The 254,402-nt window shown below is 41.3% G+C and overlaps 5 protein-coding genes across 18 annotated transcripts in view; 4 read left to right on the forward strand and 1 right to left on the reverse strand.

The window, feature by feature from the left end:
• The window catches only part of CKAP4 (cytoskeleton associated protein 4), an 8,354-nt gene extending 8,125 nt beyond the window's left edge, over nucleotides 1–229 (reverse strand). The window contains exon 1 of the mRNA XM_042050943.1: nucleotides 4–229. Within this exon, the coding sequence (XP_041906877.1) occupies nucleotides 4–122 (119 nt within the window). The 5' untranslated portion in view covers nucleotides 123–229. The remainder of the gene's footprint in view (nucleotides 1–3) is intronic.
• Nucleotides 230–5,421: 5,192 nt separating this feature from the next.
• Nucleotides 5,422–20,528, forward strand: TCP11L2 (t-complex 11 like 2). 12 transcript variants are annotated; one of them, XM_042050705.1, is made up of 11 exons: nucleotides 5,422–5,756; nucleotides 8,475–8,599; nucleotides 10,562–10,735; nucleotides 11,983–12,118; nucleotides 12,356–12,476; nucleotides 13,188–13,408; nucleotides 14,300–14,436; nucleotides 15,430–15,617; nucleotides 16,970–17,151; nucleotides 17,886–18,055; nucleotides 18,627–20,528. In XM_042050705.1, the coding sequence occupies exons 3-11, from the start codon at nucleotides 10,600–10,602 to the stop codon at nucleotides 18,869–18,871; spliced, it is 1,536 nt and encodes a 511-aa protein (XP_041906639.1). In that variant the 5' UTR covers nucleotides 5,422–5,756; nucleotides 8,475–8,599; nucleotides 10,562–10,599; the 3' UTR covers nucleotides 18,872–20,528. The 12 variants fall into 12 exon arrangements, with proteins under 12 accessions (XP_041906639.1, XP_041906634.1, XP_041906627.1 ...); XM_042050700.1 differs by having other exon boundaries at nucleotides 5,423–5,858; nucleotides 8,478–8,599; nucleotides 17,883–18,055; XM_042050693.1 differs by having other exon boundaries at nucleotides 5,423–5,756; nucleotides 17,883–18,055.
• A 1,905-nt stretch (nucleotides 20,529–22,433) lies between these two features.
• POLR3B (RNA polymerase III subunit B) lies at nucleotides 22,434–95,114 on the forward strand. The gene is made up of 28 exons (XM_042050777.1): nucleotides 22,434–22,618; nucleotides 24,106–24,138; nucleotides 24,676–24,732; nucleotides 24,815–24,879; nucleotides 25,247–25,322; nucleotides 28,317–28,417; nucleotides 31,008–31,099; nucleotides 31,732–31,849; nucleotides 32,887–32,995; nucleotides 40,510–40,632; nucleotides 42,109–42,225; nucleotides 42,719–42,853; nucleotides 47,854–48,015; nucleotides 51,257–51,457; nucleotides 52,474–52,636; nucleotides 54,578–54,731; nucleotides 56,033–56,107; nucleotides 56,870–56,968; nucleotides 60,483–60,610; nucleotides 67,454–67,663; nucleotides 69,512–69,670; nucleotides 71,106–71,223; nucleotides 71,715–71,857; nucleotides 81,620–81,723; nucleotides 82,604–82,770; nucleotides 85,062–85,175; nucleotides 90,279–90,452; nucleotides 94,576–95,114. Exons 1-28 carry the CDS (start codon nucleotides 22,553–22,555, stop codon nucleotides 94,703–94,705), a joined length of 3,393 nt encoding a protein of 1,130 aa, XP_041906711.1. The 5' UTR covers nucleotides 22,434–22,552; the 3' UTR covers nucleotides 94,706–95,114.
• A 9,958-nt stretch (nucleotides 95,115–105,072) lies between these two features.
• Nucleotides 105,073–192,749, forward strand: RFX4 (regulatory factor X4). Of its 3 annotated transcripts, none has more exons than XM_042051053.1 (18): nucleotides 105,073–105,502; nucleotides 124,746–124,832; nucleotides 131,570–131,630; nucleotides 137,752–137,875; nucleotides 148,922–148,983; nucleotides 153,714–153,927; nucleotides 154,774–154,851; nucleotides 156,669–156,832; nucleotides 158,811–158,911; nucleotides 160,710–160,768; nucleotides 162,327–162,471; nucleotides 165,751–165,845; nucleotides 167,237–167,354; nucleotides 171,997–172,116; nucleotides 173,399–173,560; nucleotides 179,762–179,924; nucleotides 182,318–182,456; nucleotides 191,191–192,749. In XM_042051053.1, exons 1-18 carry the CDS (start codon nucleotides 105,460–105,462, stop codon nucleotides 191,461–191,463), a joined length of 2,208 nt encoding a protein of 735 aa, XP_041906987.1. In that variant the 5' UTR covers nucleotides 105,073–105,459; the 3' UTR covers nucleotides 191,464–192,749. The 3 variants fall into 3 exon arrangements, with proteins under 3 accessions (XP_041906987.1, XP_041906988.1, XP_041906989.1); XM_042051054.1 differs by having other exon boundaries at nucleotides 173,402–173,560; XM_042051055.1 differs by lacking the exons at nucleotides 105,073–105,502; nucleotides 124,746–124,832 and having other exon boundaries at nucleotides 131,573–131,630; nucleotides 137,723–137,875.
• Nucleotides 192,750–196,093: 3,344 nt separating this feature from the next.
• RIC8B (RIC8 guanine nucleotide exchange factor B) lies at nucleotides 196,094–228,796 on the forward strand. Its single transcript, XM_042050955.1, has 10 exons — nucleotides 196,094–196,234; nucleotides 199,463–199,510; nucleotides 207,315–207,923; nucleotides 210,528–210,622; nucleotides 215,120–215,273; nucleotides 215,603–215,698; nucleotides 218,108–218,252; nucleotides 218,404–218,548; nucleotides 220,323–220,442; nucleotides 227,715–228,796. Exons 1-10 carry the CDS (start codon nucleotides 196,121–196,123, stop codon nucleotides 227,824–227,826), a joined length of 1,638 nt encoding a protein of 545 aa, XP_041906889.1. The 5' UTR covers nucleotides 196,094–196,120; the 3' UTR covers nucleotides 227,827–228,796.
• Nucleotides 228,797–254,402: the final 25,606 nt, after the last annotated feature.

The following is a 254,402-nucleotide window of genomic DNA, read 5'->3' on the forward strand; positions in this document are numbered from 1 at the left end:
TGCCCCGCCGCCGCCGGCTTCTTCGCCGGCGGCTCCTCGGCGCCGCCGGGCTGCGCGCTCTTCTCGTTGGTGGCGACGGGCGGGCTACCACCCTTAGCGCCCCGGTGCTTGGCGGCCGACATGGCGGGACGCCGCCACCGTCGTACGCAGAGCGGGAGCAGCGGGAGTGGGCGAAGGAGAGGAGGGAGGATGGAGAGAAGGCGGAGGCGCCGGCCCGGGCCGCGCAACGCTCCCCGCCCCGCCCCGGCCCCGGCCCCCGCCCCGGGGAGCCGCCACGCACACGGGGATGGGCTCCGTCCCTGCCGGGGGGCAGACGTGGCGCACGGGGCCCGGCCCCGTCCCCAGGGGAGCAGTGGGAACGCGAAGCGGCCGGCGAGGCGGCCGGGAAGGCCCGGCCCAGCCCTGCGATGACAGACCCTATCCCAAGCCGGCGCGGGGGTCTCGGAGCGGGAGCGCCTTCCACCCTCGCAGCCTTCGGCGCTGGGCGTCCCCCAACCCAGCCCGGTCCCTCTGCCAGTTTTTAGCCCCGCGCGTAGTTTTGGTGGCAGAACGCGGCGGGATTCTGTCTCACGCAACTTCTGTTTTGCTTGGTTGTGATTTTGGCTGGAATGACTGCAGCAAGCTCCGGAGTGACTGGGAGAAAAGCGTGGAGAAAAAGTTTTCTCCATCCGTAACCCCTCTCTTCACCCCGTTTGTAGTGCGTGTAAAGCATTGACTTGGCATCGGGCTGGTCCCGGGGGACCCAACAGCTGCTGCCCTGGCTGGCAGGAGCGCTTCTGGCTCCAGGCAAGCCCTTGTCAGGTCACGGACGGCTTCGTCCGAGACGGAGAGACCGGGAGCTCAGCAGCGAGTCTGCCCGCGGAGCCTTTCCGCTCCGAGCATGCTCCTTTGCCTCACCACGCCGACACGAGCCCGCTGCCTTCATCTTCACCACGGAGCGAGTCCCAGCACAGGACAGGAAAGGAAAGGCTGAGCAGGCCTTTCCCTGTGCCGTGGGCTCCAGCTGGAGCTTGGGGCGCTGAATGTATCTGTTCCTCTATTTGATTACAGCAATAAATTAAACTAAGTGCTGTCTTGGAAGACGTTTTCTTTTCTTGGTCTTCCCTTTGATTACTGTTTGTTCTTCTTTTACATATATATAGATTACATATAAAAATAAATTTTAGGTTGAGAATTATGTAGAAACAGTGAATCTTAAAGTTATCAGGATCACAGGCCCTGATGTCAGCCTGGCAAATACAGTTCCACCTCTGCCAAGGCTTAGGATGAACTGAACTGTTTGGTCTATACATGGTGTTCTAATGAGTGACTACTAGAATAGGTGATAAGAGGAGAATTTATAGTGAATTGTCTCAGGCATTTTGTCAGCACAATTCCGTCAAATGCACAGACTTGAGAGGATGTTGAAGTGACTGCAGGTTATGGGCACCACAACAGAACTTATTGCTCTGACCCTAACTAGTAACAGAGAGCTTGCACGGGGTCAGGAGGTTGTCTTAAATACATCCCAGAAGTGGCTGAAGCTGGTGTGAGGGGGCTTGCACTAAAACAGGTGAGGAACCCTCAGAATCATCTGTCTTCCTCAATACCATGAGAGTAAAAATCTTCAGCAGCAAACAAAACACCCTGGGAAAGCTAAAATAGCAGTTTCCACAGTGAAGATCTAGCCACAGCCCTAGTTTTCTCACACTTTATGAGAAGGAGGTATCAGATTTCTATTTAGAAAGGGCCTAGAAAGGCTAGGATTTGTAGCAGTACCCTAAGAGCCAGGATTTTAGCTCTGAAGCTGTTTATTTCAGAGTTTACTATAAGAGCTGAGTCATATGGACTTCACCAGAGAGAACAGTCAAGAGGATCATCAATGTTAAGGATCAAGGGATGTAAATCTGTTTCAGGGAGTAAGGCAGCATAGGTAACTGTCATACTATTTCTCCTTCTTTCGCTTGGTAGTGACAAGGAAAATGTTAGCAATGTACTACCTAAAGCTTTTTCTCACCATGGAAGCAATTCAAGCTATTTCTGACCAAGAGTACCATTCTACAAATAGGTTTTTTTTGTATTTGACACAGTGGGTCAAACTCTTTATTTCCTTTGTACAGAAAGACCAATTACTAGTGCTGAGGGGAGCGTGCATTAGGAATTTGCTGAGGTGGTAAAATCACTAGACATTGCAGACTGGTGTGGTTGGGGAAGCTACTGATGTACCATTTTCTCTCAGAAGTGTCAATATTCTGCTTTGCCTTTGTGTGAATTTGAAGACAAATACTTCAGTGGGGAGAAGTAGCAACCCAGTTTGCCTCTCACAAGACTTATTTTTCCTTGGAATACAGGAAACTCCTCAGAAGAACAAGCTGAGAAAGCGTCCTTACACCTGCCTTGTAGTCTTTTTGTCTTGCCCTTGAGCCTATTATCAAATCTGGGCCTGATGATCTCAGTCAACCCAGAGTCTTAACATCCATCTGTTAGCTAAAGCCAGTCTGCCTGGCTCAGTTATTAGGATTAGGGAAAAATGTCTTGTGACTCCCATGTTCTCAACTTAGTTGTCTTGGGGCCTGGCATAAACTATAGCATGCCTTTCCCTTTCTCTCTCCTCCCACACTAACCATGAGTTAGCCATGTACTGGGACATTTCTGACCGGCAGGGTCAAATGCAGCTACACATCCACTCAGTAGCTGCCTGGCTGGATAAAGCAGAGCATCAGTTGTAGGCTTTACTGTCTTTCCCAGTTTTCCTGGTAACAGTAAGGAAGGTTACGAACCAACCTGCTGCAAAGACTGAGCACGAACTAGTCCTTCATTTCAGTTAACAGTGCTTCTGTAGTGAAAGGCCAAGAGTTAAAGTCGACTTGAGACACTAGTCAAAATTCCAAATGTGTACCTTTGTTGTGGTTGGACTCCATCCAGGAACTCAGCACCACACAGCTGCTCTCTCTCACCCGCCATGTCCCCAGTGGGATAAGGGAGAGAATCAGAAGGGTAAAAGTGAGAAAACTTGTGGGCTTGAGATAAAAGCAGTTTAATAATTGAAACTTGTGGTTTTGAGATAAAAGCAGTTTAATAATTGAAACAAATTAAAATAATATTAAATTGTAATAAAAATGAAAATAACAAAGAGAGGTAAATAAAACCCAAGAAAGACAAGTGATGCAAATGAAAACAATTGCTCACCAGCAACTGACTGATGGCCAGCCAGTCCCCAAGCTGTGCCCCAACACCAACCTTCCAGCAGTTTTTTTGCTGACCATGACACCATATGGTATGGAATATTCCTCAGGTCAGTGGGGTCAGCTCTCCTGGCTGTGTCTTCTCCCAACTTCTTGTGCACCTTCCTCCTGTCTGCTGAGGTGGGGTGAGAGGCAGAAAAGGCCTTGACTCAGCATAAGCACCACTCACCAGTAACTAAAGCATCCCTGTGTTATCAACAGTTTTCAGCCCAAATCCACCAGCTTTTGACATCCACCAGCTACTAGGAAAAAAGTTAACTCTATCCCAGCCAAATCCAGGACATACATGCACGTGTTATAAAAGACACAAGGACATTGATCTTCTTAATTGAGCAGAACAAATTTAAAGGCTGTACAACTATTTTTCTGGCTGACATTGGGGACATCCAGGAAATGAGAAATGAGTGGCATTTCTCAGTGGAGAAAATCTCTCCAGTAGGTAATCTACTTCAAGATCCATATAGTGGCCTATAGCTTCAGTGCCTCTGGGTCAGGAAAGAATTGAAACCAAAAAGGAGGTTAAGTGCTGAGTACTGCAGTACTCAGTCTAACTTATTCTTGGCTTTTGGACCAGAATCTCAAAGCATGTCCTTGGTGCTTCAGCTATACATACAGATGTACATCTCTGATAAGGTAGGTAGATAGAGCAAGCCATGCACTTAAGAATGGACTCCGAAACAGCTGGTGTGCTTGTGAGAGAAGGACACTGCTATAGCTGAAAAAAAATTGTTTTAAAGCCATCCCTTTCTGGAATCCCATCTCTTACTCCATGATTTAGGTGATATGCCTGAGATACTTTCCCCCTGAAGTCATCTTTCATATCAGTATTTAGAAGCGACTTTACTTGGTGAGGCTGAGGCACCTCTTTCCCTCCCTGTGAAAGCCAGGCCACTGAGCAGCACGGGTTTCCACAATTGACAGTCCACACAGACACAAAATGGACCCTGAGTCACTAGCCTCGGTGTTTCTGCAAGTACTCTTTGTGCAGTTTTAGCTGGTTAATAATAAAAAGCACCAGCAGCCATTACAGCAAGAATTTATGTTTTCCCCATATTTCAGATGGCATCTAAGCAAAAATGGATGTAAAAATAATAATAAATAATGTCCTTGGAAGTGATAACAGTTCTGTATAAAGCAGCCCATCTGCATATCATCACAGTCTTCTCCAAAGCACTTTTGAGCCTCATTCAGACTGTGATTGCCATGTGACATGCACAAAGTGGGACAAAGAGGTACAAATAGAGTTATTTAAAACATTGTCTTCTTTATAGAAGCTATTGGATTAGGCTGTTGGACTTAATCCCATTTAACGTCTCTGAAGGCCGGGCTCAGAGCGGCAGGGCTGACAGGTGCTCTGTATCCCTGCAAGCGAGCTCTCCTGCCGGGCACTTGGCACTTGCCTAGCCAAACTCCGTTCCCTGCTTCGAGCCCTTGATTTTGTAGCAGAGGTTAACGGGACCTACAGTGGGCTTTGGTCTACCCGAATACAACACCTCTTCTGGGTAGTTCACCACGTGTGCTAAAGGTTATCTGCAGGAAGGAGAGCTGTCTGCACGACCGGCAAAGCTGGCGTTAGTGAGCTCTTGTCTCAGAGATGACTGCCGGTGTTTCGCCCTCCGTGCTTCCTGGTGGCTGAGGCAGTGATGGCACGTAGCTCCTGTGACAGGAAGAGGTGATGGCCCTGACACGTACTGCTGGCCCAGTGGGTGCGTGAAGCTGCCCAGTGCATGAGCTCAATACAGCAATAAGCAAAACATTTATAATGATAGTGCTGCACTGCCCTATGCTGCGTTCCTCAGTGGGCGCTCAGCCGGCCTCCGGACACCACAGCCATGAGCGAGACGGGTGACTAAACTCGGCACGATCCCGTGGCTTCCCTGAAGCTGAGGTGGCAGGGGTGGCAGTGGGGGGCCAAGATGATGCGTGGAAGGGCGCCTCACTACCCCCATCGAGAGAGTAAGGGAACCAAGGCAGGAACATATTTAAAGCTCCCTTTGCAGCGCAGTGCACAAAGGCGGGCACACATGACCTGAGGCGCTACCCCGTGCCCTGCGGTGCACAAGCATCTCCCACCCACTCCCCGGCTCCGCGGGGCCGGTGTTCCCGTCCCTGAGGCGGCCCGGGGGCGGGGCGGGGGCGGTGCCAGCCCGGACGGACGGGGCCCTTCCGTAAACACCACCCAGCCCGTCCCCCGGCCTACCCCCCGCACGCCGGCACGGCCCATTGCCAGCGCGGGGGAGTCCGCCGGAGCGTCTCCCCGTGTCGCCACATATTTCTCAACTCTTAGTGCTCGGTCGCGGGCAGAATGAGAAGATGTGTGCAGCTTCTACGGCGATAAGCGGAGGCTGGCCCAAGAGCCTCGGATAACTCGCTGCTGGCAGGCAGGAGAAGATGATGGCCCTCCCCCCCTCCACCGTCAGAGATGGACGTGCCCGAGGAAGACACTAATAGTCCGGGCTGGGTCTTTAAAGCCTGGGGGGGAAATCTGTGTGCGGCCCTGGCGAGCGCTGTGCAGGACGGCGAGGGGCAGCGGTGAGTGACCGGCTGGGGACAGCAAGGCAGGGCTGCGCCGACCGGCCCGCGGTGGTGACACGCGGCGGGGTGTCCGGGCACGCACGGGCGATGAGCCGCGGGGTGAGTCCGGGTCAGCGCTGTCTCGGGGGCTCCCACCGTCCTGTGTGGTGCGGGTGACAGGGAGGTGGCGGACTGGCCCGTCAGTCTGCTGCCCCGGTGGGGCACCTACTGCAGCAGGTGGGTTTCGCAGTTCCTGCGGTGGGTCCGTAGTGCTCCCCTTGCCCTGTTTCTCCTGGGCTTTTGCCCTCCCTTAGTGTCCGCCGGGACGATCCGCCTCGACGGGCGCAGCCTCAGGGTCCCCCCGCTGCAGCCCCGGTCAACAGGGTAGGGGCACCCCGACACCTCCCCGGCGAATGGGGGCCGGGGCGCTGAGGGGCGGGTGCCCGGGCTCGCCTTCTCTGGGGCTGACAGGGAACGTTCCCTTCTTGCTTCTCCCCCGGCCTCCCTCCCCCCGGGCCCGTCCTTGGAAACGGTGTTTGTTTTGGTCGGCGAGTGCCAAACTCCTGCCTTTGCTAACTGTTCAAAACATGGGGCCGGAGGAGGAGACAGGCAGCGAAACAGATGGAGGAAGAGGAGGAGCCGCCGGCTCCCCTCGGTGTCGCTCCCCCCGCGGGGGAGGGGAGCGGGCAGGGCGGCCCCGGGCTCGCTTCGGGGGCCGCAGCCCCTCGTCCCATCACCGACCTGTCCGGGCGGGGGTCACTGCCGCGGCAGCGCTGCGGGCACTCGGCCGCATCTCACTCTGGCCGATACCCTGTTTCAGCCCTCACCAAGAGAAGTGTCTGTTCAAAGGGAACAGCCGTGCAACTAGCAAGCTAAAGGGGAGAAATGTCGACTGTAAGCTGTGAAAAATGAGGCGGGAGGAAATGCAAGTAACTCTTTAACAAAGGCTCTTTTCTGTTCTCGTGTTGTGAGTGCTGGCAGAGGTGGAGTCACTGAAAGCGAAACTCGAGACCAAATGAGATTCAGTCGGTGCCAGCTTGAAGATAGTAAGAATGTAAGCCCAGCAGAATAAACAAAAGTTAAGACCTTCATAGTGGTAAAACTGGACAGAGCACTCATAAGTCTCTGTGTCCATGCACACTTCCAGGGCTGTGGAAAACCTTTCCTTGAAGATGGTATCTAAAGAAAATAACCCAACAAACTGAAACTGTCTTACTCTCTCCTCCCCCTCAGGTGCTTCGTAAAATAACTTCTAAAGCAAATCTTCAGAAATGCAAAGTGTGTTTGTGTCTTCTAAAACTAACCTGATCTTGCAGTCTTGATAAGTTCTAAATGAAGATTGAGTTGGGTGTTGTGGTAATCGATTAAGAGCAAGATGCCTCTAAGCATCTACAGTTTTGTATTTATTTTCTTTTTACTAAGAAGAATAACCCCCAACTGTCTAAATAGCAGAAACATGAGAATTTATTTCCTCATTGTTAAATTAGCTAGAATCTTGGGGATGGTACATTTAGAAGATACTTTTAGCTTGGTCTCGCATAGAGTTTATCCTTAAAAAACCCTACAAATAGTACTGATTGAAAGAAGGTAAATGGTGGGATGAAGCCCTCTGTGGTGGTGTCCAACCTAATATAAATGTAAACGTGGGTAGTCTTTAATCAAGCAGAGTAAAGCCGGTTGTAACCCCAGGCTGACCCTTTAATAGAACAGTTTGGATATTAATCTGTGTATTAAAACAAAAGACTAATATGTAATAAGTAATGAGCAAATAAAAAAATAACAAGATGATATTGTTTATCCAAGATGGTGAGTTACAAAGAGTTCTTGCAAGGCTAAAGGGCTTTTTGAAATATTTTTATGTGGCCGTTATACTAATTTAAAGTTCTGTATGAACTTGGCCATTAGTTATTAATGAGAACTTCTGTGCTGTCTACACAAGTGTAAGGAAAATCAGCTCTTCCAGTGTATGCCATAAAGCAAGGACTAAGTGACTCGGTTGTCTATTGTAACTAATTAGAAATGCCATTTTTGGTTTGTTCTTACCTTTCATATGCTCAATGACTGTGCTTTTGCCTAAGTGTTTTAGATGGCACCTGCAGGTTCTGCTTGTATATTCATGTTTGTTTAGTTTGATGTGTTTATCTTTTAAACTTAGAATTTAGCAATAATGTTCTGAATCCACAGAGTACACCCATTCTTGCTTCCCATTGTGTTTGAAGCATTCTACTAGGAAATGTATTTAGTGTGGCAAAAGATTGCAGTGGTTTTTTGTGTGTCATCTCCTGTTGCAATGTTGAAACTTCTTGCCTAGATGAAGCCTTCTGAAGCACTCTACTGACAGCTCTGCTGTCTGTATGTGTGCCTGTATTGTAGGAGCAGGTGTGGTCTTGATACATCAAAATGTCATGGGCGTCTTTGAAATGCAAGTATTTGTTGCCAAAAGATCCTTTGCTGGGACTAGCACTTAAGGACTCTATGTATATAGACTTTTAATTCTACCTTAACCCCTTGATCTTCTTGAAAGTCAAGATTAGGGTGGAAAATGGCGGTGCTGGCTTGCCTTCATGGCTGGTTTAGTGCTTCTCTCAGGAGCACCTTGCAAACCTGAATATTTATTAACATTATCATACCTTGAGGTAAGAGGAAGTTCATAAAATGATGTGTAAATTGTGTGAGAATATTGGGGTTTTTAATGGTCATTTACCTTCTTCCATGTTCTTAACACCTGAACCGCAGTAGTAGACACACCTTGAAGTGCTCCTACTCAGCAAGCAATTTGCAAGGCTCTGGGCCACTACACTGCTAACGACGTTAGTCAAATCCTTCGATGGACCACATGCTGCAACATTAATCTTTTGGAGGTTAGTTATTTGTATGTAAATAAAGAGGTGTTACACAAGATTAAAGCCTGGAAATACAGTGTTCTGATACTGATCAAAAAAATTAGTTGGAGGGTAATAAAAACTTCGCGGGCTCTGTACAGTGTTACTGTGTTTAAGTGAGCAGTTCAACATGAAGAACCTCGAGTATGTTCTACAACTTGTTGGTCACAACTAGTTTCTAATCAGCATTAACTTTGAGATCTGTAACACAGATTTTAATTGAAGAAATAGTTTGTCTCTTCTCTAGCATTAACTAGTGACTCATTTCTAATTGTAACTTAAATACAATTTCCAAGCCAAAATATCTCTGTGTTTTGGGTTTTTTAGGTTCTCTTGCAACTCTGTCTTGCTTAGTCAATACTGTTTTAAATATTTGCTTGTTAGAAGTTATAAAATTGCTGTTCAAATAGAGTTACGATGCTCAGGATCACAGGTAATGCTGCAAGTCTTGAATGCATGACTTCTATGGTCTAGTCAGGTGTCTGTTACTGGCTTCTCCAGTAAAGTGATAAACTGTTAGCTGTGTTCTTGCTAATATGACCAATTCTTTTCACAAAAAAACCCCAGCATAAAGTATGACATAAATAATAAGGTGCTCAAGTGCATCCTCTTTCCTCTTAGGAGAGGAGGAAGAGTAAACATACACTTAAAAAATGTTAATCATCTCAATTAACAGGGAAGTGCTCATTGGTGTAGTAGCTCATCAAGTTATAAAGGCCTATTCAGGATGAGTTGGTACCCAAAAATCAAATGCTTTAAGCTGTAACTAGGTGCCAGCATAAAGAAATCTTCATTTTCACTACTTTTAGTCTATCCCAGGACCCCATGATATGTTGATTTACATACGTACAGACAAAGATCATCCTTTTATTGCCAAAAGTGGCTTTTTTCCAAGTTCAGCAGTTGCAAAGTGTGGTATTCCCTGCCTACTGAGGTTGGTGTGGCTTAATCGTAAATGAAGTTGTATTAGTTAAATTTGCTAATGGAAACCATTGCTGGCTATGTCTCTTCATGGCCATAATCAGAGATAGACAGCTACTTTTGGTATCTGGGCCAAATTCCTTTGGTAGTAATTGTAGCTGACTTCCAGCTTCTCATTTTAATACTATTATGCGCATATTTTTCACTTCCTGTCATGCAGTTGTTAATCATCTGTATCACACTGTGCAGCTGTCCGCGTTTTCTGCCATTGCAGATTATCTGCCTGGGAGGCAGTTTCTTTACATAGAAACACTATGAAGCACAGTACTTCTCAGTGGAGGTTGTTGTCTGTACTAAATAGAATCTTGGAGGCTCAGAGTTGCCCTTCGACTCAAACCAGAAAACCTATCCACCTTCACCCCTAGGAGGAGTAGTTTTTGGGTTTGTGCCATTGATCTGATTCTGAGCACAAACCCAGCTAAAGCAGCAGGCCAGACTGTCAGCTACACCCTGTCAGAAATGTAATATTCTGAATTACTTGCCTGTTCTGCCCCTGCAACTTCTGTGTTTGCTTCACAGTCATTACACTTGGTGCAGCCTGTTTGTGGAAGGAAACTCATTGCTAAACACTGCTGCTTGGTGAAGTTGGGTGGGGGATGGTAACATCATGAGATGCCTTTATGGATGTTGAAAACGACCAAAATTCTTGCAACAAGCAGCTTCAGGGGTTCATGTGGGTAGTCTTTCATTTTTTAAACTATAACCAATTTAGTGACTGTTTCCAACATAATCATTAAGGTATGAAACAGCTGAAGGTACAAAGCTTTCTTACAGAAAAGGTATAGTTTGTTGATAATGATATGATTCTGCATGTCAAGCCAGATCCTTTCCTTTGCTTTTCCCTTTAGGAAAGGCAACTACTTGGTCTTCATTCACAACATGATGATCAGTAGCTGACTTTTGAGAAACAAACAAAAGACGTAAGTGCTGGTTTTATGGGAATTGTGTTTGCCTTTCCAGGTCTTGTTTACTGTGTAAACAAGGTAAAGGGAATCAGAATGCCTCTCAATGATGACCAGAACAGTGACTCAGATTCTTCACGCCTCTCGGAAAGCACAGCTTCTTCCAGTGACTTGGAATATTCCAGGCAGAGCTTTAACAGTGATTCTTCAAGCAAGCCCAGCTCCCCAGCCTGTAAGCCTATTTCAGCCTTACCTGCATTGTGCATGGCCCAATAAGGCTAACTTACCTTGTTTCTCTTTGCTGTCATGGGTAGAACCTGGGATTCTGAATCTGTTTAAGAGTATTAAGAGAGATCACTCTGCTGTGAAGCAGTGCATCTCCTGTGTGTGGAACACCAGCAGCAGCTGTATCTATGGGGGTCTCCCTGTGCACTCCTTCCCTTCAGAAAGCGTAAGAAAAGTGTGTCACCATGGTCTTCCTAACCTTGACATTGGTAGCAGCTTCCCACTCAACCAGATATGCTTTTGTGCAAAGGGTGGATTTCTTCTGTTTGATCCCTGCACTTAAAAATAATTAATTCTGTAACTTACAGATTTGTAATACTATATCAAGTTACATGTAATTAATCTTGAATTCACATTTTTCTTTCATAAATATTAGAATCAAACAGAAAACACACATTTGCACAAGGAAGATAATTTGAACAATGATAAATAAAACCTTGGTTAAAATGTGGTTCGTGTGTGTCTGTAAGCATTTGCAGACCGTGCATACTTCTTACATCTATGCAAATGAAGTCTTACATTAAAATAAGCTTGTTAGTGGAGCTGCAGTTGGCAGCTGGCTCTTTGTCTTTCTTTGTTACCAGTCTTCCAAATACTAAATTAAATGATAGAATTTGAGGATTTAGAAACTTTGGGAATTTGCTTTTGTTTTCCAATGTAGAGTTTGTTTTATTGTTACTACTAACTCATAGAAAAATGAGTATAACTTACATTCCACAGCAGATGAAAGATCTGCTGATCATGAGTGGGGGGGTTTTCAAGTCAGTAGCTTCAGAACCTTCTCAACAGGCAATATAGCCATCATGTGCTCGGAATTATAATGGACATCTGGTATCTCTTACTGCTCATGCTTCTGGTTGGATGGCTTTGACAGAACATTTAGTAGGAAATCTGTGGAATGCAAGAACCTGTTTGAAAGGAAAAAAGATATCTTCGTTCAGATGCAGAAATATGAAAATGCTCCTCAGACTGTTTTGAGGCTTGTGTGGTATTTCCCACAAACACACACACCCCTGATAAGCTGGGAGTTTCCTGAGTTAGTGTTTTAAGAAGATATAAAGACTTGGTAATCTTGGGTTGTTTCTTTCAGAGTACTAGAGTCCAATTAGCAAGCAGTAAATTTTCTAGGGTAGTATTTTCAATTGCACTTATCAGCTATAGATATTTGGCTTTAATTGATCTTGTTTGTTCCAGCAGCAAGCCCTCCCAAGGCTATCACATTTGATGAACTGATGGCAGCTACAAGAAATCTGTCAAACTGGACTCTAGCTCATGAAATTGCTGTAAATGCAAATTTTTGCATAAAACATGAAGACTACCCACAAAACAGGTAAGAGCCTGAATTTTGCAAAAAACAGCACTGGTGTTGGAAAGAGAGGAGAAATGAATGGAGCAGTCTAGACCGTGTTTTGGGAGCTGATGATCCAGCACCAAAGAAAGATGTGGTTGCAGGGCATAATATATGGGGAGGTGTGTTTCCCAACAAGTGATCAGTCTCATCTAAAGTGGTTACAAGGATGAAAGCCAGTTGGGAGTCTTTTTTGTATCTAATTGACTTACCCCACAGCTTTGCAGGCACAGTGAAACAAATTGTACACAAGGCATTTTGGGATCATTTGGAATCTGAACTGAATGAAGATCCTCCAGAATATGAACATGCTATCAAGCTCTTTGAGGAAATTAGGGAGGTAATGTTCTTCCTTCTCTGTATTGTTTTGTCAGCTTAGCTCTGAGAGTCCCTTAGTTCACTGAAGGGTCTGCTTAACTTAGTTGAGCCAACACCTTCTAGTTCTTCCTTTTATAATATGAAGCCATGATTATTCAGAACTGAAAATAGATGTCTGTTTGTAGTATATTTATATTAACCAGTAATATGGCCACAAACACACAGTGGCATGTTCACTCAGCTGCATAGTGATGAGTTGAAAGTAATCTCTTTTCCCAACGCTTCACATCTCTACTAGCCTGTTTGCAGAACCACAGTGTGAGCTTAGGGCATGAACAGGAGTATAAACATGACTGCACCTGCCTACTTAGACTTCATTGTTTGATTATCGCACAGGTGAGCATACAAACCTTCAATCCTGGCACAATAGTAAGTCTTTCAGAACTTTAAGTTAGTAAATGTTTGTTTTACAGGGTAGCCTCCCTTTTGAAGGAGTCTAGTTGTTGACTTGCTTTTTGTTTTACAAATGGCTTTGAGCATTTTTGCAGAACTGTACTGGTTTGGGTTTTTTTCAAACAGTCCTTTTTTTCCCACTACCTTTGATAATGTTCAGTCTTAAAATGTCTGGTTATAATCTGTCAGCTATATACATGACAATTCACTCAAGTGTGTTTACTAAGTGGTTTGGTTTTTATTGATAAGCTTTTCCTTTTTTTCCCCCTCTCTAATTTAGATTCTTCTTTCCTTCCTGACTCCTGGAGCAAACAGGATTCACAATCAAATCTGCGAAGTTCTAGATACGGATCTTATAAGGCAGCAGGCAGAACACAATGCTGTTGATATTCCTGGGCTAGCTAACTATATCATCAACACTATGGGAAAGTTATGTGCTCCAATAAGAGACAATGATATAAAACAGTTAAAAGCAACTGACAATATTGTAGAGTTACTGAGGTTGGTATTTGAGTGTGGTTTTTAGAGAAAAAAAACTCTCCTCTGAAAGTGTATTGAGCAGTAGAAGAGGGGGAGTGGTAAAGGAAAGGAAGTCTAAAATTGTGTCAGTTTGCATAACACCTGTCCTCAAACTATAGGAAACCTTACTGAAGCATTAAAGGGAAAGAGCTCTGACACACTGGCCAGATTGTGTATCTTTGTAATGAAATGGGTAGGATACCTAGATGGAACCAGGCAGCTCTGAATATCTAAGACAACAACTTTTGCAACAATCTGTTTCAGAAACCTTTTTCTGTCTTGTTCACTCTTACAAAGTGTAAGCAGCAGACTTGTACTGTTCCCTCTTGAATAGTTAATTGCATGCTTCTTCTGGAAGGCCAAACTTTGGATTTAAAAGCACTTTAGTTAAGATCTTATTACTTGAACTTGAGCAAAACATCTGCACAACAGGGCAGAAAACAGTGCTCCTTAGGTACACTGAAGTATTAATAGTAAATGGTAGTTGTTCTACTGTTCGTTCATACGCAGGGATCAAAGCAACTAGGTCAGAAGGATTGTTTCTCTTAATGCAATCAGTGACCAAAAAGTTCAAATCTGTTCATTTCGGCTGAAATGTACCGATTCATGTAGTTCGTGAAAAATTTACTGTTACAGGGCTGTAGCATTTAGTGATGCTACCTTAGTCCTGTTCTTCCTAACTTAGACCAAGCCTTATAAACACCTTCAAGAATTCCAGATGATAGGTAACATATCTGTTACTCTGAGATACCAGTGAAGGAGTTCACTTCTCCCAGAATTGAAATTAAAGTGATAATGTACATGTACTTCACATGTGCTGGTGAAAATCAATAGAATAAATTAAACTGGAAAATTTTAAATTTCTCTTTTCAGACAAATATTCCATGTTTTGGACCTGATGAAAGTGGATATGGCAAATTACACAATTAAAAGCCTTAGACCATACCTCTGGCATAACTTGGTGGACTACGAAAGAACAAAATTCCAGGAAATTCTTGAAGAAGCACCAGGTATGTACCATGCTATTTTTAATTTAAACTTCTCTTTTAAAAAAGGCTATTTAAATGTGTGCTTTGAAAAATCTGTAAGTTGCAGTTAACTTAGAGGAAAACTTCAATTTCTTGTCTGTATGTAAAGAATGGAAGAGTTTTTTGACAAGCAGGCTATCACTGGATGATTGCTTAACTTGCTGTCTAGTTTGTCTGTCTGGGGCATTTTCAGACAAACTTACATTTACCAAATTGGTTGGTGTCTGAAAGACAAACAAGTGGTGACTCTTGCTGTCTGGATGCAGAAGCCCTACGTAAGATGAGACTTTTCTCTCTTGTGTGTGCAACAGTTCTGTTGTTAGTGTGAAGTAAACATGTAAAAACAGTTAGTGTGCCTGAAAGGTAGAAGTGGTAAGATCAATGTTTTAATAAACAAAAGGCAGGCTCTGAAAAAAATTTCTTAGATGGCGCAAAGTCAACTTGATGCACTATTACAGATTTTTGTTTAATGTGGTTAAACAGTCTTCAGAAATACATCCTCCAAAAAGAATAAGTAAGCTTGCTAACATCTAGAGCAGGGTCTTCTAAAATGGGAGCCCTGAACCACTGATGGGGCCTGAGTGTTCATATATGGAGCCTGAGAAAACCTCTACTACAACAAATCAAATGTTTTAATCTTCCTTCACCTCTACTTTTCAGTCTTATGCCCCAGCTGATGAGTGGCCTCTCTGAAAAAGGGAAAACAATTCTTTGGGAACTCAAACTTTGAGGCTTTTATTACCTAAAAATCTTGTCTGAAGTCTAACAATTTGTGGCTGGGTTTGTACAAACTAGGTAGAATTTCAAGGTGATCAGTGGAAGAAAGTGAGTGAGGGAATTAAAGTGTCAGACTCAGCTGCCCATTATGTTTAAGTCTTCAGAGGTTGAATTCTCTTAGGTATACAACCTTTTTCTCAAGGTAGTGCTTATTTTGATGAAGGCATGCAGTAAATCTGTGCTATTTGCAATGCTTAGGTGCCCTGAATCTCACAACAGAATGGATAAAGGAATCGATAGAAGATGAATTGTCATCTGTTTCTGATGAGTCTTCATCATCCCCTGGTGCTGATAGTAGTTCGAAACCAATTATTAGTCCTACACTGGTGCTAAACAATGGCTACTTGAAACTGTTACAATGGGATTATTGCAAAACAATTCCAGAGGTAAGAAGTTACATTTTGGTGTCTTCAGATTACCAGCTATATGAAATCATTGGTGTGATATACTAATCCTGCTATTGATGACAGTAAGTGAATATTCTCTTGCACTCCATAAATTACTGCACAGTAAATTTGAACTTTGGAGATTATATTCTAGTCCAGCTTCTGAAATTCGAGATGGGCAAGTCAACAACCAGAAAAGAACAAGGTAAAGGTCGTTTTCCCTCTTTCCAATCATAGCTCACCAGCTCCACCCTAAGAGCAGCCTTGGCTGTGGTCAAAGGCTGGGCCTTGTACTGACAGTACTTGGCTTTCTGTATCTTTAAGAGAACTGATTGTAGCATCCTGTTTCCCTAACAGCAGCAGGAATTGGTGGGATCACTCTTTAGAACAGAATCAGTAAAAGCTTGAAGGCCTCTAAAGTAGGTATTTAGCCTTTCTCAGTGCATGTAAACTATTCCTTCAAGAATCAGCGTTCAGTTTTTCCCTCCACCTCCTGATTACCGACCTCTGCAACTTTCCATAAAGCCACTGTGAAATTTGCCATCGGTCAGGGCTAAAATTTGCATTTCCAGGGAGGGCCTTAGCTACACATAGGGTGGCCTGGCAGAGAATTTGCTAAATACATGGGGATGGCTCTTGGTATTCTCAGTCAGTGGACAGAAGGGAAACCACTTTCTTAGCTTTCTGCGAACAGTTTTGAATAAGAACCACACACAGGTATCCTCTGGTGGATTTAGTACTATGAAATTGTTGGATGTTAATGCCGCTGTGCTGCTCAGGATGAACTCTTTCTAACCTAAAATTAACTCCAGCTACATTTTGCTGTGGGAGTTACTTATGTTCTTGGTATGATCAGCTGGCTTTTTGCCTGGAGCGGGTTATGTATCACTTGCAGAACCTGCTCTGTTGGTTGAACTGGTGGTTGTCAAATACAATTGTTCATCATTATCCATCAAATCCAGTTACAAATCTTGGAATTTTTTCAAAAGACAGCCAAATCCAGAAGACTATTCTGTCTGTAATCTGGTCATTACAATGTTCTCTGGGTCCTCTGAGCATTCCATGTCATGGGCTGAATTGTTGGTTGCAGATTTGTCAGCAGTGATGAGGAGTGAGATGCAATGTCCTCAGTTTCCTCATTGCTTTCCTTCCCACCACAGGCTTACTTCTGTAACTTGTACCGTAATGCCACTTCATGCTATACATATTTAGGGTATTTCAGTTGCTGTCTGTTCTGGCTTTGTGTATTTGTGATTACAAATAGTAATGCTTCATAACTATATCTTAGACCTGTCCTTTTCCTGTATCTCTCCTTCCTTATTCCTAAACTAGTATTATTGTTTCAATTCTAGACTCTAATAACAGATGAAGTTCGTCTTCAGGAGTTGAGAGAAAAGCTCAATCAATTAAAAATCATAGCTTGTGTTTCTCTCATAACAAGCAACATGGTAGGTGCAGCAATTGTAGATTTGCCTGATTTTGCTGACCATCTGAAAAGGATCTCCCTTCCTCTTCTTGAAGGCATGAACAAGAAGTAAGGCCTTTTTTTTTTACTTTTTTTTTACCCTTATTTTTCTTGAGAGGAAACAGTTGGAAGCAATTCTAGTGTCATAGCCAGTGCTTGTTACTAATAGGAAGATACCAAATTTTAATCTATATATTCCCTTTATAATACAAGGCCACTATATGTTAGACATGTGTTTTCAAAGCTAGATTTTAATAAAATCTCATTTCAATATCAGTGTGCAGATTTTGGAGCCTACCAGTAAACTTCATTCATACACTCCAGTGCTGGAAAGACTGTGACAATACATTCACTAAATTATCTTGCCAGTTGCTTCAAACTTGTTGTAGGTAGTTCCAAGTTACTTGGCTGCCTATTTCTTTGCCTGCTTGTACTACAAGCAAGTCTGATGTATGTGACTCTCTTTTAAAAGAGTTTTCCACTCTGCTTTTTCTTGTGAAATGCTATGCACGTGGCCCAGGAAAACACCTAGGCACAAGGATAAAGTGAACTGGTGTCACTGCTGCACACTTGAAATTACTTTTCCCGTTTGAATCACAATTAGGTCCTTCTTTTACCTTCCACATAGAGATTTTCTTGTATCTGTAGATTTACATAAATCTGCAGCAAAAGATGAAAACTTCAAAATTCTCTCATTGCAGAGACCAGGTTGAAAATAAAAGGGAAAGGAGACAAGTGAGAGACTTTACAAGCTATGCTACAGAAACTGCAGAATTTAATGCTTTTTTTGTTTCTTCCAGAAGTTTTGATTTGAAGGAGGCTCTGAATGCTATTGGTATCCAGATTTGCAGCACAGTGAACAAGTCTCTAAGTGAAAGAGGTCTTCCCACTCTTAGTGAAGAAATGCAGAGTAATTTAATGGGTCAAATCGCTCATATTGTTGAGAAGAATAATCCTGTCTGTTCTTTGATTGGTTAGTAAGATACTACATAATTGTCATATTGTATGTGTCTATTTATAAATTTACTTCTAGCAAGCTTAATAGGCTGTCTGATTATCTTCTAAAAGCATGCTCTAACTGCAGTAAAATACTGGCTCAACTAAACCTAAGGAAATGTTGTTTACTTAGAGCGTGGTTAGTCACAGCTAGAAATAATTCTAAAAGTGCCTGTAGAGACAAGCCTAGGCAGCCTACTATTTTGGAGAAGAATTTAGAAAAATGAGTGCTATTCAGTCTCCTTTGTGTCTGTTCTGGGTTTAAACCTAGTGGGGTTTGTTTGGTTTTGTTTTTTTTTTTTTACTTTGAGTCTACTTCATATTAGTAAATGTAACTTGTTGCAGTGGGTTTATGCTGTGTCCACCTTGCAGTAGCCAAATTTAAGACGCTTATAGTATTGTTTGCCATCCCAACACAATCTTGGGAAAGAGCTACTGCTTACATTTTTGGATTTTTTGCTGTGCTGATGTGCAGGGTGCTTACAAAGTGACTATGGCTTCATCTTGGGTTTACATTTGTTCTGAGCATGCTTTATATTCCATTTCAGACAAACGAATCCAGCTCTTCATGAGAAGCTTGCTTGCTCTTCCCAGTTCTCAGAAGTGTATGCCTACTATGCCAGGAGGCCTTTCTGTGATTCAGACAGAGATGGAGTTGCTTGGATCTCAGTATGCAAGCATTGTAAACTTCAATAAAAAAGTGTATGGGCCATTCTATGCAAACATACTTAGAAAACTGCTTTTTCCTGAGGCAGCAGTGGAGAAAACAGAAGCAGAAACATCTAGCAATTAAAAAATGTACCCTTTTTTTAATCTTCCAAGACAGTGGGGAAGTCATGTCACTAAGAACAGCCTACTCCAGTGACTGTTGATGGAAAAAGGTCTTGTAAAATCTATACGGATTTGTTTCTGAAATTCACTGTAAAGAAATTAATGTGAAGGTCATCTATATGTATTTTAATAGAAAAATATTTGTCTAATGGATTGTCACATGTAATAGCCAGCAAATTATTAATTTCAATAGCAAACATTTATTATGACTTGCAGTGGCAAAGAGCTGGCAACGTACTTACTGTTTTGCCACCATCAAAACAATGTTATTTTTCAACTCAAATATATTTACATATAGCAATGCATATTATAAAATGACAAAGCAACTGTAGATAAAATGCACTATGCTTAACATTGTATTTTTGTAGAGTAACATCCCAGACAACAATTATGTTTCTGAAAATACTTTGAAGAAAAAAGTATAGCATAACTGCTTTAGTAACCAAACCCAGGTTCATCCTAGGCCAAATTCGGGTACTCCTGCAATTACTGGAGCCAGAACTTTGCCTCTGTTACATTAAGGAATGCCAGTGTTATAAGCTGTTTGCAGGATAGCAGTTACAGAAGCAGCATTCACCACTTCAAGTAGGAATCATTCAGAACTTCTCAACTGTAATTGAGATTAACAATAAACACCTAAGAAACATGATGTTTGGGGGGGGTGGTGGAGTAAATTTCTGTATATAATGTTTATAAGCATTTTGTTTATTCAGTGGAGGTCATACAGATCTTTAATACGTGTATGTACTGATCTTTGATCTTAATGGGTGGGTGTTAAGTATTTTTAAGTTAGGTCTTTCTAACCTTTATTCCCAAAAGCACTTAGGACTGACCTTACAGTGTACCACAGAACAAGTACCTCTTTCATGCCCTCATCCAACAGAATGTAAGGTTTTCACAAGATATTCTTAGGCCTGAAAGCAAGAACCCAAGCAATTAGTTGGTTTTGAAAATGTGATTAGATTTCACTTTTTCATGGAGTCTGTGAGAAATGCTCCTGTTTTCCTCAAATTCCTTTGGACTGGGCCCCAATACTTAGTCCCCATTTAAGGCATTGGGAATCTTGCATACAGAAAATGAATAGGATTGAAATTGAGAAATGTGGAAGTGAACTTTTTAAAGTTTACACAGGCTTTATTTTGCATATTTCAGATTACTGGGATTACATAGTGCTGGAATACATATTATAGACATGTTCTTGTCTATGAAATTGAATAATTTACTTGAAAGTGATATTTTAATATATTACCATATAATACTCCTTTTAAGATGTCATATATAGAAAATCTCAGTGTGGTACAAGTTAGAGCTTGTTTTTAATATTTTATATTACAATCTATTTTTTATGAAGAGACAAAAATAACCTGTAAAAGCTTAATGTGTCACACAAATTCTTTATGTACATTACTGTGTCTATCATAAAGGTCTAAAAAAACCTGGGCATTATTAGCACTGTGGTTTTGTAGTCCATTTCTACAGGATTCTATACCGTTTATAGCAAGGGAAATGACTTCTATTCAGTTGTTCTTCAGTGTCCAAGGACTTTGGTCACATGTACATGTTAAGGAAAACTCTCTTCAAAATGCCTTTTTAGAGAAATTTCTCTAGTGCACTTCTGTTCTATCCCTTGTAAAAACATTGCACAAAATCAAGATGAACACATACTATAAAGGGAACTGTTTCCTGGAAAACCTGAGGGAAAGGAACTCTTAGACTATAATAACTGTGCCACTAGGTAAGCCAGGCTTGCTCAGATGAATATGGAATTTTGGTAGGCAGTCCTAAATCATTAAGAGAATGCATTTCAAAAGCAGGTAGGGGGAATGAATCTTAGTGATTTGCTACATCATTAGAAATACCTACATGATTTTGAGCTTCAGGCAAAAGAGGATTTTATGAACATTTGAAGGTGATTGCTAACATGATTATGAACTTTTTATTGTAATATTTTATATACATTCTATTGTACAAATAAATATCAAACTACAGCTTTTTAATTAACTGGGGAAACTGTCATACTAGTTTTTACCAGTAAATACTCAGAAGATAGCATTTATTGGGGGGCATTGGTGATTAAGGTGACTTGGAAAGGGCATTTTATAGCATGGCCTGTGTTTCAACTGATTGTTTAATGTATTTTAATTTAATGTTTCAAACATGGACATTGTGTCTGTTTAATGTCATGTGTTGCATGCTGTTCATGCTGCTGTGGCTGAAATGCACTTGCCTCTACTCTGAAGTTGTCCTTGTGAAACAAGATGCTATTCTGTAGCAGCTTTGTTAAAAAACAAATATTTGAGGGTTTGTATACATTAAATCTTGTTTGTGATACCCTCAGTGGTGAAAAGTCATCTATACAAACTTTATTAAATGGAATGGACTGTTAAATGCCAAAGATAAATGATTCCACTAATACTCTATTGTGACTGTTTTTCTGTTACTTCTCATCAGCAGCTCCACTGTAGTGATTTTAACCCAGCTGTACAAATAATATTAAAAACATTTGCTTGCTTAAATCTGACTACTTGGAAGAAGGATGTATTGGGTTTGCATGGCAGAGTTGGGAGGGAACAGGCTACAGCAGTGGCTTCTGTGAGCAGCTGCTCCAAGCTTTCCCCCGTGTCCGACAGAGGACTTGCTTGGATTAAACATGGATTGCCACGTATTGAAAAAAATCTCCACTGACTCTGCTCTTCAGGACGGAAACCAAATGGAAGTAGTCTGAAAATGTTACTCCTCTTTAAGGTAGGGGCCTTAGTGGCCGGGGTGGGTGGAGCCCAGACCCAACCCCGTGAATGTTACTCATATGGAAACAGCCGCAGCAGACGTGTGTGGGTCTGTTTTCACACTCTGCTTTTAAAACTTACCAATTATTACTATATACACATAGGTATCTATATCTCCAAAAACTTACTGCTACAGGAATCTGCAAAGATTACAAGTGCTTATTGTTTCATTTTGAACTAGGACAGATGAGTAGCTCCCTATTTGACTGGGATTTTGGTGTCTCTATAGCACCGACCCTCGTAAAGGAAAACAAATAAATTTGTAGGTGATTCAGTTACAGCATCCAAGATCAGAAGGCGGCATTAATAATAAACACGCTAAAAGCTTATGCCCCAAGTTGCTTTACACGCTAAAACTGCAGGGAAGCCTTTTAAAGCCCAACTGCTCCGTGTCTCTGCCGCCTCCTGGCCCCCCGGCTGCCCCGGCGAGGGGGGCGGTGACCGGCTCGGGGATTTAGGGGAACACCCGGGCGCTGCCAGGTCCGCAGTGCCCCGGGAGGGGCGGGCTGCAGGGCACCGGGAGGGGCCGGGCACCGGGAGGGGCGGGCTCCGGGAGGGGCGGGCTGCAGTGCCCCGGGAGGGGCCGGGCACCGGGAGGGGCGGGCTGCAGGGCACCGGGAGGGGCCGGGCACCGGGACGGGCGGGCTGCAGGGCAGCGGGAGGGGCCGGGCTCCGGGAGGGGCGGGCTGCAGGGCACCGGGAGGGGCCGGGCACCGGGAGGGGCGGGCTGCAGGGCCTGGCCGTCCTCAGCGCTCGGCTCTCGCGGGCTGCGCGGGGCCGGAACCTTCGTGCGCCGCGCCGGTGCGCGGGGGGACGCGCTGGGCTGCAGCGCGGCGGTGCGCGGGGGCCGGGCGGCGATGGAGGCGCTGGGTCTCGGCGCGCTGACCCCGGAGCAGGCGGCGGCCCCGGTCAACACGGTGGAGGTCAGCGGGGCCGCGGGGCCAGCAGCCGGGTGTGCCTCGGGCTCTCCCGGAGCGCGGCTGGGGTGGGCTGGGCTGGGGTGGAAGGAGTCTCCTGCCCGCGCACACGTGGAGTTCCCCCCTGCCCGTGGTGCGCCTCTCGGGGGGTGTGTGTTTGTGGGGGCGGGGGTGTGTCTGGTCCGAGCTGCCCCTGAGCAGCCCGTGATGAACCCGGGCTCGGCCTCCTGAGGTGCCGTCCCGTTCCCGGGATGTGAAGGCCTGTGTCCGGCGCACAGAGTCAGAATGGTCTGGGGTGGAAGGGACCTTACAGCTCATGTCTTTCCAGCCCCTCTGCCGTGGCAGGGACACCTCCCGCTACACCAAGTTGCCCAATGCCCCATCCAGCCTGGCCTTGAAATATTTACGTAAGATTAAAATCATTAGTCTCATCCCTAGGTCATCAGTTTAACTGCATTGCTGTTTAACAGATTAAACGCCCTTTTTTAGACATAACATTTAAATGATAAAAACCTGAAATCAAGTGCTCTTCAGCTTCCCAGACTGTAAACACGACTGCATATAAACCACAGGGAACCAGTAGTAAAAGCTACACCGTACTGCATGTGTGTCTTCTTACTGCATTGGCTTTGTCATTATTAGATGTTAAATTGGGATCACAGGCAAGATTAGTAGATTAACAACAGCAGTGAAGGTTGAAAACCAAGAGGACTCTCAACATTGCTGTGGATATAAGAAAACTAACAACTTTTTACAGGGTTTTTTGGTTATTCGTTTTGTAGTATTTTTAAGTGGTAGTAGATGGAGAAGCATATGAGAACTGGGGACACTCATCCTCAGTAAGAGGATTTTGTCTCTAGCCAAAGATACATGCAAGCTTTTGCACTGCCATGGTAGAAGAAAGTGGGGCTGATGTAAGGAGGTGTTCCCTGTGATCACTGAAGATTAGAAATAGGGGAGAAATTGTAGGAACCTTGATATACTTAGCACTTGTCAGTACTTTTGCTAAATCTTTGTAGGATTTAGGGTCCTAGTAAGTGTTACAGAGACTTGTATCTACAAGTGTTGCTTCCAAGACTGAGCTTCTTTCATGTGTTTTGTAAAGTGCAAGTTGTAGGAAATCTTCCCTTTCTAGGAATATAATTTACAGTGTTAACAGAACAAAACCAAAAAAGTTGATCTTAAATGAGGACATGGTGTTAAGGAACTTTCTAAGAAAAATATATTTTCATGTAAGTTGGTCTTAGGAAAGGCGGTGTGCCATTGCATCCTGAATAAATACTGCACATAGGGTTTACTAAGATGATCCAGGTCATTTTTATCCATCTCTGTTGGCTTTAGACAATATTCATTTTTTTTTCTAAATGGATCTGATTTTAAACTATATTACTGTTTAAAAAACAACAATAATAAAAGATGCAGACAAAAAAGCTCAAACATCTTAGATGTTTGTTTATCCTTGGAAAGATATTTCAGACTGTTTTTGTTTTCAGGAAAAATGGAGACTTCTTCCGGCATTTCTGAAGGTTAGTGCTACACACTCCTTTCATGGTGTGAATACTTAATCTCCTTTCTAACTTTACATTCCTTTCTTCTAGCTTTTACTGATATCTGTACTGATACTGTTTCCCAGAATATCTGTCCTCACTTTTCTGTGGAGTTTGCCTTTCTTTTAGTTCTCTGCAGTTATCAATAGACTAATTCCATAGATTGTTTTCTTGATTAATTTACAGATTATTTTGTGGAGACATCCTCCTAGAGGTTTGCGTTTTTGTATGGTTGTTCTCAATCCATGCTGTATATATGTAATGTTTCCAGATTATTTTCCTGTTTTACTGGCACTCGGAGACCCTACCCATGCTCTTTATATGACAGCTCTGGTGTGAACTTGGAAATGTAGTGTAGAGCCAGAGTGATTGTCCAGCCACTTCCCAGAAGTTGTCAACTGAAAGAATTAACACAGTTATCCAAAAGTAGTTATAAATGCTTACATCCTAATTTCTGCCTTGTGTGATTAATGTTATTGAAGCTGATTTTATTTGCTGCATGTGTGTGTTTTTCAGGTGAAAGGGCTGGTGAAGCAGCACATAGACTCATTCAACTATTTCATCAATGTTGAGGTAGGCTCTGCTGGGGGAAGGAGGGTGGCTCTTAGTACTCAGAAAAGGCACGTGGCTCCATTTTGTTATTTTTCTCCTCCAGATAAAGAAAATCATGAAGGCCAATGAAAAAGTTACAAGTGATGCCGACCCAATGTGGTACCTGAAGTAAGCATGAGATGATTTCCACATCAGTAGCTGCATGAGTACTATCTCATGGGTTTGTTATCAGCTATAAATTGTTTATAGGCACTTGTGTAGGTATAAATCAGGAGGATATTTTCTATTACTTATCTCTTACTTTATGTAATGAAAGATGGGAAGATTTAAAGGTTTATTCCACATGCAGGCTAAATTTTAACTAATTAGACCACAACTCAACTACAATGAGTTACTTTGGGAAGAATCATTGCTTGTTGTTAATCAGCTTGTGTTCATCAAAGTAACTTCATTTTTCAGTGTATGTAAAATTTTGCTTCCTTCAGGTTGCCTGAAAAATATTTGCCTCATTGCTTATTTTGAAACTGTATTACAGGTACCTCAATATCTATGTGGGTACTCCAGATGTGGAAGAAAGCTTCAATGTGACACGACCTGTATCACCTCATGAGGTATTGATGTTTGCATCTGTCCTGTTTGGTTTTTTATCTTGGGAATGTCTTGGATAATAGCTGCATGTAATTTTGAGTACCTGCATGTTACATTAGGTAGTGCAGTGCATTCCACCATCGCTGTAAAAAGAAGCCTCAGAGATTGAAACATCATGGAATAAAGCTTTTAAATTTTATTTTAAATTGGGGTTTTTTTTCAGTATTCAGTGCTTCGTGTTAGCTGAATTTGAGTGGGTTTCCATGAAAGTAGTGAAAAGTACTTCTCTTGCTTAATCTTGTGGCTCTCCTTATGACAGAGCTGAAGTCCTCATGCCATAATGTAGGGTGCTTCGATATTTTTATTAACTTCTTTTTAATATTACCTTTGCTGCTGCCTGCACCATAGGTCACTTCAGTCTCTGTTTCCCTTCCAGTTTTCTTTGGGAATGTATATCTGATTTTTTGCTTGTATTTTTAAAGTCTGGTTCAGAAAGCAAACATGGAAACTTTAAGCAGAAACGGATGGAAATTGTTAAAATTACAAGAAGCTGCAGAAGAACATTAGCCTTATGGGGAGTATATTTAATTTCATTGCAGTACTGTAGGCATGTAGGTTAACAAATGGACTGTGTACTTCTGGAATAAAGATGTATGTTGGAGGACAGATGCTGCTGTGGTTGAAATCAGAACGGCTCATTGGTTTTGACCAACAGGGTATCAGGTAGCTTCTGTATGTATGAGAAAGCCATAAACTAACATAACCTTTGAACTTTTTAGGATGCTTTCATGTACCTAGAGCCATTCAATTCTCTTCAAAGTGCTCAGGAACACAGTATTTCTCTCCTGCTACTGTGCTTTGAGATTTATATCACTGCAACAGAGGTAGTGACCACCTCTTTTTGGCCTCTGAAGGGGGAACTGAGCTTGGAACTTGCACTCATTTACCTGCATACAGCCTGTTGTCAACGTCATAACAGTTCACGTATCAGATGCTTTTTTCCTTGCTATATCCACTTAATACTTGAAGTTGAAATGTCTTTTTTGTCATCTCATCATGAGATACATTGTGTGCTTTGGAGGAATTCTGTAAGAACCGGCTGTCCAGTGGCTGCCACTTGGGCATAGCCACTTTGTTTCCAGTGACCTGACTCAAATCTCATTTGGTTTGATGGAAAGCTTTGAAATAAAGCCATTAATTCAGCCAGATGTCATATGTGATAGTTGCTGCATCTCACAAATGTGTAGCTAACGTTAAATCAGTAGATGTGAATGTGCACAAAATGCAACAGGAAAGATTTCTTTCATATGAATGAAACTGCATGCAAAAAGTTGTTTGTGGCCAACAACTCATATTCCAGAATTCAGGTATTAAAATGCCTCCTTACTTTATAGCTGAAGTGACTGTATATGCAGAGGAAGGCAAAATAAATGCTTCTCTTTATTTTCAGTGTGCTGTACACACATGGAGGCCACAGTTATTTTCTTAAATAGGATGCTGCTCAGGTCAAGCCAGGGTGCAGTTGGAAAAAAGAAAAGGATTGGATAGTTAGGAGTCTGCCATTATATTTCTCTGTTGAAGGCTTTAAAATTCCTTCCCAAAGCCACCTAAAATGATCAGATTTTTATAAGGGTCTGAGTATATATCAAGTCATGCCTGTCTTTTACCTTCAGGTGTCTATAGTTAGAAGTTACGTCAAGGAAGGTGATGCAAAAATACACATGCTGGAATATTACACTGTAATTTGTATTTTATATCTGTGTCTTGTGTTAAAAAAGCACACACAGAGAATCCCAAGGCCTTTTTTTCCCAGGTAGTACTAAAGAGGCTGTCTAACTGTCTTTCTCCTCCAGTCCTTACAGGAGTTTCCTGAACTGTTCATACAGATGAATTTAAAGTAATTAGAATATGGAAATATTCTCAGTTACTTTTAAATTGGATGTAGTTGCTGGGAGCAGTTTTCTGCATGGCACAGCTTGAAAGCTGCTGGTGCACATCAGTATTTTATTGCTAGAGAAGTGCTTTACTTTGTAATGTGGAGAGGAGGAACATCCAGTTTGTGATGATTCTGGAGCTGTATTTTTCTATACAGTTGCATCTTCAATGCACAGCACAATCTTAATTGCCTTTTATTAGTACATAATCAGTACACTGAAAGACTTCAGAACCATAAATGTGCAAGTCTGAATACTGTTAAACCTGTAATCCTGGAGCTGAAAGGTAAGGCATGCTCAGTGAGGTCACGAATGACCCACTGTGAGTTGTTCTGTTGTGTTCAGCAAATGCAGTAAGGCCTGTCTTGCATGAAGATACACAACACCTTAAGGGCTGGCAACCTCTTACAGTGAGGCTGGGGAGAGCAGATCAGAAAGGTTGGATTAGAAATGATTGAGCCTTGAGATATCTAATGGCCTAGATGTGTTTATTCTGCTTCCCTTGGGCTCCAAGGAATTTGCAGACAAATTCTGGGAGTCTTCACAGGAAGTGATTCTGTAGTGAGCCTTCAGTAAGTCATCTTTAGAAACAGTACCATACAGTGAGGTTTGCTCATTCTTCTAATAAGGTAGCACGGTGTCTCTCTCAATCTTGTGCTTTTCCATCCTGTCAGAATTCATATGGCAGCACAACTCTTCAGCTATTGAGAATGCATAGAGAAATGTCCCCAAGCTGAGCACTGCTCAGACACACTGTGGTCTTTGTGTCAGCTCTGCTGATTAGACCTGTTTGTTTAATTAGGCCTGTTTGTTTAATTAGAGAGTTTAGAAGTTATGCTCTGCAGTGCTGTCTTCTCAAGGCACAGATCTCCTGGCTGCTTTTGAAAATCATAGTAATTGTATTTGGATTTTTAGACAGGAGAGTGTCACACATTCTTCAGGTACCATGAAGATCTTGCTGAAGCTTTGCTTTGCTGCATTTCTTTGTGATGATTTACAGGATACAGGGCAAACACAGGATATTTTAAGAGTGATTCTTCAGCTTGAAGTCAACACCTGACTGTGTGCCTGTTGTCCTTTCAGTGCCGCCTGCGGGACATGACCTATTCTGCGCCGATTACCGTGGATATTGAATACACCCGAGGCAGCCAGAGGATCATCCGCAATGCGTTACCCATTGGCAGGTGAGACACCACGTGCTCAGCTTCTGCTGTCAGTTTTCATTTGCTGCCATGCTGGGAAGAGTTCTTACTGCAGAACAGATGCAGGCCAACCTGCATGAGTGGGCAAATCTTCATAAACAGCTGTACAGGATTTTTAGCTTCTAAGATTCTGTTTTGCAAAAGCTTCTGATAATGTCTCCCTCCAAAGAAGGATGGATATAAGGATGAGTGTTGTCTGTGATTCTACTGATAGAAAACCAGAGGAAAATGCATGCCTGGAGCTGGAAGTCACATTATTGTAAAATGAAGTCAGGCATATTTGCTTTGTAGCCAAATTACTCAGTCTTTCATACATAATATGTAGAGTAGCATCTGTAGAAGGTGGATGGTAAAACCAGTAAAGCAAGCATTAGTTCTGCTGCACAAGTTAAACTTTCATTTAAAATTGGTTTGGTTAAAAATTAAAGTTACATTATTAAGACTGGCTTTAAGGGCATACATGCAAAAAGTTTTTTGCTGTTAAAAACTGTTGATACCCAATTATTATTTCCATGGGAAATAATTTTCCTCATCTATCCCTAGTATTATACTTTTCCTTTGGCCAGTGCTCTTGTTGGACATGCAGTTCAGATTGGGATGGATATTTCATTGGAGTTTTCAGAAATGGCATTTGAGTGTTCCATTTTGAGTTACCTTATGCCAACTGCTTCCTGTTTCTGATATAAACAGCCAATGCATTAAGCTCTTATTGCATGTGATAGAAGATTTTGCTTGTCATATGAAGCTTCTTATCTCTAGGAAGTACTTTCTTATTAGCGCAGTAAATATTACCATATCCCGCAGCTGTAGGGAGGAGGAGAGAATCCAACAGGCAGGAATTGTGCAGCAAGACTGATTTAATTAAATATTTTACAAACTCTTTTATAGACTTTTTTCTTCATAGTCTAATGGGACAAAGGATCAGCCACCCGCCTTGGGGTGATTGGCTAAAATCCTAAAACATCCATTGTCAAAATGTTTTCCTACTGTACTATAAACAAAGCTCAGCAAGGTCGCAGGTGTTCATGGTTTATAAACTCTGCAAATATCTTCTGTGAGAGAGAAAAGTATCCCACGGACTTAGAGAGTAGCAAGAAAAATTCTTGCTAGCAGCATTTTTGTCTCCACACTTTCTCAGTGAAATATGGTGACAAGATAGTTTTTTTTACTCTGCAGAAATATGGAATTTGAGTTCATCAGTTTTCTTTTAAGATATAAGAATATGAAAACAGCAAAGAAATTAAAATAATTTATAAGATTTAAATACAAGAAATATAGCCTAATTGTGTTTTTTGTTGAAGTAAATTTGAATGAAAAATCTCAAAGGTTGAAAATAGTTGTATAATAGAACTCATGAATAATTTTTGTCAACATCTGTCTTAGAAAAGATTTGGAACACAGGTCTTACAAAGGCTGTCCACCAAGGAGGGAGATTCTGTAAGCTGGATCAAAAGCCAGCTTTTTTGTAGAAGAGGCTAAGGGGCATGGAGGTTTTTTGGTAGATGTAGTGGTAAACTCTTTATCTTATGCAAAATACAGCTTTCTCTTTGGAAATAGCTTTTGAAAGAGAGCACAGTTTTTCTCTTTCAAAAATCTGTGAAAAGGTGCATTATGAAGCTGACTATAAAAGTACACTTTTCAATAATAACTGCAAAATCATTGCTGGTTAGTTGTTGAATAAGCCAAATTGAAAGTGAACATTTCCTGATTTATCACAGGGTGATAGAATAATTTGGGTTGAAAGAGTTCAGTCTCCTGCTCAGCCTCTAGTACAGCCTCCTTCTCAAAATGGGTCAGCTCTGTGATCAAACCAGGTTGCTCAGTGCTTCATCCTGTCAGGTCCTGAAGACGTCCATGAATGGAGACTGCCCAGCTTCCCTGTGCAGCTTTTCCTCTCTTTGACTGTCCTCGTGGTGAAGAAGTTTTGCCTCACATTCAGCCTGGGCATCTTTAGTTTCTCTTTTTTTTTCGCTTCCCTAAGCATTGAATTTGTTTTTAATTTCTTGGAATATCTTTCCACCACACGTTGCTTCACGAAATGCTTGCTTGCAGGCTTCTCTGCTAGGTCACTAGAGAAATCAGAGCTAACACTGGGGAACCTTCATGCTTAGGTTATGAATTAGAGGCACTATCTCTCTGCAGCCAGAAGGTGTCATTCCTGTGTGGGAAATGAGTTATGAACTAACTTTATCTAATAAAAACTGGTAACAGTTCATCTGCAGTGGCATGTTCTTCACTGCAGACCGTTTTGGGGACCAGGAGTCTTTGCACCAGTTATCATTGGCCTTGGTGGCCCTGCTTGTCAGGATGCCTGAGTAGCTGCATACAATTAAATAGGAAGTCTGTGGTTTCTGCTTGTAGGTGTCCAGTTTCGGGTCTCTCTTCAGTTCCATGTTCTATGAAATAAGGTGGGCTTAAATGAAAACCTGCTCACAAGTCACAGCATGCATGAGTTCTGATGACCTTAAATGTGGTTTTTTCAGTTTGTTCAGCATCATTTTTGTTCTGAATTTGACTATTCATATTTTTCTGTCTTGAGTCTGAAGTAAAATTGTAACTGGTTTTCTTGCAGAATGCCTATAATGCTGCGTAGCTCCAATTGTGTACTTACTGGGAAAACTCCAGCAGAATTTGCCAAACTAAATGAGTGCCCGTTAGATCCAGGTACATTTTCACTCATGTTCTTTTTTTTTCCATCTGTACTTTGAGTTTTAAATCTTTTACAGCAAAGAAATACCCCTTTGGTACGTTTCTTGCTGCCATGAAGTCTTTGTGGAAGTCTCAAGTGTGTGCTTGCAACTGAAAGAAATTGTCCGGCTTTTGGTTGAGTACAGGAATAGTTGGTATTTGCAGACAATTTTCAACCACGAAAAACAATGCACCAAGATTTTGAGTATTTTATTTTGAAATTTGTATGTAGTGTTGTACAGTGATGTGTTATATGAGAAAAAAGATGGAGTTCATTCATTGAAAATTAAACAGATCAGGGAAGAGTGGAGTATGATGTCCTCCAGAGTGGGAACTCTCGTTTGTTATTGCCTTCTGTAAAGCAAGAATAAAATGTTACATGTTACATGGTAATATTTGATATGTAGAGAGGAGATGAAGATTTATAACAAGCGACTTCTTTGGGTTTTATTTGTCAAGTTTGTCCATTACTTTTTTAAGGGAGAATTTACTTTCCGATTGTGTACTTATGGTTTACTTTCTAATAATTTATATTCAAAGGCGTATTGGAGGAGACAAGTAAGGTGCAAGGGTACTGACATGCAAAATATTTCTTTTCTATTAACTAGGTGGCTATTTCATTGTCAAAGGTGTAGAGAAAGTCATTCTTATTCAAGAGCAGTTATCCAAAAACAGAATCATTGTGGAAGCTGATAGAAAAGGCACGGTTGGCGCTTCTGTTACCAGGTATGATAAATTCCTACCATTACATAAAGGAGATAAACCCAAAGCTTTAGAACTTCATTGTTGTAGTTTAAATAGCTGTGGAGGTTTTTTCCTAGTGTAGTTTAACCAGAAAAAGCTGTAGACATTCAGTGCTCCTGTCTAGCTACTGTCATTTTGTATGCTAAAACTTCAATCCCTAAATAGTATAGTATTCCCACAGAAATCAGTGAGAGTTGCTCATGTGTTCCAGGATTCATCCCAGATTAGGAAAAGCGAGTTCTAATTTTTAATATAGCAAAGTGCACTTCCTAAGTGATGGTGTTTGGTCTCAGTTTGCTGCCAGTAACATGAAGCTACTGCAGTGGAAATTGGATGTAACCTTTTGTTTGCCTCTCTACATAAAATTGGCATAAAAACTTTTAAAGGCAAAGGCAGCTGAGGAGGAAGCAAGTATTTTTGTACTACACAAATTACTGAAAATGGCAAGGTAGTCTAAATTTGGCCTTTCCTCCTTGATCAAGTTTTGTTTCTAGTTTTTTCAGCCTTTGGTTGGTTGCTTCTTATTTTTTAAGCTGCATTCTGGTATAATAATGGTGCTTTTCACTGTTCAGTATGAGGGCTGTTTTTTCTTCTCCAGAGGCCTCTCATGTCTCTTCTAACTACTCTACTGTCTCCCAGTAAGCCTGGATGAGGTTACCAGCAGTACCACCAAGTACTGTTATGTCATTACCACTGTTGCTGCAGTACTTGTTCACACTTAGACCTTGCTGGTTACATCAAAATTGATTATAAAAGCATGCAAAGATGATTTCAAAAAGTACAGACTTCTACTTGCTCAAGTCAAATACGCCAAATAGTCCCCAGCACAGGTGATAACACCCTATTATCTTGGAGTTACAGGCTGATCTCTGGCTGGTTTAATGTAATCTTTAAAAGAGGAGAAAGTGAGATTCATTCAGCTGAAAGATTGTTCAAGCTTGCTAAGTTCTATACAAAAGATTCTAGGAGTCAGTGCAAACACTCTGTTGGACATAGTATTATTTTTATTTTAACTTCAGTTCCACTCATGAGAAGAAGAGCAGAACAAATATGGTTGTGAAACAAGGAAGATTTTACCTGAGGCACAACACTCTGTCAGAAGATATTCCCATTGCTATCATATTTAAGGTAACACAGCTGTTTGGGGGAAAAAAAGGGGAAAAATGCTGTGCTGTAGCGCAAGAATGAAGGTCAACAGCAGCTCTCAAGTTAATATCTACAGAAGGACTTGGCAGGGCTTAGATATTGCAAGCTTTTTTCCCTTGGGAAGTCATCTTTATTGTACAGCAAAAAGAATAAGTGCTGTATTTTTCTGCAAGGAGAGCATTGCTGTGCCAAGAGAAATGCCTGCCTTCCGCTTGCTCTGCCTTGTGAGGTGCCTCTGCTGCTATAGGTCAAAAGGGTTTTGTTTTGTTATGAGCTATGCTGTAAGTTGTGTTAAGGGTCTTTGTTTCTGGTTTTGGTTCCAGCCTGTCCCCAGCTCTGACTTGTGCAGTGCTGAGTAGCTTGATGTCCTTTTTCAGGTTCAGGGACATAGCCATGAGTTCATTTATACATGACTTCCAGTCATAACTGTAAACAAAACTGAGAGCCTCTGGGGAAGTCTTGCAATTCTTAGACCTACTCCTAAATCCTGTAAGGTTACTGGAGTGGCCTGCATTTCTTAGCAGTTTGCTTCCCCTGTGAATGAGCCGTGCCTCGGTCCAAATAGTTCAGAAGCCCTGCCTGGTTCAGGAACACTCACTGGTATCCTGAGGGCAGTGAAGGCTTGGACAGGCATCATAGCTTTGAGGCGATTCCTGACAGAGAGCTCTGAGAGGCATCCACTCCTGAGTATGGGAGAGAACTGGGGAGTATTTGCCCTTCCAGTTGAGCTGGTGACAATGTCATGCCTTGACCCTCATCTCCTGTGAAACTGCCAAAGTGCTTTCTTTCACTCTCTGCTTCTCCCTTTCATTTTAATTCACTCAAGGGTGCACACGCGTGAGTGTGTGATCAGTGTGACATAACGATGGCAGCTCCCCAGCTGCCCAGCTGGACCAGAAGCAGGCTGCTAGCTCATCTGTCTGTGGAATCAAATGCATGGACTACAGCCAGGAAAGGTGGTGGGTGGACATGCTCTGTCCAGCTGCTGGAGAAGAACAGTAGGGCATGGCCAGGCCTTAGGCTGGGACCTGTCCTGCCAGCAGCTGGGAGCTCCTTCCTGTCCTGTAATGCTTTGATGTTGCCTTTGGGTTTACAGTCTGGTACATTGTGTGTGCAGGAGGAAATTGGGCTGCGTTCTTGGAGGCACGAAAAAGCCTCTGACTGGATGGATCTGGGCAAAACTCTGTTTTTGTGTTCTCTGTAGTGGGTTACGGCACAGAAGGTTGGGAGAGGAAATGATGTGCCAGGAGAGGGCAGCACGTGCTCGCAGCATCTGAGCTGGTCGTACCCGCAGCACCGATGTTGTTTATGGGTTTTGTCCCTATTACCCCAGTGCTTGGTGTGCCTTGGTACTAGAAAATAGTTTAATAATTGGGTTTAGACTTGAGAAATAAATGGCTGTTACATCTGATTAAGCAAATCTCTTCAAATAAGGGAGGAGATCGTCTGTTTTTAGTGACCAGTGTTCAAGGAGTTTGAGAAGTTATTTATGGACAGAAATGCACATAAAAGTGCCAGGATTAAGTTCACAACTCTTGTGTTGCAGGAAAGTGTTAATGTGGCTCTTAATCCACTTGCTCCAGTACCAAATTGCTGGATTCCACCTTCACTTCAGACTTTTATTACATTTTGTCAGCCTGTGCTGGTTCACGCAGAGTAACTGCTCTGGGTTGTTGTTTGAGGAGATGGTTGTTGGCTTGTTTTTCTAAGCAAAATTGTACTGACTATTACCATCTGACAATGCTTGCTATAATTATCACCCTCTTCATATGTATCTTTTATATTTTAGATAATGTTTCCTAATTTTTCATTTATTAATTGAATAAGGGGTTCCAGTTGTTGGAAGCTCTTGGCTGTAGTGCTTTTCAATGATTTATATTGATTTAGTACAGTAGCAAATCAGCTACACCCACTTCAACTGTTCTGAATGTTCCATCCCAGCTGTTCTCATGAGTGGTCATTTTTTTTACCTTTCCTTTAATGACATGAAATTCAGGGATCTTCTGTCTACTTCTGATGAGTCTCCAGCTGGAAATGAAAGCAGTCACCAGTCTCTGATTCTCCTTTCTTGGGCATTGCTGTAGTGTGGTATTGCTTTGTTCTATTTAACTACTAGAAGCAAGATTGGAAATGCAATAGCCCTCAACCTGGAGAATCCCAAACTTAGGGATGCCTGTCTAACTTCAGCTCTCTCACATGGCAGTATTATACACAGGAGATTTGTTGGAAAAACAAGGAGAATAATTCCTTTCTGCCAACACCGAAGCCTTGGGCATGAAGCATGTGACTTCCTTATTACGGGTAGGTGTTCTGCTTCTTGTGATATAGAGATCCATATCTGCAAGAGACAAAATTAAGCTGTATACACAATCTGAGGTCTCAGGTTTTGGCTGCCTTTGAATCCTTAACTTGTCCTGAAACAGCTACATGTGTAATTTCTAATTAAAAACTAAAATGATAAAGCAATGGCAAAAATCTGTCGCTCTGCGTTTCCTCCCAGACTAGCATCCAGGCTACTACCAAGTTCCACAGACCTCTGTGTTTTGACTAAGAAAACAAGTATTAATTGGTAGAGGGTTGCCATTCAGTGCATGGGCCAGCTAGAGGGGGTAGTCTGAGATTCAGGGGTTATCTGAGAGACAGTGAGCAATTTTGCATTGTCTTTCTAGTCCCAATAGCTTTAACTGACCTGGTGTTCTTATGTGATGTAAGAAATAGGTCGGGTGCAGAAAATCATTGTAGCATTATAGAATAGAAAGCAAGTATTGCAGATCTATAATCTAATGTGGATTTAAAGCTACTGCAACTGTAAGGTTGAGGTGTACTAATATATCCTCTAGACATCTTTGTCAAAAGCTGTGAAATACAGAACATTAGAAACACCACCAACTGATAGAGCTGAGGCCTAAAATTCCTAGTGCTCCCTAGACTAGAATCTAAGGTCACCCTTGTATTTCAGGTGTAAAGTCATGGACTGAGCTGCATGCTAGGGCAAGACCTGAACACAGTGTTCTCCATTTTTGCTTTTGGTGAGGAATGAAGCCCAGGCACATGAGCTGTGGGGAGCAGTGGAAAGAGAGTGGATCTTAAGGTCCCTTGATCTGGATAGATAGGGACTGGATTGTGTGGGGTCACCCTAAAGGAGGCATGTGCCTTTCAGTTCATCCTTATTCATAACTGCAAGCCAGAATGACCTTGTCCTGCTGCTTTGTTTTATCTGCCTTCCAGACCTGTAGGGATCTTCAGGATGGGCATGCTCAGATGTTTTACAGTCAGTTGTGCCAAACACATCTAAGTTGTGGTTTCGTGGAATTTAGCACATTGACCACAACTTACTGAAATTTGGTAGGCTACAAAAGGCATGTGCCTGGCACTATTCTAGGGCAGACTTGGGGTATCTGCTCTTTAGATGTAGGGGAGTTAGAGCTTTGTAGCTGTGCTAGCTTAAACAGTTTTCCCTAACCCATCTTCTTATAAGTGACAGAAGCATTTGTGCAGTCACTATATATGGAAATGCAACTTTACTTTTGAAGCAGTGGCAGAAATCAGACAATTTTACCCCTAAAGTATGGGTTCGTGTCAGTTTTTAAAGGGCTGTTAACTGCCTTCTAATGGGAAAACAAACACAGCTATTTGCTTCCTGCTTACTTTGTAACACTTCTTCATTAGTTAAGATACATGTGCGACCACAGGGGTATTTATGGTACCTTGAGCTGTCTTGCAACTCTGGGAGACCTTTCTTTAGCTGTGTCAGTTGTGCACAGCTCAGGGGACTGTGTGAGCTGTGCACAGTGGCTCTTCTGAGTATGTCAGGCTAGGAGGTACACAGGCTTTGCCTTGGGGGGCTCGGACAGTTCTAGGTAGCAGTGGGCACTAGAGGAGGTGTGGAATATTTGTGCTCTATATAAGGGTGTTTCTGTTCTGAAAATCATCTGGGTTAGAGGTAAGAAGGTGCAGCTGCTTTTGCAGAAAGCTCCCTAAATTGCAGGGAGTTAGAGCTGCTCAAAGGTAAGGGCTATTTTTCTTTTGAGTTTGTGATTTTTCTTGTGAGTTTGTGATTTGGTAGACTTGAGTGAGCTGTGGGAGCTGAAGTAAGTGAAGGTTGCATGCTGCATTGAAACTGGTTAGGGAAGGAAGAAGATTGTAAGTAACCCTACAGGGACTTAAAAGTTGAATTTTATGACATGAATCACTGGATGAAGTATCTTTAGTGTGTGTGGGAGCTGTGAGAAACTGCTCTAGGACCTGCGGCAGAAGATTTGAACAGCAAGTCAAGTTTCATTTTTACAAACCTGTGCTAGCCTTGGAGCTGTTAGGTGCAGCTCTAGAGGAACAGCTGGATGGTGGTCTGACTGGATCTGCAGGATTATGGGTTCCCATGGCTGTTGTTTCATAGCTCGTATCTTTTGAATTATGAAAGCTCCAGACCAATTCTGTCTGTGATGTCAACCTTGAACTTCCCTGACATCTTTTTAATCCAGTCATCTGCCTGTCTCTGTGCTGTAATTTAGCCTGATGGACTGCAGAACTGCATTCTAGGGAAGTGCCATGGAAACGCCTAGACATCATCATTAAGACGTGAGCTGGGGGAGGAAGAGCTGGGCTCACACTCTCATCTGTACGTGTGTGTGCACACACAAAGATGGACACACACGCATTTAGGCAGTGGGAAGCTCCCCAGTCCCAGGAAGGGGTTGGCCCCACTGGGTCTGCTTTCTCCCACTTGAACTCAGGATGATCTGAGTATTCTGAATGCTTGCTTTGCCTTCTCTGTTTTATGTCCATCGACTGCTAGCCTTCAACCATAATCTTCAGCTACTGTCTCCTTCCTCATCCTTTCACTGCCACTGTTAAATTATGCTTTTACAATGTCTCCTTCCCCCATAAAATTATCTCTTTGTGACATTGCCTTCCAATCAAAAAGAAAAGACATCTTGTCTACTGCTTTGCTTTTACGTTAATTTCCTTTCCCTCAGCTTTGTCCTAGGACCATGAGTGTTTTAACCATAGGGCCCGTTCCTATATCGCGTGTCCTCCATGTTTCTGTAACATAAGCAACAGCCAAGGAATATTTTGTTACTGTCCTAATGATGTTACAGGCTAATTCTGGAGTACTTCTTTTCTATTGGTTTGGTTTTTTGGTTAGTTGTTTTTGGAAGGGTAACATCAGGGCCAAATTTACTGAAAACCCAAGTGTTAAGATTACAAATCTCTCTGATAGCAGCATGGGCCTGCTGCTTGTCCTTTTGGTGTTGCGTGTAGGTGGATTTGTGTATGCAGCTCTGCTCAGGATTGTTGAGAGTAAAGAGGAGAATAAATAGGTTCACTTTTACGCTGTTGTGTTAGCACATCTTTTACAATCATTTGCCTGAGTTTTAGTCATTACTCATAAATTCATTTCCTTCAATTTTCACATATTTAACAGCACAGTGTATGTGGTTTGGTGACAGATCCTGGCCTTTCCCACTCAGAAATTTAGAATTCTCAGGTGATTTTGCTGCTACAAACTCCAGCTAGAAAATCTACATGGGCTTAAAGATCTATCTTGTACTCATCCTTCTGCTGTAAGACTCTTGATCAGAGAATTCATTAAGTTAGAAGAAATCCTCAACCCTCTTTAATTCATGGTGGCTTTCCAGTTTTTAATGGATGAAAAAACATAGTAAAAATGCAGATTGATTTTTTTTTTTCCCCTCCCACTTTTCATATGACACCTAAGATTTGGTTGCCATTGTAGAATTAACCTGACGGACAGAAATAGGGTGATACCAGGTTGCAGTTGAGATAAATGTATTTATGGTATATGTGCCTAGAATGGCACAAAAATTCTGTTCTAGAAATTTCTGGACTAAGTGCAATAACTGTATTAATCTAGTTGTCATTCCTGAACTAGTTTACTGGTCAGCTATTAAATCCTAGACGCATGGAAACTTACTGTTGTGAAGCTTTCATGCTTTTGTAGACTTACCTTGTGAGTCTGTCTCTCAGGTCGTGAGGGATTTTGTTGACTTCTCTGCAGAGGTTTTTTAACTACTGTGTGACCTTATTTAAAAGGGTGAGGAAGTGTAATAATATTTGAAAAACAGAGATCTCAACCACAATAACATCACAAGGCCAACTTCTGGTTCTGAAAAGAGCCTTGAGATCAGAGGGGTGACTACTTAATGGGAACAAATTATGATGAAGCGCTCTTTACCTGGTGAAGTACCTGCATCTTGATTTGGCACTCAAGTCTGTCTGAGATGGTGGAATTGTCATCTGGGCTTTGCATTAAACGAGGAGAGTCCTTGCACTGTTCTGGTTGTGTTATACTTCTGCAGTGCTGTTAATTTCTAATAAACCACAAGGTGAAAAGACAGAGTTTGAATTTAAAGGGGCTTCAAGTACTTCTTTGTTCAAAAAGAAATAAAGAAAAAAAGCTGAATACTTCACAATTAGAGCAACAGTTTTCCAAGTGAATGGCATTAGCTAGGTGTTAAGCAAAGTGACACTCCACGAAGGCAGTAAGAAGGGAAGGCATTTCTGCATTTTTGAGGAAAATGTGACTTTTTGGGGTACTGCCAGTTTTTAATGAGAACCAGAATACTAGACTCTGCATAGGCCATTATTTACAATGGTCTTTGTGGCAGGCACTTTGGAGAATAATGTGAATGCAAACGTAACTTCCTCACAAAGTTCTGAGAAACATATTATAACTCAGCCAGAAGAGGTTTAGTGAGATTATTCCATTTCTTGATATGGCAGAGCTCCAGGCAAATGTGTGAAGGGGGGGAAGCTTTAGCACCATCTGGAATCCACAAAAGCCTTCACTGCTGGCTGCCACCTTGAAACACTTACTGATAGAGAGATTTTACTAAACCTGTTAAGCGCTTTCTTAGTTTATTAAGCTTTTTCCGCGGTATAAAGTCTAACAAGGTGTCCAAGGATCAGTGAAATAGTAGAATGTCTTTCAAGTGGAATTGTGTAGTGAAGTCATCTTCTAAATGCAGAGAGCTGCAAAGGGGGTAAATTGTAAACATTTCTCAAATATCATGAGCTACATCACAGTCAACTGAGTTTGCAAAATTGCTTGTGGTAAGAGACCGAGTACTCCTTTAAGAAATTTTGCCTTCGTTTCTTTATTGTAGATTCTGACTTGGTTCTCATTGTTACACACTTTGGCTTGTTTATACCTAGTATTTATTTTTTTTCTTAAGACAAAAACCACAGAATTTAACTCCTGTCAGTGAATTAAAAAAAAAACAAAACAAAATACCACCAACAAAAAAAGGGCTCTCCAAAAAGTGTGTGTGTGTTCCTGCTGCTTATCAAGATTTCCATTTAACGTTCTTCCATAGCTGGAATATGTGCTGCCAGTGCCAGATGGCACAGTTTCTTAGAGAAGAACTAGCTCTTGCTTAGTAGTAATGCAGACAAACAATACCAAATTAGCATAAGCAAATGTCAGTGAGTTAACATAAAGCCTGTGTTATTTCTGTCTTTTCTTCTTTTCCTAGGCCATGGGTGTTGAGAGTGACCAGGAGATTGTACAGATGATTGGCACAGAGGAACATGTGATGGCTGCATTTGCTCCTAGCCTGGAAGAATGCCAAAAAGCTCAGATTTTTACACAGATGCAGGTGTGTCTTTTCACATGGCCAGAGGCCATAACAATCTAGACAGTGGGTATTGACCACTTTGCTGTGTCAGCAACGGACATACACTTTGTGGTTTAAGGTTTGTTTTGGGGGGTTATTTTAAGCTGAGGCTTTTTAAAGGGTCCGGACTTGTCAAATGTGAGACTTCGCTCTCATTACCAAACTGGAGAAGGAAAAAATCAGAGTCAAGAAATGTTTTGTTTTCAGAAGCCCAGGGTTGTGTTTTAATGGCATAACCCTGTATATAACAAGTAGCAATGTCCGTAAAATTAGGGGGGTTTGTTGAAGACATTTTTAAAAAAGGAATTGCATGCCCCATTTGGCAGAAGCCCGTTGATGTGGCTATGACCATTTCATCATGAGTAGATGTTCTATTCTAGTCACTTGTATGAAGCCTACAACAGTAGCCACCCTCTGTCCTGCTAAAGACTCAGCAGAATTCTCTTAGCTCATGTACTTTTTTTAGTTATCCAGAACATAAGCCATCTTGCTGGGAGCAAATGGCAATATATTAATCTGCTAGAAGCAGCTTTTGGAGGTTAATCTTATTTCTGCTATTTCATTGTAAACTTTGTCAAATCATTCCATGTGTCATGTTTAGTGTTTTAAAGTGAACATCTTCCTGGTTTTCATCTTCGGGGGCTTTTGAGGGTTCCAATTAGCTTGAAGAGCTCCTAATTTAGAGGCAGGTGAGAAAAATGGTGAGCTGGAGCAACACAGAGGAATGCGAAGCATTCAGGAAGGTAGAAAAACAGAAATACAGAAGTTACTGTGCTAAGAAATGTCAAATGAATGGAGAGATAGTTCTTTGTGGAAGAAGGTAACAGATGGAAAGGATAATCTGTCATTTACTGGAGAGAGTGATTCTTTCACGTAGCTTCATGGCTTATCCTGTGTGGACTTGGATAGTTTCTTGACTCATCTAACTAGGAATTCTGCAGATTGATTGACAACTGGTAGGAGAGGAAGAATCCATTGCAAGGCACTCCTGGAGACAGACGTGGATGCCACACAGTAGCTTTTGGGGATATTAAACAGTGAGTGCCAGCTCATGGTTTAATATCTGAGTGAAATTTAGCCAAGTGCACAAAAGAACTGAAGGTGAAAAGTCTAATTAAATAAACTAGGTATCTTTGGAATTTATAGAATCCTTTTTTCCTGTATCTCTGCCATATCCCTTCTTTTAATATTATAGTAATCATGGATTTTCACCCCTTTCCATTCCAAATGCTATCAACCTGTGATAAATATGTTGTATATTTAGTCAATTGTGTCAATTTTCAAGAATTTTTTTCTTCGTATCACTTACACCTTTGTTATTTTGCAGTTTGTTTGGAGTTTGTATCATCCATAGCTGGTGAATGGCACTGGATGAGGAGTACACACGTAACTCTGTGTGTGTATATTTGTCTAGGTTACAGTTCTGATATTAACTCAGGTTAATTCCCCCCTTCGCAGGCATTAAAGTACATTGGAAACAAAGTACGAAGGCAAAGGATGTGGGGAGGCCCAAAGAAAACAAAGATGGAAGAAGCCCGAGAGCTGCTGGCATCAACCATTCTGACCCATGTTCTTGTATGTAACGTTCTGGGGGTTTTATAAACTGGAGTAAGCTTGTAGGGTTATTTATGGTGCGAGCTTTGTTGGCAGGGAAAAATGTCTTTGATGGCTTTGTAGCTGAGATAAAGTAAATCATCCTCAAAATAAAGGGGAAGACTTGGATTGAGTCAAAAGAAATCTTTTTGAGATGCTGTATCATTGAACTAATTAAACTATGCATTTTTTTTCTGCATAGCCAGGCAGTATCAGGTGTTAATTCAGGACTTTCATCTCATGATCTATACCTTTATTCTGATTTACTTCCATTTGCTATCTGTTTCAAAGTCACTAATGTGTATTTTTTGCATTTTTAAAGAAAGTAAAGCGCTCAAATCCCTTTTGTAACTCCTCCATCAGCCCAGATTAACAGTGATTTAAATGGATGTGTTCATCTGAATAAGAACTAAGGAGATGATCCTGAAACATTTGTTTTGGTTTTGTTTGGTTTTTCTGGATTTTTTGTTTACAGGTGAAAGAATTCAATTTTCGTGCCAAGTGCATATACACAGCAGTGATGGTACGCAGAGTAATTTTGGCTCAAGGAGAAAATAAGGTAGATGACAGAGACTACTATGGAAATAAACGTTTGGAACTGGCAGGGCAGGTGAGTTTTTACTTCAGAACGAAGTGTTTTGGGGTTTTGTTACTGTCTCCTTTTAAAAGATGCAGAATAAGGAGTATCCCTGTCTTTTCAGTTGAAGTGTTTTCCCTCTCATTTTATTTTTGTTGGCTTTTCTGTGTTGACTCATAGATCTGCTTCCATGATTCAGACTAATACATTATATCCTCACTTCTATATTGTCTCTTTACACCAGATAAAAGGACGGAGCAGTACAAATGTAGCATCAGTGATATAACACTGTTATTGTCAGGAAGACAGTGGTAAGAGCCATCCTCCAGTGTTCCCCTCTAAGCAACTGGGTAAGGGAATAAACTGGGACAAAGGAGGTGCCTGCATGTCAGGTCCAGGCTGTCCCATTGTGGAGAACCCAGCTTGTGTAGCAGATCACAGAACAGCCACTCAAGCCTCCTGTAATTTGGTGCCCATAAGATCGTTTGTTGTCAGCTGCCTCTCTGGCCTCTAGCGTAGCATGAATTAACAAAATGAGTGGCTCAAAGTTAACTTGAGCAACTAATGAAAGTGGATTTTGTGGACTTCTCTGCTTGCAGAATTTTGGCACTGGAGGCAGCAGCAGTAACAAAAAGCTGTAAAGGAGGGAAAAGAGATGTGTGGCTGGCACAGTTCTTTTGCAGACAGGGTGGCAGTTCAGAGCTGTTGGCCAAACTGCATTCTCCTAATGCAATGGGAATTTGCCTGCCAGGTGAAGGAGCTGCTTAGCTAATATGGCATGGATTTTCCTTGCCACATGTGCTTATTTGCTTAAACAGTTTATATTAGGCTTGGACTTTGCTGTGCTCAGTACTAACCTAAGTTGGAGTTTCAGTAGTTGGTATCACCTCTGGTTATTGATCATGCATCAGAAATTCAGACAAGTACACAAAATGCACTGGATTGCAGAAACTGCATCTCTGCTGCCCACAGAAATTGGGATTTCTGTTGCAGCACATATAACAATATCTGCTCCTTTTTGTTCCTGTCCAGTGGAAATTCTGATTTTATTGTACTTTTTAAGATGTGTGCTTCCATATTGTCTCATACTCCTCCTTTCCACCCAGCCCTGCCCTCCATGCACATGTGAACACACACACACACAAACACACACACAGAGACAGCAATCATTTTAGAGTAAAAACCACATGCTTTGCTTCCTAGTTTTCTGAAGAAATAAGGGTGACACTCGAACACATTCAGAGCACAAATACAAGGGAATAAAACCTCCTAATTTGTTAGGATAAGAAAATTCTTTCTTCAAATTAATATGTTCACTGTTCATCAAATTTTTACTCTTGCTGAGGCAGAATATATCTCTTAAAGTGTAAGGAGTAGTAAGTGGGCATTAGTGCAACATTCTAATGGGATAAATATTTTATGCTGTAATGGGTTTATTTGGTTTCTGCAGTAATGTTGCTGTAGGTTTGTATGTTTGTAATCAGCAAAATTAGTTGTTGCTTTGTCATCAGATTGTTCTTATTTAACTGGATTGAAGGAGTAGTTTGTTTTTTCATAATACTTTCAGAGGCAGAAAGTTGAACAGGTAAAGAGTTTTCTACAAGCTGTAAGAAAAAGGCCTCTGTTCACACAGATGTTAACAACCAAAGTTGGTTTGAATTATGTGGGAAAAGGTTTTAAATGTAGAGGATCATCATAACAAAGCCAATGCATATTTTTTCTACATCAAGGAGAACTATGCACAGGGGTTGTAACAATTGATTAAGAGTAGTTCTTTCTCTCTTGTGGTATTTTAAATGTTCATTTCAAGTTTGAATTCCCCTCTGCCAGCTTACTGGTGAAATAGTAATTTTGTTGGATTGCAGACTAAACAGTGTAGAGATTTTTTTTGCCAGTTTCTAGATGTTTGTGTTTAGCTAAAGTTTGTGTGGATAAAATGGTTGGTGGTGGTTTGGTTTTGGTTTGGTTTTTTTTAATGCCAGCATGTTCCTGGAATAAAAACGCTGTTGATTTAAAATTTGAATAAATAAAAAAAAAAAAGAAAATATTCCCATGTGAGGAGAAAAACATAGCGGTCTAAACAGTGTAAAGACATAAATGACATTGTCTTTATAAAAATGTGTGAAAACAATAGCTGCTAATTTCACACCCCATGGGACAAGAGAGTACGAAATGTGCTTTAGCTTTAGATAACAGAGTTGTATCCACTAGCCAAGCTGGTTTACAGAGCTTTCTCTTAGTCTGTCTGCCACTAGAGGCTCAGTAGGCCAGGTGCCAGCTGAGGTGTTAGCAAAACCTACCGATTTCAGGCTTAATCTTTTCACCTACCTTTTCTCTTCCCTTAATGTGTTCATTATTTGCTAAGCATTGCTCTGTTCTTTGTCCTCATTTTTTTTTGTTTCTAATGCAGCTTGCTTTGTATGGGTGAGATATGGAACACCACCAAAATCCGGCACCCTGGAAAGCAAGGGATTTCTACCCTGTGACAAAAGAATACCGCCTTGACTTCAGAGATTGCCTAATCCCAGCTGTTCTGATAATATAATTAAGGCTGCCTAATGTCTTTAATTTTGCAACCAGTTTGTGTGAAAGGGAGAATTTGGCACTCTAAAGGCTTAGACACTAAATAGCAATCTCAAGGCGCCTAATTAGAATTCTCTGACATTAAGCTAATTGCTGAAACTGTATTTCAGCAGCTTAACTTCTTTATTAATTTTTCTTAGGATTTTCAATGAAAATCAATTGATGAGCTGTCAGTATTTTTTTCCCTTAAATATAATTTGCTCTTTAGTGCTCCTCTCTGAAGCAGGCTGAAAGGCCCTGGACTAACTATGAAATCCATTGAATATTATCAGTGGCATTCCATCCTTTCTCTTTAATCTCTTGCTCTTGACCTAAATAATGTGGTTATTGTGAGATTCTTCTTTGCCAAATAGTCAGAGCTCTTAGAGAGTCTGAGTGAAATTAGGAAAGTATGAGGCTTTCCAGGCTGGCAAATAGTAACAAGTTGGTGTACTTGGGATGTAACTGGCTTTATTAGTTAGAGAAGAGGAAGGGTGGTGTGCCTTTATAATCCCCATGGCATATGGAATTATGAGATTCTTGCAGTTTTTGATGAAGAAATCAAATATGAAAATGTGTTCTGGGTGATTTTTTAAAAGTGTTTAGTTAAATGTTTCAATCCTGCTCAAACCTGCTGAGATCAAATGTTTACTGTAGTTAATTTCAAAAGAGTTAGTTCTTATTTAATGTGACTATCAGCCATCTTAAAACTAACTACACATTTCTTCCTCTTACTTTTTCCCTACTTTTGAAATTCTTCCCTCAGAATCTTATTTTTGGCATCCCCAGTGGGTTCTCCTTCTTGATACAATGCTTCATAAAAGTTGCTTTTATTTCTGGTGGAAATCTAATTTAAATTAACTGTGACATCGCAGGTGACTTGCAGGTGACTGGATTTCTTTTGGCAGTGGTGAGAGAGTATCATTTTGTAACTGTTAATGGTATTACAAACATCAGAAAGGGAGAGAAGGTCTACAGCATCTTCCTCTCATGCCAAGGTCGGGTCTAAAAACCTGTCTGTCCAGAGTGGAAATAGGATTCCACTTTTGCCAAGGGTTAGCATGCAGTGTGTGTTGTCACCAGCTTTACAGTATCATTTGCCAAATGCTTTGGTCAGCCCAGCTGGAGAACATAGGTAGAATAAAGCAAATAAAAGTTAGTGGCCCATCCCAGGGACAGAGGAATGAGTGTGGTTTACTTTCTAGTTTCCAGAAGGTAAGGAAAGGTGGGGACTGTGTCTCATGAAGACAGTTAAAATTCAGATTAATTCTGCATATACAAAAATTATATGGTACAAAAGACTCCAGAATGTCTTAGCTTGTGATGGATGTAGGGCTTGTTCAGCCCTACAGTGCCTTGTGCTCTGGGAACTACCATTTCTGGCACTGGTAGCAGCTGCATTTTTGGTTCTTCTGACATTTGGAGCTGTTTTAGACTCAAGTCCCAGGACAGGACTGCCAGGCTTTACTGTTCACAGTGCTTGCTTGCAAAGCTAATCATTGTGAGCCCTTAAAATGTATCATGTGGTACAGATTTCAGTGTTTTGGAAAGCTATTAGTGTTTCAAGGAGAGGCTGAGCATACTGCAGAAGCAAAGGAGATTGGAGAGTGAAAAAAGTCAGATCACAGACTTTGGTAGCCTTTTCTTTTTATGGCTGTTTCAAGAACTAGAAGTAATTAATATACATATTCAGGAAATAATATTGTTTAAATGCAGCACTTTTGAATGGTTCTGTTGCTGGGTTCATTTTGGGTTGTTTGGTTGGTTTTTTTCCCTATTCAGCTGAGTTATGCAGCTTTGTTGCTTGAACTGTAGACTTTGGGTTGTTGGTTTGGTTTTTTTAAGGGAGAGATGTGAAGAATATTGCACTTTCTAGACAGTAGCAGTTCTAGAAAACAGTGACAGATGTTGAACCAGCTGAACTTTTCTGTGGGTGTAATTGGTTTTCCATAGATTGGCAGAAAGCAGCAGGATAAAAGTCTGTATGAGTAAGGAAGCTCCCTGTGAAACCTGAGATATGTATTAGAGTAAAAACCATTCTTGCCTCCAAATCTTGTGTGTAATTCAGGGTTGTACATTTAGGGTATTAAATCTTTAAAAGAGTTTGTAACTCTTTGAGGAAGAAGTAAATCAGATGGGTTGTAATGTAGCAGATTAGGGAAAATAGTTGGATAGCGTAGAGACATACGGCTGTGCTAAAATATTGTGAAGGAAGGACTAAAGCAAACCAAAAAGGGGTAAGTGCATAAACTTAGACCAATCTTCTTAATTTCTGCTATAAGTTCTCTAATATTGTACTTTAACAAGGCAAAAAACTTGTGATAAAAAATAATCATTTGTGAAACAGAAAAGTTACATTTTAACTGACAAGGCATATAAAGGTAGGAATATTAAACACATCTCCCCTCTCTTTCCCCATTTCCTAGACTTGAAGAAGTATAATTCTTCCCTTAACTGTTTTGTATTTCCAGCTTCTTTCTCTTCTGTTTGAAGATTTGTTCAAAAAATTTAACTCTGAGCTGAAAAAGATTGCTGACCAGGTCATCCCCAAGCAGCGTGCGGCTCAGTTTGATGTTGTGAAGCACATGCGACAGGACCAGATCACCAACGGCATGGTCAATGCCATCTCCACAGTAAGTATTTGTGTTCTCATTCTAGTATGCAAAGCTTTTCCACCATAGTGAATGATGGAAATGGGAACATTTATTTTTGATGAATCTTCCGGGTTTCGTTTGAAAAGCAAATCTGTTTTGTGTTTTTTTATCGATTAAAACATCAAATCTCTTGTCGTGGGCAGGGCGTTTGGAATTCACTGAAGAATCAATAATCATCAAGCATCTTTTATTTCAAACTGATGTTTTAGTTTTTGAGAAGGAATGGTAAAAACAGGCAAATTTAGAATAGTGGTTATGGTTGTATTTATCCAACTGTCTGTCTTCTAGGTTCTGCTTGACTATGTGGTTTTTTATTATCTGGATTTAGCTGGGGTCAGGTTACATCATTTGTACAAAAGATTTTTGAAAAACAGCAGGAAAACATCATGAACAGGAGGAAAAAAAAAAACCCTCAACCTCAATTCTAAGCTCTTTGGGGGCAGTGCCTTTTTATTCTGAAGTTGGTGGAATGAACAAATTTTCAGCATAGTTAGTTAGAATTAGTACTTCTCTGTTAATGATACTGATCTATTTAACAGGGAAATCTGCTGCATGCTGTAATATTAAAAAACCCCTGATAATTACCCTTTAAATATTTGTCTTGGTTGGATTTTAGCCTGTTTCTGCCTTCTGCTGGAACAGATACTTTCATTCATGCCGGTGGACAAGAACAATAATAGCTTCTAAGTTTGTCTTTCACCTCAGGCATCTGCAAGAGCAATTTGTGAGATTGCTCCTGAAATCCAGCTAGTAGCTTGTAAAAGACTTTGAAATGCATGATTTTTAAAAGAAATTAGATTAGACCTAAGTATTTTAGCAGCTGGTAAAAATTGTGGAACTTAATTTTTAATCTTTGGTGCTCTTAAGAGGGCTTTTCTGCCTAGCGTGAAACTGAGGTTTTTCTTTGGTTCTTGTAAACAAATTAATTCCACATATTGTATCCAAAACCACCAATAGTCTGTAACTTACAAATCCCAGTGTTAAAGCCTTATCACTGTTTAATTTTATGAGTGCCCCAAATGTAGTTAAATCTCTACAGTGCATGTAACCAAAACAATTGACAGATTTGTTTCTCTAAATGCTAGTGCTTTCTTCTAGCTTGTGCCAGTTTTTCCATTTGGACTGACAGAGATAAATCTGCAAATATTCAGTCCATATTCAGTAAAGTCTTCGTTCTTCCTCTGTCTTTGGACTTTTTTTTACTGCCACATAAGCAGTTAAACACCATCTGCTCTTGAGCATTGAAAAATAATTTCTCAGGAACAATGCCCAGTGCGTACTATTCAAGAGATTAAGCAAATACCATAAAAATCATTCTTGGAAATGACAATCTCCAATCTCACCAGAATGATAGTCTCAAAGAGCATGAAATAACTGAGCAGATTCATAATTACACCAGTAGCATGCAAAAGAATTCATAGCCCTACTGCATCAGCTGTACAATGGTGCTCAGTGATATTTGGTACAGGTCCTCTTCTTACCCTGGAAAACACCAGAAGAGAGGGTAGGGCAGGCAGCAGTGCCACAGGCCTGATGGACATTTCAGCATCTGAAGAATCACCTGATGCCACTGAGGGGGCAACTTCCCATTCTTAAGAGTTCTTAATAGGATGGTCTTGTTTGGGGGTGGGCTCACAACTGCCTTGGCCCCATTTTGGTTTTCTTTTTTGTGGACAACTTTTGAAGGATCCAGTCTGTCCCTTCCAAAGCACAAAGAATATTTTGTATTACTTCTTCAGGCAGCATTTTTACCTCCCTTTTTTCCCCAGTCTTTTTGATTTTAGACTCTTCTGGGCAGCAAAGAGGAAACCACATACTAATTTAGCCTACAGATGCAATACTTGCTAGCTTGAAGAAAAACTACTGATTTATTGTATTCTTCCACTTACATTCTCATAACTTCTAGTCTTTAAAGAATGAAATGGTCAGTGAGTGAACCCTTCCCAAGGATATTAAGCAAATGAACAGGATACTTTTTCTTTTGACTGACTTGCCATTGGTCATTATGTCTTCCCACTTGCTATTACAAATTTGAGACTATTTGATAGTCTCTCCAGTGGAAGGAAATAACAAAATCCAAAAAAAACCAAATTGTATGGGTGGTGTTTTCTTCCTGTTGATCACTAAGTGGGATTGTGCTGTTAAAAGTGTAAATAAAAAAGCCAAGGAAATCACCCTTTAAAAGGATTTTGGAGTAGTACAGCAAGTGAGCTTCAAATTATTTGTTAGTATTGGTGAGCTGAGTTTCTCAAAAAGGCTGCAGGAATTAGCAGAAGGCAATCGTTGGGAAAATGTTATCTTTGTACTGACCAGTAACATGGTGCCTGGGGTAAATAGTATTTCAGACAGAAATTTACTGTATCCACTGACTCAGGTGCTGAGAACTGGATATGGAGTAAATGTCATGAAGGCAAAAACTGCAGCACCAAATTTCAAGATTTCAGTAGAGATTATTAAATCTGCTTGGCATGGAAACATATTTGTGTCCTAGAACATGGTCTGAGCTCCTCTGGTCTCCTAATTAAAACCCCAAGTGACAGTGCCTGTGACAGTCCTGGAACACAATACCTCTGAATGTGCATGGATCTTGCATTTCATACTTCGTGTTATCCAAAGAGAAGTTGGGTAGACCTACTCCTCCCACACACACAATCTTCTGTGAGAAGACACTTCAGTGAGTCTTTTTCCTCTGGATTCTAAAAACAAAAGGCTTCAAGAAAGAACAGAGGGCTTTGATGTCAGACTTCTGCAGCATAAATGTCTGTGTTTCCTACAAAAGCAACAAGTCATGGAAAAGACAAAGATCGTGAATCTATTGTAAAAGTGTTACATCACTCAAAAGACCTTTTTTCTTTTTTAAATACTCAAAATCTATAAAACAAAACCAGAAAACCATTTAATGTAGCTAAATTTGAGTATTGATTTCTCTGTGAGGGACAGATGAAAAAGGATATTTGTGTGATTGAATATGTAATAGCAAAAGTATCCTCTCATCTGAAAGAGCAGACCTTTTGTTTCAACTTCTCTTTACTACTTAATACAGATATGCTGTACTAAACTAGGAGTTTATATGCAGATAGGTAGTAGAAACATGGTTTATATAAACGGGCAACATTTGTCTTGCAAAGCTCCTCAGATATCATTCTGTCTAGGTACTGGAAAAAGTCAAGACAAGGACAAACTGCATAAATTCTTTTGAAACATTAATTTTATTCTACAGGGAAATTGGTCTCTAAAGAGATTCAAGATGGACCGCCAAGGCGTGACACAAGTCTTGTCCCGCTTGTCTTACATATCTGCTCTGGGAATGATGACCAGGATCTCTTCTCAGTTCGAAAAGACCAGGAAAGTGAGTGGTCCTCGATCGCTGCAGCCATCTCAGTGGGGGATGCTCTGCCCTTCTGACACTCCTGAGGGAGAGGTGAGGAATTCCTGTTTTGGTTTCTGTGTTTCTTGTCCTGAGGAATGGAGACACTTTTTAATTTGAAGCAGGTGGTCCTCCATCAGAGGAATAATTCTGATGAGGAGGTTTCTGGAGAGGCTGTCCTCAGCCTGATAACACAACTTGTGTGTTTTCTGACATCCTACCTGTTTACATCCTGGTCCTCTTTACTATATTGCCTTTATTCTCCTGCATGGACTCTCTGGAAACAGTTCTGAAGTCATTTGGCTATATGAGAATGACATGAGGGCCCCCATTTTTGCAGTGGAACTACTTGCTCTCTTTTGATGAGAGCAGCAAGAGGGGAGTCCTAAACCCCTCTCCCTTCGTTCTGTAATAAACATTCTGTTTTGAAGTTGCAGCATCAACCTGCAATGTTTCTGGAAACATGTACTAGTATTTCTTTAGCCGTTATCTTGAGGAAGAAAACCATCTTTGTATGTATTTCAACCAAAGAATTTATTCTGACAGTCTTTTTTTGGTTTGCTTTGCTTTCCTTTTTTTTCTCAATAGAAGATACTTGGGGGGAACTCTGAACTTTATGGATAAATCAATACGAGGTAGTCTCATTAAGCAGCTGAAATAAAATTGCACTGTATAAGATAGTTTTTCATTGAAAAATGTTAATGTTTGTGTTAGACATACAGGATACCTGGCAAATTAATAAATAGACTGATCTTGTATTTCCATTACGTTGCTGAGTAGTTGAAGAGAGAAATATAGGGTTATACCTGGTTGGTTAACTTAAAATCTACTTCAGTGCCTGTATTTTTTATTAGTTTGTAAGTGCTAAAGCATTACATTTTAGTGTGATATAGAAAATTCTACTTTTGTCCCCTCCAGATTTTTAGGGTAACTAATTTGTTTAATTTCTTTCACTTTAAATTTCATCATCTTTTTGTTTTTGTCAGTCATAAGTACAGTTTGGGGAGGAAAATGTACATAGGAAGAGAAAGGATAAAATATGTGGGTTTTGTATTTGTTCTTTTTCCTAGGCCTGTGGTTTGGTTAAAAACCTGGCCCTCATGACTCACATTACTACGGATATGGAAGATGGCCCAATTATTAAATTAGCCAGTAATCTTGGAGTTGAAGATGTCAACTTGCTCTGTGGTGAAGAACTTTCATACCCAAATGTGTTCCTGGTTTTCCTTAATGGTATGTTACTTTTCAGCAGTCCTGACTGATTTGTTGCTGATGGAGAGTTAGGCTTCAGAAACCCTCCATCAGTTCTTGGAGCACAGTCAACTGCAGATGCTGCTTTCCACGTGCAAATCATTTCCTCTGTAAATATTTTGATAGGGTTGGGCAAAGTAGACAGGCCAGATGATGACACTTAGTTGCATGAAGTTGTGTCTTCAGAACTCTGAGTGCAGATGTGTGTAGCTGGGAAATTGAAGCTTTCTCCAATTTCAGCCCTGTTTTTAAGCTCACTTGCATAAATAGACACAAAAATATGTACAGTGAACTACCGGGGGTTTTTTTTGGTTTTTCAGATATTGGCCAAAGGAGGTGCCGTTAATAAAGTACTTTTAAAAGAAAATAACTGTTAAATTTGTAATAAATTTACAAATTCAGATCTTCATTTACAGGAAGTATTTAGTTTTTTGTAATCTTTATATGTTTTTATATGTATTCGTGCACTTTAAAGTGCCTTAAAAACAGAAAGGAAACATCAAAACATCAATTGGTTACAAAGTTTAGCAGTGCTAGTTTCTTTAAAATTACGTTTGAAGGGGCATCTTGCTTTGTGCATGATTAGAAAAATTAGACCTGGGAAAACAAGCCTTTCTTCTTTGTTATAAAGGGATGATTTGGCACACGTGCTTTGCATCTGCACAGTCATGTTCGTTTTACAACTGATCTTACAGTGTTACTAAAACAACAGGTACTATGGTATCAGATTTCAAAATACTGACATTTTTAAAACTACAATTGTGATTTCAAAATAGCCTTTTGTCAGCAGCATCCACTTCCAGGGACTAGTGTGTAACGTCTGTCACCACGGAGAAGTTCTCCGTTTACCCTTGAATTAAACCTCAGTTGTTCTTCAACCCTGCCTTTTCCCAGTAACATAAAAGCAACACTTGACCAAGCTGCATTCCTTTGCTCTGCTTTTCTGTAGCAGTATGTTAAAGATAAGGTTCAGTGAAACCACATGCACTCTCTTCTGTCTTTTTTTTATGGTCCAGAGGGGAGTGCAGAGCCAAAATATTGGACTCTTCCTTCACAAGCTCAGTGCAGTACAGAACAAGATAGTATGTTCCCAAATGTAGATGAATTAGTACTAAGTGAGGCAAGCCAAGTTACTGTTCAATCCCCTGGTTTGTGGGTTTAATCCATAAAAAATTCTAACTTGTGGATAGCTGACTTGATCCTGATTTGAACTTTCGACCTAAGAAGGCAGATGATCGGTTAAGTACAAATTGTTTCTGTTGTCTTACAAGCTCACCCTTTGTCTTCTTTAAAGTTTTTAAAATGTGATCACAGTTATTTATTTTATATATTAAGATTACTTTAGTCAGATGACTCTTTAAATTACTTTTACTCTCTTGTTTGTTCATTGTGCATCAGAATACTTATGTCTGAGCTGAAGTGCCCTGCTAAGATAGCTGAGTTGAGCTAAGTACCTGAAAGAGAAATTCCGGTGCTGTTGTGAGTGATTGCATATATCAAAATATCAGGACTTTCTAAAATTTCTGACAAGGCAGCAGAGCAGTTCCTTGGTCTGTTCTTGCAAACCTTGAATCCATTTCAGTGTAGGTGAAATTGCAGACTTCAGAGTTGTTAACTTTGCACCAACTGATGAATGGGCACTGAAGCAGAAGCATACTTGAAGAAAGCTGAAGATGCACATCATTTGGTTTCTCAAGCTGTTTGGAAGCATGCAGGTTGATGACTTGTGAAATTCTGACAATTCTGAATTGAGAGGAAAACAGAGCCAATTCTTACTCATGTTAGAGAAGGGAAATTTTACAACAACTCATTATTTGCAAGAAGCAGGAAGTACTTCTGTGCATGTTACACATGACCAGAATTTGTAAACAGAGTTTTGGATGTGCAAAGGATGCACCAGGTGTTTCTTCTCTCTCTGAACAGGTAACATCCTTGGTGTCATACGTGATCACCAGAAATTAGTCAACACCTTTCGGATAATGCGTCGAGCGGGTTATATCAACGAATTTGTTTCCATCTCTACAAACCTGTCTGACAGATGTGTCTACATCTCCTCTGATGGAGGGAGATTGTGCAGGTAAAGTTCTCATCAGAATTACCTCACTACTGAACTGGTTATAAACACTGCTCTATGCGCTGTAAATACACTGGGCTAAGACTTTCACAAGAACAGATTGAAGCAAATTCAGTAAGACTTGAGCATCTCTTTGCTCCTTAAATTGCCCTGATTCAAAACAGACAGAGGCTGGAAGAAGCAGAACAGGTTAATGAATATATGCATATTTTAGCATTGCCTGGCTGTGTGCGTATTCTGTGTGTACTTCAACAAAGCAGCTGTCACCACTACTGGTGGCATCCCACTTTATTAATTAAATGAATCTCAGAGCATGTTGAAAGCAGTTTGAGGCATGTCAGAGGCTCCAAAATACTAAATGTACAAACTATCAATTAGTCACACCTGGTCAAGACATCCAGAGTAGGGGCATATTCAGTGGCAGAGAAATTACTTTTCCAGTCAGGGCTAATATATGTCATTTGGGAGATGGCAGTAAAGCTTCCAATTTTTAAAATAAAAGCAAGGGAAATCATGTGTATTTGCAAGGCTTTACCAAGTTTGCTTTGTGGCACCCCTCACCCTGCAATTGTTCAGATATCCCTATCAACCATTTAGAAGTGCTTTATTAGTCTTCTAACAGTTATTTAGACTTCAGAGGGGACTCCACAAGTATCTTGTAGCTATTTGCTGCTCTTTATAAAAGCAACTTGTCCAAATAGCAACAGCCCTTGACATTGCCTTCTTGCATGCCATCCTTTGTGCCAGTGTTTTTGTGTGGTAGGGAAGCCTTCAGAGATCCATGTGCTGTTGAAATTTATGGATTCATCAGAGATCCCCCATAGTAAATGCCTGTACTTTACATCATGTAGGCAATGACAGAATGCAACCTTGCATGTGGACACTTGAGCACAAACTGTTCACTTGCTGTTCTATAAAATCCCTGCAATAACCATGGTACTAAATGCTATTCGTAGCTTCGTAGGTTGGGAAATCTCACATCTTTTAAAGCCATCATCAAAATCTATAGGTGAAACTTAGAAAATTTTAAAGATTTAAAGGGGAAAAAAATGGCTTTCACGTCAAAATTTAAGGCTTGATTTTCTGATACACCTTTAAAGTTATATCAAACTAAGGTCTGAATAGTTACTGATTGTATTTATGTGGATTTATCAGTTAAAGGTTGATAAATTTTTTAAATAGTTTATAGAATAGGTTGTGCATAGTCAGGGTTCTTACTGTAAGTATAAATTAAGTTACCTGCCTAAGTATTTGCTATGGTAATCCTTTTTTTTTCTTTTCTTTTTTTATTTTTTTTATTTCAGGCCTTACATAATTGTCAAGAAGCAAAAACCTGCAGTTACAAATAAGCATATGGAAGAGCTGGCTCAGGGATACAGGTACACAATTCCAGCAGACCATATTTGTCTTCACCAAGTAAATACTGTGTGGAGATAGGTCAGTCAGTCAGTATTTCACAGTCTTGGGGTTAGCTAATTAGGGAAGTCTGCTCTCCTATATAAATTCATCATCTCTGTACTGGAGATTTTCTGTTTAAAGTCAAATTAAGGCCAGTGGTCTTATTTTGTTACTGCTGTGAGATTTGGTAGGTACACAGAATAAATACATCTTACAGCCTCATCTTTCTGCAGGTGGAAGGTTTGAGGTAGTATCATCCTTCTCCTGATTGAAAAACACCTCACAGGAGTATCAACTTGATTGCCCTAAATTAGGCACATTCCGAGTTTTTGGAAGTCCTTGCGAATTCTTAGTTTGTGTATTTTAAGAAAACCACACTTAGAGAAAGGCATTTAAATTTAGCCTAACTAAATTTCAAAAAACCATCATAAAAAAATCTCTCATCATGATTATCCCTATATTTGCCTACATTTACAGTGATGATGAGTACATATGGGAAGATTTTATTGAGTTGTTCAAGTAAGTAACATTCACCTGTCAGACTGTGAAGCAGTGAATGGGCAACAGGATTAATTTAAAAAATACATTTTTCTTCAATATGTAATGTGCACAGAACTATACATGTAGAAGTATTTATTTGGTTTAACTTTACATATTACATTCCTTTAATATATGTACTAAGTATTTTATGCTTGCAAAAATATGAGACAGTACTTCTAGTGTAATTTTTAATTTATCTGTAGGAATTTTGAAGACTTCTTGCATGAGGGCCTCGTCGAATATTTGGATGTGAATGAAGAAAATGATTGTAACATTGCACTATATGAAAATACAATCAATAAGTAAGTACACATTCAGTAACTGGTACTGGAAAAACTTTCATAGGGTAACTCTCAGAAATGCAAACATATAAATAATGTTACTGTTTCCACATGTACACACTGCTCCCTTGCTAGTGGTTGAAACTACTCCAGATGAAAGCTAAAGAAAGAAAGAAATCTGTCTGCACACATCCTAAATTATCCATGGCAAGTTACAAAAAATGGTTTAGGTTTTGGGAGATCTATTCCTGTTACTTACTCTCAAAAATATTAAATACTTAAAGGTATATTATTTCTTTCTCTGAATGTGGCGCTTTTTTTTTTGTTCATTGGACTGCTCATCGTAAGTAATTTTATCCAGTAGGTATCCAGAAGGCAAATGGTTCCACATGTTATTTGATTATGTTAGCGTATCAAGGTTGTTGTTTGGAAATTTCTCTTCTGGCTGTAGAGGGACCCTAGACACCCACTTTGCAATAAGTGAAGTGCTGGAATGAGACCTTGCCTTTGACTTTTGGATGTAAAATAGGCCCTGATAAAAATATCTGCATCATTCTGTGTATTCTTTACCACATGTCTTAAGATCATTTTTGGTATGTGATTTTAATTCAGAAAGGTTTCCAGATCTGTTATGTTTTCCACATATCTGAAGGACCTGCTTCTTTTTTTTTTTTCACTCCTGTTTTCTGACTGTGGTTAAAGAGCCCACATTAAAGGAAGGATTCTTTTAAAATTTTAATTCCTCCTATCTTTTTAATGATTTTTAATGTTTCTCTGATAATATCCTGTAAACTGCAGGCTGCATATGAAATGCTAGAAATTATCTCCATGAAATGTTTGATCAGTAGATTTATGCAGAAAATTCTTTTTCTAAATAATCTGTCCTGGTCAAGTACACCTGGAAGCTAATAGAAATACATCATTGATTTCAGTGGAGCTAGATGAGACCTTCAATTATCTTTAACCTTTGCTAAATGTAATGCATTAACTCTGCTAATTAAATTGCATTGCTCCTACCCAGGCTTTTGAAGACTTCATCACTTTAAGAAATTACTCTTGCATGCTCTTGGCTGAGTTCTGTATACATGAGCAAAGGAGAGTGCACACAATTGCTGTCATTTGTGCCAAAATAAATAACTTCCACAAAGCACCAGAGCTGAAAGTTTAAGTTACAGGACAACTGACTCAGCTAGGAAGGTTAATGGGAGTGCATCATATGAAATCACTGTTTAGTCCAAAAGAGGAGGAGAAAGTGAAGTTCCAGTAGACCAGTGTGAGGAAATGACTCCACAACAACTGCCAGGAAGCTCAGAAGATTCTTATATTGTCCATCAATTGTTTTGAGTTTGGCTTCAGTGCTAACAGTGCCCTAAGTATCTGAGGTTGCATCGTATGAGCACATTGCTCCTTATGTTTGGTAATGATATTCCCTACATCCTTAACAGTTGAGTTGTGTACCCCCTTTCCCTGGATGATCATCTTGTGTTTTAAATGGTGTGACCATGTTGGTACAACTTGTTCTGGTAGTACAACTGATACAACCCACTATTGTAAATATCCCACTAACACTCCTGCTTTTGTAATATAGGCTTCTTTTAGCTACAGTATCCTCTCTTTATTCTTCCAATCCAATTAGAGGGGTTTTCTTGGAAGTATTTGACTCTTGATGCATTCAGTTTCTTCTTTACACATTTGTAACTCTGCTTTTCAAACTTTTCAAGCTGCCTTTCTTTCTTGGGCCTTGTTCCAGCAGTGGCATTTTTGACCTGCAGAAATTGAACTGCCCTGTAAAGTTTGAAGGTCTCCCACTAGCACTGTGGAATACTTCATGGGGTAGTAGGATCTGTGTAGGTTGCATCGTCTTTGGTTGAAATAGGATTGACCTCACTGGAAGAAGACTTGTGTTGAGTACCCTGTATGCAAATGTATATCTGGTTCCATGCACTTGCACCCACTGAAGAAATTTGCAAACTTCACTATCAGTAAGTCTCGAGCCTCTGGTTTTACTGTCTGAAAAGTGTCAGCAGTTCTGTTAAGTTCTGCAAAATGGGGGAGCAGTCTCTGCTTCAAGTTTGCTACTTGTTCTTGAGACCATTCTGCAATTACTTGACTGCAATTTGGGTTCTCCCATAAGTATTTTCTTAAGACAGGCTTTAGTTAACATCGCAGCTTTTTGTCAAGTGGAGAAAAATAGTGGCTGTCCTCTGGCCAGCAGGTGATTTTTAGGTTGCTCAGGTGTACTTGTGATTTATAAAGATTTCTAGGACTGAGAGATAGCTTTGTTGGCATACTCCTTAGGATTTCCAGATCTATTTTTTTTCAGCTTTCAGATTTCATTATTCTTCCAGTAGTACATATGTTGTTTGTCCAAGTTCCTGCTGGCACTTGTCTTCAGTCTGTATGTGCTTGTGGGTAATTCCTTAGCCTTTGTGAGCTTACTGTGCTTGGCTGTCTTTTGACTGTTGCCATAATAAAGACTTTTGAGTCACTTCTTTGGCAAGGTCCTAAAGTTTAGTAATCAAAGTAATTTATTTAAATAATTAAAAGAAAGTCTTCCAAAAGACTTCCAAGAGAAGTCAAACATTAAAGATGGGATTTTCAGAATGCATTGGGTTGAGATGACTGGGAGAAGCAATGTATGCATAAACCCAAGCTCTCTGTAATAAATCCAGGACATAAAAGACAGGCTTTGAATAGGTTTAGTTATAATCATCTGTATTTCATAATTCCCCGCTTCCTAATTACTTATCTTGATTTAAATTCGTGTCTGCTCCAACCAAGCATTATTGTACACTTCATCGTTAGTTATTAATCTCTCCACTTGCATCCCAATGCATGCTATGGTTTGTCTTTATTGAGCAGGACTTTCTCTTCTGAAGCTCATGCCAGGTAGAACAAATTGTCTCTCTGTCTTACTCGTTTTCCCTGTCTTTTTACTTCTCATCAATACTGTCTTTTAATAACATAATCACTTCCAAAATATTTGCAGAGCTTTTCAAGTAGTGTTATATTATGTCATGTAGCCATGGCACTGGATCTGGTTTGGAGACAGATGTTTTCTCTTTAACTGATATAGCTGACCTTGGAAAACTAAAACAGTTTTTCTAATACCTGAATCTGTTGTGCTCTTCCTTCTTCCATCTCCCCAGTGGATTTCTGGATCTCTGAGATTAGTAATTTGATGCAGAGGGCTCTCATTACATGAGAAGACATTCCTTAAGGCATTTTGGGTCTTACTGTATAAACTGATGTTTTATTGTCTTACTCAGCTCCCTCAGGTTGTTGTTATCTGGAGGCTTTTCCTCCATTGTGGAATTTCATAAATCCTGATTTATTTCTCCTTCATTTCTTTTCATGTGGAAACACTTAAAGCCAAAAGAAAGTTGTTGGGTTTTTGTAATAAAAATAAAAATCCTGTAGTGAATCCATGTTTTGAGGTCCTACTGACTTACATTCTCCTGAACAGAATTGAATTTGAATTCTACAGAACTTGTTTGTTCACAAGCCTGCCATAATTGGTACTCTTTCTTTTAAGAGATACAACCCATTTGGAGATTGAGCCTTTCACACTTCTGGGTGTCTGTGCTGGGCTGATTCCATATCCTCACCACAACCAGTCCCCAAGAAACACTTACCAGTGTGCCATGGGGAAACAAGCCATGGGTAAGACTTCATTTTTTATTCTTCTTTGAAATGTTATGTAGTTTTTGAAGCTATGTAGCAAAAGTGACAAACGGAAAATCTTTCTTTCCTGGTTCACAGAAAAAACTTTGCTAGGAAAAGTGAAAGACCACTTCCCTAGCTTTGAGACAAAAAGAATTTACCTCTGAAAGTTGAAAAACTTAATGTGAAAAAAGTACCTGTGAGGTTTACTTCATGAAGACCATATCTGCAGATCTTAACACTTAAAAGAAAATTTTAATAAACTGGGACACTTTTGCTTTTTCTGTTGGGTTTTGTTGGAAATCATCCTGACTTTCAAGTTTTCAGCATATCTGCAGGATTGGCAGAGTGGGGATTTTTTTCTCGTTATGCTGCAATGTGCTGTTTCCAGACAAAAAAGAGTTAAAAAGTGTTCTCACAAAGAGAGACAGAGCACAGATTGAGGAGCATTTCCTTGACTGGTTGAGTAAGTGTCCTAAAAATAAATGTATCGGTAGTTAGCATTGATATCAGAGAACGAGAAGAATCAAGTGTGAAAGAGAGTGGTTAGTTATTTGAACACTTTCTGCAGCCATAGTTTAGATTTTGGGCTTTTGCTGTTTTGCATGAAGAGGCTGAGTAATGGCTCAGCAAAGTGACTGAAACAAAACTAATTTTCTGATCACTTACTATTTCATTTGACAGTGTCATATTTGGTCATTAAAACCCAACTGTTTTGTAAATTTGCTGTTGGGGGTAATTGACAGCAGTTAAGTTCTAATCCTTTCTTTAATACTCAGCTAAACCAGTATTAAAGTGTCCAAGCCTATGGCCTGTGATCAAGGCAGAGTGAGTCCCAAGGAGAGCCTGAGTAGTCGTACATCAATTCAGACAGCTGCATTCAGACTGGTGCTCTACATGCCAGTTTCATGCCTTGAATTGATGGCTTCCTTGCAAGTTGGGAGCTACAGTAGCACAACTCTGTGTCATGAAGAAACTGCCACTTCAGTTAGGTTTACTAAAGCATTTATTTTGTGCTGTGTGCTCAAAGCTGAAACACTGCACCTTTTGTGAGACTTCTCCAGCAGAATTAATAGCAAAGTAACTGCCTTATGCTGAACTGTCATGTTGAGCACATGAAAATGGCAGAAAGTAGCAAGATGCATGTCCTCTATTTAATTTTTTTTTTAAAGGGTGGGTGGGTGGAAAGAGGAGCAATGCAATCTTTTTCCTTACAGTTCTCCCCCATCCCATTATCTTTCCCCCACCCCTGAGTCTCTATTTTATGACTATTAGTCTCAGAAGGTTTGGTTAGTTACCACACACAGTTAAGCAGGATCAGTGTGTACAGAAAGCCAATTCAGTATCTGTGGAGTTCTTTTGTAGTTTTCTGTGTGAAGGTTTTTTTCCCGTTTTGTTTTGAGTGTCATTTGCAATTCATTGTCTGTGTTTTCTGAGGTTGGTGTATTCAGCTGCTTTGACCCTAGGTCTTGCACATTTAGCTCCTTGGATACAATCCTCTGACGTTCCTGCTGACGCTAGGAACACAAAAGCCATTGAATATCTTGAGCAATAAAAAAAGCCTTTGTTTCAGTTTGTTATGACAAAACACCTGACTCAAAGAATAAGCAGCTAGATAAAAGTAAATTTTAAAAGTTGGCACATGACTTGAGCTATATTTTGCTCTGTCTGAAGTGTCTGCAAACACCTGAAGCTTTTTGTAATAACTGCTTTAAAAAAACGCCACAATGAGTGGCAATACGTAGGGGCAGAGAAGATTTTTTTGTACACTTACCGATCAGATGAGACCTAGACAGTATTCCTGAAACATTGCACATACTTTTTTCTGTTTATTTTGGTGAAGAGATGTGATGTAGTGCTTCAAACTCCAACCTTTAAGTAACCATCCACTTTTTGTGCTTTCTTTCCTTGTACTGAAATTGCAGAGCAGCTCCTCGTCCAACACTGCCATGTGGAAAGTCTCATGTCCAAGTCCTCTGTGTCACTCCCTTGAGTGTCAAAACCTGGGGCAGTGCAGGGAGCCCCGGGGTTCAGGCTGGGAAAGGAGAGCCTTGTGCTTGTCAACACTGACCCCCACCCCCTCTGGCCGCATCACAGGGCTCTGCCAGCTGCTTTGGACAGTCTGTGAAAGCACAAGTAAATGGAGAGTGGACAGCAGAGATTCCAGTGAGGCCTGTAATCAAATGTTCCTGACAAGTGTTAGGTCCTAAAATATTAATGTTTCCTCAGGATAGCATTACATAGCCTGAAAAATACCTCCCTTTCATGGGTACATGAGTCATCTCGTTGGAGGACTAGGGCTGTGCTGAGTGACCAGACTGAATTTCAGTAAAATTAAATTGAAATTAAATCTCTCACTTTTGGCATAGATAATTTACCATATGTTGCAGGTTGAATTGTAAGACTGAGAGGAAGTTAGCTAGTAAATATAACAGCAGCTGCAAGGACCTCAGTTGAACATTCACATTTCAGTGCAAGGTTAACAGTTGTAGCTTAAAATCTCAGCAATATTTAAGATGAAAATACAAGAGTTTGTACTGTTTGCATTTAATGTGTTGGTGAAATAACGCTTAAGAGGATCAAAGGCTTCTACAGTTAGAGAAATAGTTCTAAATTGAGCTTTTTAATTCCATTAAGACATAAAAAAACAGTTTTACACATTGTACATCTGTGACTGTGTAAAAGCCTAATATGAGGAATGAAAACATACAGTTTTCCTGCCAGTAATCCCCCATATTGCACATGCACATGTGCTGCTGTGAAAGTGCTGGTGTGGGTACACAAAGCAAGCTGTACACTCAGAGCCCTACTGTGCACTGCAGCTTCAACCCAAATGGCATAACACAAGTCTTGACTAAGGAAAGGAAGGTTTGGGTGTTGATTGTTACTTTAGCCTCTGAAAGAAAAGGAAGTATTTGAGGGGACCAATGTAAGTGGGTGAGAGCTTTGTTGTAGAAGCTTATTGTGAAGCAAAAACTTTGATATTACAATGAAAAAGCCTCTTGCTGTATCATGTACATTCTGCTTTGCTTCTGTGAAGTAGGAAAGTCCTTTCTATGCTGCTCTGCCTCACACTGTAGCCAGCTGAATGCATTAAAATTGAGTTGAGAAGAAAAATATACTTCAAGGAACTGAGTGCTGGGGGTTTTGGACAGTTGCAAAAGCTCTTTGGTGGACTGAGAGTCAGAGTCCTCCCAAATTTTGTACAGCTAGCCTAGAGGCAGAGAATCTAAACAAACCTTAAAGCAAAACCAGCTGTTGCTGGTCATCACAGCTGGATCTGGGTGTGCTGTGGCCACAGCTCTGTTCTGCCACTGCTCTTTGAGGAGTGTTTGTGCTCTGCGACACGATCGCGTTTTGACACCTGTCCTCTCCTCGGTAGTAGGCACAGAGGTACTGAGGCACAAATGAGCCAAACTACTCCCCCCCCAACCCCTCTAATTTACCCATAATCTTTTTAACCCACCCCTTAATCTTTCTACTTTGAAAGGAGTATTTCCAATACTTAATGTCCAGATCACTTAATGCATGTACTGTAACAATCTGTCTGACCTGAGTTGGAGTCCCCTCCACAAGGTTTATCGCAGCATTTAGAAACTGTACTTCTTCCTCTCTTGCTTTGTGCTCATATAAAAGGACAGAATCATAGAAAATCCATGGTGAAAACAGAGGAAATACAGAATTAGAGCAATTCTTTTCTTGGCATGTGCAGTAATAGCCCTTTTGGCTCAAGTAGATTGATTTCTGTGTCCTTGTTAATTTTGATTGTACAGTTTAGTGTTGTAAGTAATACACCAGAGAATTGGATTAATGCTTATTTTAGCTGGCTGTTTGTTCTGGTGGGTTCTCAAAACTTTCAGCATCGGAATAACAATGCCTTGTTTATGCTAAATATCAGTAGGTAGTGTTTTTATAGTGATTATTTCACACTAAAGGATACTCAAATGATTCTTAAAAAGAAAAAAAAAACCTGTCAGGAAACGGAAAAAAGGAAAGAATGCACACGTGCATTCACAATGTATCAAGTACTGAGAAAAGCAAGAAAATGATCTTTGTTGTATCCAGGTCAACCTTGTGTGTTTTGCTTTAACCAGGGCTAATTACCAATGAAAAAAATTGGTTCTTGCTGTTGGGCTAATTATAAATGCGAGTCATTGTGAGCAGGGTTTGTTATGGTGAACTTTAATTATACTTTACTTTTGCTTGGTTGTTTGGCTGGAGCAAACAAGGGCTCTGTTCTTTCAGAGAGAAAACAGAAATAAAGCTAGTGACTTCCTTCATTTCAGCGCCCACACAGAGGGCTCGTCCTAACACACCAGTCCTCTGAAGAGAGCTGCTGCTTTATTTGAAATAAGCAGATTGTGGTTTGAGGCTGTGGTTTGTTAGCCCAGTTTAGAGAAAGCATTATTTGTATAACCATTAAATCCTAGCAATCAGGAATAATACTGCTGATATATGGCATGCTTTTTGGCTAATTTATTTAATTTGTGCTCTAGAATCACTCTCTAACCAGTGTTTTTCCTGCTAGGATATCTGTCATTGATATATATGTATATGTTTTCCATTTGATACAGCATTCACCTCCTGAAGAATAGCCTGAATACAGTTCATTATTGAGACTCACAATCTCAGTAATGTCAGTTGCTTCTGGCTCCCAGACAGTAGCAGTTCTGTTAGGCTTATCTGAACTGCTGAGAAAAATGCCAGTTTTGAAATACGTGAAACATTTTTAAAGAAATCATTTGTGTTACCTGAAATATGTAAAAGTGTCGTCTGAAATCCTTGATGTATAGAGGACTTCCACAGATTGTTACTGGGGTGTAAAGGACACCCTTAAAGTGTAAAAGATGGGTAAAACTGGTGCTCCAGACCTCATCCTGTCTTAGCATCCCTAACCAGTGAACCATAGCAGGTACAGCATCTCAGAGGAGAAAAAAATTGCAAGCGTTTTGAAAGTGATGTTTGGCATGACTTTCTCTTGGAAAGAGTTCTCTCAACACCAGGAAAATGTACCTATCTGTGAAACATTTAAACTGAGCTTCACTGCAACCTATCCTGAAAGGACACAAATTATTCATTCTAGATACAGAGGGGGAAAATGGTCTAAACCTCTTAAGTTTTTAATTTGTAAGCACATTTTCTTATCTGTATACTAGGAAAGCAGGGGTTTTGAGTCAAAAGTAGAATGGGAACAATGTCTAATTGAATTCTAAGATAATATCAGAGATAGTGGGGCCTTCAGGTGGTGGGCCTTGCAGGGTGGGACTGCAAAGGTCTTCAGTGTTGAGGAATCCAGGCCCTACCAGCTTGTGTCTTACTGGAGACAAAAAAATACTTTTCATGGATGATTATCCAAGAAAAAGACAGAAAAGCAACTACTAAAAAGCAAGAGACAAGTAAAGCCTGTCAACTCTGCCAGATTTTTTTTGTCATTTGAAAATGCTGTGCCCACGTCATTGAATCTACTTTCTAGAACCAGGGAAAGTCCAGGCCAGCTGTAACAGTTCATTTTCAGATGGTAGCTGTTGAGCTCTCTCTCCATTCTTGTCCTTGGGAGGGTAGACCTGTTGTGGTTTAGGAGAGAGCTTAGTGCTAAGGACAGGATAGGTCTTTGGAAATGGTTTTATAGTTTGATTTTCTAGACATTTTATGTAAATGGGAATTGCAAGTAGGTGCATGTAAAATGTGAAGCTGACCTCCCTAGTGAGCAGATTTGTGTTCAGATGTGCTTCCTGGCTATATGAAGTCTTCCTTATACACTGACTGCCTTGACCTTTCCAAGAAAGCAGCCAGACTCTGAAATTGCAGGAGAAAATGGAAGGGTTTTGAAAGACTTACATCCTAAGCACAAGTACTGCAGAATATTTAGCGCTTAAAACTTTAAAATGTTAACTTTTCAGACTGTAATTTCTGAATTGCTTAGAGACATAGCATAGTCTTGGTACAGCAAACTCCAATAACATATGATTGCCTTAACTTTTGTTCTGCTACACAACGGTTTATGTTTCCCTGCTGGGTGTTAATTATTTTTTCCTCAGATTTCAGGAGACACTTTGGCATTCTGATGGGACAGGGCCAAAAATTTCAGTCTCAAGCTGGGAGGTCTATACAAAAGGTTGAATTCTGAACTGTAAATTTAAAATTAATTTCATGTAAAAAGACAAACATATTACGAGTAGACTTCTACTGTAGTCTTTCTATCAATGATGCTTCTAATTTCAGAAAATAAATCAGACTTGGCTGCTGCTAGTGGTGTGCTTTGTTAATACTTTGTCACATTCTAACACAGGCTGCTGTGGAACTAATTATTGCCCAAAAAATGAAGGAAATGTGATGTTGAGGATGAAGAGCTTGATCCACAGTTTCTCTTGAACTCAGCAATAGTCTTTCTGTTGATTCTCATGAAATTTTGGATCAGGTCTCTGAAAGACAAGTTGAACTCCACAAAAAAACCCAAACCTGGTGGCTATGAGAACAATAAAAGGAAACTTCATACTTGCAGGATTCAGTGTTGTGATTAAAAAAAACCATCTTATTTGCATTTAGTCAAACAGCTTTTATTTCTTTTGTTATTGTTCTTTTTATATTGATGTTTAGTTTTTTCCTCTTTAAGAGAAAATGAATAATTCTTCTGGAAGCTTAAATTAAGAAACTACTTATATATTTATTTAAATATAATAATGTAAAGTTGTTTTGGTTTGGATTCTTTTATTATTTTTCCCCTTCTTTTCTTGAAGGATTTCTGTGTGATTTTAATTAATTTGCTTTTTGGTGATTTTTTACCCAAAACATTTCTAGAATAGTCACTAATGTTCACTGCTTTTGTTTTTCTTTTACATGCAGGTACTATTGGATACAACCAAAGAAACAGGATAGATACTCTGATGTATCTGCTAGCCTATCCACAGAAGCCAATGGTAAAAACAAAAACAATAGAACTGATAGATTTTGAGAAACTCCCTGCTGGACAGAATGCCACAGTCGCTGTGATGAGCTACAGTGGCTATGATATTGAAGATGCTCTTGTCTTAAATAAGGCCTCTTTGGACAGAGGTAAGATCCATCAACTTTTTCCCACTTCTCCAGTGTGTGTTCCAATATATATTCTTATAAACTTGTTTTCTCCTTGTGTTATCCTTTAGTAACTTGTATTGCAGTTACGAGCATTAGATCTCCAGTTAAGAAATTGAATTCCCAAACTGCTTTGAATGCTTTTGTTTGTTTTCTGTATTAGTGATTGTAACTCCATGCATACAATAGTGTGGTGAAGTTGCCAACATGCATATAAACTTCTGAGTCAGGATATTATAAGACAAAAAGGCTAACTTCTGACCTCAAATAAAAAAGTGTAAGTACTTAGTTTACCAAAAGCATAAGGCATGAGTTAATCTGTTCTGTTGGGCTTGCTTTTTAGATGGTTGCCTGAACCTTTGTTCATTACTAACAGAGAGGTCTCATTATTTCCACCAGTAACAAAAGCAGTAGATGAAATTAGACTTGTGAATGTATTTAGGAAAGGAATACAACCCGAGGCAGTTTGTATCTTTGGGAACTTGGTGTTCTGAGGGTGCAATAGCAGTATTGCCTACTTTCTGAGAGAAAATAATAGTATTGTCTAAAGCAAAATAATCTAGTGTTTATGCAGAGCCAAATTAATTAACCTGCTTCCTTAAAATACCAAATCTGTGGTGCAGTGTATGTACTAAAAGTACATAAGTACCAAAGGGAAGGTTAACTAACAGGGGCCCATGTCTGTGTAGGTCTAGCCTGTCTCGCACTCTCTACACTTCTTCAGCACTTCGTATTAATGCTGCTGAGGGCTGGAGGAGAGTTGCCTGAAAACTTAGTCTCTCTTCTCTCCCTTTTCTAAATAAATTCCTATGAGAGCAGGCGTAGTGCAGTGATCAAATTGGTTTTAGTTTCGGGTGGCCAAAATCAGATTCTTCCATCACTTTATTCCCCCCCTCCCCAGCTCCCTTCCTCCTAGTTGCTAGGCAGCAATAATAGTATTCCTAGACATGTATCTTTGGCATTAATGTCTGCTGCATTTAATTTATGCCTCCTTTTCTAAAACAACAACAGGCATGATTTAAAACTGAATGTTTTCTTTTCTGGCAGACTGGTAACATTTAACAGGGACTGTGGTGCTTGTCAGGAATTACTTGACATAATCTAAAGATATAGATGTACTGTATGTGGCCACAACCATCTTTCAAATGAACTAAAATAATGCAGGATTATTAGCAAGCCTTGCTCTTGGCTCTCTGTAGTTCTAAATGTGATTAAAGTCTCTAGTATTGTGGTTAGTTGCTGTACTTGTAGAGAAATTCCAGAGATTCTACTTTTCTCATCTAAAGCCCAAAACCTGTTATTTTATAATAACAGGTAATTCAGAATACTTTCAGCTGAGGGAAAAAAGAGTAATGGGTTGATTATACTAAACACTTGCTCAGTACTTTCCTGGTAGGCTATCTTATGCCAGCCACAAACACGAGTAAAAGTTCAGGTTTCTTAGACCTCATGAAAGGAAGGGGTGCTGCTCTCCCCCTGTTACAGTCTCCTCTCCCATGTTACATCTTCCTGGAGACCACAAAAACGATTCAAGAGAAATGATGTGTGCATGTATGTGCAGAGATACAGAGGCAGATTAGCACAGTTCAGGATTAGACTGTAGTGCACTATCTAAAAAAAAGCAGCATACATGATCTGATGTTTAAATTGTGCACCACTAGGTACCCACGTACAACGTTATGCATATTCAAGCTAATGAATAATCTAACTAATGAAAAATATTTCATATTCTGTAGCTCAGCAGGTGGATCAGACTTCTTGGTTCATTCTGATCATGTGTTCTAAAGGATCTTTGAACTCCTAGGCAGATGAGTTTGTGTTCCATTTTAGGTTTCGGGAGGTGTCTTGTGTACAAGAATGCCAAGTGTACGCTGAAGCGTTACACAAACCAGACATTTGATAAAGTGATGGGGCCGATGCTGGATGCAGCTACCCGTAAACCAATCTGGCGCCACGAGATTTTAGATGCTGATGGTATCTGCTCTCCAGGTAGGTCAGACTGCATGTTCACTCATGGCATGGTCATTGTCTAAGTGGAAATTAATGTTCTGTCAGTATTTCCTGTGCACCTTGTTTTATACTTAGCGTTTGGGGAGTTTTTTTGTCTTGAAGATGACACCATTGTAATGGAAAATTTTAAAAAGTTGGTTCCTGAAAGCAGCATGTTACCAGTCATTGGTGGGGGGTAGGAGTGGTTTATGCATGAAAAAAGGTAGCTTTATACTTAAGTAGAAGAGTGAGTCTTCAATAATGTGAATCTACTGAAGCGTTAGAATTTGTATTGTTATATTCCCAAACTGGCAAGTTTTTAGTACCGTAGCTTTTTTTTGTTTGTCTGTCATGTACTGTTGTTTCCATAAGGATAGAGATAGATTTCTTATTATTTTGATTTCATGTATCAAAATCTCCTAGCAAGATATCAGTGAATGCAGTTGTTTGAGGAAGTAAAACCTTGTGGTTTTAACACTTTAGAAAGATGTTTTGAGAGAGATAAGAAAATAAATAAATAGAAATACAAAGATAGGTGTATGACTTTCCAGCAGTAATAGATTTGAGAAAGAATCCTCCCATACTGTCATCCTTTAGTTAGAAAATGGCTTAATAGATCTGCTAAGATCTAGTAAGAAATGTGTCTTAAAGGGCACTAAACTTAATTCCATTATAGTAGCACAATTGGGTCAATTTTGCTCTTCAACACATCACAATGGAGCTTTCAAAGTTAATTAAGAAAAAAGGCAAGAATCTTCTGAAGTATTGGATAGATAGGACTGGGCTGGACTCCAGACTGAGACTGTTCTCAGCATGTAGGTAAAAACCTATTTGAGATAGTTCATGTGGACAGAAGAGAAACAGGCTGAAGTTCAGTGTAATTTAGTGGAGGAGGTGGGAGGTAGGTACTTGGTGTGCAGTTGTATCATTGGGCATCTTACTGATCTGGTTTTCAATGTAAAGGGCAGGATAGGGGAATGGAGCAGGGAAAAGCTGTGTATGACACCAGTATCAATAGAAATATGTAAATGCAAGGAGAGATTGAGAGTAGTCTTGCACAGCTCACTGTGGAATGGTGGGCTGTCTCAAATTTAGGTGTGAATTTCTAAAATTTGTCATTTAAAGTGTTCCCTGTTAATTTTCTCCATACTTAGAGCAGATGACTTCAGATGGTTTTGTGCAGTCTTTTGACCCAGGGTATGGTGAATAGCTGTTCTCATAGTGCACCCAGCATGCTAGCTGTTCGGATTTGGTTTAACAAAGAAAGCTGGTTTAGTGATTCTCTTACCATTCAATATTTAATAAAATAATAGAGCATACTTCTTGGGCATATTCCTCCCAATTTGTCTTCCATCTTACATTTTTTTTAAAAGCTTGAAATATATTTCTAACACAGACACATTTTCATGGTGCTTTTTCTTCTTGTTCTCTGTAGGTGAAAAAGTAGAAAATAAGCAAGTCCTTGTGAACAAATCTATGCCAACTGTGACCCAGACACCTCTGGAAGGAAGCAGTGTGCCTCAGCAGCCACAGTACAAAGATGTGCCAGTAACGTATGTTACAATATAACTTTAGAGCTGGGCAAATTACATGAAGGAGAGAGGTGTTGGAGAAAATATTCAATTCTAGAAAACTCCCTTCTTCAACTATAACTATATTTGGCTTTTGTTTGTTTAATGGAAGATCAAGAAATTTGCAATATATGAGAAAGTTTTTGCTGTCAAGAAGAGCCCATGTGAAAAAAAATATACCTTGTTCTTTACAAGTTCAGCTTAATTCTCCCTTAGTTCCTATTGTAGCTCTTAAATTTTTTTTTTCCAGAAATATGCTATACTCTGGAACTTATATGTAAGCATACATACATAAACATATATATATATATATGTGTGTATATATATATATAAGATCTTTTCTCCCCATATATAAGTTCCATAATGATTACAGTTTGGTCAGGAGCCTACCTAGATAGTATAATACAGATAGTTGTCTGTAACTTGTGTTTGGTTCATCGAAATAAAATTAATGTTCTGGCTTCTTTTACTAGCTACAAAGGCGCCACTGATTCTTACATTGAAAAAGTAATGATTTCATCAAATGCCGAAGATGCTTTCTTGATCAAAATGTTGCTGAGGCAAACCAGACGTCCAGAAATTGGAGATAAATTTAGCAGTCGTCATGGGCAGAAAGGTAAAGGACACATTTAATAAAAATAAATTCATGTTGTATATGCCTACTATACATACATAATATCATCATGTATGTTTCCATTGATTGGTTCAGATCTTTTATGAATACAGTGATAGAAGCCCGTATCCCTTTTTTTGATTAAGTTCACCTAATTTAGCAATGATGTTACTGAAACAGAGAAGTATTGGCAAAAACAACTCTCGGTTGATCTATGAATCTGGAAAATACAGTAGTTGCCCATTTTAAACAAGAACAGGTTTTGAGGTTTGGTTGGGCTTTTTTCCTAAGTGAGAATTTGGGTTTAGGTGATAGATTTGTCAGTGGGTTATCAAGGGAGAGACTGGAGAGATTCTGAAGGGACAGAAAAGATGAGAGATGAAACTGAGATGTTTGCAGGTCGGTACAGACGTTCTGCTCTAAAGGCAAGACTGCAGGTAGATAGCTCAGGACCATGGTGTAAAAGGGAAGCAAATCAGGAACACAACTAGGAGTGCACCAGCAGAGAGCAGAAAGAAAGGGAGAATGTTTTTTAAAAATACACCTGGGACGTGATCTGGAGCACCTCTGGATCTTCAAACCAAAACCTGAAAATGAGTACCTACTAGGAAGCTGTTGGTGGCATGCAGTTCTCAAGTTCTAATGTTACTAGGAAAATGAAAATCAGGAACCTTCTTCCATATCTGCTGAAAAAAAGCAGTGAACTACCTTTGACCTGAATGTAAAAAAATATGAGTCTCAGATCATCCTCTGAATCTCAAAAGAGTTGGAAGAGTGTTAAGAAAGAAGTGACTGAAAACAGTCTGACTGTAACCAACTTAAAAGCATGTTTTGTTCCTATTGGTGTCAGTGTGGGACAGGTTTTGACACGTTCTCATCATTCTGTAGTCTTGGAAAATCGAGATTTGTAGTATTCACAGCATGACCTTCTGCCTTAGTGTATGTGCCGTGCTATTACCTGAGCGTTGTTAAATTTTTAGCTCTTACTTTGGCTTGAGAACATTCCTTGGTCTCTTGTCAGATGTGATGGAGAGGCAAAGAGGTTGATATTACCAAATCCTTTCTACTGCAGCCTGTACACCCCTTGTGATCCTGTCTTAATAACTACTGGCCAGGTGTAACTGAAGTGAAAGGCTGCATCCTTGTCATGAGATACAGAGCTAACCACAGTAATCCACATTTCTGTAGCGTCCAGGTTAGGTGGTCAGGACATCTACCTACAGCAAACCTGTCAATCAGAAGAGGTAAAATGGGTGCAAAAGGCAGTAGTTGATCACAATGACAGCTGTTACTAGATGTTGCTTCAAGTTTGTGTGTTATCTGTTAAGAGTACCTAATACTTGCTAATGCTTTCTCAGTACTTGCAGCTCTCTCCCAGGTCACTTGTAATTCCACAGTGTCTTTCCACAGACCCACAAAACTGGTTTTTGAAGCTCTGTGTTCTCAGGGAATACTTCCTTTGTTTCTGTTGTTACTAAGGAAGAGAAGCTCTTCTGATAAGCATTGAAATATTTTTCTTGATTTTATATGGCTTTTGATCTAAAAATACAAAGCTATTCCCACAGAGTCCCCAAGTGATTTGGAAACCAGTACTGTTGAAGGTTTTAAAAAAGTAAAGATGCAGCAGTGCATACTTGACTTTCCTTATAAAATTGAGTCAAGTTCTTGCCCTACAGCCTTATAGGATAGTTTTGGTAAGTGAGGGGAGGAAGATCATTAGCTTTAGAGGCAAACAGAAAGAGTTGAGCAATTGGAATGGTTCAACTGCCCCATTCTTTCCTTTTCTTAAGGAAGATCCTCCTCCAGGAAAATTTTGTGTAGATTCTCTTTCAAATACTTATTTAGTCTCATACACGGTGAAGTTGTGCAGTGCTTAAAAGCCTGTGAGCATTGTTAGAGCAGCACCTATTTCTTGATGTAGCTTTGTCTAATTGGACCCTTCTCCTTATAAGTGGTATGCATTTTAGCATTTTAGCAGCAAGTTATTATATAACAGTACAATCAGTACTGTGCAGGACAAATTTTCTTATTAGAATTTTTTAAAAAAGCCTGTGAATTATATTAAAGAAGCCTCTTGGTTAATCATGATAAATATTTGCAGGGATTTGCATGAAAAATTTAAGCAGGTTAGGTTTTTCTCCTAGTTTAAGCTATTAAAATGCACCTATTGAAATAGTTGAACAGAATGTAAATAGAACTGATTTTCATATCCCTCCAAAAATTAATAAAAAGAGTGCTCCACAAATGTAGAACCCACGAGTGAGAAGAATGACAGAAGGAAGCAGAATTGTGTCAGGTAGGCTGCAGTATGGCTTTAGGGTGCTAAGGGCCTTCCATATGACAAAAGGAACATAAGACATCTAACAGCCTAGAGCAAGCAACTACCTGTGGAAATCCCAGGGTGATGAAAAGCAATATCCTAAATGCTGTAGGAAACTTTAAGGGCACCTATAATTATGCCTGGCATTTCATCAGGTTAACAGTGGCTGATCACCCAGTGTCTGTGCTTGGGACCTGTAGTAATAATAAGCCAAACCCATCAATTATTTAGAATGTCACTTTCAGCTTGGTTTTGGAGATAGGAGCAGGAACATTGCAACAGAGTTACATTGTTACAGAGTTTGCAGGCATGTGCCTGTAGCTATCCTGTACATCAATCTGTAGTAATCCCTTGTGATCAGAGGAGTGATCATATTCCAAATTATTACATTTTGCTAGGACTCACTTACTAGCCTTCCTGGCAATAAACCTCTCAGTTTTGTAGTGCATTATAGAAAAAGATGTAACACTAAACAGGAGAAAGGAGAAGATAACTTTTGGTAGATACTAAGAAAAAAATACTGACAAGAACAGTGGAGTTCACTGTTTTGCAGCTTAACTGTACAATGAGGAAGCCAATACTGACAATAGCAGGACTGGAGAAAAGGCATGAAAAGGAAAGGGAGAATCTCCTTTGAGAGCTTTTTAACATTGCATCTAGTACCATCCTCTGACATCAAACTGGGCAAGGATCAGTCATATCAGAAGAATATAGACAATCATGAAACAGAAATTATAATACTAACAGTTTAACTTTTTCTATTGAGAGAATTTGTAATTAGCTCTGAATTGATTCTCTCGTCTTGGTCTGAATGCAGGTGATTACCACTTCAAGTTTAATTTGTGACTGTTATCTTTAAGCCTGTCATAGGGCCACTTAAACATGTAATGAGCTTAAACTAGCAAGTACCTTGGTTCAGTGGGAAGGAGGAAAAGCATATGGCTATCTGCATTGCAGTCTTTTTCGTGTAATATTTTTATTTTCTAGAAGGAATGCGTGAAGATGAGATTTGGTTTCAGGGAATCGTAGTAGTGGTGGGTTCTAAATAATGAAATATGTGCAAAATAAGAGATTGCACAAACCACGTCTCAAACTTTTTGATGGGCTTTTTGCTGTATTCCAAATTGATATGTATTTCAAAGCTGTGCTTTGTCACTGGAGCAGAAGGAAGCAGAGTAAGGGAATTAGAAAGCGTCTGGGATACAACAGATTAAATCTCACAAACCAGCTTTAGCCTTTTGTTACAGAAAAGCCTTTCATTAAATATGTAGGTAGATTTTGTAGGCCTCTGTAATAATACAGATCTATGTCACTGCCTCTGTATTTGCTGCCTTCCTTGTGTCCTCTCACATGTCAACATGGTATTGGCAAGGGTCACCACTTCTGGCCTGTCCACCACACCCTCTTTTCACGTGCGTCCGTGGTTTAAGTACACTCCTCCCAAGATGACTGGAAAAGGTTGCCTGTCCTTCAGTGCCTCTCAAGAAAGAAGTACATGGGGAGAAGGAAAAAAACCCAAGCAAATGAGGCCACCATGTTGTCTTCTGAAATGCAAATATTTTGCTTTATTTTAATATTAATCTTCAAACTGAATGTTGCAGTAAGATCTTTTGGTCTGGGACTGTCTCTATAGCCTGTAAAGTCAGTAAGCTTCTAGTGTCTCACAGATAAATCCTCTCTGGTAGTTGTCCTGAACTGCAGGACTTTGTTTTCACTGTGTTGCATCATATATTTTCCAGAAGGATAAAGAAACTTTTTTGGTTAATTATTTTGTTGTTTTAATCTTGTATTCCTCAAGCAAAGTCACTTTTCAAAGCACAGAAGGCAAAAGGATTGTTAAGCTAAAGAAGCTTCATCTGAGTTCCATACAAAGTAAATTATTATATTTCCAGATTTCCTCTTGCTTTGCTACAAGTCACAATGAGGAAAAAGTTGGGCTCCTTTGATGTGAAAAAAAGCAATATAACACTTCTCTGAAAGAACATTTCTCAGTCTCTCATGTGAAAAAGGATTAACACCTCCAACAAAGGTCCTGTAGATCACAGAACTAAGCAGCAATACTGAACAGTATTCCTGAGGAGTGGAAAAACTGTATTTAAGCAAGAGATTGTTTGAACTGGCAAACAGAAGCTTTTTAATAGCTGAAGATCTAAGATAAAGGATTAAACCTTTCTGAAGTATCTGCACTTAAACAACTCTAAAGACAAGGAAGCAAGTTTAAATTCATGAAAGATGGTCTTTGTTTTCCTAAATGAACCGTGTTCTTTAGTGTCAAAACAAAATCCATTCACAGCATTATCAACTACATAAACTTCATGACAATACCACTTGTCTACCAAAGCAAGTCTGACCTTGCTTACTTTCTGAAATTTTTACTAGCTTGATCATCTGCCATCTGCTTGCCTAATTTCATAGTGGAGATGAATTTATCTTTTTCCTTTTAGTGGGCACTTGTACAGTACGGAGAAGCAGAACATTTAAAATGAAATGTTAGTTCTAAATGGCTACTTGTGTCATTTCCCCCCATGTTATAAGTCAGACTTAGTACTTTATCTCTAATAGAGCATCAGTGGTTTTATAGCAATTAAATGGTTGAAGTGGCATTAAAAGGAATTTGCTCTTAATCGACTGCAGGAATGCGGGATGATTAGTAGTTATTAGGCATCACTGAAGGTAGGGATTTCTTGCCATATTTTTATCTTCGGAAGTTGAATTTGAGAAAATGTCAGAATGCCATTAAAACTTCCCATACTGTTTTTTCTATTTATTTTTAACAAAACTGCTGCTTAGCTTGCTGTCTTAAGAAGAAAATAACTGCATTTTTTATCTCAAGCAGCAAACAGGTAACCTTCTGACCTTTTCAGTAAATCCTCAACTGAACCTCTGAAATTAGGGTGATTTAGCATTTTATGGCACAGAATAAAAATCTCTAATTCTGTTTCCAAATAGTGTATCCTGAAAACACATTTTATTAAGCTCTTGACTCATTCAGCCATGTGTATTTTGTAAAGTTCCTATGGTTATTGTTTTACAATAGCTGCTTCCAGAAGCATTGTAAGGGTTTCAATTAATCAGCTCTTTGTGTGCTTCAGACTATGCAAATTTATCACATCAGACCATTCAGCAGCTCATGGGAAAGCAGTGTACAAACTGTATTGTCTTCTAGCACCTCCTCTCATTTAGAGTGATGTTTTTAATAAGAAAACTAATCAAGTTTACTTATGCATTATTTATCTGTTAATTTTAATTCTGTTCTTTACCTCTTATGTCAAACGGGATGTAGCAAGTGATATGATAGATCAGTGAATGATTCAATACTGAACAAAGCTTATGTGATGCAGCACTTTTTTTTCTTCAAGACTTCTTTTATGCTTAGTTAGCCAACACAGTATGTAATTAGAGAGTTTTGAAGCAGCTGTACATTTTTTGTTCAGCCTTACTAATTTTTGCAAATCTGTCACTTGTCCGTAACATACAGCGCTGTGTTACAGCTACAACTTTGCTTAATTATGTGACGTAGTCTTATTTCTCAAGAGTATTTCCAAATTCTGGCAAACTGGCAAAGCTAAAATAGATGCCTTTCAAGTCAGTTTTAGCTCTTTTACCACCGTATCATTAGAATAAGTAAACAAGCACGTTTAGTAATGCGCTTCTTTTTATCTTGCTGATAGAAACTGGTATTGCTGCTGCTTCTATTCACATCGTCTCCTTTGCTTCTAATGTCCCTCCTGCTGGTAGTAATTAGTTTTCTATATTAGGTTGTTTTGACTTATTTGATGATTTTTTTTTTTTCATTTGGCGTGTGTGTGTATAGAAGGCACCTTATCGTGGCCTGGTGAAAAACTTTCCCATACTGTTGTGTTCTGTCCCTGCCCCCTCCCGGCCGCCCCCCTTCCCCCTCTGCGCCGAACCGAGGTTTTACAAGTCTGGCTGCGCTCGTGTTTGTCAGCAAACTGTAAAAGCAGCCACACGAAAGGTACCAGCTCTGGAAACCTGAGTTTCTCCTGATTAGGGAAAGAAACTCAGACAAAAGTACAGGGGCGAGGGGCTCTTTATGCTGTCAGTGCCTTGTGGAGGTACATGGGTTTGAGATGCTGTCAGCATTGATGCTGATAGCGTGTGTGGGGCTGGGGGCCATCAAGCGTAGTCAGGGGGCTGTCATTTATTGGCTGCCATACAATAGCATTGAAAAACACTGCCTATGGCTGTTCTATACTTGCATGTTAAACCACTGTGGATGTCTGATTTAAGGTTATTCTAATTTAAACTGTTACCCTTGCATTAAGCTGCCATGCTTATTAATCCACTTTTTTTTTTCCTTCTTTTTGATATCATAAAAGAATTTCTTAGCATTTTCACTGATTTTCCCTCTAAGGTGACATTACAAAATTTATACACAAAAGGTTTTTTTCTTAAATTTAATTTGTTGTTAAATTGAAACGAAATGAGATGTAGCAAGTTGCTAGATGCTTTCTTGCTCAAGCACATAACCCTCTTGTTAATCCACATTAAAAAACACATTTTGTTTTTTGTTTTGGCTGCAGCCTTTTCTGGTTGTTAATACTTGATTCTGGTCCCAGATGAGACATCAGAATGTATAGGTGAGAGCCATTCAGGCCCACTGCAGTATAGAATTTAGTCTCAAGTTGTATTGCTTCATTTCAGATGCAGCATATAAAAATTGCGACAGGGAGGGAAATGAATGAAACCAAATTATTTTGTATGTCCTCTTATGAATGCTGGGGATCAATTTTCATGTGATGTCTAAATCAGTAACAATTAAGAAATACTAACCTCTAGTAAGAGCCACAGAGCAAAACAGCCTCCTAGTTTGAGTGTGCCTTATTTATGAATATTGTATGGGGAGTAGTTGAGCAGCTCAGTTGTGAAATGCAGTTCGTACTTGAGCAGGGCTTGGAACTTGGGGCTGTTTTAAATCCAGCCTCCACTCCTTTACTGTTGTATTAGCCAGTTGCAAGTGATAATTCCACTTACATGGATTAATTCATTTGATCGCTTTTTTGCAGCTGTTTGCTTGCCTGGTGCTGCTCTACTGCATAAAAAAGAGTAGCAAATTCAGGAGCTTAAAGTGTAGACCTGCAAGCATTGATCTCCTAAAGAGCTTCTGAAAGTAAGCGATTGCAAAATAACATTTTGAAATAAACTGCAGTTACTTGCTTTTAGAAGTAGCACTGTATATAGGAAAGGTGTCTTTCAGCTTTTTTAACAGTTGAATGAACTTTCTTAAAACATAGGCTATGAAGAAGTTTCTCTCTGTCCTCTAAATACACACAGACATGCTATAGATCTGCTACAGGCTCAGCAACTTTGTAAAATGCAGAAGCTTAGAACTGAGGCTTTATAGCTTTCCCTTTTTTTCTTTTTTCCCTTTTTTTTTCCCTCTCTGTAAAATAGAAACTTTATAAATGGCCTAGTGAGCTTCACATTGCTGGATTCTGTCTAAATATTTTGTTTTTAACTTCTAAGCTCATTATGCTGTCTTTGTGTTAACTTGTATTAAAATCTGTCAGCTATGACTGGTCTCATAACCACAGTCAGCGGACCAGAATAAGTTAATTATTTACTTGTGTCACTAGTGCTCTTCATCTAATGAAATGCACAGCTGTGTTAGATCTGCAGTTGGGTGTGTAGGTCCTATTGTTACACAAGTCAGCGGAGGGTAGAAGCCGCTATGATGGAGAACCCTCAGTTCTTTCTGGTGTTCTGCCTTTCTGTGTCGATTTCATGGATCTTTTATCATTCACTTTCACACAAAACAAACAACACAGTGGCTCTCTGCTATGGGAACCAGCTTGGCATATAAAAGGTTTTCAGAGCCTAAAGTAATTTTAAGTTAGCTAAGATTTAATTTTTGGCTTACAGGTGCCGTGAAGTCCAGATGCAACATAATGCTTTCTTAGAAGTAAATGCAAATAAGGCAGAATGCATGCACAATAATACACATATAAGAGAGTATTTATGTATAAAATTTTAGCACAAAAAAAGCTGTGCAAGGAAGAGGTAGTGGGTTGGTTTGAGTTGGGTTTTTTTTTATTTTCAGCAAATGATTGCTGCTTGGCAGGGAGGGCTGGAAGGATGTTATTGATTTATCACAGTAGAACAATGAAAATTAGTTTCAATAGGTTTAAAAACTAAATACAACAGCACACACACCCTTGCCCCAGACGTTTTTTTTTCTGCTCCCTTCCCCCATACTTACCATTCTCATTCTATTAACTACTGTCCCATACACCTATCCCTGTCTTGCTTGGACAGTGGAAGAGGAGCTCCCTCCTGAGCAGACGCCAATATCCCCCTGTGAACTGGCTGGTCAGGGGATGCCTTTTTAGGGATGTAACCAGTACCCTCAGTCTTCCAGGAGCCCCCTCCACTCCAAGACTGTTCCCAAAGCGTGCTCTGGCACAGTTGCGGCAGGCTGATCTCAAATAGCTTGCAGACTTTTTCAGCTCTAAGGGCTTCTGGAAGAAATTGTCCAGCTGAAACAGTAGCTTTGGTTCAAAGGAGTATGGGCTTAAGCAGCTGCATTTTAGCACCTGAATTTGAATGTTAGATCTCTTGATCATTTATGGCTGCAGTATGTTGATCTGCAGAATCCACTATAGAAAGTTGTAAGGGTTGGAAGGAAAGTTTTGAGATGTATGATAGACCATTTTAAATGAGTTTTCGTGTTCCTGTTTATTCTTTCTGCAATAGTTTTAGAGTTTGGAGGGTTTTCTTTGTTTTATATCCAATACTGATAGAGACTGAAAAAAGCCTCCAAAACTTTTAAAGGGACAGTTTGTGTTCATGGACTGACAAAGTAAAATCAGTCTGTGGAGTGGATTGTACTTGGTAATTCATCGATAACAGTCTTTGCTCAGCAAACAGATGTTACCAGAAAAAAATCTTTGTTGTTTTTTTATTCATTTTCCGCTACTTACCTCTTCTCAGTCCCTGTCAACGTCCCATTTGATGTGTTTTTATTGACAGTATTTAGCAGGGATACATATGATAAATAAATTTCAAATCAATAATAATTTTGTATGGTCAAAGATGTAACCTAAGAGGCCAAATTTCTTAATTTTTTTCTTTCAGGAAATTATAGCATCAGCTTTAAAAACTAGGTCCCCCTTGAGATATTCCAGTTTGACTGGATAGAAGTTTCTAGTTGCTTCTGAAAATAGGATCCAAAGCTTTCTTCCCTAATTTGCTCACTCACAAATCACTGGGAGCATTATGTAAGGGTATGCTTATTTTGTCAGTCCTGTCACAAGGGCTCTCTTCTACTCTGCAGTTTGGAAGTACCAGTCATGATAATGAATCCGGGTAAAAAGTGATCCATGAGAAAGAGAGGAGGAGGAAAACACTGAAGAAAATCTGGTGATGAGCGTCAGCCCTGCTGGTGGTTTGCTGTTTTGTGAATTGAAATGTTTTCTCTTCTGCAGGGGTGTGTGGACTGATTGTTCCTCAGGAGGACATGCCATTCTGTGATACAGGGATCTGCCCAGATATCATAATGAACCCTCATGGCTTCCCATCGCGTATGACGGTGAGTGGTGCTGCTCGATTCAAGAGACACCGTCCCCCAAGAGGGAAAGAGAAGGGGATCAGCCACTAGAGACAAAAAAGCTTGAAGCATGATTTCACTGAGAATATTCTCCAGTCATCATGCCATGACACTTGTTCTGCTATGAGGAGTCAGCCCTCTGTTTTCACTGTTTTGAAACATCCTACTGTAAAAGGAGTAGGGTTGCAGGCTCTTTGTGCATCGTTCTCATTTTGTTCTGTGTCAAGCTAAGAGGAATGCAACTGAATACTTCGCTTACACCCCTTCTGTTTGTAAATTTCTTGCTCTTCCTCTTCCTTCCCTATTGCCTGTGCCCACTAGTTTGGCTGGGGCAGACTGGGAGGTGAAGGTTGTAGAGGAGCTTCAGTTATAGGTCCAGACCTATAAAACTTCTTAAATTATACATGCCTCCCTGAAACTGAGGCAAGTTTTGCACCTGTGCTTCAGGGTCGCACTGAATACCTGGCCTTTGTGTGGGACCTCAGTGCTTCCTTTATACAGCCTCTGACCTTTCTTCCTTTGTTAGCATCTTCCCTTCTGTTCCCCCTGCTGCACTGCAGCGAGTCACTCTCCAAGGCTGTTTCCTACAGCAGATGGCCACTCTGGATCCTGCCCATTTTTCAGATAACTGGAAGAAGTGGAACTGCCTGACTTGGGACCTTAAAGATGTTCCCAGACCGTGTGATGAGTCCAGTTTTCCCCCTTTACACTCCTGGTTCTTGGGCTTCTTCCACTCCTCCTGTTGCATGCAATAGCCCAGGCTGCCATCTGGGTCACTTTGCCTGACTAACTTGTGCTTTGCCCAATCCAGCAATGTGCCTGTCCTAATGACCAGGCTGTTAACTCTGCTTTTCTTTCACAGGTAGGAAAGTTGATTGAACTCCTAGCTGGAAAGGCTGGGGTGCTTGATGGTAGATTTCACTATGGAACAGCTTTTGGTGGCAGTAAAGTTAAGGATGTGTGTGAAGATCTTATTCGCCATGGTTATAACTACCTAGGGAAGGACTATGTAACATCTGGGATCACTGGGTAAGAATCTGCTGTTTAGATTAAGGTGTTTCAGGAGAGTGGGGAAATCCTGTTGAGACACATCTGAAGAATCTTCTCATGTCTCAGAGCTCGGGAACTTTCTCTTGTTTGCAAACTGCTCTGTGAGACTGAGAAAAGGGGCTGAAGAGTACTGTGCATTTTTCTTTTTCTTAGAAGCATTTTGTGGTTCCACATTTTAAAAATTGCTAGTGTACGTGTGGCTGTAATGGGAATGGCCCTTTTGGTACATATGAAAATTTCCCGAGTTTTACTGCCTGGCAAAAAAGCTAAAATCAAGGCTTTCTTTCTGAGAGATAGTAAGAAATTTCAGGTTTCTGTCGGCAGAAAGTCTTACATATGCTTGGAATCAGATAAGCATGTTCATGTTGACTTTAATAGTACTGTAAATATGGATTTGGAGGCAAGCGTCTGTTCCTTGGCAATATTCTTTGTGTGCTCTTTTTTTCCTTTTTTCTTTTTTTTTTCTTTCGATTACACAATGTTTCAGTCTGGCATAATACTCTAATCTGCAAACTTCCTGCTGTGTTTATCAGACTGGCTTCTGAGACACAGAGTTCAAAGAACTTAAGATAGTTTAGGAACAGGAAAAGGCCATATGGCTTCACATGCCTGCGCTTCCAAAATGTATCTTAATCCTACCTTCCTGCTATTTTTATTATCCGTCCAGTCCCCTTCTTCTCAAGGAGCAAGTTTAGATCTCTTTTGCAAGTTTTTTTTATATACTTTTTATTTTAATTGCCTTTCCTACCAATTTATTCCATATGTTGCTTCTCTTTTTGTTTCGGAGATACGATTTTATTTTCCTTATTCACTCCATATTCCATAAATTGTATGTCAACATATATATCCTGGTGCTCGAAACACTTCCTGTTGGTATATCATGATAGCTTTTAAAAAATCTGACTAATCATGATCCCTAGGGAGAATAAAATCATCTAGCTCTAAAAATCCCCCATCCCCAAACTTCAACTTTGTAGTGCCCTATTTAGAGACTTTGCTTAAGGACACTGATACTTTTTTCCAAGCAAATTACACAGGCTTAATCCGTTTGTTATGAAATTTGAAGGCAGATTTCATAACAATGTGAAAGTTTGCAGATTTCAAGTGTTTAATGAAGTTTTATTATTTTCTTCAATAGTCAACTTTTGGAATAACACTGCATAATGTCAGTAATGACTCTGAAAGGGAAGTGCAATACTGTTGTCTCCTGCTTGTTTTTACATTGCACATACCTTTTTTTTTTTTTCTCTAACAAATCAGTGGCCATGCTGAGTCTGTCTGTCTGTCTGCGTTAAATTTGGACATTCTTAGTGCTGAAGGTGGTAGCTGGGAAATGACTGAGTGCTTTTCACTGTTGCTTTCTGATCTTTAGGCACTTACACTCTTCTTACAGTTGGGGGTGTTTTAAACACAGAAATCTTTAGCCATTACTCCAGCTCACAGAATGGAGTAACACCCTCTGTATTGCTTACAGATGTTCTCAAGCTGATGAAAGTGCCTAAATACAGTTCTCAAGAGCCCTTAACCCAGCTCATCTGAGCCCCCAGTGCCAGCCAGGGCAGCGATCTTTGTCCCCTGGATGCAGCTGCTGAGCAGTGCTGCCGGGGCAGCTGTGCTGATGCACAGCCACTCAAGGAGGGCTTTCACCCATCTGGGTTTTGGGCTGTGCCTCAGAGTGCTGTGCAGGGAGAATTAGTGGGTGAGAACACTGTCAGGCTCATAGTGTGCCAGTGCTAAGTGATTCCTGCAAATGCAAATTTCTTAAAGTGCTCCTACAAAAAGAATGGTTTGAGCGTTTATGCTGGATGTATTTGTTTACATATATGCTTCCCTTTGTGAAGGAATGTAAACAGAAATAGCCTAAGTCGCTCTTCAGGGTCTGATACATTTACAGTCCTTCCTGGCTACTGATGACACTGTTGAAACACTCCTGTATGGATACAGACAGAGGAGGGACCATGGGACAGCTGAAACAGGTACCTGCAGCTGTAGCAGCATGTCTGCACAACGTAAGACCAGAATTCAGGAGCGTGTTCCTTGCTGCAGAGGAGACAGCAGCATGTGGTGCTGGCACTGTACTGCCCCTGTGTTCAGAAGATTTCCCTGGAAGGGGTTTCAGAATGATTGCCCAGAAGGTCCAAACACATTTTTCTAGGACTCATGATTTCCAAATTGTTTCACATTTCTCCTGTACATGACACTCTTGCCTCTCTTCAGGTAAATGTGTGCTAACTGTGGATATTGGTTTTGTTTGGTTTTTATTCTTTCAGAGAACCTTTGGAAGCATATATTTATTTTGGTCCTGTGTATTACCAGAAACTGAAGCACATGGTGTTGGATAAAATGCATGCAAGAGCTCGAGGACCCAGAGCAGTGCTCACCAGGTATTGTTATAGGCTAAGCACAAAATTCTTGTGTACATCCAGAGGTACTCCCAGCTGACTGATGGCTATAGAACAAAGTTTGTTTACCTTGTGATACTTGGCACAAAATGCTAAGAACTGTTATTACACTGTTGCAGACAAAAAATTCTCGCAGTAGACTGTGGCAGGAGGTTGTTCTAAAGGCCCAGGTGTGCTCTATGTGATCCAAAACTTGAGTTTGCTTCTAAAGCTTCTGCTAGCAGCTGGTAAAAACACCATCTGCTGGTTCACAGTACACACTGTGGGCCCTTCCTGTCAAATTGCTCATATCATAGGTATTTTAGGCAGTATTTTAACATTTGTGCTTTTACAAAATCACTTATGAGTAGAAGGAGAAATTTTTAAGTATGGTCTACTATTTCAACATACTTTTGATAAACCCTTTGGGGAAATTGAAGCCTCCTGTTTTTACTGGTGCTACTTACTTTTTCTCCTTAAAGCCAAGGTCTATGTCTGCTTGCACTTACGTTCTAAGTTTCTGATATTCCTTGCTCACAAGAAAGAGTTTAGTGCCACAGGCTTTGCTTTGGGGATGCTTCTAAGTGGTCATTTAGTTCACCTCTCTCTGTCACAATCGGATTATTTACTAAAACATGACAGAAAATTAAATTCCAGCTAATCTTGAATATTCTAGCAAAGATTATTCCAAATGTCCTTTGTCAGTCTTTCTGGGCTGTTGTGTACACCCTTATACCTCACCTCCTGCATGGTGGTACTCTTCTTTGTGACCAGTCAAAATTTCTACTGATTCTGACCTTAGAAATCTTTGTACTGTTTTTAAGATGCAAGCACAGTCATGTCTATCCCACCCTTACTCTTCCCTATAACAAATGTGATTCATATTCTTTAATTCTCAGTTTATTTTTATGCCTCTTGCCATGTGAGGATCCACTTCTTTTCCTTTGCCTGGCTGCACAACAGCTCTTAATAAATGCAGCTTCTATCTGTTGATGTGCTATTAGAGAATGGAGGGGCAGGTCTCTGCTGTACCTGATACAGAGGTATCTTCCTCTTTGGCTTTTCATTGCATATTTCCCATGCCTTTGCTTTCCAACCTCACACTGTCTATAGGACAAACTCATGCTTTCCATGGAAGTAAATACCAGTGGTTGAACTGGGAAAGAAATCATGAAAAGGTTGTGTAATTCTTGTCTGAACTTTTTCATCAACCACATTGAGAAAAGCAGGTGTAGCACAACCACAGCTGCTTGCTTAGATGAACATAAATTATATTCCCAAAAAAGAGGCTGTCTGCCCCATTTTCTGTTCTTCAGTGTGTTAAGCATTATATTGGTCCTTCACATGAAAATGAAAACTCCCTGTCTTAGCTTACAGTACACAGGATTTACTGGAACTTCTGGCTTACCCAAATCCCTTGATCTGCCTTTGTATTGCCTCCCCAACTTCTCAGCTGTTTAGAGATACTGAATTTAAATGAAACTTAAATACCAAGTCAATGTAATGTTTATATGTAAAGATGAAGGTTGTGTGATTTCCCCCACCCCTTACTTTCTGCAAACTCTTTGTTCAGTCACTGGCATCACACTATGTAACTAGGCCTCCTTATTTGACTTTCAGGAAAGCTAGTGGATGTTCAATTTATGCTGCCTCTTGACTAGTCTTTCAGGAATTTTCTTTTTTCTCCTCAAATAATTAAACATTTGTTATTGCCATTGCCTCTGCTGCGAGAGTCTGCATTGCCAGCTTTCACATTCGCTATTGTTTTATCATCCTTTGCACTTCCTGGAGAGTAGATTCCATCTAACATTCTTTTTTGATTTTACAAGTAATCATGTAACAGCTTCCAGTGTGGAATTTGGCTGTCATTGCCTTGAAATGCATTTTATTATATATCAAATGTACCTTAAGTGACAGAGCAAAGCTGTATTTCCATCTGGAGTAAGGCAGAATACTGGAGCTTCTTGATCATCACTGATTCTAACTATTGTTCTGATTAAAACAAGACTTTGCAGAATTGCAAAGCGGAACTCTTTGTTAACACGGTCAAAACGCACCAGGATGTTGCCCTCTGGACTGGTACTTGAAATGCAATCCTCAATTTCAATGCTGTGGGAGTTGACAATTAATGTATAACAGTGGTGGTGTTGCCCAGATACACAGTCCTGCTAAATCTTTTTAATAGATAAGCTGCTGTTAATGCTTCTTACAAGAGAGCAGTATCAGCTTTCTGTGTGTGTAGCTGTTTTGATGGACACTGTCAGAGCTGCCACCTGTGTGTCTTTTGGACATGTCAGATGTGCCAGGTCCTGTTGTGCTGCAGGGGAGCAATGGGACAAGCACCGGTCAGGGCTCCTCTCTGTGCTCTGGGGCTCTGCAAGCACAGGATGCCCTCCTCCTTCAGGCAGTGTTTTTTAGGTAATGTTCCACTTCTTGGAGATCAGTGTTTCAGCAAACAACTCCATTTCAAGCTAGCCACTAGTTGTCCCTGGCAGGCACAAGGGAGATCTGCTGAGACCATGGGGCTCTTATTTCCCCCACTGGCCAGTGAAACAAGGAATAAGACCATTCAGCTGAACCCACTGTTCTTGCAGAAAATGCAGAATTAGTGCAAATAAATTCTTAATGTGCTTAAAAACACTGAAGTTAATTGTTTATGATTTTTTTTCTAAAGGCAACAGTTAAATAGAATGATCACTTAATTTTTTTATTTAAAGAGTCACTGCATTTTATTTAGCATTTTAAGAATTTACGTTTTTCCTTAACATTAAAAATATCACTTTTTAATGATACTCCCAATCTTTATTTTCAGGAGTCTGCTTTGTTTTCTGATGTTGTATTTAGAGTAAAGAAAGAAGTTAGTTGCCCAGGGCAACAGCTGCAGTGTACATGTGTATAGAGGGAAAGGGGAAGGACAAATGCTTTATAAGTACTGTTTTAACATTTTAAACAACTTCTTGTATGAGGAATTTTAAAACTCATGTGAGCTGGAAGAAGAATCTGATAATCTTAGGAAGCAGAAGATAGACTCATTTCAAAGGCTCAATCTCAATATTGAAATTTTTGGTACTTTAGAAAACTACTTTTTAGGTAGGCAGGATTTTGTTTTGTTTTCTTTCAATGAGATCATGCTGACAGTGGGAGTGAAACTTAACAGCTAAAGGTTAAATTTGGTTTTGTTTTGGTTGTGGGTTTTTGTTGTTGTTGTTTGGAGAGCTTTTTGTATTTTTTTTAATGGAATCTCATCTTCCTTAAAAATCTTCACCCTGTATCTGTTGGAAGACCCGTGGCATATCTACCCATGGAGTTGAGACCCCATAACTTTTCCAGAGATTTTATCCTCCCATAATTGAGTTGAGACTTTATTTGGGCTCACATTTATAAAGCTATTTTGTCATTTTGTCCTGTAGAACAGCACCTGGTGAAACTTCTGAAAGCAGACTTGTGCATTAAGTAGTATTATAAAAGTCAGTTCATAAAAATAACTTGGGCACTTCTAGCACTGTAGCAAATGCCTGATTCATTAGAGGTCCAAACTTCTTTTAAAATCTGCCTCTTGGCACTTCAGAAGAGAAACTGCATTCACCCCAGGGTTAGTCCTTTAAAGCAGCATCTGAACAGTGATGGTGCCATCATCTGGGGAGGGGGCCCTGAGGAGTTTAATCAGGATGTAAACAACTTCTATCCATTCTCCCCACAGTGGGAAAAACAGAGGGTTATATGAATGAAAAGGACAATTTGAATTAGAAGCAGATTAGTTTTAAGGTTCCAGTGTGGTCAGAGTAAGAGAAACTACTTCCCCCTAAAAACAAATACAACTTGCATCTTTAGGAGATATTTTGGTCTGGTAATTAGGCTTACTTTTTACATGTTACAAAAGATTATTAGATGTTGAAGGCTTTTATAAATTCTTTTCTCTGAGTTTCAGGAAGTTGGCAAAACCTTATTATTAATATCTTTAGTAAGCTTAACAAATTCTGTTGTTTGAAATAATAGAAACAAAATATACTCCAAAACTATTGGGCCAGATCTGTCATTGAATATTTTAGGTGTATTACACTGCTACAGGTGTCAGAAACAGCACATAAACATGAGGTTTCAGGGAGCAGTGAAGCTCAGTAACATCTTTTAAATTCCTTCTCTTTGCTGTCATGTTTCAGGGAATATACTGAGATGGAAATATTTATTAAAATGCATGCAGTATATTTGTGCTGCAGGAGTTCAGGACTGGTTTTGCCTCATAGTTTGCTCTAATATTTGCAACCTAAGTACTACATCACTGTGATGTAGTACATGAGAGTAGAACTGATACTATGAACTTGCAGTATGACAAACAAGAGGATAGAAATTTTGACTGTGTCCAACAGAAAAATTGACTTAAGCAGTCTTAATGTTAGATAATATATGGTACTTTATCTTTTTACCTCAAAATCTTTAGTGTATACTTGATTGCTTTATTAAAATTTTCCTCTAGCACCATAAGGACAGTGAGTCCCCTCGGACAGTAAATAAGAGTTTGACTTGTGTAGAGGAACCTACAGAACACAAAAATTAGTCTATTAATCATCATACATGAAAAAAATAAACTAGATAAATGTCACTTTAAAAAAAAAATAGTGTTTCAGTCACGAGTTAGCAATATGTGTACTGTTTGTTTGCTGATTTATTTTGATATTCTCTCACATATCAAAACCATCTTTATTTTAGAAATTAGTCTTAGCTGTAGTTCAGCTGAAACATTAGGTTGATGATTGATTCATTAGCTGCTGAAAATTGTTTCATTTTGTTAGCTACAAATGATAATGTCTCATCAAGAAAGAGTGCCAAATCTGTGTCCAGATTGTCTTGGATTCTCTTAGAAATCTTTTTGTTTTCGCTTATTCAGCTACATTTTGTGAGGTAAAGATCTGTGGCCTGATGCTGCAGTTGCCACTTACAGAACCGCATCATATTGCAGGTACAGGAGCAACATGTTTGTAAGATCAGCAGTTCTGGTTGGTAAAGTCCCTTGATGCTGTGGTGTTCCTGCAGTTTGAAGGCAGGCTAGAGTCATAGAATGTATGTTTTTGAATACTTACTGCATTTTCTCAAATGCTTATTTCAAAGGCAACCCACTGAAGGTCGATCCCGCGATGGTGGTTTACGTCTTGGAGAGATGGAACGGGATTGTTTGATAGGTTATGGAGCCAGCATGCTTTTATTGGAGAGACTGATGATTTCAAGTGATGCCTTCGAAGTGGATGTTTGTGGACAGTGTGGCTTGCTGGGGTACTCTGGCTGGTAAGTTTTCAAGCCCTTCTGTGTAATGGAACCTTGCCCTTGGTTGCAGTACTTCTCAGTTTTCAAGTGCTCACAGGCACCAATTAACAGTCCCATGCATTTCATTTAAAAGCAGTGTCAATGTTCAAAATGGGTATTTGGAAAATCGGTGACAGGGAATGATTCTTTATTTTGGTCTGGTTGAAGTTAGGACTGAATTGAGTGTGTAGTCAATGGGCCAGGGATATCTCCTGTTGTGGGGGCACAGGTATTCTCTTCCACAGCCAGGCTGTTCCCTTCAGTCTGTCTGCTGTCCTTCCATCCCACTGCTGACTTTCCATCCCACCCGTGCAAAAGATTATCAAACACCCAATCCCATATATCATCTATTTTTTGAAAAGGGGAAAACAGCAGTGTCAACGTACCTGATGCTTCTGCCATCAGAAATGAGGTTACTGGCTGGGCTAGTCACACATCTTATGGTACAATCCCATGTTGAACCTCCCAGGGCTGAAGAGTGAGAGTGGGCACAGAAAAAGAGGAGAAGAAAGCAACATTCCCTGCTTTCCTGTTCTCTAGCTATGGAGCTCATAATCCCATGCGTTTGGCTTTCTTTAGCTGTGCCCCTCCCAAATGCCTTTTGCTTTGTCGTCTTGTGAAACAAGGAGTTCCTCCTCAAAGCATCAGACAAATGCACTGATCCCATGTTGGAGCCTGAGAGAGAAGCAGCTGTCTGTTTGGAAATTCAGCTGGCTTCTGCCTAAATGCCTTGTCCCTAGGAAACCTCTCTCTAGGCTGGCTAATGGTCTTGCTGTCTTACTCTGACACCTAACCCAGTACTGAGTTGGTCTCCTGCAAACAAACTGGTTTTTCATGTAGAGGAAGCGTAAAACTGGATGTCAAAGCTGTGTGGAGCTCACCACAGGTAGCACACTGGGTTTTACTTTAACCATCTTTTCTCTTCAGCAATTTTGAGATGTTAGATTTAAAGTTGCCCTGTAGCATGCTGAAAATACACCACTATTATTAGAAGATAGACAAGCTTCTTTTTATAGTCTTGGAGGTAAGGGAAGTGTTCTGCTTTAACCTGGTTTTGTTCTAACCAAGCAGAAAACAGACACGTGAGACCAATAGGAATTTGAGATACAATGTTCTTGCAAGCTTTGCAAAAACAGGTGACCTGAAATCCCATCACTAAGGGAAGAAAAACTAAATGTTCAAGTTACAAGTTACTCCAATATTTCTGTTGGGGAAAGATGGAGAGTTGGAAGGAGGAGGAGAAAGATTAATTTCTAAATCTCAAAAGGGCACAGTTGGAAACATGCCGCATCTTGGATATCAGTATCAATCTATTGGGAGAGGCAGGAAATTGGACTTTATTCACTTCAGTGCCTCAAGAGTGATTTTTCCATGATATAATGAAGTAGGAAAGTAAGGTATATTCTCAGTTTGTAGATGTGTAAAAGTGACAGCTACTGTTTCTGCTCTTGGTCAGACCTTTCTTCTGAAGCATGTGGCTTCTGGCCAGAAACCAAGCACCACCTTTGTCTGCTCACAGCAGCAGCAGTTCTGCTCCTGGTGGAGCAAAGGTTCAGACAGAGGTGGGTAAATGTGTGTAATCCAGAGCAGAGATGAGGCTTGCTCTGGGCATCCTGTTGTGATTGGTGATTTTCAGCTGGGCATGGTCCTGCTGGCTCTTGTGCCGTAACTCTTTTTGAGAGTCCTGTTTTTCTTGAGTGTGTGTTCAGTGTATGTAAGAAGTGAGGCTTTTTTCTGACCCAGGTCTCTTAAAACTACTGCAATGCAAATAACAATTGTAGGAAGTAGTGTGAAAGGAAGGACATGCCATAAGTCAAGGAACCAGCCACTTGTAGCTGTGTAAAGCATTGCGTTTAAAAATTCTCACATGCAGATGTGGCTCAATTATTTTTTCAATAAGACCTTGACTTAGAGCAGTCCTTTAAGATTTTCAGAGTCCACAGGATGTAAAAATACCTTGAAAAAAATTAGCAATTTGAACTTTAGAAGTAATACTACGTTTTATTTTTAAAGTCTTGCTAATATATTTCTTTTTTTGAAGTTCATAGCAAAGTTTAGTAACTCCTTAAATTATCATGAAAGAAACTACTGTTTCAGACAGAGTCAGACATTCTTGCAATCTGATTCTGTGAAAAGCTGTCTGATGTGTGAGAGTAATCAATAAGAGAGTTTCTGCTAAATTTTATACTGTGTCTACTAGTAGCTGAAGCAAGTGGCCCTGTAATGAGCATCACAGTAGAGACCAAGTCATTAAGAGAAACTTCCAAATGGGCCTTTTCAGTGACTCAGGCATTAATAAGACATTGCTGCAAGAAACCTTTTAGAAACATTGTTTGTGGCTAGCATTAAGGGCACTTGTCTTATGGAGGATGAGCCCTTCCTCGCAGACAAGGACTAGCCCCTGGGTACGTTTTTCTGCAAGATAGTAACAGCAGATCAGTGTTGGGGCCTGAACTGGTATTTTCACAGGGAAGGGGGCTGTTGTGGCAGTGACAGAATTTATCCCTGTAAAAAATGCAGTTGAAACTTACTCTGATTTACTGGGTTTATGCAAATTTTCCAACTTTGCTGTTGTACACATGCTCAGGAGCAGAACTCCACTGAATGCAATGAGCAGAATTTGGTCCTTTTTTGATGATAAGTTGAGGAGTTATTCTGATCTCTCCAGTATGTACATTTTAAAATACACATGAAGAAAAAATTTTGTTACTAGTCCAGATTCAGCCTTGAATGGCACAGTTGCCTTTTCCTGACCAGTTTAGTGTCAATTCTAATACCCCATGATCTTTCAAGTACTTGTTTCTGTGATCTCTGTTTGTTGGAGTTTTGTGCACCTTTCTGGGTGGTCCCCATCTAGTACAAAGCAGGCCCAGAATGATGCATGTAGCTTTGAGCCTGGGTGCAGTGAGTAGTCTCTCCTCCTCAGTCCTAGGAGCTGTAATCAGATGCCAGACATGTGCCCACAGCAGAAAGGTTGTGTCTCATCAGGCTTCCAGAGCCTGCAAGGCTGCTCCCATTGAGAGCAGCTGCTTCCTCCCCATCACTGGAGAACGGCTCCCATTTAGGTCATTTCTCCCACCATAAAATGTACCTATCCTTATAAATACAGACTCGGGGAGTAGTTATAAACCTGCATTGGCTGTCAGCCTCATTCTGTACCACAGAAGCCTGCAGGAGTTTTGCTAATTCTTCCTTAATTGGATCTTCAGACTGTTAAGACTTTATGCCAGAAATACAAATTTGAAGCACAGGAACAAAAAAAGAGCTTTGTTAGACCATTAGGAAGTGCTGTGTTTTTGTGTTCCCAGAGGAGTGTCTTTCTCAACTCTCCAAAACCAGAAGATGGGATAGACAGGAGAATGAAGAAATAGGGAGGTTGGAAACTGATTTTTATAAGAAACATTTTCTACCACCACTGAATTTGAGTCCCAATACTGTAAAGATGGCTGACTAGCCTATTTATTCTTTATATAGTCAAGGTTATATCTAGATGACAAAAAATCCTTTTCCCCCTGAATTTTAAGATCATTAGAGCAAAGAGCACAAAGAATATGTGTTAAAGCAGTTTTACTGGCTTTCTATCCTGACTAAAGTTTAAAGATGTAAGATGAGAAGTGCCTCTATTCTGGAAAGTGAAATAATTTGAGACATTATAGGGTGAAATTGCATATTAAAAACCTTCTTTCTTCCTGACTACGCTTTTTGTGACATACATATAACACCAAAATTGGACCATTAACCATTTTTTTCAGAAACACTTGGCTATGTTCACCTCCTTTCTGTCACTATGCAGTGCTGAATTTGTGTTGACATTTATGTGAGTGCTGAAGAAGCAGAAGTCAGTCCTGTTAGCTCTTGAGCATTGTGATTGCTCTCCAAGAAAAGTGCAGGTTTAACATTAGGCTCCTGTTGACTTCAGTCAAATTATTTAAGGGCTTAAAGCTATGACTTAAGCACTAAAATGTGTCTCAGGCATTTGGTGCTTCTAGGACTGTGGCCAGTGTTTAAATGCAGATGAACAAAACATCAGTAGCTAGTGGTAATTGGTTTTTTTTCAGGAGAAATTATGGACCAACTCTAACTTTGTTTTTGTTTGTTTCCCTAGGTGCCACTACTGCAAATCATCTTGTCACGTGTCTTCTCTGCGCATACCTTATGCCTGTAAACTCTTATTCCAAGAACTGCAGTCCATGAACATCATACCTAGGCTAAAACTAGCTAAGTACAATGAATGAACAAGATGAAAAAGACCCAAAAAAGTACCTTAAGAAATTGAAATCCAGCATATCTAACTGGGAGGTTTTTTTGGTGGACAGGAATAAACTAAAACCTGAGTGAAGGGAGGTGCAAGACAGTAGGAAATTTTTCTTACATATCCTCCTTGGTTTTAAGCTGACATGGAAAAGTCTGTCAGTAAAATATACTAGGAGCAATTCTGAAGCCTTGATTAGTCATGAACAGGACGTCTGAGAATTGTGGAATAAGGCCGTGGTCCAGCAAAGCACTTGGATCACTTCAAACAATCCCATGCTTGCGTTTGAAAAGGTCTTTGCTGGACTAGGGCTTAAGCAGAGCTAAATACACATCTTATTCACAGAGGTTAAAAATGTTTTCCAAACCAACTAATAAAAGTTTTAAATAATACTGGCTGAATATGTTGATAGTTGTGTAAGGATGGTAAGGCCTTATAATGTCTAAACCGTTTTCTGTTCCTAAAGCAGTTTGTTAAAGCGTTAAAATTTTCTGAAGTAGTGTCAATGTTAGAGAAATGAAACTACTTTTTCGAGAGCTTGAGATGAGACATTTTGAGTGAGATTTCGACATGTGGGTGCATTTGTATGCAAGCAGTGTTGTGCTTGTACAGGTGATCTGCTCTCAACTAAATGTACGCAGTTTCCATGAAGGTCGGGGGGGAGGTGACTGCATATGTAGCAAGTGCATGATACAGCACATAGATATCCATTCCATTCCTTCTGAGGGTAGTAGATCTGATAATACACTGGCTCAAAGCCCTGAAAAGACAGGCTGCAGACACTGGGTAATGATGTGTGCTGTCAGAGGACTCTAGAACTTCTTTAAAATACGGACGTAGCCAAAACATTTTAAGAACAAAACAAAACCAGACCTATGAAGAACAACAGTCCTTCACTGACAGTGAAGCAGGTTTGAATGACATGAAAGGATTTAGAAAGGGAACAGCTGGATTTTTTTCATGAGGTCTAAGGCCTAGAACTAAAGCAGTGGATGAACTAAGAGTCATTTAGTAACCTAAACGAAAGCATGCAGTTAACTTTTTAAGCAAAGGACATCAACATGCGCGGACTTCACCTGTCCTTCAGTGAAAAGCAGCACTCTGGGTCAGTGGGGATACAGAACACTGCCTATGATCTAGAAGTCCTGAGATGCTCTTTGGCTCCTCATATGGCTGAACTTTGTGTGCTGATCCTAACGCTTGTGCTGGTCCTGACACTGCTCATGCAGTCACATTGCTGCTGTTTTCTTAGCTCTTAAGGAACACAGATGAGTATCAGCCTGAGTAGGTTTCTTTTTAGCCTTCCACCAAATGCTTAAACTAGTACTTTTGTGTTTGGGCTTAAAAAACAAGCCTGAAGAAATAGATTCTACTTTTCTTCTCTTTTTTTTTTTCCCTTTTTCTTGCAATTGGACTGATGACAACACAGATATCATCACAGCACAACTGGATTGGAAAACCTCTTGAAGTACCTCTTCCAGGATCAAAACAGCTCAGGGTTATTTACAAAAGAGTTTTAGGAGAGTGATGTGCTGCTTCATACTGGAGGAAGAGGTTAACAAAAGCCCCAACCAAATGAACAACCTCTGCTTTGGTGCCTGAGATGGCCCAGCTGCGGCTCGGGAGCACCAGCAGAGGGAGTGAGCCTCTAAGGCTGCGGCTGCTGGGGGGCACCATGCAAACCCACTGAGGATAAGGGTCCTTGCTTCCTAGTCTTCTCCTAAGTGGTCTCCTAGGTTGGGTGGTTGGAGCTGCAGGGCATGAAAGACTAAGCAATGTGTGCAATTACACCTGTGGAAATTGAAGCAGTTACAGCAGAGATGGAGGAGGAACAAAGGAATGAGCTCATGAGTAACCCTGTTGAGAGAACAAGTCTGTGTGCAGCCCTGAGGAGGAACCTTGCAGCTCATTCACCTCAAGCTGATGAAAGCGTGGGGATGAATGGGTTTTGTGAGGGTGAAGGATATCCTCTGTAATAGCTGGGGTTTAGGAAGAAAGGGGCAGCCTTAAGAATGATGGATCCAGTAGAGCATAGAAATTAGACATGTCTGGCAGTAAGTGAGCATCACCCACTATCAGCCACTCTGGTGATACCTACATCAGTTGCATTTACACATCACTGCTGCCTAATCTAAGCCTGTGCCTACACTGGAGGCTTATTTGAGTGCAGATTTGAGTTGAAACTCTGATACTTAATTTTCACCTCTCTCTGAGGCTGCCTATGTTCCATCATAATTGACACCTGCAAGTAATCTCTTGGCAATGGAATAAGCATTACAAAACCAGCAGCAGAAGCAGAACAAATGTCTGTGGATTCCTGGAATATGGTTGGTTAAAGTTGCAATTCAAGGAAGGAATCTTACTGCAGTCGGGAAAAAATTATAATGCATGGACTGATGAGGTAAAATACATTCTCAGAACCCCAGAGCTGTCACACTACTTTCCTCTGGTGAGCCTCATCCTTGCAGCCCTTTGAATTATCTTCCCAGACAACATCCCCTCCCCCCTTTTTATACTGTGAATGCCTTCACAAAGAGGTCTTATGGCAGCTCATGGCTGTACTGCTGGAGCTGGCCTTGCCCAGATCAACCCTGCCATCACTGTCTAACTGCCGAATTAGATACCATATTCTGAACAACACCTGACAAAATCTGAAGGCTGTAGTACAAGGAGCTGTGGCTAGAAAACTACCATAAGGCATTCATTCCATTGCAACTTCTTTATTCCTTGTATATAGTGTCCAGGAGAAGCTTTCTAGAAATGCTGTTCAGCCAGAAGGTCTTGAGCATCAATCCCAGCTAAAATGCCAAATACAGTCCATTTTCTGATATGAGCTAGAGGTGAGTGCTGCTGTTGGAAACGACACTGAACTCCATGTAGTATGTTTAAGTTGCCACTTGCTTTGCAGACAAAAGGTTGAATGCTGTGTACCCTATTGAGTTCTGTACATGTCCAGCCCAGCTGTTTGGTTGTGAGAAACAGAGGGAAGCCAGGGCTGAGCTGCAGAAGGCTATGGGGTAGAGAGCAAAGCACAGGGCTTCTGGCCAGTTCTGGAGCTGTGAGCAACACAGGTCACTAGTTTAGAGTTCAGAAAAACAGCTTCACTTCAAATCATTTACATACCCCTTACAGGTATTTAACTTTTCTACGTTTGGATACATTTACCTTTAAAAAAAAAAAATGAGAAAAACAAACTATAAAGAAAAATTAAACCAGACTGGCCAATTTTGGCATTCAAAGAGGATATGTTATGAAGTAAAGGCATACTGAGATGTAATAATTTTAAGATGAAAGTAATGGAAAGGGCTCCCACTAAGCACAATTGGTTTTGTTTGTAATGCCCATATCTTGTTAAGAGTTTTCCTTACAAAGTAGCTTCAATGTGCTGCAAAGAGAGCTTTTAATTCGTTGCACTCCTTACTTGTTGCTTAAACAGGGAGGAAAACCAATGAAAAACATAGACTTACGATGATGAAACTTACTCTATGTCTTTTCCCATGTTTTCTAATGGTGAATAGAAAAATATCTGTGGTTTATTTATAGCAAAATGGGAGTCTGTCATAATTAAAAACCTATAAAGACTGAAGAATATTTCATTGGTTAGTGGTAACAAATGGGAAACTAATGAAAAGTGCTGTGCACCTGACAATGGATTTGCAAGTCCTGCTCAGACCACACCTGTAAAGCCTGACAGTGACTGGTGTCACACAGCTGTAAAATGAGAGGGGCTGAAAATGTGTCTGTACTTTGCCCCAAGGCTCTTGAGAATGAGGATGGCTCTAGTGAGAGGGAGCATAAGCCTCGAAACAAGGGCTTGCAGCTCTCCCACAGTGACCCACAGGAGCCTTCCTCAGCCATGTCTCAGCACAAGCACCTCTGGAGTGTGGCAGGGAGCTGGCTTAGTGCTGCTGAGAGCACCCCCCGCCCCCCAGCCGGCCTTTCCTCCCGCTGGAGCTGAGGATTGTTTTACAGCCCACTGCCATTTCAGCAGGGCCATGGGGCACTTGATGAATTCCCTCCTCTGAAGAGGACGTGACTTGCCCAGGGCCACAGAAGGACTGTGCCAGAACTGGGATCAGGGCTCCACGGTCCCCAGGTGCCAGACACGTGCTTGCCTTAAAACTGAGCACTTCATCAAACCGTAAAATCCAGCCAGATGGTGACTCTTTGCTATTATCTGGACCAGTGCTGGGAGGCTTAACGTGTGCAAGGCACGGTGAGGATCCGGATTCCAGTTTCTGTGTCTAAGGCTCACAAGCCAGAAAATGGATCCATGTTTTAGGCCTAAATGCTGCTAGAAACTTGAACATGTTTGAGCACAAGTTCTGACTTCAGTCCATCCTTGTCATGAAATATTTCCATCTCAGCATGGGCCCACCAGTTTCGATGGGGGGTTCTTTCTCTGGGAAGGGGTAGAAAGGTGCCAGGAGTAAGGACAACTACTTTTGTCATTCTTACTCTGCCCTGAATACGTGGCCCCAGTCAGACTCTGTGCTTTCAGGTAGCCAAGACTGTGTGAATCAGTTTTGCCTCTCTGCAATCGTTTACAAACTCACCATATGAACCTGGGAGGCAAATACACTCCCTCTGCCTTCTTTACATGGGAATATACATCCCAAAACACCAGAACTCTCAGTTAAACTCTACAAACCCAGGTCAGAGCTAATGCAGAGAATTTTTGAAGTTGAATTTTTCAAAGAAGCGGTCTATATGGCTTTATTCTCTTTCTGTCTCAAAATCAACAGCAAAGATTTTTGTTGTCTACCCAGCAAATGGACTTAGGTCTTTGTTCCATCTTCCAAAAACTCCTTCCAAGCTCCTGAGCTGCCCATTGCTCTTTGCATCTCACTGCTGGGAGAAAAAACAACTACTATGTATTTCTCCTAACTGCAGTTACCCATTTATTTGTGTGTTTCCTGAGGCAGGTAACTCTGAGGTGGTTCCAGTGACCATGTATTTTTTCCAGCAACTTTGTTGTGAGTGTCCTTGTCCCCTCCTCCCAGTCAGTATATAAACAGCATGTTAGATCCAAATCAAAAGCAATTCCCTGCTGCTCACTGCAGCAGAGCCTTTGTCTTTCACTAGCCCGAGTTTTGGGGAGCTCCTTGACCTATGCATATGCTTTACCATTCCAGACAGTGCATGGTAGTTATTGTCTGCTTGACAATAAAACATTATAAACAGAGAAATAGCTGAAGAACTAAGAAAGAAATTGGTGTGCTAAATAGTGAAGCTCTAATTTCTTGCTAAAATTATGTTCTAATAATGGAAACAGTTTTCCCTTGAACTCCTGGTGAATTGGAAACTTAAACTCTGCATTCAGGCCTCCCCCTGCCAGTCAGAGGCAGGCACTGAAGGTAATCTCTGTGCTTCAGGCAGATCAAAAGAAGCTCATTATCAGTCGATCATCTAAAAGGATATGACAGCTTCACATCCAGTTGTTCGGCAGCTGAGATGCAGTCTGGAATGGATCTTTTCTGTGTCTGTTGTCTATAATAGCTTCTAGGGCTGGCTCTTCTTCCAACACACAGTACAAATCCTCTGGTAACTAGTACCAGCCACACACAACAAAAGCCAGCTAAATCTGGTGTAAGCTCGGAAATCGATGACTGCTTGCCCTTTTCTCAAACTCAAGTCAGCAAGTGTCTCCCAGGCCGAGCATTCTGGGCAGCACCCCTTGGGGCAGCAGTTCTCAACTCCTGTGGATGCTGATACTACCCAGGAGAGTGAATTCCCTTCCTCCATGCAGACTGACCAGTGACCAGCATGAACCAGCTATTTCCACTGATCACTTCTGGCAACACTGTCACTGCACTACTTTATGAACAGAAGAGAGCTCGGGCTGAGCAAAATTCCTTTCACAGACATTAATAAGAGAAGATCATTGAAAGCTGACTGTGTTCATCATCAACAAAACTTGGCTTCAGAAATGTCTACAGTTAACAGCATGCCAGCTGTAATTCATGTTACTTTTCTTCCCAGCTACAAGGAAGGTGCCCCCTGCTCTGTGCATGTGCAATCCATCATTTGCATGCCTCTGCTCTTCTGCTCATTTTCTCCCCGATACCTGCATATGCGTCTGCCCTGGCCACTTTCTCCTGGTGCTTGTGTCAGTTAAAAGCTTTTGAAGGCATTGGTGCACGTGTTTACCTAGGCAGCCTTTTGATGTTCCTCTCCCAGTTCCTGCATCTGTCAGCATCATGTTCCCCAAGCCCAGACACAGAGTTGATTCCAGAAGTCATCTGTCAGCTTACTCCATATCCTGTCCTTCACCTATACGTATAGCTTCCTCAGGGTGTTAATATATGTAAAATAAAGTTAACATTTCCTGTTCTGGTAATAAAGATGAGTAAGTGGGAAAGAGAAGCCAGTACAGAAACAAGATCCTTCTCTGCTTCTTCCATGGGATTTGCCCAATAGATGAAGACAGCAGAAACAGGAATAAAGCTGGGAAGGAGGGTTGACAGAAGCATGGGTTCATACTGAGGAGGAGGCTGCTGGCTCAGGCAAGAAAATATGGAACCACTCACAGACTGCAGCCACTGCTAAAATAATGAAGTGTCACTGTGTGTTTGGCTGTTGCCAGCAGTCTTACAGCCTGCACAGAGATACATCGGATCCAGAAGGATCCCCTGAGTCACTGAACTCAGATCCCTGGTATGGTAAAGAACCATCTTATGTAACTCCTTTCACAAGCAATTCCCATCCATTCCTAAAACTAATGCGGGCTGGTGTCTCTGATAGTCCATGGGAAAACTTCTGTAGAACTTCAGCCTAAAGTTGCTTTTAAGTAGAATTACCTAAATTAATCGATAACAGTTTGTATTTTTTTGTTCCTGTACCAGTAGTTTTGTTGAAAATGCTGTTCTTAGTGTTTTCCCGCAAAATTTTTGTTAGAGTTCAGTAGAGATTCTCCGAGTCTAATACCAGCATAAGGAGCTTTTTACAGCAAAAAAGGTGTGGTCACACCCTACTGGCACAGACAGCTGCAGAGTGGAAGACAGTCCTAGAAATGTGTTTTTCTGAAAAATCTCAAAATATGTGGATGGTAAGTTGATACAAACTATCATGCTTCCATTCTGCCTCTGCTTTGCTAAACCATCAAAAGAAACTCATTTTCTGTCGGCCACCTAAAATGGTATGTCAGCTTTGCATCCAGTTGTTCAGCACCCTGGAATGTGTCTTCTGTTCTCTTAATGATCATGCTCTTCCCTCCTGCACCAACACAAGTTTGTATTCTTTCTTGTATAGAAGTAGTAGTATTTTCAAAATAGCAGCAGAATCCCTCTCCACTAAAAATGCATCATCTGATGCAGTGTAGGGTTAATCTCCGTATATTTTATGGCTTGTAGATGATCTGCACAGGCACGAACTTGGAGTGAAAATTCCCAGTTGTACACTTTCTGCATCCTTGCTGAGATTTGCCCATTGTATCAAATCAAAAACTGCAGCTAGTGACTTGTAGTGCTGCCGTCTGAAAACTGCCAGCCTGCAGCACAGGAGATGCTCTGTGCTTTCAGAAGAGTAAAGTACTTTAATGAGTATCACATGGGATATCCAGAAGCATGTGATTCTTTTTAAACAGGTAAGCAAAACCCAAACAAGAAACCATAATGGAGCTATGAAGTACACGGGGGTGATTTGAAACATTTGAGGGGGGATTAGGTAAGCAGGAAGGCAACAGCATTGATATATTCCACAAGAATGTGGGGATAGGAACTAACCCGGAGAGGCAGGGAGTAAACACATTGCAACAAGTACCTCTGGTCTAACAAAAGTGCTGCTGCTGATCCTGCCCACACATTGTCCTTCACAGAGAATGTACACCTTTGCATCCTGTCAAAGAACAGCCCAAGCCTGTAGACATCCAGGCTGTGCTAAATCCCGTCCCCATCACCCCTGGAAAGAACATATCCCTGTGTTCACAAATCTGTATTTTCATTTTGCTCATCTCTGGAACGTCAACAACACGAGAGCATCTCCGAACTTTACACCGGTGAAGGTGGAATTCCCGCAAGCGCAGGGTGCCCGTGATGGAGCCCGTGCGGCTGCCACGGCAGGTGTTCCCCACTTGCAGAAGCCAGGCCCTGCCTGCGGGCACCTCCCCGCGTCAGAGAGCGATGGATGGCGAGTGCCCGCGGGCTTGTGCCGGCCCAGGGCTGGGCGCCCCCGGAGCTGCCGAGGGCTGTGGCCCCCCGGGGGAAGCCATGCGGGCACCAGGTAACTCCCCGCGTACAGGCGGCGCCGGCGGCATCTCCTGGGTTTTAAAGCTGATGCGGGTTTCAAAACCCCTTAAAGACGAGCCCCGCTCACAGACAAAAATACCCCTGAGGTTTCTGTGGGGCTTCTGCTCCCGCACAGGGCCCGGCGCTCTCCCGGAAAGGGAGGGCTGGCTCCGAGGGGCCCACGGCCTTCCCTCGGGCTCCTCTCAAGGCTCGCACCATCCACGGTAAAGCCTTGGGGGAAAACAAAGTGGGGGAAAAAAAACCATTAAGAGGTGGGGAAATGTCACCGTTTTGGCGGTGACAATTAAAACCCACCCGCACGGCCCACAGGGGCGTTTAGCGGCGGGGCTGAGCGTGTCCCCTTGCTGTGGGAAGGGGACGCTCCCCGATACGGGCGGTGTGGGGGAGGCGGCCGGGTCAGAGCCCCGCGGGGGCGGCAGCCGGTGGCCCGGCAGCCCCGAGGAGGCCGGGGCGGGGGCGATGGGTCCTGCCGGACAAGGCTGGGGCGGCAGCAGGAGCCGCCAGGCCGCGCCGTCGAGGGAGGCGGCGGCGCAGAGCCGGCCGTGCCCCCCCCGTCGGGGCCCCGGTGCGGTGCCGCCTGGAGCAGAGCCAGCCCGGCGGCAAGCGGGTGGTGCAGGGAACGGAGAGATGGAAGTTCCCCGTAGGGATTGCCATGGCCGCCAGGAAAGAGCAGAGCCCTTGCGTTGGGTTGGAGTTGTTTTTTGGTGGGGTAGAGGGAGGAGGAGCATCAGCCTCCCCAGGCCTTGCTGCCGCCTCGCCGGACACGTCCCTGCGGCGGGCAGAGCCGGCCGGCGTCCCTGCCGCCACCGCGAGGGCTTCTCCGCCGGCTGCAGACTCGGTTTTTGCACTGTCTCTCTCCGGTATTATTTTTACGGGCCTTCTCTTCGTGCACACTGGGCTCCCCACGCCGAAACTCGGCCTGTGGGGCTGCGCAGCGGTCGCCCCGGTGCCCGCCCGGCCCGGTCCGCAAGGGCCGAGGTGCCCCGCCGGCTCCCCCGCCGCCGGCCCGCCTGGGGATGCGAAGGCACCGCGGAGTGCCGGGCTTCCTCTTTAGCAACCTCGCCGCTTGTTTTGCTGTGTGGGGTTGGTGGTTTTGTTGGTTTTTTTTTTCCCGAAGGGGAGAGGGAAGGGGGGTAGTCTGGGTGTAGGGAGGGGAGAGGGGGAGAAGAGTGGAAAACGTTGGCTCTGTCCATGGTCAAAGTAATTCAGCTATAATCCCCCTTTCTCTTCCTCTCCTGGAGCTCTATTCATATTCTAATCACAGCTTTTCCTTCCCTAAACCAGCCACTTTTATCAGAGCCCTAGCTTTGCACTTTTACTTCCACTTCCAGCACATACAACCGCATGCAGAATAAGCAACTTTTTCCAGCTTCTGTCCTGCCCCACTCTCCCCCCGCAATCCTCTAACCCGAAAAGGGATCCTCGCATCCTCGGACTGAAGCTGGGAGAACACCAGTTTGAAAACGCACCCGGTTTGGTTCTTCATTTCTCTTGGCAATCGGGATCTCCCACCCCCCTGCTTTCCTCCCGGTCCCACGGAAAGCTCTCCGGGTCAGCCACTCTCCGCTGCCAGACAAGCCGGTGGCGAGCGGCCCCACCCCGCCTTGCCCTCTCTTCCTGAGGCCCGGGGAGATGCACGGGAGTCCCTGCCGCAGGTCTGCAGTGCCAGCATCGCTTGCCGAGATACTGGTAACTTCTCTCTCCCCTCACACCCCCCTTTCCTACCCACACACATCGCCCCTTTTTTTTTTCTCCAATAAACTAAGCTTACAAGATATTTGGGAAGCTGTGCAGCTTCCAGTGCCATGTGCCCGCGAAGGATCCCAACCCAGAGCCCACCGGGAGGAGGAGAAAGAGGAGGAGGAGGGGAGCTCGGCCGCGCTGCACGCACACCCGGCAGCCCCAAAGAGCACAACCCCAAACCTACTGCCCGTTTGAAGATCTAAGCCAATTTTGATCTCGGTCTGTAATGAGCCAAGGACCTTGGGTGGGGGCTGGGGGAGGGAAGGGAGGAGTGGAAAGACCGCTGGAACTTTAAATAAGAAAAACGTTTCTAATGCTCTAATAGAAGAGGGAAGTCGAAGTGTTGGGATTGCGTAGATCTAAGGCCCCCCTTTTTGGAGGAAAGCTTTTCTTATTCAAAACAGCATCACAATGGGCTTCACATTGAGCCTTGCCACATCCCCATCTGAGTAGCAGCCATTCATCAGGCTGGCTGGCCTATCAATGACATTTCTCCCATCAGGGCTTCTATAAAATGATGCTTTTTCCCATGAAACATCCGCAAACATTTTGACGGGTCTGGCTTTGCCCTGCTGGATTACGGAGTGTCCCTCTCTCCCGCTCTACACCCCCCCTCCCCAACTATCTGCCTCTGCCCTCTCTCCCCACCCCCTCGCCGCCACCCTGCTCCATCTCCCCGCGCATCTCTGAGATAGGGGCTCTGCACACCCCGGGACCTTGGGGCTCCCGTCCCGTCCATGGGAAGAGCATGCATTGCGGGTTGCTGGAGGAACCCGATATGGACTCCACAGGTAAGTCCCCCCCCGCAGGCAGCGGGCTCCTTTCGCCCGTCAGGGAGGACTTCTCAACTTGACCGTGGCGGCGGGGGCAGCGCGGGCGGCAGCGGGGGGAGCCGCCCGCCGCACCGGCCTCGCAGACAAATGAGCCCGGGCGTGTGCGGGGGAGCGGGGTGCGGGGCCACGGAGGGGGAGCTCTAGCTCCCGGGCTGGAGGAGCCCTACGGTTCCACTTGCAGATACGATGGAGCAGAGAGTGTTTTTTCTTTTATTCTTTTTTTTTTTTTTTTTTTCCCCTTTCTTCATAGGCTGCCGGCCAGCAAACTAATTGCCTCTCCGCTTCTAGTTTTAGGCGCTCGCTTAGGTTAGAGCAGAAACGAGGCGAGAAAACTCTTTGGGCGAGAAAACGACGTTTACTAGGGAAGATGGTTGGTGGCTTAGGGCAAACCCAGCACCGAGGTCACCCTGTCCCGCGGGCAAAGTCGGGGCTGGGCCGATTCGGAAGGAAGTTCGGGGAAGGGCAGGGTTGATTCTCTTTCCCCGCACCTCCAAAAGATGCCCTGGCCGGTCCTGTAACCGGGAGGGAGAACGGCGGCCGAAGTCCCACCAGCGGGCGCCGCCAGCGGGGAGAAGCCCCGGCGGGAGGGGACAGGGACAGCCGCAGGGCGAGGCCGCCAGCCCCGAGGGCCGCAGCCCGCGCCCCGCCACCCGAAGGCGGCCTCTGCCGCCCGGCCCGGCCCGGGGGCGGCGGCGGGGGATGTGGGGCAGGGCCCAGGCCTAGGTGTTCCCGCTGTCAGCCGGCAGCTTCCCGAAACGGCGGCCCCTGCTCTCCCGCTCCCCCCCGCCGCCCTGCCCGCGCTCCCGGGGTTTCCACCCGCCGCAGCCCCTGCGCTCTGAGCGGAGCGCAGCCCCGGAGCTTCTGCGTGCAGAGGAGGGCAGGCGCCCGACACAGTTACCTCTGAAAATTTCATTTATCTTATTAGCACAGGAGAACACCCCCTCCCTCTCCCCTCCCTCCCTGCCTGCCCGCCCAGGCGTTCCCCAGGCGGACAGCTCGCAGGTTAGGTAGGGCTCAGCCCGGGGAGGGGGCTCCCGCCGCCCGCTCCCGATCTGCCCGTCCCCTCCGGCAGCCGCTGCGCCTGCTGTGAGCGCCGTGCCCGGCGGCGAGGCGGCCGCGGAGCTGAGCTGCCCCAGCCCCGCAGCGGGATCGGGTCCCCTCCGCGCCTCCCCGACGGCCTCGGCGGCCGCGTTCCGCCGCTCCCTCGGGGCCCCGCAGCTCCGGCCCGGCTCCTCCGGGGCTGCCGGCGCTGTGCCGCTGTAACTGGTGCAGGTGGAGAAGGGGCAAGGGGCGATAGGGAAATGCAGTGCCGCCTCGGAACCGCTTCGCTCCGTGCCTCCACAAACCCGCGAAGGGCTTTCCCATCCCTCGTTCCAAAGGTGGCCGATGGGCGTTTTGTAAAATTTAAATATTGATTAAAAACAAGAGAAACAAGAGAGAAGGGGAGGGGTGTTGCCCGACCCGGCTCGGCTGCTCCTGCAGCGGTCCCGGCGCGGAGCTCTCGATGCACCGGGTAAGCTCGGCCCCTCGTCGGCCACCGGCGACACCAGCCAGGTTTGGGCCACATTTACTGCCGGGTCCCCGGGACAAAACCCAGGCGGGCTGTTCCGGTGAGAAAGTGTTCGGCGGGGAAAGAATCGTTGAGTTCGGGTCAGAGCGTGTGCAGGAGCTAAGGAGGGTGTTAGAGAAAGTTGTCTTCCTGTCCGGCGGCACAGCCGAGGCGGGATTAAGGGGACTGCCGGCAACATCTCGTTGTCGAGAGGAATGGGTCTTTACGGAAAGAAAAAAAATCAAACCTAACAAAAAAAAGCCCCGCGTTTTCAGTCCCTCCTTTGAGAATTGTCCGTTCTCGGGCTGAGCCTCCGTAGTATTCGTTTCTTAATTTCAGTAAGGCTGTAATAAGTGGCAGCATGATTGATTAAGATAATATTAATCAGAAAACACTTTAGTCTTGCTAAGCAGATGGCAAGAAAAGTGGGGCTTTGCAGTTGTCTCATTCAGACACCTTAACCTCCCTTTCACAGGACTTAATCCAATTAGCTTTTCTCCTGAGTTTCAGTTGTTATGTAAAGATCCTTTTGCATTGTGGAGAAATATGGCTTCATTGAAAAAAATCAGTCATGTTTTAATTTATCTTCAACAGATTTTCCCTAAACCAGAGGGATTAAAAAAAAAAAAAAAATACCCGCGATTCTAATTTTAAGGTGGGGGAACGGTTTGGATCCTTCACCTTCCCCCAACAGCGCCGTGTGCTTCCATCGAGTTTAGCCCCCGTTCCTCTAACCTGTAGAGTGACCCGTGGGGGCTGTCACCAAGGCCAAAGGGCTTTCTGGCCGCCTGGGCTCCAGGAGAGCCCCCAACCCCAGGTGGCCGGCGGGACAGCAGCGCCCGGCCCCGACGGCCCGGGCTGGGCACGGCGCGGCGGCGCTTGGCGAGGACCTGCCCTCCGGACTCTCCCGCTGCCCTCGGGGCTCTCCCGCGGCCGCGGAGTGGGACACCCCCACGGGAGGGCCACACGCCCTTCTCGCTGGGTTTGCGGTATCTTCCATCGCATCGTTTTGCCGCCGCCTTTAACCCCGTCAGCCGCCCGCCCGCTCGCCCCCGGGGGTAGTTTCACAAGCTCGTAATTCCCCCGAGCCGGGCCGAGAGCCGTCGAGCCGCCGCGGGAAGTACGCAGTCTCCGCCGGACTCACCCGCTCCTTCGCCGTGGGGCACTAAGGGGTCATCCCGGGGGCTGTATCTGGCTTTTGGGGCTTGCGGGAGCGCGGCCGCCGCCGCCTGCCCTGCGCTCGGCCCTGTCCTCACCCTGCAGCCCCGCCAGCACCCGACAGCTCCATGCCCGCAAGCTGCCGGGGGACCGGGGACAGCGGCACCGCCGCCCCGTCTCACCCCGGAGGAGTCGGGGCTGGCAGGAGGGCGGTGGCGGGCTGGGTGCTCGGGGCCAGCGCCCGGGGCGCCCCGAGGGGCGGCTGGGGCGGGCGGGGGAAGCTTTGCGGGCGACCCCGAGCGCTCATAGCGGCTTTCCTCAGCCGCAGCCCCCCCTAGTGACATCGGCACGGTGAGTGCGGGGCGCTGCCGCGGGACACAGCCCTCGCCCCGCTGCCTCGCCCCCGCGCCGCCCCGCAGGAGCTGTCCCACGCAGGAGGATGCCGCCCGGCCGGGAACGCGGGGCTGCGTGGATTTCCCGGGGGGCTGCCAACCCTCCTGCTCCGCGGCACTCCCGGGGGAAGCGCCCGCCGCGCCGCTCAGGGAGCAGGAGCCCAAGGAAACACAGGCGCGTTCTTGGAGCGCAACTTTCCTGCACAGCTCAGTAAATATCCCTTGTTATTTCAATGCTGGAGTCAGCCAAAACCTCCACTGGTTTTCAGGCGCTAGATGGATGAGATCCTTGGGACTTGAAGCTGAGATTTAGGAGCTGATCCAAAGCCCATTAAAATGAGCAGAAAGCCTTTCAGTGCTGTCAAGGACGTTGGGATTAGGCCCTTAAAGCAGTTTATTTGAACCACGAAAAGCTGCTTCCACCGGCTGGGTTAAAAACTTTGTAGCAATGGCCAGATTTCAGTCTATCTTCTTATCAACATAGACAGGTGTTGCGGCAGTGGTGGGTGACCTTTGCTATGAGCTTGCCATTTTAAAAGGATCTAGCATATTAAGCATTGATTGAAGAGAATTAATGGCTTTCATATCCTGGTTCAATTAATGAAATTACCAGTATTGATAGTAAATACTTGAATGCTAGTTGGGAATGGAGCTGTGACATTTCAGAACATATGTATGATGCTGAAGTGTGTGATCTTAGGTCCTGATTTGTTTAATCCAAACGAACGGTTGATTTTGCTTCTGAAAACTGTTTGCTTTGTTTATTGCAACACAGTAAAGAGGAAACTTGGTGTTGGCTTTTTTCCCTTACTTTCCTGGAGTACTTTTCATACTGTTTTACTCCAATTAGGAAAAAAAAGTTCTTTATTGCTTTAGAATTTGTGTTTATAAAGGCTCTAACCTGCTGAACAGTTAGGATGATCCAATGATTCTTTTGAATCCTAAATTTGATATGATATGGAGATGCAAGAAATACCACTGGTCCCTTATATAGTTGGACCTGAGTATTTGTCTATGTCATTTTGTATCTTATAAAATTTCACAAATCAAAGAAATGGAGCAGGAAAAAAAACCCCTAAAAAACAATAAAAAATGTTTCCTTTCCTGCGAGCTGCAGAGTTTGTTTGGGCAATGTTTGCACGGCAGGGCCTGATCCCTGGCAGCTCCTTCTGTCTTCAGCAGCAGCAGAACAGGTATCTAAACCCAAGTCCCATCACTGGATCAGGTCTTCATTCCTGAGGGTGTTGTAATAACTTTGTAAAATCTGTAGGGATTTTTAAGAGGTTTGAAATGTGGTCAAAATTGCCTTGACCTAAGTTCATCTTCTGAGTCTGATTCAGAAAAAAGAATGATTTTATGATTTGTCTGCTAATGAATTAATTCTAAAATTCTTAGGGAGGGGAAATTGGGATATTTTTCACTGCTCTGCAATATTTACCTGCAGTAAAGATCTTTAAAAGGATGAGAGAAAAAAGAACTAAAACAAGGTTTTGCATAATAATAGCCATAGAACTATGGGAAACTATTTCATTTATTTAAGTTGCAGTTTACGGTTTACAGTCCTCAAGATTTTGAGTGTAACCCTCATTACAAAAGGGACTCTGGATTCTCACAGATAAAACTTTTGGGTGTGGACTGTAAAGAAACCTGTAGCCACAGCTGGTCTGTTTCAGGTGCACCTTTACCATAGTAAACATATACTGAGCAAAAGATCTTCTCAAAATTAGAAGGGACCATTTTGTGCTAAGATACTTGTGATGCTGCTACAGCTGTCCCACAGAAAGTCATCGGAAGAGTATCCCGCTTCCATCGGGGTTGTCGGCTTGCTTGCCTTTAGAAAATCAGGCTGGTTTTCAGCTGGTTTTCAGTGAGAGTGCCGGCAAGGAAGAAGGCTAGTGTAGCTGTAAAATCGGCAGTGTCTCTGAATGTAAACACCTTTGCATTTTGCTAGCTTAATTTGCAGCTGGTTTGCAAGTTAGGACAGTCATAAAGAGGTGCATCCTCTGGAATACTATTTCCTTACACAGGATTTCAGTATAGCAAACTAAAGATCAAACTTTGGGATCACTGAAATCTGCGTGGTGATGAAATGTTAGTACCTCTTCAGATCAAGACTTTTGAAGAGGTGGCCTTAAATACAGCTGGGGCTTGATGGTTCATAACAATGCCTTGAGAGCAGTGGTGGGCTGTCATGTAACGAATACGAATATAAGCTCAGTCCTTTGGTGGATACTTGATGTGACATTGGAGTCCAAGTAATTAGCTCACGATTCTGTGAGCGCTGGGGTTTGTGAATTTCCTGAGCATCTGTGCTGGGTTTTCTATTTGTTTCATTGTGTGTGAAAATGAATACCCGGTACGATCCGACCCCGCTGGAGCCCAGCGTCCCAGCAGCCGAGGGGATTTGATTACTGACATACTGGTCAGGAAGATGGATATCATAAAGGGTATTTGATGGCTGAGCGATCCTATAGATAACAAGTGTAGGAAGGAAGAGTACATGGTGATGATTAAGCCAGTGGAGGCCTGCATGGGTTTTTTAAGCTGTCTGTACCACTGGCATGTTTACACACGTCTTTTAGATCCGGTAGGATTGTATAGATGTACTAGGGAGTTTCTGTCAACTTTGAGAACTAACACAATTTGCTGTTAGAGACTGGTACTGATCCTGCAGTGGCTCCACGAGGGAAACACCTGTTGAAGGCCATGTGTGTTCCTGAGAGAGGGCAGATGCCCAAGGTTAACATGTAATGATCCCTCCCCAGAGTGGGAATGTGTAATAACTTAATTATAGCTATTTTACATGCATAACTAGCAGTACTGGCCTGTCTTCATGTATATTTATTTTCTCTCAGGAGATTTGCAGCAAGAGTAGTTTATTAGCTATAAAATACTAGCCAGTGTGAGAAACGGTGTGTAAAGTCGGCGTCAGAGTCTTTCTTGCTTGCTGCAAGAGCTGTGGTTTCATTCTCTGCGTATAAACACATGTTGGATTAAATGCTTTCGACCATTCTTCCCTTTCTGATAAATCTGAAATCAGGAAAAAGTGGAGAGGGTTAAATAGAGCCTTGGGTCTCACGGCACCCAGTAAGGGAAAGCTCATTTGCAGCTTAATTTGCCTCAAGACAGAAATGTGAAATGTGTGGTTCAGTGCTGTCTTGTTTCCTTCATTTCAGCTACAGTTAAGCACTGTGTTTTCTTTTATTGGTAATTGAACTTAGTTTCTCTGAGATGGAAGTTACTGCTACCAAGGAGTTGATTCACAGCTATGAATGATGTGTTCACAATTAATTAGCAGCTTATGCTGAGCATTTTTTTGCAAGATACCAAATATTAACATAATAGCAAAAAATATATTTCAGATAGCTGGAACATTCTCTGAATGAGTGGTTCCCTGAAACTTACAGCTCTGGGAATTAGAGGCATTCATTTCAGAGTAGTAGGCTGGGGACATATACTGGGATTTCATCTGTTTTCCAGGCTGGCTGTAGTCACAGTAGTCACAGTCTGATGCCGTGATCATCACTCTGACAGACTTCGTGCTGGAGCTTTGGGTGCTCATGAACCCCATGGCAGGGACTCAAACACTTAAAAAGACAAAATCCTCTTCTCTAGGAGCTTTGATTTCCTTGCTGAGATAATATCAAGAAAAAAAATGGTATTTGCCTGGAAGAAAGGACTACAAGTTTCAAGTGCTAGAAATCACTGCCTTTTTTTTTTTTTAAAGAATACTGTTGCGAGAAGTAGAAATACTTGCTGTCATTCACCTTCTCGTTCCTCTCTTTTTAAATTTCCACTCCTTAGAATTATGCTATCAGACTCTCCTGTTTCCTTCAACTGTTTTGGCTACTTGGGGCAAGACTTACAGATGCTCATATTAAGTCAGGTAAAATTCATTATATGGAACTTGTCTTATACACAAATATAAGTTTGCAAATGAGATCTACAGGTCAACAAAAAAAAGACACGAGCTTTCTGTTCTTGTATAGATCTGTATGTTCAGATCTAACTTGTGCTATACTTGTAAAGCAATAAAATACCAGAAATGCAGTGACAAGGGAAATTTAAAAGTAGTGAAAAAAGCAAAAAGTAGAGGTACCACTAAATGCAATGTTAGAAGGATTAACATAATTTTTTCCCCTCCCTTCTAGAACCCTTTTAATTGCTAAACTATTTCAGAAGTGTTTAAACTACCTCAGCTACAGCTGAGGAAGGGAAACACAGAGGGAGAGCCCAATTCATTAGTGGGGTCTCATGAATGGTCATCCAGTGGTGGGTGGAATCACCTGTGTTTCAGAGCCGACTCCCCCATGGTGACAGCAATGCACACCTGATTCAAAAGACCCCACAGAACATCCTTTTTACACCTAAGGACACTTTTCAGCACCCTATGACAAATGTGAAATCTGCTGCAAAATACCAAAAGTTGTGTCAGAGGACAAGTAGGAAAGGCTGCATGTTTTCCTAATATTCTAGGATCTTGCCGAAACAGACCATCTGTTGGTTAAAATGCATGGATGGTCATACAAAATAGACAAAACACTATCCTTCAAGGGGGAAAAAAGTCCTCAACAACCTGACTTGTGTGGTTCCCCCCCTCATCTGACATTCAGTTTAACCATGAGCATGTGTCAGGATGTCCTAATTAAGCAAATGAGTACTTAATGCCATTAGCTTCTAGGTATCCTACTCCTGGGTGTTGCCATCTCTGATATTAAGAGGAAAGTAAAATCCTTTCTGCTCCTTTACTCCTTAAAAAAACTTAAGCAACACGGGGAAACAAAAGTTCCTGGCTGGTCCTTAAGGTGATGGTGGCCTGATAGACACTGTTAAAAAAAAAAAAAAAAGTGGTGCAAGGCAATATGAAAGTGGAGTCCTGGTCCCTGAGTGCTGTGTATCAAGGCACAGCAGCTCTGTGATGAGAGATGCCTGCTCCTGCAGTGGGTGGTCCTGGGTGCACGGGCTTGTGTGGTGGCGGAGGGACTCACCCACCCCTCAGCACAGCCCTTCAACTCCAGGTCTCTGTCTGTCAGACCAGGCTAAGCAGCAGGATAGAGATTTGCTGGCTAACGAGCTTGGCACCCCAGGGACAGCAGGAAAGGAGCTGTGCCCAGTGCTGTGTGAGACAGAGGTCTCACTGGGGACAGATGTGGTGCAAGGGCCAGACCAGGAATTCTCAGCATGACAGGTCTGAAATGTGTGCCTTGTGTAAGTAAAAGGCTGCTTCTTTTGGGGTTAAGGGTAGAACGAACTATGTTTTAGTTATCAAGGGACATTTGGCCTTATGAGAGGCAGAGTACAAGTGACACATTTGCTAAGTGGTGTGTTGTGTTTGCACACCAGCCACTGTCCCAGCTGGGCCTCCTGGGTGCTCACTGTGTGACACCAAAATGTCTTTACTCTGGAGGTGTCTTCAGCACTCCTCCTCTAAGTCCATGGCAGAACAAGACAGCTGCCAGGTGAGATTTACTCCGTGCCTTGTGCAGGCTGAAAGCAGGGACTGTTCCCAGCAGGGTGCTCTGCTCCTCTGTAAGCTGTGCCTGTGCTTCTTTTTTCCCAAGCAGTGGCAGTAACACATCCTGCTGGCTGGACTGCCTGGCTATCACAGGTTTTCCAGAGCTGGAACTCACATTCCTATCCTAAATATACAGTCACAGGGACAATACTGGTGCAGGGGCCCCTCTAATGCAAACATTTTTTTAAAGTGAGTTGTGGTAGGGGCAGCAAATGGCCTCCATTGTAACAAGGTGGGAAGAAGTGGGGAGGACTGCATTTACAGAGCAGTTTAATCACATGGATGGAGCAGCGTGTTCACCTCTCCTCCTTGCTGGGTCATTTCCACTTTGAGCTCTGCAAACAGACCGTCTATTGAGCAGTTAGTATTCAGTGCTGAATATTCAATACTAGACTCTTGTTTTGGTGAGTCTTGGGCAAAAAGAGAAGGAGGAAAGAAGACTTCTCTTTTTTCTCATGTTCCCTCCCTGAGTTTGCTTTGCATATTGTTCAGAGGAGACTGGAGTCTTCTCAGAAGAGCCAGGCTCCTAGTTTTAAAAGCATTGGTCTACTTTCATAATATGTTCTAAAGGAAGGGAAGACACAGTTTGGAAGGGGCTAAATTCATACAAGGTTTACAAATCTGTAAGTCTAGGCACATCAGGACTTAGCAAAGACTTTTAGTCAACTGTATTTAGACTATAAAGCTAATAGCATGAAATGCTAGTTCTGTATACACAGATTAGTTCGGAGTCGTACCAGTCTTTGGGGGGGAGATGTTATGATGATTTATTAATGTCCTCTCTGCTGGTTTTGGTAGGCAGGTATTCTTTGTGTTCATTCTGAGAGAAACAGCATTCATTTGTTTCTGTCTGGCGTGCCATATTTACGCACAAAATGGTTGTGAGTGATGTGATGGCTGCATCCTTTGACAGTAGTGAGCAATGGATAGGTTTGGAGTAGATATCCATAAAGGGAGGAAAAGGGGCCACCATTTGAGTAAATGCAGTATCTCTATCTCTTGGTTCGCACTCTTTTTCAGTCAAGTGATTGTCTCTTTCCTGCTGCTATGGTTATGTCCTAACACCGAGTCATGTATTCTTTGCACATATGTGTCTGTCTTCTCATGTTCTTTCAGTCTGCTCAACTGGATGTTGTTTCTAATGAGAAATATTTACTGTAGCCTCATTCCTTTAGGAGCTGACCTCTTTTCTCCTGATTAAAAAAAACCCAAAAAACCTCTGTAGTTACTTTCTTTTCTCCTATCTTTTCTTTCTGACCATGTCCTTTTCTTTCTCATTCATTCTTTTGTTTTCTTTCCTTTTCTTTCTCACCTCCTTTCCAAAATCCAGCCTTGTCCCTCCTCTCTCTCCCCCCTGAGCCCCACAACCAGTGTTTTGTGTATCCCCCACCCATATCTCACATTTTTTCATTTTGTCATCTTTGTGGGCCTGTCTTACTGATGCACTACCATCTCTGTGCCAAATTGGCCTGTCTGCTGGATTCATCAGCTCCTGAGGCAGAGGGAAGCATTTCATGGGTACTTGATGCAAATTCTGTTTTTTGAGCCGCAGCTCTCCTGCTCAGCCAAATGATTCCAGCCCTGTGCAATGGTGAAGCAGAGCTGAATTAGGGATTTGAGGACTCCCTGTTTTCTCATGCACACTGATGAACTGAAGGACCATGGCAGCAGGGAATGTTCTACTCAGAAGCTAGTGAGCAGAGACTGCTGCAGGCTGTAAGAAATGGGAGAGGTACCCATAATTTAAGGCCCCATAAGCTCACTTACGTGTCTTATGTTAATTCTGTAGCATAAGAAGTTAATGGAGTTTGGGGCAAAAAGGGCATCAATAGACTCTGAGCTTTAATCTGGGTAAGAACAGGTTTAGCAATCAAGAGGCATGTTTGCATTTCCTTGGAAGGAAATATTGCAGCTTAACTGGAGACAATGATAGCCTTTGCACTGATTCATGCAGAAGGACTGAGGAGCCATAACACATCCTGCTGTGGAAGCATGAGGGCACACTTTGCTGTGTGCAGGGCTGGTGCTTGGAAGCCACATGATGTGTGTGATGATCTTACCGATGAAAAGATTGGCTGCATGTTGCACAGCCATCTAAGTTAAAGTTCAGCCCTGGGGGAGGTGAATTGGTCAGATACTGGTGTCACTAAGGGAATGTGAGGAAATGTCACTGCACTGAAATTGGACCAAGTGAGGTTTGCTTTGCCGCTAAATGAGGAATGGCCTTGATGAAGCAAAAACCAAGCAGCTGTTTACTGGTCTGGTGAAACTTACTTTTCAAAATGAAAGAATAGATAACATCTGTGTGTGACTGGGAGAGGGAAAGGGCTACTCCTAATTAACATGCATATTGAGTTGGAAATGCAAAAGCAACATGTTTTGTGATTCCAGAGAGGGGGACAGATAGGAGTTCACAAACCTTGTTTGATCCAGAGTAGAGGCTGCCCTAAACACCAGAATCAATATGCAGAGGCATCTTGTATTATAGGGCTTCTGAGGGTGCTTTATCTACATTTGGTATGCACCTTCTTAACAAGGAATATTGTTGACAGAATACTTAAATGAAAGCATCATATTCAGATGAACTTCTGCACAGTGCACAGCGTAAGAAGAACAGAGCATCTCATAAATTCCAGCTTTCCTACCCAAGTATTCTGGAGGAGTTAAAAAATTATTAACTGTCGTACTTTTTGTTATCAGTTTAAACATGGCTTGTCAATTTTTAATATACTTTATCAAATAGTTCAGTAGAAAATCAATACTGGGAGTGAAGACCTGGCTAAACAAAATGAAAGAGCTCTCTCACACCCAAGAGAGTTATTCTTTGCATTCTTATGATATCATGGTGAATCTTCACAGTGCTTTACCAGAATCATGAGTCAAAGAAAAAGAACAAAAACATTCCTGCCAACATCTACGAAGTGCCCTGGACCAATGTCCATTAACCCTGAAATAGTTCCAATAGAATTGTATGCCAAGAAATGAGAACAAAAGAAAGGACTGTAACAAGAATGCCTGATATTTTCCCCTGTTGGAAATGAAATAAAAAGTTAGATTAGCAAACAAAACACCGAGGTATCTGGCAGCTTGCCAGGGTAGCAGCTCTGCCATCTGCACCAAGGCCATGTGTCACTGTCATCCCTGAGGAGCAGGTCTCTTGGAAGAACAGAAGATGGCTATGCAGGACCAAGGAGGACACTGGCATGATTTCCTGTGGAGCTTGAAGATGTTCCTGACAGCTCGCACGCACTGACTGAAGGCTGTGTGCCTCGCCAGCCGATGGCACTGAATGAGGCAGCAAGGAGCAAAACCAGGCTCTGCATGGCAGGTGCTCCTCGATGGTTAGAGGGGAGCTGTTTTGTGACTAGGAGTGTCTATGTGCTGAAGCTGTCACAGGGAACAGCAGCTGGACAGTGACCCTTGTATGGTCTCACAAACCTTTCATTTGACAGTGGAGAGGAGGAACATTTTGATTACATCACCTATGAAAACCTAAAGTTTTGAAAATTACTGTGTGATTGGCTGTCCCAAGCAGCTTGTTCTGCTTGATTTTAGTTGATTTTGGTAAGTTTAATGCCCTCAATGGGAGCCAGTGGCTACCAAGCCATCATGTCACAGACACATGTGCAGGCTAAGCAAGATCTTGTTTAGGTCTTGCTTTTGCAGTCGACTGAGGCTTTGTAGATAAATTATTTTTGTTTGCTTTCTTTCAAGCAGCATGGTTCTTTAAAAGCTTTAAATGTGCTGCTGTAACCAACCTGCACAGCACTCCAGCAGTGTTACACTTCTCAGGTGGCAGATGTGCCTGTAACCAGCAGTGCTGTGCCACAAGGTGTGAGAGAGACACAGAACGTGAATCTGCTTCTACTCAGACCAGATGTTGTATACAGAAGGTACTAGAATAGGTGTTTAGTTGTTTGAGGGTCAGACTTCAGATTTATCTCCTAATCATTACTCCTGAGAGAAAGGAATCATCTCTTTTGCCTTTAAGGGACTGTTTTAAACTCGTGATTTGTCTTATAAGCTGGTATGACCAATTGCTCCAAGATATTGAAATGTTACAAGATGTAGTCTTCACTTGCATTCGTCAAAATATGAGATGTACTGGCTCATTTTTCCTTACTTTCCTTCATACAGCATTTAGAAATTAGATTTGCAGCACTCTAAGGGATGGCCAAAGCAGGCAGGCTGCTCAGACATTATGAATTTAACAGCTGTAGAGGTTAGAAGTTCTCTGTCCACAGCAGTGGTGCAACATGGAGAGCATGAACAGAGTTTTTGGGGTGCTGGCATGTCTCAAACCACGTTCAGCAAGATCATCTCTGCAGAGAAAAGCTCAATGGATCTTGCAAACCTCAGCACTTACTCTGAGACAGACAACAGAAGAAGCTGTCAGGACAGTGGTGGTTTCCTTAATAAGAAAAGATATAGAATATCATTGCATGAACTCTCCAGTTGGTACCATGGGCTATCAAAATGAAAATGGGAAGTTCTATGACCTTCAGTCAGACTCTTGAGCTTTTGAGTTACTGCTTTTACCTGCTAAATTTGCTGTTTGCGACCACTTTCTCTTGGCCTAAAAGATCACATGAGCAGCTAGACAGTGTTGCTGGCCAGCTTGGTACTGAGACACTTGGCAAAGACATGCTGCAGGAAGAGATGAGGAACTCTTCCCTCTGAGAACAATGAACAAATAACTCAGAGGGGTGCTAAGACTCCATATGCATGAGAGGAGTTCCTCTTCTGTCACTGGAACTGTAAAATGAAGTCTGTCATCACTGTTAAATATTCATTTTTCCCGCAGGTCCTCTTACAAATCCACTACAATTTGGTAGTCCCTTCATATTTGCATTACCTACCTTTAGGTACCTTTGCTCACAGTTACTCACAACTTTTTTTAAAATTTGCCTTGAGAAACTGGGGCAAAAAATTACAAGAGCAATCATGAATAAAGATAAGGAGCTAGACTGTTGGCAGCTGTGCCATCCAAGTTAGTATGTAGCTCAGACAGTGGTTTAGTTCCTAGCAAACCTTATACTCTTATTCCAGTGATAGTGCTATTTCAGTGGCAAGCAAACTCATGTGAAAGAAGTGTCAGGCTGTGTGTAGCTCCCTAAGTAAATTGTCATGCTTGTTGGTGAGTTTAAAATTCGGAGTATGAGAGACAATCTAGAGCTGAAGGCACGTGAGAGGGTTTTTCATGCAATTGCAATGGCTTTGGTGAAATAAATAATTGTGCAAATTTTGTTATTACTAAAGCCTTGGCTATCTCTCTAGGACATGGGGATTCTCATCTCATACACTTAAAAAAATACAGCGATTCCCAGTTATGGTAGTGATATGACCACATCCAAGTCAGATGTATCAGAGGATATGGCATAACTGTGGAAAACCAGTACTGTTTGTACCGCTGTAGGGAATGAGGTGAGCAAAATGCAGCTCAGATTAGGTGACCACAGAGCTTTATTCTGTCCATAAAGCCTCTTAGTCTCCCTTCAGGACATGCACACATGGCCACAGGGCTGTTGCCAGTGGCTCTGGGTACAGTCAGTTCCAAGCTGTATGGCACAGCCCCCCCAGTGCCTGTGGCCACAGTGGCTCACAAAGGCCAGAAGAGTCTGTGATTCCAGGTAATGCTGTTCCTGCAGCAACTCTTGACCCTCCTGGCAGGACAGCAGGAGCAGAAGCCACTGGGGATGTGATCAGACCCACCTCCTCTTCTCTGCAGAGAGGAGCCCAAGTGGCTCTTGCCTTGCTCTGGCTACGGCGTGCCCATGTGGGAGTAATGAGTGCTCTGGGCTGCAAATATACTAAGCTAATAACCATTACACAAACAAGAAGGAGTAATTATCTCATTAAATGTACTGGCAGTATACACAGGCACCTCTGCTGTATCGCCTCAACTCAGCCTCTGCAGGGAGAAGCCTTTCGAAGGTGACTTCCAGAAGCAAGCCTTTCCTTCTGAAGGACCTAACATGTCAAAATAATTTGTCAAAGATATATTTAAAGAACATTTCTGCTTCTCATTTCTGATAGTTCATGAAAGTTCCTGCTCCTGAGCAGCTCTCATCTGTTTCTGTCTGGGGAGTCTGAGGCCTGCCTCCCCAGCTCAATCTTTGAAACACCATACAAATAAAAATAGCTGTTTGTTGAAAAGAAGTGCCTTGGGGATGGGGTGAAGCTGCACAGGCTTCTGCTCTGCCCACTTTTGAAAACAAGTGCAGTTTAAACTTCTGTTGTTAAAAGTCTGGTGGGCACATGGAATGGAGGTGAAACACTCTGGTTCTTGAGTCTCAGTGGATGTGTCAATCTTAGAAAGACTGGGATCAAGAAGAGAAGAGGCAAAATTAGGGCCAGAAATAGTTCCATAGTTATTTTAAATTCATCTTTCAGCATTTAATTTGGAACAATTTCTATTTTTTTTGTTTGTTTGTGTAATAGTTTTTCTGTCAGAAAATTTACACTGGGAAAATTATTGTAATTTGAATAATGATCTCCTTTCCCTCATGTAGGAATCCCACAGCAGATACAAGGTATTTGTGTTTAGTGGTATGCAAAATTATATAATAAAAATTTTAAGGTTGAGGAGCACAGTTGTGTGTTTCACTACAGCTCACTCTTGACCTGTGCAAAATTAAATAGTTGCTGTGATATTTAAAGATGGATCTTCAAAATGCCATTAAAAACACTCTTTGCTTTCTTTGCTAGTAAGATTTATGATACTTTCCATACTGTGTCACAGTTATGAGTATGAATATAATTTTACTACTAGATATTCCTAATTTATATTTTTGCTTTTTCACTAGTGCTGCTCCTTGTTCAAACCACTGCCCCAGTATAGCTGAGGGTATGGTATGCTGGAACTCCTTGTGGGAAGGACTCCTAGAGGGGGAGAGGAAATGCCTTAAGGCTTGATACACTAAAAACACAGCGATGTATTACACACAATGTATTTTCTTTTGTGCTCACAAGCACTTCCCATTAGAAATTTGGAGTTTCTCATGTTGTATTAATGATTCATCATTGTTATCAGGTCTGATGTGCACTTCTGCTTAGTAGCTGCCTGAACTCTCCATCATTCTGTGAGTTTTCCTGCTGTGAAATCCTGCCTGTGAGAGCTTGGTGAGGTCTAAGTGCAACAATTAAGCTTCAATCACAAAAAGCCTTCCCACATGACTTCCATCCCACATGACTCAATGCATGTTTAGAACAGTGGTGTAATGGGGTGCCAGCCTTGGGATGGAACCTCAGCCTGGAGACACCAGGGGCTCCCCATGGGCCTTCTCCTGCAGCTCTGCAGCCGGACTGCCTGGGACAGGCGCATCCACGTGTCATGAGGACAAGAGCATTCCACATGTGGAGGGCTCTACCCAGTGGGTTCCTTAAGCTGGAACAAGATCTAATGTTATTAACTCTGAAAGAGCTTCCAAAAGTCAAACCTAATTTCAACTTTCAATTTTGTTCGCTATGCCTCTTTCTTCTTTTGTTTTGTTTTGGGCAGGTGTTCTTGTGTCTGGGCTTTGTGGGCTCCTGATGGGAATATTCAAAATTTTAGCAAAACTGTAGTTGTATTTTCTTTTAATATCTGAAGACACTGTTATTAATATTGAGAGTTTAAAGCCTTATAAAGATGTTTTTCTTTATGCAAACAGTACAAAATAGCTACTTATTAAATGAAGTTATATGTTAGAATATTTATTTATTTATACTTGCATAATTTGGTTTATGCGATAATACAACCTTTAAATAGTTAGTTGGTTTGTCACATTTTGTCATTAGCCAAATAATTTGGCAAATTTGCTATAAACTCCCTGACATTTTTGCTCAAAAGAGTTAGTTTTCTTCATTCTTTGCTGCCAGACAGGTCATGTATCTTTTCAGGCCTGAAGAATTTCTATCAGCTATTTAAATGCAAGGCCACAAAGAGAAAGCCAGACTCAGGCTGCAGCAGGCTGAACCGGGGTGATTCAGGACCAAAGGAGCTGCAGCACATAATTAAACAGTAACTGCACCCTGCTCCAGACTTTCTATGTGGCCATGTAAACTGGCTGCTTTTCCCATCAAAAAGGGGAAGGCACGCAGTTATCAGAGACACTGCGTGAACAAGGATGATGGAAATGGTTATCGAGTGACACTTAAAAAGTTTTTTTTTTCCTTCTACTTAGGCAGGGAATTTGACTAAAGATGGCTGCTGCCAGTTCCCTGCTGCCGAGGGAAGAGGATGCATCCCAGCTTCCCAGCTCTCGGTGCCGGCAGGAAAAGAAAGGGCAGAGCTGGGCATCGGTCTCCCCTTGGCGCTAATGGCAGCCGCCTTTGCTTTTACTCCCTGCAGCTGGGCTCAGAGCCAAGGGAATTATATACAGCCATGGCTGTGTGCTGAAAGGAGGAGGAGGAGGTAGGGTGATCTTTCCCAAGGCTTCTTGCACCTCTCTCTGATGTTGCCTTCGGCAGCAAGTTTCTCTTCACCTGTAAGACAGCTCACAGTACTTAAAAGGAGACTGGAGAGATGCTGTGAGCTCAGTTTTAGGGCAGCGAAAGAAATCTGGCAGAAAGCAGCCATATCGTTGTGTTGGCCCTTAGACAAGGAGGTGATACATCCCCACCCCACGCAGCTGAGCAGCACAAGCAGGGAAAGCCTCTGAGTTGGAGTCACCGCCTGCTTGTGGGTTTGTAACTGAGCAGGGGCTGGTTACACAGCACAAGCCCTGCTGGCAGGTTTTATGTCGTGGTGTCGGCAGCCTTACAGTGATTTTTATACAAGGCTGTGTTGAATCTGATGGGAGAAGAAATATCCTTTAAAAAATCTATTGACATCAAATGGGTTTTTGGATGGTTTTCAGAGAAGTACCTCAAAGGAGCAGGCTGCGTGGCTGTGAGACTTCTTAGGCACAAGTGTGATGGTGAATGAGAAAGATGCTCACAGGGACGTGCTTGTACTGATGAAGGCAGCACTGCAGCATATTCCTACTGTGAATACACAGGCAAAGAGGCAGAGGGAGGGGAATAGCCTGGAGCTGCCACAACACTGCCTGGAAACCACAAGGATGCAAAACCACTGGAGTCTTGTGGCAGGGCCTGGAAATCAGCTCTGAAGGGTTCTCAGCAGACCCTTTCTGAGGCTCTTCACAGGTGCCATTGCCCTTTTGTTTACATGGCAGTGCAGGGGGTGTGCACAGAGGAATATGCACGAGTTCATGCAACTGCCTGGGTTTAAAAAGTTTTTCTTTTCTGCAGGATGTATTTGGTCATGACTATTCATTTATTTGTTTATTGGAATCTAGTGCTGAAATGAAGTCATACCAACTTTTATCTTCTATAAACCAGATGAGCAGCTTTCCCAAGAAGCTGAGTTCCTGCTTTCCCTTCAAGCCTGCCGCTGTGATGGGCTTTTGCTGGCTGGCAGGCTACTGCCTGTGCTGTGCAGGTAGCCTGGTGTCTGGTGGGGGGGCTTATGGAAAGGAATCTGGAGCCATTTCCATGTCTTTGAAGGTGTTTCTGGCTCTGGCAGTTTGCTGACAGAGAGGCCTGTTTCCCTTTAATTCTTGTGCATCTCTTCACTCAGTGGGGTTGTTTCCTGTCATAACTTGCAGGCTTGCCTTGAAGCCTTCCCACCTACCCCTTCTTTTTCTTGCCTTCACCACACAGAGCTCTCTGAGCATAAACTCTTTTCTGCCCACGTTCACGCCCTTGAAAAATAATCCTATGAGGAAGGTCAGTTTATTGTAGCAATACCCAGGGATTTAGGCAAACTCAAAACTCATATTTCATACCTTGTCCAAGGAAACACATAAGAAGGTGTAACTTTTGCCCTGAAGACCTGTAACAGTATATTCTGCTGAGCCTGGTGCATCCTCTAAAGTCATCAGGGGATGTCAGTTATAGCTTCCAGGAAGAACAGCGGATTCAAATCAATGTAATGCTGTAGGTAACTCGTCTGACTGGTGGGAATTAATTGAAAAACAGGGAGGAGCAGGAGTGGTTGCATTTGCACTGTGGGGTGACAAAGGTTTGAGCAGCTCAGTGGCTGCTGACTTGCTACATTGGACTTGCACCAGGGAGGAAAAGATCTCAGTAGTGCCTGGGACTCCACCAGTGTGAATGAGGTTGTAGGACTGGGCTTCAGAGAGCACCACTTGATCCTTGATTTAACCAAAATTCACATGAATGATTGATTTTATACCCATTTTCTTCCAAAGCCAGTGGGAATACTCGAGGATATAATCTTTTGCCAGACTAAGACTTGGAAACTAATGCATTTCTGTGTATCAGTTGATTTTTATTTTTTAATGTATCATGTGATGGGGGAGAGAATATCCTGAGGACCTTTGTTTTGTACACAGAAGTGTTTCAGCCTCTGTAGTTTAAAAGCAACAAAAAAGCCCCCAAAATTGAAACTAGAAAGCAACAGCTAAGTTTGAAAGCAAGAAAGGATTTTCTTGCTAAATAACCTCAGACTGAGCATGTTTTAACAGAAATGTTAAAGATCACCATCTGTTGAACACTGGCACTTTATTGAGATTTATCTGTTGCAGGTTTATATTTTATGCAGACAAACACACAAAAGAGCATCTTTGGTTTTTTTTGCAGAGAGTTGGATTGAACGATGTCTCAATGAAAGTGAAAACAAACGTTATTCCAGTCACACCTCTCTGGGGAATGTTTCTAATGATGAAAGTAAGTAACTTGACATTCATTTAAAGTCAGTGTGAACATGTCCAAGTGCTCATTTCCTGTTACATAAGTTGCTACATCTCAATGATATTTTTAATACTTTGTCATTTAAAGAGTCAACTCATTTGACATATTCAACAGTTTTATTAAATTTTTTCTGTAATATTTGCCTTTTTTAATAGGAAATAATACTATCTATTGGACAAAACAACCAGAAGAATTTGTCACTGAATGAAGGTTGGATGACCTCTAAAATGTGCTGTTAGTATTAGCTTAGGAGCAAAACCACCTGTTTGGCTTTTCACTTGTGAACACCATGTGGTCAAAATACAGGGAAAAAATGTCCCATTTTCCAATACTACTATATCAAAACATAAACAAAAAAATCTTTCTTTTAGGAATTAAACAATTGTGAGATTAAAAAATCATATACTAAAACATGATATTGCTTTCTTTTTAGTCAGAGAGAGTAAACAATGATGAATCTAGCTGATTTTAAAATAACTATTTTTTTCTTTTCTAGTGATAGTAATTTTAGATCTTGATTTTTAGCAATAGCAGGTAATCAAAACAGCTCCAAAGTAATTTAAAATAACCAAATTGTTTATTTTTAAAATTGCAAGACAATTTCTAGCTTACCATTTAGTTTTCCCTGTTCATACAATTTCTATTCTGCTTAATTTGCCTAAAGCAAAATACTCTTCATGCTAGTTTTCCTCTCAGGACTTCATATATTCACGTTACAAGATATTAATGCAGATTGAATTCTTTAATTCAGTAACTAGTAATTTACATTTCATAAATATGAGTTTAGAAAGTATATTTTAGCTAACTTAATTGCTGAAATTCCCTTTTAATTTTTTTGCATTTTAAGAGAATTATTTATTTTGACATCATGGTAAAATGGCATGCCCTGTAGCACAGTGTTGTAATGGATCATGAAATTTGCTGTTTTGGGTCCTTACTCTTATTTGTCTAAGGATATGTTTTGAGGCAGTATTTCTGAAGGAGAAGGAAGATGTTAGTAGAAACATGTTATTTATTAATTAATCCCAAGCTAAGAACAGTGGACAAGAATCTTTAAAGATAGACAATGAAACTGGGAGATGCTTGGGGGTTTTTGTTTTTAAAAATTAAGGAATAGAAATTAATTTATCTTAAAAATATTAGAGTGGATTGTAGTGAAAATACAAACATCAGCTTATTTTGAATTTTACGAGAACCTGTGGGATATACAAAGTTCATTTCCCTCTGATGCTACTGAGAAAGTGATGGAAGAAATCTGTAATGAATGAGATGTGTGTTCAGACTCTTAATAGGGTCAGAATTCAAGATAGGTATATGTGCTTTAAATGTGAGCATGAGAAACTTCCACATAGCTGGGGCCAGTAAAAAGAGGACCTGTGTGGTTAACAAGAGCAGGTGTTTCAGACAGTGGCATTGAGAAGATGGGATGGTGGCTCATTCTGTTTTCTGGTTCTGGAATTAAGGGGCAAGCAACAATAATGAAAGGCAGTGAATTTAGAACTGATAAAACAAATACATAAATGAATTTGTTCCACTATTTGTGTGCAGAAGACATTGTCACAGCATATAATGGAAACCCAAATGAGAGGCAGAGTTGATTTTATCTAGCTTCCTTCTTAATAGCCAGTTCTTCCAGATGCTTCCTTTGCACTGATTACCAGCATTTCTGCAGTGCAGATAAGAGAATTAATCCACCTGAAAAGTCATCCTTGTTTTGAGGGGGAGGTGAGGGAGGGGAGAAGGTGAAGAGGAAGGAGTAGGAAAGCAAAATAAGCCACAGCAGCAAGACCAATAATCTGTGAAATCCAGAACATACTAGAAGTTTTACCATAGAAATCATTGTCCTATGAGCTCCTTTCTAGTCCTCGAGCTCTTTCTAAGATTTTTCTAACAGTGCCCGCACACCAACTAAAAATTTCCAAACCATCGTGTTACTCTTTGTCCAGCCTCTGTCATACATTTACAAACAAAGCAGGAGGCAAAATGTTTTGAGAAAACCCACGTAACCCTATTTGAATTCTTCAGAATGGTGGTCAAATTGCTGTTGTCAGCGTAGCTCCAGTTTTCATCTGCAACAGAAGAAAGCCTCATCCGCCTTTCTCTTGACCAGTTTTTTGTCTCTATGCATGAGGTAGCTGTTGGCTGGCCTACCAGAGAAAATGTGGGTTTGGTTTTCAGTTGGGGTTTTTTTTTTTGGCCTTGGCTCCACTGAAGATTATGAGAACTTGTGCTGTGAACTGACAATGTTCTTACAGAGCATAACGTTTGCTCTTGTGACTCTTTTTTTCCTGGATGATTTTAGAGTTCACAGGGTTTTAGGACAGGAGTAATAGTTTTGCTGGTCTCCTTTTCTACAGTTGAAGTATACTACAGAACCACACTTCAGGCCACAGAGGTCCTTTGCAATCTTCCATTCTTACCCAGAGACGTCCAGGCCTCTTGAACCTGCATTACACTGGGAAAGGAAGCGATGACTCACAGCCATGGATTCACATGATCTCTGTACTTCCTGGGGTGCTCCTTACTCTTTTGGAACATTTTATGACCTCTTCCAAACCACAACTTTTACATTCTAATACAAAAATTATCACTAAATTTTATTTCACTTTCCAGTTTTTAAAACATTTTTCCTACTGCCACTTTCACATTCCGTGTTCATCAAAAGATTCACAGGAAAAGGGAATGGTACAACCTTGTAGGCAATAATTAAAAAACCCCAACCCCGTAACATTTTCTGTGTACTGTTCATTGAACCAGGTTATCTAAATTTAAATAGAGGTCTGGAAGAACACGAAGGCTTATGAAAGTCTCAACTTCAGTTCCATGGGGAAGGAATTGTGATGTTCCTTGATGAAGTGGAAGGGTTGCTTGTCCAAATTTTCTTGCTTATTTGGAAATGTAAATGTGTAGACAGCTTCTACGAGATAAATGAAAATATTCAGACTACTTTTTGTACTTCAAAAGTGGTGTTCAAAATCCATGTTCATACTGGCTGTAATGGACTTATCCAGCAGCTTCTTTTTTTGTTTGAACTAAACCTCTAATTCTTCCATTTAAAAAAAGTTTTTAAAAGAGCTACTTGTTTTCATTGAAATTTTCCTTGGAGAAAATTCTTTCTTTTTCAGTCATACCTACTCAGTGAGAACTATGCTCCCATGGTTCTCAGAGGGTTTTAAAAGATCCCACTGTTCTAAAAGCACGGAATACATGCTAATGAGCCTGAATCTCATTTATGGCTACATGTAAGAGACAAGGTAGCTTCATGTTATAATCTAATTTTAGCTAAGGCCAAATCACTTTTGAGAACAGTCAAAATCTGGCCTGCAGGGGCTACAGAGGAAGAGTCAATTCCTCTGAAAAATGTGGAGCTACCTGAACTAAGGGAAGGATTTTATCCATATAAAGATACTAACAGCATGTTAGCTCCTTAGTGGTTTTGAGACACATGCAGGCAGCACAGGAAAGTACAGGGCTCTCCAATTACCTCCACAGTGGAAAGAAGAACTTAGCTCCATTTTAGTTATGACAGACTAACATCAACACTTTAGAAAAAGGTGTGTCTTCGCTTTGGATTGCTCCACTCACTGTGTTTAAGGCAGCAGGCTCAAAGCTGCTGAGCACAGCTCCTGTTGTCTTCATGTCTTGCAGCAAGAAGCAAGAAATCCCTTGAGCTGTACCTAGAATCAGAGAGCAAAAGTTAGAGGATACCATTGAGAGCTGTGGGAAAGCCACAAGGATGCAAACATGCACAAGATACAAACAGGGCTCTACCTGAGCGGCTTTGAAACAGAATTTTGAAAGTAAGATGGAGCTGTTAGCAGAGAAACTTTCATGGAGTTTGGGAAGAGGAAGATTCTCTGATGTATCTGGGAACCAACAAATACTGTTTTTCTAGAACATCAATGTTCCCTGGTTTTATTATGTTTGAAGGTCCCTTCTATGCTGAGAGTTTTACTTGCAATTGTCTAAGCTAATACCTGCATTCAGTTTGGGATGAGTACCAGGTTTTCCACTTAATCAGGTACCTTGAGGACACCTTTCCTTGGGATACTGGTAGTCCTCCTACTGGCAGAGCACACTAGATGGGTTTCTCCCTGAGGTGCTGTGTGTGAACACCTGCATCTGTGAATTAGGAACAAGATTTTTCCTTGTGACTTCAAGCCCTTTTGGATTTGTCAGAGAAGAATTGTCATGTCTCTTCTTTGACAGTGCCTCAAAGCAAGACTTATTTTCAGTGACTTTATTTCCTTTTCCTACAAAATAGATTTGATTTAAAAAGTACTGAATTTTTAAAGGTATGAGTTCATTTTAATCTACAGTGTTGTTTTAATGTGAATTGATAAAATGACAGGCCAAAAAGTAAGAAATGCAGTTTTCTCTTGCCTCTTTCATGCTAGATGAAGTGATCTAGGATCAGACCTGAGTCAAGAGTTAAATATTCTCTGCTCGATCTGGATGCCATTAGGTGCCCTGCTGCCAGCTAAAATATAAAGAATAGGGATATTTATTATATTCTGCTAGTCAGTTATCTGATGAGATTGTATTGTTAAACTATACAAGGTAGAATTAAGTGCTTGTATATGTAATACTGAAAGCTTGTATTTCTAGGTCCCATCGATTCCTGTACTATGTGCAGTTCTTTCCATCTTTTTAATAGAAAAGTGAAAGTTTGGCTGACAGCTGGTCCACTGGCAGAAAACAAAGTTGCACTGTTTTCTTGTACAGAGATTTTGGGGAGACAAGCAGTAACTGTGAAAAATTTAGCTTTGTTGAAAATCCAGTTGTTCGATGGGTAATATTCTCTGGGAAATAATGCTTAAAGAAATTTTTGGAGTTATGGTTGAAGTCCATCCTTCTCCTTCTTGGAGAAGGGGCAGTTAGTGGAGGATCCTGAAGAGTCTTCAAGAAGGATCCACAGGAAGCAAACATAGTTGAGGAGGGAGACATAAATTGCAGTTTATGACCTAATTGTTAGTTTGTGTTGTTAAAACAAATCCTTACGTGGGAGGAGCTGAGTACAGCTGGTGTGAAGTGTGTCTGAGGGCAGGTTAGGTAAAGCAGGTGCTCCTTCTTAGTGCAAGTGAAAAACAGCTGGGGGAGGAATGGAAGGGGTGCAGAGACTCTAATATTGTGTAACTTGGATATTGACTTGATGTCTGATGCCTGTCACGTGTCCAGAGGGAAAATGAGTCACGTTAGCACAGGTGGAAGCCATCCCATGCCAGGTCCTTGCTCGTGCGGGGCGGCAGCCACGGCCGCTCGGCATTCAGGCCCCGTGTGCCCGGGTTTGCTGCACGCCGACCGCCTGTTTAGGAAAAAACAAATGAAACCCACAATTTAAAAGTGATTTGAGATGTGTATGTTGGTCCTGTGCGCTGAATAAAGGCGGGCCCTGAAAGGCAGGGAGGGAGTGCGCGGCCCAATAATTAGGGGCCCATTGTCATGCAGATGCAGAAGGGGGGCTGCGCTGGGGGTCCGTGGGGAGCTGCGGAATGGATTTGCCGACGCTCAGGGCAGCGGCCGCAGGATGGAGGATGCTCGGTTAGCACAGCTTCCCGTGAGGGATGCAGGAGATCCTGGGCGACGAGGGCTGCAGACTGAGCCTTGCTAGGTGGGGTGTTGTTCATGTGCGTGGGTTCCCGGGACAGCACAAAAAGGCCTCCCAAGAGGGTCTGATGTTCAGAGGAGATAGCCCGGCTCCCATAAGATCCAGCATCCTAAAGCCTCGCTTAAATAACTCCTAAAAGTTAATTACATGAAAACTTGCAGCGTGGTGTACAGGTTTACCTCACTGTTTAGGTATCAAAGCCATCTATGCCGAATGGCTTCATCGAGGAAAAAGTTGTTAAAATCTCAAAATGTGTTTGATACAGCAGTGTTTGCCAAAGAATACCCTTCTGGAGCTGCTGATTGTGCTCCACTCAGCTTTCACCAAGGAATGTTTCATACGTTTAACAAAACACAATTTAATCGGAATTATTCTATGCATATTCCTAAATTGTTTCAAAAGAACAAATGCAAAGTAGGAAGAATCCAATATCTGAAGTTTAATTTTAATTATCTTTTTCTTTATTCATCTTTTATCCAAGTTTTTGGAAAGTCAGCAAATCAGAGTTGTCTCGGAAGCAGTTAATGGGGAATATTATCAGAGAAATCACACAGAAAGAAATAAAGTGTATTACAGAATATACACTTCTCATTCAGAATTAATCTCTGTAAATTTATAAACATCTAGTATATACCTTATGTTAGGATCAAACAATGGGTGTACCCCATTATTTTAAATGCCTTATCTAATATAAAACTTGGGTAATGCAACAGTTCCCTTGGAATGATTGAAACTGTTTGCATGTTCTGACATGCTGCTAGAGATCTAAGAGTTACTTTTTTTCATATAAATTTTATCTTTTTCAATGTCACTATTACTAGGCATCACTCTGCTCCTGCTATGAGTGATACTTGCATGGTTTATTGCCTTAAGCAGTATCTACAGATGGTAGTTTAGGAAACATCATTATTTACATTTCCAAAATTCAGCCAATATCTTGAGAAAGTTTTGGCACTTGAGAACATTTTAGATTTTTAAAAATTATTTGAGTTATTTTTTTAAAAAATTCTTACCATTCAAAACTTCTTTTTAAAAAAATGGTTCATGAATTCCTGAGAAATTCCTGATGAAATTACATAGCATTTTTTTGTTTGTTTCTTAACAGATGAGGAAAAAGAAAATAATAGAGCATCAAAACCGCATTCAACTCCAGCTACACTGCAATGGTAAGATGCCTTTTAAAAAAATCAAGAAAATCTATTAGTGTTTTTAATGATGCATTTTCCAGATGAAGAGAATAGAGCTCTTGGCCATCTTAGACAGTTCTAAAGATACTTTCACTGTAAGTGTTTAATGTGCCTGTTAGTAACCTGTACAGCATTTCTCAACAAATGTCTTACAGGATTTCTTTGAACAGAGGAAACCTCTGATAAAGTTTAGATTATCTACTTGGCATAGATATTTGCCACCTTGCCAGCTGATTATTTGTGGTTTGTCATCATTGTTACATTCATTACAAAAAGAAAACTAGTACTGAGAATTTTTTTCGAGACTCACATTTGTTTCAGTGTCGGATGAAGCCCACCCTTACTGACTGTTTTACTGACATGAGATCTCTGTAATTTAATGTAGAAGACAACAAAAGGAAAGAGTTTGAGGTTTGATTAATTTGTCAAAATCCCCTTGCAAAGTCAGTGAGGAGAAAAAAAGGAAGGGTAATTAGGAAGAGAGAGAGGATAATTTGTGAGTTAGTCTACAGTGCTATAAAAAATAAACAAGTGCTGTTCCCAGTGATTTGCAGATGTATTTTAGTCTGCATGTTCTGTAATGTGTACCTGTAATTCTGACATCCCTTGCTAGAGGTCATCTCTTAGATCTTTTTTGACTTTTGCCTTAATTTAGGTTTTCAACTCTTGTTTAAGTTTCTTAATGTTGTATGTGATCAAGTATCTTTTGGGAGGTTCCATGTATCTGGAGAACAGAGCTCTGTTACAGAGAAGCCTCTGAGCATGCTTATCTGAAATCCCACAGTCCTCAGCTTGTTTTAAGCCTTTTTAAAGAAAGGCCTTTACCTAAAAGTACCTGAAGTACTTCTCGTAGTTTTCTGAATGAAAAGATAAGATTATTGGTAAAAAATGTGGGGTTTTTAAAGCAAAATGTTAGCAAAGTTCTTTCTCTGCTTCTGTCAGTCTCTTGGGAGATTTCACTGAAAAAGCCAGCAAAGAATAATTCATTCAGTGTATTTTACTCTGTTTTCCTTCCTGTTAAATTACATGATTCTGTGAATCACGTAATGATTATGAATGCATAAAGATGATTTGGATTATTTATTCTATATTTTCTTTTTAAAGTTGATTGGTGAGGTTTTTAGACCAAAAAACCTCGAGACCTGTGGGTTGATTTTGAATAGGTTGCTGCCAGTATTCAGAAACTTACAGACACTTTCCATGTAAACAATGAGATGGACAAATATAAATAAAGCCATGTAGTTTGGAGCTATTGTTTCTTTGTACCTATTTGTATCACAGAAGTCCTGTTTTTCAGAAGTTCAAGAAAAGTGAATGACTTTTCTTTAACAGACTCTCAGGAAAGGAAGTGGCTACAGACAGAAAATTTATAATAATGAAATGTCATACTGGTATTTTTTTTCGTTATTCACTCCCACAACTTCAACACAGTTCAAAAAGGATACTAAAGAACTATCTAGCTAAAATAAAGCAGCAAGCAGGTCTTACCAGTCTCAGATTCAGAGCAGTGTTTATTTTGCAGTGAAGTCAGTTAAGAGTCTTTTCCACAGGAGCAAATAATGTGGTAGCCAAGAAGCCAGCATTAACTAGAACATCCAGTGATACTGTTCCCAACAGAAAACAGGCAAATACTGTCAACAGTCTTTTGCCAAATACTCTCAAGCTTCGTCAGTCAAAAAGGTTACTAAATCCTTAAACTCCTGGGATATTGAGCCCCGCTGGAATGTACTGTGCACACTAATGCTTATTCAGCAGTGTTTGCAGTAGAATCATAGAATTTTGGTTCTGAAAAGGCTGCTTACAGCTTCTTCCTTTCTGTCTTGGTAGTGTACTGGTTTTACTACCTGTCTGTGGTATTATGTTTCTTACATGTTGAGGTAGGTCAAATATTCTCCCCTTTGAGTCTTCTGGAGCATCTGCAATTTCCTCCGTTCATTTTCCACGCAAAATTCCATGAGGTAACAGAAAGCAAGTAAGTTTCCATGTTTAAAATCTTTAGCTGCTGTCAAACTGAATTATACAATTGGCTGATTTATTAACACACATGTAGGTAAAAAGTTTCCCAGCTTACTAGCCATACCCACAGAACAGTTTTCTGGTAGTTTCCATATGCTTTTCAACATATGTACTGCAGCTTTGAATTGGTATTTCCTGGAGAAATTGATATACTAAGTAAAATGAGAAGCTCAAAAGTTATGGTCAAACTGCTAAAGTAGCAAGCTCATTTTGTGTGAAGATGAGCAGTTTCCACTGTTTGGGAAGTCAGACACATTAGCATCAGGTTATTTGTACTGCAGTAGCACCCAGCAACCCGTGGGTTGGTAAACTGCTGTGATCAGCACTGTAGAAGTGCTGCACAGAGTACTTCCTGAAGGGTTAGCTTTCCATGTTGGACAGTTTTGCCTGCTCAGGTGTGGTGGTCAAACCTCAGCCAACAAGTAAATACCACACCAGCTGCTCGCTCACTTCTTCCCCTTCCCTGCTCCCAGTGGGATGGGAAGGAGAGTTGGAAAAAGGTAAAACCCGTGGGCTGAGATAAGGACAGATGAATAATTAAAGTAAAATAAGATGATGATGATAATAATAATAATAATAGTAATAATAGTGTTAATTAAAAGGAAAAAGAGTAATAAACCCCAAGAAAAAACAAGCGATGCACAGTGCAGTTGCACACCACCTGCTGACCAAGGCCCAGCCCATCCCTGAGCAGTGATCAGCACCTCACAGCCAACTCCCCCCAGATTATGTGCTGAGTATGATGTTCCATGGTATGGAGTATTCCTTTGGCCTGTTCAGGGCAGCTGTCTTGGTTGTGGGCACCCCCAGCTTCTTGTGCTCCTCTCTGGCACAGCGTGGGAGACTGGAGAGTCCTTGACTTGGGGTAAGCACAACTTAGCAACACCTAAAACATCAGTGTGTTATCAACATTACTCACATACTAAACCCAAAACACAGCGCAGTGCCAGCCAATAGGAAAAAAAATAACCTTTCTCAGCCAAAAGCAGAACATCAGGCGTCACAACAAGTATTTGCACACACAGGGAAGACTAAAAAATGTATCTGAATATTCCTTGGGCAAGCATGCGTCCTGTCTTCTAACAACAATCTCTGGGCTGGATTCTAGAGGTGGAAGTGATGGGGTAAATTACTGAGCAGTTTTCAGGATACAGTACCAAACTGCCCTTGTTCTGGCAAATGGACACCTCACAATTGTCTGCAGCATCTGGTGTCTGCCAAATTAAAACTGGTCATGTTTGTACTGGTAGATGCTACTACCATTTAGAGCTAGTGAAGGCAATGGAGTGTTGGAAAACAGAAACTGAGGAAATGTCAGTTGCAATGAAAAAGGAGAGGAAGAAAGCATAGCAAAGACATAAGGGAAATATGTACTTTTTTTTGCATGGTTCATATTGCCATCAACTTTATTAGTTATTCCTTTTCTGGCATCTTGCTGAAAAGGGCAAATTATATCAATCCCATGGGGAGCTATCCTTAATGTTTGTGCCTCTTCAAAGGTGAAATATGTTGAACATTTTAAATGTGGAAGATGAAGAACAGCTGAAGAAGCCAAGAATCGTGTCTGGATGACTGTCAGCCTGGCTAAATAGCCTTTTCCTGGAAACAGGAATGATGCTTTTGTTTTGTTTCATTGATGACACAAAATGAAGTGAAAGGCCTGGTAAACGTAGCATTACTGCCAAATACATCATAATTGAGGAAACTGCCAAATACATCATAATTTGGGAAGCTACATGAGCTTGAATTTAACTGTTAAGGCATGAATATAGCAATACCTAGTATTCCGTGCTTATCCCATGAGCCTGTGCTCGTTATCATCATAAAGCTATAGCTTGGCTCTGAAATGCACGTGTTTATTTCAGGGGTGAACTGGTTGACCAAGGTGTAAGTGTGAAACTTTATTTCACTTCACTTTGGTGTGTGTGTTTACTTCCCCAAACACAGAATTATTCAAAGTACAGATAACCTAATCCCACGCAGTTTGGTGGCTTCCAGTGTAGGTACTCTGAATAATAACAGTACTGTGAAGCAAAAGTCAACAAAACTATTCTATTTTCTGCAACATTTATAAAAAGAATTTAAAAAGAGGAAGGTAAAGCATAGCTAGGGAATGGATTCTCCCCAGATTCGTGCTTTCTTATACAATGTTCAATCAAAATTAACGTGTTCCAGAATCTTCTGTGTGATTAACAGTGGTTAACATCATGGTTGTTCTGTAGTGTTGATATAAAAATAAATCTTTAACAACACTACAGACATGACTCTGATATAGAATAATCTCATTTAATCTAGAGCTATGTAAGTGTATATGGAGGGAAGCAGTAACAGGGACAGATAAACTCTCATTCCTGTGGAAGGATTAGGGACTTTATTCCTATACTGTAGTGGTACAAAAGGTCTCATTGTGAACTACTGAATTTCACAGGGCTTTATTATAACATTTAAAATGTTTATATATGTATTTATATATACTTATATTTTGTAACTGGTAATGAATTGTTAGGTTGAATATTGCATTCATTATTTTTCTACAATACTCTAGAATGCAGCTGGATTCAAAATATGATAAAGTTGTTAAATAAAAGACAGGAAAATAAAAGAAGTGGAGCAAGATGGGATTTTGATCATTAAAAAAAAGTTCAGGTATAATGGGGCATTGTTCAGTGTCAGACTAATGACTCTCTGTGAAAGAGAGGAGAAAAAGAGAAAAATTCATCAGATATGAAGAGAAATAATTAACTGCTTTTCTTTCTGTCCTGTCTTGGTCACGGAAGCTGACATTCCAATTAGCAGCTATAGTATACAAACGAACTCTCCAGGTTTTGAAAGGAGGTTTTGTTAGAGCACTATGAAATTGAGGAAAGATGCCATGATGATATTTCTGTAGAAACCAGGGAAGAATAGATGTTGCCCATACAAACTGATTCCATTCATCTAGCCGGATATCTTATTAAAATAGTTTGCAGTCACAAATGATCACGATAACTGAAATGGAAGGTAGGTAGGGCCTGAAAAAGGCAATGAGGGAGAGAAACTAGATATTTGGAAGGTGTTCTACAGTCATCAAATGGCAGGGGATTATTTGCTGTAAAACTGCAAGCTTTTTGATTATTATTTTGATAATAATTATTTTGGTTATTATTATTTGCTGTAAAACTGCAAGTATTTATTTTTTAATACAATTAAGAGGAAGTTGCACCTAACTTCTTCCCTTACCCAGCAAGGCAGACAAGCACACATGTAACTGTAGTTGACTATGACTGACACCATCAACGACAAGATTAATTATGGTTTAATGTCAAGTGTGTATGTAAATATCTCCTGAACATTTTTGGGTCAGCAGTCATAAAAATGGCATTTCAAAGGAACGTTTCTTCTAATCTTTAGATTTATCATTAGACCAGCTTAAAGCTTTAAAGATAAAGCATATGCCTACTCATACATTTGACATATAATTTAAAATTTTATAGTTGTATATTTGCATGTATAAACAAATGATGATTGTTTCTAAAAGGTAGAAGAGGATGTTATTTCACTGGGTTTTTTTCAGCATTGTATTCAGATTGTGGTTTCTTTTTGTTTTTTCACTTTGCCCATGAACAATAGCAAGAAAATATTACACAATAAGATTTTGTGGACACTCCTGTGTATTTGCAAATTACTTGCTTTAGCCACACCTGCTTCCTCAAGGTAAGCAATTTTGCAGCAGGACAGGAGTGAAAAGAGTGTGATGAACCAAAGGTGATGTGTTCTGTAAAGAAGGAGAGCATGCTTCCCCTTAGTGAATATTTACTGTTTCATAGCTGGACATATATTTGTTTACTGCAGGATGCTTTCAGGGTATAACAGATTGCTGAGAACTCAGAGCCTATGGTTTTTGATAGCAAGTATGAACCAAGTGAAGCAAGCAAGTATTATGGGAGTGAATTGGAAGGAGCACTTAGGAACAGAGCAGAGAAAATTTAGTAGACAAGTGGAAGTCAGCATGTTTGGCCTTAAAACGTGAAGCTTTGTATACTGTTTACCATACAGGACATCCAACATACTTGCAGTTCTCTCTGTTTGATATTTGCTTTTTAAGGCTGGAGGAGAACTATGAGATTGCAGAAGGTGTTTGCATTCCTCGAAGTGCTCTCTACATGCATTACTTGGACTTCTGTGAGAAAAATGACACACAACCTGTTAATGCTGCCAGCTTTGGGAAGGTAAGTCTAAACTGCAGTATGACACCTTAAAATCTCACCTGGTTCAGGTGAATTTGTATTATTGAAAAGAATTAAATCTTCTTATACTGTTAGAGACAAAGGTATATGAATGAAATCTCTTGTGTATTCAAGTTATTGGACAAAGGCTAAGATTTTAAGTATTTTGATGGTTGGAATAATTTCTAACCATGGATAGGCTCCAGAGAATGTCAGTTTCCAGCCAAGCTGACAGTGACATGGTACACAGTATTGGCAGTTAAAGCTGGATTGGAAGTGGAATACAAGCCAGTGTAAACACATCTGCATTATGACCTGCACTGCTTAAACAAATGTGTAATTTTTAAAAACAGAAGGGTAAAATTGAATTCTAGAGCTAGTCTGTGCCGTTCTTGCAAGCATGATATGGACATCTCTGAGTTAATGATATCAAATGATGTGGCAAATTCACATGGTGGAGTACAATGCCTCCAGATATGAAAGTCCAGAAAGCATCTAGCTGCTTTTGTGAGCACTGCAGGTACAGGGTGCCCAGTTATCCAAGTTATCTTTTCACTGATTCCTTGTGCTTCCCTTTCTAATCCTGCTGTAGTAGGAGCCACTGAGGTTAACTCCAGCTTCACAGTGGAGATGCACTCTTAGCACAGACACTGCTGTGCATCATCTGGTGTGAGCAGTAAAGCTCTTATGCTCCACACCAACAGCAGATGTTAATAGCTGGCTAGAAGGTTACATAAAGTTTGTATTTTGGATTTACCGGTCAGGTGATATTTTCTTCTCAGTGAAAAACAGGATGATATTTAAAACTGAAATTCTACTGTAAACTGTGTCACAAGCCTTTAAAACTTGTCAGTTGTGGAAAAAAACCCCAAAGTGTACAGTTTGTCACTGCTTTTGAAATGCTTGCAAGCATGAATCTGAAGCCAATTGTCCCGCAAGCTGGTCTCTTTTAGTGTTTGCAACATTTGTTCTATAGAAGTGCTGGGTATTCAAAGAAGGAAAAATGCTTCTAGGGTAAGTGCCTAGAAGTGTAAAGAGTAGGTGAAGAATATATTTAATGAGGTGACATTTTCTATAGTGCATCTTTAGGCAGGCAGCTTGGCAAGGAAAGTAAAGTGTACCATGTTGTAACATTATTATGTTTGTTGTGTCTTGAAGACCTGCACGGCTCAGTAGATTCTGTGTCAGGTTTCTGTTTAAATACACTGCAAAAGTGTGAGTGAAGTTGTTCATTGTACATATTATTGCTACCAAGTGGTAAGTATAGTGGCAACATGTAATTTAGGAACAGTGAAAATAAGAAACAGATTTCATGCAGGCTCACGTATTTGGAACTAGGCTCAAACTTACACAATGCTACTTCTGCTGCTGCTAAAAACTTCTGTATATTGTAGAGAGTAAATATTCCAGAATTATTCCATCAGAACATAAATTTACCAGGGATTCTACCATTTATCAGTATGTGGCAGTTTTGTTACACTGTTTAATACTTCATCCCCCTTCTCTCCTGCCTCTCATACATAGACCTGCTCATTGGTAGGAATCTCTTGACCTAGCAGGACAGGTACTATGACTTCCACCCAAAAATCGTGGCATTCCAATATATTTTTCATGTGCTGTGATCCAAGTGTTTTCCTCTTGGTTGCAATAGAGTTCTGAAGCAGTGAGGCATGAAATTTTTACCTTTTTGTGGAGAGGAAGGAAGCCCTACATCACGGTACTGTTTCACACTAGTACTTTGAGTGGCCATTACTTTTGCCTCTGGGAACTGGCACTTCTGCACTGGTATGTCCAGGAACTTCTGACAACAGTGGGGCAAATATTGACATGAAATCAGCTTCTCCATCTGCAGAACCTGAGCAGACCCCACTGATCCTTTCCAGCCTGTTACTGCTAACAAAATGTACTGCACAGGCATGAAGATCTGCAAGGCACATCTCCATTCTCTCAACAGCTTGCAGCCAGCTTCTCCTTTGGAGCAGGTACATGGGTGTAGTTTTAGCCAACGTTTGTTATTATGTGACTTACATACCATATTGGCAAGGTGAGCTGCATAAATGTCTTGGAGGCAGTTGAAGCAGTGCAGTGAAATAGGTGCTATCTAAGGAATTCTGAACTTAGCTTCTGAAACAGAAACCCTGGACATGTTTGTCTTCATTGGGAAACATCAGGAGCCTTGCAGCTGTCATCTCCTCCAGAGAAAGGAGGTAGTTGTTCTGTGAAATAGTAGACAGTTCACCTTTCAGTAGACCACACTGAATTTATAATTCATCTCTGAACTTTAGCTCTGTGGGCAATGTTAAATATTCAGGCTTTTTCTTTAACAGACTGGTAGTTTTTAGATCGATGTGGAGTTCAGCACATTAAAACAAACTGTAAGAAGTAACAGTGTTTCCTATTAAATTTCTAGGACAAGGACTGAACATCAGACAGTTGTTAATATTGCATTAATGAAACCAAAATTGGTCTGGGGAGTAGAGAGATTAACAGAGAGACAGTAATACAGACTGTTTTCATAGGAAGCCAAGCTAATAGCAATTAAAGGAACAAGAAGAGCAAAGAAGAGAAATACTGTATAAATAAACAGCTCTTAAAAAGCAGCCTGTACTCTTAAGCCACATAAAGTATACATAAAATTAGCATGGCTATTAATTGATATATTCTCATATGACAAAGGGAGTTGTAACTTTGTTAGTCAAGATTTTCGTGTTTCACTCACTCATTTAGCATGCAAAAATGCCAGTTTTATCTATACCAGCATTTGCCAATGTGCTGTGCTACCTAGCCTGTCATTACAGTACTCTTTATTGTCTGCAAAAGACAGGACCCAGCATTCTTTTATATACCTTAACTAAATAGTAATTAGGGAGGGCCCTGTGAATTTGCTGGTTACAGCTCAGCATTAAGTGGAGAGTTCAGTGTTAAACTCCTCCTCTTACTGTAGACAGCCAAGCATTTTATATTTTGATTTCATGCAAAAGTGAGGCAGAATAAGTGAAAATATTCCATGGAAGCAGTGAGAAGACAGGGAGGTACAGTGGGGCAGGGCAGGTGTGTCACAGAGTTATTAACAATCAAATGTTGCATATGAGAACAAGCTCTCTCACAGTGGACGTGTTTAGACTGTGAATTAGCCTTCAGGCAGAAGGAGTGAAAGCCCTGTTGCTGAGGTCACTTAAAAAGGACGGCAGCCTTGTGCCCCTCAGCCCTGTGCTGCGAATGCCTTGGGCTCTGCTCCAGGACCTTGGGGATTTGGAGAGCAGTTTAAGGTGTTTCCAGCTGCAAGTTCTGCCACTGCCTGCTGCAGGGAAGGTTGTGCAGATGTATCTTTGTTTTGGGTTTTACCTGAGCAACATGTTGACATAAAACGCTGGTGATCATTAACACACTGAGCAAAGAATTATGGTGGATGATGACTCTCACTTCTCATTCTTACGGGGTTTCATTGCAAAAACGAAATCATTCTGGATAAGGGCCTTCACCGAATCAAGTAAAAAGCAGGAGTGTTTTGAGCATTTCCAAAGCCCTCAGTAGCTATTGTGGGGGGTGGGAGGGTGCCATAAGGCTCTCCTGGCTCTACCATTCTGCCCAGCTGTTAGCTGGGTTGGCAGGTCTTTGAGCTTCTCTTTCACTTTTATTTCCAACACTGATTTTTGTTTTTGTTTCTTTTGTGACCCTGTATGTACACTGCTTTCTTAGTCAAGACCCTCGAAGATGTAATCTTCCTCAACTGCACCGATCTCTCCCATCCTCCGTGTCCTCAGTTCACTGCTTTAAATTTACTGTGCCCTGCTAATTCCCCTGCCGGGCCCTGCCATATCCCTCCCCCAGAACAGAAGGACTGACTCGTGGTGAAACCACTTCGCATCCTCACGAAGCTGAGCTCTTCCCAACTCCCCTGTGCCCCCTGGAGGATAAATACTTTCCTCGTCTGGTTCGGTGTTGGGTTGGTTTTTTTTTTTTTTTTACCTTTGGGGCTTTCCTGCCATGTCTTTTGAGAAGCAATAATAAATTAATGTTTGAAAAGGAAAACGGAGGTTGCTGGCGCTTCTCAGGGCGGTTCTTCCCCAATCTGAGGTCCTTTTACATCATTTTGGCATCTTAAAGAGGCTTAATATGGATGCACGCTCACACAAATTTTGTTGCGTTGTGACTGGCTTTGCTGTAAGCGAAAATTACATTCCAATTAATGCATTTCATTAGATAAAAGGCAAAGTCCACAATAGACTTGTAATATTGCTTAGGAAAGAACCCTTTTCCCCCAATAGTTTACTTTGCTCCAGGGAGGTACAAGCTGTACCAGCCAGATTCCTTTTTCATCACAATGTACTGTCTCTATGCCCAGAAGTTTTGCTGGCAGGACTGCCCCTCCAAGCATGACTAGGATAAATAGGATTTACAGTTTCTTGCTGTCATACTGTATGATTTTAATGTTTGAAAAGGACAGACAAGACCTTTACTAAAACCTCATTGATAACGACATTGTGATGTGATTGCATTCTGGTTTGTCTTTGTATTGAAATGCACCTATCAGGAAATTGCCTGCTGTTGTTCATAAGGAGATACTTCTCCTGAAGATGTGGTTTTTTATTTCTTTACTCTCAATTTGCTCTTAAGTAGCCTCAATAGTAAGTGGTATAGCAAAGCCATATTTACTCTTAGTGCTCTCTTCTGATAGATTAAAACAGCATTTGCTTTATTATGAGCAATTTCTACAACACTGAATACAAAAACAGAACTGGGGGAAAAATCAATGTAAATCCGAGGATGTGGTTTCTCTTATTGCATTGAATCAGTCTGTCAGTGCTATCTGAGCAGTCCTCGCTTTTCCTTCATCCCTTTTTAACAGCTAGCGTTCCTGACTGAAGGACACTTAACACCAGTATGAGTTTTCTTCCCAATTCAGAACCTTCTAGGCCAAGCTCCCCTGATGAGACCATAATAACACAAGTACTGCAGAAGCAGTCATGCTGGTGCGGGGAATGGTGATCCTACAGTGTAGTCAGAAAGGTCATTGCTCCCTTGGCTCTACTTCACTCATCCCTTGTATTATTGCAGGTTGCTGACTACTGCCTTTTTCTCCTTGAGCCTGGGGAGTAAGAAAACCAGGGAGGACAGCTCAGTTTCTCTGGAGTGACTTTTCCTTTCTCAATCCCCTACAGCAATGGGATTTTTAGTGGCTTTGCCACTTCAAGCATCTGGCTTCCAGTTAGGCCTTAAGCATGGAGTAGCCCCTGGGCTGCTTTACCTCACGCCTTGTCAACACGTCCCAGAGGCTGTGCTTACAGCACAGGGTCTGCCAGAGTGCGGGGATCCTGGCGCTCAGCCTTTTCCCACAGATAGGCTGGGTCATGGCAGGCAGTGTGCTGGCACCAGTACAGAGCAGGGGGAGTTGTGCAGGGTTTTAGATCTGCTTGGCTTCAGCAAGTCAGCACCAAAAGTGGCCACAGCTCAGCTAAGGATCTGAGGCAGAACACTCAGTGTTTGCAGCTTTGTTGGGACGCAGTAATCTGTTTGATTGTGCCTTAGGCTGAATTCCATCTGGCCAGAGGAGCTGCTGAAGGAGGATATTGTTTTACATAGATGAATTTGAGGAGAGGTCTCACAAGCTTCACTAAAGAGTCCAGTTCAGTTGGCGCTCCTCACAGAATCTAATCTTCATAGCAGGCAGGGTTGGGCACAGGTTTTTCTGCCTTGCTTTGCAATATCAGTTGAGATGTATCAGTGCTAGAAACAAGTTTTTATCCTACAGCTAGACCATGCCCTATTCAAAAACTTGGGAAAGTAAGTAGAGAGAAATGGGAAAGTTATTGAATCTAAATAGGCAACAGATCTGCGGTCAAGAGTACCGAGCCTGTACATTGCAATCTTCCCTCCTGGCCATGCAAGTAAGCAACCAAGGGGTAGAGAAGGCACAGACACAGCCACACCTCTTCTGCTTTTGTTTGCACAGCTTGGTGGATTTCAGAGACAGAAATGGTATTTTGGACTACTTTGATTATGCTCTTTCCAATCAGTGGGTGCAAGTTTTCTTGACCATTTCCTCAAGACTATAGGTTGTTGAATCAGCCCCAAGCCATCTTTGAGCAAAAAGGACCCTCTTAACACAGGTGTTAATATAACAGGCTGCCTCAGAGCAGGATTTTGAAAAGCACTGAAGCTGATGGGGAAACCCTGAAATGATCCAGCTGGAAAAGTAATGGCTCAAAGATGAATGAGCCAAAAATCCTTACAAGACCGAGGACATCAGTATTGCTTGTGTTTCACAGCAATGAGAATAAGGAAAGCATCTCTCTGTGAGAATAAAGCTATGTTAGGTATCACTGATTTCTTTGCTGCTGCCATGGCAGAGAGTATTAAGACTGAAACACCACAATAGAAGTTAGTAAATAAACACACATCTTCTATACCTGACTTCATAAAAGAAAAGCATGCTGTCTAGATATGGGACCTGAAGCCTGAATTAAGATTAACAGAACCAGGCCCTGTTATGAAGAATTGTTATGGGAGGAAAGAGAATGTATTCCATGGTATGCAGAATCTCTCTAGAACCTCATAGAACTAGCAAGTGCAGAACCTGGAATCCATTTCTCATTCTGGCAGTGTGCAATTGCTGGGTTGCAACTTAATTTGATCTTATTTCACTACTCTGTGAAATTCTAGAAACAAGACTAGAATTATGTCAAATAGAAAGGAACAAGACTAATGAAGAATAGCATCCCTTCTAGATCAAGAGCACTGACAAAATGTTCATGCCTTGTGAAAAGCAGAAATTTAAATTATTCAAGTGTAAAGACTTCTAAAAACCATCCTCTGCCTGTTGCCCCATAGTAAAATTTAATATTTGGACAAAGGAGGGAAGAAAAAAATTACTTTGAAAGTTCCAGACATCTCTGGCTTCTCTCATCCTTACTTGTTTGCATGAAGACAGACACATAAGGTGCTTTATAAGATTTCTTTTCCCTGTTTTGTTTTGACATATCATAGATGATTTTAGATGGAAAAATTGAGAAACACAGAGTTCAGAGTTGGATAGTGAATGCAATGAGGAGTGATGGGTCACAGCGTAGTGGTGAAAGCCGAATGTCCATGCCTATGGCAGAATGTTTGGAATAAGCTGATCTTTAAGGTCCCTGCCAACTCAAGCCATTCTGTGATTCTATAATTCTTCATTTTAAAGCTGAGCCTGGATCTGCTTGTGTTGTAATGTTGCAGTACTGGTGCTGTGGGGAGAGAGGCAGTGGCAGAAATGACAGCTGGCAATAATCAGGTTGAAGGAATGCAGCCTTGCAGCCGTTAGTGGGTAACAGAGCAGCTCCTGCAGTTACTAGTGCCTAAGGTTAATAGATTGTGCAGACTCTAATACGACCCTGACAGAGGAAGTGCATTTTTCTTGTTGTTGCTCCAAAAGCTTTCTATGTTTTACACAGATGCTCAAGTGACCCATTTTATTTTTATTGCCTTAAGAATGACCAAAAATACAAGTAACTAGGTATTTAATTCAAGTTTATTCAGACACCTCTGCTAGGTTTAAAAAGCTGAAGTGGGATAAAAATCCTGTATTCTCCCCATATGATCTACCTGCACAGACACTCCGAAAACCATTTGTCAGGACTATCTGCAGAAATGTTATACAAATGCTGACCTGGATATACTAGTCCCCTAAAAAAATGTAAACTAAATATATGTTGTTTTATAATGTAATGACTTCTGTCTTCATCTTAGGTATGCACTAGGCACTCACCAGGAGAACTGTGGAGTAGCAAAAAGATAAAGCAGTTCTTAATAATATTGGTTTTAATCAAGAAAGGCATAGAAGATCTTCTGTAGGCAGAAGGCAAGATCATGTCTTAAGAACAGTTCAGAGAAAAGAGAAGGAGAACAGATTGAAGTTCAGTAACTGAGAAAGAAATTGCAGAAACATTTTTTTTCTGAGGCTAACATAACAGGGACAGAAGCTATTTCTGTGTGAAATTCCTGGTCTACATCTGTCTCAAAATCAAAAAGCCAGCTAGCCTAAAATAATGCCTAACAGTCAAAACTGCCATGTAACTTAGGTGAAATTTTACTTGGAAAGCATAAAACCTGTACCTTTTTACTCAGCAGATCTTCCAGAGCAGCTGGAATTATGGTCACTTTGGATGAGTGTGAGATGAAATTTTAGCTCCACTGAAGGACAGTGGTAAAGATCCATTCACTCCAGAATTCCCTTGGATACCACCCTTGAGATCTTTTTGCCACTGTTTCTTTGAAAATCCAGAACTGCTGTGAGAACAGGGCCTGGGCCCCATTCAGAAAGCAGCTCAGAGTGCATGGTCTGGTCTTGATTCATCTGCTTGTGCAACTTCACTGCAATGATGAGAGGAAAATGATCCAACTTGGTTTTCAGATCCAAACCTGGATTTTCATGTCTGACAATTAGAACCACTTCCTTCCCCACACAATTGTAAAATTAACACATTTTGTCTATAGGTCTTTAAAAGTTAATAAACCAACAATGACATATTTGTGCAGTAATTTTTCAGGCTGACAATGAGATAAATTTAAAAGAAAAACAAACATATTAGGGTCTCTGCCTTTTCTCTCTCCACTGATTTCAGCACACAGTGAACTTCACTTTATCCTGCCTGATCTGACTTCCTCTCCCCTTTCAGGGAAATCTTCCTGCCTTTACCAGTATCATTGCACAGAGATTTGCATAAACATAGCTGAATATAAACATTTATATGAACAGAGACTTCTTTCAGTACATGATTTGTTTTGTTTCAAACACAGACATTAATAACCACGCATATGTGTACAAGCACCTAGGTGTAAGTATACCATGTTATATTTTACATATACAGCATTAGATAAAAATGTCCTGACTTCTTTTTCAAAGGTTTGCTTGATTGTTCTCTTTTTTTTTGTTTTGTAAATTACTGGGAAATAGTGTTTTAAGTGATGCATAATTTTAAGATGTATTCCGAAAGGTGTATCTTGTTTAAAATGTGCTGGATTTGAAAAAGAAACAAGGAAAAGAAAAAAGGATCATCTGATCAACTGCTTCATTATTATTCTCTTTTCCTGATCACCTCTGCCCTGGTATGTAGAAATTGGCTGATTTATTTAAATCCCAGGAACTCCCACAGCATATGGTTCATAAAGTAGCATTTACAGTGTGCATTGTAACACTTCACTGCCACTGGAAAGACTTGAAAGTAATATGGTTTGATGCTGTTCCAAAAGGAAAAATAGAGTAAAACTATCACTAATATTAAGTCAATTGCTGTAAAAGCAGCTTTTGGAGAGGGATGATATTTTCTGAATGAAAACTGATGCAAGAAAACCCCCAAAAAACCAACCAAAAAAACCAACACAGCCAACCCTAAAAAAATCCCCTAGCCCAAAAACACCATCCTCAGAAAGTAGTTCTTCAACACTGCCTTTTTTCCCACAGCCTTGTGGAGCCCCCAGCCCTGTCTGCAGAAAATGAAAGAGAGAGGGGTGGGATTAATGTGTAATTAAAGGGAATTTGGAAGGCTGAGATGTTGCGGAATGTTAGATCAGTAGCTGGAACAGCATGTGGTGTTCTTTAGGCAGGCTTCATTGAATCCATACAAAAAAAGAAAGAAGGGCTTCTTGCCTGTCTGCTCATTTATCAAACAGCTAGGCTGAACTTTCACAGCTCCACAAAAGTGTTTTACTGTTTGCTGAAGTTTTGCTCCAGAAATTAAAGCTGAACAACCTAGCGACTCTGAGTCTTTGCTGCATTTTTGACATCAGCCACCTTGTGCAAAGCTCTTGGAAACTAACACAGGTCAATTTTTATATGATACTAAGGGAAGATGGTTGTACCTTCGCTAAACTCCCCCCAAAAAGTACTGAAGAAATGGTCAAATATGTGACATTGTAATGTCTTTATTTATATAGCACCCTTTGATCTAAATACGTGTTCCAAAGCTTTCAGTCATCAATCAGGATTAAATATTTGTCATGGTGGCAAAATGGCTAATGGAGGGAAAAAAAAAAATCTATATTATTTAATCAATTTAAATTGACTTTTTTCCTAGTTGAACAGTTTTATTCCATCTTGAAGGCTTGTTTTCCTTTAATATTAGTTGCTGCTACCCCCCAAAGAGGAAGCATTTAGCAATTTATGTAACAAAACCACAATTAAAATGGATTACAAATTTTAAAAGGAAGAAACTCCTTCGCAAGTAAATCTTCAAGGCTTACTGCAGTTTTTGTTGCATGACTGTTCTCTCAGAAAAATTTTCCTCCTACTGCAGACCCCACTGAGAATCTGGTTCAATCCTGTGAGGTGCTGAGCATCTCCTTTCCAGCAACAACAGCAAAGCTTTTTCATCAGGATTAGCCTGGTTGATAGAGGCTCTGACTACTGAAGGCACAATCTACATTCACTGATCCATTTCCTTAAATGCAACTGTCACTGAATAAGTTTTGGGTTACAGTAGCAATGTTCTTTCAATGTCTGCTGACACACTAGAGTTCGGATTCTTGATGATATCCTGCTGTTTCTGAGATCCATTTGTTTTCCATAGAGGATAAATTGATTATGAGGTATCTTTACAAATGCCATGATGAGTTTTCCTTGGTAGAAATGATGCCCCTGTCAAATACCAAAATCTTTTCAGAGAATCATCTTTCAGAAAAAGAAGTGTTTAGTGGCAGGTTTGTGAAGGTCTGTAGAGAACTTTGTTGATCCTTCAAAGAGACATAAATAAATAGTACGCCAATTCTAATTACAGTCCTCAGTTTAGAGGCAGAACTGATCTTAGATTTTTAAGGAAGTATGTTCTACTCCAGTAACTTATGCAAGTATTTAAATTAATGGTAGTTAGTGGAATTATAGTGAAGTTTAAAGTCTCTTTCCCGTCTTTCAGTAATGGAAAAAATCAAGAGTTTATTTCTGATTTTTCCTACCACATATTTTATTGACTTCACAGTGCAGTTTTTCTGATTTTCTGTCTTGAAAGTTCATATTAAATTAAGTATTAGTAAATGTGCTTTTCCATCTATCTTAATAAAAGTTTTATTTATTTGCAGATAATAAGACAACAGTTTCCACAACTAACAACAAGAAGACTGGGAACCAGAGGCCAATCAAAGTAAGCAGTGTATGGTAATATTATCATCTCTCACAGGGCCCCATCTGGCTCTGGCTTTACTGAATGGAATCATATGAAAATAGGGAATAATTTGTCCAGTTGGGGCCTTAAAACCAACTTTGATGGAGGTTCTATTGTAGTCTTTACATTATCTTATAGATTCAGCAGTGATCCTGCAAAGGGGGTCTAATGGAGGCCAACAGCATACTGATTTGATCAGCAATATTTTCTGTATTGTTTTTCATCTCAGCTCACTTTACACAACATAAAGGACATTTGCACTCAGGAGTAATGGAACTACTGTTGGAGGCTGTGAAATAACAACTGGTTAGCATCATGTTTCAGGCTAGAGAACAAGGGTCAGAATGCTCTTTGGAATTTGGGTAGGAACATACATTGGCCTAAACTGAAATTGTCCACAAACCTGTGTTTAACCACCATTTTTCCTGTGTAATGAAATCCAGCATATCTTTAGGGACTAAAATATTAGCTTATTGCCTTACCCAAAGCTGGTATTTTCTGAGAACAGTTCATCCTAATTCCAGAATGAGAAACTGATTCAGAATTAAGAATGCACTTCCGGGGGTATTTGACGTTTTCCAATTGTTGATAAGATGTGATTTTACCAATTTATGAAGAGGATACAGTGATGTTATTATACTTTTTTTCTGCTTGTGGACTCAAAGAAATTTTTCCAGTGTAGCTTTGAATCTTTTTCTGGCAAGCATTAGGCCCTTCACGTAATAAAATCTGCTTTTCTTGCTTAGCTTTCACAGAATCCTACAGAGTAGCAGAAGTGTAGTATCTATAGCTCACAAGTGAAAATACTATGGAAAGGGAAATGAAAATGTGAGATGGTGTGTTTGCAAAATTTTGTTGGTAAAGCTTCTCTTTCAAAGTAAAGCCTGAAAAACACGATATTGCTAAATGCTAAGAATGAAATATGCTATTAGGATTGAGCTTACATACTAAAGCTAGAACGACCTGCTCTTTAAAGAAAAAAAGAAACTAAGACGCTAAAAGAAATGCAATTAAAGATAGATTTACTGTGCTCTTCTAATAAGTGGTCCATGCCAAGCAGTATTTCTTTGATGGGACAATATGTTCTTTCCCCAGCTTGATGTTTTCTTAGTTTTTGTAACTAAGCTTTCTTTTTCTAGAACAGACATATTTAAGCAGCTAACTGAAGATTTGAAATCCATTCCCAAATGCAAATTCAGAGTTGCCGTAACTCTTCAAGCCACCAGACAAACTCTCAGGTGGAAATTCTGAGCTAGCCCAACAGCATACTAGGAAAGCATGACAGGTCTATAATCAGAGTGTCAGGATTTAGTACTGAATGTAAGTTTTGTGGAGGTTCATAAAGATTCCTCATAAAGAGTGAAAGTGTGCACAAGTTGCTTTGTGGACACATTCATATGAGTACCCCCTATCAGCAATCAAATCATCCTGACATCAGCTACAGTTTTGTTCCTTGTCCTTCCATTTAATTAAAGCAGTGAGCACTCCTTTATTTCCAAACCAGAGCTCCTCCCACAGCACCAGGAGTCTCTCAGAGGGCAAGACGCTCTTGATCTGCTGATTAGAGGTGTCTTGCACCTCTAAAAGCTGTCTCTTTACTCTCACTGAGGCTACAAGTCAGTGAGGCTTAATATTTCTTCACAATTTCTCCCTAACTTGCCTGCCTGTCAGAGCAGCTTTCAGGTCACATACTCCTTTCATGCCACTTGTGCAATGGTTCTGCTCCCCATCTAGCAAATAAGGGGCTTCTGTCACATACACACAGAAGCTACATGCATGCTGTACTTTAGGATAAATGCTCTCCTTGGCAGACCCAGCACAGCTGTAACTGAGCTCTGGTTTTGTTTTCAGAAACATCTGACTGCATTCCAGTTAAGTGTTACGTAAAGAAATTACTTTAGGCATTAACACTTTGGTCCCTTTATCACCAACTGTGCTGACCGATTGCTGCCAGTATTATTCTCGTTCCACTTCCCTGCTACTGCCAAAGGAAATTCAGCCACAGAAGTGGTTAAGATTATCTGACTTCACACTGTTCTGCCTTCAGTCTTTTTATAGCACGGCTGCCTTGTAGCATTACAAAGTTCAGAGCTACAATGATGCTATACTCTTGCTCATCAGTTGTGAGCTTTCTGGTTTGCAGCTGGTTTATTGATGTAAGCATGCAGCTGTTCTCTATGGCACTGAGCTTAAAAACAGTTCCACCACAGGTGAGCCGTGAGAAGGCAGCTGAACATAAAAAGCAATTTATTTCTGTACTGTAGTCTGAAACTCTTCAATTTGGTATACAAAGTGTGAGTTAAGCCAGTGGAAGCTACATGGTGTGAAGGGAATTTTGCTTCTTTCTTTCAAGGAGTGCTGTATATAACAGATCCATGAGGGTAAAAAGTATTCCACTTTAACACAAAAATGATTTTGTTGTCTGCATGTTGTTATTCTACATATCAAAATTTCAAACCCTGTTTATTGAATTAAGTTGATTTTTTTTTTTCTGATAGAAATACAAAAAAGTAATTGGAAAAGAGTCTGTATAAACTACTCTAGTGAGTTTTTGCCCTTTGCGATGGTAAAACTACTGAAAGAAGAAGTTATCTAGAAAAACTTTGGAGTTAATTTGGCTACTGCTGCCTATATGATTTTGAAGCTACATGGAAAACTCTTATGCAGTTTACTACCAAGTGCAATATACCAGGAATTAAACATTGCACAGTGAAATTCTACTACATTTTCCAGGCTTGCGTTTTTTTCCCTTCACCGATTTAAGACAAAACTTGATATGAGACTGACCCCTGTTTATATTATAGAAGCCTTTCAGTCCTGCTTGCTCTGACTTTTTCTGTCTTCCTGTCCTTCCCTGAGCAATTTGTGTTGCTGGCTCCCCACAGCATTTCCTTTTGGGTTCCCCTGCCCCAGATGCAACACATAGGCCACGTGTGAGTTTTATGGCTCTTATGTGCAGCGCTTGCCTGGCAGCTGTGAGGGACCAAACTGGGCACTTTAACTGAGAGCTGGAAGTGTTGCCATTCAAGCTAAAAAGCCAAAGTTCTACAGCTGGTGCTGTAACCCCAGCACAAACTTGCCATTAGTTACCTGTAACAGGTTAGTCTGAAGCCTGGTTTCTTGTATAGAATGCATGTTTTGACCTAAGCTCTGATGGGAAAATTTGGAACCAATACTGTTGCTTTCTCAGGTATTGAAGCTAGGAAATTCCATTAATCACTGACGTTACACCACGTCAGTGTAATGTTTTAAGATATTTCACTTGGATTATCCAATGTTGAGTTCAAGACAGCTTTTATTTTTAATGAAAACAGGGAATGTCCTCAGTGGGTATGGCCAGGGAACCATGTACTAGAAATTGGCTACAACACCCCAGACCTCCTCTCAGCCCATCTCTGCTGATAGAAAAGTTTGGGCTTCCAGCTCTTTGCCACCATTTTCTACTGGGAATTATGACATGCACTGATCTGTGGGTGAATGACTGTGAATGGAAAAAGGAAAAGTCACTGGTTAGCTAAACTACCATCACTTAGATGCTACTCTTTAACTAATTGCATTGATGACCTTTGTAGAACAGCCGAAAGCAAATTTGTGTCTATTCAAGTGAACAGATCTGATGGCAGCACTCTGAAGTAGTAGCTGACTGAAGAGTGAAAGAAGCATCCAGAGACGGAACTTCTTGCGCCACCATAGTGGGATCCAGAAGAGAGTCTCATGATGATCTGATAGGCTTTTGATAGGCTATAAGGAGAGAAGTGGAGGATCATTGAAAAGTCTGTGTAGGATTTGGCTGAAGCAGAAGTATACCAGCAATACAATCTTGTGATGCCTTTTGTAATCATTACAAATTTAGCTGATGGGTTGGGTGCCTACAGCTGAGAAACCAAAATAAAAGTTAGGAAATTACAGAAGGACTAAGATAACCTTTGCTCCTTTGATGCAAGAGTTTTGCTTGATAGTCAGCGCTTCCATTGGCACCTGTAATAAAGCTGAGTGGTAGCACAAAGTTGTGCCATGAGGCCACCAATCTGTTTCTGCAGCACAGCCACACTGTAATTCCCAGTGTGGCCTCCACAGACAGAGTTAGTGCTGTGTGGTATCCCTCGCTGATCAAAGCCCAGTGCTGATGCTAGGGTATGAAGCAAATAATTGGAATTGTACATTTCCTGCCATTCATTGCTTTCCAGCACAAGCCCTTTCCCCACCTCTTTTGGTTGAAGTGTTTTCAATTTTTGAAACTGTTCTGATCAGCTCAATTGCAATAAAGACTCGTGCTTTTCAGAGACCAAACCAGCCCTCACCAGCCTGAGAATCAGGGAGCTGAAATAACAACAGAAGGGCCAGTCCAGAGGGTCTGTACCTCTGCTTATTGCTGAACTAAAGGAGCAGCTGCACAACAGAGCTCTGCCAACAAGTAGCTTTAGGACGCTTTTTATTTCTGTACTAAGAAGTTAAAAAAGGGAAGTACATTATTTTCCTGCCCTACATCAGAGTCACCTTTCTTCTACCACAAGGAATGAAAACTGTAAGCTCAATATATTACCACAGTATTCTGCTGCTGAATCAATGCTTGTAAATAATATATAAACTATTGCTCAGTCTATTTTGCTGTAGAAATCACTTGCATTATCGGTTGCCCTTTTCCTCCATATATTTTTCTTTAATTTTCAAACAATCTGCTTTATAAAATACACATCTCTATGTATCAGGTACCATTATTATGGAATTGCAGTGAAAGAAAACTCCCAGTATTATGATGTGATGTATTCTAAAAAAGGAGCAGCCTGGGTCAACGAAACAGGAAAAAAAGAAGTAACCAAACAGACAGTGGCGTATTCACCAAGATCCAAACTGGGAACATTGCTGCCAGAGTTTCCAAATGTCAAAGATCTAAATCTGCCAGCCAGTCTGCCAGAGGAGAAGGTAACACTTTGGAAATCTTTTCTCAGCTTGTCTTGGGTTTTTTTTTCCCTGCTCTGGATGAAAGCTTTGTCTAATATATAAAGACTTTAACCTAGAGTAAGTTTAATTATGCTTTGACTTGATTTATGGGGGACTGAATTACTTCATCTAATAGGAAGAAATATCTTCCCTTAAAATAGGCAGCTGACACTATCAGCTGTAGAGTATTTCTGACGCCCATGAGCATTTTTTAAAAGTTGCATTACATACAGGAGGGCAACTTTTAAAATTATGTGATGTTGGAGTGCAACTTCTAAAATATGTTACAGCCCTCTAATCTGTGAACACACTTGAAGGCAAACTGAAAAACAGTTCTAATGCTTTCTTGAGCAGAGAGGGACTTAGTGCATTTCTTATCCTTCTAGAGTAGAAATTCAGAGAATCCCAGCTGCACATATGACAAAAATGCTCTGGCTTCTCTTGGCTGAGCTTGCTGGGTTTCTGGTTCTATGCACATGTGTAGTATCAATGTGAAATGGACAAAAGAATGGGTTTTTTTAGTTCTTTATGTCCTAATTAGGGCCACATTCTCGTCTTTGATCTCACTGAGGCTTTTTGCTCCTCTTACATTTGAAGAATCCCCATTGACAGAAAAATCCATGAATTCAAAGGGAGAATTTACTTTTGAGAAGAAAACTCATCTTACAGCTAATCTAACTAGACTTTAACTGATTTCATTATTTTTGCAGTTGTGCATAGATAAGGTAAGAAAAAACTTGCTTTTTCTGTGCTCTGTGTTCTGATATTTTAAAAGTGGATTTCTTAAAGCAGAATGATTTTTTGTGTGTCTCCTTCATTTTTTTTCAGGTTTCTACCTTTATTATGATGTATAGGACTCACTGTCAGAGGATCCTAGACACTGTAATAAGAGCAAACTTTGATGAGGTATGGTTAGAAACTGCAGTTGCCGTTTAATGATACAGAAGGTACCAGAGGGTTTGAGACCCTATTTTGTATGTTATATTACAGACTTAGAGCTTGTGGTGCTCGATGCTTTTCAGGAGCAAGGAACAATAGCTGTACTTGAGTGTATAATATGTGACTGATAGCCCTAAATGTCACTTACAACGCTGTGTGAGTTGGAGGAACAAAAGCAATGAGAATGTTTTTGCCCTCTGTTCTCTAGCAGGATTAAGGTAGCAATATCCCCTTACAAGATGTTGGACAATCCAGTTCTTACAACTCAAGGAGTGTGTCCACCACAACTTTTTGTTGGAACTGAGCTGCCCGAAGGAATTCCTCTGAGTGCTCAGCAGAGCCAGGGCAGGTGTCACAGCCACAACAGTGGGCTCTGCTGGTCTGTTAACAATGATGCAGAGTGGTGGGGGGATTACAGCCTCCCAGATATCCCAGAGAGCCACAGCTGAAGTCTTCAGTTGCTCAGTTGTGCTGCAGTGCAGCTGGGAACACACACACACTGCTCAGCAGTTAATGCCATCTCTTAGAGAGGGATAAGGCTTGTACCTGTTCATATCTGACTGAATCTGAGGGGTTTCTGGGAGTGCACGCAGACAGCTCTATAATTAGAGCTGAAAACTAAAATGTTACTGGAATGCAAGCAGGTTTATATAACATGGGAAGATGGCTTCTTATGCAGGATAACATATCTGGCTATAGAGATACTGAGGACTTGATTCAAATATTTCATTCAGGTCCTGGAAAAAAAAAATAACAAGGGAAATGGGTCTTTTGACTCTGTCTTCTGAACAAGGGGAAGAAATTCCCTGGTTTTCTTCTTACTGTTTAATTCTCACACTCTTCTGGTTAAAGCTCATTTTGCACCCTTGTACACAGTCTAGAAGTTTCCATCTGAGAAAATTATGTGACACATTCAGGAAATTTAGCTCGGTGAGTCTCAGAATAGTTTTTTAAGAGCAAGATGCTATATTTTATTAGGGTTATCAGGATCTATGGTAGGGAAGGGGCTGAGCAGTAACAATATAGAAATGGCAAATACTCTTTGCCACATGTGGTGTGGTTGCTTACTTCACTACAGATTGTGTGCAGAAAGTTATCATTTGTGAATGCTGGTGTTCTGACCCCTGTGGAACTGATCATATCAGTCTCAGAAGAACACCTTTATTTCCTAAACTAAAATTTTCAGAGGTATGTTTTGCTGTGTCTGAAACCTCTCCCCTATTTTTGGGTTCTTTGCCTTTCTCCACTTTTTCTCCACTTTCCTTCCTGGTGGAGGAAAGATAAAATCCAAAAGTGTGGTGTTTCTTTCCAAAGCGAAGACAGAAAATGGTACATTGACCCTTGTAAGCCATGTGGTATCCTCCTCTCCCTCCCTCCCTCCCTCCCTCCCTCCACCAAGCCCTAGATTGCATTCCTTTGTATACAGCGACAGAGTGCACAGTGAGAGAAAAAGGCTTGACATGTGGAAGCCAAAGAGTTACACTCACCAGCCACTGACAGAAGGTAAAAATACAGTGATTCCCATGGGTGTCTCTACTGCAGTAGCACAAAGACTCCCTGTCACCAGCTCAGAGGGTCTCCTCACCCTTTGGCTGATTATCCCATTGTGTGCTACGTTACAGTATGAGCCTGTCTAGTTAAGGAACATGCCTTGCCTGTGTTGCACCCCATTAACTCAGCTCTGGGGCTAAAAAAATGATCCTGTGTAAGCAGGATCATTTAAAGAGAATGATATTTGTGGTCTTTGATGATTTTAACATCCCTGCTTCTTCTCTTGATTGCAGGTTCAAAGTTTTCTTCTGCACTTTTGGCAAGGGATGCCTCCTCATATGCTGCCCGTACTGGGTTCTTCAACTGTAGTGAATATAGTGGGAGTTTGTGACTCAATTCTGTACAAGGCAATTTCTGGGGTTTTGATGCCAACGGTACTACAAGCCTTACCTGACAGGTAACTGACCCCTTATGGCTCAGCTGTCTTTGCTACACTTCTTTTCTTCAAGAATGACACCAGTTCTCAGAGAGCTGCTTGCTTCCACCTGTTTTCTGACTTAAAATCCAAATGTCACTTGAAAGGTGTTGCAGAGCTTACATGCTCCTGAAAAGATGTTCATATTTTCACAAGACTTGTATTATGAAAAACTTGGAGAGTTGGGGGTTTTTGTGTGATGAAGGATACCACTTTCTTCTTGGTTTCTTAATGTTCAGCTAAACTCAAACTAAATTCACTTTTCCAATCCATGTGGTAGATTTCAGCTGGTCTCTTCCTACCTGGCATTCATGTGAGTCCAAGAATTCTTGTTCATAGAGGTAAAGCAGGACAGAGATCAACAATCCACAGCAAAAAGTGTAATCACTGAGTGCAGTCAACATGTTTTCCCCTCTGGTTTTACTTACATGAGCATCAGGAAAAAATCCTTTTCTAAATAGTCTTGTACACCTTTAGCATTATTTGACTGATGTGTTCTTGCCATTGAGTAATTTGTTAAGAATATTTCTCTAGGAGTTTTTTAATGGTGCTGTGCATTTAGCCTTTAAGATTTTAAAGTGTCTCTAATCAAGGAAAACGCTTTCACGATGTTGTTCTGCTCTCTTATGTACATTTCATGACTGCTAAAGTGAAAGTATTTTACACAAGAAATCTGCTATAAGCATGAGCTATTCTTGATAAGACATGTACATTTTTACAGGCTTTTCTCCTCACCCCCCCCAAATCTATTTCATTGGAAGGATTAAACAGAACAGCAGTCCTTTTTTCAAGCTGCTTAGTTCTTTCATAGCAAATAAGGAGAGACTTGAGTGTGAATATAGACTTTTGTAATGCATATAAAGGGCCAGATTGTGGCTATTAAGCCATAGCCTGCACTGGAGGGGGTGAAGAAGGGTCTCATTGCAATGGAAGCTCCTGAAGGAAATCTTGCTGACTCAGGCAGAATCCTCTGAGATACTTCCTGGGAACACATTCTGGCTATCCAGAAAAGGCACTTTTTAGTGAGCCCAGAGGTTGTCATCCATCCTCTGCTCTCTCTTTAGGTGCTTTTGTGGAGCAGAGCAGGCCTATGGCCATGTTTGTTTTAACCACCTCTGTTCTTAGTGCATGTGCTAGGAGTACAAACAGAAAATCTTCTTGGTTGAAAGGGAGAAAGTTCCTTGTATCTTTTCTCTGTCATTTGTGCATTTCTAATATTGCTACAGGCAGTGCAGCTTTGTCTGTCAGAGCCAGCTGTTAGGATCCCCTGCACAACGCTCTGCAACTAATCCTGGGAACTGTAATTTTATACTGAGGATTCCAAGGAGAAAGGCAGAAGGATCTGCCTACCTAGTGTAACAGGAAATGATGGAACCATCAGGAAACAGTAGCAAGAGAGAAGAGCAAAGTCTCACCTGTCTGAGAAAGTTCCAGTCCTGTGCAGGGCTAAGCAGGCAGGTCCTGCTCCACCTCCACTTCCCCCACCTGTGTGGGCTCGGCCTGAAAATTCCTCCCCACCACCATCATCACCCACTCACTGGCTCTGGCCTGCAGCAGGAGTTGGTTATTGCTCCACTTGAATATCCCTTTGTACATGTGTATAAATGTGGGCACACCTGAGCTGAAACCTGAAGCTTGATTTATTGTCTTTAAACAGTTGTGAATTTATATTTGTAGAGAGTGGGAATGATTTCATTTGAAGTAGAAGTACTGTTTGTAAGGATCAAAGCAATGCTGTACAGAGATACGAGGTTTTGAACACGGGGATAAATTTTGCTTTTCTTGCAAAAGTTTTCAGAAGCTTCAGAAGTTTTTCTTCATGCCTACTAACCCAAATATGTTAGCAACTCTGCACGATAATGAGTTGTAAATAAATGACTCATGGTCTTCACACGTTCACAGCTTTAATGGCACAATGCACAGAGTAAACATGATGTGATGTTGGGATTCCTTTTTTCAGTTTGACGCAGGTGATCCGAAAGTTTGCAAAGCAACTGGATGAGTGGCTGAAAGTAGCTCTCCATGATTTGCCAGAAAACCTACGAAATATCAAATTTGAGTGTATGTATTGCCCAATCTCTCTTCTGTTGAAATAGGATGGACAATGTTTATTGATTACAAATTAATTGGAAGTGAGACTAGTGTTCTTTTAGGAATTAAAACCTGTCATCATTATAAATCTTGCATTCACTTGGAATCTCCACTTGTTAATGAGAACCAATCTCATTTAGTGAAATGAGGCACTGCTCAAAATGAGAATTTCTTTTTCTTTCTTGTGGATTCTGATAAGAAATTAATTTTGTTGATAGTAAGCAAACATTAAGGATGATATTAGGCAAAGAAAATTATTAAACAAACCTTTAGGCTAGCAGAATTTGAATACAGCTTGAGGCCCTTACTCAAAAAAGTGCCAGAGTTAGAAATGAAGGAGATCAAATTACCCTGTCACCACAGGAAAGGGCACTAGTCCTTTTCAGACATGCTTTGTAGATGCCTGCAGTGCACATCACCTATTGATAAAGCCTGCTTTATTTCACAGCTCTCAATTCTTTGCCTTTCATGAGCACTAAATTCCACACCACAAAGTTAAAGGGGAAAAAAAAAAAACTAATTTAGGAGAAGGATTAACTATTTTGATCAGCGTGGAAAATTAGGTGTATATGTTACTGAGAACAGTCAGGATGGAAGTTGGAACAACTAATTTCAGGGTGATTTGAATTGTTTACTAATTTATTTTTAAAATTAAACAAAGTCAGAAGTGAGAATATGCTTTACCACATCTTTTTCAGTTCAAAAATATCGACAATCTTGAACAGCAAAATCTTTTTCAATCTTACAGGCAGACAGAAAGAGATGGACAGTGCACTCTCTAGGCATTCTCAATCTATATTTTTTAACTGCCTTTATGTACAGTGTGGAGGGAAAACTCACTCTGTGACCACATTTAACATCTCTTTGGATAGATCTCCAAATCTGGTGCTTTTGATATGAGGAAAATACTGCGTGCACCCTGCCTTTTACATGAGCCTTTGTTGCTTCTGCAGCTGTTTCCTCCTCTCAGAATTTGTGAGAGTACACAGCCAGTGGAGGTACTGACAGGAGGAACTGCAAGCATGGGTCATTTTTGCAGTTCCCAAGTCACTGATTTCAGCCAAAAAATACACAATTCAACATTTTAAAAGCTCATTTTCCAAGAATAGGAAATATCTTAATGTAAGGTCCATATCACTTGCAAAGATCTAAACTGGGAACAGAGGAGTGGCAAGTACCTCCTGGGCCATTTCAGCCCATAATGTATTGGTATGTCATGCAATTGCTTTCAGAAACTTAGATCAAATTCTACCTGAAACTGGATCAGAGTTTAGCCCCTACTAGTCCAGTCAAAAGACTCCTCCAAAACTTGATTGCATGAAGATTTAGCAACCTTTTCTCATTTCCACACATAATGTAGCTATTGTTATTTTATTTGTGCTTATTCTTGCACCAACATTTTTCTTTCTATTAAATTGTTCTTTCTGTTCTTCAGTTCCTTTGTGTAGCAAGAGAAAATTTGCTATGCTGAACAAGCAAAGCTTTTCCATTGTCCTCTGTTTCTCTTGTCATCTCATTATTCACAGCATCTATAAATAATTGCTTGTAATATATCTCTGTAAAATTGATTGAGCATCTAGATTTAAGAGTTTAGGTCAAGGTTTAAATTAGGTTAAAACTGGGGTATTTGAGTGAATTTTATTTAGCCACAATCTTGTATGGCAAACTGGATCTATTTTGTTGTTTTTCTTGTTTTAATTTAGTAATTTCTGAAGTAATTATCTTTATTTAGCACAGTATGTAAATATATATCTCTTCTTTCCTGCAGTGTCCAGAAGATTCTCACAAATACTACGGCGACAGACATCCCTAAATCATCTCTGCCAAGTAAATATTTCAGTTACCCAAGTTTGATGAATGCCATTTTTACTGACATTTCAAATAATTTTATGAACTGACAGGTTGGATTTCACTCAGAGGAGGAGATCACATTAGCAGTTTGTCTCCAACATTTGTTGTGGCCACCTTTACACAATCAAAAAGTAATCATTGAAAAATGCTTTTCTAGACAACTGGGAACCCCTGATCATTAAATTCAGCAGGGTACTTTCATGAAACAAAATTAATATTTGATTTGAAGAGCTGGTTCATTTCCAGGAAATAAATGAGAGGCATTCCATTGATTTCAGAGCAGTTTGTATTGGGCCAATTGCAAAGCAAGAAAAATTGCTACATGCCCAACAATAAATTCCAAGCCTAATTGTATATTATAAATCAAATGCAAATTAGTAAAACGGGAAAACAGCTGAACTGGGGTTTTAAATAGACATGTTCTTGTAACCATAGCAAGTGAATATAGAAACTGCTCCAAAGTGTTTGGTTTTCACCAGTTCACATCAGAATTACCTGTCAAAAAGTCATGAAGCCTAATTCTGTGTTGTATAAAAAGGGAGAGAATGCATTGAATTCATTAACATTTTATCCATGTATTGGAGGGGATAGGTTTTTCTTCCCTATCACCTGAAAGCTCCACTTTTGAAAGGTGTATCCAAAACCCCAGATTAACCCTGTGAGGGGTGAAGCTCACAGGAAGAAGTTTTGGGGGAAAAAACCACTCCTGCAAGGAATTTTTGGTAGGTTTCTTCCCCCATTATTTTAGTGGTGGAGACGGATAGCTGTGCTACCTTTCCCCAAAAACAGTAGATCATCACTGAGCTCTGGAGGTCCATAGCGATTCAGAGGAAATCGAGATAAAGAAACCACAACCATCTGCATCAAACCTGGGATCAAATCTCTTAAGTGAAGGACTCTTCAAGTGCATCACTCCCTTGGGGAAGCTGATAAACCTTAGTGTGTGTTACCATCTGTGCTTAACTTACAGAGATGTGTATATGGCCATGATCTTGTGTCACTTCCTTTCCTCTCAGTCCATCCTCCCCATTACCAACAGCAGATCCCTGTCTCAACCAGCCAAGACATGGATCTGATGAGGAGACCAGCAGCTTTAACCTTTTCATGTGGCTGAGGGAAGAATGAGAGTCTTCAAAGACTGGGAGAGGGGAGGGTACAAACCTGAGTGGGGTTTGTTTGGTATTGGCTTGATTTTTCTTGTTGCTTTTTTGTTCTGACCTGAAGCTTGTCATGAAAACCAGCAGAGCTTTTAGAGTTTGAGGAGTCTAGCAATGGCAGCATCAGATTAGAGTTGTTCATTAGGGTTTGTGGTGGATGTAATCAAAATACTTGCAGTTGATTAAAGTAGGCAAAATGACTCAAGAGTTCTCTTGTTAGAGGGCCCTGTAATATTCGTAAGACATCAAGCTGGTGGGTGGGGGTCCATGAGGAGAATCAACTTAGTGAGCCCAGCTAAGGAAGCATAAAAGGGGTTAAAGCCTATTTTTTAACCTAATAAAGCATGAACTAATGAATAGATTGGATTGGATTACAGGCATCAAGAACAGTGATCCACAGTGCAGACATCACATTTCAAATGCTGGAGGACTGGAGGAATGTGGATCTGAATAGCATTACCAAACAAACCCTCTATACTATGGAGGACTCACGGGAGGAACACAGAAAGCTCATCATACAACGTAAGAGCAGAATCTTCAAATAAAGCCAGGTGAACTTGGCTTCCTGCTGCAAACAAAGCTCAGAGAAAGTAGTGCTGGTTTTGAACCATTGGTTTGCTTGGAGGCTTAAGATAGATACAGAAGTATTTACCAAAACGTAAGGGAAAGCCCTGTCAAGGTCTTAAGTTTTGGGGCAAAGGTCTGGGCATAGACGTTCCTTGACGCATTCCTTTCTAGTATCCAGAACAGCCATTGGCACAAAACTTGCACCCAAATTCAGGAGGATTTTTTCCATGAACCTGGGCAAACTAAATCTATGAGTTAACCATCGAATGTGTGAAAGTCCAATTTTTCCTGCTCTAGTATTACAGAATTGTCTTTTGAATGGTTTTGACACTTAAGTGGCTGTGTATTTGAGTCCCTTGTAAACTTGTTTATAAAAAGCTCCTTTTTACACAATGATTTCATAACCAAGATCGTTTGTTGGGATAAGCTTTCACCCTAAACTTTTATGACTAAGTGTAAGTCCCATATCAAACAAGCTCATTGGCTAATTTAGCTACTGTCTAGTATAGTGAAGGGCATGGACTTGAAAGTGACTTTGGAGATATTGGCAAATTGGTTTTACAATTAAAGATCTTCTGCAAATATAAAATATTCCTTCCATCATCCAGCAAGTGTTGCATAGTTATAAGTTTAGGTGTAACCCGAAGCACACTGAGTTTTGTTGCTCTGAGGCAACAGAGCTTTGTCTTTAACATCCTACACATAACCTCGTTTCCTGTGAACTCACCTGTTGTATTGCCATCTCTCTCCTGAGGAGGACCAGTCATCTTTTACCCAGAATCTGCCTTTACAGGGCACCACGCAGGCAGCCACTCGTGGGAGCCCAGCAAGGGTACGTTTGCTAGTGAGGTAACACTTTCAGGGAGTGGCTGGGAACACAAGGGGCGACGCCTTCACGGGTATGCTGGACTCTGTAAGGTTGACTTTGGCAGTCATCCTGCTGTGCTAACACTTGAATTCTTCTCCTCAGTTCAGGGATGGGCCTTGCATTCTCTGCTAGCTCTATTTTTTCAGGTAGAGGTTCTTGGTATTTCCTCTCTTTCTTAACCCTTGATTCATTTCATGGCCCTCTTCCCTTTTGAGAAGACAGAAACTTGACATGGCAGCAAAGGAGGTAGCATACAGTGAGACTGAAGTCCAGAAGCTGAGTGAATCCTTCTGTCATTTGTTATGTTTTCTATATCTACCCAACATCCTACCACTGGCCAAAAAAGAGTTTTCAAAGTTATGCTCTAGTAGCAGCAACATTTTTGGCTGCCATTCAGAACATCCTTAATGTTTAAGGAAGCTTCTTGTGTATGTGCTCTTAGCACAATAAAATCAAATGGAATTTTCCTGAATGCTGTTGGCTTTGTGCAAGTTTCTCCATGTTGTAGGTGTATATAGTCCAAAAAGCAGTTAGTCAGAAATGGTAAGCTAATAGCTCATGAGATGGGATGCCAGTGAGGTGTTCAGATACCTATAGAGATTATTCTCGAACTTAGAAATTTCCCCCCATCTTTGATGTTTATTCTACTTGACCAAAGATCTTTTCACACTTATATAGCATGGATTTAAGGCCTGTTTTCATACTCTTGGTACTAATAATCAAGAAAGTATAATTTCAGCTACTATAACTAGCAAAAAGCAAACAGGTTTATATGCCTATAAACAAACTTAGAGAGAAACAGAGAAAAATCAATGGGTATAAGAGCACCTTTTTCCTGTTCCTCTAGGGTACCCACCTCTGACAGGATTTCTGCTTTATTCCCGCATTCTCAGATCCTGTTGAGGTATTTTTAACAATCACTAAATGTTGGGGTCTCCTCCCTGTAGCAACTAAAGGCTAAACATTTAATTTTCTCAAATAGGTCATTGTACACAGTTGCATTGCTCCAGCAGCAAAGCAGGCAACTGATTTGTTTTTCCACTCTTGCTCCCCTCTTTGCACAGCATATTAATTACTTCATCTGTTGTATCAGGCAGTTTTTGTCCAGCCAAATACTCAGGTAAGGAGACAACATTTAGATTCCTCTGTGATCCTGTTCTGAATAAAGGGAGGTTGCCCATTCAATAAAAGAATGAAACAAAATAAGGGTGGCCCAAACATCATTTCCCTTCTTCCCCAACTAATGTTTCTGGTACCTCAGCCTTTGCAAGACTCAGTTAAAGTTGTAGTCAGGTGTTTAGCAAATGCATTCCTGCTCATCTTCCTGATCCTACGGAATCAGGGAGGTTGTTCTTCGCATTATTGTTGGATAGCCTCTCTGGCTCATTTCCCTGGCTATCATCTCTAACCTTTGCCTCCTCCACCCCCCTCACTATCTTTCCTGTGGAGGGAAATTCCTTCCTCCTGTTACTTATAATTAGTCATAAATGGAATTGCTTAGCACGTTGAAATCATCCTGTAACACAGCAGGTAGAAAGTATCTTTCTTCTTGACCTACTGGGCCTTTTATTTGAGCTGAGTTAAAGAATAGTTTGTTGAGGTGTCAAAGCACACGATTCTTTGTCTTCCAGCCATTGATTCTCATATGTAAATGACCTGAAGTTTTAAGGACTGCAGCTGAATGACTTTTTAAAACTTTTTGTACTAAAATATTAATATGTGCACTTGGAAAAGATTAAAAAGTATACAGATTGCTTTTTGCAACTCTTCTCGATCATAACTAGAGTATTTCTGCACTGGTAACAATTTGTTTTGAAGAAGCAGAAGTTTATGGACATTCTTTGTGTGTGTGTGTGTGTGTCTGGCATTGCAAAGAGATGATTTGCAGCAGTTAAATCATGTTTTTGCAACTAAAGCATTATACAGATGAGCGCCCTATCAACAATACTCATTCACTTGGTGCCTAGAAGAATCTTTATGCATTTCTAAATCAATTTCATGCATGACATTTTTTCATCACCAGGGTCAAGGCCTAGTTTCTCACTCTTCATAGAGAACACCATAAATGTTTCACTTCTGGGCACACCAGGCAACTTAAATTAAAAACACTAATTTTAAAAAATAGGTTCTGGTTGGCTCACATTAAAATAACACTTTCAATGACTGCATCACTTTCAGTAGAAACAAAGTAAGAGACCCAGTAAACTTTTTGGGTCAGCACCAAGAAAGATGCATTTGTTTCAGTTAAGCAATCTATTAAAAAAGAGCACAGTAAACTTGTGATTCTTTTGGTAGCCTTTTGTGACTCTTGTTTGAAACAGAATCTAAGTACTAAGGTGGGCTGTTTTTTTTGTTTTGTGTGCCAGTGTATCAGGAGTTTGATCACCTTTTGGAGGAGCAATCCCCCATTGAGTCGTACATTGAGTGGCTGGATTCCATGGTGGACAGATGTGTTGTAAAGGTTGGTAAGGAGGAGTGAGTCACTGATGTGCATTATGAGCTCAATTCAGGTAATACATTTTTAGAAAAAGTAAAAATAATTACAAAAAAAAAAAAAAGGAGTTGGTAATGAGCTCACATTCAGGATTTTGCTTTATTCTGCCCTTGTTTATTTTATTCCAAAAGATGGTATTCAAGAATGATCAGGGTTGAAGATTCCAGTCAAATCAATTTTTCAGGGATATGGAGAGGTGAATTCAGAGTCATCCTAATGATACAGTGCAAAGAAAAACATAGTCTGGCCTTCTAAGACTTTAATGAAAAGGATATTTAAGATAGCTAATTAATTTATATACAATCAAATGTAAGGATGAAAGTCTAGATTACCATTCAATCAAGGACACATTTATGTTCCTTTTGAGCTGATATGGAATACCAAGGACTTGTGTTTTATTTTAATTAAAGTGCATGCAGAAACCTACTAACAAAGCTTTAGAATGTATTTTCAAAAGCAATCCGGCATCACAATTATTTTACATAGAGTATGAAAATATGTAACTGATTATTTTAACTTCTCTTGCCTCTTTGTATTATGATGTTCTTTTAGAGTTTCAACCCTTCATTCCAGTTGTTAGAGCTCAGAAGTAAAACCAAAACAAACCAAAATATGCTGCCTCTCTCTCTGCTACAAAATAGCCGTATAGAAAACAACAGATAATCCCCCAGATTACTTGAATACTTTGATTGTTTTGGGGAACTTCTCTTCTAGTCAGTGGAATGCAATTTGAAATTCTGGCCAGAGCTGTTAATTTTAGTGAAGAACTTGACATGAATTTTAATAGCAGAGTGGGTGAATCTAATTCTTTAACACATATAGGGCTATAATAAATACATTTTTGAAGAGTTGATGCCTAAAGTGTGCTTTCTGGAAAGTATTTTTCCTGGTAAAATGACTAAGTGAATTCACAAAAGTAAAAATGAGAAGGAACAAAAAACTTTATATTCAATATTAAACCTTATTTGAAATAGTAATATAAATTTTCAGTGTAGATCAAACATTATTGATTATAAATTGCTTCCTTGAATAGAAACAAGAATGAACATGTTAGTAATTAGGTTAAGATGAAGATCAGAGCAATTTTTTGCAGTCCTTTTATCATGTGTAAAGGAGACCCAGTCTTGAATAATACTTCATTGTTTCCTCTTTCTGAAGGTTGTCCATGGTTATAAGGTGGTTTTTGTCTAAGGCCACTTTGAGTTTGGGTTTTTAAATTTGTAGTGTATATTTTAATGTGAAGATGGTGGTAAGTAGTTTTTCAGTATAAAAAAAGAAGGTGGATACATGCATCATTCAGCTGTATTGCTGGTAGAAATAAAAGTTTCTCCATGTCAGACACATCTGTCTTCTTGCAGGTAGCTGCCAAGAGACAAGGCTCTTTGAAGAAAGTAGCACAGCAGTTTCTCCTGATGTGGTCCTGTTTTGGCACTCGAGTGATTCGGGACATGACTTTGCACAGTGCACCCAGCTTTGGTACTTTGATTTTATTGTAATATTTGCATGTCACAGTCAAAGAAAGCTGTGTCCTAGCTTCTAATGTACATTTTAAGTGAAAACATAACCAGTTTTCACATGTCCAGGGCTCTATTAAAAAATAGGCTGGGGCTCTTGACATTTGGAAATAATGCTCAGACAGATGTCTGTCTTCAAGGCGCAGCCAGGGGAGATGAAAACGTTGCTACTTCCTTCTGTTTGCTGTTAGGAGCTGCAGTGATCAGTCATGGGGCAGCTGGAGGAGTCCATTACAGCAGCATTCCCTAATGCACTTCAGTGCAAAGTGAGCCTGCTTACCCAAACCACTCTGGCCACGTGTTGAGCCAAGAGAGATGACTTTGTGCTGAAGTGGATGAAAAGCTCTCCAGTGAAACACTTTGCCAGCTCTCCTCTTAAGGACATAGCATTTGAAACTGGTCTTTGCAAAGCGAGAGTGCTTCTGTAATCTGGAGAGAGTCTCTTCCATTTCTTAAGAAGTCAGACAGGATGAAAAAATAGATTTTTACATTTTAAATGAAAAAGCACATTGCTTTTCTACACTGTTTGAAATGGGGCTTTGTCCTGGGATACAAACAGTTCAGATTAAAATCAGTTAAAAGCAAGAATGACTAGACTGGTGTGTTGTGAGTGTGAACATTTAGTCACTTGGGACCCGACTTTGCATGAGAGATGCTTTTTATAAATGCACATTTTTCCAAATATGTTTCTAGAAGATCAATGAAGAGTGGTTTTACATGGGTATTACATTGAACAACTGCAAGGTTTTCTGCTGGCTGAGCTTTGATGTCTCTTACGCTTTTAGAACCACCTCATAGCATAAATTGTCAGTTAGATACAATATGGTATTTATATAATATGTTTTATATATTTATATCTCATGTAATATATATTTATATAACATGTTTATCTTTTAATCTGAAGCTACTTTCATTTCCATTGTAAAAGAGTTTTCCAAACAGGTATTAGTAAGTCATCATTAGACATCAGGATAGTGACCATCCCCAAGGTGATTACAATTTCAATCTGTGTTTTCAGCAAAAAACACAAACCTGTTCAGGTGCAATGCTAGTGGAGGCAGGAGGAGCCCTGAAGTTTTGAATATCAAAATCATATCCTTATCCTATCAGGCAGAAGCCTGGGATATCCCTATCCAAGTGTCACAAATGTTATTTAGCCATGGACACAAATTCATCATAATCTACATTAATGATGCTACTCTTTCACTGCAAGGTCATTTGATACATTGTTTGTGAATTAGAGTTGAGCAAGTTCCAAAAAAATAACCCCTGAATGTAAAAAGCTCAGAGCTAGATTGCAGAAACTCTTCTGCACTTAATTTACACAGTTCTTTCTAGCTTTTCAGAATTATGTATGTATTGAGTTCTGTGGAGAGAAACAAAGACTGACTTACTATTCTAAATATTTACATATATATACTTTTGTTCTCAACTTAGATAAAAGTTTTGCATTTTTACTGCATTGGGAACTTTTTCAGCGGACTGATTTTTTAATTATTTTTTCCACTTCATACAATATATAGACTCAGATGCTCACAGTGTAATTTTTTTTTTAAGTGAAATAATGTGTTAGATGATAGGATTTTTATTATGTACAGAACAGCACATTTTTACCTTTGAAACAGATGATTCCAAAATCTGATTGAAGGGAGTGGTAATACCTGGCACTGGAGTGACTGGCACAAAGATTTGATTCCACAAAGCTTTTAAGCATGGTGACATTGGCAGGTTGAAACAATCTCTGGCAGAAAAAATTTAAAAAGCTGCTCTCTCTCTTGCTCCCTCTCTCTTTTTCTCTCTGCCTGCCTCCCTCCCTGCCTCCCTCTTTCCTGCTTATGCATATCAAAGGCACAGTTGGTGGCAATGTTTGGGTAATGCACCCAGTGTATAAAGTAACTAATTAGTAATAGAAACTCCGTGATTTTCTCCAGATCTGGAAATCTCACTGTTGTTTTGCTACTTACACGTAATTGCTGTATCTCCTAATAGATGCTGGTACTTGCTGTGCCTCAGCTGGGTAATCAATGCCATGATTTCTGTTAACCCCTGAAGATTAGAGCCAAATGCTATTTATCATTGTAGCTACAGTCTCTTGAATGTCTTCTTACCTTTTCCTAAAGAAGTGAATGATTTGTGGGCTACAAATGGATCCATTTCAGTACTTAAAGATAGGCTTGAAAGAGCCCAGCAGTTTCATGTGAGAAACAGTAGCTTGCAAACACAGAATAAATTTTGGTACATTGTGCTGAATAGCCATTCACTGTGAGGCTGAAATGCATGCCCTCGTATCAGTTTCACTCTATAGCTTACATTTCATCTGACTTATTTAAAAATATAAAAATATTGCATTCATTGCATTCAGTACCAAAGCCTTGTTTGTCTGGTGTCTTTCACGCAAATTCTGGGCTCAAAAACTCTGTGCAGAGCTTAAAAATACACAGTGGGAGAAATAATAGGAGAGGAAGAGAGAAATTCAAAAGAGTGACAAGGGCACTGGAGTGTTTTTAAATGCTGCATTCAGTATTGCCAACCCCAAGTCTTCAAAATTAGGCATTAGACCCCCCCAAAAACAAAGACTTTTTTAAAATGGCAGATCTTGGGTTCTTGTTTGCTTGCAAGCATTACAGTGTTTAGAGTTTGCACTTCCAAATATTTTTATGAAACTACAAGCAACTTTCCTTTTTTTAATGAAGGCTGAGTAAGGAGTTTGATGGAAAATAGTAAATATGCTGAGCTTTATACCACTACATGAAGTTTGTCAGCATTTTAGCCTGTTTTTCTTACCTTGAAGATACTTATCAGTAGTAACTGCACTAGAGACAATAGAAACTTCCCACTGAAAAAACTGTAGTCAGGAGAAGAGTGAGCATTTTGTGGAGATTCTTGAATATCTAGGTTTCCATTGGGGAAATCCTATGTCAGTAACAAGATGATCAGCCATATCTGCTGTCTTTATTGCACTTCTAAACCAAATAGGACTTTATTTAACAAGACTTTGAGCCCAAAAGGTTTTTGAAAAAAGTTCTCTGCAGTAATTAAGTGAAGATCCCCACTTTTTACCCTTGAAAGGCTGGGGAAACTTGTTACCATTTTGATCTGCTTGGTCACATGAAACAAATGAAGAACTGGATTCTTCAGGTTCACCAGCCAGAGGTTTCCTCCCCATAGCAAAGGTGCTGCAGTCAGGTATATCCTGTTTCTGTGCTGCCTTGCCCAAGAGCACAGGGGCACACGTTCACCTCCCAGGGTGTGTGCCCAGCTCATACCAGTGACGACAAAACCATGCAGGCGTGGAGTGAGAGAATGAAACACAGAGACCATCGGAGTCACAAAGAAAAAGAATGTGCTCAGAGTCGCTCTGAAAGCTGAATTGCCAGCTAGGATTGAATAAGGATATTGAGTCTTTCAAACCACTTCTGCCCTACAGCAGCATGTTTGAGTACAGGAGCTGGAGTAGGGGTAATTATTCTTCATTGTGATAAAAGCCAGTATCTCAAGATAAACCTAACTTTCCTGTGAAGAAACCAGTCATTATTAAATTCAATTGAATTTGAAACTTGTTTGATCTTTTCCCCATGAAAGTATTTTTTGATCTTTTCCCCTCAAATATTTTTCCTCAAATGCAGTAAGGGAATTTCCAAAGGAATACCTCCACATGAGGTATTTTTGGGTTTTTTTTGTCTGGCAATAGCTGATTTCTGTTTCTATCTCAGATGATGACTTTTCACTGATTTAAGCTAGCTGCTGGATGGGCTATTATTTTAACCTCACTGTACTTGTCCTTGTCAGAATTACTTAGTGACTTAAATGAACATCTGTTAAATATTCTGTGCAAGTCTGATTGAACAAAGGAGCTTTAAAAAACCAAATCCATTGTATGATAGAGTCCTGTCTGGAGCTATTACAGGTACTTTGTGTCATGGAGCCTATTGCATAAATTGAACAAACTCCACCTTGATACTTGTCAGTGTCCCCCTGCAGATGGGTGTTAGTCCTTTCAGGAGGGCACTGTACAATGTTTCAGCTCTGATGCTTTGCTCCTCTTACTTTGCCCCCCAAAATGCATCTGTGGTGTCTTCTTACATATCTTTTTTTCTTGTGCTTTGTGATCTAGGGCAAACATTTCTTCACCATCCCTGATATGTATTATATAAATTATGGGAAGCAACTCACTTCCTTTCTGTGGAGGTAGTTCAGAAAATTCATACCAGGATGTCACTAAGGCAGCCAATTTGAGATTCCAGAAAATGATACGTCCTTTAGACAATAGGAAACAATTCTACTGTAGTGCAATTGTCAAAACTGACATTCAGTGCTAATGTAGGAGAAGAAGAATCCATCAAGTTCCAGCTTTCAGCTAGGTAGTCTTCTTGCACCCTAAACCACAACTGGTCATAGAAGCCTGTGTAAATCCAGGAATGAACAGTTTGCTACTCCCTGGTTCTACTTTGACCTCTCTTCTCACTTACCTTGAGTAAGAGAGATACTTCAGTACATGGCAGCAGTCTTACTTAGTGCTCTTTGTGTTGAGTACTGTAATAATTGGTTTAATGAGTGTATTGAGACAGTCAATGGCTTTTTTTGTTTGTTCACTTTATTACCAGGGTCTTTTCACCTTATTCACTTGATGTTCGATGACTACGTATTGTACCTGCTAGAATCACTCCATTGTCAGGAGAAAGCTAATGAGCTAATGAGGGCAATGAAGGGAGAAGGGAGCACAGGTGAGTCTGTTCTTTTATTCATTATTTGTTGTTTTATTCCATTGACTTCTCTATTTTTTATGTTAGGACATATCTTTATCCTTATCTAACCCGCTGAGGCTTATCCAGGAGCAAAGCGGTTTTCACTTCTATCATGGTGTGAAATAAATCATTTGGGAGGCATGCCTGGTTAATACATTCTGAAAGAGAACTGCCTGCTTCACAACGTCATTCTGGATGTCTGAAACCCCATTCCTAAGCACTCATTTGGTGTTTCAGTGAGAGATTTTTGTACTGAACCTTTTAACTTAGTTAATCTTTCTAAGCCACCATTGAATTTCAGTGGACTCAGTGTTAACAAGTTCACTGCTATCCGTAGATTTGTACCAGTCTAAGTAAGAGGAAGAGATAGCAGGAGAAAAGACAAATGGCAAAGCTGTTTTTTCTGGCACACTTATGTCCTGAGTGCCTGTGCAGAAGGAGATTCTGGTCCTGCTCCACTCCACGCTGCCTGGCCAGAACAGAAGCAAGTGGGCATTGCCTTAAGTTTTTCTACTCCAGGCAACCCCTTGTAATAGGGGGTCCTCAGTGATCTTCCTTCCTTGCATCTCCCACTAATTTTGGCAAATTAAACATCTCTGTCACATTTGGAAAGTTTCATTCTCCATTTTAGCTGTGGCTTAATTTGTCACCCTGTAGATTTATGGGAAGAAAAGCAATTCAGTGATTAGGGTACTATCTTCTGTGTGGTGAAAGACTTGAATTTAATTCATTGCCCTGCCATAGCCTCTTGGGTTTTTGACAAATAAGTTGCTTATTCTTGCATATTTTCCACATACCTTTGGCAGCTAAAACCATCCAGAATATCCTCCTTTTTCAGTCAACAAAGAAAGAAAGAAGATCATGGCCAGAAGCCACAGGAATGTCCTGGAGACTCCTGTTTCTTTCCAATGTCTCTAGAAGGTGTAGGAATGCCTAACTCAGACTGGACTCCTAATTTTAGATATATAATAGTACATTATAGGAGTATAACCCTTAAGCTGTCCATGCACCGGTTTCCTGCCTATGCAACAGGAAAAATAGCACTTTCCTTTAAGAGGTCTTCTGCAGGTATGCTGAAGGTTGTAATGGTGAATGTTATAGAAGTACTTCTTTCAAAGATTTGTGGTTCCTTCTACGTATTTCTCGAAACACACTCTACAGAGCTTAACTCCTTGCATTTCTTTTTTTTTTTTTTTTAGTTTCTCGGTGTTCCTTGACTCTACCTTTAGCTAAGTTTGATGGGTTTTCTCTCATTCTGCAGCAGAATTACGAGAAGAAATTATTCTGAGTGAACCAGCAGCTCCAACTCCCTCCCCAGCGCCATTCTCCCCAGCTAAATCTGCCACCTCCGTGGAAGTGCCCTCTGCCCCGTCACCCATCAGCAACCAGTCCCCAGAGTATGGTGGCATAACAGCTACTACAGGTAGGTTGGCTTCTGAGAGATAAATCTGCTTGGAGGTGCCTTTTGCACTTCGTCTCCTAAAGCTGAGCCTGAGAACATGATGTGCTGGCTTGCAAGATATGAGAAGCCTTCCCAAGCCAAAAATCTGTTCTCACTGTATCCAAACATGATGTGCAGTCTACCAGGAAAAAGATCTGATGTTTGGATGTTTTATACCCCTGAAGGAAGTGTGCCAAGTACTTTAGGTTTAGTGGGGTTTGCAAAATCTCAAATCACTGGTGGTTCAGGAATTCTTAGCTGGTAAAGTGGGAGATGGGTATCTTTCAACATATTTAACACCCAAATATGTTTAAATAGCTGTGCAAGTTTCTCTTGGGAATGTTTTACACATTGCTGATGACTTTCATCTATCAATGTTAGAGATAGGAATTACATGTTTGAAGCCTATTTTCAGTATTACATTCTATTATGGCAACTGATACTGTTGTTGTATTCTGCTGGGCCCACAAATTAAAAAAAATCTGCACTTCAGGGACAGCTTAAACTTGTGTGTAGGATTGATAGAAAACAATAAGCATAAAACCAGCTTCTCGTTTGGGCTGCATAAATGGCCAACATCTTCTGTGCTCTAGAGTAAAACTCATTACCTTTTGGATGTGGGCAGGACAGTCTGTCTGTATGATCAAAAGACAGTGTTCCCTTAGCTCATGGAAAGAAAGGCAGAAATGTGAGTGACTTTCAGAAGGCATTTCAGACAGTGAAATTCCAGCTTTGCTGCTCCTCATTGAATAGGATGTACAGTCCGAATGTGGAAACTATCGCTTTTGTGATGTACTAGAAAAGTTACAAAATCTTCTTGAAAGAATGTCATAAAGTGGTGATTTACCACACTAGAGAATTTGGCAGTGACCAAAGAACTAATAAATCTTTCTGAAAAATGTTTTTCATGTTTTCAAAGGCGCCACAGGGAAGCACAATGCATGTTGTGTTGGAAAGAGATTTTAAAATATTTGTCCCTACATCACAACTTAAGCTTTTTCACTGTTGGAGGCAACACAATACTTAGGAGGGAAATAGGAAGTTATTACCACCAGGACAGGTAGACAAGAGAGAGATGATTCCTAGACAGGGCAGGTGACCATGCAGCTTCATTTCAGGTGACAGTGGAGGTGGTGAGGATCTTTGACTCTTGTTGAAACATTGATGCTGCTTGGAACTTGACCTGTAGGCATTGTGGGATGGTTGTGATGCCAGAACTAGAACTAAGTATGATGCAGGGCTGTACCCAGAAGTAAAAGACTGAAAAGAAGGGAACTGTGTGTTCTCCAGGGCCATTGACAGGAATGGAGATTTGAGGGACTTGTGTTTAGGCTGCAGATACCGTAACTCTAAATGTCATAAAACAGTTAACCAAAAGCCATTCGCCCTTGTCCTGTCACTGCATGTCTTTGTAAGAAGTCCCTTTCCATCTTTCCCTTCAGGTACTGAAAGACCACAATTGTTCCCATACTAGAACTTTTTCAGCAAGAAAGCTATTTCTGATTATTTTAGTTCTTTCTTCTCAGCTTTTCATTTTTAAGTTGTTTTAAAAGCTTTTGTTCGGTTGAATTGGATTTTACTCTTATGGTTTGGTGCAGTCTTGCTTTTGAGAGTGTGAAAACCATTTTTGTCTTGCACAAGCCAAATTTGTCAATGCAAGTAATGCTCTGGTTAAAATTAAATATGAATATGTGGCTATTTCTTTTTTCTTAATTTGAGCAATTAGAAATGCTTCTGTTTCCCATGTTCATCATGTAGATGGACTGGTTTTAGTTTGCTTTTTAGTTTGCGAACCATTACACCGTGGAATGCAGTGTTTATTCACATAAAGCAACATGAAATAACAACTGTCTCAGCTAAAGAAAATTGCTACACTTTAAAATAGGAGTGCTGAAGGTGTATTACATATACTCATACTAGTTTACATACAGATCTGTGGCATTACATAGAATATTTTGAAACAGGAATTCTGTTCTGGAAAGATGTATTTGAAGTACACCATTGATTTTCTTATGTGTCTTTTATGAGGTAAATGTAAAATTCTACAAATGCTTTGCAGACCTTGAGAACTAGTTCCATTGGTCACTGTTAGCTCTCAGTTCCCCAATTTAAGGCATCATTAACTCTTTCTTGCTTGTGACATTAGCAATAAAAGTTAACTATTAAACTTGCATTTTAACCTTTTTAGCTTCAGTCAGGAGTCAGTACAAAACCAGCAAATTAAACTGTTGCAATTACATGATACTGAGCAAAAGAAAGGTAAATCCTATGTATCACACTCTGTGGTAGAACATCTGTCATGGCACCACTAACATTTTATTTAAAACTTTTTGTTAGGTTACTAGACAGTTAAAAGGCTAATTAGTTTCCATCCTTTCTAAATCACAAAGGCCAGATTAATGATTGTTCAAGCTGCGACAATATTGTAATAAAAGTGATAGCTATATGGCTGACTATGCTGTTCTCTCTTAAAGCCCCTCTTAAAGCTCTGATTACTCATTGCCAATGCAATAGTTTTTGGACAACACAAAATGAACTCTAAATTGCTAGTTCCTGATATGTTAGTGAACTGTGGAGTCTGCTCTTCAGTTTTAAGAAATATATGCATGAAATAAGCCTTCAGGTCAGCAATGATCATTAAAAGTCATTGTTCTTCCAAGTCTGGGCTCGGTATTAAAGTTCTGGGAGTACTGGCACAGATCTAGCCCTCCCATATTTGTGTGTAGAAGTAGAACATTTTGGTTCTTTTCCTAAAGCTTCAGCTCCTGGACCCATACAAGTATTTGAGAACATCAGCTCTTGTTCAACAACCAGAGTTTAATTCTCATAGCTGCAGAGTGCAAAACTCACAGGTTTCAATTTTAAAAGGCAATCCTTGCCTTCAAATGGAAGGGCTTGTGTTTGTCTAAAGCTTTATAGGTGCAGTGATCTGTCTGTTTTGTGGGGACAGAATGGAGGTCTGACTCTGGATTTCTGACTGCTTGAGGGTGACAGTACTGCTCGCTGTCAAACATAATGCACAGTGCTGGGAGTGTCTCACTGTGTCTTGGTGGTCGTTTGCTCCAGCCTAAAGCAGATATAAAATGCAGCATCATGAAGCAACTTCTGGGGTTTTTCTGCACTGGTGTACGTGATGGCATCAATGACAACAGGGCTGTTGTTGGACTAATAGCAGTTCCATTTATATTTGGCTTCCCTACAGGTCAAATGGCCTCTTGGTTAGTATCCTCAAAATCACTTTTTTTTTAAAGAGAAAAGAAAAACAAGTGATAATAAATGAACTTCCCTATTTTAATCAAACCCTGCATGTTCAGAACACAAAGCAGAGCAAATTGTTGCTCAATCACTATTGTTTTTGCTTATTTCAAAAAAGCAGTTCAGTTGGGTTCAGTCATATCTAAAAGAGACTTCATCTCTTGAAGTTCAGTTCTGCAACCAGCTGAGGAAATTAATCATATAGGACTGGGACCTAGGCAGGTATTAAGAGGTGGCTATGAAAACCTTTCAGACTTAACTCATTCCTCCTTTTCCACCCACCCCAACATTGGCAGTATCCTGGTTGACCTGGTATGTACTTAAACACAGTCTGAAAATCTGTTGTCATCTTCTACCCTTCCTCTCTGTCTTTGTAATTAGGTCACTGAAAATAATGGCATTCCTGCTACAAAGGTAAAAAGAGATGAGGCAACTGTAGGTTCCCCAGAACATTCTGAAAAAAAACATTTGCATGGCTTTCTGTCATTCTGTAAATCCAGAGTAAAGCCCAACTTTTGTTTCTAAACCATAACTGGCAAAAGAAGGGGGGGTGTTCCCTTGAGCAGCTGTGTGAGGTACTATCCTGTAGTACTCAGACATTTCTTGGTTAGGAGAATTAAACAAAGATACTCACAGCTCTCCCAGTGCAAGATCTACTTTCTACATTTGTTTCTGTGACATCTGCACAAGCACAAAATTTGTTACTCTCCAACTATTTATTTTAAAGTTGAACTGAGGTGGCTTCCAGTTAGGTTTGAATGCCAGGATTGGCATCTCTCATCCAAGGAATTTGACTTCCCACAGGGAGCACATGAAACAACTTGCTCTCCTGGACTCACTAATTTTCCTCAGACTATGATAAGATCCCCACTATTTTCCTAAAAAAGAAAAAGAGATTGTCACAATGTCTGAGGCCAGTCAAATCACTATCTTTGTTAAAAGGCAAAGGATCTTTTAGCTCTGTTATTACTGCTTCTCCTTGGAGCTGGGAAGGTCATGAGTTTTTTGGCTCAAGGGCCAATTATTTTGTTGGGGGAAAAAAAATCAGATCAAAGTAAAACTTTTGTTTTATGGTGAACAGAAAAAGTGGGAAGAAAACACCAAACAATAATATTACCTAAAAATAAGTATTTTGGGTTTTTCACCCTCTTTGTTGTTCTTCTTTCTTTTCTCTTTGTTTTTGTCTTTTGCATTTAGGCCTGTTTTGAAAGAAAGTTGCAAATTTTCTTTTGGAAGATAACACTGGGAAAATATGTTGACCTTTTGAAATTGAAATGTTTCATTAAAATATTCTGTAGACAAGTTGTTGATATTTTCAAAACTCTCTTGTTTTCAAATGAAGCTATTTGGTAACTGCATAAGTACTTTTGGTCCCTTCCACCTAGACTGTATCTTTTAGTAAAGGCAGGCTTCCTTAAACATTTTCCGCAATTCAAGGAACCATGAATGCTTACTTGTCCATGGCAACATGGGGTAGCTTTTCTTCTTGGGGTCTTGAGAACCTCAGTGGTCCTTTGCATTGGGAGGAGATGAAGACAGAAAATTCAAGAGTCAGTGGCAGAAAATGCAGGCATGTGAAAACAGACCTATCACAAATACTCTTGGCCATAACACATCCAAGGATTTCTATTGTAAGAGCACCAAATCACACCCTGCTGAAGTATTTCAAGTTGCACTTACCTTGTGAAGCTCAGAATACCTTCATCCAGTCTCAGAATTTCCCATTAAAAAAAAAAAAGCCTGATTTTGCCAGATAAAATCACACACACCTGAAGAAAACTATGCACATCTGAAATAGGCTTTTCATTTCCCAAAGCCATGGAGTGGACACAGACCTGGGAGTACAATCGTTTCCCCTCTGAATTAGGCCCTTTCATGCTACAGGAAGTCCTAGAATCCATACTGAAAAAAACTGAGTCACCTCCTGCAATTCCTTTTAGCTAAAGAAAAAGAGTCAAGAGTGCCCAGAGCCCCCCAAACCAGTGTTCTCATTGGGTTAAATTCAGTGTTCTGGTCTTCATTTGCAGGGTAATCTCAGCCAGTATGGTCATGACCTCCAGCAAGAGCTATGTTATACTGGAACAATGGATCTGTCAGCCTCCTGAGTGAAAGGGGTGTGTGCAAAGGACAAAGGTTTCTCAGCAGCTGGCTCATGAAACTGGAGTTCCTGCCTGGAAGGGATCAGGATGATTAAAAAACTCAGCACCTTCTAAGCAAAATGGAAAACCCACTTCTTTGCTTTGCTGTTCCCACAAACGCTCTACATGACAAAAATAAATTAAGTCCAGTCTCTGCTGCCACTAAAAAAAACCAGAAAGAAACATTATTTGCAGGAAGGAAATGACCTGGTTATTTCTATCTATCTACTTGTTATAATTTGGGGATCTTTGTAGTGCTGCCACTACAAGGGCTGGCACCTAATTGGGTGGAACAGGTACAAACTGCAAAAGGATTCAAGAGATTTATTTGCATAGCACCCATCTTTTTCTAATCCTTCATTGTTCTGATCATACCTCCTGCCTCAGTCCAGGCCTCAGAGCTGAGCAGACCAGCAGCCCTCTCCATGTGAGAGAGACCTCAGGGTTTGGTGCATCATGCCTGAGAAATCTTAGCACTGGTGTTCTTCCATTTCTAAGTCCTATTCCAGGGTTTTGTTTTATTCTGAAAAATTATTTCAACACCACACTGGAAGCCCACAGTGTGAGCCATTCCAGATATGTTTCATTCTTCTGGATCCTCGTGTGCTCCAAATGATCTACGTATGTTTATATTTATGCCTCAGATATGACCGGTTTGTTCACTTTTGTCAGTGCACTTTCCATGGCCATTGCCTGTTCGGTTGTTTTCCTATAATTGTCTCAAGGCATGGCACCTCTTTGGATGGCAGCCCGTGTTAATTGTGTTCCTTTGGCTCCTCTCTGCCTGCAGGGGCTATGCAATCCTACACCTGGTCACTCACCTACACCGTGACAACAGCTGCCGGGTCGCCTGCAGAGAATTCCCAACAGCTGCCCTGCATGAGGAGTCCACACGTGCCTTCCTCATCTGTCACACACCGCATACCTGTTTATCCCCACAGAGAAGAACACGGGTAAGGTGCTTCTCAGTGGCTTGGGGGAAGTGGGGGTTATGTATTTTTGGTGGGTTTTGGATGAACTTCTGCTTAGATGTTTTTTTGAAATACAGTAAAAGCTGTTTCTTGATACAGTTAAGTCTGTATTGCAAAGATGCTGGTATCTTTGGCTGTTGTTGCTATTGTATAATTATATTAAGTCTTAGTTTTATAATCTCATTTAATTCTATTCAAAACCACAGTAGGCCTGGAGGATATTTTCTAAAAGAGAAGGCTTCAGTAGATTTCTTCTCTGATTCCTGTTTTCCTGTGCCATGTTTTAAAAAGCTAAATGTGCCTAGAGAACAACCCTACTATACCATGTCTCAGGAGAAGGGATCCTTCTCTTTTGCTCAGCACTGCTGAGACCACATCTGGATCCAATCCTGTGCTCCCCAGTACCAGACAGACCCAGGGATACTGGAGTAAGACCAGAAAAGGGCCACTTTGATGATGATTGTGGGACTGGACTATCTGTCATACCAAGAGAGGCTGAGAGAGCTGAGGTTATTTGGCTTTGGGCAGAGAGGGTTCAGGGAGGGTCTTATCAGTGGGGGGTGATAAGAAGACAGAGACAGGTTCTTTTCAGTGGTATTTAATGACAGGACAAGCACAAATAGAAGTACAAGAAATTCTGCTTAAGCATAAATGAACACAAAACTTGTTTTTTTGTAAATGTGATCAAACACTGGAGCAGGTTGCCCAGAAAGGCTATGGAATCTCCATCCTTGCTGATGTACAGACTCCATCTGGACACGATCCTGGGCAGGCTGCTCTAGTAGACCCTGCTTTGAACACGGGGGTTAGACTAGATAAACTCCACAGGTCCCTTCCAGCCTCAGTGATTCAATGACTACTGTTAACCTGCAGATTAAAAAATGTCCACAGTTTGAAGATACAGACACATTATCACCATAACATCCTAATATTTTCCATCACCAAAATCTGCTCAAGGCCCTCAATTTAAATAATTACAGGTATAAATTTATGTAACATTATTTGATCTGGAAAATCTTCAGACACTAAAGCTCTCAGTGCTGCTTTCATTAAGCAGCACTTCTTCTGTGCCATCCTCATTTGATTCAGTGCATAACTCATAGATATCCATAATGAAAAAAAACAATCATAAACTAATCAATGGAGAAGGAACAGATAATACAGCAAGATTAGCAAATGCCCGTTTGCTGCCATGATGCAAGAGTTTCAAAAGGTTTTACTGTGTCCCTCAGTCTTGTTGCAAACTCATTAACTTTGCAGGAGTGCTTTTCCAGTGTGAAAGACTCTCAGCTGTTTGGAAGGGTATCAGTAGATTATTTTGAACCCTGCATCTTCTTCCATCTTGGATGTGATTAGGTTTAGATACCTGTTTGAATGTCACTGCTAAGCCCTTACTGAGAAAACCTGGATAAGGAGAAAGGGAACATTCCTCTTATCCAGAAATATGACTGTTTGGTGGAGGCAGAAATAGAGCAGCACAGAGGTTTGGGAGCTAAGAGTATTCAAGACTTGGAACAGACCACAGTAAGGCAGTGTCTATGTTATATATGTGTGTGTATATATGTGAGAATTTATTGTTCCTGCAGAAATCCCTTGCCTCTGGTGTTAGATGGATTATGGTGATTTGAGGAAACATTTGATTCTAGGTGAATCAACTTTTCTGAAAGACAACAAAGATCAGATGTTCACATGTTCACAAAGATGGGGAGATTGCAGAAAGTGTCCATGCATCTTCTGCTAGCGAATGGTCCAAACAATGGTGGCCAACAAACACTGACTCAATAGCTAAGGAAACTGCTCCCTCCTTTGCCCCTGGATGTCCCTAGACAGGAGGCTGGGAATCAAAAAGAAAGTGGACAGGTTCTCCAATCTCACATCCCACTCTCTTACTGAGTTGACTGTGCTAAAGCTGAACATTGTATGCTTCAGATTCAAACTAATTCACTTCTCTCCCTCCCAAAAAAGGAACATCTGACTGCAGTACAAGGAGATAGCTGAACTTGTCGTAGTTCTTCAAGTCAGGGCTTACTATACTTCCTCAGCTTGGATAGCAGTTTACTGGGAACATGGCATTAGATAACAATAGAAGGGAAAGACACTTTCTCCTCAGAAAGTGTGGAGCTGAGTCTGCAGTTCAAAATTAGTCACAGAAACAGGCTGGGTCTCTCTATTTGCTGTTGTGCTGGACACACACTTTCACTAGTGGCATCTGCTTCCCATCTGAGCTGAAAAATACCTTTTTGAAAAAGATTTAAAATATCATCCTCCTATTAGAAAAACCCCTCCAAAACAATGGTATGTTTCATAGAAGTCATGGAATGATTAGTGGGAATAAATCATTGTTCATACTAAAAGTGGTTTTTGATGTATTTTAGATACACAGGAAGTTACAACTATGGTAGCTATAGCAACCAGCATCCCCATCCAATGCAGAGTCAGTATCCATCCTTACCACATGATACTGCTATTTCTGGACCACTTCACTACTCAGCTTACCACAGAAGCTCTTCACAGGTAATTTGCTTTTATTACTTGATGATGGTTGTTACAACATTTAAAATAAATTTACTTTGTAAATTTATCAGCATATTAGCTGTCTGAATCAATAATCTGTCTAGATATTGATGGCTCCTAATTTTTTTCACCTTCTAATATTACCTAGGTATCTTTTCATTTTGCTGGAGATCAGATGTAGCTTTAGATTGTGAATATAAAATATTAACTCTAAAATCCAGCAGTCTGGATCATGGAAAGTGTTTCTGTTTTATGGAGTAGCTAAAGCAAAAACGAATATAACTAGTTGTATGATTCTTAGGTGTTGGGAGCAGGAAGAGATCCCCAAGAAGAAACAAAAGTGTTTTCATACAGCTGAATATGCAGAGGCCATACTGAATTCTTCTGGGGTCTCTGCTTTTGAGGATACCCCTGTTTAGGAAATTGCCAAAACAGTCAGTTCTGCATATAGTTTGAATAATTTCAGGACAACATTGCAGAGGCTGTTTAATCTGTGTCCTATACTCTCCTACTACAGTGCTGAGAAATTATATCAGTAACTCTTCCACCTCACGAAACTGAGCCAGTAGGAGCCAGCCCAGATTGAATGTGAAGATCAGATCTGGCAAGAGTTCCAGAGCAGTGCCACTGTTGGAGGGCTTTAGTGCCTCATGCAGCTGGTGCTTCCTCAGTGTAGGCAGCTGCTCTCTGGGCTCTCTCCTGGAAGATTAGCAAAGGGCAGATACAGGGAGGAGGTGATGGCATTGGGATATTCCACCCATGTGGCACCACTTACACTTTATTTATAAAAATAAATTAATTATTTCTTTATTAAAACAAATAATTTATATAAATTATTTATTTTAATAAATATATTTATAATTTTTTATTTTATAAATTTATAAAAATTATTAAAATATTTATAAAATTTATAAAAGTATATCAGGGACTGCCATGCTTAACTATCATTGCTGGACTGCAACAGTTCCAAACTGGATGCAAAGATGTGAATTTGGTAGTGCTTTGAAACAGAGCACACAAAAGCTGCATCTCATTCTGGTCTTTGGCATCAGTCTGACACATGATCTTAGAGGAGTCATTTCTCCTTTTTATGCTTCATTTTCCCTAGCTGTAAGATAAGAATAATGGTATTGATCTCCTTGAAGCTTTTTGAGATCTGTACAAACCCAATATGCTCATTTGGAGCAGCTCAACAATGGCTCCCTATCTTATGGAAAGGACAAGCTACAACTTCTCACCCATTTGTGTAGCACCTGGTCTGTCAGACTACATGAGGTATCCAGGTTTGTCAGAGGGCTTTTGCAGCTGCTGTATCTTCAGTAGGAAAGTGAGTGAACATTTAAATGCAGTGTCCTTGGACAAGTTTGTTTTCCTCCATTTTTCAGTATGGGTCTTACCCTGTTATCTCAAGAAATAAGTAAAGCAAATCAAGATCAACACATTTTTAGTTTACTCATGTCCTGGTTAACATGTCGTATGCAAACAGTAGCAAACATTGAACTCAGGCAAGTATTTTTCATACTGTAGTAGGCTGTCTCTACAGGTGCAGATGTCAGATCATTTTTTCCTCTCTTGCTAGTCTTTGAACTGTCCTGAACACATATGAAGAACAGCTACGCTTTAATGATCACACTTTGAAGGAAAATTATTTCAATTTCTATGTAGAATGTTCTTTCTCATGCTGCTTATAAACTGAGATGAAACTGCACAGCAGGACACAGCCAACAAAACCCTATCAATGTGCTTGTTCTGTACTGAGAGGAGCTACAAACTGGAACCTTACTTTTGAAGAATTATCTAAAAGCCTTTGACAGTTTGATACAGAATTTGCTGACAGTCTTTTTAGAGCTAAGTTAGCATCGGTAAAATTCCTGCCCTGATAATAAGTCCTTTCTTAACTACTTTTAACAAAAAAAAAAAAAGTTCATAAGATGTCCCTGAGAAGATGTTAGGAACTGCTCTTTTTCTAGTGGTCTTTGTGAAGGGAACACATTGGAAGGAATTGCAGTAGGACTCATGATGTCGCAAAATAAAACACAGGAAGCCAAATTTACAATGAATATATCAACAGCTGCCACTATACTGAAACAAAAGGAGCTGCAATGTGCAGAGCTGTGGGAGTATAATCAGCTGAGAAGAGGAGGCATTGACCATAATGTTCAAAAGAACTCTTTGTTATAATCTACATTCTGGCCAAATATAGAACTTTGGCTCAACTTTAGCAACTACTCCACCATGCTCTTTAGGATAGTGTCTAGGGATTAACTCCTAAGAAAAAAAAGCTCTGTGTGTGTGGTAAATTCTCCTCTACAAAAATGGATTCAGGGAGAGCCCTTGTCCTAGACAAGGGTCTGAGCCAAAACAGGTGACATGTAGTTGAGGTGAGGTTTAAGCTGCAGCTATAAATAACTATTTTGGTCTTGAAGAACTTCATGTCCAACCTCTTTCTGTGGAAGAGAGTGACACACTCTAGGTTTAAGAGTTTTGATTTTGTCATTGGAATTTTAGAGTGAGACTGTGCTGAGGAAGAAGTCACACAGACATAGATGTTATACTATCTACTATATTACTATTTACTATTAAATAATTTGTTACAGCTCTCGAAAAGTGCAGGTGGGGGTCTTGGCAGTATAGGCTAATTCCCACTGATGGCTACAACTCTTTTGGATGACAGGAACAGTCTGTTCAAACCTTGGTCTTAACCCTAATTTTTCCTTCTTCCCTCACCATCTGTGAATAATCCTCAGAACAGGTCCTTACTTGTAATTCCAGGCCTGATTGCTCATTTCTTGTCTTGGCTTACTGGCCAGGAGCCTGGCAGACAAATGAAAAATGATCTACAGGTTGATCTGTTACTACCTAATCCTCTAAGCCATAGGGCAGGAGTGCACACAATATTCTGATGCTACTCCACCATCATATAGAAGAGGACTGTTTAGTGTGTGTGTATATAAACACGTCTGTACTGACACTTTATTTCATCAGTTCTCTGCTTCTGCAGTTTTAGGTACCAGATGCCAGGGTAGGAAATAGACAACGCTGTCTAAAAGCCTCTGAGAGGTCTCATCATCCTGTGTTGAGTTTAGCAGAGAGTTACCTCCTTCAAAGGTAACCCCTTCACAAAGTCACACCTAATTCACCTCCACAGGGGAGGCTTGACTGGCTTCTGAGCACAGCTTTTATCTGTGCAACAGATCTTATCTTACAGCAACGTTCACCCTGGCTGGACAGGTCTTAATCCTCTTTCAGGCTATCCAAAAGTATTTCAATTCATATAGCTCTACCTTTTCCTTAAACACAAACTAATTCATGCTGCAGTAATTTTTCTTTGTAAATTTCAAGGCTAACACTTTTAGTAGGAAGAATAATTAGAGAAATGCGCAGCAGTACACATTTTAACATATCTGGTAACATATGAAGATGCACATCATTAAGGGTAAGCACCCTAATGTGTAGCTGTAGTGAGTCACACTGTAGGTTCAGTTATCCAGGTCTTATCTCTAGCAGTGACCAGAAACAGATGTGTGGAGGAAGTCTTAGAAGTAGGGTAAGTAGAAGGTGGTCCTTTCACCAGTATAGCTATGATGCCTCTGGCAAGAGCTAACCTAGAGATATCCTGAGTAAGAAGCAGCAGCTGGAATGATGTCTTTTGTAGCAAACCACTCTCTGTCTTTGAGCTTTTTTGTACATATAGACTTTGCCAGGGGTTGCATGAAACACTCATTCTCTTGCTGATTTTAAGTCTGTTATCTCATAATTGCACTGGGTGCCCTAGGGTTCTTTGAATGATGAGAATAGGGAATATTCATGAATTCCCATTTATCTACTCTGACCATTTAAGACATTATAGTTCTGCAGCATTCCATCCTCACCTCCTCCCTGTCATCTCTCCTCTGGAGCTGAGTGTTAGCATCTCTTTAGTTTCTGTTGTGACAGGTGCTTTGTGCACAGGAGTTATTCAAGGACTGCAGGGCAGGCATAGTCTGGGGAGGCTGTGAATGTCCTGTTCTCTCAGTTGTCCTGAGCATGGAACCTGATGGAGCTGGAGCTCCCCTCCAGCCTTTCTGTGCAAACCTGATCTCAGAGCAGATCGGAGGGACTCAGTCAAGAACCTGCTAGATCAGTCACCTAGATGTGGGAATCACTTCTAGATGCCCCACTAAACACAGCCTCATTTTACCTTTTCTCCTTTACCACTTCCAAAATGGAACAACCATCTCCAAACAGTCAATCTCAGGTGACAGCCATAGAAGCAGCACAGCAATGTTTCTCCTTTTGTACCATGCAGCTCCTACCTTAAAGATAAGAATGAACCTATCCATTTATTTATTTTTGCTGCCTTTAAGCTGCATTTATGAAGATCGTAGTTTACTTCCACGGCCTGGACAGAAGAAATCAGTCTGGAAAATGCTGCAGTAGTACAGTCTGCTGTTAAGCAGTAGATCAGGTCTGCACCTCTCAGAGGCCCAGAGCACTGTGTTTGGGCCATAGTTAAAGGAACTTCAAACAATGTTTGTACCCTGACTCTCATAAACTGCTCTGGGGACTGCACTGGTCTCACATAATTTCTCAGGGGTGCAGCATGCAGCACTACTCAGTTTTTCTGTAAAATATTGCATGCCACAATTCTACAAAACTGTGTCTTCCCTTCATGTGCCTCAGCAGCAGGATTTACTGAAGACAGTAGTAACTGTTTTTGTGAAATCCTCTCTCAGACAGAGCCCATGCTTTAGTGTCCATTCATGTTATTCTGGCCCATCTACTTTGGAAAAAAAAGAGAAGGGGAAAAGTTCTTAGTCTTCCAGCACATACACATTATAAACTCATGACTGTACCAATGCAGTAAGAGTAATGCACCCTCCCCAATAACCACTCTGTCATCAAACAGCTGGTAATGACAGAAAGACAAAAATACTGCCTAAATCCCACCCATGCAGCAAGAGTCATTGTTCCCAACTGTATGGCTTCACAACGGCCTCGAGACTGTTAGCATGTAATTGGAGTAATTATGTATTGAATGCAACAGGAAACAGATGTCTTAACTTCTTTTGAGATAATTACAAATAGCATTTTTCAGAGGCTCCAAATGCCACTCCCAAAAGTACCAAAATCACTTAGATGGACTTCAAAGTTTCACTCAGACTAATTAACAGATTCAATAAGGTTCAATTTGTGGAGAAAAGGGTCAGATTAAGGGTTATACAGATGCAATTAATCAATAGTTTCAATTCTGTCATTTTATAAGATTTAAGCATATTTTTGTGAAATTAGTTTATAGCCAGCTCTCCACAATTCAGTAGTTACTGGTATGTGTTATTTGCAAGTCCTGAAGTAGTGGCTAACATGCAAAAATAATTTACAGCATTCAGCAAAAGTGGGAGCTAATACAATGTAAAGTCAGAGCCACATTCATAAGGAAAACATTTTGCTGTTTGGACACTGAAACCTTTCACTTCCATGTATAATTGGTTGGTGAGTTGAGAATAAGGATAAAGAGATAACTCTCCATCCTTGCACTGCAGAAGCTCAGCCTTTGCTTCATGGGAAGACATATTTAATGTTGTATTTTGTAAAATAATACTAAAAGAAATTGAATTAATTTTACTTTTTTGGGCAAGGCCTTAAAAATAATCTGCTCAAAGTCTCACAGGCTTAAAGGGCTTCTTGTTTAGGTCTAATGGCAGCAGTAGTAACAAGTGTGAGTCAACCCAGAAAATGGTAATTTCCTGTCAAGAGTCCTCCAACAAATGTCGCTTTTATATCTGGCAAAGATCACTAGGCCCCAGTGTTTTGAGTTCAGCTTAAGCACTCTTCATTAAACCGGATGTAGAGTGTGAAAGGTGATTCAGGCAGCATGGGCAGGCATCCGCCCAGATGGCTCTGCTTTGGACACTCCAACAAGGCTGAATAGATGCTTCATTGGGTGAGTTAATAGTCAGGCAGGGGCCAATGAGTACTTTAAAAATATTGTCTTTCAATAGTCTCTTCACTGTAGGGAAAAAGAAGCCACTGAGTCATTTGCGATTAGCTGACCTACCATTACAAAACTTTCCATCTTGCATTCAGTCATAACAGAATTTATTGTAAAATACTGGATATTTAGAGTCCATGTTATTTTCAAGCAATTATTCTTTTTACATTCATGACACATTCAAAAACACAGCTGCATTGGGTGTGCTTGATGAAAAGGAAAAGCAGCACACTGTATCCTGTCCCCTCATGCACAGCCATTCCCCTGCCTTCTTAGTAAGCCTAAGCATGGCCTCTGGGCTGCACATTGGAGGAGTATCTTTCAGTGCATCCCAAAGTTCAATCTGGGAGCCAAGATTTTGTTTGCTCAGTGGCACAGGGTTTGTGGTTCCAAACAACCAAAAGACATAATGTGGCTTCCCCACATAATGCTGTGTACAACGAGGAGACCCACCACAATATTCCCAGAGTTCATTTTCTTCTTCTTGATCATAGGTGAACTTTTTTGCAGTCTACAGATTTTCAGATGGCAAATTATCCTAGCAGAAGACAGGGATTTTTCTTGGCATTTGTAAGGGATAGGAAAGCAAATAATTCTCCTGTTGCAAGTCACAACCTTTGCTTCAAAACCTCAAAGGAAAATTGCACTGAGTCAGGATAGCAAAGGCTTCTATTATGGTCAACAACAGAATAGATCAATTCTCTCACTGGGAAGAAGACAGGAGAGAATCACTGGTGTATTATGGCAGAAATCTAGGTTAACCCTGTTGTAAGTACACTCTTTAATACACGAATCTACAGTGACTTCAAGTATAGACCAATGGATAACAAAGGCAAAGACTACAGTAATTTGTATCAAGTAAAATGCTGCTGAAGACAAAGAAGAAACTTCTTAGCTTGGGCCACACACTGTTTCAAAGCTTGAGTTTTATTGTTGCTGGTCACTGGAAGTTCTCATCTTCAATGAAAGCTTTTGGAGAGCCAACAAGTCTGAAAACTTGCTTCTCCTTCAAAGGAATATAGGGCTTTTTACACTCATTAGGTAAGCTCTGCTGAACTTTCCTACTGAGAAACCTTTCTCGGAGGTGAAGATGGAAATTTAGATGGTGTTGTATAGACCTGCTGTCAGTGTTGTCAGGACAGCTTATTCTGGCAGCTGGATTAGCAGTACCAGTGTTGAAGTGTTGATGTTCCAGGGTGGTGCTGCAGTTTAACACCCTGTTTCAGGTGTTAAACATCAGCAGCTGCGATGGCCCAGGTAGATCCAGCCTCTGTGGTGATGGGAAGTATACAGGCTAGGTAACATCTTTGATGTTTTCCCTTTCATCTACCTACTGGCCTGCCTCCCCAGGACATGCAGGAATACACTAAATCACTAACTACAGCATGTTGGTCAAAAAAAGTCTTCTTTTTCTCCTCTCTAATTGGGAGTGGCCAGTGTGTGGCCCTGAGCTGCCTGAGGCTTGTGAACTGTTCAAATACATTTGCCAAGGCTGAGCTGCCTTCCTGGCTGTGGTAGGAAGGGAGACAGCACAGTCTCCTCATGGAGACACTGCTGTAATTGCCTTGGGCTTATGTAAGAGTTGCTTATGCAACTGATTAACCCCGGGCCCATCCACAGCGGAGTAATGTAATGAGACCCCTTGGGAGTCTCTGCTCCCTCCCTCCTAGGAACACCTACTCCAGCTTTTCTGTCCACAACCCTCCAAAATAGAGGGAAGGGGTTTTACGGCCATAGAAAGCTTTGGCATGCAACTTGCAAGGTTTGTAAGTGTCAGAAGTGGTGATAGTCTTGCTTTGGTGACAGCTTTCTAGTTAAAGAAATACCACAGTGTCAACCTAAGATATCGAAATTTTAAATATGACACTTTTTGCAGAAAAGGTATAAAGATGTAAAACGTTGAAGCTCTGAAGATACAAGGCTGGCCAAGGGGAACAGGGATCCTAACCATCTTTGTGATGCAGATGGATAACAGGGGGACAACACAGGGAGAGCCGTTCCTCAGACACAGCACACAGATGATCTGCTCCTGCAGGACAGGCAATACATAAATAAATTCATGTTAAGCAAGCACTCGTAAGCACAATTTTCTTTCTGTTGCTGGGCACTCTGTGGCTATAGAGGGCAAAACCTGTTCTGTTTTCCTTCCTGTCCTGTCCTTCCTTAGTGGAAGCCATTTGTCAAACTTCTTTGATTTCTGCTTCCAAGTGTCACTGTGAACAGCTGGGGAATACAGAGGTTCTTCTCCTGCTGCCTCTTTCCATAAATCGTCCAATTATCTGCTGGCTCTGGAGCCAGACCATACTGTTTTCCTGCAGAAACTGTCAGGATGTCTTGTGAATACTTTAAAGTGAAGGCACCATCCCAGAAATAAAGATTCTTTTGCTCTCCTCCCTCAAAACTCCCTTGAGTGAGGACAAGTGGGGGGCATTTTATGTTCTGATTTTCAGTAAATAGCAAGTTTTTGAGTGAAAGTGGGAGAAAAAAATTAAATTAATTCAATCTATTTTTCTGCTCCCAGGTACATCTTGATAAATTAATTCAATATTTAAAATCAGTGACTGTTTTGCGAGACTCACTGAAACTTTGGTTTCCAGCAGACACTGGTTATCTGGTATTCCACCTTCAGTATGATACCTTGTTGTTGGATAGCTGCTAACACTCATGATTTTGGCTTTGTTAAACACAGAATTGTGACACCACCAGCCTTATTTTAAAATGCAGTATGTGGCAAATGATTCTTTTTTTTTTTTTTAATTTTAGTACCCTTTCAATGGCCCAACATCAAGAATGGAGCCCTGTTTGATGAGCAGCACTCCCAGGCTGCATCCTACACCAGTGACTCCGCGCTGGCCAGAGGTCCCAGCTGCCAACTCCTGCTACACGAGCTCATCCATGCACTCCACGAGATATGGGAATTCCAGTGACATGTACACGCCCTTGACAACACGCAGGAATTCTGAGTACGAGCACATGCAACACTTTCCCGGCTTTGCCTACATCAATGGGGAAGCCACCACAGGCTGGGCTAAATGAAGATGACTGGTATCAGCTAAGCCCACACACGTACAAGAGTTAGAAAAACTTCATGCTGTGTGGGACTTTTCATGGACATTCTTCAAGGGAGGTGAAAATGGAAGAGATCCTGGGCAGTAATGTAGTTCCTAACGTGGGCAGATTGCAGACCAGTATGACTGAATGTTCCTGTAGCCGAAAAATACTTTTGCGCTGTTCTAGACCACTTTTTGGGCCTATCTGTGCCTTTTTTAATTCTGGGCCAACCCTGTGTGCTCTCAATTTAAGTGAGCCATTTTTGCCCCCTTTCTTATTGACAAATGTTAATGAGTCTTACAAAAAAAAGTACTGGAACAGGACCTATTTATAATTTGAATTAAAGACAGGAAATTCACCCTCAGCAAAACCCCATCATCTGTTCTTCTTTTAAGCTCTTAATGCATTCCTTAGAAACCACTCTGCCAAGTCATCACTTATTCATATCAATTCCTCTATCTGGTTCCTTAAAAAGACACGTGTTGTAGGTTTCAGTTTACATCTAACTTTGTATATTGATGCACCTTTCTGTCGATCCACTAAGTTTGATCTTTACAAAAGAGAAGAAAAGACATGTAGCATTGAATTATACACTGCCTTAAGTTGACTATTGTTCTTATTATATATGTATTTGTGTTGAGTTTGCACAATCTGGAAAAATCTAACTTCTCTGGTCAGTAATGACAAGGTAAGAAGGGACTTGGGGACTGGGAAGATTTTGGATTCAGAGCCACATATGTTAAATATGATGATGATATGAAGCAATTATATAAAGAAAATGACAATGCAAACATGATTATTCACTTAATTATCTATTGACAGGTATGAAACTGTTCTCTCAATTCCTTCACATGGTGATAATTCTCTATACGTCTACAAAAGCAAAATTCAAAGCTGTGCCTTTGAAGTTATTCTGTACTGTGTATGTGTGGAAAAATGTATTGTATTTTGGGGAGAATTTTTCTTAGACATTTTCTGTCAGATTTGTAGCTATTTGTGAGTTTTTGTTAGTTTTTATTAACATAGCTTTTCCTTCTGTATTATAAAACACACCAAGCAATTATGGTGGACCTATTACCCTATGGGTAAGAAATAAATAAATGGAAATATGACAACAGGCATTTTAGTAATTGTTTTGTAAATAAAATCTTTGATAGCACCCAGTGTGACAATAACCATGTTTATGCCTAAAATGGACATAAGTGTTATTTGTACAGTTGTGCAAGATATATGAGGGATTTTCACACCCAAATAAAGTTCTTGAAATTAAATAGATGCTGTTTAAATTTACTTAAATACAAGAACTTCTACAAGCTGCAGACCTTAAAAAAATCTTAGATGTCATCATGTATGTTTTTATCCAAGGAAGGACTTGAGAACAGGTACAATTCGTGGCAAATGAGTGAGGCACCTCCACTTACCTGATGGGCTGGTGATCGTGACCTGCCACGGTCCCCCCTAGGACCAGATGCATTGGTGAGATGTCTGTGGGTAGAACTGACCAGTAACTCAAGGCTGGGTCTTTGGAAGGATCAGGGTGGAGGTGAATCCAAGCACCACTCAAGGGAAGCCAGAAGCACTTTGTCTGCTTTTTATAGTAAATTGTTAAACTGAAAGAAGCCTAATCCCCATTGACTGAAAGAGAGGAGAAAATGAGACTATTTTTGCATACAAGTGTTCCATATCCTTCAACACCTTTGGGGACAAGTCCGTTACCCTGATTTCAAGAGCTCAGGCAGACTGTTTGGAAAAGAGGAGGGATATTGGACACAGTGTGAGACCCAGAAATATTAAAACCTTTCTGGGTGGAGAACCGCAACGTCCTGGGAGAGAGAATTCTGACCAACAGCAGCACCACAAAGCTGCTCATAAAAAAGAGCCAAGAACATCATCAGTCAGACAGAGCTTGGAAAGTCTTTTTCAACCTTCCACAGTTGCTCTTTTCCTTTTTTTTTTTAATTAATTTAGAAACTTGTGTTGATGCCTCAGGAATCTGAATGTGCACTGCCAACTACTTTTGAACTGCTTCCTGACGAGGGCTTTGAAATTTAAAGTAGACGCTCATGGGAAGCAGTATATAGATTGGTGAAACATAGGCCACCATCACCAGCTGCATGAGAAGTGCTGCGAGGGAAAGCAGGACTCGTCCTGGGCCACTGCAGCTCAGAACCCACCACAGCAGCACAAAGCATGGGAGCTTTCAGGTCACAGGGTGTGCACCAGGCCGGGGAGTGCAGCAGCTCAGGAGAGCATCATAACCTCTGGGCAGAATGTCTGGTGAGGGGCAAGAATATCTTGAATCATCCCAATACAAAATGCCAAACCTCCTCAGTCAAAGTCTGCAGCCTGTTAATTAATCCTTTCCCTTGACCATGGAAACTAAAAGTTGGGGTTTCTTGTCTAGCCATGCATTTATGTGCATATAAAGTAAATACGTGACTATGCAAACATTGCTGAAGAAGCTTCTATACCATATTCTGAAATATTCAATCTCAATTTCAGTTTCTCTTCTATTTTCCTATTTTCTTCTTTCACTTTCCTCTCTTTACTCTCTTTTTTCTTTTTTTTTCTCTTTTCCTTTTCCTTTTTTTAAAAATTTCTTGTTTACATTCTGTTTTTTCTAACAACAAATACACATTTTTATAAAAATGTCATCTTTTTCATAGGCTAAAATGTATAACAAATTATATATAATATATGGAGTAGAATAGAAACTAGTTTCATACATTACAGCATAACTGACATAACACATTTAGTATTTTTAAATAGATCTACACACACACAAATATATCTGTATGTATGCGTACAAAAATCCATTACAATCCTTCAAGATTTTTCATTACCAGGTAGAAAAAAGGCTCAGCGGGGGAAGAGCAGTGAGAACTCCATTCAGTAGCATGAATCCTCTTTTTGTCAGGCTACCTCTTGCTGCTAAGGTCACTACCCTTTGACAAAAATGGCCTCTGACCTCCCCATCCCCACAATTCTGTTGTGACTGACCCTGAAACCCATGAAATTCAGGGGCAGACATTGCTTTGGAAGGTTTAGATAAAGCTGACTAACATGGGAAGGGCTCATGGTATGCACCCATCTGAAAAGGTCTGGCAGTTCTTTGGTAGAGGATGCAATTTATTCTGTCCCTCTCTTTCACTGAAATCCTAATCCTTCATATGCTACATAAAGTGGAAACTAAAATGCACTGATGATGAATAACAATGTGCCTTTAAAAGGCAGTAACAGTTTCGTAATCTTTATTTTTCAGGTTTTGTAATTTAAAAAAAATTAATTAATTGGCTATGTGCAAGTAAAATGAGTGTTTTGCTGTGCTGTGAAGTAAACCTAAGCAGGCTTATATGTTATTATAGAGTTGTAAATCTAACAAGCAAAAGACTCTTTTCATTGGGTTTTTCTCCAAAGCTGCATTAGTTTACACATGGATCTGACTCAGAAGAAATGGCTGCACACTGGATGGCTGGACTTTGTTACTCCTTGCAGTCCAGTGACTGTGCTGTTCTGGTTTTATATTTCAGTTCTTGTGGCAAGAAACGCCTAGGGAGGAAACTCAGGTTCTTGTTTGGGTCTGCATATTAAACACTGCAGGCAGGCACCGTCACATCTGAGCACCTCAGCGCCCCGTCCCTCTGCAGGTGCAACCTCCCTGGCGTTGCCCGCTATGGAGCCGGTCATTTGTGAGATTAAAGGTTTCTCTTTCTCGCGGAGTACCTCCTGAATTGTAGGAATACATATTTCAAGGAGAGACCGGCCACAGCTCCGTATGAACATGTTTTTTTTATTAACTTCAATATATCATTTTCTGCTATCTGGGCAATGAATTTCGATTAGAGGGCGCCTTGAGTATGAAAATACTGTGTATCTGCTCTGTGTAGTTTAAACCCACGGTCTTGCAAAACCTTTATAGAGACATGGTTCGCCTATGCCCGGCTCTGCCGATGCAGCCCACCTTCCCCTCCTGCCACTTCCTGAACAAAACGCAGAATTTTCGTGTACCACCATTGTTTGGTGGGTTATACCTGGGAAAAAGGCGGTTGGTTTTGCCGCCACACGCTGTAGCGAAGCCCCGCTTCAGGGAACACACACAGGCTTCGCCCGCCGCGGGAGCCTAATGACCTAAAAGCTCCAGAAAAAGCGGCCAGCCCTGGTTTTGGCAGCCTTTCGCCTAGCGACAGACACGGGGTGGACAGGGCAGGTCGCAGAGAGCACACGATCGGACAAGCCCAAGGAGGAGGGAGGGACGCCCCGGGCAGTGCCCTGTGCCGCTGAGCGTCCGGAGAACGCGCTGCCGCCGCTTCTCTCGGCGGGAGCCCTCGGGGCTGTGGGCGCGGACTGCAGCACCCATCGTGCCCCAGGGCAACAAAGCCCCGCTCGCCCCGCCGCGCGCCGCGCCGTTCGGCATGCTGGGAGATGTAGTCCTCTCTCCGCAACGGCCGGCCGGCGGGACGGCAGCCAATAGGAGGGCTCGGGGGTGGGCGCCGCCGGCCCCTCCAGCCAATGGCGCGCGGACGGTGCCTGCCGGTTCGGGCGGCTTCCGCGGGGAGCGTGGGGCGCGTCAGGGGGCGCGGGGCGCGCGGGCGGGGCGGCCGCTGTCGGCGGCGCCGGGTGGGGCGGAGCGGGGCGGTCGGGCATGGAGCCGGGCGCGGAGCCGGGCCCCGAGTTGGGCGCGGTGCTGGAGGCTGTGGAGGGGCGCGGCGGCGGCGCCGAGGCGGTGGAGCGCGTCCTGGCGCGGTACAACGAGGAGGTAACGGGTCCCATCCCCCTCCCCTCTGCGCCGCTCCCCCGGCGGTGTCGCCGCCTCGCCCCTCCCGACATCGGCAGCGCCGCCGGCAGAGTCCCGCTGCTCCCTGGGCTCGGCTCTGCGGCGGGTCCCCAGCGCTCACCGCTTCACCGCTATGCCCCTGCCCGCCACGGCCCCTGCCCGGCGCAGCCTCCCGGCCCTTCCCGTGCGCTCCCCGCCCGCAGGCCGTGCAGGGCACCGGTGCACTGCCGGGGCGGAGAGCCAGGGCAGTGCCTAGAGGAAAGCAGGCTCCCAAGGGAGCACAAAGCCCATTGCTAGGCTCGGCCCCCGGCACCTTCGGTCTTGCGTTCTACGCGTCCAGTGGGCAGTGTGGGTTATCGGCGATCGGGCTGTAAAAGGAGCTATTTGATAGCGTACATTTGCCTCATAAGTCCTTTAACCTACGTGTGCCACTGGGCAGGGGCTGGACAGAATAACACTGAAGTCTCTTGGGTACCTGCCCACCTGCCTGAGGTGCTGCCCTTTGTGGGCAGCCCTTTGTCACCGGCAATAGAGAGGCCTTGCCATCGCTTGTGTGGCCGTGCACAGCGTGCAGGGACAGGGGGGGTGTGTGAAATGGGCTGACAAACCTCACTTCATTTTTCCGTGTTTCTGGCCAAGCAAAACGAAAAGGGAAGATAGCGTAGAGCAAGTTTAGCTTTTAATGCTGGCAGGTATGAAAAAGTAGTAAGGGTCTACTGCTGCTGCAGCCTGATATGTGTATGCTCAGTCAAGAAGTGAGGGGGTTTCCTGCTAATGCAGGAAAGTGAAAATCAGAGTGAGAATAGATATTGGGTGGATTTTTGTATTTTTTATCCACCTAGATTTTAGTAGAGCAGTATAGTCCATTTTCAAAGATTATGTCTCAACCCATCAGGTGTCTGCCCTTTGTGTAGATGCTTGTGTGACTGATACACAGGTCTGTAAAGCTGGTACTGACTCAGAGTTTGGCTTTGCATGTAATTTAAGTGCAGTCATGTTGAACTAACTGTTGACTGAAATTTAGGAATCTCTTATGGGAAAGAGCATTCAGATTTTTAATTAAAGTTTCATAGCTTTGTTATTAGGGGTGAAGCCAAATGAATGTGGATGTGATGTGGGTATTCTTCAGCCTCCAAGAGGTGTCCTGAAATTTGCTGTCTTAAGTGCACTATGTTTTACATCTAACAATGGCAGGAGTTGATTTCTTCACTCAAACTGGAGCTTGTAGAAGCTTGGGCAACAGCCTTGACATAGGCTGCCTTTGTCCATGTGGAATTCAAAGGTAGAGACTGATGGAGCTACAGGGCACTTTCTCTGAAGGATTGGTAGATCAGGAGTTCGTGAGACACATCTGTTTTAACTTGCTGACCTGGGAGGTACAGAGGAAGGATTCTGATTGAAGGAACCTTTTATCTCTGTCCTTACTCTTCAAAATGACCCTGTGTTAAATGTGTTCTGTCAAAAAGCCATGCACAAGCATAATTTCTTAATTTTGCTGTACTGGATTTTATGCCTGCTCAGCAGCTTTCCCAGATGAATTATTTAGGCTTGAGTTGAATTCTCAAGGACACAGTGAGAGCTTGTGCAGCGTCTATTCTGACATTTCAAGTATTTGAGTGAAGTATTAGAGTTAAATGTGTAGCTAAATACCTCTTTTGGAGTGGGATGGGGAGCTCTTAGTACTGTCTCAATATGCCATTGCTTTACTGTGTTTCTTCCTAGAACTTTTTAATCATATTTCCTGCATCTCTTTTCTGTACACTTTGTTACTGACGCTTTGTGGGCCAGCAGAGACTGAGCAGAGTACTCCAGGTTCCAGGGCTTTAGGTTTCCTTAGCTTTTTTCCAAATAACAAATTACATATGCTTTAATTGAAAAAAAAAAAAAAAAGTATGGATCAAGTGTAGTTCCAAGGTGCAGGTGGCTGTAGAATAACTATAATGAGAGAAATGAATAGATCTGTTGGTGCTTCTCTGTGCTGTCCAATTTGCAGTGATTATTCCAGATCTCCTCTAGTGCTTAGGCTTCTTGCTCTCACTACAGCGCTTCTGTAAATTTGCAAAAATGTTCATGTGCAAACGTAAAGTTTGCATTCCCTTGGTTAATTGCTCATCATTTAATGCTCACCTGCTCTTGATTGGCATGTTGCTGATCTCCTGTGGTCCAGTCGGGAGCCCTGTAAGACAGAGGATGGGAATTATTTGCCCACCATTGAGAGAAGAAGGGAATGACTTTCCTGCCATCCTAAAAGCTCTAACTGATGTTGGTAACCTTTGGTGGTTGGGTAGATGTCCAAGGCCTTTCTGTGTAATCGTGAGTTTGGGTCATGAAAGGTAGGAGGCCCATGAATGTGCTCTGGAAAGTCACTTTCGTTTTCCAGTCGCTTCCATGATGTAGTAAGTTGCATATTAGAAGTAGAAATTGAGAGAGAATTGAGTAGAAATTGAGTAGAATAGAAATTTTTTTTTTTTTTGGAAGCTGTTCATCATTCTTGATCATTTATTTAGACTGGAAGTATTAAAATGTTAGGAGAACTGTCTGGTATTAGTGCTGTTTTCTTTGACTGTCATAATAACTTTTGCCATATAAGTAATATTCCACTAATAGCATTCTTCAGGATACTAACATAGAACTAGACCCAACTGCTATTTGAAGTGTTTAATAAAAAATAAGGACTTGTTGTTAGACCATGTCTATCTTCTACCAGAGAAACAAATACCTTGGTAAGGTGTTTTGGAAATTGCCAGATCACAGAAACTGGTAGTTCTTGTAGCAAGGCTTACTTGATTTGTACTACTTGTTTTCTGGGCAAGGTGATGCTGTGGTGGTTCTGGTTTGGGACAGTCAGAGCAGTCAAAAGCTGATCAGCAAGATCTGCTTGGGGAAGAACCTGAGCAATGAGATATGTGTAAAACACAAGGCGATCTCTCTCATTTTTCACCCTGTCAAGTGCTATATGTGAGGTGGTTGACTCACATCCCACAGATAAAAGCTTGCTCTGCACCATTAGTAGATGTGAAACTCTTCATTGGAGTCACTTACTGAAGCTTTTGCTGTTGGGGAGGATGGGAAAAGGGTGATGTGGTTGTAGCCTCATTATCTGAGGCTTGGTTTAGCAAGGCTCCTGAAGTTTTTAATAGTTTTGCAGGTATTGCCTCTTCATCAGCTGCTGTGCATGTAACAAACACAAACTCTTGTTTTTACTTACAGAATCGGGCTACTTTCAGATTCGATCCTGCAGATGAAGACAAAAGAAAGGTGAGTAAAATAGGCTGTTGAACTGCATATCTCAATGTAGAAGTATAGAAGAGTAAAGGCAGTCTCTTAACTTAGCTGCCATTGTGAAATGGTGCAAGCAATGAGTATAAAGTTATATTTTAATTTTTGCTTCTTCAGTCCAAGAGACGTGACAACTACCAATTCCCTTTTTTTTCTGAAAGAGAAATTCCCCTAGCAAAGCCCCCACTCTTGAATGAAAGTAGTTACAGAAAAGCCCATAAATTACTTTGCTGGGTACAGATTTGAGATGAGGTGGAGGAATAAGGGTAAAGATACTCTTCAATATCTACTGAGATAAAATTTTGCAATAGATTTTTCAATTTTCTCTCTTCTCAGCAGGTAGCAGTAGGACAGATGTATTTCTTGTCTATGTGAGATGCTTAAAGAATACTAGAGATTAAGATGAAGGGATATGTACAGAAGAAAGCTATTAAGATGTAAGGAAGACAGGGTTGCAGAAGCCTATTATTCCAAAGGTGGCTGTAATCAGTGAGATGTGGTACGTGCATGTCAGGTGTCAAAGATGGGAAATGTGTATTGAGCTGTACAGGTGTGTCAGGGCTTAACACATCCCTTGGGATCCATCCACAGCCTTGCATTTAAAGCTAGGACATGGATTGGTTTTATTTTTTCCTATTATTTTTAGGGTGTAATATGTAATAACAAGCCCCTTCCTTTCCGTTGTGTAATTAGCTTTGGGGCTGATTTGCATATTTATTCAGAAAATGTTCATTAGTGAATGAGGCTGTATGTTTCTGCTGTTTCTGAAATAAACTCAGAGCTTGAAATCAGAATTGCAAGGTTCCTACCAAGGATAGCTTGTCTAAAATAGGGTGCACATCGTTTCATTTCATGATTTTATGCAAAATCTAAATATTTTAAGGGGCTTTTTGTGGTAGAAATGTGTGGGATGATAAGTCTGGCAGTCTTTTGCATTTGCAAACCCATCAGTTGTTTGTACTGTAATCTTCAGTTGCAATTCCTTATAACACAGAGGACCCAGAGACCTCTTAGCTTTGCTTTATCTGTGGCTTTACTCGAAACTGGCACTCAGTGATCTCAGTGATGTGGTGATGGGCTGTGTGTGTCCCTTCTGATCTGCAGAAGAGCTCAGCTGGGATCCCAATTTGGTGTTCTTGCCTCTGTTCCCTCACTGTCCCTACCATCCCTTTTTACACTGCAAATGAGCAAATGTCTAGTCTGAGATATTGATTGCCAGCTACAGAACATAGGAAAGGAGAAGAGAGCAGAAGCCAGACTGGCAAAAGCCAAATAAAGACAATGAGTTTGGAGGGGTGTTCGTAAGGTATACAGTATAAGGATTTTTTTTTTCCCTGTGGATGGTTGGGTTTGGTTTTTTTAGGGTGTTTTTTTTTTTTTTTTTTTTAACAACCCATACACACCAGGGACATGCTGAAAATACAAAAGGTAGAAAGGGCAAAACTATGGCTTGACTAGAAGCTGGGTAAACTGAACAGAGTAAATTGTTCTGCAGTGATCTATGGCTATCAAAGCATGATGCTTTAGGCTATGGCCTAAATAAATCAGCAGTGGGTTTGTGGTACTGAATTCCAGGAGGAAAGTAGATTGTGTCCTCTAGAAGGCAGGAAGAGAGGTAATGCTTGTTTGTCTGGACATAGCCACAGGACTGTAATACATCACGGGGTGATAAAAACACAAGATTGTAATGTGAGCTGTCCTTGTACTTGTCCTGGTTGTTTGTTTAATGGTGTATGTGTCTGCATTGTCCTATCTGTCATGAGTGTTATGGATATAAATCAGATGGAAATCTGTGTCGTACTGTAAGATCCCTTCAGATACCAGGCACATCAAGTCAGTGCCAATCCTTCTTAACTTGTTATATACCAATAAAAAATATGAATTTCTGGAAGCCTGTTTTCAGTTTCTGGGTGTAAACAGTATAGAAATTGCCAACCAGAAGTAAATGTGTTCTGAAAAAGCAGCTGAAATTGTGGCAGCGGGGTTGTGTCTGAGGAGCATAACGATCTCTTAGAAATCTAAAATATTTGTCTCAAGCAATCAAGAAGTTGTTGATGGTGTTTTGCTGGAAAAAGTTGAGTCTTCAGAACTGCAACACTTCACAGCACTGTGGCATGGTTGAGACAAACAGTTGGTTCTTTAGGTCTGTTCTGGAATCCACTCCAGAGAATTAGTATCTGTTAAACTTGACCAGGCAGTCACCTTGGAGAGAGTTGTCAGGCATAGTGTCTCCCTCTCTGTGGCACAGCAGGTGCTTCAGCTCAAGCTCACATGTCCTAATACAAAAAGGAAAGGGTTTTTTGGACCACTTGATCCTTATTTAATAGCTTTGCTCTCCATTATTTATACTATGTCAGGGCCAAATACTGCTTCTGAAATAGCAACACATTTGTGCTGTTTACAGACTTCAAATGGTAAGAAAATTACAGTACTGTCTGTGCCCTGGAAATGTCTGTCAGCACTGACTGCCTGCTTGGCCACAGCATTCCACAGCTGGAAGTTGCTACAGTGCTGTTTGCTGTGATATAACAGACAAAGTAAATCTGTCCAAGATGGCAAGTAAGGCTTTTTAAATTGCATGGAGGCACTGAGTTTGTGAGAGGAAGGGGAAAAAGGGGAAGCAGCAGCCAAATGTAAGAATATGACTTACAAGCCGTATTCTTACCTGAAATGATTGAGCTGTTTCCTCTTCAGCTCCATACCTTTTTGTCTGCTTCACCATTTGTAGTACTTGCAACATCTGATTTCTCCTGTATCAGGTCCAGCTTACTGTGCTGGATCTCTGATAGAAATCTTCAGAATTTGAGACCAGTGTCCTTGAGTTATTGTCCAGGTTCAATTTGAACATGATGGATCTAAAATTCTGTGGGAAGAAAATCGCCAAAACAGTCTTTTCCCCTTGCATTGCAGGGTGTTTTCAAGGTGTTGAAATAGCTGGTGGTAAATCATATCAAATGTATCATGGGGCTTTCTCTACAAATTAAATTCATGATGTAGGGAGATTCTCTAAGTCTGTGGACAGTACCGTACCTTAACTCTGGAAGGATGGGAGGAATGAAGTATGTTGATGGAGCAAGATGCTGTCATGCTCTAAATCTTAGAACCTCATTCTTAGATAGTGCTTTTGACACTGTGATGCTTCAGGGAGGTCTGAAGGTTCCTGCAGCCACCAAGGCACAGTTTTTTTCCTCCCAGTAAATTTGTGGCAAGCTTTTAAAGTCTGTTAGTGAGTGTCCTGTAAAAATAATGGGCTCAGGTTCTCCTGTGGGCACACTGTGTGGTAGCTTAGTATTAGTTGCTGTTGTTATTGTTCTGACTTCACCAAAACCCCTTAAGGGAGTACCAGTCTGTAAGAGGAAAAAAGTGCTAAGTATCCTTCATTAATACTGAGCGTTTGTTCTAATTCCCTCTGGTCCTGCCCATTCCCATCCAGCATTTTTCAGCTTTTACTGAAACCTCTTAAGGTTCATGACAAGCCAGTGAAACCAATCTCTCCTTTTAACACCCTTCTTTCACCACAGGATTACAGAGGGTAAAAGCGTTCTCCCTCTCCCTGTCCAGTAAGGTGAGCAAGGAGGGCTGCTGTGAGTGCAGCTGCCCAGGACTTCACCTTTCTGTGACTGTGAAGCAGGTGTTTAATCCACCAGTTCTGACAACAGGGATTGCTCAGTGTGCTCCTCACCTCACCTGCAGAACTGTCGTGCTCTAACATGTTCAAACCTTTGACTTGGAGCTGTGCCATGTCAGAGCTGGCAGGCTCCTGCCAAACAGCCAACCTCCTGCTGTCAGTGCGGGCTCAACAAAGCAGTGCTCGAGTGAAGCGGGCTGAATCCTCAAGGAATACAAGTATCCACCTTCCCTCCCCACCCACATCTGTCCACAAAGACTAGGCAAAAATTTGTCGTGGCCTTCTCAGGGGAGATTATCTAATTGTCCGTTATTCAGCACACTTGATGATACATGTTCTATAAATGTTGTCTTGGCTTCCAGGGGGAGCTTTAACTAATATTTCGAATATCCTTGGGCTTCCTTCCTCAATGTCTTGGATGCTTAGCTCTGAAACCTAATAGAAACTTAAGCACAGAAACTAAAGAGTTGTACTCCCCTTTCCTTTCCTTCCTGTCCTCTCCCCTCCCCCCAGTCTAATCCGCCTGTGAACAAAGATGGTGGAAGATAATGGAAGTAAAGAAATTATATTGGCCCAAAGCCACACAGCAGGTCTGTGGATGAGCAAGGGAGAAAACATAGGTCTCTTGTATGTCAGGAGAGGTCTTTTTCTACTGGGCTGTGTTGCTTCTTAGCATCAAGACTTTATGCTGTCAGGATAAAGAACCAAAATAGGTTAATAGCTTATTTGTCAAAACAAGATGACAAATGGGTTTTTGTGGCATTCCTGTTTTAACACAAAATTTAACACTACAGCATAGACAAAAGTAATGGTGTGTACTGTTCTGTGTTAATCTTACTATTAGCACAAAAGCTGAAAAATCTTGAATTTCAGAGAAATGAATGGATTTTACAATAAAAAAAGTTAAAACTAGAAACTGCCTTGAGTCTGTGAACAAGTATATAAAAAACAATTCTTGCTGTAGCATGGTTGATGAAAGTCAAAATGTTATCTGGATGTCAGAAGGACAGAACCCCAAACAAAGAAATGTGAAAATCTTGCAGTGACTTAAAGGGTAGCAACAAAGCAACTGAAACTAGAACAATTATCATCCGTGTTGTGGAAGGGGGAGGTACCTTCCTGTCTGAATTTTCACTTGCTTTCATTTCCAACCATATAAATGAAATCTGTGCCCTTTAGTTTATGCCATGCTAATGGCCTACAGGGTGGTAGAAAGAGCACCACCTAAAGAAAATTAAAAGCATAATAATGCTTTTGTGGTCACATCTCTTCCTGTTTCTCTTCACTCTGTGTATTGTTTCCCTTGTACCATCAAGGCCAAAACAGAAAATGTGCTGTATGGCATTTGGTTTTAGTTGTCTCCAAGGCAATTTCCTAGTAGGGTGCATCTTCAGAATTTTCCATGGATAGCTCTGCAATTATAATCAGATACTGTAGCTTTTCCTGAACTGCTGATGGCTCTTGGGATCAGCCAGCGGTGGTTCACTGTCACAGATATCCTAACTGATTGCTGATTCCTCTAAAATCACTCTGAATGGCTCACTGGCTCTAACTCCAGAGAACTTTGTCAGAAGTTAAGCTGTAAGCAGGTTGCTAAATCTCAAAAAAAAAAAAAAAAAAAGTTCTATTTAATATCTCTCTCTAGTACAACTGTTCAGAGTTAAAACTCTCTGGGTGCTGTGTTTCACTAAGATTTGAAGCCAGGAGATGATTTTGTATTTTTTAATTAAATTACTTGTCTTTTACTGTATGGAGGGAAGGTTAGACTTTCACCTCTCATAGCAAGTCAGCAGGAGGTTGGTGCCCTTTGGGATCCCTCCTGCAGTGCTTCTGACATTTTGCAGTGACACTTCCATAGCAGCAGGTGGGTAACTTATAGAAAAAAGAATTAAAAAATCATGCAGAATTTGAGAGGCTTGGTATCTTTGTAATCAAACGGGTGTTCAGAATTTGGATTAATTGTTACAGGCTGTCTTGTGGCAGCTGATACCAACAAGGAAGACAGTAACTTCTAGCTGGAAATGCTTAAACACAAACTGGCATTTTTCTGAAGTGCTGTGAACTGTCCATTCACTTCTGTGTTATTCCTCAAAACCAAACAGACTCCACACGTCAGCTTGCAAAACAGAGTTAATTGTATGGAAGACTCTCTTAGCAATAGGAAGTGAACTCTTGTAAGAAGTCGGGCTGTGACTTGGTAATTTGACTGTGGATCTAAACTGGTCATTTTTTGTTTCCTAGGCATTTTTAGGAACACTTCAAAGATGCCACCTTCAGAAATATTTAGTGCAGGTCTAGCATACCATGCTTAAGTCAGGGAGTTGTGCAGATCTGTGTGAGCAGCATTAGGTTAATGGTGAGGAACTCTGAGAACTCTGTACTTGAGTATGTTTTTCCAGCCACAGTAAGGACCTATATGCCTGTACAGGTGGTCACATGTGGGGTCTGTAGTGTTGTGGTGTCTCTGATACTCTGATAAAAATTTCTTATGTTGCCTGTGTGATAGTAAGAGGAGGAGCTCATTCCTTGTTTTCAAACTCTTACTGAATTAGTCTAGTCAGGGGTGTGGAGATGCAGCCAAGATCTTGGTTGTCTGGATGGTGGTTTTGGGTGGGCTTAACCCCAGGACAAGCATACTGGAAATCATATTGTGAGTTCCTGCTGTTTGACTTTGTTTACAGATTTTCTTTTAACATTGTTGAAGTTAAAAGAAAACAAGTTGAAATCTTGTGGTGTTTTCTCCCTTATTCTTCTGGAGTGTCTGTTCTAGATGTGCTTTAGACTTAATGTTTGTTGTTGGTTTTTTTTTTTTTTTTTTTAATTTTGGCTTTAATTCTAAGTCATCACAGTAATAATATTGGCTTAGATGTCCCAAGTGGAACCTTTGTTTTGAGCTTTGTGCCAGGGTCATGGGCTTCTGTGCTCCCCACCTTTTCATTGTGGTGGTGATGGTGAAAAGTGGAATTCCAGAGTCCATTCCTCAAGAACTACTTTATACTTTACTAGTATTCCTATGCTTTTTGTAATCACTTTCTTGACACAGACTGCCTGAGATCACAATATGAATTTCGGGTCCTAAGCAGACTTCTGCGCTAGTGCTATTCAACCCAGTTGCTGCTCTGGCTCCTTTGGTAGTTTATTAATGTTGATGGTCAAGACACCAAGCTGGGGAGGTGGAAGCATGGAGGAACTGTCCTGGGAGGTACAGTCCAGTTTATATTGTATTGGGAACTTCTTTGTGACTATACTTCTGATGCTAGTACCCACGAGGAGTAGTGTTGTCTTGAGCTTAAGGCATAAAAACCCATTGGAGTCCTCTCACATCAAGCAGTCCCTTCTGGCCTTTTTCCCCTTTTGATTGATTGTGCATTTCTGTCTTATAAAAGGCAATACTTCTGTAATTCAGATGTTACAGTTCTGATCTGCAGATTACTGGAGTGTTGTATTTTCTCATGCTGCATTTATATGATTGTTTACCCTTGCAGTCCTGTTGGTATAAAGAATCCGTGAACTATATTGACATCAGGAGCAATCTGTGTTGATAAAGCAGCAGTTTTGCTGGCTTGGTAAAACTGCTATAGTCTGTCTTCAAGTAAAACTGCATTATGTATCTGTCAGAGGTGATATTTCTAAGAGTCTTACTTGAAATGGCAGAAGTGTGTCAATTAGGTTGAAGTGGCCACACAAACATGGAGTACTAATCCTTGTATGTTAAGTAGCACTTATTTTGGTTTCTTTTTCCCCCAGCCTCCTGACTGAAACAACCTGAACTTAAAATTCTGCAGGTGTTGTAGGTGGGACTGTTGTACTTTTATGTATTTTTAAAACCTTTCACTTCTCTCTAGCTCTGTTACTCTTCTGGAGTTTTTAGTCCTGATACTGTAACTGGCAGTGGTGGGTAACAGCTGCCATTTTGGCTTAATGCTTTTGCAGATGTTGATGTATTTGGGTTGTATCCATGAGGAAAACCGCTTTTGGTGCTCTCTGGAGGCCTTATGTAACAGTTCATATTTTGAAGAGCTAATATGGAATACCTAGTTTCTCAAGTCAGATAAAACCTCAAAAGTTATATGGAAGCTTAGCAAAGTAGTTTCTTATTGCCACCAATATTTTGACACTAAAACTGTTCCCTTTTTCTTTGTTGTGTTTGCCTAGAAACTGTGTGAGGGAATTCTGAACATCCTTGAAAAAGACACAAAAACTTCATGTCAAGTTGCCTGCCTGGAGGCCCTCCGGATTCTCTCCAGGGACAAGAAGGTTTTAGTGCCTGTAACCACAAAGAGGAACATGCAGATCCTTATGAAGCTAGCAAAGCTGGACACTGTGGAAGATCCTTTGGAGAGAGTATCTGAATTTCCTGTGATAGTAGAAGCCTTAAAATGCCTCTGTAACATAATTTTTAATAGTTCAGTTGCACAGAAGCTCAGTTTGGAACTGAATCTTGCAGCGATGCTCTGCAACCTTCTGCAGAAATGTAAGGACCAGCAGCTGGTTGATGACATTAAATGCTTTGATTTGCGGCTGCTCTTCCTCTTGTCACTTCTGCACACAGATATTAGGGCACAGTTGCGTCAGGAACTACAAGGGGTGCAAGTTTTGACTCAGGCTTTGGAGAGTTCCCTGAGTGTAAGATGGACAGAAGAATATAAAGCAGCAGAAGATCGTGACAGGCCTCCTCTATCTTTGCAAGAGACAGATTGTGCCATTGAGGCACTAAAGGCTCTATTTAATGTAACACTTGACAGTTGGAATGTCCACAGTAAGGTAAGGCTTAGCTGAAGTGCTTTTTTCAATTGATTTTGTTTAGCCTGCAAGAACCAGCAGGTAGATAGACAAGAGGCACTTATTGTTCCTGTTACTACTTGGGCAAAAAATTTTATCCATGCATTTTCTGTGTAGTGGGAGAACAGCTTGGCTTGCCTAATGCAAGTTAAAACTGTATGTTTTTGAATACAAAAATGCAAAAAATACTATTTCATTAAAGTCTTAGATTTCCAAAAGAAAATAAATGTTGTTCACTAATAATTAGCTAGCTAGGAAAACCTTCTTAATCTAAGTGTACCAGAGGGCTGCATCTCTGGAGGTTGTGGACCATGGCAATAGGGTATTAGATAGAGCTGACAGGACTCCCTAGGTTTTGTCTGTTTTATGATAAGTACATCAACTCTCATTTTTAACAAATAACTGATGAAAGAGTGGTACTGTTTTTAATATCTTTGGCCCATTCTCCCAACACCAGCTTTGGACTTAAACATTATCTTTTAAGATGAGATCAAGTACAAGAACCAAATACAGTTTCATTGTTATGTCTTATGAATAAGGTTTATCTTGGTTTGTTTTCATTATTACATCAGATCTTTTTTTTCCTTAGATAACTGTGCTTCCTATGTGTTGCATCCTTTAATTTATAAACAGAAATTACCAGGATAACTTTGCTGAATAAACAGAGTCTGTGCTACAGCAGGAGAATTATGTAGGGAACCTTTCTTTTTAGTCCACATCATAGTCTCTAGAACAGTGTTGTTTACTTGTCACTGCGCATTGTAAATATGCAGCATATAAAGCCGATCAAAATTCTACAGTAGTTAAAACTCGCAAATAATTGTTCTCTTTAGTGCATTGGACTAAACAGCAAATAAGACATTAATTATAACTTTAAGGAATGTAAAACTTGAGAAAAGTCTGAAGTTTATTCTTTGCTTTAATGTCTCAAGGATATGGTGAATAAGAAATCCTGAAATTTAAGATTAAGTGACGGAGGGATGAGAGAAGCTAATATTTGAGTTAAGGAAATACAAAGAAAGTGAGCTTTCTTTCTTCTGTGTATAGTCCCAACTTCGACCCTTATTAAAAGTATCTTTAACTTTGTCAAAGTTCTTTGTATAGACAAGTGATTGTTTTGGAGGTAAAAACGCATGTAACACAGTTATATGGAAAGTTGGAAAAAGAAACTGTATTACATGTTCACCTCTTGAGAGGTAAGCTCTTGACAGCTGGAAGTTGGTTTGCTCTTACAAAATACTGAATCTGGAGAGATGTAAAGCCCAGCTCACTGCAGGAAGGCAGGCAGGAGATGGCACATGGTTGTGCCTTTATCTGCTGGGGTTTTGTGTGGCTGCTGTCTGTGGAACGAGGGAGGGTTTGTCCTAGAAATCTTTTCCTCCTTAATATCCCAAGCGTGCCTGCAGCTTGCCTTTTTTTTTTTTTTTTTTTTAATGAGAGTTTAAGACATCTCAGGGCAGGAGAAGCTTATTTTGTGTTTTGAGATAGAGTTTAGATAGTAACTCTTTGCTAGAAATTCCTAAAAGCAGAAAACCTTTAAGTTAAAGAACTTTTTAGTGGCTGTTAGCCAGATATGTTAGGTGACATTCTATTTAGTGAATATTTCAGTGGCAATTTTAATGGTCTGGAAGAAGAGTGGAAGGCATGTTAATGAAGTGGGCTGAACATGCAGAATTTGAAGAGATTCCAAACAGGAGAACACATGGAAAATAAAAGGAGAGCACAGATGTTGGGAATGTGGGTAGAAAGCTAAACAAGACCCACCCTAATGTGGAGAGAACCATTTGAAACACCAATATTTAATGCCTGGAGATGGTTTCAAGGTAGCAAAGCCAGACAAGAGCTGCAGGTGGTCCAGGTGGCAGATTTGGATGCTGATGCTACAAAAGATGCATTGGGTGCTTTGTGCCAGGTCAGGCACTCCAGAACATATAGATGGATGCCAAGAGGAGCTGTTGAAAAAGGATGAGGACAATGGTACACAGTTAAATGGTTGCAGTTACTGGTGTAGTTTTGTGTGGCTGCTGTCTGGTGGGAGACTGGCATTGCTTGGAGAGAGGACAAAGCAGGGCAGATAAGGTTGCTGAGAAGTTACTGGAATGCAGGAATGGTATCAAGGGAGCAGAAGCAAGGGAGTTAGAAAAAGAGACAGACTGGGTGGAGGGAATGAAACGTGGCAGGAAAAGGCCTAAATGAGGAGAAGACAAATTAAATTAAGAACATACATAGTTTAAATGGATGAAGAGGTGGCCTGGTGTAAATATAAGAAGGAAGAGAGCAGTATGTTAGGAACAGTGGTATGGAATTGAGCGAACACTTGTAACTGGGTTTTCTAGTAATGAAGGCTGATTTAACTGGAAAAACCTCCCCAGTGAGTTTTACAAGGCCTAGTTCAAAGTCAGCTTATGGAGTTACGTAGCATTAAGCATTCAGTGAACACTAAGGTACAGTCCTTTTATTGATAGGGATGGATGTTATGATCTAATAGGTATTTTCCATCTTTAATTTTTATTATTCTAGTGACCTGAAACCCTCACTTGCAATCTTCAAAATGAAAAAATATCTTCATAATTTATATTTATATAGAATGAATCTCATCAATTTCGTTACATGGCTGCCATCCTTCGACACTGCTTATTAACCACGGGCCCTACTGAAGAAAAAACTGAAGAGTTGCACAGGTTGGTAGAACTGCAGAACCAATCTATGTTAAAAGGTTTTTGTTTGGTTGGTTTTCCTGAATAGAAATTACTTTGCCTAGAATCTAAAGTGGAAATCTGAGAAACAATGAAAACTACTAACTTGGAGTTAACATTGGTAATCTTTTTTTGATGAAAGCTGTTTTCCTCAAATATTGTTTAAACATGTCCAGTTTTCCAGAGAGAAGGTGGCTGGCAGGATTGTTATTTTCTATCACTGATAATGAAGCTCACCTTTTTAAAATTTTCTTTTTATGTTCATGCGTGTGTATCTGAGGATGAAAATACATATGGAAATTCTAAGTGTAGTTCAAATTGAAGTGGAATACAACTTCTGTTGTTTTGCGCAGAAGCTGATGGGAACACTGCATTTTGAGATTTCTATATGTAAGTTTTGCAATTCTGATGGATTGGGGTGGAAGTAACAAGTTGATATTTTATCCCAGTAGTTCTAGGCTGCTTTATTGGAAGTACAAATACTTTTTCCTTGGTAATAGTTTTTTTTTCAAAGATGAGTGAATCACACAGTTTTAGGTGTGTGGTTTGTTTGTTTTCCTCAGTCCTGCACCCAACTGTTAGTATTGGCAGCCAGTAATTCAGTCAAAATTCAAATTATTTGTGGTGAGGTGGTGGTTCTTTGTTTAGTGTTATTGTTCTTTCTCCATGACACCCTTCTTTTACCAAGTAGGTCAGCTGTTCACTGGGCCTGGCAGTACAGTAGCTTCTGTCAGCAATGAAATGTTGCCATTTTCTTCTTCAGAAGTATCTGTATGTCTAACTGTAGGGTCTTTTGAAGGTCTTCAAAAGGAACCAGTCTCTAGGAAGAAAGATACAGCTTTTCCCACCCAGCAATCTTGAAAGTGTTAAATGACCTTGACTAAAATCTTGGAAAGCTCTTAGAGATCAATAGTCTTAGAAGGTGAGCACTAAAATCCTACATCAGAGCCCTTCTCAGCTGGTGCAGACTAGTTTGGAATAATTTAGGATACTGCTGCAGTAGTTGCCATGACTGAAGTTAGTGCTGAGTCGTAAAGGGCAGTTAGTGTTTTCTCTTTGCTGCTGCTTGTTGTGGGTGCTTTGTGCTCTCAGCTTCCTTTAAGGGAGGGACTGGCAGGAATAAAATCCCTACTGCTGGGAGAATTTAACAGTTTTGGATACAATCAACAATTACAAGAGAGAGTTACAAGAATTATTATACAGCTGATGCTCTTCCCAAGATCTGTTTCCTTGTCCAGAAATCTGACTAGTCTGATCACTCTGTTAAGTATACTGCCCTGTAAAATTTAATTATCTTGTGCCATTGCAAAGGGATGGAAATTATGCAGGTCCTTTTGGTTTTAGCTTTTGCAAACACTTGCAGATGAGATCCAGAAAGGCCTTTACGTAAAGAAGTAGGCAGCTGTGAAGATGTAGTGTTGGTGTGATTTCTGTCCTTGCTTTTTCAGTCACAAGGGAGATTTTTTGTAGCAGTGCTGCCCATGTGGGCCTTATGGAGACACCAAGTCAAAGCAAAGGCTCTCCATAATTCTGAGAGGGGGAAGTAGGAAAGGAATGAGGACACACATCACTGCCTTGAGTCACTTCCATTGTTCCCCCTTCTCCAGCAGACTCAGTGTAGCACTGCATCAGTCTTTCTGCTATGCTGAGAAAACAACTTTGTCCCTCAGCAAACTGTAGCTGGTTAAGTTAGCTGAAGAGTAAAGAATGCATCATTGCATGTGGTATTTGATCTTGATTTACGTGCTACAAGAGCACCGTGCAGGATTTGACTGCTGCAATTCAAATATTTCAGCAAAAATGCTGAACCTGAGTTTTGTTTCTGAATGCTACAAGGATGCAGTAAAAGCTGAATAATTGAATAGGCTTTTCCACCAAGATTGTTCATCATAAGGCAACTCTGGAATAGAGAAGCTATACTCAGAAGTAATGCCCTGCAAATCCTCAAAGGAACTGGGGCTGCATCAGAGGACCCCACTCCAGTCTGCTGATGTATTTGGACAAGCAGAACTTAATTCCTGATAGGAGCTTCACTAACAGATGAGTGAACTGTTGTTAGCGGTGTGTAGCTAAGAAAGAGAGGCTGTGTCATCATTTGGGCTATGCTGGACTCTGACCACGCAATCTTTATTGCCAGAGATGAGGTGTGAGTCAGAGAGCAGAGCACAACTTCCAGCTCTGCTTTCCACCTGGAGCCTATCAGCAAGGCAATTAGGAAAACTGTATTAAAAATAAAATAAAATACCAACAGTGGTGAATGCAGAATAAACTTTAAGAAGCATCAGGGAGATATAAATATATTTCTTAGGATTGCTGATCACTTGCACTTCCCTAAGTCTGTAAATCTGTGGAACCTAAGATGCTTCAGTGAAAGGTTTGGGCAGCCCATTAAAGCACATCGTTCGTATGCCTGTGCTTGAATCTGTAAGTTGAGGATTTATTTTAAGGGAACACTGAATGTTGGATACATGCCCTGAGCCGTGATGTGCTGATTGTCAGTGTGACTATTTCTAATAAAAAAGCAGAAGTTAGCCATAAAAGTATCTTAACTACTTTAGTACCCTGTAATGTCATTGTGGTTCTGTTGCATCATTACTTAATGTTTGAATATGAACAGCTTAAAGTACCACGTATTAGAGTGAGTGCCATTTTTGCCCACTAACAAGGTTTTAATCAAGGCATTCACTGGCTCTAAATAGGCCTTTGCTTCTGAATTTGCATATCAGGAGGGGGCTGGGAGCATGAGTGGGTGGATGTCATGTCCCAGTGATTAATGATCTCTAGGAAGCCGAAAAGGGGAGAGTAATATACGCAGTATTTCTACCCCCTGGAGTAGGAATGCAAACACTATTGTGCATATCTGTGCATAGTCACTGACTTCCTGGTAGCTGGAGAATTTCATACACTCCTCTGCCACAAATAAAACTGTCAGTGGAGTGACAAAGATCAGAAAGCCGGCCTTAATTTATTGAAAAGAATAGCTCAGACACAGTGATCCAGAAAATTAATTTTGTAGGTGTTTGGGAACTTGGTTGTTTAATAAGAAACTGGTAAAAAGAGAACTTTTGATGAAAGGCCCGAAGCCACCAAATATTTGTTGAATTTCAATCTGTTTTGTTTCTGACTATTCCGGAATTATTGGAGAGGAATAACTTCCGTGATATAAAAGACATATCTTGAACAGGAATTAGAAACAAAACAAAGAGAACAAGCATTCCCAAAAGTAATAGTTGTCTGAATTTCAATTACTGAAAGAGCAAAAGGGAGATGGCACAGTGTGGAACAGCCACCCAGTCTGATCAAACCAGAACCAGCACATTTGTTAGAAATCCTGTTATGGTCTGATGGCCATGATTTGCTTTCTCTTTTGCTAATTCTTTGTTAGAATTGTATTACTAACTTAGAAACAGAGGGCAGCTTCTAAGTAGATATTATTAAAAGTCGTAAATGAAGTTGTTTGAAAAGTTTTCTCCATTCTTGGAACACTTCATTAGTCCTTGAAACATCAGTGCTCATTGGTTCATTGATAGCTTTGAGGTCTGCATGGGTAAACCTGAATAGTTTTGTACTGTTTCTAAATACATCCATTTATAAGTTTAGTTGGACATCAGCAAGTAAATAATGACAGCATTCTAATTTTTGCAGCATCTGCCTAATTTGTCCCAGTACTCAGGAACAGTACAAGCCCAAGTCTGTACAGTGAGAACAGGGTAGATAGCAAACTCAAGGGATGTGTACCCCACAAGAGACACCCTTGCAAAGTAAGTCCCACCTTACTCCATTAAAGAGGAGGGAGGGACCCTGTGGTCTAATTGAAATCACTTAATAGCTCTTTGGAAATGCTCCTCTTTGTGTGTTGTAGAATGAGAACACTGCCAGTTACTGAAGGGTGGTGCTTGGTAAATAAACCCGAGTCTTTTTTTAATGTGTCAAAAGCCTCCTGTATTTCATGTATGCTGCAAGCTAAATAAAAGTGAAGATATTTCAGGGCACCTAAAAAAAAAGGCTACCATGCCCCCCTGTTACAGCAGGAGGAAATGTTGTCTATATTGTATTTTGTCACATTAATGTTGGTAATGTGGATGAGTGGTAAAATTTTTTGTGTTTCAAGGAGGGAAAAAACTCTGACCGCTGCAAATCAATGTGAGAGTTCCCCCTGCTGTCCTGCAGGACCAGCTGCCGTAGCTTGCTGCTGGAAACTGTGCCTTATCCATGGGATGGGACACTGTGGGGGCTGGAAGTAATACTGCACTCCTGCTTTTGGAGCTTTTTGTCTTTCTTTTTCCTTGTTTGTTCCAAGAGCCAGCACTCAGGCGATAATGCAGGCCACCTTCTTTAAAACCCAGAGAGGAAAAAATAAAGTATTGTTTGAGTTGTAGGGTCTCTCTTTGATTGCAGTTGTACAAGCAGTTTATGGTGAGTTGTACTCTGGTTTTAATTCTTTTTTCCAAATGAATAATGAATTTTTAAAATCTGTTTCAGCAATGCAATCAACCTCTTAAGCAATGTGCCTGTTTCTTGCTTGGATGTTCTTATTAATCCGTCGTCCCAAGAGGAAACAGATATAAAATACAATGGTATGAATATGGGAGCTATTCAGATTTTACTGGATTTCATGGAGAAGAGAATAGACAAGGTATGGACTGCAGGGATTTTTCACAAAAGGGGCCTCTTCCACTAAAGCAAAAAGCGCACATATATCAAGCTTTGTATAAACCTTTCAGCCAGTACTTAGCACGAATATGGATGTCCTTCCTTCTAGATTGTGAAGCACCTCAAAATAAAAAAATTCCTGTGAATATCTGAAGCTATTTGCTTATGTGTGTCTGAGGGTGAACATTGGCTCTTTGTTTATGTAAAGTCCATATTTTGGCTGTCATATAGAACTTCACTGAAGTGTTCATAGAATTTGTAAAGGAAAGGTTTAGTCTTAAAATGTTTTATTTGTATTTGGTTTTATTTTAGGGAAGCAGCTATAGAGAAGGCCTGACTCCAGTTCTCAGTTTATTAACTGAATGCTGCCGAACTCACAGGAATATCAGGAAGTTTATCAAAGCTCAGGTAAGTAAAATATTCATCAAAATCTGAATATGAAGCTAATGATGAACTTTGAGGTTTGTACATCAGTGCAGAACAGTGCTACAGAAATAATTTTTCAGTCATGTAAATCATGAGTTCCATGATACATTGTGTAGAGCTGTTAAATGATAACATCAGGGATATTGTAAAGCTGTGTTTATGTGAGTCACCATAATCGTATGAGACGGGTAAAAAACTCAGTAAGGTCTGTTCCCTGACACCCAGCATGTAAAAAACATTTCAGTGCAGTTAATTAAACTCTGCAGAGCTGTGTGGTGGCCAGTGAGAATGCAGGTGTTTTTACGGGTTCTGCTTGAGGTTTAGTTTTACCTCAGCAGGAAGGACTTGTTGGGATTAAGACTTGTGTACCAGTGTGGATCAGCTATCCTGTCAGAGTAAAACTGTCCCTGGACAGAGGCACACTTCATCATGTTGTCTCTTAAAAGAGCTCTTTATTACAGTATTGACAGTATGGCTTTTTACAGGGAAGAAGATTTTTGTGCCATGGTTAAAGACCCAAAGGATCTGTGTAGCTTGGTGGTTGAGTGTGGGCTTTTCTGTTTCGAGGTCAAGTGGAGAGAAGTTAAAAGATGAGCAAGAGAAAGAAATTGCTCCTCTAGTTTCTGCTGTCTTTCTCCTAAGCTGCAGTTTCTGCTGTCTTTCTCCTAAGCTGCAGTGACTTTTGAGTTGCATCCTAGATGCTGCTCCCAGATCAAAGCTGTGCTTGAATTCATAAATGGAGTTTAAAATGAAAAAGAGCATATATTTTCTGCCTCTTTCATCTATATCAGAAAAGTGGTTTTGAGGAATTTAGGGAAGTCATTCTTGTTGATTTTGTCTTCATTCACAGCAGTTCATTTTTAGGATACTTTGCTGATCTGTTAAAAAAAAAAAAGTTGCAGAGCCAAGTGTTCAGAAGCTAGAAAATGAAGTTGTCTGCATGTTTTTACGACATCTCGGCATCTCGATGTCAGGATACAATTGCATGCTGACTCCTGCCACAGGACCACTGCCTCATATAGTGCAGAGAATGGATGGATGTTGCTAACTGCATGACTGGATATTTGATATTTTGAATTACCCTCATTGTTAAGTGCTGGCCTTGGGCTTTATTTATTGTGTGCTATTCAAATTGTGATCTGAAGACAGGATGATTGATTTCCTCATGGACTGTCCTATGGCACTCATCACTGTATTAGTATTAGAGTACTCTAAAAACATTAATTCATTCTTACAACACACTGGGAAATGGCAGTCATGGTACTATCCCCATTGGGGGGAGTAAGCAGGGACAAAGTAAAATGTGTTTGCTAATTGTTTGAATACTTAGCTTGAAAAAGACAGGGTCTGTTTTATCCAAAGTAGTCAATACTGTAGCATTCATGTAAGGATCAGTTCCCAGTGAGTCCAATTTCAGTAGTAATTGTGCTGTAATTTTACACAGGACATGGCACTTCATGTTAGACACCTAGAAGAAAGACAAAGGACCTGCAATTTCTTATGACAATTAGTGACATGCTTTGTTTTATTCCCTAGTAAAATATTGAAGATCCATAATTCTTATTAGAGTCTTCAGATCATTAGGTATTTCATATTATGGCTCATATTTGTTTGCAGATCATATCATATATCCTGTGAATGCGAAATATTTACATAGATTTTGAGTCTGAAGGCATCCACACAAGGAGGCAGAAGTTAGTTTGCCAAAAAAGCCATCGTTCATGCATCTCCTGCCTTTCTTGAAGGTTGAAGTTAACAATATTAATGACCTCTCATGAAAAATAGTGTGTTTGAGGAAATGTTAAATAGTGATTTCTCCAAAATATTTCTGAAATTTCGCTTGAGCTTTTGTGTTTTCTGGTTGAAGTATGCATTTCCTCTATATGTAGAGCCCATTTTTCAAATAGAGTAGTAGAAACTTGTAGTAGAACTTGCAGTATATTTTCCTGCTTTTCCATTATGAGCATATCATTGTTCTATATAAACTACACAGCATTTTAAGCGTGTAAGTTTTGTTAAGCTGGTATTTCTAATACTTTTACCAGATACATGAGCAAAACAGAAGAAACAGAGAACATGAAGTTATGGCTGCCTGTTGACCAACACTTTTGGGACACCCATTTGTGCTCATAAACTCCTAATAATTGGATTTTTAAAGTCTGCATTTGAAACTGAGTACTTTTGTGCCCAAAATGACAGACCAGAAAACTTAAAATATATTAAGAAGCAAGAGACACTACTAATGGATGTAGGCATAGTTGTCTGATTATTGCCTTTTTTTTGGAAAGACAGAGTATTTTTTAATTCTGTTGACTACATTTGTTTTTGCAAGTATTGGGTAGATATTTCCATGCATTTTATGCTATTCTTCCCTCTCTTTTGTGCTGCCAGGTACTGCCTCCATTAAGAGATGTCTCAAACCGTCCTGAAGTTGGCACAACAGTGAGGAACAAACTCGTGCGCCTTATGACACACGTTGACCTTGGAGTAAAGCAAATTGCAGCAGAGTTTCTTTTTGTTCTTTGTAAAGAGAGAGGTAAAAATGACTTTTTCTTCTCCCTTTTGTATAAGGTCTTGCTGTTATTGGTATATTTGCCTCTTGCTATAACTCTCAATTCTCGTAGCACTCTGGTGGGTTTGTTTTGTCGGTGATTACAGCTGAATAATTTTCTCTATCCTCTTTGCAGTTGATAGCTTGTTGAAATACACAGGCTATGGTAACGCAGCAGGATTGCTGGCAGCCAGGGGCCTGCTAGCAGGAGGAAGAGGAGATCATTGGTACTCAGATGATGAAGATACAGACACAGAAGAATACAAATCTGCAAAGCCAAAGTATAGTATTGTTTTCAATTCCACATATCCTGTTGTGTTTTGGATTCTTTTGACATAATTGTTTTGGTTTTTTACCTTTTTCAGAGAGGCCAGTCTTGGAATGATACATGCTTTTATTAACTCTTGTCTTCTGCTGATTTCATGGTCTAATTATTGAGAAACCAGCCTCTAATGGTGGCCATCACGTAGTCATATATGGTCGCAGCGGGAAAAAAAATTGCTGTGAGAATGATTTAACATCAGTCTGAATAACTACTTAAAATTCAAGAGTGGAAAGAGATTTTTAAGAATACGATAGAAAAATAAATATAGTAACAAACTTAGCAAGGATGGGTTTTGTCCCAGATTTTTGAGGAACTCACATGAAGTTGCCAAGCTGCTAACTGTTGTTTTTGGTGTATATCTCTGTAATGGAGAAAGTAATGGTGTCAGATATGGCTAAGGGTTTTCACCAGAACTTTGTTAAAAAGGAACAAGCCAGTAGGTCTAGTTTCAGTTTTGATCGAGTTTCAGATTGCCTGGTACTGAAATTTTTCTAAAGAATCAAGTAGGTTGCATATGTAATATGGAAGGAGCAAAATAACATCTATAGAAGTCATGCATAAGGAATCCAATATACTTGTTGGAAGGATTCAGTGACCACATAGAAGCTCTGTTGATCTTTATTAATTGTTATTGATTGGGTGTTAGAGGTTTTAGTTTGTCATGTTATATCTAAGATTTGGTGCTGTTTTAAGGATGTTCTGAAATTGTTGATAGTGGAGATCTGAAGTGTTAACATTATTTTTCTGTTTTACTCTGTTTGCCTTGAATTACACAGATGTGGTTAGGTGTATAAGGGGAGCTTGTGGTTTATTGAAGGATTCTTATTAAGGTACATGAATGAAGGACAGGATTAAATGGATGAGAATTAGAGGAATTACATTGCTTTTATGCTAAGAAATTAACTCTAAGCCAGGAGATTTCTTTTTATTTCTGCACTTCAGGATTTTTTTTCTTGCTGTTTTCTCTCTGCTCTTCTTTCAAAAGCCTGACATTCAGTTATATGCATACAAGTAAAACTATAACATCTATTTAGCTAAAAGCTAACACTTAAATGAAAGATTCAAGACAACTGTCAGTTGATTTTCTGTATTGCTGTTAAATGTTTGTGATTAAAATATTTGAAAGGATAATGTGCCCTGACAGTTTTCTTTAAAACTACTTCATTTCTTTTGTTACCTTTTCTGTATCACTGTTCACTTATATTAACAGTGAAAATAAAGCTGGCTTTGTAAATTCTCAAAGTAACTTAATCTGGTCTGAGCAAAAAATCATCATTGTGGAAGGCCAACAGTTAACTAATTTAATGGAAAATTAACTGGAACCTGTCTGTATTTTTTAAATTGTGCCTGTACAGAATTAGTTTCAGACATGTATCTGTCCTTCAGTTCCTTATTTATGTCATTAGTACTAATGACATTGTCATTGTTACCATCATTATTCCCCTGGTTTCAAACTGCTCCTCTATGGATCCAACAACAAGAACTACCAGGCTGTGCATTTCTGAGTACTGACAAGACATTAATGCAGTGAATCAACAAGAAGATACAGTCACGATTCATGAGAAAATACAGTATAAATATGAACCTTGGCTATTTATAACAGAACCTTTCATGTGCAGTTCAGACAGTTTTAGTCCTGATGGTTTCTGTGAGTTCTTCCTCTTTCCTGCTATTAAGAAGACAGAAAATGTACCTATTCCTGCAGTAAACTGTTGTTTTTTCACCTGCAGCATTAACCTTATCACTGGTCACTTAGAAGAACCAATGCCCAATCCTATGGATGAAATGACAGAAGAACAAAAAGAATATGAAGCTATGAAGCTTGTCAACATGTTTGATAAACTTTCCAGGTATTATATTATAGTTGCTTTTGAGAGGCAGCTTGTGTCCTGGCTCTTTACTAAGGTGTAGTGCTTCAAAATAGTGCTAGAATCAACTTCTTTGCAGAATTAGGACCACTTTAATTACAGAGGAAAATGTTTAGCACTTCAAAGAAAAGAGCGGTATGTTGCAGGACTTCAGAGGAAACCTCTTTTGGAGAGATTGGACAGAACTGGGAAGATCTGGTGGTGAGGGACTTGCCTCCTGAGTAGATAGGCTGATGGTAATGGAGAGAATTTCTTCTTTTGAAGTATGGGACACAATGCAGGCCCAAGGCAAGCAGGCTTATTTTCCCCAGGTTAATGAGCAGCATCTCATTGTAACTACTTATGTCTGCTGCTTATACGAAGAACAAATATAGTGTGAAAATAGTTGTTTGCAGAAACAATAAATTGTATAATGGAGCAATTAAAAGGGAATTTACTGTTAAGACTTACTGTGGATTTATTAGGCTAAGTGTGAACTGGATTATAAATCAGCCCTTGTAATTTATGTTATGTGATGAAGATAATGCCATGAAAGAAATGGGTACTTAGTCTGACACATACATTGTGTCATACATCTGTTACATACATTACATAGTATTACAGTATTGATACAGAGAATTGATCTTCAGTTTATAACTTTCTATGTACAAAAGAACATAGACCTATGCTGTTATCTCTAGCTTTTTTTTTCTCTTTGGCTCAGTATGCCTAGAATTTGCTGGTTTTTCTTTCCTCATACTTCTATCCATACTGGAGTGATTGCTTGTAGTTTTTTTTAATTCGTAAGCAAAGAAAGTTACATTCTCGAGAAACACTTATGTAATACTACTTTGCTATTGAACTGAGCTGTAAGAGGTAAATATGTAACTGTATCCATTCTTCAAACATGGCAAAACTCAGCAGCTAGAAATGTGCTTGTTTTGGGAGAGTCTATAGATAGTCAATGAACAAGATCTATTGAGAGAAATTCAGCAAAACCAGTATTTTTTACATCTCTGTTAAAGATTGGGAATATAGCAAAAGATACAGGAGAATCTGGATTTTACATTAGCTGTCAAAAACTGAATTACAAGCAGGATCAAAAGCAGGGAAGGAACTTAGAGCAACTGATCTGAGACTGTTGATGAAGTAATTGGATATTTTTTCACGTTATTTGCATGGAAAGCAAGTGTAGTATGTCATAGTCTTCTTAGGAAAGAGAAGAAAATGCAACGCACATGTAATCCTAATTGAACTGCTCTGTAAAATGGAATCATTGCTATGTTAAACTAGAGAATTAAGATGCTGAGCAGCATCAAGGACACCACAATAAAATGACTAAATGGTCTAAAATGTATTTTGAAAGAAAGATTGAGACTGTGGAGAAGCTGAGACTGAGGACAAGTCAGTTGCTGTCACTGCAGCAGTTACACAAAAACTCCCAATGGTTACTGTGGCACAAGAGCCCTTTCAGTTTGGAGGGTCGGAGGCACCTGCTGCAGTGCCTGCCATGGGCTGACAATAACTGAGCAGCTGCTGCCCTGTGTCACCACTTATCCTCTTGGCCAGCAGCTCTGCTGTCACCTTGGGCTTTCTGTGCCCCTTACATCCACCTGCAGTTTCTTCTGTAGCACTTACACTGCTTCAGGGCTGGCACTCTTTGCGGTAGGGTTTTTGTTTGTTTAGTATTGTGGTTCTTGTGGGACAGTGTTGTTGATGTGACCCCTTTAGGTGCTGTGATAACATGAATAAAGTCATATCACTGTTCTTCCCACACTTCTTGTTTTACTAAAATTTGGGGAGGAGGGAAATGCTAGCAGGAAGGAAAAAGAAAGTAAGACTGGGATTAGGGAGGCTGTGGGATGTTTTTCATGAATGTAATTGAGTGCAACTGTGGGCCTTGCAGATGTTAAACAATGTGGGAAATTGCCAGTCTTGTATACAAGAAGGAGTTAGTAACATGCTGATAGTAGTGGGAGTCCCTCCATGGTTTTGGAAGAGGACACTTGTACTGCCTCCAGCTTCAGCCCTTTAGTGCTGTGAGTTTGCAGACTTAAATGTACATGGAATGCACTTCGTACCCTTGGTTTGCCCCCTACAGATGCAAAGCAGAGGTTGCTTGGTTGGAGTCTTCGGTTGTTTCTGGAGTTTGAATCTTGCTTTGAGGCAGAGTGCTTGTGGCGGGTTTCCTGCTTCTGCTGCTCTCTGTTGTCGTCATAGGGGGGGAAATGTGCCATGAACAGGTTCAGTTTGGTGCAGTGCTTTGCTTATAAAGGGGAGGAAGTTGAACAGGAACAGACAACTTCTTCTCATCTTGAAAGAGTTTATATAACTTTGTGTAACCTGAACAAGAGCTTAGAGTAAACTTGTGTGATGTACAGCAAAACAGGTTTGTTTAGTTCACTGGTATTGTCCCAGTAGTGAAAGATAAGCTTTAAAGAGTTGCCACACTTTTACTGGAGAAAAGTATGAAAAGAAATGTTGAAGGACTGACAAACTTGCTTCCCTCCCTGACTGATGAGGATAATCAGGCCAGTCTGTCACTGGGGTACTCCAGATTTGGCTTTGACTGGCTGAGTATCAGAACTCAGAAAACAAGTCTGCAAAGCAGTACTACTTCATTGGAAAATTACAGCTTTCATTAATGGCTGCTGAATGTTTACACTGTACCCTTTGTAAAGGTTTACTGAAGCTCTAAGTACAAAGGGACATCCTTTCCCTAGTTCCATAATATGCCAGTGGATTTTTGCTTTTCAGGTTTCTTTTTATTTTCAGCATTGGCACTGAAAAATTGAAACTTCTTGAGGTCATGTAAAACTGATTGATGTTTTTGGTCATTTCAGGTCATATTTCTAAAGCTTTTCTATTATTTTAGATTGTTGGTGTTTGGATCTGTTCATGGTGTAGTTAACCATCAACATGGCTAAATTAAAATTTATTACCCAGTTTTGACTCAAAGTCCTGTAGGAAAGCTGAATATTTTATTGTGAACCTATTTCCCCTGCTCCAGTATTTTAACATAGACTTGGATTCCACAAAAACTTTTGTAGAAATTAGTATTTTGCTCAAATTTGGCTGGGTGAGATTACTTTTAAAAATAATTAAATATATATAAATGATAAGTGTAAATGAACATGAAAAATCTTGATTACTGCATTTCTTGGGAGATGTACAGGTTACTTAGGCTGATCTGGGATGCCTGAACTTGGCCCTGATGTAACTCTGTTGGTTTTGTCTTCAGTAAGTGTCTTGCTGGTTCTTTGAGAGTTGTTTGGTGACTGTAAATCAGTGTCCTCTGCACATGATGCACATCTCTGAGCTTTGAAAAACTCCCCACATCTGCAAGGATCAGCCTTCCATTTTTTTGTGCAAAACATCCAGTTAGCCACCTTAAGTCAGTGTTGTGTGATATTCTGTCTATATAATAGATTATTGGAGATACTCTGTGTTAATTAAAATGTCTGGAAAAAATGCTAACATTTTTTCTATTATAAATGGTAGGTAGAATTGTATATTAATTGACTAATTTAAAATGTCAGGATGCTTTTTCCAAGCCAACCTTGTATTAATAGCAAGAATCCTTTTGCTGATAAAATGGTCTCCAATTATCACAGCTCAGGTTTTGTTGTACATTGAACAGAAGTCAACAAAACGAGTAAGAGAACCTGTCTAAATAAGGTACCCTACTCATTAAAACCACAAAATTAATCATCGGATCAATGAAGAAGGCAGTGCTACATCGAGTTTGTTTTTTTTCTTCCCCTTTCTAATCATAGAACAAAATAATGTTCCCTGAAAGGATCGGAACTATTATGTGGCACTCAATTATAAGGAGGTGAATAGGTCCCCAAGAAGCTGTTTTATCAAAGGGGCAGGCTGGTGTTTACATGATGGCTGTTTGATTACAGACACCATCATTAATTCTGTGTGGCAGTGCTGCCCTGCAGCACAGACAACGGGCAGGAGAGAGTCACCCTTCCAAACAAGGCAATGATTTTTGGGTCGTTATCAAGCTAAATGGCAAGCAGGAAGGCAGAACTTGTATGGATATATTTGAAGGGACTCTTGGGAGATCTGGAAGTGGAAGAAGAGAATGCATTTTACCAACTGTTTAATTATGGTGTATTTCTAAGTACACTTGAATAGAATGCTTTGTTTGCATTAGAAAAATGAGTTGTTGCGAGGTGCATCTGAGTATGTGGAAGGCCACGTAAGGACATTCAAGCATGTATACACACACACTGTATGCTCATATAGATCTTCATGGATACAGAATTCCCACTGCCATCTACTGGGCTGAGGCCAGTGATGTTCTGTGCTATGGATGTGCTATAAACATCCAGTTTCTGGACAGTGAACTGTTCTTTGAGGCTCTGCCTGTCAGTTCCTGCCACTTCCCTTCCCACCTTGTCTCTCCCCATGGACAGTGGCCTCTGGTCGCCCGGGGTGTCAAAGCACAGCTAAGGTCTCTAAGCAGCCAGAGCTAAATGGGCAAATTGCTGAGGCTGGCAGGGCTGAGACCCTTCCTGCCAGGTAAGGAGCAGCTCTGGGGGCTCTTGGTGGTACTGAAGTTTAGCTGAGTGGTGCCTCTGGCAATCCTACCCAAAATTCTGTTTTTAGCAGAAAGTTGCTCTGATCTTAGGAAGCTGGCTTTGTGGGCAGCCCAGACCTTTTCATCTGTCTCCCTCCCTCTGTCTTTTCCCTCTCTGAAAACTAGGAGTGGGCTTGTGTGGTGTTCAGAGCTTGCAGCCAAGTCATCACTGACAAAAGGATGCCGTGCTCAACACTATTTTAGGACTAGATTATGGTTAGAAACAAAACTTCCCTGCTTCTCCTCCTTCTTCCTTTGGTGGCTTAGCATATTTCTGTCTTTGCACAGTTCAGTTTTACTGGGTAGCACTTGCCTGAGAAGGGATGTGAGGAATTCAGCCTCCTAATGCAGAGAGCAGCAAACCCCTACCAGCCCTCTTCCATCCTGCTCAGGGACTTGCAAAGCAGGAAGCTCAGGCAGGAGCAGAAAGGCATTTGATAAACATCCTTGTTTTTCCATGCAAGGTGAGCTCAGCCTGGCTCCCATCGTTAAAGCCTAAAGCTAAAGTGGGATGTGAAAGTGAGGCTGGAAAAGGGAAGCCGCAGAGAAAGAGCTTTGCCTTTATAATTGGGAAATGATGAGATGGGACATCTTGACAATATTTAAAGACATGAGAATTGTTGTGAGGAGAGGGAGGTCCCCACATAAAGGAACCTTGGGACCTTGTTTTCCTGTGTTTCTCTTTCCTTTTTCATGAACAAATTCTTTCTCCTTTATTAACCATTATAATTCATTTATTACCAATTATAAATGGTAAATGGCTAGAAAACTATGTGAGTCCCTGACTTCTGGCTGCAATATTTAATATTGCAATTTAAGAGTATGCTTTGGGGTTTTTAAAGCAAAAATCTAGGGTGCTTTCAGCTTAAAGGGCAAGCAATGGTGATTTTGTTCTTTGTGGCTATACTTTTGCATTTTAGAGGACACTTGTTTTGTATGATGTTTAAAGTTTGAAAGCCAAAAAGACCGTAGATGTATAGGGTGTTTCCTCTGTGGAAAGAAAAGTCTTTGCTATCAGACACAACTCCAAAGCACTCCAGGTTTGCCTTTGGGGGACCCCTACAGCAGGCAGGGTTCTGATCCTCTTTGGACACCAGATTTGCAGTCTTCATGTCCTGAGCCCTTTCAATTCTGATTTCAGGTATTCTTTTGATCTCTTTTCCACACATCTTCAGCAGATTCTCTACGAGTGCTGTCACTTGGACAGAATCTGCACACTATAGATTGCATTGCCAGAAGGGAGAGGACTCCCTGGCAGTCCTTAAGTAATGGGAAGCTCTCTCCAGGCTGTTTAAACATAGATCCTGCTCTTCCTCACACACTGAGGGAGAGCCTGGCCTGTGCCCTTTGATCTGGTCTTGCAAACCTTGTCCCCTGGCCTGCAGCTTCCCACCAGACCTGCTCAGCCAAACCACAGCAATTGTTTCTAGTGTGGCATTTGTGAGTTTATCGCCGCAGTATCTGATTGTCACATCAGCACAAACAGCTGCATTTATCTTCCTGGTCTCTCTTGGAGAATTGATTTAACTGCATCTTGACTGTACAGTGTCTGGCATATGCATGCCTTGTGACTCAGATGTTGCCTTTCTTGCTGTTCCTGTGGGTGCTTCAAGGTTGGATTGATTGCCAGCTGTGTACAAGGAATTGTTGTCCCTTTTTTCAGCCAAGGTAGTAGTGCAGACCAGGCAGAGAGCTGGGAGGCGCCTTTGCTTCCCCACTGAGCGATGCAGTTTTATTGTCCATGGCTTGGGAAGGTGGTAGATGTATGTTAAATTGACAGTTTTACTGGGCTGCCTTTCAACCAAGGGGTAAATTAACATCAAACCTCTGCTCCTTTATTTAAGGTGATTCCTGAATATTTAGAGGTATTTTCTCTTTTTTTTTTTTTCAGCATAAAATCAAAATGTTATCTTTGCCCTTACAGCTTTTGCCATAATCCACATATAAATGAGGTGATAAAAAGTAAGGATTAAATAAATCTTTGCTAATACTTTTTGATTGGCTTAATCAATAATTAATCATCTCTTAGATGAGGCTGTAGCTTGTGGAGTAGATATAATTGGATTAACTGCTGAGCAGCCTTTGGAGCTTTGAAGAGATTAAAATGGCTGTAAATCCTGTAATTAAACTGCCACAAACAAAAGCAATAGTATTAGAATCAGTCAGCTTTTTTAAAATGAATCAGCAAGTCCTTAACACACCCCTAGTAGTGGTGTAGGCAGAGTCTGTTCTCTTAACTGATTTATTTCCTTCAACAAGATGAATATGTATCAAATCATTGTTTTAATTGCTTGGGCATATATTAGCCAAAATGGCAGGTGAAATTTTAGGAAGAACTGACTGTCAGAGAACTCTTAGAAGAAAAGCTAGTTTGTGTGTCCAAAACAGTGAACCTGCTCCTTGTTTTGAGCCTATTAAGCACTGACTTTTCATGGTGTCTTTAATTGGCTAAGTAGGTTTGGCCTACATGAATGAAGTCTTTATCTGTCCTGCTCTTCCCCTCCCACCTATTTGGGAAGGTTTTTTGTGCCTTTTTCTTCAAAACAGAGGGCTTTAGCAGAAATAACTTCCTTTTAGAGGCTCATTATGTACTGAGGCATATACTGTATGTGACTGTACTATAGACATGTGAATTGATATGTGTGCACATGCTAATATGGATTCTCTTTTTAAATCTCTCACAGAGATGAGCTCATAAAGCCAATGGGAGTGCGGCCGGATGGGACAATGGCTCCTTTGGAGGAAGCAGTCAGCCAGTACCATACCAGCAAGCAAGAGAGCTCAGATTCAGACTAAGGCATCACCTGCTTCACTCTCAATTCTCCTCTAATCCACACTTCTTAGAGCCACATCTTTTATCCTCACATTAGCCAGCATCACTTTAACTGTTCTATTATTGGCATATTTAAATGATGGGTCCTGTGCTGTAATGTCTGAATTTTTATTATGTCTCTTTAGAGAACATATCAATTTATTAGTTCATGATCTTTATTAATTTAAAGTTAAACGTATTTCAAAGGGATAGAAAGTGAAAGCCTACAGTGTAAAATAAAAGTCCACTCTCATTTTCCAGAATCCTGTTTTCTGAACTCTGTAGGTTTTCCCATTCTTGATAATCTTTTGTATTGCCTTGCCAGTCTTCCTCTTTATATAATTGTATTAATGAAGCGTGTTTACTTAATGGCATTAGGAGCAGAAGGTGTTTAGATTTAGAAGGCTGATTGACCCTGTGAGGCTGCTGTAGCTGGCATTGAGCAGTGATTCCAAAACTCCCCTTTTTAAAGTGCCCTGGGGTTTCTTACTCTGCTACAAACTTCTCCAGTTAAACTGCTGCTTAAGATTTTAACAATGTGTCAGTGACAGACTGCTTCTAAAACTGCCTTTAAATTGGGAACAAGATGATGTATGTTGTATGTCTTCCCTCCCTGGTTAAGACCACACGAATCTACCCCCTCCTCCCCTCTTTGGTTAAGTAAAAACATCCTTATTGAAAATGGTGTTCAAGTATTGCACTTAAATGTTGCCATGAATGGGAGAGGACTGGAGTGCACGTGCTAGTGTTTCACTAAATTGGGGCCTACTTTTGGAAATTAACTGCTATGCCTCACTTCAAGGGAAGTCAAACTAATCAACAAAGAAATATTTCCTGTCAGAGAGAACTTAGAAAGCAATGGGATAGAGAATGAGAAGGTGAAAAGGAGAAGAAAGTGTCCCTTTCAATTCTGTACTCTTTAAAAACAAAGATTAAAGTTTTAGGCGTGCTGCACTGCTGTTGTTTCCTCTTTGCCTGCTTGGTTTCTTTCTGTGTGTTTCTCCCAGCATGAATTACATGCGCAATAATCCATGCCCTAGTTTCTAATTCTTATTTTGTGCAGAAGCTGACCCATGCCAGTCACTGGGAACGTTTCAGATGTTGGTGATGGTTCTCCAGTTTGTTTCTTATGACTTGACACTGGTTCTCTGAACTAAGGAAGTTGTTCAAAGACCCTGTAAAGGGAGGATTTGGTATGAAATTGTGCTGTGGTTGGTCATGTGAGGACCTTCTACAGATTATATTAGTCTTCCAAAGAACTGAAAAGAAAAAAAATAATGCACTGCTGTCCTCTCAGAAGTTCAGTTAGTGTTTCCAAAGGACACTGCTCAGCCACAGCAATGTCCCTCCTGATACATATGTAATATGTCATAGCTATTCTGTATGACTCCAGAAGAGGAAGGGAGCAGTTGTCCAAGAGAAGAAATGTGCTTGGCTGCATCTAAGCTGGGTCTCAAAAATGTAATTCTGGGTTTAACGTCATTCACTGACTACTCTGAGCCCAGCACAGGCAAGTATTGTGTGCTCTACACCTGCAATCTGTGATCCCGTCCCGAGGAGCAAAACTTCCCCAGCTCTGTTAGTGAGGACCTGTCTTGGTGTCAGCTGGGACTGTTTTGTGGGGCTGGAGAAGGAGTTGTTTCAGTCATGAGCTTCTGTAGGGGCTTCTTGCTGTAGAGCACTATGTCCAGAGCCTGAAAAAGAGCAAAATCTCAATTGTTGTTTTACAAGCTGTAGAATATCTCCTACAATTAGCTGGCTAAAGAGATTAATAAAACAATAATGGCTCCAGGGACCTCATTACAAGCAGTAGAGCACAAGGCTCTTGTGGTCTGCCTCTTGTCATTTGCCACAGGGCAGCAACATTTGCAATCAATAGTTCTGTTTAGTTTATCTTGGAAAACAGATGCTTGTAGAAGGTTCTACAGACATGAGATGCTGCTTCAATTAAGAAGAAAAAAGGGAAGACCGAGCATAGGAGGTTCTGCTTGAATCCTTCAGCTCAAGAGTGGCTGTCACAACTGGATTGCCTGTAGTGCAGGTGGATGTAGATGAATTAATAACTTGCACTAGTGCAGTGCCCCAGAGCATCTCTTGCTCCAAGGCTGCTGCAGGCTTTTTGGCTTTGCCATGTAACGTAGGTCCAACCTTAGCTGCACTGACTGGAGATCTGGGAATATCTTGGGACAAAGGTCCCTCAAATCAGCAGTGCCTCTGCTTCCTTTTGTGCTGGCTGGTGTTTTCAGAGTAACTGTGCACAGGGTAGGATTTCTCTTGGATGGGAGTCTGGAGGAAAGGGAGGTTTTGGTGGTTAAAAAAAGGAGCTCCCTGGAATTTTTTGTGTGAAATTAGGATTTGCTCCTGAATTTATTTTCAAAGTTGAACCTCCAAAACTGGAGGCTCGGGCAGCTGAGTCTTGCTTAAACTGGCAAACTGGGTAGTGTGGGAAAGGGTCTCTTTGTTCTCCAGCAGAGCAGAGAGGGGCTGCCTCTGGCTCTGAGTGAGTGTGGGACATTCCTGGCTGGCTAACTGACCATGGGAATCTGCTCCAACCTGCAATGTTGCAATACCTGGGAGTCCCAAGCCTGGACAACAATGAAAGGTCTGCTGCCTCTGCTACCAGGATTTCATCCCACAGGGTAGGAGCTATTCTGTATTATATGAAATATCAATATTTAGTTATATAAATGCATACTTTTTCCTCCAAAACACTTGAGTAAGAAAATACTGTAATCAAGAGAAAGAACCCTTCTGAGTAAAATGTCAGTAGATTTTCTAGTGGTGACTGTAAAGGTGTTATCCTGTGGGTTTTGGGGACACGTACCTTTTATTCCCATAAAGTCTTCCACAGTCAGTCCCAAATCCAAATCTTGTGTTTCGGTCTTTACTTTGGCATCAACAGTCCAAAGCAGCACAGTTCTCATTAAAGCTCATCAATGATTTGGAAACTTTGCTTCTCTTTGTTTCCCATTAGAGTTATGAAACAAAAGATGATGGGAAATTGCTGAAATTTGTCAGAATACTTTGTTCTTTTGCAAAATAATACAGACATATTTGTTTAAATGTTCATGAAAACTTCCTGGCAGGTATTCCCAAATGCTAATTGAAACTTCATGTGCCCCAAAAGTGGTTTTTAGGAAAAAGGGTCGTTTACAATCTGTTAAAAATGTTGTGAGAAAATTACCAGAACTTTAAAGAAGGTTGCCAAAGGGGAAAACCACATTAGCTTTGATGTTTTGAATGTACAACATTGCTGTATGTTTGTGTGGCCAAAGTAGAATTTTTACCCTGTATCTTGAGTTTTTCAAAGTACCTGAAGATAGGCAAAGGCTAAAAAAAAAAAAAAAAAAAAAAAAAAAACCAAAAAACAACCAGGCAAGAGCACATTTCTCTTACAGTTCTTCAAACTGTAACTTTCCTGTACCTGGGTGAAAAATCAGTTGTCAAAGGCGGCTTTAAGGAAGAGAACATTACAATAGAGCTGTAGCATTAGTGGGTTGCCAAGCACCCTAGTCTGAAAGAGGAAAGTAAACCCCGAAGCCCACAAGATCCCAAATCTCCTGAAGGAGCATTCCACAACATTGTACTTCACCTTATTACCACAAAACAGCTAATAAAATCCTGTGCTTTAATAAGGCTGGCTGTAAAAAGACTCTTCCACTGTTCAAACAGTAGAGAGCCAGACTTTGCTGGTCTTTGAACAGCAAGTTAAACAGCTGCCCAGGTCAGATTCTTTTCTGGTCAAGCATGGAAAAGCAGTGATTTAGTAGGAGTGCAAAGATGTGGCTCACTTTTAGACAAAAAAAAAAAAGCAATTTAATCCTACAAATTAAAATCCTTCTTGCATTAACATCTTAGTTACTTGCATGAGTAACTAAGTAACTCTGGCCCTTCTGGAAAGTGTCAGGGAACATTTCTTGTTCTCCATGCAAAAGCTTTTGCTCATCCTGAAGCTGGTTCTCTCCAAAATACTCTGGTCATGCAATATTTATAGACCAGGAATTTTGGGGGAAATTGATGTACTTTTGGCTTTTCCATGTATCCTCTAGCAGTGCCTGGGAAGCAGCTCCCTCAGCACTGCAGGAAGAGCAGGCAGAGGAGCCTGAGAGGGTGTGCTGGAACTCCTTCCTGAGCTGTGGTGCCAGCCTGGGTGAGCTGGGCCAGGGAGCAGGGCTGGCCTGGGAGCCCATCTGCCTTCCCCCGCTGCCTGAGGGAAGCAGGGCAGGCACGAGGCTGCAGGGGGCCCAGGTGGATATGAGGTGTGGGAAAAGGTGGTGGTTGACTACTTGCAGCAAAGCTGAGTGTTTTTCAGGTCTCCTCCTCTCACCACAGCAAGGCAGGTGAGTCCTGTTAATCCTCTGCTTTTCCCTGCGGCTCGGCCCCGGGGAAGGCTGTGCCAGCCTCAGGTTATTGCCCTCGGCTCGGAGGGTCGGTCACACTGTGGCTGCTGCAGGTCAGTCCCTTACGTGGGAGCTGCACTGTCCTGCTGTGCCCTGCTGTCCTCCTTGAGAGCAAGCCCCTCTTCCTTGCTCTGGATGAGTGAGGAGGAGGAGGGAGTCCCACAAGAAGAGACCAAACTAATTTCTTGGGAAGGAGGTAGGAGCAGCCCTGTCTCCTCTCTACATAACGCTGGAGTCGCTTTCAATTCCGCCATGAGACAGCTCCGAGGGCCAGGCTGACCTGCAGCTACTCCCGCCTCAGCGGTCTCTAGCCAGGCTCAAGGACAGCAGATGCTGTCTGTGAGGCAGGGAAAAAACCCCAAACCCCAAATCTGCTCATTGCCACAAGCCATCCTACAGCATCATCTCACAGCATGTGGGTCAGCTCAGTTCTCTGTCCTGGCTGGGAGCTACAGGGTCCACCAGGACCAGGTAAGTTCCTCGAGCTTTCTTTCTCCAGAGCAGGCGGGAGCACAGATCACTGAGCTGCTGGCGTGCCTGGGAATCGATCCCTCCGACAGCATGCCAATCTCGGTGGGGTACCTAGGCATGCTTTCAGAGGCTGGTGGGGAGGGAATTATTCAGACCACCCATCTTAGCTGGCTAAATTACCCTGGTAGTCTCTTCTAACTCCTTTTCCAGTCACGGATGAAAGGGAGGACAATTCAGAGTAAGGCTAATTTGGGTGCACTGAATGACCCTCTGCAGGAGCTTTGCTTTCCCTCCCTCGACTACACAGGGAACCTGGGGAGACCAGCTGGTTACATTTAACTGCTAAATTGGTTGCCAAAAGATGGGTGGTGAGAATTCCTTGCAGTTTTCCCCTTTGCTGTGGACCACACTCTTCCCACCGCAGGATGCTCACTTGCTCTCTCCTGCAGATTTGGAGACGGCTCAGTGCAGTGGGATACAGGCCCCCAGGAGCCACCCCAAGACAAAAGCTGCATCACACCCCTTGGCAGGTACTGTATAACGCTGTGTGCAGGATTTCATGGACTTCCTGCTTAAACAGGTTCTTTAAAGCAGCTTTGCTTATGGGAGCCTGTTTAACATCTTGCCTTGGTATAAGCCAAGTTTTACATACGTTCTGAAATTTGAAAAACAAAGTGAAATCTCCAGCAAAAATTGTAACTAGAGAGGGACAGATAAGAGAAAGAGACTTTTAAGTTCGCTCTGAATGTTACAAATGGAGAGGAAGGTAAGGCTATTCAAAATAAACTCTGCTGAGATTGCCCCTTCCTCTTTGCCTGATAAACCCATTAGAAATTAAAAGAAAAGCAGCCAAGATCATCAGGCTTCAGGATATCCATTAGCCCTCTTTTACATTTTAGAGCTTGTAACAGATGCAGACTGTGGGCTTTAGTCCCTTGTCTAATCAAAAAGCCCAGTTCTTATTCTAGAAGCTTAAAATACAAGTTTCTTCTGTATAAAAGCCAACAAGTGTAAGAATTCAAACCTGAAGCTAAACTACCAGGATTCTCAGGCTTCAGGATTATTTTATGCTCAAGAAGTGATCTTGCCTGGTAAATCACAGCGCTGTGGCACATCACACTTCCAAAGGCATTCGAAAAAACCAGTAGTTTATTAGTGTTTTTTCCCTTTTTGAGAAGACACTAGTGACTGTCTGGATTCCCTCCTGTTTTCTCAGTCCCCAAATGTTCATAACACCCTGTTGGGGAGGAATAATTCCCATCCAAGTTGTAAAACACACTTATAAGTAGATGGGAAAAGCATGAACAGAGCTGTAAAGAAAACAAAACCGCCAGGAACAAGATCTTATTTTGCATGCTTCTCACTGTTGTATTTTTGCCCCAATTAGCATATTTTAAAGACAAGCCTTTTTTAAAAAAAAAATCTGCTATCTGCCTGAACTGTTCTCAAGCTTTGAACTTTTTCATCCTTTCTATTGATTATGGCCAAGTGACCCATATTTAAAAAGCATTTACAATAAAATTATAGCACTTTCTTTTGTGCTGCCGGCTTTCCCAGTGAAAAGCTAAAATGTTTTAAAATTGCCACTTTTTGACAGAGGTAATGGCTGTAATATATTTAGTCTCTTCCCCCTTGTTGTGCTTAAAATGGCTATGCTAATAAAGGGCACAGCTGTCGATACTTTATGGCCTGCTGGGGGAAAGAGGGGGAACGAAGGCAAAAAACAGATTGACTGTGTGTCAACAAATGCAGCTGGGAAAGAAAAAAAGAAGCCCCTTGAAGGCCCCTGCAACTTAAAGTCCAAGATAAATGATGTCCCTATGCTTAAAAAAAAAAAAATGGAGGTTGGAATTCAATAAAGGGGAACTGAAAAGGAAACTGCTTAAAACTGAAAGCCCTTTCTCTGCCTCTAGACAGCTTACAAGAGAAATGAGCAAAACTGACCACAGAAAGAGGGTGAGCGGCCAAGAAAGAAAACAAAAGCCTATCCTGGAAAATATATTGCATCAAGGAATTATCTGAAGTGCACTGCGGCCGGCGGGCGGAGCGCGTACAGTTTAATGGAGATGCAGCAGCTTTTACTCACCGCCGCCTTTGGGGAGCGGGCAGCTTTGTGCCCAGGGAGGGAACAGGGCAGCTGGAATTATTCATACCAAAGCAGTAAGAGTGGGACACAAGGGCAGTGGGGTGATGGTGGCTGTCCCTATGGCTCCTGCCCTGCCACTGAGACTGACGGCTTGGGGCTGCTCCCGAGGCACGGAGAGAGCAACAGCAGGGCTGGGAGGGGTGCAGGGATGGGCAGCTGGAATTAATGCAGTGAGGAAATGGCAATATTGGGTGCAAACCTGCAAGAATCAGGCAGTATTCATTCCCCAGGTCATAAGGCAGCTGGTTTGCATGGAGGCAAGCTCCTAACAAAATAACAAGTGGCAGGGAGCCATTTGTTCATTGTCATTTCTTGGACAATTATGAAAGATGAGGGCAGATTTTCCCAGCCTAAGGCAAAACGCCTCTGTAAGTGTGGCTTGTGTTTCCCAGAGGTATCCTGAGAGTATGGGCTGGCTGCACCAGTGCCACCAGAGCTGCTGTATCGACCTGCTGAGAACCAGGGCCCAGGCACTCCCACTGCCTGTTCTGGGCCTGGAAAGAGGCTTCCTGGAAAATAAACCCTTGGCAGCAGGCAGGGCCAGGAGAGCTGGTGAGCTTGCAAATAGCCTCTGCCTCTGCAGTGGGAGGGGATGCGGTCTGGGGTGGGATGTCCTGCTCTGAGGAGCTGTCTGCTCTTCTCTTTTACTTTCCCACTTCTGTCATTCTTTACTCCCACCACTTTTTTATTTATTTTTCATTCAAAGCCTTTTTTTCCTGGTGTGTTGTTGCCATTCAAGAACATCTGGAAAAGGTAGTCAAATGGAAAAAAGAGTTATCTGTTTTCTCAGTTTCTCAGTTTTTGTGTGTGTGTATGTATTCCCTTTAACCTCTGCAAATTCTGTGAAAATGGGAGGAAGGAAAAAATAAGTAACTGAAGACAAGGTAAAATCAAGAAATTGAAAAAAATCCTGAAATGAAATGAAACAGTCATGTCAAATTTTTACTAAAGCAGCAGGACATTAAAATGGCATAGTGAGTTCTCATTTCCTTCTGTAATTGTTTGAAAGAGTTTTAAAAGGCCATAATTTTTACTATCCTTGCTAGATTTCACTTGGTAAAGCTCTTGCACCATTAGAGGTCAATACCTCCCAGTGATTTTGCGTTTGTGGGATGAACAGTTTGGCTTTGCTTTTCTCCAGAGAGGAATGGAATTTGGTATGGCTGATGTGCAAGAGGAAAAACTGGAAGGTAGCTGTGCCCAAGGACAGAAGAGTTAAGAGATTCCCCTACCCACAACTGGGACTTAGGGAAGCAAACCTCCTTGCCTGTGACAGTGACTCACTCTGTGGGTCCCACTGCTGCTTTGCAGTTGACAGCTGGGGAAAAACTGAGAAAAAGAGAAGAAAAATACCTGAACCCTGAGTGTGTGATACAACTGATGTGTCCACTGGTGTGGTTTGGGGTGGTTCCACAGGCAAAGGTTCCCCTGCAGCTGGTCTGAAGGTGGGAACACATGAGCCCTGCTGGACAAAGAGGTCATGTTATGAGAAGAAGTAATGCTAAAGTTGGTGTGGCACGTGTAGCACGGCTGTAAAGTAACTCAGCAGTACCTGACCTGGAGCTGCTGTTGGAGAACATTCTCCAAAGGAAAACTTCCAACAGGTTTCTGGAAGACCCGTGGCCCTGGGGGACTCGATGTCCCACATAGCCATGATTGGGAAACAGCCTGAAGGGGCTGGAGATATCCCAGAGCTGGTGTGTGCTGGTCAAAGCCAACGAGTTACACAGAGGCTGCATAGTCCCTGCACAGGGCGTGTGTGAAATTGCCACTGGCCACAGGGAGCTGATCCCTGTGTACAGTGCTGCAGAGACCATGGCTGTGGCCAGCTCCCTGCCCACAACCCACGGACCTGCAGAGGCCTGGAAAACCCAGGGCAGTGATTTACGATGGTGCTGCTCAGCACGCCCAGGGGAAGGCTGAGAGGAGGCTGTGTGAGAGCAGATGGTTTTGGCAACTTTTCCTTTGCAGACCAGCACAATTTTCCAGGGGAGATACAAGCCCGGGATAGTGGCTGTTGAGCTCACAGAGTTGCTTTGTTTAATTATCAATTGCAGACTGTTTGATAGGGGCCTGGATACCCCAAGAGCCACCAAGAGCCAGAGGCTGACAATCACCAAATATCTCTGTAGGAACAAGGTATGTAAAACTTTCATTTATCTAATGGAGCTGAAAAATACTCGAAATAGTATTTCATTGCATAATTGGGCATTGAAGTGACAGACTCTGAGCTCTGGTGAGCTTTGCTGTCATCTGAAGCTCTTTGGTTGGTCAACTTGCTTTGGTTGGTCAACGTGTGCAGCCCTGCCTGCTGGTGCCATGGGTGTTCCATGTGCTGTGAGGGGTCTGGAGACCCTCAAAATGTCTGTGTTTTGGAGCAGTTACTTCTAATGCAGATTTTCATGTTAAAACCTTTCAGGTACGGTGTCTCCCATAGTCTTTCTAAACAAAAAAATCTCAGCCAGCAGTAGGTGAAACTTTACCTTTTGTTTTTAATATATATTTATAAATTCAGGTACCTTTGGATGTTGTCCTCATTTCTGGGTCTGTCAGTTTTAGGCGTGAAGGTTGTCAATACATTGTGTCTCAGCCAGAGCCTGACCTTTGGGGCTGGTGTTCTCTTATTTCCAACCCACGTGGTGTGTGGGTGCCTCTGCTTCCCTCCAGGCTCTGCTGCTCTCTGCTGGTCTCCTTCCACTGCACTTGGGTTTCTCAGAGGAGTCAAGTCACCTAAAATTTAAATAGAGGAGGCAGGGACAGGGGAGGAAAGGGTTCAAATGTGCCCTTTGCCTTTATAAAATGGGAAAAAGTGTTTGGGGTCAAGCTGGTACCTTCTTATATCAGGACCTGGGCACGGATTTGTAGGAAATGGGTTTTGCTGGGTCTTGTGTGCAGGAACAGAGGGTCTTTTTCAACAGTTTCTTCAGTAATTGTTTCATCCTTCTAACAACACCAGCACTGTGTGGAGGCACTTGTGTGCTTCCATGCTTTCCCTGTGTGCCTTCTGGTGGTTTTAAACCTGCTGGCCCGCTTGAAATGCATCTGTCAGCACAGTGAGGGTGTCAGAGATACACCAATGCCACGTTTAATGGAAGTCTGTGCCCTAGAAGAAAAGAGGTGCAAAATAGTCCCCCTCCAAGGGAAGGGCTCCAGTGCATGCTTGCAGTTTGCTGCAGAATTTCCCATGCAAATACCCCAGCTCAGCCAGTCCCTGGGTCCCCATCAGACAAACATCTGCAGGAGGCCAGATGTTAACCCTTCCAACACACCACAGCAGTTTTTCTCTACTTCCTCCCTGCTCCTTCTCTTCTCCCTCTGCCTTCTCTCCCACAGAGACAGCCTCTGGCTTTACCTTGCCAGATGAGGCTTAGAGGTGAGTTTAGGGATGCTCAGAGGACATCTGGGGGATGTGCTAGAGCTCAGGGCTGCACCTAAGGCAGGCATCTCCTGGCTTTTTTGCTCTAGAAAGCAGGTCAGCCCACCTGGGAGACCTGTCTTGGGAGGCATCACTCATCCTCCAGGGCTTCCCATCTCTACACTGACTCCAGAACAACCTGCAGCAGATCACAAACCTGTTTTTCCATCAAATCCTAGAGTTTAATTTTAATACTGCCTCTAACTCTGGTAGTTAGATCCCGAGACCTGCTCCCAGCAGATGTTTCCCAGGTGAACGAGGAGGGGCTGATCTGCCCCGCTGCAACCCCTGAGCTGCCTGGTGAGGTGTGAGATGCTGCAGCCAAGGAGCCCAGAGTGACTGTGCCACCCTTGCCCACACTGTGACCATGGCCACCCCGTGTTTCCAGCTGGGAAAGGAGTTCCCACACACAGCAACCTGAGAAACACACACACACACGTGGGTGCCCGGGTGTATTTTTAGCTCTCCTGCCAACCCTTCAGAGTGAGTTATGAGATGGCTGAGAGGGATTTGGTCCAGATTTGTGTCTCTGCCACCAAGCCAGGCTGTGGACCAGCATCAGGCAGGCTTTTCCACCCTCAGCTTGCCCTTAGATGGGGACAAAGCAGCTGCAGGACCAATTTGTGGTGTGAGTAACTGCAGCATGCAGCTCTGAAATACCTTCTGCTTGCAGACCCTTGTACTGCCCCAAAGGAATCTGAGCAGATTGTCAAGGGAGGATGCTACAGTGCAGGATCCCAGAACTGTGAAAGGATTTAATCCAAACATTTGAAGGAGTCAGCCAGTTGGATCCTGACAGGAGGGACATTGGTGCAAAGCCCTTGCTGGGTCTCTGAAGCCCAGAAATCTTCCTAACAATCCGTGTCATGAATGCTTTGGTGAGGAACCATATAAAAATTCCAAAAATATGTTATGCAATAAGATGTTTGGGGTCACAGGGGAGACCTTGCAAATCTAGCCACGAGGCATTTGCATGCAAAAAATAACAACATCTTTTTTAAAAAATTGTCGCTTCTTTCAGCTGCAACCTAAACTTTGTGCTAAGTTAAATCTCCCCAGCCCTGGTCTGATCCCTGTAGCCCCTCCAGGGTTTTCAATGCATCCAACAATGAAAGTGAAATCCAATCCCATCCAATTAGGGGAAAATGAATGGCTCATCTACAATAAATGGGCTCTGAATAACAATAAGCCAACAAGAGAGCAATGAACTGGAGACAGAGTACAATCTTCCTGAATGTTAATCGACAACTAACTCCACAAGCTTCTTAGAGGTGGAAAGAATTGGAGGAAAATAGATTAGGGAAGCTTTAGAGCACATTGCCTTTTAACTGCTTAGGCCTCACATTTTTACCTAAATACAAGAATGTTTCTAATGCTGCCTTTTGCAGGGTGAAGGGTGTGTGTGTGTGATGGGGGTGTTTGTTCTCAGAGTTAAATGTTTTCAATTTATTTATAATTTCACATGGTAAGTCCTACTGTATGGCCTCTAGTATTATTTCATTGTTTCATTTATCCAGAAGGCCGTTTTTAAAATTGCAAAGTAAAATGGCAAAAGCCTTGGAAAATGCTTTCTGTAGATCTGAGGAATGGGGCTGAATGAATCCAGGAGTTAGCCTGAGACTGAAGAGAAGCTGGAGAGGTGAAAGAGAAAGGATAAGGAAAACTCTGCAGTTCAGTGGTTAAGTGCTGTCTGTACCCACAGCTCCCCCAGTGCTGCTCGTTGGTCCCCCCTAGACACCTTTTCACCCTGTCAAGGCCTGAAACTCCTGCAGAGCAGCTCAGCTGCTGCTTTCCACTGCCCTCAGCCCCACAGGTAATTCTTGTAAAGACAGGGAAGATGCAAGGTGTCCTGACCTATCACTAAGAAGCTCCCACAGCCATGCAGTCTCCATACCCAAGGCAACAAGGTCTCACCCAGCTGAGCTGGGCTGCCCATCCTTTCTATTCAGCCTATTAATTCCCTAATAACCTCCAGACAGGCAGAGAGCTTATTCAGCTGGCCCAGCACAGCCATCCCCTCCTGCCTGCCCTCATCCTCAGGAGCCAACTCAAAGGCCATGGAAGCCAGGTGAGAGCAGGCTCACCTCACTGCAGGCTGGGCTCCCACCTCGGCTGTGGGGGTGGAGGGTTGACCCTTTGGAAAGCAAAGTTCCCCAGTGCTGGTGCTGCCACAAAAGATGGCATGGAGAGGTCCAAGCAGAAAACAGAATGGAGTAACTTTTAAGGTAAATGACACTTTAGGTTGTATCTTTATAATTGATTCCATTAGCAGGTTTTTCATGTGTTGCATTCTTTATCACAGAGGTCTTCCCAGAAGCAGCTCCTAATTTGCTGTCTCGTGGCCTAAAAAGCTGGCAAACAGGTCAGTAGGAAACCAAAGTCTGTCCTTTCTCTGCAAGATGGGAATGAAGAGAGGAGCCATATCTACCTTTCCCTCTCCTGATCTGCTGTACAAAAAAGGGTCAGTTCTTGCATTCTTTCAGAGGAGCAAGAATTTGATAGGCATATAGATAAGCTATTAAGTAATATACATGCAGAGCTAAAGGGGATTTGGAAGGGAGAAATATTAATTTGTAAATTAAATAACAATTTTGTCTCAGCGGCATTAAAATACATTTCCAAAGACCATTGTTTGCTTGAACAAAGAAAGGAAAGGAACTGTTAGAAGCAGTTTACACAGCTCGGATATGAGGGGTTGTGTGTCTAAATAAGACCAGTGTTGGCGCTCAGCATGCAGCACAGAGAACACTTTTGCTGCAGTGTGCTGGGCATGCTCTGGCCAGCACTTGGGAATAGCATCACACCCTGCCAAAACTTAGCATGGAGAGCAAGAGATAGAGAGCATAGAGAGCCAAGGGGAATTTCAAATTTCACAAATGCATTTTCACTATAAACTGACTTTAACTGTGGGCCAGGACAAGGCAGTGGCCAATAGAAACCTCTGGGTATGGCCTTTTGGGGACAAAATACTGTTCCTTTCCCTTTCAACATCCTCAAATCACCGTCATCCTTCCCCCATCTTGCCTCACACCCTCAGCAGTAAACACAGAGCTTTTGCTGGAGTCTCCCATCTTGTTTTGTTTCTCAGCTGTGGCTGCCAGTAACTGCAAAAGTGATTCTTTGGTTAGTTGGGGATTTTCAATGCAAGAAGGTTCTTCTGCAAGTCCTGGGAAAAGTTAGGAGTGCTTTTCTCCCCAGATAAAAGGCAGTATAACATTTAGCCCAGGCCCAGGCACCTTAGGAAGCACTAAAAATCTTAGCACTCTAGCCTTATTGTGCAAAACTGCATGGCTTTATGCTCGTTGTATGACAAAAAGGGAATGGCACCAACAGGTTAAATTGTTGGTCTATAAAACCAGGTTCTGGTAACTCAGTTTACCCCAAAGAGCAGCATCTGTTCCTCAAGGCTGTGCCTGTGGAGACAGGGGTACTGCTTACGTAACAAGTGCTTCTCATTGTGGGGAGTCATACTGAAGGTATGAGGTAGGGTAAGGACATATCTAATGACAAAAACAATATTCTGTGAGAGTTTCAGAGCAGTCATTACCATTTAGAAGAGCAATATCCTGTGTAAACAAATTCCCTTTTCATAGGTGCTCATCACATTTTCATTTTTTGGCAGAACCAGTTCCACTTGCTCCTGTGACTATAATACCTCCAAAGCACTGTGGTCCAAGGGCTGATGTCCATTTTCTTTTGGCACTGGACCTCCTCTCCCATGAGGACCTGCACCAGGAGCTCCTAGGAGGCTCCTGCCCCTGCTTCACACAGTGGGCAGCTGAGATGCCAAAAGGATGGATACCTTCTCTCAGCCAGGAGTGCTTCCCCACTGTAGACTCCAACATCAGCCCTGGGGTAAGGTCGGCTGTGGTTTGGAGGCTTAGGGCTGTCCCCATATCCCCGTCTCCCTGTGACCTCTGAGTGGCAGCCTGGCCTGCAGCAAGCTGGCTGTGACATTGGCAAAGAAGCACTTTGAAGTCACTAGCAGCACAAAGGTTAGCCTTGCTGGGCAACAGAGAGGGCTCTCTGCTGAGATCTGTGCTCGTGGGATGGATGTTCCCTGTCATATTTTGTATTCCCAGCCTGCTGAAGCGGCTGATGCCCAGATCAGAGAGCAAGGCCAGTGCTGCCCTGGCACTCTCACAGGGCTGCTCCCCCTGGAACAAAGCACTGTTTGAGACCAGCTTGGGCAGCCCATGGCTCCCTATGGGGATCTCTTCCATTGCAGAGAAGTATCTGGCAAATTTTTGTCTTTTCTATCCTGACATTTGTGGCTGTTCCCACGTCAGGAGGGGTAAGTCAGGGACAGAACAAGTCGGCTCCTGCAGCTCCCAGCACAGCGCTAAGACCAGACACCTTTCCCTTGACAAGCTTTATGGATGTTGCATAATTTGTAGGTTGATAATTAATAGCTAACTCCACCTATGGGAATCTGCTTTTGCTTTCCTCTCTGTTGTAGATTGTCTGGGAAACCAAGATGGGTGAAACAGCATTTTAAAGAGGGTAAAAATTGTGCCCAGGTTGTTCTTGGAGGAAATGGATGTCCAGATGATTTTTCTATATACTGACGTGAACGTTTTACTGACCCCAGGAATATCAGTAGTCTGAAAGGGAGTGCTTACTGAGAAGCATATTGTTTATTAATACTTTGAAAGAAAAGGATCTGTTTTAGAAGAACACTGGTCTGGGTGAAGGCTTCCTGTGCTGAACTGCGTTGTACACGTGGGAACAAAAGTGGCCTTATGAGGATGGGAGATACTGCTCTACCATGGGAGCAGTTGTACCTAGTCATGTACCTAGTCATGGCACCTATGCCCAGGAGAGGGCGGGGTTTAACACTTCTCACTTCAGTAATCCCTCTGAAAAAACAGAAGCAGATTTCTGATTTACAACTGGAGCCAAGGCTCAGGCCAGAGGTGGCCCTTAGGGCTGAGGTGTACAACAGTTATTGCAGTACCCATCTCCTTTTTTAAATTCAGGCACTCATCATCTCCCACATTTATCTTACAAACCCATGTTGTTTAGATTCAGATTTATTCCTGATATTGTCTTTCAAAGTCTGTTGGCAAACCTTTCTGCTCCCAGCTCGCTTTTATTTGAGTGACTGACTCTATCGACAGTGGCAGACCCTTTGTTCCATTGGATCTTGTAGGGGAGCTCAGCATCTATATCCAGTGTGTCCATCCCCCTCCCAAAATTCAGGAACTACCATAACACTGTAACACTCCTGCAGCACCACCATCAGCAGGAAGCTCAAACTCAGACCCAGCTTTCCTAACATGCAGCTCTCTGCTGCGTCTTTATTAGCTGTAGCACTGCAGGAGGGAACATCTCAGATCTTCACGTGCACCTTTTTTCTGCTCAGCTCACCTGAAAAGAGAGGTTTTAGAATATCTTTGTCCTGGGACAGCCAGGATTTAGTCTGCAAGCTCCTGCTGCCCCCTCCACTTTCTGAGGTGTTACAGGCCTGCCACATCCTTAGAGGCTGCCAGAGCATAGCACAGTTCATTTGAATTTGAATAAAGTACTGAACTTTATTTTGAGCCCTAAAATTCAAATCAGAATGCAATGAGCGCACGCCTGGAGGATGTGCATTTTAAAAAGAGCTGCTGAGGTCTTTTTTAGAGCTGTCCATGTTTCCCATCTCTCTGGTTTTATCATCTGGAGAGCAAACACTGAAAAAAAGGAAAAGCCTCTGCATTAAAACATTTCCCAAAACACAGACCTCACTGAAAGGTTTTTTGCTGTCATTTTTCCATGACAGGGAAAAAGTGACCCCTTAGATAATATATCTTCGTTTCTTTTTCATCAGAATAAAATTTTGGCTAACTCAGAGAGGCTACCCTACATATCTTAAGGAAAAAAAAGAAAAACAAAAAAAGGGAAAAAAACCCTTAAACCAGTAAAGTTTAATCCCAATTAAGATTTTGACAATTTGGGCAGAGCTATGTTGTTTTGGAAACACAGTCAAAACTGAAAATTATCTCAAAGTTTGCTACAGGAAAATGGCCGTCACATTTAGTGGGTACAGCAAAAAACTCTCAATAGTTTATAAGAGAGAGAGAAAAATAACCACCCTGTCCCTGGAGTTATCCAGGGCTCAAACTGGCAAGACTCAGCAGGTAATCTTTTTTTCAGCAGAGGTTTGCAGAGAAACTATCAAGCCAATCCAAGAATAATAAAAACATTAATTATAGGCTTTGTCTCCCTGCAGAACACATGGACTTTAATGCCTCTTGTAGGGATTTATGACACGTGAGAATGTGGTGTATTTTTTACTGCTCCTTCTTGCTCTTTTACTCATGAAATTCTGGAGTTTTCCAAACATGATGCTCTCAAAGACTAAATCCTTAGCTGGTAGAAAATGGGATCATGCAGCTAATTCCCTCTGCAGCTATCCTGATTTGCACTGGCTGCAGATCAGTCCTGTTGCATTACCTAGGCACAGACTGGAGCTGCTTTAATTCTTTATTCTTGCCTGATTTCAATTTCAAAAATAAAACTGTCTTGCAAAGTACACGTTTACAAGTGAGTCAAAACCATTACATGGAAACTATTTAATTGTAAGCAGGTTAGATCAGCTTTCCTATGATAACATCTTCTGATATTGGTGACTCTTTCTTGTTCAGGCTTATAACTTTGCTTGCAAAATCTCCTTGTATTCCTTTGAACTCCCCTGGGAGATTAAAGAAAAAAACCCCAGTTAACACTCCCTCATTTCATTTTTAAAGGTCATGCTTAGAGCTGGCAGTTGTTATAGGAGCTGTCCTCTGTAAAGAAAAGTCTTAACTAGCCAGGCACAGACTTAACCTCAACATGGAAAAACTAACATTGTCACTAGGATATGGAGAAACCATGGTGAAGAACTAGCAACAGCCAGACCACGGCAGAATGAGCAGTCGGCATCTGCTCGGTGGGCCTTTATCATGCAGTGTTGTATGTACGATTCAAAACGCACAGGACGATTGTTGAAATGATGTAGACAAATTGACTCAAATTAGTTTAGCATGGGCCATGCAAAGTTTAAGCTTGTTGAGCCCAGACACATAGCAACAGCTCCGCAAGGCCCCGCGCTCGCGGCACAGGCACACAACGGGCACTGCAGCCCACGTCCGTGGCGTTTGCTTTTGTGCCTGCCTGCCTCTTTTCTTTCCATTTTGCCTGGCTCTAGACACTCTTGGCAGAAGCAAACCCTGCTGAAGACTACGCTAGCACTGATAATTTTATAGAAGTACTTGTGAGCTTTAATGTCATTTTATACTTCCTTAATCTTTTGACTGTTACTTAATGACAAACAAATCCCCAAAGAACTGGGGAGGTGGGGGGAAGATTAAAAGGATTTTCAGATTGTATTCTCTGCTTTCAGTCAAACTGTCCCAAATCCTGCCAACACAATTCTCCAGTGCCCTATGACACTCCTCCCCAGACCACCAGGAGTGAGTTTCTTATTGTATTTACAGTAATCTAATTACAACAGTTCTTCAATTCACAGCCAGCTTTAGTATACAGACTTTAGCAAGAACTCTCCTCTAGTGCAGATTGCAAACTTTAATCTTTTAAACTAACACAGAACACTCCCCTTCCCCCCAAAAAATTTCTGAAATGCCTGTGTAAGCTACAAAGATGTATTCCCCCTTCCACACCCACCAACACTTGCTCATCTTTTTGTTAAGTTTCCTTTGTGCCAATTTACTGCCTAAGGTAGTAAGAGAGTTCCTGAGAGGTAATATTCTGCAAGGTTATAAAATGATGGTAAAAACGAGTTGCCTGCCAGAAAATTTCTTCTAAAAAAGATATTTCTCTAAATATGTGTAGTTACCTTAGGGTTTTTTTTCAACTTCTCTCTGTTCTTTGTAGTCAAAGAAGCAGCTATGTAGAAAAAATATAGGCTGAACATTTTACTTAAAAATTAAATAGTTTCTACTTAAAGTTGTCATTACTCAAAGCCACTTGATGCAAATCTTAAAGCTGATTAACTTTATATAGATGGAACAGATGACAAAAGTAGATGGAGTTTGTACATCATAAGAATGTCAAGAAAACGAAGACAGAGAAGATTGTTTTACATGAAGCAAAATACAAACAAAAGTACATCCACAATCAGTTAGCAAATCTGGACATTCTTAGTGTGCCATTGCAGCCATCTAGCTCTGGACACAAGTATTGCACTGTTCACTTTCCATCCCAGGTTTTCCACTCAGAGCTTTCACTGTGACGTCGGGTTTACAAAGACACATCTTCAGCAAGTTCTTCAGCTTTTCTCTTCTTCCAGTCTGGCATTTGACTTTGTGAGTTGTGCTCAGTCTAATCTGGAACTCGTTAATGAAATCTTCACTCCCAAAAAGATTAGGAATAATTTAGGTCTCCCTCATTACTGTGTTCTTCTGAAGATACACAGAGAGCAGAAATAACATATGCTCGTATTACATTTGCGAGTGTTTCAAATACTCAGTTTGTCCTTTGGAATCTGGTTGGTTGGTTTCTGTGAGACCCATCAATCATTTTGCTTTCTAGTACGTTATCAGCAGTCCTTGTCATGTCAAAATTGTTTTAGTATTTAATTCCTCTTGTTGAGATTCATTGCTATGCAAGTGGAAATGAGCTGGCCAGTCAAACCTCAGCTATTTCCTACTGTTTTCTGTGAATCCTGAAAAACTAGGAACACAATAGTATCTTTTCTGGTCTCACATTCTCTCTTGAAGAACTACTTCTAAAGCACCTTTGTGCTGTTTTCATCCCAAGAACAATGTCCATGGCAATGCTTGATAAATGATGCAATTATTTAGCTTGTAAAATCTCTGTGTTTCTAGATGATCTCTATACTCTGCTTAATCCAAAGAACTCAGAATAATGAAATAGCTTTGAAAAGTTCATAAGAAAGAGCAGCTGCATGAAAACTTCCCAACTTCCATCAAAGTGTCTTGCAAATGACAGATTGTATGTAGTAGTTAATTTCTGTGAGATCTAACTTCAGTTTTAATCTCCGAGGTAATAGATCTAATCTTCACAGTCCAGTAACTTATCAGGTTGGGCAATGTACAGGAAATACTCCGACCCTTATAAAAACAAAGTTCTTTACCAGTTTGGGAGATATTCTCATGTGAGGGACTCGGGCTCCTCCAATGAAAGGAAAATGCTGCGTTGCTGCAATGGGAAGTGTGGAGCAGGGATCCCGAAGTGTATGGATGCCATCTGCTGGCACTAAAGAATATGACCCTCTATCCACCTCGAAGATGGATTTGGAGGATCAGATCTCATTTTTCACATTGGCATGAGCCACTCATGTTATTCCATGTCTCAACTCGCGTCATTAGAAGAAGAATTAAATTGAGATTATATAAGCCCTCCTTTAATGGGTATCTCTGTGCTTCAGCATTAGGTTTGTTTAATGTTTCATGTCATCAGGGCTTAGTTACTGAGAAATAAAAGGTATCTCTGCTTGCAGTTTTGCTGAATATCATGTTTAGATGTACTAATCCTCACATAAGTTTATATCCATTAGACCACTGTCTTACATGCAATGCTGCATGGAAAGGGTTCTGCCAGGAAAGCCAGGTTTAGCCCAAGGGATTTCATTGCTCTGGGTTTGTGCCCTTTATTGCAGCAGTGCAAGGCACAACCTTTCCAAATTTGACACAGACCTCCAAACTCACAGGACCTGAAAAATACCAAACATCAAATGGGTTTAGCTGGCCCTTGCATGCCCTCTGGCTCCTGAGCTGTTAAGATTTACAGGCAACTCATTCTCTCTCTCCACAGCATTACTCCAGACACTGTAAGATGTCAGCGTGGATGGAACAGTTGGCACGGGAACCTTCCCAAAGAGGAAGGTGTGTGACCAGGGTGTGTAATTTAATCTGTATAGAAATGAGACTGATTTGGGTGGTTTTGCCTAGAAATGCTAGGGTGAATTTAGAGAGTGTGGTTGTAGTTTATAATCAGAATTATCATATTGTCATTTCATAATCAAAAATAGTCAGAATATTCCTTTCCACATGTTTGATAATTGTCTTGGGACTATGCACAAGAAAGGGCACCACCTCCATCATACTCCCCGTTATGCACAGTGGATATGTTACACTATATTTTTTCCAAGGATGATCCATTCTTGTGAGGCTTTCCCCATTTCACAGTTCTTCTTGGAAAGATGTTTTCTCTTTTTCTTTTTTACTCTAGGCACTTCATGTTGTTAGAAATGACCCAGAGCCAAGCAAGCTGAGAAGCCTGTCATTATTTAGTGCCTGAACTCTAAAACAGGGTCAGAGCCAACAGCGTAGCTAATGATGGGAAGAGGTTAATGAGGGATCAACGAAGGGATATGACTAATGAAGGGAAAAGGATTGCAGAACTGCAAAGTCACTGAGTGCACTGCATGGCAGATAAAAACTCTGTAAGTCCTTATAACCCCAAACCCACAGCCATGTTTTGTCCCTCCTACTCCTCGTCCTTGTAGCACGGCAAGAATTTCCAAACCACCCATGTCAGGACCTGGCAAAGCTGCAGCTCCCACTGCCGGAGATCAGACTGACCACACACCACCTCTGCCACCCAGCCTCTCCCTGCTCCACAGGGAGCTCTACAGAGAGTTGTACTGGGAAGTCCCCTAAGCAAGGACGTCAATCCCATAAATTCTTTCCCCCCCCAAAAAGGTGTTCTGTGTCCTCTACAGACTGTTAACTGCATTACAGGAGTGAGTCAGTGCTTTAAAATGTAAGTAAGTAATTATGCCACCATCATCATCACTGTTATTATTTTTATCCTTTTCTTGAAGAGAGAAGAGAATTAAAGGAATTATAGGGTTTGATTTGAAAACTTGGGAGAAGGAAGAAAACTGTTCTCCACATAGAGAAGAAGGGTTCTAAACCATTGTGCAGAATTTAGATCTAGCTGTGTATGGGGTTGTATTTGACAAAGTTCAGAGGCTTGAGTCCGGGGTCTATGAAATCCTTTTTTTCCTTTACTTTTCAATGTTCCTTTCATCCTCTCAATATGCCAACTGTCAGTATGGAGTGGTCAGGCAGAGATCAGGCACAGCATTAGAAAGCTCTGTCATCAAGTATTCACTCCTTAGCAGTGTCAATAGGGTCTTACTTTTTATTTGAAGTAGGTGACTTGTAGTTCAAAATAACCATGAAGGTACTTCTTGTGAGTGTTCCTATAACTATTTTACAATTCTCTGTTTCGTATTTGTCTTTTCATTTGCAGGAATAAACACAGCAACAGCAAAAAGAGTCTCTGGTACGTCACTATGGCAATATGCACAACTTGAGAGCCAGTGGCAAGCTGTTGGCTCTCCTGATTAGGAGCTGGCAGTGATCAGACCAATTACTGGACCTTAAGACATCGGGGAATGGTTTACTGTTATGCTGCCACCTCTGAAAGGTACCAAGAGGACCTGAAAGCTTTTGCTCATCTATAACCCAATAATTAAATAGCTGTAACAAAGTCTGGAGGTCCCTCCTGAATTTCCAAATGCTTGTGTGTTTCATCAGTCCGCTGGGAAGAACAAGGAAGCGAGCAGGGAGCTGAATGTCTAATTAAACTGGTGGAAAACATCCACCAGCTCTGCAGAGACCTCTTGGGAGAGAAAAGCAAGGGAAGAGGTGCTCGGTGTCTTTACATGCCTGGGTTTTATCTTTGCTTTGTTTGTAACCTCAAAAACATGGAAGGACTTCTTGCTGCGTAGATCTGTAAATCCAATCATGTTAATGTTTTATTTCATAACAAAAACGGAGGCATGGTAGAGATAAACCTTAGGAGTGACTTCATGCTAAGCACAGCGTGTTATTTTAAATGTCAACCTCTTGGGGAAGGTTCCCATGCCAACAATTTTCTTTGGAGGTTATGCTGTGAAAGTGGGTGAACACACACCCAACTCATAACTCACTCAACCTTCCACCTGCGTAAAACAGAGCAAAAAAGCTTATGAAATCACACCAGCAAGTAGAGCACACAGCTGGGAAACAGCAAGAAGGATATTTTACTTAAAATTGAGAAAAAAGCCAAAATGTCACAAGAGTTGCTGCACTTCTATGCAGCACACCACACCTAGGAGATTAAACAGCAGTATTGTCATTTGTACCTATTTATTCAAGGCAGGGATCTGACCTTTCCAGGCTCATTTGTTTCAGCAAACTTTGCTCATGCTACTCATGGCTGCTCATATTCATAAGGCTTGCAAGATTAGAACATCAAATAATTGCTGATAATATGAAGACAGTGTGATAGAAGGAACAATAGTGTTTCTTATTATGTGATTATCTTTCTTTTTGTTTTAAGGCTCTGAGAAACCAATTATTTTGATCATTTTCCTGTCAAAGGTAAATTTTTTAATTGGCCACTGTGTTTCTACAGATAGGAAACTTTGCTGTGATCTTTGCAAATCTCAGTGAATACATTAAATCAGATATGATAGTTCTACTAAATAATATTATTGTAATTGTTTTGTTTTGGGTTTGCCAATGTCCACCCAATCATTTTCTCAGTTGTATGGAAGAAATGCCACCCTGCAGGTTGAGCAACAAATCCAGCCTGCTTCAGGGGATGGGTGGCTTCAGTCTTGTCCCTTGACCCCAAAATGACACCGTGGCCTGACCTATAAAATGAGGACAATTAAATCTATTCACTTTTGTAAACACTAGTGCAACCCATGGTTGAATAGCACTATGTAAATTTAAAATCTTAATTAAACTGAGGCAGAGCGCCAAGTAATCACAAAGCACACACTACTTGAAACCAGCTCATTAACAGCTCTGCTGCTGGAACCAGTTTCTTAATGGCTCAGTAATGAGCTGACTACAATCTGCAAAACCATGTTTCTTGATAATTTTTTTTAAGCATGTAATTATATTGTGATAATGTCTTGAACTTGTGTGTGTACAGGTAACAAAAAAGATACCTCCAAACACTTAACAGCCCAAGATCTAAAAAATCTGTTATTTTTTATTCATGATTTCTACAACTCTGTAACAAAAAGGAAGAAGGATACTCTGGCTTTTTTGTTGGCACTGCTGTGGTACTTCAGTAGAACATTTGATCTGTTACTGCCTGGCCCCTCAGCCAAAAATATTGTACAAGCAACTCACTTCTCCAAGTTTCTTCCCTTGCATGCTACAGTCACCCAGGACTAGCAGACAGTCAGTTTCCTTTTCTATGAGACGAGATGCATGTGCAGGTGAGGCATCATGCTTAACCAAGCATGTCCCTTCATATGCAATGAAGACATTATATATGTTTGAGTGGGGTATGCTGTTCTTTCATCCCTGCCTGGTTTTGTCAGTAGTAAATCAGCCAGCAGCCTCACTACCAACAAATGTTGGATATTAACCTCCCTGCCTCCCTCCCTCCTTCCTTCCTGCACACTATTAATCTAGCTTATCTACACAGGGAACACATTTTAAGCCCCAAGGTAGATTTATATTTGGAATTTGCAAAAGTACAGTCCTTGCCTAATCCCTCTCCATTACACCACAGGCATGGATCTGTGATGGGGAGGTATTCATGGCATTACAAGTCAGGAGATGGCATCCTCTAAAGTCCATCTCTGGCCTTGGCTGCTCCACTTCAGAATTTTTAGAAATGGATCAAATGTAACAGCACATCTCGACAAGCTTTCCTGTTGCCTTCCCTGTTCAGGTCTGCTGTTGAGCACCCAGTTCAGCTGGAGTTTGTTGTCAGTCATATGCCTGTAGACTTCACCAGACACCTACCAGACACAAACCCCACAGCTCTGACTTTTCACAACAGCTACCTACAACAGGAAAATGGAACTGCAAGGCCTAGGAATTCAGGAGACAGTAGTCACATTTTAAATTAAGTTCTGCACTGAGAGAGAAGGACTTCTTTTAGGGCTCTTTCCTTGGTCTACATTGAACCCAACACAGTAAAACTCCAACTCTGGCTGTAGTTCCCCACAGCTACTGCAGCAGAAGCAACCACAGTCCTCACAATAGAATACAAAATGTATATATTTTGACCTTACTTCAATTATGTTCTGCATCTATAATCATAGTGTATTCACAGATGAAATGTAAAAGCCTATAATCTAAATGAAGGAACCACTCCTCCACAGGGAAAGAGAGAATGTTGTCTTTTTTCCATTTTAAAATTGTTAAGAAGGTAATTACATGTTATTTCCAGTGAAAGCATGTTATTTATCTCTCAGAAAGATTTAGTAATACTTAAGAAGTCTTTTCTGAATATACCAACAGCAGACCATCTTTGAGCCTATTTATAAAGGAAACGTTCAATGAATGAAAAATTAAATGAGACTAAAAATAGTCATGATGACAACACCTCTGCAACCAAAACCTCTCCCTCAGCTTCAGCGTTAGTTTAGCAAAGTAACAGGGACACTGCTCATTTTTCTGTTGTCTGCAGAGGTGTCAGCCTGAAGTTATTTCAGTCATTACACCTGTCAGTGAGACTCTTCTCCTGAGTAAAGCTGTGGCTTTACAAGGAAGTTGGCTCTTTCTGTTGGCTCAGCAAAACACTTAACCGACCGAGGTCCTGTGCTATCCTAAGTCTTTCAGTGTTTGAAAAGAAGAGATGTTAATCTCTGTGAGGCCTTTCATTTTCAGTGACTAGGAGGCAAAACATTCTTCAATGCCTTGTGCTGTAAAGTTTATGAGTGATTACCCCTATTACAGCAAAAATACTCGAGCAGCAACTCTTTCTGCTGCCATGAGAAGCTTCAGGCCTTGCATTTGAAGCATATATAGAAAGCATGTATAGAAAGCACTGTGTACAGCTGGGCCTTAGAACAAGAGATGAATAGCAGCAGTAAGAAAATATCCTTATCTCAAAGACCAAAAAGATGTCAACAGTCGCAGGTGTCGTCTATTAGAACCAGGCAGGTAAACACTAAATAGTAAACACATTCTGCAAACACTGAGTGTCTGCAGAGTTGCAGCCTTCCAGATGGAAATCAAGATCCCAGAGTAGAACTCCCGTGTGTCTGTGCAGTATTACTTCCAAAGAACATGACTAATTCATGCACTCTATGTGTCTCCCATATCCTGACAGAATCCATGGCGTGCTCCCTACCAGACACCACCCTCAGTGTTTCACTTGGATTCTCCCACATCGATGCTTTCACTCATTCAGATCCAAACAAGAGAATATGGATGTTATTCGTTCAGCAGGTCAGGAACGCCAAGTCCCTGTTATCAGCAAGCTCCTCTGAGCCCATGCAGCATTGCTCTGATAGATTACATTGACACACAAATAAAGGAGGAAGCAGAGGTGGTATTTTGTCTACATAACTTTTCTAAACTTGTGAAGCATTCAATAAAGCATTTAGTATTCCTGTGCTTCTGAGAGCAGTTCTGTTTCTAAACTCAAAGTACCTGCGCCTTTCCTCTCTCCCCCGGCCATCCAGCATTTCCTTATCTAACAAACTTGAAAGTCACTGTTCATCCCCAGGGATCCCTAGGGATGTACATGGAGAAGTCCCAAAGAAGGGGGTGAGCATCATAAAACCTGTCTTTCCCCAGCTATCCTCATTGGTGCAGTTACCTATCAAGCCATGCCCTTAAACCATGACTACCACGAATTTATTCTCTACAGGTGCCATGTGAGAAGCTCAGCTCACTCAAATAGCTGGGATAAAGGACGCAATGTAAATATTGCTTAACATAAACGCAGATCCTTGGGATTAGCGTCGTGGCTCCACAAGACGCCGCTGGCACTGGACTGGGTGCAGTTCCTTGTCGGAGTGTGCTGCTCTGTGCTGCAGGGAGTTTCTGCAGCCTCCCCGTTGTGCCAACAGCACGGGCAGGGTGCCCCCCAAGGAACCATGTCTTCTCCAGGACCTCTCGGCCGAGATGCTCCCCAGCCCAACTGAGCGCCACAAGCCCCTCTCCTGCACCCCGAAGCATCCCGGTCAGCTACGGCGACGCCGGCACCCCTCCCCTCCTCTCCTCAACCCTGCCACTACCCGGCATCTTCCTCCACCTCGGTGCCCGGCCCCGCAGGACCCGCGTCGTGCCTGCGAGACGAAGGTGGCCCCGGGCCCGCAGGGTCCACGGGGGTCGGGCCGGGCCTGCGCAGGCCCCCGGGGGCGCGGCCGCTCGGAGGGAGCGGGCACGGGCGGCGGCGGCGCAGGAGGCGGGGGCCGGCGGGTCCCGG

Source organism: Corvus kubaryi, unplaced genomic scaffold, assembly GCF_017639235.1.
Source record: "Corvus kubaryi isolate FWS band 111438036 unplaced genomic scaffold, C.kubaryi_AGA036_p1.0 74, whole genome shotgun sequence".
NCBI classification, from domain to species: domain Eukaryota; kingdom Metazoa; phylum Chordata; class Aves; order Passeriformes; family Corvidae; genus Corvus; species Corvus kubaryi.

What these genes read in the sequence shown, in the direction of transcription:
- TCP11L2 (XM_042050700.1), top strand. Translation starts at nt 10,600, where the DNA reads ATGCCTCTCAATGATGACCAGAACAGTGACTCAGATTCTTCACGCCTC. An exon ending in TCTTTGAGGAAATTAGGGAG is followed by an intron (nt 12,477 to 13,187) that starts GTAATGTTCTTC and finishes TCTCTAATTTAG; the next exon opens with ATTCTTCTTTCCTTCCTGAC. An exon ending in ATTGCAAAACAATTCCAGAG is followed by an intron (nt 15,618 to 16,969) that starts GTAAGAAGTTAC and finishes TTTCAATTCTAG; the next exon opens with ACTCTAATAACAGATGAAGT.
- POLR3B (XM_042050777.1), top strand. Translation starts at nt 22,553, where the DNA reads ATGGAGGCGCTGGGTCTCGGCGCGCTGACCCCGGAGCAGGCGGCGGCC. An exon ending in AGATTTTTACACAGATGCAG is followed by an intron (nt 40,633 to 42,108) that starts GTGTGTCTTTTC and finishes CCCCCTTCGCAG; the next exon opens with GCATTAAAGTACATTGGAAA. An exon ending in TAAGGCCTCTTTGGACAGAG is followed by an intron (nt 67,664 to 69,511) that starts GTAAGATCCATC and finishes GTTCCATTTTAG; the next exon opens with GTTTCGGGAGGTGTCTTGTG.
- RFX4 (XM_042051053.1), top strand. Translation starts at nt 105,460, where the DNA reads ATGCATTGCGGGTTGCTGGAGGAACCCGATATGGACTCCACAG. An exon ending in ATGCTGCCAGCTTTGGGAAG is followed by an intron (nt 137,876 to 148,921) that starts GTAAGTCTAAAC and finishes ATTTATTTGCAG; the next exon opens with ATAATAAGACAACAGTTTCC. An exon ending in TGGACAGATGTGTTGTAAAG is followed by an intron (nt 165,846 to 167,236) that starts GTTGGTAAGGAG and finishes GTCTTCTTGCAG; the next exon opens with GTAGCTGCCAAGAGACAAGG.
- RIC8B (XM_042050955.1), top strand. Translation starts at nt 196,121, where the DNA reads ATGGAGCCGGGCGCGGAGCCGGGCCCCGAGTTGGGCGCGGTGCTGGAG. An exon ending in AAAACTGAAGAGTTGCACAG is followed by an intron (nt 210,623 to 215,119) that starts GTTGGTAGAACT and finishes AATCTGTTTCAG; the next exon opens with CAATGCAATCAACCTCTTAA. An exon ending in TGTTCTTTGTAAAGAGAGAG is followed by an intron (nt 218,253 to 218,403) that starts GTAAAAATGACT and finishes TCCTCTTTGCAG; the next exon opens with TTGATAGCTTGTTGAAATAC.